The following is a 283,900-nucleotide window of genomic DNA, read 5'->3' on the forward strand; positions in this document are numbered from 1 at the left end:
AATTCCGTGTTAATCCACATGCTACTCAGGCCCAAATGGTGGGAGTGGTTATATCTCTTTTACAGGGGGACCCACAAGCTTGGGCCCTTAAACTCCCTCCTGATGCTGATGAGTGGTCTGATGTGGAAAAAATTTTTAAATCCCTGGGCTCTATCTATGCTGAGCCAGACCACATTGCGCTTGCGGAATCGCAACTCCTCACCATGCCGCAGGGAAAACGCTCTGCAGAGGAGTATTGCTCTGAGTTCCGTAAGTACAGTGTAACGGAAGGTTGGTGTGAGTCAGCTCTAAAGGCTCACTTTAAACAAGGGCTATGTGATCGTGTTAAGGAGCTCTGGGTTGGTCACCCAGATCCCCCGACTCTGGAGAAGGCCATGACTTTGGCGGTCCGTATTGACCGTAAGATTCGGGAAAATTTAAAAGAGAGAGTAGGGTCTGTTGCCTCCAAGTTTTCTGTCTCTTCCTCTCTCTCCTCTGAAAAACCTACCTTTCCTCCCATCACTTCTGGTGAGGAACCCATGCAACTGGGAGCTGTGGACACCAGAACACGACGAGAGCATCGTCTCAGGAATAACCTGTGCCTGTACTGTGGTTCCTCTGGTCATGTCATCCGAGACTGCTCTATCAGACCCTTGTCACCTGCGAAAAGACTTCAGTGCCTGAGTGGTAATCAGAAGAACCACTCAGGCAACCAGGTATTTGGGGGAAATAACAATAAGATGTTGTTATCTGTGTCTTTGTCCTCTGGGGACAGATCTGTTTCTGGCAAGGCCCTAGTTGACTCTGGGTCTGCAGCAAATTTTATTAAATATTCAGTTGTTGAATCTTTGGGCATTGAGCTTTTGCCACTTGATACACCTATGTCTATTACTGGAGCGGATTCTACTCCACTGGCCAGGGGTAAAGTCAGTTTTAAAACCCCCTTGATCTCTTTGCAAGTGGGGTCTTCACATTCAGAGGTCATAAGCCTGTTTGTTATGGAGAATCTCTCTGTTGATGTTATTTTGGGGTTCCCCTGGCTGAAGCTCCATAACCCTATTTTGGATTGGGGTAAAAAGGAGTTGGTAAAGTGGGGAGATCAGTGCTCATCCCACTCTATTGCTTTACATTCTGTAGATTGTGTCACTGAGGAGAAGGTCTCAGCTACTAAAAGTTGGGAGCGCCCCTCCGGTATTAAAACCTGGTGGTATCAGAAACGCCGGATGAATAAAAAATGTTTGCCTGGTTCTCAAGCGTCTGTGGTTCAAGCAGAACCAAAATACAAGGCAGGGAAAACTCAGAATCCCTCTAGAACTGGTTTGTCTGGTGAGGGTCCGGTGGCCCCTCATAAAAGGGGGGGTACTGTAACATCTCTGCCTGTTCGGGCCTCTGCGCCACCCTCTGCTCGCATGCTGCGGCGCAGGAGGCGTGTGCAGTTTGATAATCTGCTTAAAGTTTTTAGTTGCACTGTGTGAACACGGCTCTAGTCCTTAATTGGATTTGCACCACACCCGTCTTCTGCCAATGTTGCCTCTGTTCATTAAGTGTTTGATTTTGTCTTGCCTGTGATTGACAGCTTTCCTTTCTATCAGGTTCAGGGCGGGTTCTTCCTCCCCTATTTAGTCTTGGCTCACAGTCACACTGGTGCCGGTTATTGCCTCTAGCTTGCTGGTTTCTCTTGCTGTTATATTACTTGTATTCTAATCCTTGACCTCTGCTTCCCTACTGACAATTCTTTTGGACTCCGATTTGGCACTGCATCACTCTCCTGTTACCGAACCCTGGCTAGCTGACCTCCCTTTGTTGTTGTTCGTCTTGTCTGCGTTTGTGTTTCACGTATTCAGGGAGGGACTGTCTTCGTGGTTGTCGCCTATTACCTAGAATAGGGTCTGGCAATAGGAAGGGAAAGCGGGGGGCTTCAGCTTAGGGCTCACTGTCCCTTGTGCCCCTCCCTCCAGGGTTCACCAAGCAGCTCCTGGGGAATTATCGTCTGCTATTCCCTAACATTGCCTATGTAACACAGATATGTGGTATACTATTTATTGGTAAAGAACATTTCATGTCACTATCAATAGTTTAAATGTTGCAGTTTTCACTCTAACCACTTACCCAGTCCAGTCATATTAATGTGACCACTGCCTACTTTTGACGTCTTTGTTAAATAACCAATCGCAGAAGGCATGTGTCATCAGCCATCTGGGTGCACTCATAATTGTGGAAGGCACGATGGATTAACACAAGTATGCATCTATCCTTGCGGACCATGTTCACCCCTACATGCGAAATGTTTTTCCTCAGGATGATGGCATCTACCAGCAGAAAAATGCGACGTGTCATAAAGCTCGCAGTGTACGTGCGTGGTTCGAGGAGCACCATGATGAGTTTACCGTACTTGCTTGGCCAGCAAATTCCCCGGACTTGAACCAAATCGAGAATCTGTGGGACCACCTCGATCAGGTTGTTCGCGCCATGGATGCTCAACCGCGTAACCTGGCGCAGCTGGCCACGGCACTGGAGTTGGCATGGCTCAACATCCCAGTGAACATCATCACAACATCCCCTCTCTTCTTGCACGTCTCACAGCGGTCTGCTCTGCGAAAGGTGGTTATTCTGGATTTTGACAGGTGGTCACATTAATGTGACTGGACTGTGTACATTTTGTAGTAAGTATTCACCCTAATATCATCAAGATTACAAATTAAAAGTAAATAAATAAATAAATAAATATGAAGAGCTCAACGGAAAAATGGCCTAAGTCCACATTTTGTCATATTTCAAATTATTACCTAGAAAGCTTCTTTGTACCTCGTTCTATGCATTGGGTTTACAAGGTACCTAGGATTAATGACCTAAGTCCATATATTTCAATGCAGAAGAATTTACATTCAATGGAATAATGGCCTAAGTCCAATACAAACTTACTTACTTCACTCTCGTTGGTCATTTTTTCATTGAAATCGTGACTTCCGGTCTGTTGTTTATATTAGTGTAAAAACTTTGTCTTATTGTTTAAAAGGCTCTAAATCGACTTTTGCACATATTTAGCGCCGAAAAGGGAGGCAGGTAATTATTATTCTTCATCGTTTAATAATAGTAGTAATTAATTAATAATATTAAATAAATAATATTTATACATGAAGCTGCAATTTTTTTAATAAATAATACAATTTATGATTAGGATTAACGGTGTTCATTAGCTGATTACATTGGATAGATATATTCCACAATAATGCCCGTTTGCTTTAGGCTAAAACTTTAAATTTCGTTTTTCTCACAATATTGATTTTTGGACTTAGGCCATTTTTCCGTTGAGCTCTTCATATATATATATATATATATATATATATATATATATATATATATATATATATATTCATTTTAACATAGCTGTATTGAGGGATTTTACATTTTGGATGGGTCTTTTTTTACAAAATATTTTTAACTAAGAAATGATCTACTGAAAAGCTTAATACTTAAACTTTCCAAAATTAAATTATTGATTGGACTGTTCCTCTGTAGCTTAATGGAGCTTAGTCACCATGTCTACTACTGTAAATGGCACTTAGCAATGCAAATTGCTTGATTGTACACACACAGTAATGAGGAGATGCTGATGGGTGTCCCAGTTCAACAATTAAAGTTTATCTCTTAACAGGCTCTGTAGGTAGTCCAGGAAACAAGTCTGGAAAGTAATATACACCCCATCCCCCCCACCCCCCAGACATTACTCACTAACAAGCCTTTTTCTACTGTCTACAATGTGACAATTTTTCCAATTAAATGCTTTAAGCTCTAAGGAGGCAAATGTCGCATTCAGTAAAGCTTCAATAGGAACACACACTTTTCTGCTGGTACTTTTAATATGATTGGAAGTACAACCAAGTCTACATTATGCCAATATGAGAGACAGTGGGGCACATTTGCTTAAAGAGGACATGGGACTCCCATTCTCATGATTGCTCATGCAATAATCTCATATAGCTGTTTGCAGGAGTCCACAAAGCTCCATACTACCGTGTTTCCCTGAAAATAAGACAGTGTCTTATATTAAATTTTGATCCTAAAGATATGCTATGTCTTATTAACAGGGGATGTCTTATTTTATTTTTGTGTGCTGCTGCCACCACTGCGCTACGCTGAGATGTGCTTGCTGCGCAAAGACTGTATGAAGAAAAACATTGCAGCCGGCTGAATGCTGTGTGCAGTGCTCTGTGTGCACAGGAACGTCGGCTGCTGCTGTGATACCGTACGCTGTATCCACTGTTCCTGTTGCTGTGGGATGAGCTGGGAGAGTGGACTCTCCACCGCATACGATGCTTAGTGTATACACAGCGGGTATCTCCCAACTCATCCTACAGCAGCAGGAATATTGGATACAAAGTATCGTCAGCAGCCATCATACCTGTGCACACGGAACATCGCGCACAGTGTTCAACCAGCTGCAATGTTTTTCTTCATACAATCTTTGTGCAGAAAGATTATTATTATTGGGGGATGTCTTACTTTTGGGAGGTGCCTTATATTAGGCAATTCAATAAAACCTCTGCTATGTCTTACTTTCGGGGTATGACTTATTTTCGGGGAAACAGGGTACTGATCACAAGGATCCAGCATATTAACCCAGCCCCCAGACAGGTTAGGGCCACTTTGTGAATCAGTGCCTCCATTGAGCAGATTATTTTAAGAACTCATTTGCATATTGATGACAACAAAGATATCTCAGCAATGGAGGCACCGTTTGATTCAAGTGCCCCTAACCTAAGTATCTGTGCGTGGGGCTGGAGCTATCTTAATGATATAATACTATTAGAAATGGCCAAAGCTATCAATATTTTGTTTTGGGTGTGGGTAGCGTAGGTCTAAGGCCCGGTCCACATCTGCGTTCGGGTTTCTGTTCAAAGAGTCTGCTTGGGAATTCCCCAAAGGGAAACCTATATGCATTGAAATCTGGTTACCTAAGAAACTCGGTGGACCCCATTGACAAATATGGGTTCCATCTGGTTTCCACTCGGTTTCCACACAAAAGATGCGGAAAGAAAAGTGCTGCTTGCACACCTGCCTAATAGAGGTGGATTATCAGCTCCAGAGCACAGAGCATAGCTGGGACTATTGCGCACGCTAGCAGTCAGAAAAGTGGGAGGAGCTGTCCCACTGGAGGAAGCCTGGAAGGAAGAGAGGTAATTATAATGCTGTGGATAGGGGGGAGGGGGGAGAGTAATACTAACATTCTGTTTCCAAAAACAGGGAAACGGTTCATCACTGGATAACCAGAAAATATCCCTGGGGTCGTCACATGTCTGCCCCAGGGATATGGGTAAATATATATTTTTGATAAATTATGTAATTTAGAAAGTAGGTGGGGGAGGATGTTTAGATTAGTGTAGGAATTAAATTTTATCCCAGACAACCTCTTTCATAGTCATTGTCCTATTTAGGGCTCACAATCTACATCCTTTGGAGTGTTGGGAGGAAACCCATTGTAAGCCGATGGCTGGTCAGGTAATGGGGGGGTGTACATCTCACCCAGACTACTCAGGTGGGTGAGATGAGGAAACTCCAGGAGTGTTTGTTCTCAGCAGACAACTTTCGTCTGCAGAGCATTTTGGTAAATGCTCAGTATTGGGCTGGATTTTTAGGAATGACACGTAGGTTAGTAGTGGGACTAGGGTTGAGCCGATCTTGACTTTTCAGGATCGATTTTAAAATCCGATTACCAATCATTTTTCATTCGAACCCGATCTCGATCCCAATTCCGATCCCAATGCAAGTCAATGGGATTTTTTTATTAATCGGAGATCAGATTTTAAAAGCAATCCTATTCACTATACAGCATGGAATCTAACAATTGAACGCTTTAATTGTTAGAATCCATGCTGTGTAGTGAATCACTAAGTAGCCAGAGGATTTTTTTTTAATCCTCTGGCTACTTAGTCCCCCCTGGTGTCCACTTACCTACAGAGATGGCTGCTCCGGTGTTCTTCTTCGCCTCGCCGTCGCTCCATGCTGCAGTTTTCTTGCCTTGCTGCCCCCTGCCTCCCAGGTTAGGAGAGTGTGGGTGGGTTAGTAGAGTGTGGGCGGGTACTGGGAGGGGAGACGTCACGTCTCCCTGCCCACACTCTCCTAAGCCACAAGCCCCGCCTTCCTAGCTCTTTAAACACTAACCTGGGAGGCGGGGCAGTGAGGTGAGAAGACTGCAGCGTGGAGCGGCAGCGAGGCGAAGAAGAACACCGGAGCAGCAGAGCAGCCATCTCTGGAGGTAAGTAGCTACTAGAGATGTTACTTTAGTCTCCCATTAGAATGAATGGAGGCAGCTGGCGCGCAGGGGGTTAAGGCTGTGTGCCGGCTGCTTCCATTCATTCCTATGGAACCGCAGCAGAACCTTCACACTGAGTATACACTGTATACTCAGTGTGAAGGCTAAGCAAAGCATTGTGGGAAATACTACCGATCTCGATCCCACCTAAAAAGATCGTGTTTGGAATTCCGATCGCAATCGGGAAATTTTTTCGATCGATGATCGGAATCCGATCTTTTCGAACACGATCGCTCAACCTTAAGTGGGACCTGTCATTCCACCCCCCTCCAGTCCACACTTTGTGGATGCTCCGGCAGCGACTCAGCTGCAGAGAGTCTCCTCATCAAGGAGGCTTAAGAAGTTGCTCCAGCAGCAACACTTTGGCAGAGCTTGGCTGGAGAGCCACAGACAGTGAGTCAGTGATTCAACTGGCTTTTGACTTCTGTTATCCTAGGTGAGGTAACCTACTCTATGTTTAGTTAGAGCCTAGCCGAGCAGGTATTTATTTTTGTATTATTTCCTTTTGTTGCTGCACTACCTTTTTTGAGTGAAAATAAAACTCTACTATTGTTTTGGACTAAAGAAACTGGACTTGTGTGTCTATTCCACCCCACCTGGCAACCCCAGAACCTGACACCATGCAAACACGGCGATAACATACAGGCAAACCCGAAGAACTGAAACCTGAATACAGGTGTGATCCTAGCATAAACCAGTTCATCTAGATGTTATAATTAACCACTTCCGGACCACCCATAGACTATAAATGTCCGGAAGATGGTTGCCTTGTTCTGACAGGACGTACCTGTACATCCTGTCAGAACACAGCAGCTGCATGAGATCGTGCAGCTGCTGAAACAGGGAGCCGGCTGTAACTTCAGCCGGAGCTCCCAGAGAGAGTGTATACAGCACTCAATGATGCATGTTAAATGTTCCATATTCACAGGCAGGGCCGCCGATAGGCCAGTATTACCGCTACTGGCGTCAGGGGCCCGGCCAAATTGAAAAATGGGGGGGGGGGGCGGTTTTGGCCGGCCCCCTGGCGCCCGCAGCAGCAATTGTGCCCTGGGCCGGCGTCACTGTAGTATAGTCGGGCAAGTGCCGGGGCCCACAGAGCCTCTTGGGGTCCCCCGGCACTTACCTGTTCCGATTTCAGCTCATCGGCATCCATTGGACGCCGATGAGCTGAATACACAGGCAATTAAAGCAGGAGCTCAGCTCCTGCTTTAATGCTGCGCCCGGCTTCGGCGTGTGTAGGCGCGATGTGATGACGTCACATCGCGCTTACACCTGTCAGTGGAGTGAGAGGAGCGTCAGAGAGAGGAGCGGTGAGGGAGCGATGGAAGGAAGGGTGAGTGTAAATAAGTGTTTGTTTTGTGTAACATAACATAATGAAGGGGGCCCATGAAACTGGGGGGTAAATGAAGGGGAGGGGGGAACGGCATGACACTGTGGAAGATGAAGGGGGTGGGGAGAGAATGGCATGACACTGGGGCAGATGAAGGGGGGGGAGAATGACATTACACTGAGGCAGATGAGGGGGGGGAGAATGGCATTACACTGGGGCAGATGAAGGGGGGAGAATGGCATTACACTGGGGCAGATGAAGTGGGAGAATGGCATGACACTGGGGCAGATGAAGGGGGGAGAATGGCATTACACTGGGGCAGATGAAGTGGGAGAATGACATGACACTGGGGCAGATGAAGGGGGTGGGGAGAGAATGGCATGGACACTGGGGCAGATGAAGGGGGAATGACATGACACTGGGGCAGATGAGGGGGGGAACGGCATGACACTGGGGCAGAGATGGGGGGACATGAAACTGTGGGCAGTTGAAAGGGGGAGAACAGCATGAAACTGGGGACAGAGATGGAGAGGGGGACATGAAATTGGGGGCAGAGGAAGGGTATATATGAAACTGGGGGAGAGATGGAGGGGAGGCATATAATTTACAGGTGACTGTAGGAGGATTATACTGTGTGGGAGCACATGAAAATGAATGAGAATGGGTGGAGTCAACAGAAAAGTGGGCGGAGCCAAATTTGTTACATTTTCTCCCTCTTTCTACTATTCAAAAGTTGGGAGGTAATGCATAATTGGTATGTCACAAAATAAAGTAGTGTTAAAATGGCGGGGGGGGGGGAAACTTAGGGTGTATGGGGCCCCAAAATTCCTGGTGGCAGCCCTGTTCACAGGTGCTATATGGTTACCAATGAGAAGCAAGAAAACTGAGCAAGTTCTGGATGTAGCTGTCTCGTGATGAGGTAATATGAGGGCAGTAACCTGCAGTGGGAATTGGTAAAATTTAATTATCTCTTTGTGTATCTTTGTATCAAGTTCTTACATTTACAAGGTGAAATATCATACATGGCTTCAATTACATGAACCTCAGATTAGACCTCACACCTTAAAGGGGTTGTCCAGTTTCAGACCAATATTGAGAGACAACGGTTACAATTTTCCAATTTACTTCCTGTACCAATTCCTTATGGTTTTCTAGATCTCTGCTTGCTGTCATTCAATCTGCTTACTTCCAGTGGATAGTAATCAGTCTATGGTCATGTGATATTCATATAGAAAAAGAAACATAGCACGTAAGAGTCAAACAAAACAGTATATCTAGCAAAGTGCATATGACTCTAGATCAATGACCCCGTAATGTCAAACATGTCCTGACCGAAAAATATCCAATACAAACAAAAAAATGGACTCAAAGAGTCCAATAGATCAAGACATTCAACATATGAGAAAATATATTTTATTATTGAAAATCTCTAAAATACACATAGCTATGAAAAATACACACATAGAGACCAATGGTATACTGTAAAAAACAGGGCAGCCCAACAGAGGCAACCTATAGCACAATCACCATAGAAGACTGATAAAAGCATATAATCAATATCCTACATATATTGTACACATATGTATAAGGAATCGGGATCAAAAGACCCCCACAATAAGGATAGCTGAAAAGAATGTTGTAGGGAAGAAAAATCCACCTGAACATATGTTCGTCACAATAGAGCAGCTGTTGCTATGCAAAAATACTATCCATGTGAAAGCGGCTCAGTGAGAGATGTATTGAGATATAAAGTCCCTATAAAAATATGTCCATAATCCCAAGACAACTTAGCTATCCCTCAGTCTCCAACACATGTCCTAACTACATGTGTTTATCAGCATAACTTACCCATGGCTAGGTGATGAACGAGGTGCTAGTATAGGGCCCCAATGTATGGGTGAAGCCCACCCGACGCGCGTTTCGGCACGTGACATCGGCCTTCTTCCCCCGGAAGTGGAAGAATACCTTATAAGATTCCTTATACATATGTGTACAATATATGTAGGATATTGATTATATGCTTTTATCAGTCTTCTATGGTGATTGTGCTATAGGTTGCCTCTGTTGGGCTGCCCTGTTTTTTACAGTATACCATTGGTCTCTATGTGTGTATTTTTCATAGCTATGTGTATTTTAGAGATTTTCAATAATAAAATATATTTTCTCATATGTTGAATGTCTTGATCTATTGGACTCTTTGAGTCCATTTTTTTGTTTGTCATGTGATATTCAGTCCATGGTCATGTGATATACACATGTGCACAGCTCGTTACCAGGCAGATGTCTGATTACTGTGCTGTGACTATAACAAGCTGTGCACCTGTGTGTATCACATGACTATGAACGGTATATCACATGACCATGGACCATATATCACATGACCATGGACTGACTTTTATCCACTGGTAGTAAGCAGAATGAGTGACAACTAGCACAGATCTAGAACTGATTCCCGTGAGAAATTAATACAGAAAATATATTGGAAAATGTTCTAACTTTTCATTATTCAAACCATAACATTTGTCTCTCAATATTGGTCTGAAACTGGACAATCCCTTTAACTAAAAACTTAGATTCTCTCCAGAAAGCAAAATCGACTGCACATGATGTATTCAGCTTCAAAGATCCTGGCTCTTTCACTACATATTTTGTGCTTGGAGCGGTATTTGATGAGTCAAGAGATACTGGAACGCTGTTCTAAAACTGGTTTTAGCTCAAACCACTAAATGTAGTTGCAGTAAATCTATTAATGTAACCCTCACAACCTATATCTTAAGGAAGGAAAATTCATCAAATTCTTCTGATTAGATGCTACATTTACACTTATATCAATATGTTTTTAAGTATCACTATTTTTTATTATATTACTATTTTATTACTATTTTTGGGGCATTATTTCCAATGTGGAGGTTAATTCTGCACAAAACACAGAAAACTATATTCTATAGCATTGGCTTGTTTATTTAATAACTTGTATGTCCCCATTTATACAGTTCGCATATATAATTAAGGCCTGGTTCACATCTGCGTTCTGATTGCTTTTTGGGGAATCCGCATGGGGACCCCCTGAAACGGAATACCAAATGCATTGACAAGCGGTGAGCTCATGAAAGCACACGGTGAGAAGAAAGTAGTTCATGAAGGAATACCGAACGCAGATGTGAACCCGGCCTAAGTGTCGCTAGTTGTCATGTACTGGTCCTGAGTAACAGTTTTCTTATTAACATTGAGAGCTCATCTCACAATTTCATTACACAACTGGAATTTCCCACCATTCATTGCAGACTCAGTGTCTGCACAATGCTTGTCTTGGCGATTTGCATCTTTTTGTTATCAAATGTTGGAAAACCAACTGTCTTAATGCATTATCGGTTCACAGTAAAGCTAAAAACAATCTGTATACTGTACAAGGAAATCACCTCAAAATGTTTGGCAAATTAAAAATGCTACTTCACAAGCCAATGAGGGGGAGAATGATCGCAACGACAACATAATAGAATGACTGGCCCTTATACACAGGTCAATATAATCTGCATGAGGGAGGAAGGGTTGCTGATGTGATTGTTCAAGACATCCCTGAATATACACAAGTCAATGTGCTGCCACCAAACAATGACTTTTTTGTATGGCATAAAGATGCCATTGCCAGCACATTTACACATGGGAAACGTGTTCCTACTAACATTTGTTTCCAATAATTGGCCAAATCATTGGCGTGTGTAATAGAGCCTTAATTCCAAAAGGCACATGTAATATAGAAATAGATAGCAATAAACAATATACAATTCCCCACCACCACCTTTTAGGGCAAAAGTATTGCTGAGGGCAAGGAAGAATGTGAAAAAAATATTAAGTATTACTCGCCTCTTGCATTGTTGGAGCTCCAGTCCTTTCCATTGGTTTCCATCCATGTGGGGAGCCATTGAAACTGGAGACAAATATAGAGGACTGGGACCCTGCCATTGGGACAGAAGAGGAAATAACTATCTTCTGCAGATTTTTTGCATTATTTTTGTACCAAAGCTGGGAGAAGATGTAGAAGGGAGAAGAATAAGAGCTTCCTTTATGTTACTCATTCCATTTGCAGCCACTCTTGGCATTAGCTCAAAAACCTGCAGCAACATCTGCAACAAAAAATGCACTTTTTTGCAACTGGCGACCTCAACCCCAGACTGGCAAATCAAACGCTGGTTGTAGTAATTTTATCCCATTGTGTTTCTGGCAAAAGCATATGACGCTATATGATAGTAGCAGAATGAACTTGTAAAATGAAATATAGACATGAGGCAATAAGGCTCTACTTATAACATTGGTCTCGTATACCTCCAATAAAACCATATGGAAAGGCCCTGCAAATAGATTAATTATGTTATTTGCAGTCTCGGGACCTTTTATTGTTCGATTATTTTCTCACTTTTTTATGACCTACTGAATTGTGTGAAAATTGCAAACTGTTTTTCAGATGGAGTCTTGCTTTTTGAGATTGTAAAACTCCTATTTCTTTTTGTTGCCTGTCAGACGGGGATAATTGTAAATCTACACTCTGCATGCGTGGGTTAGCCTTCACTTAAATAAACCATCTGAATCCATGGTAAGCATTTAAATTGTAGGCATAGACAGTAAAACAGTAAATTGTAGCCGGATAAAATAGCTACATTTAATTATGCCAAATTATATAGAATTTTACAAAACCTTTCTGGTTTTATTTAAAGATGTGTCTTAGAATACTTCCTTGTTAAACAGAAATGCCATGATGGATTTACATAGGTCTGTTCCTTAAACTTCTCAGAATTATTGTTTCACGGTACATAGTATTCCTCAACAGTCAAGCCTTAAGGGTGTTTCTTCAAGAAGTAATATCTGTATATGTCAAGCATGTATAGGCATGATGGAAACCTAACCTTGATGGCAGGAGGAGTTCAACTGCATTTGATTAGAATGCCTTACATTGTTTTATGTATGACAGGTGAGACTCTGTTGGCATGGTGGATGTATACTACTGATGAATGGAGATGCCTAATTTCACCCAATTGTAAACCAAGTGTTGCCTAGAGACTATAAACAGGGTAAATTCATAGACAGCAGATTTCTTGTATAATTTTCTATGACTGAGCATACTATAGGTTTTTCTTATAGTAATAATGTGGATTTCTGCAAGCCCCAATCAGATACGTGGGACAGTTGAAAAAAAGTTTCTGCAGCAAATCTGGGATATGATAATCAATTTTCACTCAATTTAATCTGAAAATTCAACATGAAACTTTGAGAACTTTGCTTTTTTATATTCCCACCTTCTTTGTTGACTCCAACCCATGCCAAATACCACTGCCATAATGTAGGCAAGGGATAGTGCCATGTGCTCAAATAACACACCACCTGCTGGAGCAGGTAGCAGACAGCACTGTTTTCTGTTTAGCTTAGTTGAATTGAATGGGAATTGATCTGTATTACTCTGGCGTGATCAGCACACTGAGAATGGAACTGTCTGCTTTCTGCTCAATTATCTGCCATTTACCAAGAAAAGCTTAACAATGTGTCAGGCCCCCACTGATCTAATATTGATGATCTACGTTTAGATTAAGTCAGCAATATTTTTAGGCCAGAAAATCTCTTTAAGGCAATTTATATCCATTGGGTTACATAGTTTCCTTGCAGTGCTGGAATGCTGAGATTGAATCCAACCAAGGGCAACATCTGCATGGAGTTTGTATGATTTCCCCGGGTTTGTGTGGATTTCCTCCTATACTCCAAAAACATACTGATGGATAACTTGTAAAACCATTTGCTCCATGTGGGTGTTGGGGATGAGTGCCTGTATGACAGCCACTAACCCCCTTACTCAATGACACTCCCTGCACTTGTTCCTTGTTCATCATTTTTCATTGGAATTTCTGCTTTTCTTTTCCATTATAAAAACAGACAAATAGGATTCCTGTTGGAGATGGATCATATCATATACACAAGAAGAATCTGATGGCCTCCATTGACTACAATCCAGCCTATTGGGTAACCTTTATGATCTCCATCATTTATGCTTTTGATTTTTTTAATGGAACCTCTTGCACAGTGTTGAAATTTGGCGTTGAAATAGGATAGATATCATTTTGAGCCATACTGTACCACATACCTAAATGTTGATGGAGACCGAGCACATCCTTTCATGGCAATGGTATTTACTAATAGCAATGACCTCTTTCAGTAGGATATTGTTTGAGAAATATGGTTTGGCCTACAAATTTCTCTGATCATATTCCGATTAAATATCTGTGGTACTGAAAAACAAGTCCATGGAGGACCAACCTTTCCATTTAAAGGACTAAAATGGGTTATCCATCTTTTCAAAACTGATGGCTTATCCTTAGGACATGCTATCAATTTTAGATCGATAGGTGTCCAACTTTAGTACTCCTACAGATCAGCTATTTCCCCATGAACTTGACAATCAATGGAATGGAACAGAATATCTATCCTTTACTCTGGACAACTGACTCATAGCTGTAATCATAAGTGAATGGTTGCATTACTGTAAATGTGAGCTTCTTTTCTTCTGATTCTAGCTATGTATATCCTGTGTTCCTCTGCGTACAGTGCATTCCATTCCTTCTTTATGTTCTATCGCTGTGTTTGATTTATTTCAGTTTTCCTAAAGGTATGATTCTGTCTAGGTGCTGATTTCAGATCCCGGTACTTGTTTTTTCTTGTCCCTGGGTCATAGAGCGCTCTTGTTGTTTGCGTTAGACTCAGTATTGCAGATTAGTTTTTCCATTTGAGATAAGTAGAGGGACAGTAGGGGCCAGTTATGTCTTATGTTAGGGTCAGTCTTTGGAGACAGATCTAGGGAAAGATTTAAGGACAGCAAGAGTCTGGGTCAGTCTATTTATTTAATCATCTCTTTACCATGTCGTTCCATCATTCTTTGTTCCATTATTTTACTACCATCAGCACCATATATCTGCTCCATCATGTGAATACCTTCATCCATTTCCTATTTGTTAAAAGTAACATGTTTATCCTTTTCTAGTCACCTGTTGGTGAGTTCTTATATCTTTGAATTTTTTTTTTTCAATCTTTATTTTATTATTATTATTGTTGTTGTTGTTTATTTATATAGCACAATTAATTCCATGGTGCTTTACATTTGGGGGTTTACATACAATACACAAAATATACAGGTAGATATAATACTAACAGTGATCGGCTGCAACTTCGTCACTTTTTACATTCTCTCCCTGCTCCTGCAGAGTTCCGCGTCGAACCTACCCCCTTGGAGAAGATTTTTGTTGGTGCTGGCCCCCTTCGCCACTCCCTCTCGCTCACTTACCGGATCCTGGTTGAACCTCCGGAGGACTTTGTTCCGCCGTTCTTGTTGAAATGGGAATCTGACTTATCCCTTTCCCTCTCTCAGGAGCAGCGTAGGCGCATTTTTCGCCTTTCTCATACTGCTTCCATCAGCTCTCGCCACCAGGAGGCCAGCTACAAAATCTTGTCCCGATGGTATAGGGTTCCTACGAGACTCCATGCTATGTTTCCTCAGGTCTCCCCATTATGTTGGCGCTGTGGCGACGAGGAAGGCACGCTGCTACACATTTTTTGGTCCTGTCCTGCCCTTTCGTCCTTCTGGGAGGGGGTCAAGCGGATAACCCTCCAGCTTACTGAAACTTCTCACCATTTGGGCCCTGCCCTGTTCCTCCTTAATCATTGTGAGTCTTCTGTAAAGGTCTTTAAGCGTTCCCTACTTAGATTCCTGATCCTCGCTGCCCGGGCTTGTATCCCCCTTTTTTGGAAACGAGTGGATCCTCCTCCTCTCTCCCTCTGGATTTCGAAGGTCAACAAGATAATGCGCATGGAAAACCTCACGTCTTTCCTGCATGGCACGACTGAGGCGTACATCAAAACCTGGTTCTACTGGTTCAGGTTTCAACAGTCTGCAGAGTACCGGACGCTCCTGGGCTCTGACCCCTCCTCTGATTGATACTCTTGTTGTTCGTCTCAGGTATTTGACCAGTGGTTGCTCCCGAGCCCTTCCCAACTAGCTGTGGTATGGATGACCTGGCGAGCGCTCTCACTGGTTTCCTGACTGCTCATACTCACCCCTACCTACCCTTTCACCCCCCACATTTAGTCCTCTCCCCCACTCATCTGTCCCACTAACCCCTCCCTCCCCCCCCCTTTTTTCCTTTTTCTTTTTTTTCTATGTTGCTTTCTTTGTCTTTAATTTTTTTTTTTTTTTTTTTAAATTTTATTCTTCTGATTGTATTTTGTGTTGCACTGTGTGCTTTTTCTGTTCGCAGGGCGGGTGTTCGCCTTGTAACTTGTAATTGTTTTTTCTTTTCTTATTGTTTAAAAAAATTTTCAATAAAAATTTGAGTTATAAAAAACAGTGATCGGCTGGCACAGTGGGGTAGAGGGCCCTGCCCGTGAGGGCTTACAATCTATGAGGGAAGGGGGTAGAGACAGAAGGAGAGGGGGAGACTGTACAGATGGCAGTGCGGTGATAGTGTTATTGAAGGTTGTAGGCCTTCCTGAATAGGTGAGTCTTCAGGGCCTTCTTGAAGCCTGTGATTGTGGGGGTGATGCACGGGAGAAATCTTGGAGACGGTTGTGTGAGGAGCGGATGAGGGCAGAGCAGAGAAGGAGGTCATTGGAGGATCTGAGGTTACGTGTGGGCAGGTAGCGGGAGATTAGGTCAGAGATATATGGAGATGACAGGTTGTGGATGGCTTTGTATGTTAGCGTTAGTAGCTTGAACTCAATCCGCTGGGCTATAGGTAGCCAGTGGAGGGACTAGCAGAGGGGATACCTGATGAAGATAGGGGGGTGTGATGGATTAAGCAAGCAGTGCAGTTTAAGGTGGACTGTAGGGGGGCGAGGGTGTTAGCTGGGAGTCCATGGAGAAGGGTGTTGCAGTAGTCTAAGCGGAGATTATGAGGGCCTGGACGAGCATCTTGGTAGTTTCCCGGGTGAGGAAGGAGCGGATTTGGTGGATGTCCTTGAGCTGGAGGTGACAGGAGGTGTTGAGGGTTTGAATATGTGTCTTGAAGGATAGGTCAGAGTCCAGGGTTACCCCAAGGCATCGGACCTGTGGGACAGGGGTATGTGGGATTCCGTTAACTTTGATAGATGGGTCGGGTGGAAGGGCCATACGGGATGGGGTGAAAATGATGAACTCCAAGGGGCCACACGGTGGCTCAGTGGTTAGCACTGCAGCCTTGCAGCGCTGGAGTCCTGGTGTTCAAATCCCGCCAAGGACAGAAAACCATCTACAAGGAGTTTGTATGTTCTCCCCGTGTTTGCATGGATTTCCATCCCATATTCCAAAAAAGACATACTGATAGGGAAAAAATGTACATGTACAAAATGATGAACTCCGTTTTTTCCATGTTGAGTTTGAGAAAGCGGGAGGAGAGGAAGGAGGCTACGGCCGCTAAACAATCTGGAACTCTGGCCAGCAGGGAGGTAATGTCTGGTCCAGAGATGTAGATTTGGGTGTCGTCGGCATAACAATGGTACTGGAAACCATGAGATTCTATGAGTTAGCCCAGGCCAAGGGTGTAGATGGAGAACAGGAAGGGTCCTAGGACGGAGCCTTGTTAGACACCTACAGAGAGAGGGCGTGGTGAGGAGGTGGTATGTGAGTGGGAGACACTGAATGTGCGGTCGGTGAGCTATGAGGCGATCCAGGATAGGGCCAGGTCTGAGATGCCAAGGGATTGAGAGGTCAAGGAGAAGGAGTACAGAGTAATGGCACTTGACTTTGGTGGTTAGCAGGTCATTAGTGACTTTTGTTAGGGCAGTTTCAGTGGAGTGACGGGGTCTGAAGCCTGACTGTAGTCTGTCAAAGAGCAGGTTGGACGAGAGATAGGAGGAGAGTTCGGAGTGGACATCTTGCTCAAGTAGTTTTGAGGCGTATGGGAGCAGTGAGATGGGACGATAGTTGGCTGGGAAGGACGGGTCGAGGGACGGTTTCTTAAGTATTGGTGTGACAGTGGCATGTTTGAAGGCGGAGGGGAAGGATCCATTGGCTAGGGATAGGTTGAAGAAATGGGTTAGGGCCGGAGTAATGACTTCAGTGAGCTTGGAGATGAGATGTGACTGGATCGGGCCGGGTGCAGGAGGTGAGATTTTTTTTTTTTTCTTTTTATGTAGATTGTGAGCCCCACATAGAGCTCACAATGTACATTTTTCCCTATCAGTATGTCTTTTTTGAAATATGGGATGGAATTCCATGCAAACACGAGGAGAACATACAAACTCCTTGCAGGAGGTGAGGAGATTTTATAAATTTTTTTTACAAAAGTGACATAGTGGTGCGGCAAAGATACATATGGGCACTGTAGTAAAACAAATTATCACATCAACCAGTTACATAAACAGGACATTAACAAATAACACAATCAACAAACAACAGAAGAGGGGAGGGGGGAGGGAGGACAATTGGTAGGTTCCAGTAAACCCAGATAAGTCCATAAAGACTAGACCAAGCGAGTGTATATGGGGTACCAAAGGGGGAGGGTGGAGATGATAGGCCTATGGAAACCAAATATCAACTGAGGGATTTAGGTATCTCTACAAGTGTATTGGTACCAAGGTTCCCAGGGATACAGGGAATCGAAACAAACTGGGAATCCCCAACTGCAGAGCTCCTCAAACCTGTAAAGTTGATTAACCTTTTCCTTCCACTGGGGGATGGAAGGTGTTAAGACATAACTGCCAAGGAGAAAAGTCCAGTGAGGATGCCCAAAGCAAGATTTCCTTGAATCCTTGTTATGTGGCGGTTTTGTGACAAATACCTCAAATTTCTTGTTTATTCAACTGTACTTTTGTTGCATAACTTGGCTCTAGATGGCCATTGAACAGATCAGAATTTACTAAAATGCCAACTCCAAATTAGGTCAAGAACACATCCAAATATCAGACTTCAAAAATTCAACTTGGAACACACCCACCATTTTCAAAGAAAGCTTTAGAAACTAATATGGTAGATCTTTCTGAGAACTAGATGAACTATGGATTGAATCAAAGATGAGTCAAAGGAAAACATGAGGATAAACTGGAAAAAGTAGAGAAGCCAAACTCATTGATTGAAAAGGAACTGAACTGTGACTGCAATGGCTGCCAGTAAGGATGAGAAATAATACAGTATTATGAGATTGTAGCCTAAAACCTATATGTGTTAAAAAATGTGAACTGAAAAATTCTGCTTAAACTGATAAGAATTGGCGCATTTGTGCCTGTCGACCAAACAATATGATGTAGTGTTTAGTAAATATACATTGAACAGTTTTATCATTTTAATAGCAATAGTTTAGCAAAAATGGCAAACAATCTGCTTCTTAACTTTGTTTAAAGTAATGGGTAATGCCAGTTTGTATTTTTTGATAGAATATCATGCAATTTTCCACATATATTTAAACTTCTTTTCACATAGACTTCATACTGTATACCAGCGCACAGTTGAATGTGGTCGGCAAACACCGACGTGCATGGTACCGCAGATTGTGCCAGGAGGAAGCAAGTAGAGGTAGCTCCTGCAAGGGTTACCTCCATTCTGAGAGATAAAGCACAAGCAGAACAATGAGCTTTTTGTGTACTACCAAAAATAGAATGGTTAAAAATCTACTTTATTACGTTTCAATTAAAATAACATATTATTATACACTAGAGATGAGCGAACAGTGTTCTATCGAACACATGTTCGATCAGATATCAGGCTGTTCGATTCAAATCAAACATCAAGTGGCAAACTCCAAAAAAATTCGATTCCCCTCCCACCTTCCCTGGCGCTTTTTTTGCACCAATAACAGCGCAGGGGAGGTGGGACAGGAACTACGACACCGGAGGCATTGAAAAAAATTGGAAAAAGTCATTGGCTGCCGAAATCAGGTGACCTCCATTTTAGACGAATAGTGGATTTCAAATCCGGGTCATATGAGAATGTGAACTTTGTGACTATGAGACAGGGATAGCTGTACAGGCAGGGATAGCTAGGGATAATCTTTATTTATGTGGGAATGTTATTAAAAATAACTTTTTGGGGCGCTATCGGGTGTGTAATTGTGATTTTTGTGAGATAAACGTTTTCCCACAGGAATGCATTGGACAGCGCTGATTGGCCAGAGTACGGAATTCGACCAATCAGCGCTGGCTCTGCTGGAGGAGGCGGAGTCTAAGATCGCTCCACACCAGTCTCCATTCAGGTCCGACCTTAGACTCCGCCTCCTCCGGCAGAGCCAGCGCTGATTGGCCGAAGGCTGGCCAATGTATTCCTATGGGAATGCAGAGACTTAGCAGTGTTGAGCCAGTTCTGCTCAACTACACCGTGTGCCGGTCAGCCCATCAGATGTAGCAGGGCCAAGGGTACACTAGAACCCTTATGCACACTCGGCTCTGCTACATCAGATGTAGCAGAGCCGAGGGTGCACTAGAACCCTTATGCACACTTGGCTCTGCTACATCAGATGTAGCAGAGCCGAGGGTGCACTAGAACCCTTATGCATAAGGGTTCTAGTGCACCCTCGGCTCTGCTACATCTGATGTAGCAGAGCCAAGTGTGCATAAGGGTTCTAGTTCACCCTCGGCTCTGCTACATCTGATGTAGCAGAGCCGAGTGTGCATAAGGGTTCTAGTGTACCCTTGGCCCTGCTACATCTGATGGGCTGACCGGCACACGGTGTAGTTGAGCAGAACTGGCTCAACACTGCTAAGTCTCTGCATTCCCATAGGAATACATTGGCCAGCCTTCGGCCAATCAGCGCTGGCTCTGCCGGAGGAGGCGGAGTCTAAGGTCGGACCTGAATGGAGACTGGTGTGGAGCGATCTTAGACTCCGCCTCCTCCAGCAGAGCCAGCGCTGATTGGTCGAATTCCGTACTCTGGCCAATCAGCGCTGTCCAATGCATTCCTATGGGAAAAAGTTAGCTTGCGAAAATCGCAAGCTGACAGGGATTTCCATGAAATAAAGTGACTTTTATGCCCCCAGACATGCTTCCCCTGCTGTCCCAGTGTCATTCCAGGGTGTTGGTATCATTTCCTGGGGTGTCATAGTGGACTTGGTGACCCTCCAGACACGGATTTGGGTTTCCCCCTTAACGAGTATATGTTCCCCATAGACTATAATGGGGTTCGAAACCCGTTCGAACACTCGAACAGTGAGCGGCTGTTCGAATCGAACTTCGAACCTCGAACATTTTAGTGTTCGCTCATCTCTATTATACACCAATGAAGCTCACAATTAAATTACCAGTGAGTCAAGATACAACATTGCACTCAGCATCAACAAGTCATTAAGTACAGTATTTAGAATACAAATATGGATGTATGATTGATTTCACTAAATTTCAATACAGAGGTTGACAAACTAGAACTGTCAGTTTAGCATGTGCTGTAGCCCTTACAAGACACTAATACCCACCATAATTAAGAATACACTATACTCAGTTCCATATTCATTAGCCCAGCTGATACTGTAATCCTAAAGCCCTAGAGACAGAAATGTTCTAAGCTTCTTTTCCTTAATCGTCCCTGATGAAACTAATCAATCTATATATAGTGGAAACACATAGGGCGCGCATACAATGTTTCTATTTGACAGCTTCGAACTATTCTATCTCTAGGGCATTAGAATATCAGCTGGGCTAATGAATATGGAACTGAGGATTAATCTTAGTATACATTTTGCGTAATAGGGATCGTACCGTAAGTGAATGGTTGATCATCCTAATAGAGTATAAACTTAATTAAGGGAGTATTAGTGTCTTGTAAGGGCTACAGCGCACACTAAACTGACAGTGCTAGTTTGTCCACCTCCGTATTAACATTTAGTGAAATCAACCATACATCCATATTTATATACTAAATACTATACTTAATGCTAAAAAAGTTGTTCTCAGTAGTGAAACAGTGATGCTGAGTGCAATGTTTTAACTTGACTCACTGAATTTGATTGTGAGCTCCATTGATGTATAATAAAATGCTATTTTACTTGAATGTAATAAAGTGGAATTTTAACCATTCTATTTTCAGTAGTATTTATTAGAGAAAATGGAGGATATATTAATTTTAACATTATTTGGTGATTTACAAAGAGTGATTTGAAGAGAATATCCTCACTGTCACTGTCAGGCCAGGAACATACCAGGTTATAAATTATTGATCACCAGCTAGACGCCCGAGCTAGCATTAGGACATTCTCTTCAAATAACTTACCCATGCTCGAGTAATATCTGCTTTTCCCCTGCCTGGCCCAGTCTCTATAACGCTCCAGCAGGCTATGCTATGCAATTTATTATGTTATATTGTTTTCATTTATCCTGCACAACCCCTTTAATATTTCAAAAGTATAAAAGTATACCAAATGTAGACTATTATCTTTCAGTACAAAGTGGATTGTATTATTGAAAGCTCTGTAAAGCCCCATTTACACAATTGTATATTGTGGATCCGTAAATGTCCGCAATTGCGGATCTACAGAGTATTAAGTAGTAAGGTTAAATTGCCGTGTTGGCACTTTGCGACAATTTAGTGGGTTTCCGGCTGCAGTTTGGACACTTGGTCTCTAAAAGATTCGCCATCACTGTGCTAAACTATAGGAATACGTAAACTTAGCATCCTAAATGGCCTAATTTCAGCAGATCAGAAAGCTTGAAAATGAGGTAACGTGATCTACATAATCAGTTATTTCTGGACTTTTTGCTTCATTTTTCACAATTCATATAGAGAGTTCAACACACGAGTTATATACAGACTTACTGTAAATTAAATTCAGACCACTGAGAAAATAACAGCTGTGTCAGTACAATGTTAGAAACCCTATCCGAGCAGCCATTATACATTATTGTGATTAGACTTTAGTTCATAGACAGAAAGTACACTTTCTATGGTGTTGACAGGCAACCCATTTGTTTTGGATGACAACTGGTCTGAATGGCCCTCAAAAAGTGGAGTCTACTTTCGTTTAGTGAATGCTCCAATTTCAAGAACTTCATTTGCATGTAATTGATGTGGCTGCAGACATGCTCTTATATCTGAAATTTATAACTTAAACAATACTAAAAGCTGCAAATATGCAAACGAACAAATGGCTCTAGAATGTTCCTGCATGATCAGGACACGTAAGCCTTCTATAGAGTTTAACATAAAGCTCCCCTAGTCAGTAACATACTGTATGTACAATGTTCTACAGAATAAAGGGGGTTTGAAGAACAATGGCAACTTTTCTGTGAATAGTGGATATGTTGCAGACTGGTTGGGGGCCGTACCCGTGGGACTTCCACTTCTTAAAATAATTCTGGTTACATGTGGTCCCATCTGAATGGAGTGACAATCACACAGACATTTCTATGGGCCTTCCAGAGATAACTAAAAACAGCATGTGACTATTTCTGGCAGTCTCATACAAAAGAATGTGGCAGAAGCGCCTGCATAACCATCACTCCATTTAGGCAGGAGTAAAAGAGACTGTTGTTCTTGAAATTGGCGTGATCCCTGTGGTCAGACCTTTGCTTCACCACAAATCTATTCCCTATCCTGTGAATAGGTAATTATTAGAGATGAGCGAACAGTAAAATGTCCGAAGTTCGTTTCGAGTAGCCCCTAATATTCGAACCCTATTATAGTCTATGGGGGGAAAATGCTCGTTTCAGGGGTAGGCAACGTTCGATCAAATTATACTTACCAAGTCCACGAGTGAGGGTCAGGCTGGATCCTCCATGTAGTCTTCTCCTTGCAGCGTCCACGCGGCGTCTTCCGGCTGTTCATTCACTCTGCCAGGCATCGGGCCTGGGCAGAGCCGACTACGCATGCCCGCTCTAGAAGCAGACTTGCGCAGTCGGCTCTGCCCAGGCCCGATGCCCGGCAGAGTGAATGAACAGCCGGAAGACGCCGCGGGGAAGCTGCACGGAGAAGACTTCTAAAGGTAGGAGAAGAACCAGCGTTGATTGGCCGACTGTATAGCATTCGGCCAATCAACGCTGGTTCTGCATCGAACTTTTACATTCGAACAGCGAGTGGTACTCGATCGAGTATTTTGAATACCGTAGTATTCGATCGAATACCTACTCGATCGAGTACTACTCGCTCATCTCTAGTAATTATTTGTCTTTGTGGACAAATCCCCTAATAACTCTTCCTAATTTGCGCCTTAACAGGGTTATACAAAATTATGTCACATCTTTAAAATATATATACCGTATATACTCGAGTATAAGCCGAAATTTTCAGCACAGTTTTTGTGCTGAAAAAGCCCCCCTCGGCTTATACTTGAGTCAGGCAAAAAAATATATATTTTTTTTTTTTTGGGGGGGAGGGGGGTCTATGACCAGCCGCAATAGTAATGTATAGAATCTCCCATAAAATAGTGGAAAAAAAGAAGCTTTAAAGAAAATATAATAAAAAAATTAAATAAATAACAGTTCTAAATCCCTCCTTTCCCTAGAATACATATAAAGTAGAAAATGACTGTGAAACACATACACATTAGGTATCTCTGTGTCTACTGAATATAGGAGCACTGCAGATACCCTATATTCAGACAGGCTGAATTCCAAGTGGGGGCAAAAAAAAACCCCCAGTCCTCAAGCTCAGGGAAGGGGCAGACAGACAACCAAAGCACCCCCTCTCCTTCCCCGGCAACTACTGCACCCAAAAACTCCAACCATTTTAATTTTTGAAATTTTCCAGTAGCTGCTGCATTCCCCCCCCCCCCCTCGGCTTTTACTTGTCATTAAGATTTCCCATATTTTTGTGGTAAAATTAGGGGCCTCGGCTTCTATTTGGGTCGGCTTATACTCGAGTATATACGGGTACATATACATATATATATCTATATATATCTATATATATATATATATATATATATATAGATTAGCCAAGGGAGGGTGAAAACAAACAAACAAAAAAAACCAAAAAACACTCACCTGTCTCGTGCTCCAGATGTCCTTCTACATGTGATCAATGAGGCCTGTCAGTGGCCTAAAGAAAGGGACATGGGACATCACTGTGTAGTAGGGATTTCAACCGCAAGAAAACAATGGAGCAGCAGACCGTACCGTACTGGGAGACACTGGAGTAATGGGGCCAGGTGATTTTTTTCCCCACCTTCCTCAGCCTAATACAACTATAAATATTAGTTTAACCTGGACAACCCCTATAAAGAAGTGGAGATGTTTGAAAGAAAGCAGCCATGTTTTCTAATCCCCGATAACCCATTTAATGATGTAACATTCATATTATTATACTTTTACCACCACATCGCAAATACTATAAACTCATAAACTTTTCTTGTAGCTCTAGCCATATGAAGACATTATTTGTTGGATGAATATTAATTTTAATATAGCACCAATTTAGGGTACACAAAAGGTATTGAATAAAATTCTGACTTTGTTTTTGGGATTTGCTCTTACCATATTCTCTTAGGCCTGGTTCACATCTTCGCATGGGTTTCCGTTTATGGAGTCTGCTTGGGGACCCCCTGAACGAAAACCTAATCCGCATAAAAAAGTGGTTACTTTAAGGAAACCCATGGACCCCATATATTAATCTTATAGCCTGGATCATTTTGGATGAAACAATATTAAATTATATGAATTTCCTATAATAAAAAGGGGAAAAAATGTATTTTTCTTCACTGCAGTTTACTCCTCTTTCTTCTCTACTCTTCTCCTTTAGAATAGCACAATTTAAGAGGTTCCAGCAGCGACAAAGTGAAGGTGGTACACAGTAAAGAAAACTGTGTTAAACCAGGAGGAGAGCACCCACCACAGAGTGTGCAGGGAAGGTGAGGAGGAGGAGAACACCCACCACAGAGTGTGCAGGGAAGGTGAGGAGGAGGAGAGCACCCACCACAGAGTGTGCAGGGAAGGTGAGGAGGAGGAGAACACCCACCACAGAGTGTGCAGGGAAGGTGAGGAGGAGGAGAGCACCCACCACAGAGTGTGCAGGGAAGCAGGGGCGGATCCAGGACCGGGCGAGCCGGGCAACTGCCCAGGGCCCCGCGCTTAGCGGGGCCCCGCGGCCCGGCCCTAACAAAATGGTCCCGGTCAGCCTCGGCATAGTCGGGCAAGTGCCGGGGCCCACAGAGCCTCTGGGGGCCCCCCGGCACTTGCCTGTCACGATTCCAGCTCATCGGCGTCCGTCCGCCGATGAGCTGGAATACATACGGGATTAAAGCAGGAGCTGTGAGCTCAGCTCCTGCTTTAAAGCCCCGGCCCGGCTTGCGTGTGTAGGCGCGATGACGTCATCACATCACGCTTACACACGCAAGCCGGGCCGGAGCTAAGCAGGAGCTGAGGTCACAGCTCCTGCATCGCGTATGTGACTGGAGAGAGGAGCGTCGGGGGAACGATGGAAGGTGAGTTATGGAAGGTGAGTGTAAGTGTTTGTTTGTATTAAATATTAAGGTGGAACATAATGAAGGGGGCCCAGGAAACTGGGGGGCAGATGAAGGGGAGGGGGGGAACGGCATGACACTGGGGAAGATGAAGGGGGTGGGGAGAGAACGGCATGAAACGGGGGACAAAGATGGAGGGGGCCCAAAGAAACTGGGGGGCAAATGAAGGGGAGGGGGGAACAGCATGACACTGGGGCAGGTGGAGGGGGGGAGAACAGCATGACACTGGGGCAGATGGAGGGGGGGAGAACAGCATGACACTGGGGCAGATGGAGGGGGGGGAGAACAGCATGACACTGTGGCAGATGGAGGGGGGAGAACAGCATGACACTGGGGCAGATGGAGGGGGGGAGAACAGCATGACACTGGGGCAGATGGAGGGGAGGAGAACAGCATGACACTGGGGCAGATGGAGGGGGGGAGAACAGCATGACACTGGGGCAGATGGAGGGGGGGAGAACAGCATGACACTGGGGCAGATGGAGGGGGGGAGAACAGCATGACACTGGGGCAGATGGAGGGGGGAGAACGGCATGACACTGGGGCAGATGGAGGGGGGGAGAACAGCATGACACTGGGGTGGATGGAGGGGGGAGAACAGCATGACACTGGGGCAGATGAAGGGGCAAGAACGGCATGACACTGGGGCAAATGAAGGGGGAGAGAACGGCATGACACTGGAGCAGATGAAGGGGGGGAGAATGGCATGACACTGGTGCAGAGATGGGGGGGACATGAAACTGTGGGCAGATAAAGGGGGAGAATGGCATGAAACTGAGGACAGAGATAGAGGGGGGGGACATGAAACTAGGGGTAGATGAAGGGTGTATATGAAAATGGGGAGAGATGGAGGGGGGACATATAATTTACGGGTGACTGTAGGAGGATTATACTGTGTGGAATCACATGAAAAATTGATGGGAATGGGCGGAGTCAACATAAAAGTGGGCGGGGTCTAATTTGCTGCGGCGCGCTGCGCGTAGGGCCCCGCCAAAGTCAATTGCCCAGGGCCCCACAAACCCTGGATCCGCCACTGCAGGGAAGGTAAGGAGAGAAATCACACAGACTAGGGTGTAATGGAGAAAGCCCAGGGCATAATAACTGCTAACTCTCTTTAAAATGTTAGATATGTTTGCACTAAAGCAGTGCGTTGTGGGAACTCAGATGACTTGTACATTACATATAATGAAAGGTTACATCATAGGAGTTTTAGAAGAGTGTATGCAAATTTTATACAGATTGTAAGTAGGTTCTGGCAGAATTTTTATTTTCACATTTGGTGTCAATACAGGAGAAAAATGACACATACTGTAGATCAAAATCAGAAGAAATTAAAGCAAAGCTTTTACAAATTTATTCAATATTTTATGTAAATTTTAACAATGAAATGTTCCAAAGTGGGAGCTTAATTGAGTTTTTAACATAATATGTTTAAGATAGTGTTTCATGAGATTAAACAAAATGACACATTCTGACAAATATTAGATAACCAATGTATTTTTATTCTTCTGAATATCACTTAGTGGAGTGTAACACGACACAAATGTTTAAACAGTGAATAAAACAGCTGAGTCTTGTCAGTTCAGGCACGGTAATTCACTGTCAGCGCTACAGTATGGTGGACTCCAGAACATGACCAAATAAGAGGGTTCATGATGAGAAACTTGGGAGAAAATTCTCAATAAATTCATCCTATAGCAATTATCTGCAAAATAAAGAGTCACAAAATAAGGCGATTTATATATGGATATGTCACAAAGATCACGTATACTAAAAATGATTTAGTTATACATATGGTAAAGGAAAATCCAGTACAAGCCAATATCACGTACTAAATTGAAAAACACTGCGTAAGACTGACATGGAAAAGGAATTGACTGTAAACATAACTGTAGCAACCACTGCCAGGCATCTGTTGCCAAAGGCAAATAAGACCACGTAGTGCCTGCATAGACGAACATGACGGGAACATCATTTGTAAGTGGAATTGGAATTGGAATGGGTGGACTTATTTTAGAGCAATTTTTTTTTTTGGCAAAAAATTGCTTGACATAAAAACCATGTATTGCATACATTAAAGAAAATATTTCTCCCAAATTTGATATCAAATTTCTATATGTTTTTTTTTTCATGTTTTAATGACTTTACAAAAACTCTAAATTTTGAAGAAAAAATCAAACCATATTCCAACTTTTTTCTTTATCTTTCAGTGTACAGAGGTGTGTAAGGTTTTTTTTTCTGTTAATGTAGTTTTATTGATCCCATGTTGGGGAATATATGATGCTTTGATCACTTTTCCAATTTTTTAGGGAGGCAAATTGGCAAAAAACCCCACACCAAATCAGCCATTTTGATTTTTTTTCCTGTTACAGCTGCATGAAACAACACAGACTTGGCAGCTAGCGTGGCCGCTCTGCTTTAGAGCAATCGCCATACTTAGTCAAGGTTTTTTGCTGTGGTTTTTCCAATGTGGTCAAAACGCTGTGTATTCACTACACCAGGGGTGGGCAATTAATTTTCCCATGGGGCCGCATAAGAAATTGAAACTATACTAGAGGGCTGCGCAGCGGCAAATTTAGCTCCGCTCACTTCTACATTGACTCCGCCCATTCCTAATCATCTTTCCATGCGCCCCCACAAAGTATAATCCTCCTACAGTCACCCGTACATTATATGTCCCCACATTATAATGTTCCCTTCCAACTGCCCCACAGTATTAAGTCCCTCTCCTGGTGCCCCAGTATAAACTGGTGGAAACTAGAGGGGACACGAAACTGGAGCAGCTGGAGAGGGACATTAAACAGTAGGGGTAGTTGGAGGGGACAATAAATTAATGACAGCTGGAGCGGGACATGAAACTGGGGGCAACTAGTGGGGGACATTCGTATCGGGCAGCTGAAAGCAGACATTAAACCGTAGGGGTAGCTGGAGGGTGACATTAAACTGGGGGCAACTAGAGACAGACAGGTCCCCCTCCAGCTACCTCCACGGTTTAATGCCCCCTCCAGTTGTCCCCAGTTTAAGTGCCCCCTTCATCTACCCCCAATTTCATGTCACCACTCCATTTCTCCCTCAGTTTCATATCCCCCTTCATCTGCCCCATTTCATGTCCCCCCCCCTCCATCTCTCCCCCAGTTTCATGTCCCCTTCCTCCATCTGCCCCCAGTTTCATGCCCCCCTCCATCTGTCTCCAGTTTCATGTCCCCCCTCCATCTGCCATCTCTGCCCTAGTATAACATTCCCCTTCCATCTCTGCCCCTATGTTACTGACGCTAGGTTCACACCTGCGTTCTGGTTTCCGTTCTGTGCTTTCCGGCTTCTGCATGTCAGAAGACGGAAAGCACAGACCGGGTCCGGCCGTGAGCGGCGGTGAGCGTTTTAGGTTCTCCGCCGCAAAACCGGATTTTTTTTATCCGGACACAGAGTACTGCATGTCCGACTCTGTGTCCGGATTATAAAACCCGGTTTCGCGGCGGAGAGCGCAAAACGCTCACCGCCGCTCACAGCCGGACATCTCTCTCACCCATTCAAATGAATGGGTGAGAGAGACTCCTGCAGGTTTCCGTCTCCTGCCTCTGTTTTAGGCAGGAAACGGAAACCTGAAGTACGGAGTGCCGGCGCAGATGTGAACGAGCCCTTAGACACACACACACATACAAACAGACAGACAGACACATACACACACACACCACCCTGCATCTCACATTCCCCTCACTACATGTCTCAATCTTCTTGAACTGTCCTGCTGGCACTAAGACATGCCTCCATAGTCAAGCTATGCGGGCCGATCTGAATCAGTCAGAGGGCCGGATATGGCCCACGGGCCGTACTTTGCCCAGGTCTGCACTACACCTTAAGTGTATTTCAATTAATACATTTTTGGATTTTAAAGAGGACCTTCCATTATTCCTGACATATCTGATTTAGTATACGCTTTGTTCATGAAATAATTTTTGGGCATCTTTTTTTCTGTCTTGATAATTTTGTCTTGTGTCATTCATTCTATATTTGAATAGATTGAGAACTGAGTGTTGGAATTCCCGATTGTCAAATATCAGGTCCCTTCTTACACCATCTTCCTGCCACCTTGATCACTGGCATCAGGTCAACGCTGAGACATGTGACTGGGCTTTAGAGGTCACATAAGGTCCGTCAACTTCATCACGCTTTTGTCAGTGTCACGATGTCTGTGTTTCTTGTGACAGAGGCTCAATAACAGGACAAAGCAGTGAACTGGCAGCAGTGAAGTCACCCAGGAGGCCAGAAAATGGTGTAGGAGAGGACCGAATGATGTGGCAGAAGCCTGGTGGTGAGGAAAGGTCTTTTCTATGTACCTTTCCACGGCCTGCACTTATTACTCAATTGGGTCGAAAAAAAACCCCAGAGTATAAAAAGGGATTCATAGCTGATAAACTACAAAAAATTCAGGTTCAGCCAAAGCCGAGGTTTTTGGAAAATTCTTTGTAATCATCCAGGTTAACTAACGATTTCACTTATCTCTAAAGACTACTATTTCTACAATTATTTAGGTAGGTAGATATAAAAAGTGATTCAATTGTTTTTAATTCCTTTTAAACTTACATAGCAAATAAAAAAAAATTAAAATTATTACAAAATATAATTTAAGTATTAGCCCCAACTTTTGATTCTTTTCTGTTGTTTATGATACTTAAATCATGACTTAAGCTGGGAAGCCATCTGTGTAAAAACATATGAAAATCTAATCTGGCAAACAAAGTTGTTGTACGGATGGAAAGATTTCCTTCAGCCAGAACACAACAGTGAAATACTTACACAAAACCGTAGTGCTTTATTCAGTAGTTAATCATTTTTCGCAGCGCATCAAAGCATTTCCATTTATCAGGGATATAGAAAGGTTCAAAGATGTGAGGAAACGGCGTGTCGTAACCGCATACTCTGGCTATTGGAGCTTCGAGATTCAAGAAGCACTCCTCCTGCAAATGAATTACAACAAGACACAGCATGAATATTGACAAATATCTTATTAGCTGGGTTCACGCTATGAAGTGGAAACGCTGAGGTTCGGAATAACATGAATACCGCTGATGACAATATTCATCATGAAAACTATGCACAGCTGGAAAGACATTTGCAGAACATTAAATTAGCAGCTTCATAAACTGACCATTTATACAAGACAAAAAGCAGCAGCAAGCCAATTAAACACTGTTATCCTCCGAGCAGCCTCAACTCTTACTGCAAGGCTTAAGAAACTCCGAGAAAAAGAAGCAAACCTTCTCTGCATGACTTCATTGAGTCCATTTTTAATGTCTTGGGCTATATTCATATGGCTTCACAAATTTTTTGTCAGAGTTCTTCAGGACCAAGTTAGCACCAGTGTAGCATCTATTTTTAATGGGAGAGATGGCTCCAATCTGAAAATGGTGCCGTGTTTCCAATATGTCAAAGTAGAGCATGGATCACGGAAAGCAGCCAACCATGAACCTTCGTAGGGTGAACAGAGCCTTAATACTTTGTCATAGACCTACTGTATGCTAAGTCCACTGTGTTTTAAGACAGGATATTTGTCTCCTACCTTTAGAGGTCTTCTCCGTTCCGCCGATCTGTAGAAATACCGGTTTTCGCCGGTATGCAAATGAGTTCTCAAACAGCACTGGGGGTGTCCCCAATGCTGTGAGAGAACTCCCCAGCTCCGCCTCCATCTTCTTCTGGAACGTCATCTTCCTGTGTCTTCTTCCGGCGGAGGCGGTGAAACTTGAAGGCCTCGGGCAGAGCCGACCGCGCATGCCCACAGGCCACAAGAAAATGGCCGCTTACTTACTGTGTAAGCGGGCATGCGCAGTCGTCTCTGCCCAAGGCCTACAAGTTTCACCGCCTCCGCCAGAAGAAGACACAGGAAGACGACATTCCTGAAGAAGATGGAGGCGGCGCTGTAGAGTTCTTTGGCAGCATTGGGGACGCCCCCAGTGCTGTTTGATCGCTGGGCCCACCCCCAGTGCTGCGAGATAACTCATTTGCATACCGGCGAAAACCGGTATTTCTACGGAAAGGCAGCACGGAGAAGACGAATAGTCTTTCTTAAGGCTATTCCGAAGTGTTAGGCACAAAAAATGCTATCTGAATGATAGGATCCCTTTAAAGTGTGTAGGGCATTATGGATAATATTAAAGGGATTATCAGGCTTAATTGTTTTTTTTATGAGCTATCCTCAGGATAGGATATAGATATACCTAATTGGTATCGGCTGACACCTAGACCCATTAGCTAAAGGAAGCAGAAAGCTCCATCCACTATATAGCACCCACATACTTGCACTACAGCTCAGCTCACACTAACTTTAATATGTGCTGAGCTGTAGTGAAGATGTCTGGCTGCTATACAGCAGATAGAGCTTTCTGCTTCCCGCCCTGTATTGTCCACAAGATGGGTGCTAGAAGCGGCTCTGTCCAACTTATCGTTCTGGGAGCTAGGTTTTGGCCCTCTACCGATCAGATATATATGGTCTATCATGAGGATAGACCATAAAAAAAAAAAAAAAAAAAAATTAAGCCTGGACAACCTCTTTAATAGTCTGGTGTTTCCTGCTCTATGAATACTGGTTTGGAGCATCACTACTCCCCAGTTCTGTGATTCTGTTGTATTGTTAACTACTGTATCAGCAGAACCAGGGAGAACTGGCTGCCTTCACTTACAGATTCCCACTCCTGCCTGTGGCCTCCCCTTCCACAATGTGCAGTGAACAGGGACCAACTAGAGGCTGAAGAGGAAAGAGGAGGCTGCAAGTAGAAGCTGGGAAATCTAAGTTAATAGGGGTCATAAATGGACCTGCACTGCTTATTAAAAAAGCAGTGGGTGTCCAGTAGGGCCCCTAAAGGCATGGGGCCCACCGGAGACCAGTGTAGACACAGTCATTCTGTTTCCTATGAAAGTGCTCCCAAAACATGAGGGATTGCATAGCATATATAATATCACAGAAAAGGGACGGGGACATAGTACTCATTCAAGTCTATGGGACAACACTGCAGTATCTCAAGCCACCACTAAACAGTCAAATTGCCCTGAAGCAGTTAAGCTCCTTCTCCTATCAAGAATTAAATCCTTCTGTTATTTAATGTTCCTTATGTTTTATCATTGCAAATGTTTCTGGAAACATCTGGAAACCATTTGTTAGATAGCAGTATGTATATGTGACTTAGCACAACATAAGAATCTGAGAATCAGATGTATATGGGGATCATCCAACAAAACGTGTTCAGATTTTTTCAGTTGCGTTAATAAGCGAGTCATCTGCCTAACAGTCTCCAAATGAAGAAAGAAAATTCCACACAAAATATTGAATGTTTAATATAAACTAATGTGTCTTTCATGCGGGAATATAAATAGAGTGTCTGAACTGCAGAACTTTCTGCTGTTTGCATATGTGCAACTAAATGGGTTATTTTGTAAATATTTACATATAATATTGTGGCCTGAAATCTAATATTATACTACTATCTAAGATGCAATGAAGAAGGAAGCGAACAGTGTAAGTGTCAATAAAGACCTATTTAAAAATGCATTTCTCTTCTGGATTTTAGTAATGAATTGCAAAGACTGAATGTAATAGTACTTACAGTGCTTGAGAATTACTTGACAAAGCTATGGAAACCTTTTTAGATGTGGTTACTTAGTAAAATATACTAAGTGAAGTAGATGTAATAACATTAGATGTAAATGACTGAAGAGCAACCTCATACCGTAACCTACACTACTTAATCCGGACGACCACTATTCAACAAGTGTATATGGGCCTTTGGACAACACAGCATAGTATATACCTTTTATAGTAGGTCTGTCTAACAATCCACCGCTAAATGTGAGCGAAGGAATTCATTATCTCAATCCCTTGTTATCCATACAGTATAAAGTGTCTGTCCTCACCTAAACTGCCGTACAGTTATTAAAGAGGATGTCCGACTTATACAAATAGAAGCCATACTTCTAATATCAGCAATCGTCCCAGATTTTGGCGACTCCACTGTCGGATCCTTTTAAAATGTCTGCACATGACCTGTGCTGTGTGTGATGGACTTGGCTGACTGGCTTATTTCAAATCTACATGGCCGATGCAAGTATATTGATAGGTGGCATATTCCTATTTTTAATACATTAAAAAATAATTCAGTGTTCTGGACAGTCTATGCGGTGCTTTGTTTAGTCAGTACAGGTTGTGCAGTTGTAAACGGACATGTGACTGATTGGTTGTATAACAGATACTAGAAAAAATCCGATTGAAATCTATGGATATTTTAACAGATTTCTGATGATTCAGCTAGTGTCCGTTCCTAAAATGTTGTAATGGACAATGGCAACGGCACTACTGACGGTCACCAACCAAGAATACACAAATTTAGCTTCTTGTACTACAAGCTTATAAAGACCCCCTGCTCAATTTAACATGAGAAAATATACATAACTGTGGCATATCCACAGGGTATCTAAGAATTTGTTAGGTATATTTCACAGTTTTTACTGAAATAAGACACAGTGGGGATCAAATGCGAGGTGTTTATTGAAGCAATGAAAGTTACACTTGAACTTACTAACTTAAATAACTGCAACACCTTTGTGAAAGCAAATGTGAAGAAACATCAATATAGGAGGATTTTTACAATACCAGAAAGCACAGAGAAGCAGTAAGCACAGCAACAATCACCCACAGGACTCTATTCACATTATTTTCTAGGATACTCTACTGCATTGTACATTAGTAGATTCATATACCATAGAGGTACTTATAGGAGCTAAGAATGAATACAACTTTATGAAGTCAGATCAACAGAAATACAAGCAATAAACAGGACTGGGAGTGTTTAAAGAGGACCTTTCAACCTGCGGTTTTATATACAGCTAGAAAGCAGACAGTGCACTCAATTCAGCACACTGTTGGCTTTCCCAGGACTGGAGATATTAGTGCCATTACAGATCTCTGCCCACTGTCAGAAGGGCGTTCAGTCTTAGCTCTGTACTGTCAGGAACGCCCTTATAACAGTAGGCACATATTGGTGCACATAACAGGAAAGCCGACAGTGTGCTAAATTCAGAAGACTGTCGGCTTTGTAGTGGTATATAACACTGCATGTGGCTGTACCCCATTTTCACTGCACAGAATTTAAGAAGTTTAGGGCCACACGGTGGCTCAGTGGTTAGCACTGCAGCCTTGCAGTGCTGGAGTCCTGGGTTTGAATCCTGCCAAGGACAAAAAAACCATCTGCAAGGAGTTTGTATGTTCTCCCCATTTTTGCGTGGATTTCCATCCAACACTCCAAAGACATACTGATAGGGAAAATTATACATTGTGAGCCCTATGTGGGGCTCACAATCTACATTAAAAAAAAAAAAAAAAAAAAATTGAACAAGTTTGATCACTTCTTCAGTATTAACCAAATAGAATATCTAAATTGTTCTTTGATATCACAGAAATCTGATTCTCAGGACAAAGAACATCCCAAGTGGAATTTCTTGATCAATGCGAAAATTTTAAATTATTGGAATATGTAACTTTTGACAGAGCTTCAGAGGAGATAAAATATTTCAAGCGGAACACAACACCACTTGGTCCATAAATTTTAGAAGTTAGGAACAGTTATATCCTGTCACTCTTTCTGATAATCTAAACCACTTGCTTCATATGCAAACAAATTCTGCTGAAGCCAAGATGTCAGTTAAGAGGTGCAGTGAACAAGATACAAATCAAAGCTGTCATCTACGAAATGCATAACCAAAATGCATGAGAAATTCTTATCAGTATGTATATTATTAAAATCGGAGGAATGTTAGCTTATAAGCCTAATTGCAATAGGTAGTAGAGATAATTCTACAGTATCTTCTGTTTCAGGTTTGGAGACATATTTTCATGTAAATCGTTTTTATTCATATACAAATCTGAATATACAATAAGCAATTTACTCTTTATTTACCCTTTAAAAATAGTAAATGTACTATCATAGTCTAAGATAACTTACATATACCCAAACATACAAGACAAAGATTACTCCAGATTTATTAGTCAGTCTTCTTTCACTGTCAAGGCTCTATGTAATATGGCATTACTTTAAATGATATCCACCCATAGCTAGAGCTCTGCTTCAGGTATCATTGCAAGCAGTGGTGTAACTAGGAATGGGGGGGCCCCGTGGCGAATTTTTGACGTGAAGCCCCCTCCAAGAGAGGTACATGGGCGTGCAGGCTGTTTGTGAATTAGAGGGTGATGTGGGGTGCAGGGTTTGTATAAGCAAGAGGAGAAATGGGGGTGCAAGGTGTGTGCAAGCGAGAGGTTGATCTGGAGGGGGAACCCCGCATTCCACCACATTCTTGCTCACCCACAGCCTGCAACCCCATTCCCCCTTCTTTCTCACACACATCCTGCATGCCCATGTACCCCTCTTGCTCACATAGGGCAGACTGGGTAGTTGGGGTACATAGGTGTGCAGGCTGTATGTGAGAAAGGAAAGAATGGGGGTGCAGACTTTCTCACACACAGCCTGCACACCCATGTACCCCTCTTCCTCACAGCCTATAACCCATTCCCTCCATTGTACACTGACCTGTACAAACCAAGGTAGCTCCGCCCCCCAAAAGACGCTGAGTCTGTTAGTAGATTAAAGGACCTTTGATGACGTCATGTCTCAGGTCCTTCAATCTACTAGTATAGATGCCGGCACAGGGCCTGGGGACTGCGAGCAGGAGATAGAAGTTTCTACTCCCCACTGTCACTATGCAAGTGCGGGGAGGCAGGGGCCCGGACAGCAGGCGGCCCCTGCTTGGGTGCAGTAGTAAAGGCAGCAATTGCTAGCTTTACTACTGTTAAAAGATGGACTGTGGAGAAGGCAGCTCCTCTCAATCTTCAGGCAGCCCCCGGCGCTGCAGTAAATAGGACCCGTTACATGCTGAAATTACACCAGCAGGTAACGGCCTCTTTAAAAAAATAAATAAATAAACCAGCAGCGGTAGCATCTGTCACCGGGCCCCTAGTATCCAGGGCCCTGTGACAGCTGCCTCCGCTGCTACCATGGTAGTTACGCCCCTGATTGCAAGCTCCAAATCTCAACCTCTTTAAGGCTACACCACGAAAATCAGCAGGTTAAGAAATAGGAGCTTGTGCCCACAGACCAATAAAGTGCGTGGCGGGTTTGATGGCACTGTGGGCTCCTGCATACAAAACCACCATCAGCATTAGACTGTTACACGGACATTGTAACCTTGCACGGTGAGGCCAGGGCCCCACGTGGCGTAAATGCTGTGGTTTGGCAAATGGGACTCTAGCGAATCTCATCAACATATTGCACAAAAATATGCGCAGTGGAAATGCTGCAATTTCCAAAACTGTTGCATTTTTGGAAATCGCAGTGTGTCAATTATACCCAAGGAAAACGCTGCAGACTTTCTGTGAAAAGCTTTGTGGGAAAAACCACAATGTGTTTCCGTTGTGGTTTTTCCCTGCAGCCCGCTACATGGGGCTTTAGCCTAAAAGAGAATTGAAGCCATCTACTTCCTGTCGCAAAAAAATCCCAGTCACACTGTGCTGCTTCTGCACTTGGATGGATGTTAGGGAATCCTGTAATGTCAGTAATAAGTCATTGAACAAACAACCTTACAACAAAGAATGAATAATTCCCATGTGTCTGTGAACCGATCAAGACAACAGACTGCCACAAAAAGATGGCTATAGAAAATCTTAAACTCTAGGAAACTGCCTTAAATTTTTATATTAAATATATGACTCTTCTTAAGGGGGTCTCTATTCTCCTCTTCCCTCTCTCAGGGCCTTCTTCACCAGCTGCACCAGCTTTCTCTACCTATGTATTTTATTGCTGTGGTTAGTTTTCCATACTTCAGGTTGATTCCTATATTTCTTTATCTGTAATATCCTGGGCTTTCTGTCACATGAGCTCAAATTAAAAGGGGTTCTCCCATTTCAGCCTTTCGGCCAGGCTGTATGCAGTGTCTGCTTCTCACTTCCTGTATTTCTCTCCCTCCCCCTCCCTCCCTCCTGCTGAACGGGACACAGAACACTTCTGAAGGTCAGATAATCTGCAAATTCTTGTACAGAACAGACTCTGTGTTATCTGTGTGTTTACTTAGAGAGATAACAGACTGGGTTTTATCAGCAAAGTGCAATTAGCTGAACAAATTGTCCTGCCAGCACTGAGTAAGTGACATCACTTGTCCTATCTCCCAGGTCTGTGGTTTATAGCAATGCTGTGCAAACAATGGGAGGAATAATTTGACATACCAGGAAAACAAAGCAGAATTTCTAAAGCAATATATTTAGGAACAGTTTTCAATTTACATAAGCTACCAGTATAGATAGGATCCTTGAGATGGGTCTCTTTAGGCTATGTTCAAATGAGAATCCGCCTCAAAACCAGTGCCAGATTCTGCCATTTGAATGAGTCCTTACAGTGTATTGTACATCAACCACTTTTTGTCAAATTTTAATTTGTAAATCTTTGTTATTTACATGAAAAAATAGTTCTATTAAAAATATATACTTATGAAAAAAATTGGTTCTTTGGTTTTCACATATAGGGGTATATTTTTTTCTACTAAATAGGTAAAAACATGTTCAACTGCACATATAGCCTTCCCCTTCTGTTCAGGGCAATACTCAACTCTGTTGCTCAAATGTGACTAAACAATGCATCAAAATGTACCATTTGTCTTCTTCAATTTTTCATTATGATATGTGCACATAGATATAAGTATAAGCTGCATGTATGAACTCTGGATATCCTGAAGCTGTTATATATCTTGAGTCACACACAGCAAATGTGTTGCTGACATTTGTACAAGCTTCCCATTTGTCTGAATGGGATTTGTAAAAATTCATGTTCATGCTGCAGAGAAAAAAAATCAGGTGTATGGAACAGTATTTCAGATACATTAGTATCGGTTATAAAACCAGCCTTGTGTTAATATACTCAATGCCTTTTCTATAAAATATTACATTCTGTGGCGCCTCCGCATTGTCTGTCTACTTTCTCAAATGATACAGGATATTATAGGCTTTATTTTTTCATTATGCGGGATTTAATATATTCTATATAAACATATCTAATAAACTCAATATACGTTATACATATTACAGATACCTTCTATAGGCATATCTTACAAATACAGTGTTTAATATAAACAATATCTATATTCTAAAGTGTTTTTTTTGTTTTATATAAGAAATGTGTTAGAATTTCTTTGTACAGAGTAACTGAAGATACTCAGATGTGTTATTTATAACCTTGAGTACTGTAAAGAAAAATGTTCACGCTATTAACTATTATTTATACACATTGACAATATGAATATGGTTATTGTCCAGTTATGAAATTGTGACTGTACAGAGAAAAGGAAGACTAAGACCTTTAGTTTTGCAGCGTAAAATATACCAGATTAAAATACTGCAGTATTCACAGCACGGTCCGGTTCACGTGTGAGGACTGCCTGACACCTTTTCACACCTTCGACAGTCACTTGTCTTGCGCTCTTTGCTCTTGTTAATATGTCCTAATGAGTCAGTTCATTTTCCATATAAAAACTACCTTATAAAGATGTTGAATTAATCAGCCTCAATTATTTTACATTCATCTATCGTTCAGTGCTCTTTTATATGATACTTAGGTATGCTAAATCACTGCTTTGTAAGAAACAATATTCTTGTATCAGTTAACCATCTGGTTTTAATATTCTGCACCGTGCACATGACACATTGTAAGGCTAATTTTAAAGGGCATTTTATAAAACTGAGTCATAAGACTAACTAAAACCAAACGTACAGTGGGAAGGTAAGTAAAAAATATTGAGCGTAGTGTCATTTAATTACAAAGAAAAAGTTCCTCCTAGCAATGCCTACACATGCAGCCTTGGTCAGCCTTGTAAGTATTCTCAATATGCTGCTACCAAAGATCTCTAGGCTGGTTATCTACCATAAAAACAAAAGCTTTTACCTGTTAAAATCAAACAATTTTTCTCTCTCCCCCCCTCTCCTGCCCAAATATCTGCTATTAGGGAAGAGTCGGGACAACTTCATACCCATTAGTTTAGCTGTCGTTGACATTAATCTGATGTATAAGGGCTCTACTGGTGTCAACCCAAACTTCTGAAGGCAGATTTTCTTGTTTGTTAGGAGTCATTACAGTCATGTGATTTCTCTGAGGCTCTACCACTTTGACAAGAGGACTTCGTCAAGTTGGTGAATAGTTTGCAAGCTACTGTATCGTTAGACTTTTTGAGGATGTAAATGTATCCATTGATTTAATGATATCAGAGTTTGACCGTGTTAATATAGGAATGGTTTTCCATTCCATCTGGGTTCAATTGCTTAGATAGCAGGAAAAGGGGAAAAAAAATTATTAATTGCAGGGAAAAAAATGCACATGCACTTCTCTTGAAAAAATCTTGAATCAATCTAAATATCTATGTCGGATAAAACCAATTTCAAGAAAAGCGGGTGTAACGTAGCGTTATTTACATTCAGCGGTTGTGAATGTACGTAGTTGATTTAACTGCAAATAAAATTGTCTGCCAAATCAGATTCCCAAAATAATTCAATAAACACAAGAAAAACAAAGGATTCCAAAAATAGGTGTGCATCAGGTTAATATATAAAGTACATATTTATTGTACATAAAAAACACACAAACTAGGACGATAAATTAAAATAATAAAACCATTTATAAGGAACCATCAGAACTAAATATTTCACCTCTGCTTTTGTCGCCCCAATATGTAATGTACATGAACAACAACAACATCGCAGAAATGAAAATGGCACCTGCCAAATAACTAGAAGACTCCAGCAAAAGTGCAAGTCCACAATATCTGACCCTGTTCTATTTCTGCCAAAATGGGATACTCCTAGAAGAATGAACTGACCCCCAGAGAGACGCTCCAAGTGACCAATACCCCTGTTGGTGCGAGAGGCTCTTGAATTAAGAGGCTCTGGACTTTCAATAATTTTGGAGCACTCGCATGGGCCAAAGTAGAAATTTACGCTAGTTCCAGTTTCCTTTAATCACAGCAGTTGTCAGGTGTAGAGGCAAATAGTAAAATCCCCCAAGTGACGTCTACCACACATCGACTGAAGCCTTATGATGATATACAGGGGTCTGAAAGTGCACATATAAAGTGCTATTAGACAACACTGTAAATATAACAGCAAGTAAAGTGAATGGAAAGAGACGACTACATGAAATGAATACCTGCTGTCAAAATGAAGATCTCTTAAATGAAGACGTACGGTTGTAGCTGGCACATGTTACTGCTGACATAGCTGTGTGTAAGTATATAGCTCGCTTCCACTTACTAATTCAGAAACCCATTATATTAGACAGTCTAAGGAGTCTTCAGTCCTGTATTAGAAGTGATACACTATTGTCCTCAGAATACAGATGTGAGTGTCAATAGCACAGCACAGGCTTTTTAAACTGCGTATTAAACTGTGCTGCTGAAAACCTAAATATGCTATGGAAAATCTATTGCAAGCTAAATCTGAATGTGCATATTTCATTTTTTTGTGACACACATGATTCTCTTCTGAACACTACACCAGGCAGTGCTAGCCACCCAAAGGACCTTCCAAGATTTAATTAACTTAGGCTTGCAGATAGCTAGTATTATTCTGTGTCAATACCGAGCAATGAATGTTTGGCTGTATTTTAGCAGCAGCCAATCTTCAAATACTTCTAGATTCAATCATTCCAGCTTTCCAACAAAAGCATGAAGTTTTCTCATTATAATGTCCAATGCTCTGAACACCAGGCTGGCTGCCTTTAGACCGTTGCACACAAAAGCTGTTTCTCGTATTCCTCTTGGATTCAGCCAACGTTGCCATATTCCGATATTTAACTCTCCCCCTACAGAAGACTACATTTAAAAGTTTATAACCTTATATAAAATATGCACTTTAGCATTATGGAAATTTTTGATAATGTAAACCATTTTCCCGAGCTGCCTCTTAAATCACACCAATACACTACTAACCACTACTCTAGCACCCACAGCCCCAAGCTGATCTCTGCTTCATTGCTGCCAACCATTGGCTGCACCATCATATGCTAAATATCGTGGGAAAGATAGCTCGGTAGCAGCAATTGTGTGGACCCAACCAGTCAGAGACAGGGACACAAAACAGTAACAAAACAGGTTAATTTTGCTCATTTTGTGCCTGAGGTGAAGGTTTATTTTTTTTTTGCTGTTTTTTTTCTGAATAAAATACAGACTTAACTTCAGACAAAAGGAGTAAAACAAAAACCCTGCTCGTCTGAGCACTACCTAATCAATAGAGTACTAACTGTACGTGTGGCTTACTATCAGCCACACGAATCAACATAGAGAGCACGAAACAGTCTCACCAGACTCTCAGTGTCAGGGCAGACCAAGGCACTTCCTCTAGCTCCCAGGATCGGTCCCGAAGTATAGGCTCTACAGCCTTTTATGGTCCAGTATGGCCTAGGACACACAGCTGGGGTTGAGGCCTATTCAAGACCCGCCCTGGAACACATATTATACACATTATTTATGTAATAAAGTTTGACATGTTCACTAGATTTGTTGACCAGGCATATCCAGAGTTTGATTTAATTTTTTTTTTTTTTTTTTTGCATGGAAAATGCCAATAGACATTATTTATTGGGGGGAATTAATTAAACAGGTCGAACCAGTCTGCTTATGCAAAATTGCAGAATTTTTGATATACAGCCATTTGAGTCAAAAATGTACTAGCTTGTCAATTTTCTGAACTACTTGTCACATTTGAGAAAAATGAATGTAGCAGGGCAGGGTCAAAGTGGCCTGGAGTGGGGATATCTTGGCCCGATTAGATTTACTATAAATCATGCCAAAAAACTGGTGTTAATAATTAGAGATGAGCGAACAGTGTTCTATCGAACACATGTTCGATCGGATATCAGGGCGTTCGCCATGTTCGAATCGAATCGAACACCGCGTGGTAAAGTGCGCCAAAATTCGATTCCCCTCCCACCTTCCCTGGCGCCTTTTTTGCACCAATAACAGCGCAGGGGAGGTGGGACAGGAACTACGACACCGGGGGCATTGAAAAAAATTGGAAAAAGTCATTGGCTGCCGAAATCAGGTGACCTCCATTTTAGACGAATAGTGGATTTCAAATCCGGGTCATATGAGAATGTGAACTTTGTGACTATGAGACAGGGATAGCTGTACAGGCAGGGATAGCTAGGGATAACCTTTATTTAGGGGGGAATGTTATTAAAAATAACTTTTTGGGGCTCTATCGGGTGTGTAATTGTGATTTTTGTGAGATAAACTTTTTCCCATAGGGATGCATTGGCCAGCGCTGATTGGCCAGAGTACGGAACTCGACCAATCAGCGCTGGCTCTGCTGGAGGAGGCGGAGTCTAAGATCGCTCCACACCAGTCTCCATTCAGGTCCGACCTTAGACTCCGCCTCCTCCAGCAGAGCCAGCGCTGATTGGTCGAGTTCCGTACTCTGGCCAATCAGCACTGGCTAATGCATTGTATTGGCGCGATGAAGCAGTGCTGAATGTGTGTGCTTAGCACACACATTCAGCTCTACTTCATCGGGCTAATAGAATGCATTGGCCAATCAGCGCTGGACAATGCATTCTATTAGCTTGATGAAGCAGAGTGTGCACAAGGGTTCAAGCGCACCCTCGGCTCTGATGTAGCAGAGCCGAGGCTGCACAAGGGTTCAAGCGCACCCTCGGCTCTGATGTAGCAGAGCCGAGGCTGCACAAGGGTTCAAGCGCACCCTCGGCTCTGATGTAGCAGAGCCGAGGGTGCACTTGAACCCTTGTGCACCCTCGGCTCTGCTACATCAGAGCCGAGGGTGCGCTTGAACCCTTGTGCAGCCTCGGCTCTGCTACATCAGAGCCGAGGGTGCGCTTGAACCCTTGTGCACACTCTGCTTCATCAAGCTAATAGAATGCATTGGCCAGCGCTGATTGGCCAATGCATTCTATTAGCCCGATGAAGTAGAGCTGAATGTGTGTGCTAAGCACACACATTCAGCACTGCTTCATCACGCCAATACAATGCATTAGCCAGTGCTGATTGGCCAGAGTACGGAATTCGGCCAATCAGCGCTGGCTCTGCTGGAGGAGGCGGAGTCTAAGGTCGGACCTGAATGGAGACTGGTGTGGAGCGATCTTAGACTCCGCCTCCTCCAGCAGAGCCAGCGCTGATTGGTCGAGTTCCGTACTCTGGCCAATCAGCACTGGCTAATGCATTGTATTGGCGTGATGAAGCAGTGCTGAATGTGTGTGCTTAGCACACACATTCAGCTCTACTTCATCGGGCTAATAGAATGCATTGGCCAATCAGCGCTGGCCAATGCATTCTATTAGCGTGAACTGAGTTTGCACAGGGGTTCTAGTGCACCCTCGGCTCTGCTACATCAGATTGCTACATCTGATGTAGCAGTGCCGAGTGTGCATCAGATGTGTAGTTGAGCAAAACTGACTCAGCACTGCTAAGTCTCTGCATTCGCATAGGAATGCATTGGCCAGCCTTCGGCCAATCAGCGCTGGCTCTGCTGGAGGAGGCGGAGCCTAAGGTCGGACCTGAATGGAGACTGGTGTGGAGCGATCTTAGACTCCGCCTCCTCCAGCAGAGCCAGCGCTGATTGGTCGAGTTCCGTACTCTGGCCAATCAGCACTGGCCAATGCATTTCTATGGGGAAAAGTTAGCTTGCGAAAATCGCAAACTGACAGGGATTTCCATGAAATAAAGTGACTTTTATGCCCCCAGACATGCTTCCCCTGCTGTCCCAGTGTCATTCCAGGGTGTTGGTATCATTTCCTGGGGTGTCATAGTGGACTTGGTGACCCTCCAGACACGAATTTGGGTTTCCCCCTTAACGAGTTTATGTTCCCCATAGACTATAATGGGGTTCGAAACCCATTCGAACACTCGAACAGTGAGCGGCTGTTCGAATCGAATTTCGAACCTGGAACATTTTAGTGTTCGCTCATCTCTATTAATAATTATACCTGATATCTAAGCCAGTCCATTACGCGTGTAGATTTTAATTGTGGCTCATAGGACCTCCTGCAATACACCAGAACTAGGAGGCTGGAGCTCACCATATTAAGACCGGTGTACAATGTTCTGGTCTTATTAAATCCCCCCTCCATTGTTTTCTAATTAATGCCCCTCCTCTTCTACTTGTACAGAGTCTTAAGATCCCACCATGTCTTCAAAGTCGCCAATGTGTTCATCACATTTAACCTATGGCTGTTTTCTGTAGCCGGGACCTATAGAGCATACTAGCCTGGAGCTAGGGTCATCTTATTCCAGTTTCTTAATATGATGATGAGTAAGATGATTTCTCAACACCTGGGCAAGCAGTTTTTGTATTTAATTTCTGCCTTTCATACACTGTAGACAGAGAGAATATTTGAACATAAAACAGATTAACAATCTACCAAATAGAATTTAAAAATAGGCTTTGGAAACTAATGAATCCTTAGAAACTTCAGAAAAATAAATTTCCAAAAAGATGATTTTGCACAGAGAACTTTTAGGAAAAAGAAACACTGAATTTTTTGCTGTGTTCCCTTCAGTAAAAAAAAAAAACAAAAAACTGCAGCCAGATGTTTTCTGTATATAAATGGGGAACTACGAAACGTTACAAACAGTTAATTTTCTGTATTTTTTTTAATGCAGCAAGCAATCACAAACACAGCAAAAAGCTTGGAAAAAAATGAATAAATGAATAAAATTCATATGGTTACAAGCTTCCCAAAAATGACACGTAAGCCTAATTATGCTGAGACGGGAAAAAAAAATTATATATGTGTATAGATAGATAGATAGATAGATAATTACATTATTAGAACACCTACAAATTCCACACTGCTTTACAAAGCATAGGGTTCAACTTCACACAAAATAATACAGTATAATATACATAATACATGAAAATAATACAGAGTAACAGTACAAAGTAATACGCCAATTTGAACAATGTAAGTGAGGGCCCTGCCAACAAGAGCTTAGCATATGTATTTGGTTTTATAAAACTGTGGGGTTTACTGTCCTGTATACACAATTCTCATAACAGTGTAATAGGATTTTTATCCACCGGGATAGGAGAGGTATTTTTCATTCTTGTCCACTCTGCTTTTCTTTGTTCTTTCCTTTGTGCAAATAAATTTGGTTGGAAGTTTATATTATATGTAGATTAGAAATAATGACATACCGAATAACATTTACGGTCAGCATAGCAAAGCCTGGTTCACCTTTATAAGTGCTTTTCAATACTGTTCATATGGTTAGAGAATCTTGAATCACTTACTATAAAAGTTCGCCGTACACTGGGTAATAGTAAAATAAGCATTATATATGACTGCTTTAATATATGCAACACAAATGTATAAAGCTCATTATTAGAGATGAGCGAACAGTGTTCTATCGAACTCATGTTCGATCGGATATTAGGCTGTTCGGCATGTTCGAATCGAATCGAACACCGCGTGGTAAAGTGCGCCATTACTCGATTCCCCTCCCACCTTCCCTGGCGCCTTTTTTGCTCCAATAACAGCACAGGGTAGGTGGGACAGGAACTACGACACCGGTGACGTTGAAAAAAGTAGGCAAAACCCATTGGCTGCCGAAAACATGTGCCCTCTAATTTAAAAGAACAGCGCCGCCCAGCTTCGCGTCATTCTGAGCTTGCAATTCACCGAGGACGGAGGTTTCCGTCCAGTTAGCTAGGGGTTAGATTCTGGGTAGGCAGGGACAGGCTAGGATAGGAAGGAGAAGACAACCAACAGCTCTTATAAGAGCTAAATTCCAGGGAGAAGCTTGTCAGTGTAACGTGGCACTGACGGGCTCAATCGCCGCAACCCAGCTTTCCCAGGATCCTGAATGGAATACACTGTCAGTGTATTCCCGTATACCCGATATATACCCCCGATACCCGTTCCAACGGTGTGCCCCCCCACCTTCACCCCAGAAATACCCTGCAAGTCCCCTAGCAATAGGATTGGGGCTATATACACCCACTATTTTTGCTACTGCCATATAGTGCCATTGTCTCACTGGGAATTCAAAGAATATATTGGGCTTACATATAACTTCAATTCCAGGGAGAAGCTTGTCAGTGTAACGTGGCACTGACGGGCTCAATCGCCGCAACCCAGCTTTCCCAGGATCCTGAATGGAACACACTGACAGTGTATTCCCGTATACCCCATATATACACCCCAAATCCCCGTTCCAACGGTGTGCCCCCCCACCTTCACCTCAGAAATACCCTGCAAGTCCCCTAGCAATAGAATTGGGGCTATATACACCTACAATTTTTGCTACTGGTATATAGTGCCATTGTCTGACTGGGAATTCAAAGAATATATTGGGGTGACGTGCACCCACAATTTTTGCTACTGCTATATAGTGCCATTGTCTCACTGGGAATTCAAAGAATATATGGGGGTTATGTGCACCCACAATTTTTAATACTGGTATACAGTGCCATTGTCTGACTGGGAATTCAAAGAATATATGGGGGTTATGTGCACCCACAATTTTTAATACTGCTATACAGTGCCATTGTCTGACTGGGAATTCAAAGAATATATGGGGGTTACGTGCACCCACAATTTTTAATACTGCTATACAGTGCCATTGTCTGACTGGGAATTCAAAGAATATATGGGGGTTACGTGCACCCACAATTTTTAATACTGCTATACAGTTCCTTTGTCTCACTGGGAATTCAAAGAATATATGGGGGTTATGTGCACCCACAATTTTTAATACTGGTATACAGTGCCATTGTCTGACTGGGAATTCAAAGAATATATGGGGGTTATGTGCACCCACAATTTTTACTACTGGTATACAGTGCCATTGTCTGACTGGGAATTCAAAGAATATATGGGGGTTATGTGCACCCACAATTTTTAATACTGGTATATAGTGCCATTGTCTGACTGGGAATTCAAAGAATATATGGGGGTTACGTGCACCCACAATTTTTACTACTGGTATACAGTGCCATTGTCTGACTGGGAATTCAAAGAATATATGGGGGTTATGTGCACCCACAATTTTTACTACTGGTATACAGTGCCATTGTCTGACTGGGAATTCAAAGAATATATGGGGGTTATGTGCACCCACAATTTTTAATACTGGTATATAGTGCCATTGTCTGACTGGGAATTCAAAGAATATATGGGGGTTACGTGCACCCACAATTTTTACTACTGGTATACAGTGCCATTGTCTCACTGGGAATTCAAAGAATATATGGGGGTTACGTGCACCCACAATTTTTACTACTGGTATACAGTGCCATTGTCTGACTGGGAATTCAAAGAATATATGGGGGTTACGTGCACCCACAATTTTTAATACTGCTATACAGTTCCATTGTCTCACTGGGAATTCAAAGAATATATGGGGGTTATGTGCACCCACAATTTTTAATACTGGTATACAGTGCCATTGTCTGACTGGGAATTCAAAGAATATATGGGGGTTACGTGCACCCACAATTTTTAATACTGCTATACAGTTCCATTGTCTCACTGGGAATTCAAAGAATTAATGGGGGTTATGTGCACCCACAATTTTTAATACTGGTATACAGTGCCATTGTCTGACTGGGAATTCAAAGAATATATGGGGGTTACGTGCACCCACAATTTTTAATACTGCTATACAGTTCCTTTGTCTCACTGGGAATTCAAAGAATATATGGGGGTTATGTGCACCCACAATTTTTAATACTGGTATACAGTGCCATTGTCTGACTGGGAATTCAAAGAATATATGGGGGTTATATGCACCCACAATTTTTAATACTGGTATACAGTGCCATTGTCTGACTGGGAATTCAAAGAATATATGGGGGTTATGTGCACCCACAATTTTTAATACTGGTATACAGTGCCATTGTCTGACTGGGAATTCAAAGAATATATGGGGGTTATGTGCACCCACAATTTTTACTACTGGTATACAGTGCCATTGTCTGACTGGGAATTCAAAGAATATATTGGGGTGACGTGCACCCACAATTTTTAATACTGGTATACAGTGCCATTGTCTGACTGGGAATTCAAAGAATATATGGGGGTTACGTGCACCCACAATTTTTAATACTGCTATACAGTTCCTTTGTCTCACTGGGAATTCAAAGAATATATGGGGGTTATGTGCACCCACAATTTTTAATACTGGTATACAGTGCCATTGTCTGACTGGGAATTCAAAGAATATATGGGGGTTACGTGCACCCACAATTTTTAATACTGCTATACAGTTCCTTTGTCTCACTGGGAATTCAAAGAATATATGGGGGTTATGTGCACCCACAATTTTTAATACTGGTATACAGTGCCATTGTCTGACTGGGAATTCAAAGAATATATGGGGGTTATGTGCACCCACAATTTTTAATACTGGTATACAGTGCCATTTTCTGACTGGGAATTCAAAGAATATATGGGGGTTACGTGCACCCACAATTTTTAATACTGCTATACAGTTCCTTTGTCTCACTGGGAATTCAAAGAATATATGGGGGTTATGTGCACCCACAATTTTTAATACTGGTATACAGTGCCATTGTCTGACTGGGAATTCAAAGAATATATGGGGGTTACGTGCACCCACAATTTTTAATACTGCTATACAGTTCCTTTGTCTCACTGGGAATTCAAAGAATATATGGGGGTTATGTGCACCCACAATTTTTAATACTGGTATACAGTGCCATTGTCTGACTGGGAATTCAAAGAATATATGGGGGTTATGTGCACCCACAATTTTTAATACTGGTATACAGTGCCATTGTCTGACTGGGAATTCAAAGAATATATGGGGGTTACGTGCACCCACAATTTTTAATACTGCTATACAGTTCCTTTGTCTCACTGGGAATTCAAAGAATATATGGGGGTTATGTGCACCCACAATTTTTAATACTGGTATACAGTGCCATTGTCTGACTGGGAATTCAAAGAATATATGGGGGTTATGTGCACCCACAATTTTTAATACTGGTATACAGTGCCATTGTCTGACTGGGAATTCAAAGAATATATGGGGGTTATGTGCACCCACAATTTTTAATACTGGTATACAGTGCCATTGTCTGACTGGGAATTCAAAGAATATATTGGGGTTATGTGCACCCACAATTTTTACTACTGGTATATAGTGCCATTGTCTGACTGGGAATTCAAAGAATATATGGGGGTTATGTGCACCCACAATTTTTAATACTGGTATACAGTGCCATTGTCTGACTGGGAATTCAAAGAATATATTGGGGTTACGTGCACCCACAATTTTTGCTACTGGTAGATAGTGCCATTGTCTCACTGGGAATTCAAAGAATATATGGGGGTTATGTGCACCCACAATTTTTACTACTGGTATACAGTGCCATTGTCTGACTGGGAATTCAAAGAATATATTGGGGTTATGTGCACCCACAATTTTTACTACTGGTATACAGTGCCATTGTCTGACTGGGAATTCAAAGAATATATGGGGGTTACGTGCACCCACAATTTTTGCTACTGGTAGATAGTGCCATTGTCTCACTGGGAATTCAAAGAATATATGGGGGTTATGTGCACCCACAATTTTTACTACTGGTATACAGTGCCATTGTCTGACTGGGAATTCAAAGAATATATTGGGGTTATGTGCACCCACAATTTTTACTACTGGTATACAGTGCCATTGTCTGACTGGGAATTCAAAGAATATATGGGGGTTACGTGCACCCACAATTTTTAATACTGCTATACAGTTCCTTTGTCTCACTGGGAATTCAAAGAATATATGGGGGTTATGTGCACCCACAATTTTTACTACTGGTATACAGTGCCATTGTCTGACTGGGAATTCAAAGAATATATTGGGGTTATGTGCACCCACAATTTTTACTACTGGTATACAGTGCCATTGTCTGACTGGGAATTCAAAGAATATATGGGGGTTACGTGCACCCACAATTTTTAATACTGCTATACAGTTCCTTTGTCTCACTGGGAATTCAAAGAATATATGGGGGTTATGTGCACCCACAATTTTTAATACTGGTATACAGTGCCATTGTCTGACTGGGAATTCAAAGAATATATTGGGGTTATGTGCACCCACAATTTTTAATACTGCTATACAGTTCCTTTGTCTCACTGGGAATTCAAAGAATATATGGGGGTTATGTGCACCCACAATTTTTAATACTGGTATACAGTGCCATTGTCTGACTGGGAATTCAAAGAATATATGGGGGTTATGTGCACCCACAATTTTTAATACTGGTATACAGTGCCATTGTCTCACTGGGAATTCCACAAATAATTTGGGGATTCATTCACCCTACATCTCAGGCTCTTGCCATATTCACCCAGGTTGTCAGTGCTGCACCAGCTCGTTCCCAGACAGCTCGGCCCGAAAAACACGTTACCTATATAGAGGATTTGGACAATGAAGACAACATGTTCTAAATCTAATGTCTGCACCTTCTCCAGAATTAAAATAAAGGCAGCGTTTAACTTTCAAATAGCACTGCACAAAGGAAGAGCTTATCAGCTTGTCTCATGACATGCTACTGAAAAGTTTCATTTGTGTATCTTAATGTAAATATAGTTGTATAAGCTTTTTGGGTTTTAGGCACTGCCAAGTTATTTATTACCACCCGCTCCCTTATAATGATGATGACGCCAAAGTCACTGTGGGTGTTCAGAGCTCACAGCTTTGGGTGACATTTGTCTTGCTCTCTGTCGGTACCAGCTGTCTTTTTGGATACCGTAAAGTTATGTTGACTTTATTAACAGCTATAGAAGCTTTAGCCAGGTTGTGACGGTGTGTAACCCTAACAACACTAAGTGGGATACACATTAATAGTCAGTCTATGTACGCTAAACGTATCACTGAAGTAATTTTTTTTCCCTCTCCCCTAATATAAGAAAGGAACAGACATTAGACCTAGACCGGGGTTCGAGGCTTGAAAAAATCCAGTATTATTTGTTCTTCATGATGTGAAATATGTGTTGAAAAGCAACCCAAGATGAAGTCAGCCATGTGTGCCAGTGTGTTACTTGGCATGCCTTTGCTGGCCCCAACTGTAAGGGTCACTCTCCATTTCCTCCATTTTCCACTCCCCTTCACACCATTTGTGGTGAAGCAATGGGATGCACTGAAGTGCACCCTCTAGCCTCGTGTGGGATAGGGACATCAGATGCCACTCCAACCCCCTCGTCTTCCTCCGCCAGCCAACGGTGCGAAGATGAGAGGAGTGTGCTCTGAATGTTTTCTGCCTAGCAGAGGCTAGTTCTCACTTACGAAAATGGCCCCACTTTGACCTGTATATCAGGCACAATGGTGTAGGTTTCAAAGAAACATGGCACCAACAAGTTGGAAAACGTGGGCCATGCGTGGACCGTGTTTGAGTCTGGCAAGCTCCAGATCTGCTACCAGGTTCCAGCCATTATCACAGGCGCAAAAATGCCAGGCCCCAGGTGTAGCAGGGAAAAAAAAATGCCATCTCAGCCAGGATGGCATCCCTGACCTCGGAGGCACTGTGCTGTCTGTCCCCCAAGCTGATCAGTTTCAGCACGGCCTACTGACATCTCCCCATGCCAGTGTTACAGTGTTTTCCGCTAGTAGCTGGGGTGGAGGTTGCAGCTTCGTAGGGTTTCAGTCTACTCCTGCCATGAATTTTGGCCTGGGAGAGGAGATAGGCCACCCCAGTTTGCACCCGGGGAACAGACTCCACCACATTCACCCTGCCTGTCATTAAAGATAAGCACTGCAGCATCCCTGACCACAGGCGCTTGTCCATGTGTCGGTGGTCAAGTGGACCTTGCAGCAAAGCGCAGAGCTCTGGGCCCGACTGATGTTATGGGACACATGCAGGCGCAAGGCAGAGACAGCACACCAAGAGAAGTAGTAACGGCTAGGCCCAGCATAGGGAGGTGCCCCAGCTGCCATCTGCTGACGGAAGGCCTGGGTCTCCAGAAGCATAAACAAACACCAACATCTCCAGGGCCAGCAGTTTATCGATGAGGCTGTTACAGGCTTGGGCATGGGGGTGGGTTGTATTGTACTTCTGCCTGCAATGAAAAGCTTGGGAAATGTGGAGTGGCTGGGAAGAGGCGCATGATGGTGCAGGCCAAAAGGGCGCATGAGGGTGAACTCCCCAATGTGTCAGAGATAGGTGTGTAGGTGTCCTTGCATCATATACTTGCACCATATTTGGCTTTGGAAGTTAATTTTGTGCCAAAAAGTGGTTAAGACAGCGATCCCTCAGCTACTCCCGTTACACTGTCTATTGAAGTTACCATCTGTGGAAGTGGACCACCATTTCTAAGATCCCAAAGGAAGCAGGCAAGAGATGTGCAGTTCAGAAAAAAAGATGAGAAAATAAGTTTAGGCTGTAGAGCACAGAGGGATCGGAGAGGACAGAGCTGGTGTCGGCCAGGTATTCCCACAACATGCGCCTATACTTGTCCCTCCTGGTGACACTAGGCCCCTGAGTGGCAGTAATTTGTCCAGGGGGGCCATTAACGTGTTCCAGACCTAGGAATAAGTCTTCCAACAGGGTAGAGTTTTGCATGCCTTTGCTTCTACCCACTGTTTTTGCTGCTTAGCTTCCCTCCACATCTACTCTGCTTTCACCCCTAAACATCACCCCAGTTTATGCCTTTGCTTCTACCCAGGTTTTTTGTTGATTTAGCTTCCCTCTACATCTACACTGCTTTAGCCCCTAGACATCACCCCTGTCCATGTGGGGTCGGTGGCCTCGTCATCCACCAACTCCTCTTCCAATTGCGCACTGCCCCCTTACTGCAAACCGCACATGACCACAGCTTGCCTTGATGGCAACTGTGTCTCATGATCCCCACTTAGGTCCAGACAAGTCGGTGGCGGGTCCAAAACCCCAAAATTGGAAGGAAATGGCAGATGCTGCAGTATTTCTAACACCTGTTCCTGGTGCTCGGGCCTGGTCTGTGTTGTACCCTGCACCCTGCTTAACGCATCTGCCATATCCGAAGTTGTGCTGAGCGCATGCTAATGTTTCGTGTCCAGTGCAATGGATGGGATGGGATTTCACATAAGTCTGCCACCCATGGCCACTCATGGTTGAGCAACTGAGGGAGTTGACTTTGACGAACCCGAGGGTTTTGGAGTTGGAACTACATCAAAGGTCTGTGCTGCTCACACACTCTGCTCAACACATATGTTTAGTGCCAGCAGTGTGGAGACGTCGCACAACAGCCGTTGTTCCAGCAGGTACAGGCGTTGTAGGAGTGCATAGAGGCTAGCAGCGGCAACTATACACTTTAAAAACTATCCGCACAAGCGCCACACTTTCACCAGTAGCTCAGGAACATTGGGGTACCTTTTTCAAAAGATTAGCAGCAATGAGTTAAAAACGTGGCCCAGGCATGGAATATGTTGCAGGCTGCCAAGCTACAGAGCCAATCCCAGGTTACGGCCATTATCACACATGACAACATGCCTGGGCCCAGGTGCAGTGGCAAAAACCACATTGCCGTCTCATCGAGGATGGCATGACTCACTTTGTAGGCAGTGTGCTGTCTGGCCCCCAAGCTGATGAGCTTCAGCACGGCCCGCTGACGTCTCCCCACACCAGTGTTGCAGCGTTTCCAGCTCGTAGCTGGGGTCAATTTAACAGCGGAGGAGGGTGGTGTTTCAGCCCTCCTCCCAGGAATGTTGTGTGGGGAGACAAGTCAGGCCACCACATTTTGCGACCCGGTCCACGCCTCAACTACATTCAACCACTGTGCCCAAATTGAAAGGTAGCGTCCCTGTCCGCATGCACTTGTCCATTCGTAACTGGTCACATGGAACTTTAGGGCTAAGCGCTGAATTTAGGGACCGCCTCATGTTTGGGGGAAAGTGCTGGTGTGGACGGCACAGTGCGGTGGCGCAGTAGACACTCTGCCCAAAAAGGGCAGAGTGTCCCCCAGCCGGGATTCCAACATCTCCTGGGCCAGATTTCTTGAGATGAGGCCGTTGAAGCCTTGGGCATGTGGGTGGGTTGCGCTGTACTTTAGCATGAAATGAAAGGCTTGGGAGATGGGGAGTTGCTGGGAAGAGGCGCATGATGGCGCGGGCAAAAGGAGAAATGGCAGGAAAAGGTGAGGATAAGGGTGAACTCCCCAAAGTGTCAGAGGCAGATGTGGAGGTGTCCTGGCTCCTGGTCTGGACTGCAGCGCCAGCCCTGTCAACAGTGGAAGAGGCAGTGGCCGCCAGGCCAAACGACGATTATCCTGCGCTTGCTCTCACCCACTGAGCCCAGGGCTTGCCTTCCAAATGATGGCACCCGCAAGAGGTGGTGAGATTCCTCTCCGCAGATCTCCAAACCATCTTGGACTTGCAAATTGCACTAAATTTGTCATGTAACTGACATGTATATGATGAGTCTATCCATTGTCTGTTCATTTTGGTGAAAGTCAGCCTGTCAGCTGACAGACAGCTGTGCTTGTCAGTGATGATGTCACCGGCTGCTTGTACCCCCAGTTTTTGCTGCTTAGCTTGCCTCCACATCCACACTGCTTTTGCCCCTACACATCACCCCTATCCATGCCTGTGCCTCTAGCCATAAGTCTGCCACCCATGGAAACTCATGGTGCAGAAAGTGAGGGAGCTGACTCTGAGGAACCCTTGGGTTTTGTAGCTGGTACTCCATCAAAGGTCTCTGCTGCTCACACACCCTGCTGAACATACGGTATCTAGGGTTAGAGCGTGTGGTGACCTCGCACAACAGTAGGTGCTTCAGGCAGATGTAGGCCTTGCTGGAGTGTATTGCGGCTAGCTCCAGGTACTGTAGACTTGGGAAAGTGGGTGTCCAAGTGCCGCACTTTCACCCTTAGCTCAGCTAATTTGGGGTATGTTTTTAAAAATCATTGCACCACTACATTGAACATGTGGGCCAGGCATGGAACGTGTTGGAGGCTGGCAAGCTCCAGAGCCCTCCAACAAGCTAAAAAACCTGGCCCCAGGGGCAGCGGGGATAAACAAATTGCCATCTCATCCAGGATGGCATCCCTGACCTCAGAGGCAGTGTGCTGTCCGTCTCCCAAGCTGATGAGCTTCAGCCCAGCCTGCTGACGTCTCCCCACACCAGTGTTGCAGCATTTTCAGCTCGTAGCTGGGGTAAATCTAACAGCGGAGGAGGAGGAGGGTGGTGTTTCAGCCCTCCTCCCAGGAATGTTTTGTGGGGAAACAAGTCAGGAAAATTCTTGAAACGGGAGAGTTTTGCATCTTTGCCCTTGCTGCCTATGGACATCCCTTTGCCTCTAGCCACCATTTTCCCTGCTTTGCTTGCCTCCACATCCACACTGCTTTTGCCCCTAGACATCACCCCAGTCCATGCCTTAGCTTGTACCCCCAGTTTTTCCTGCTTAGCTTGCCTCCACATCCACACTGCTTTTGCCCCTAGACATCACCCCAGTCCATGCCTTAGCTTGTACCCCCAGTTTTTCCTGCTTAGCTTGCCTCCACATCCACACTGCTTTTGCCCCTAGACATCACCCCAGTCCATGCCTTAGCTTGTATCCCCAGTTTTTCCTGCTTAGCTTGCCTCCACATCCACACTGCTTTTGCCCCTAGACATCACCCCAGTCCATGCCTTAGCTTGTACCCCCAGTTTTTCCTGCTTAGCTTGCCTCCACATCCACACTGCTTTTGCCCCTAGACATCATCCCTATCCATGCCTCTTCCCCTAGCCATAACTCTGCCACCCCTGGAAACTCATGGTGCAGAAACTTTGGTTGCTGACTTTGAGGAACCCTTGGGTTTTGTAGATGGAACTCCATCAAAGGTCTGTGCAGCTCACACACCCTGCTCAAGATATGGTATTGTAGGGTTTCAGCGTGTGTGAATGACGGACAACAGCCTGTGTTTGGACAGATGTAGGCCTTGCTAGAGTGTTTTTAAGCTAGCAGCAACTCCTGTACACTTGCAAAAGTGGGCGCACAAGCGCCGCATTTTCAACAGTAGCTTCGGTACATTTGGGTATGTTTTTAAAAAACTTTGCACCACTAGGTTAGACGTGGGCCAAACATGGAACGTGTTGGAGGCTGGCAAGCTCCAGAGCCGCTACCAGGTTCCAGCCATTATCACAGGTGTAAAAATGCCAGGCCCCAGGTGTAGCAGGGAAAAAAAAATGCCATCTCAGCCAGGATGGCATCCCTGACCTCGGAGGCACTGTGCTGTCTGTCCCCCAAGCTGATGAGCTTCAGCACCGCCTGCTGACGTCTCCCCACACCAGTGTTTTAGCGTTTGCCGCTAGTAGCTGTGGTGGAGGTTGCAGCGTCGTAGGGTTTCAGTCTACTCCTGCCATGAATTTTGGCCTGGGAGAGGAGATAGGCCACCCCAGTTTGCACCCGGGGAACAGACTCCACCACATTCACCCTGCCTGTCATTAAAGATAAGCACTGCAGCATCCCTGACCACAGGCGCTTGTCCAAGTGTCGGTGGTCAAGTGGACCTTGCAGCAAAGCGCGGAACTAAGGGCCCACCTGATGTTGAGTGACACGTGCTGGTGCAAGGCGGGGACGCCACACCGGGAGAAGTTGAGACGGCTAGGGACGGCATAGTGAGGTGCCACAGTTGCCATCAGGTCCGGGAAGGCGGGAGTTTCAACAAGCCGGAACGCCAACCTCTCCTGGGCCAGCAGTTTAGCGATGTTGGCGTTCTAGGCTTGCGTGGGTGGGTGGTTAGCGGTGTATTTCTGCCGGCGCTCCAATGTCTGAGAGATGGTGGGTTGTTGTAAAGAAGCGCCTGATGGTGCCTTTGATGGTGCAGGAGAAGGAGATAAGACAGAAACAGGGGAGGATGAGGGAGAAGTCAACAAAGTGGCGGAGGCAGATGAAGTGATGTCCTGGCTCGTCCTCTGGAGTGCATCGCCAGCACTGTGAGCAGAGGCAGTGGCATGAACGGCGGGCGACGTTTGTCCTGCCGTTGCTGCCTGCCACTGATTCCATTGCTTGGATTCCAAATGACGGTGCATTGAAGTGGTGGACAGGTTGCTCTTCTCAGGGCCCCTACTCGATTTCGAGAGGCAAATTGTGTAGACGACACTATATCTGTCCTCGGCGCATTCCTTGAAAAAACTCTACACCTTCAAGAAACGTGCCCTCGATGGGGGAGTTTTTCTGGGCTGGGTACAAAAGGGAACATCTTCGGACATTCCGGGTCTGGCCTGGCTTCGGCAAAGCAGCTGACCTCTGCCTCTGGACATGTCTCTGCCTCTAGCTACCCTTTTTGGTGCTGCACCTGCCTCAACATCCACACTACTTTCCCAGCTTGACATCTGCCTTGTCCAGGTGGGGTCGGTGTCCTCGTCGTCCACCACCTCCTCTTCCAACTCCTGTCTCGCCTCCTCCTCCTGCACAATGCGCATGTCAACTGGCTGCCCTGACAGCAACTGCGTCTCATCGTCGTCGATGAGGGTGGGTTGCTGGTCATCCGCCACCAAATCGACCGGAGATGGAATGGAGGAGACTCTAGTGTTTGAGCATCTGGACACAGATACTCGTCTGTTAGGTCCGTGGAATCGCGAAATGGAGGGGCAGGTTGCGGTACAGTCAAAGGAAGGGAGAACAGCTCTGGGGAGCAGGGACAGTTGGGGTTATTGTTCTGAGAAGATTGGGAATTTTGGGTGGAAGGAGGACAAGACTGTTGGGTAAGAGGAGGTAGAGGCTGACTGGCTGGTGGACAATGTGCTTTAAGCGTTATCCGACAGCCATTGCAAGACCTGTTCCTGGTTCTCGGGCCTACTAATCTTTGTACCATTCAGCCTAGTTAATGTGGAACTTTTGTGCAAAGCGCAGAACTTAGGGCCCGCCTGATGTTAAGGGACACACGCTGGTACAAGGCTCAACTCACCCTAAGTGCCAAAAACACTGCTGGTGCAAGGCTCTACTCATGCCAAGGGCCTCAATCTCTGCTGGTAGCTCAGCTTAAGGTCATGTAACTTTGTTTGGAAGGGCTCATGTTAAGGGCTAGAAAAGTGAATTTTGGAAGGTCTTACCACATCACACACACACACACACACACACACACACACACTCAAAATGACAGTTAAGGGTGAGGGCTTTTGGAATTCCCATTGCCTATTCCATTTGTGGTTGTCATGGGGAACGTGATTTAAAGGGGTGGTTGTTACTGTTTGTTGAGCTTAAATTGGGGTTTGTGTCCATCCATTTGGGGAGTAAAGAAGGTTTCCAGGTATTTTCCCACTTTGATAGAGGTTTTTTTGAATGTGTAAAGTGTGTAGTTGTTAGGCAGTGATGTTGGGGTAATAGAGGGTCTTTGGTGTGTTAGATGCCCCCAGGCATGCTTCCCCTGCTGTCCCAGTGTCATTCCAGAGGTGTTGGCATCATTTCCTGGGGTGTCATAGTGGACTTGGTGACCCTCCAGACACGGATTTGGGTTTCCCCCTTAACGAGTATCTGTTCCCCATAGACTATAATGGGGTTCGAAACCCGTTCGAACACACGAACATTGAGCGGCTGTTCGAATCGAATTTCGAACCTCGAACATTTTAGTGTTCGCTCATCTCTACTCATTATCTATGGATATCAAATTTATCTATTAGGATGCAAACTGGTATCTTAATAAATTAGTTTTATTAATTTACGTTACATTCGTTGCACAGCGTGGATTACAGATTTCCATGACCATTCTGTATTTTGTAAATGAGATGCAAGCCTGTCTGAGAGAAACAAATTACTAGTAGTACTTAGAGAAATGGATTTATGCTAATAGTTGAAAACAAAAATTACCCACAGACTAATATAATGTAATACTTATAGCACTGAGGACAAATGATCCGAAAGCAATGTACAAAGTAAAGGCAAAATGACTTTATCTAGGGCGTGAGTATTTGGCTCAGTTTTCTCACGTTATATCAAAGGCAGCATTTCAGGAGAAAAAGTAGAGAATAATGTTTCAAGTCATAATATTTTTTTATTCTCATTATACCGGCTGAATTCTATATTTTTACATTTCACGAAGTCATCCAAATGAATAATAGATAAGGCACAGGAATGGCAGAAGATTACAGGACCATTATAGCAGAGAAGACAGTACGCTTTTAGGTTTTTTTCTGCTTTGCCACACACTCATATAAATAGTATGGATGTTCTCATTTGTAAAGCTTTTGGACATGACCATACATTTTTTTTATACCTTTCATTCCACTATTTTATTTCTCATGGAGATAAACTGCATTTACCATTAGATTGGGAATTCCATTAACCAAAATTATGATGTACATTTGGTTTCAAATTGAAGCCTTCATAATGTTTAGAACAAGAGTAACAATTTTAGTTAAAAAAAAAAAAAGTGGAAAAGCAAAATTGTACATCAAACATGAAAATGAATACATCCTCCACAAAACAAACTAAAGGAGTGCCATCAGTACATGCACACAGCTCTCAGTACACATGCCTTAGGAATTGCACAATAGGAAGGGACTGTATATTTTTATGTAGCTTGTTCAGTGGTATATAAAATAACTCTGACATACGCAGGGTTTCTGCATGCAGCCAAAATGTTATTTTCATGCTCTATAAACATCACTCTGACTGCTATAAAGATATAACTCAGGACCTTGAAACAAAATGGTGTTAAAAGGTAGTCATTCATTTTATGTGACTTTCAGAAAAAGCTTTCAAGTGTTTTACAGAACATGTTATAATAACATTATCTAATAGAATGTAAGCTCTTGTGAGCAGGGCCCTCACGCCTACTGTTTGATATGTTTATTTTATTGTCACATTGTAATGTCTCATATTGTCTGTTCACATGTCCTCTGATTTGTACAGTGCTACTGAATATGTTGGCACTATATAAAGTTTATTAATGATTATGTATTAATTGTTTTATTATTATTATTATTATTATTATTATTTATAAACATTAATCCTGGCCATTACTTGACTCGGATCTCGTAGTCATCTCCAGTTTTTCCCCAGCAGGTGACATCTCTAATAGTCAGGTGTCCCAGAACTCTTCTTCAAGGGGACCAGAGACTAGCAACTTCCCTATCCCTCACACTAGGCAGCAGCAGCCATCATGCAGAAGTTCTAAGTGGAGCTACTGTGACTCCGACACAGGATTCAATAGTAAAATACTTACTACTAGCAGCAGTCTCTGCAGCTGCTCTCTCCCCCCTCTTATTTGTTGCAGAATTTCTATAGGCAGCAGTTATCACCTGTTCTCTCACCTAAACAGAAAATCCATCTCATCTTTTCTGTTCTCAAGATAGATTTTAGCAACGAACATGGTCAGTACTGGTCAATAATCAGTACAACTAGAAGTGACTGATAAGTGAAAAGAGAGACATTTAATCTCAAACATGTTGTAAAGTTTCTCATCTTTACTTGTACTACTGATTTATGCAAAGTTTGTTAAAACTACCATGAGTATTTAAACTTTATTGAGGTCTTCTTTTACACAGAACAGTGTATATCCTACTAATATTATAAAAGGTGAAAGTTTGTGCATTTGGATGTTTGTGGGTTTGTGTGTTTGGATGTTTGTGGGTTTGTATGTTTGGTCCTCAATCACAGCCAAACGGCTGAATGGATTTTGTTGAAATTTCACACACACACATATATATTATAAATATATATATATATATATATATATATATATATATATATATATTGCCCAGGAAGGAAGGATAGGCTACTTTAAATGTGGGTCACTCACCCCAAATCGCCACCGTGACCCTCTTAAGAACCTTCCAGCTCTGCTGTACAAGCTGGCATTCCGCCAGCGCTGGTCTGTCCACGCACCTCCTATTGGTGCATGGCTGGGTGTGGGCGGACTATGGAGCTAGGGCTGCGGCACCATACGTTGGGGGCTGAATGTGGGCGTGCCGATTCAGCAGGGAAACAGTGAGAAAGATGGCGGCAGCCCACATGGTCCCGGCGCCGCAGATATCCCAGGCCACCTACACACTGTCACTTCGCGGACGGCTAAAGAGGAGCGCACATGCCGGTGGCTGCTGCACCCGACACACCACATAACTGGTCAGTGTAGCGGATACAGGGCGATGGGTGGGGGTTGCCCTAGGTCGGTGACCCGGCCGGTGTCCCCAGGGACACATAAGCATTGTAATGCATTGCATTGCTCATCAGACACCCTGGGGTTCAAGACCCCAAAACACAGTATGGGAAATGCAGAAACAAATTTAACAAAAAATAAATAAATAACTAAATAAAAACAGCAACCAAGAATAAAAACAAAAACATTCATCACCCCTATCCCTAGAACACATACAAAAGTTATTAAATACATTAGGTATCCCTGTCTCCCAACGCCACCAACTTCCGTCTTTTACCCGCCACCCGGAGTAAGCTCCTGCCCCGCCAGAGGTGGGATGGGGAGAGGGATTGGGGTGGGACAGTGGGGTGCACAGGGCTTTGGAGGGAGGAGGAGTTCACGGTGTGCAGTGCGAGAGGGGTCGGCACAAAATAGGGATTTGTGAGCCAGCGAGGGTCCACGGGCGCCGCAACATCGTCCCCAACCGCGACCCGCCGACAAAGTCGCGGGTAAATGCTAGTGCAATAATAACAGAGGTTTTTAAGAATAGGTTAAAACGATCTTGGAACCTTCCTACAGAAGTCACCAAGCATACACCATGTACAATACCACATAATGTTAAACCATAAACTTAGCTGTAGTGAATGCATGGACTAAATCAAGAAATGGCACGTTTAATGGCAAGTATAGAGAACACAGGATCTGTCTGCCCTGAGAAACGACTGAAATGAGTCAATGTCCCAAATTTAACAAGAATAATATTAACTTTTCAAATTCTCTGCTAGGTTTAAAACAAATGTTCCTTCTTTAAGAGAGCGCGGATTTTGTAGAAAGGAATAGAGTTCTTCCAGCTCTGAAACATGAAGTATCTTGTCCTCCCATACAGGCTGCACCTAGCAGGGGAAGGTGATATCCGCTGCATTAAGTCTCTGACATTTCTGCGTAATAATTAATTCCCGGCAAACTCCAGAAGGGCAAGATTGGGTTTGCATGGATTGTCAGGATATTGCAGATTTTCCTCGCTAAAGCAAGTTAGCCATAGCTAGGTTAAATGCTAAACAATTCACCAGCTTTCAATTACTAACACGTAATAAGAGATAACCTTTTTACAGAAACACAGAATCTGTGAAGTAGACAAGGTTGGAAACTTTAAGACCATTTATAATTGAATAAAGCCTGGAAAGGCTGAAATGAAGATAGAAATTATACAATCCTTTAATAACCGGCCTAAATTTGCAATCTGTTGTCATGAGTTGGTTAAGCAGCTATGATATTTTACAGTTTTTAATTGGGACAATTAAACTTCTAGATACACATTTTTGTTACTTTTTTAATGAAATATACAGAGGTAGCAAAGCTGAGTTTGCCATATGCCACATTACAATTGAGAAATCACAATGTGTTAAAGAGAGACTGTCAAAAGAATCCAATATATTAACCTAGTCAGATAGATAGGTTAGGGTCACTTCACTTCAGTTGGCTTTCCCTTGTGATTCGGTACCTCTGATGCCGAGATAGCGCTGATTTTGTCAATATGCAAATGACATCTTTGGAGCAACACCTACACTGTGCCAGAGTTTTGTGTGCGAGTTGTGGGGAAGGTAGTTTGGTAGCAGCAACACAACCAGTCAGAGACAGGGACACAAAATGTGGTGCAAACAGGTTTATTTAGAAAAAAAGTAAAATTAAATAAACCTTCAGCTGCAGGGTTTTTCTGTCCGCTTGAGAAGTCGGACATCTTCACTTGCGGACAGGAAAGGACGGACACGGGGTGTAAAAGAACGCACCCGATGCCCATTGAAATAAATGACAGCTGTCACGGACACAGCTAGTGTCCGCTCCTAGTGTCCGTGACAGATTTTGAGCGGACACTAGGAGCGGACACTACATGTCGGACACCGATGGTAGTTTGAACGCTCCCTAACAAGCCTGGGACCTACTCCTGGGTTGAGGCCTATTCAAGACCCGCACTGGACCACACGCATGTCAGAAACCTGGTGGATATAGATCGTGACTTCAGCACTGTGCCTGTCACCTTCTCACAGTATATTGACCATATAAAACACCATTTTATTTATGTGACCCTAGCAATAAAAAAATTATAATAAATTAAAGAATAAATAATGGCTAACCTAATCTGTGGGACTGGGTAATGATGGAAGACTGATGGAAGACTCCCTTTAACCGTGGTTCTATAAAAGTGAAGTAAAACTACTGAGCAATGCCTTATTCAGCTCTGTAACATGTGTATACTCTATAACTGGGGTCGTTAACCCCTTCTTCCCAGCATAACCATTTTTAATTTTTTTTTAACTTTTACCTCCAAAAAATGTTATTTTTATGTTCACAGAGCTGATTAAGGACTTAATTTTATGCAGGACCTGTATTCTCCGAGTCTGTACAATTGCAGAGATGGCAAATTTATACAGTTTTTGTCAACTTAAAAAAATCCAAAACTTCGGGGAAAAAATATGTTTTTTCTTGCAGTTGACATATTCTGACACCCGTACTCATAATGTGAGACATTGATTTTTTTTTCCCACAGCGTTTCACAATGTGATTTTGCAGAGTTTCCCTCTGCAGGCTATCTGCCCACCATTTTCGTAGGTATAACTGACATGAGTTTCCATTGCAGATTTTTTTTTTTTTTTGCAATGTGTGGATGAGATTAGCCTGAATCCCATCCACTTTGCAGGTACTGTAAAAGACAGTGTTTTCGCACAGTGGGGCTTCACCCTTACATATGATTTGCAGATAATACTTGATTTCCTCATTTACCAGCTACATAAAGAGATATGTGTATCAATGTTGGTTTCTGTTGGACAGAAAAGTAGGACATTCCACACTTTTGATTCCCACAAAAAAAGAACAGAAATTGATCCATTTTTAGTATCGTTTTTTTTGTCTCAGATAAACTGATGACCAGAACGTGATGTGAACAACCTCTTACACAAAGCTAGCTTGGCAATAGAGAAATCTGCTAACGTTTCTGCTGCATGTTCAATTAATATTAGCTGGAAGAAAGATTTTCCAACATATCAAGGTTTCTCTATCACATGGAAATTGCACTTTATAGTTAAGCACCAAAATCAAAATACAATACACATGGAAATAGTGTAGGATTATTTCACAGCTGCCATGAATAAAATAGAAAATAATGGACTGCAATTCTACAGATGATGCATAACGTTTTTAATTTAACCAAAACCAGAATGTGAGTTACTAAATTGTTCCCCTGACGGTGCTGATCTAAAAGAGCAGCCAAGGGACACACTCAAGGGTTGATAACGGTCTCTAAGATACAATTTGCCCAGGAATCTAAAGAAGAACAGAATTTCTACTGATTTTTTTATTGTACGTAGTGCCCTATAGTTGGTACTTTCTGTTAAGATCACTTGAATGTAAGAAAGAAGTAGAGCAAATCTTTCTGTTGAATATTTTCTGTGTTATGTTATGTTTTTATTCTCTGGCCTGTTAGAAAAGCGCATGATGTAAATTGTAGTGAAGGTAATCTTATCGATGGCTGTATTTGTTTATTATCGTCTCTTTTCTGGTCCTCAACTTTGTCACATGATCACACCGTTTCTCATGTGTAGACAGGAAGTCCAGACAACAGCAGGCGTGCCGAAATGCGCGCGTCGGGTGAGAGCCGGCGTGTCCTCCTAATGCCCTATAATTTATTCTCACGCTGCTTTTATGATGGGTAAGCTTTACTCTTCAATATGTATACAACATGTTGTACACCTTGTGACTAAACCTTACTATTGTAGAGCAAGCTCCATGTACATTTTATATTATCCTTTTTCCTTGCACTTTAAATATTTAATAACTAACAATTGTGCGTTTGGTCATTATTCCATCATTATTACAGTGAGGCCTTTTGTATATTTGCAGACATCTGCATACACAATTTACTATACTACAACTCTACCTAATCCTGTTGGTATCTACTGTGTATTTGAGTCTCACTGGATAGCTGACCCATTTGGTCTATGTGCTATAGGCTTATAAATGTACATCTCTCTATTATCTGTACTTTATTGTTATTTAGGGCATCATTGGGCACTTCTGCTGTGCTCATTTTTGTATATTTACTGTTGCCATTTGCATCATATATTTTGTATAATTTTTTAATGTGGTAATATTAAAGTTTGTATATTTTATTCATTATGAATCTTGGGCTTTTATGACCTCATTATTCTGAGTGTCTGTTTACCTTTTATTGGTTTCTCTGTACTTTTTAGTTATACCATTTTGGGGAATGTTTACTGCTTTAATCACTTTTTATTCACATTTTTATCAGAGACAAAACAAGGAAAAAACGGTGGTATGGCACACACTACAGCGTTCATCATATGGGAAAAATATTTTTATAAGTTTATAGACAGGGTGTTTTTGGACACAGCGATACCTAATGTGTTTCACAGTTACTTTCTACTTTAATATGTATTCTGAGGAAAGCTGGTAATGTGAATTTTTAATACTTATTTTTTTATACTGTAATTTTTAGACCCCCCAGAGGTCTTGAACACCAAGTGGTCTGATCACTACTGCAGTGCATTACAATACTAATGTGTTGCAAAATACCGGCATTTGTATGACAACTAAATAAAGCAGCCTGTCATACAAATAAATCGCAGACAAACTTGGGAGCTTTCAATAGACTCTCGGCTATCATGGCAATGGATCACCGCCCCAATACATGGTGTCAGCGGTTCTCAGCAAAATGGTGCTTCGGTCATCTTTTGCTGATCAAGATAATTAGAGTCAGGTCTCTGCTGTACAATACAGCAGAGACCCATTGGATATGGCAGCTGCACAGCTCCGGAGCAGCTGCAATATTTAAATACCTGACATCCGCCGTACTATAACAGCGGATGTCAGGAAGGGTCTGTAGGCCTGAAGATCACAAGCATCCAATATTCACAGTTGGCCTTCTTCTTGTGCACATGGATTTCTCCAGATTCTCTGAATCTTTTGATATTATAAACTGTAGACAGATATTTAAAGTCTTTGCAATTTTAACACCATTTTTTTTTAAATTGCTCCACAATTTTTAGACATGGTTTTACAGAGCAGCAAACTTCTGACTCTGCCTCTCCAACATGCTCTTTTTATAAACAGTCATATGATTTTGTTGAAAATTGACTCTCCATAAGCACCACTTGGTTTCCAACCTTTTCTTTAACTCTATTTCAGCTAATTTGAGATGTTTCGCTGACGTCAATTTCAAAATTACTTTTTTTTTTTTTTTTAATAAAATGGAATGATGGAAAGTCTAATTTTCAATTTCTAATATATGTTCTACAGTGAATAAAATATAGCTATTCAGTGTTTCCTAATAATGGCATTCTTGTTTTCTTTACTTTTGCGCGATTGTGGAATTGTGGTTATATAACTCTCAGCATGTTGTTATAGGCACATGTTGCCCTGGCATCAAATAGTTTTTTCCTCAAGAGTTGAAGGGCACCACAGGTTACAGATAACTGCTCTAAGGTAAATTGATAAAAAAAAAAAAAAAAAAAGCATGCCTTGTGAAACTCAGTAGGAGATGTAAACTTCATAGACAGAAACAAGGAGAGAGGAGCCGGGGCCTGGGCAATACCACTTTAAACAAGGAGAAATACAAAATGCGAAAGGCATTATTTACTGCCCATCTTCTGCTGAAGTGTATGCATTAAAATGTTGCTGTATTTTTCCCATTTGCTTTTAGGGTTAGTGTTCCTTTAGGCTAAAGACCCACGTTGCTGCAGCTTTTATTTTTTGTTGTTGCAGATTTTGTTGCTTTTTTGAGCCAAAGCCAAGAGTGGATTGAGCAGAATGTAGAAGTATAAGTACTCTCTATATATTCCCATTCCTTTTGTAGACATTCTTGGATATGGCTCAAGAAAGCAACGCAACAAAATCTGCAAAAGAAAAAAATAGTTGCATTTCCGCAAAGTGGGGCCTCAGCCTTAGGCACCACGGGACATCACACAGCAAAAAAAACTCTGCGGGAAGAACCATGATGCATTGGCATTGCAACTCATCGCAGTTCAAGTTCAAGTGAATGGGACTGAGTTTCAATAGCAAGCACATGGACAATTTGGCCTCATCAACCAGCTGATCTGTGGGGATCCCAGATGTCAGACTTGCCTAAAGGATAGATCATCAACATGTATGTTCTGGAAAACATCTTTAAAGCCATGCACCCAGATATAATTTTCTATGACTTGACACAGGATGAAATAAAATAATTTCTTAAATATAAAAATCCACACAAGTGAATGACTTTAAATCCGTAGGTTAATGCAACTAGACTGTAAACATTAAACATAAGTAACATAAGAACATCTATTAAAAGAACAGCTGCTTTTACTTTGTAGAACAACTCAAAACTGCAGTTTAGGGTCTCAGAGGTCCCATTCAGATGTGCAGAGAGGATGGAAACAGGAGACCAGTACGCTTCTACACATTGCAATTAAAATACCACTATCTGACCAGAAGGGATATAATGAATTGTTTGGGATGGGAAATCAATCATCTCAGCTCATCTGAATATACATTAAATAATAGCTTGTCTATGATAACTGGATTATGTGAAAGACTTCATTATGAAGGTTGCATACAGGACGAAATATCTCGGCATACACTATGTCGTAGATATGCAAAAGAACTATTTACTCTAGTTATTGCGCTGTATATTATTGAACAAGCTCATGGCAGAATAAACTAGAAAATAACTAAATGATATGTTACAAAAAAGCAGTAAATATGGGGGAAGAAAAAAAAATCTGAATGAATAATTCCTCTCATAATCTGTTCATCTCCCATTTTGTCTCATATTGCAGTCAAGACTGTGAGAAATATATCAAGAATGTTCTTATATGAGGCCCATGAGATATAGCTGCAACAAGAGGCTCAGCAGCTAACCCCCCACATTTCAGTAGAGCTCTACCCCTACAGCAATGAGCAGAAAACCCAGCTTCTGAGACCAAGACCAATCTTCTGTCTTTCACTATTTGCAAAATGTCTAAGGTCTTATCACACAATGGCCGACAGACATCTGTTTAACCCATGAATGTCTATGGGTCTATTCACATGACCTCAAAAAAACACATGAACTATCTTTGTATGTTTTGACAAATCTAAAAATAGACATGTGAATAAACCACAGATATTTAATTTATTTTATTTTTTTTAAACATCCACGTGACAGCCATTACTCACTGTTTAGTGAATTTTTAGTGTTGTTGTTTTTAATTTTCCAAATTAATAGCTATATTAAAAAGAAAATTCTAAAAATCTTGCCATTCAAAATTTTGCAACTAAGCCTTAAAGAGGATCTTTCATTGATTTGGGCACATGCAGTGTTATATACGGCTTTCCCGATCTGTGCCCCGGGTGAAGAGCTATCGGTGCTGGTACCGTAGCTCTTCACAATCAGAAGGGCGTTTCTGACACTGTCAGGAACGTCCTTCTCCATAGTAGCACCTATCGCGCTGTACTGTGTGAGCGGGGAGCAACGCCCCCTCCCCTCCTGATAATACTAGTCTATGGACAAGCACTGTGAGTAGGGGGCGTTCCTCCCCACTCACACTGTACAGCGCGATAGGCGCTGCTGTGGAGAAGAACGTTCCTGACTGACTGTCAGAAACACCCTTCTGACTGTGAAGAACAGAACAGATCGGGAAAGCCTACAGTGTGCTGAATTCAGCGCACTGTCGGCTTTCCAGCGGTATATAACACTGCATGTACCCAAATCCATGAAAGGTCCTCTTTAAAGAGGACCTTTCATGTTCTTGGCCACATGCAGTTTTATATACTGTGAGAAAGCTGACAGTGCGCTGAATTCAGAGCACTGTTGGCTTCCCTGTTTATGTGCCCCTGGTGAAGAGCTATTGGTGCCGGTACCGATAGCTCTTCACTGTTAGAAGGGCATGCCTGACAGTCTAGCTGGACTGTGAGGAACACTGCTCCTGACAGTACTAATCATATCCCTATACTGTCTGAGGGCGTTCCTTACCACCCAACCATGATGCTAAGCTGTCAGAAACACCCCTTCCTGACTGTATTCGTCCATAGAGGTTAATCAGCACCTAAAGGAAGGGACTTCCAGAGAGGACTTCTTACAAAAGATGACCACAGAGCTGCAGTACCAGGCGACGATGGGAGGACACCGGACAGCGAGAATAAATAATAAAAATAAATAAATAAAATTATGCTGGACAACCTCTTTAAAGTGTGGTGCATTGGGGGTTATATTAAAGGGGCTGTCTAGGGATAATTTGTTTTGGTTTATCTTCAGGATAGGCTATAAAGACCTGACCTGTAGGGGGTCGATACCTGCCCACTGGACCGATCAGCTGTATCCTGAGGATAGGCCATGAAAAAAATTAAACCTGGACAATCCCTTTAATATGCCCCACATAGTTTAATTGATGTAGCCATATGAGAGCTTGCTTTTCGCTTGGTAAGGTGCATTATTATATAACACCATTTTGGAGTCAACGCATTGAGTACATTTTATTAACTCTTCCTGGGAGAGCTAAAAAAAAAAAAAAAAAAATTGACATTGCTTGGCTCACCATATTTTTTTTTTTTAGTTTAAATTTGCAGAAGAAAAGAATATTTAAGGGGTTAAGGGGTTGTTTAGTAAAATAATATTTAGTTTTTTTTGTAAAGGATGAAGTGGGTTAAAAAATGAAACCAGAATTAATCAGCTCATCTATTTCCCAGTTACTGACATATCAACTCCTGAAGCCTATAGTAACATACAGAAAGTTATGTGCCATAAGCCACTGTTGCAGCCAGTGTTTGGCTAAGCAGGACATTTGAATGGACCTGTGTGTTAGAGATGGGACCAGGAATATAAAAGTATTCCACTTAACAATGGAAATTCAATGCAGGATAGCAATACTGTACTCTATCACCCCTGCCCTGCCTGCGGTATGACTATTAGTATTACAAAGCCATCAAGGATATAAAGGTTTGCAGAAATATTGTATGCAGTGAAGATTTTATTCTTATATATAATACATCACGCCCACACAAAAATTCATTTTTAGTATTAAAGTCATAAAGAATAGCCGGTCAGTTAAATGACAGTGCTTTATACCTATTTCGGGCAAAAGGATCACACTGTAAGGATGGAACAAAATCTGGAAAATAACCGTGCACTCCGACTGGACTCTTTATTGAAAACTTATTAGTTCCACATGTATGAAAAATATCTACCACGATCTCTAACAGTTTTGGCTCTGTAATTATCCACTTAATCCAACAAGAAAAGAATTTCACTTATTTTTCTTTTACGCCACATTTGTAGTAGACATCTGACATCTCACTGTATATCAAGAACTGCAAACGAAAGCAATTCTTGAATAAAATATTTACATTGTTTAAGAGATTAGGTCTTGCAGGGCTTTAATATGGCACACACTTTGTTTGTTTAAGCTAATGCATTTTCAATAACAATTACTCAAAAGAAGGATTAGTTTAAGCCCTTAGAAAATGTGCATCTGTAAATGTATTTGTAAAAACGTAATTGCATTACGATACTACACACCAAGGCACATCCTCTAATGTCCTGAGATCTTGCAGCCTGCTCTTCATTAATATATTGTATCTATCAGAGGAAATCAGAGCAAGATTTCTACAGCCAGAACATCTTGGCAGACCGCTCAAGTGAGATAAGTAGACCTAGATCAGAAGCAAGAAATGGTCTCTATATTTATAATCTGCTTCCCATTACATATATAGTGCCAATATATTCCGCAGCCCTAAACACAGACTGTCATCACTCATATTAGTCCCTGTCTTCAATAAATTTTATGCCCATCTCAAACACATACTAAGGTCAATTTTATTGGAAGCCATTTAAAGGGGTTGTCCCATCTCAAGGATCCTATCTATTCTGGTAGCTTATATAAATTGATGACTTTTCCTAAATATATTGCTTTAGAAATTATGCTTTGTTTGCCTGCTATGTGACCTTATTCCTCCCATGGTTTACACTGCATTGCTATAACCACGGACATCTAGGACAAGTGACATTACTTACTCATTGCTCTTGTTGGCAGGACAGTCGTTCAGCTAATTGCAGTTTGCTGATACAGCCTGGTCTGTTATCTCTCTATTTAAACACACAGAAAACACGAAGTCCATTCTGTACATGCTTCTGCATATTATCTGATCTGTATAAGTGTTGTGAGACTTCTCCAGCCCATTTAGCAAGAGGGAGGAGAAATACAGGAAGTGAGATGAAAACCCCTTTAAGTTACCAGTCCTGTATGTATTTAGAAAGTGTTGGGGAAGGGGAGCAAGAGTACCCAAAGAAAATCCATGCAAAAGCAGGGAGGACAAACTTCATACACGGTTTCCCTAGTATTTTCCAACTTAGCATCTTGAGAGTGCAAGGTAACCTAGTGTTGACCCATGAATCCATGTGTTGACCCATGAATAAAGAAAAATATAGAAATGATAAAATTTATGAAATAATCCTAGTTTAAATTTCCCTATATACTTGTCTGTATAGAAAATGAAAAAATCTTGAATCGATATAAATGAGACACTTGTTGTGGCATCTGCATGATCAAATTTAAGAATTTATAAATACTGTTACATAAAAAAAAATCTTGACAGTCCTTCCTATACCCTTATGTTAAAATACACATATAAATCACAACTTTCACAAAACTTTCAGAAATGGAACATCTTGATTATCTGATGTCAATGATCATATACTACTTCTATGAGGGCAATCAGTGGCTATTGCCTGAGAAAAGTTATAAAAAAAAAAAAAAAAAAAAAAAAGTCTCCAAGAGTCACTTTGGGATTCGACCAATACACACACCAACCACATGGGCAAGTGTATTGGAACACCTATAGGATTTTTAAAGACATCTCATTCAAAATCCATAGGCTTTAATACAGAGTTGAAGCACTCACCAAGAGGCCTCATAATCTAAGTCTTCGAATCCCAAACATATCCTGATTCATCAGACAATGCAATTCCAATCCATAGGAGTCCAGGTGTCTGACTTATGGCACCATTGCAAACAAAGATGGCGATGGCTGGCTGCTGTCAATGGCAGGATATTGAATTTCCTTCTGCTAAGTGCCTAAAAATGGTTCAGGCAGAGACAGGGGTGTGCAATAAAGGACTACTCTGTGTCTGGATGGCAGAAAAGGAAGGTGTGGGAGCTATTTGTGTATGTCTGTGAATCAGACAATCCTCTATAAGGGTGGTCTGTCTGGACCGACTGGAGCCTGTTCACCATGTTTGTATGCTCTCACATATCTATAGTTCCCAGCACCTACTAACAGATAGATTCTAATGAAGCACCAGTCCACATTCTCTCAAGAAGAGGTATACTAACCCAAAGTAGCCTCTGAAAGCCTTTTAATATTGCAGAGGGGGACACACTTTTGTGCCCTCTTGTGATGTAATCCAATGTATAATCAGACCACACTTATAAGCATTTACATATCTGCATGACACAACAGCATTCAGAATTTTGGAGCAATCTGACATTTCTATTTAGGTGTGTTATTTCTCAATGAGCATACATAGTTTTAGGAGACAATATTCAGTATAACATCTAACTTATCGACTGAATTCTCTGCTTAGAAGTAACACTTATTAGCATCACACACTGGAGTCTTTAGCATAAAAGGAACAGGGATTTCAGTCAAGCCATGTTATACTAAATCATTTCCTATAGATCTTTATAGTTTCAATCTGTCGGTTCATCCTACTCTTTAACATGTTGCTGGCAGATTGGAACGTTTGTTCAACAGTATTGGTTACTATTAAACGTTCTGTGATTGCTAAACAAAAAAAAGAAGAAAAAAGACAGTATATATCGAAGAACATATTCAATAAATATTACAATAAAGGTTAAATAAAAAAATGCATTCTATAAAACCAAAAACTTACTTGTACTGTAGAACTAATCTCCGATGCAAAGCCTCCTGTTACTGGAGCCTCGTGACTGATGAGTAAGCGGCCAGTCTTTGTCACAGACTACAAAAAATAATAAGAATAACTGTAAGGCATTGCAGAGGCAATATCATAATACTTACAGTGTAGAAAACTTTACATTTAGGGAGTTAAAAACTTGGAGTACACAGAAGGATTTTACCAACAAAAATACTCGCTCCCTTTTACATAGTCCTTAGGCAGTAACATTGTAAAGAGAATAGAAACACCGTATAATGTGCGATACATAATAAGCAGCTTAGATGCAACAGAAGATGGATCACTTCAAGCGCTTTGGAGAGACCATAAAATTACATTAAAAAAAAAACAATAAAAAATAAAAAATTAACATTATTCATTTGGAATTAAACAAAAAGAACTAAAACTTTTGATTAGTGAATTTGCTTAGATGTTTAGTTGCTAAGCATTTTCTTAGCCAAAGAATAAACAGAACTTTCCCAGCCATTTTCTGCCATGTCAGGATGGGAGGAATACACGAGAGCACAGACATTTGTACTAATTGTAACCCTCTAAAGCGCTTCTATAAACTACACTCACCGGCCACTTTATTAGGTACACCTGTCCAACTGCTCGTTAACACTTAATTTCTAATCAGTCAATCACATGGCAGCAACTCAGTGCATTTAGGCATGTAGACATGGTCAAGACAATCTCCTGCAGTTCAAACCGAGCATCAGTATGGGGAAGAAAGGTGATTTGAGTGCCTTTGAACGTGGCATGGTTGTTGGTGCCAGAAGGGCTGGTCTGAGTATTTCAGAAACTGCTGATCTACTGGGATTTTCACGCACAACCATCTCTAGGGTTTACAGAGAATGGTCCGAAAAAGAAAAACATCCAGTGAGCGGCAGTTCTGTGGGCGGAAATGCGTTGTTGATGCCAGAGGTCAGAGGAGAATGGCCAGACTGGTTCGAGCTGATAGAAAGGCAACAGTGACTCAAATAGCCACCCGTTACAACCAAGGTAGCCAGAAGAGCATCTCTGAACGCACAGTACGTCGAACTTTGAGGCAGATGGGCTACAGCAGCAGAAGACCACACCGGGTGCCACTCCTTTCAGCTAAGAACAGGAAACTGAGGCTACAATTTGCACAAGCTCATCGAAATTGGACAATTGAAGATTGGAAAAACGTTGCCTGGTCTGATGAGTCTCGATTTCTGCTGCGACATTCGGATGGTAGGGTCAGAATTTGGCGTCAACAACATGAAAGCATGGATCCATCCTGCCTTGTATCACCGGTTCAGGCTGGTGGTGGTGGTGTCATGGTGTGGGGAATATTTTCTTGGCACTCTTTGGGCCCCTTGGTACCAATTGAGCATCGTTGCAACGCCAAAGCCTTCCTGAGTATTGTTGCTGACCATGTCCATCCCTTTATGACCACAATGTACCCAACATCTGATGGCTACTTTCAGCAGGATAATGCAATGCCATGTCATAAAGCTGGAATCATCTCAGACTGGTTTCTTGAACATGACAATGAGTTCACTGTACTCCAATGGCCTCCACAGTCACCAGATCTCAATCCAATAGAGCATCTTTGGGATGTGGTGGAACGGGAGATTCGCATCATGGATGTGCAGCCGACAAATCTGCGGCAACTGTGTGATGCCATCATGTCAATATGGACCAAAATCTCTGAGGAATGCTTCCAGCACCTTGTTGAATCTATGCCACGAAGAATTGAGGCAGTTCTGAAGGCAAAAGGGGGTCCAACCCCTTACTAGCATGGTGTACCTAATAAAGTGGCCGGTGAGTGTATGTATGTTACTGTTTTAGGGGGCAGTTAGTGACAAAGTGAAAAAAAACCCACAAAACTTTTTGTGAAATATTGCTGCTGAGAAATCGGCTTTTAAACTATATGCAAAAGAGCTGTTCCGTACACCTGAGACATGGCAATTTCTGCTCTTTTTACCTGTAGTCGCCGTGCTGGGTGTTGACCACAGGCGAAAATTCTCATGGGGCAAGCAACCAACGTGTATATGAATTACATTTTTTTCCCCTAGCAACAACACGCCTCCAGAGAAAGCCAATGCGAAAAGCACATTGAGGGCTAGTTCTCCGCGCGGCTACCAGCAACAGGATGCTGATGCAGTGCATTGGCATCCGGTCTCAGCATCCCACTCCTGATAAGGCCTGAATGAATGGGCCTAATCAGGAGGGAGTCTCACACCATGGACGACGCAGCTGAGTCAGCCACGGAATCCGCGGGAAAATAGGGCATGTCACTTGTTTTTCCCGCTAGCTGAAAAAAATTGCTAGCGGGGAAAAAAAGCAAGGGACTCCCATTGAAATGAATTGGGAGCCTTTTTTGCAGGCGGATTTTGAGGCAGATTCCGCTTCAAAATCCGCCTGCATCTTTTGGCACGCCTCCAAACCTCACAGCTTTTTAGTAAGTGCTATTACCACATTTACATATGTAACTTTATGCAACTCTCTCTATATCATTATATAAGGGTTAGCCCATGTTTGAGGGAAGATAGATCATTATATTTTTATACATATCGGAGAGAGATTGCTATACACATTTCCATTTATTTGGTATTAGCCCTTGTTAATTGTTATCTATTTACTTTTTAAAAGACATAAATACAAATTTATATTAATATTGTATTTTTGGAGTATCTCTAAATTACAGTTTGCCTCTTAGGTTTTCATTTTTTTAATTTCAGATCATCTCCATATAACTGTCGAAAAGAGTCAAAGTTTACGCAGATGGAGATAATACCAGGATATATCAAATTAATACTAATGTAATACTCAAGTCAGAAGCTTGCAGTGAAGACCATGCAGTATGAACTTTATATAGTGTGTGCATAGACATACACATATACATACACATATACATACACACACACACACACACACGTGTCTAGGCATCTTTAGCAAAATCATATAAACAATAAATGCAATGTAGGACTAATAAATTCTCGCATTTTAATATATTTGTGTTCTTTTGTCATATTATCATAAGGGAAATTAGTTAAAGGGGTTGTGAAATATTAGAGAACATGTATGCTTTCTCCTCAGCAAATGACCTCATGTCCATTGGTCACATAGCAATGCTACAATTCAGTTCCATTAAAACGAATGAGACCAAAGGAGTATAGAAATTAGCATTTCTTCAGCAAAAAAAAAAAAAAAGCAAAAAACCTCTCCAAATAATCAAAGACTCCTTAAGCAGTAATTTACCCCTTCAAGACAGAAGGCCCAGGAAGGGTCAGGTACATTTGGCTGCCCCCTAGAGAAGATCAGGATGACCAGTTTGTGCTACGTCATCTTCCTGAACAGTAGTTGAACATATCAATTACTTACCATATTGTTTAGGCAATAAGACATGTCTGACTATAAGAAAAATTAGAAATAAATATTTCATATCACTTTAAAACTTCCCTGGCGGTCAAGTGAAGTATAGGGGTCTATGTTACTAACTAGTTTGCTAGGAAAGATAAAGGGGTTATTAGCTAACAGTTACTTATATATAAAGCCCCATTAGTGGCCTCCCACATAGTATAATGTCATATTGTTGCCTCCACACTATTTAATGGGGCATTATACTATGTGGGGACATTAAGCAGCATTATGCTTTGTGGGGAGAACCAATTGCATTGCATGTGGGGCATTGTTGCCTCTCCCCCCACCCACACATAGGATAATGGTCCATTAGTGGCCTCCAAATGGTTTAATGACCTATAAGTGCCCCCTCAAAGTATAAGGCTCCTTAGTGTCCCTCATAAAGTATAATGGACCTGAGTGCTCTGCACAGTGTAACCCCTTCAAAGAATTGACACCAACAGTGTTCAGGAGAACCACTCACCTCCTGACTGCTGCCATTTAGAACTCATACATTACAATAGTAGCAGGATCAGAATTCTTCCATGCTGCCTATAAAGGAGTGTAGCCATGTTACACTGGCCAATCCCATCTGCCACTATTGTAATGTATCAGGACTAAAGTTATAGTAGTCAGGAGATGAGTATTTATTTCAGATGCTGTCATTATGGAAGGACCAGAAGGCAGGAGTCTGAACAGCTTGTGGCCACAGTCCAGGTTTGGCCTGTGTTCACCAGTTGAGTATCCGTGTCTAGAGATCAATTGTCTTGGCATAGTTGCCTAAGGTAGAATTGGCAGTTGCAAAAAATTTGACACCATAAAAACCCTCCCAGACCATCAAATGTGACATCCCATAATGGTGCCATGCCCTAACAAATTATATTGACAAATACACATGAAAAGCGAGACACAAAAAATAAATTGCACAACTACACATAGATCAGAAGAGATGGTGCAAAATCTCCTTTCACTCTATGGCTCTTAAGACAGCCTACAAGCCACAGCATATTCAGTGCTGGCTAGATTTACGACAGACTGTGATTGTAGACTATATAAACTCGTTTCTTCATTTCCATCAAGATTTATCTTTCTGTTTAACATCCCTTGTGTTTGTTGTGCTGCAGTGACATGTACTAAGCCAAAATGATAGATCAGCAAACCCAACATTACAACTGAAAGTGAACAAGTACAGGGTGCACTGCATAGTAAACAAAGTGAATTGCAGGATATTTTAATGCGGTCCATCTGCAGTCCACTACAGGCACATCCTGAAAAGTCTAAAATACAGCTATAAAAAAAGACCACAAGCAAAATGTGGAATGTGTATGATGATGCACCACCCTGAAAGGTATACACTCGGTGGCGAGCCTATTGATCACCAAAATATCACTTATAGTTAATCTTATAAGCAGACCTAGAGTTTCAACACCAAGAATGATCTTCTTTAAGCGATACAGCAGTTCCTCAGGATAACCCAAGCAGGAATGGAGGGGTAGGGGAGTAGGCACACACAACCAAAAGGGTACTCTTCAACAGTTTATTTGGCACAATGCATTTCGGGGTGAGCCCTTTTTCAAGTGCAATACAAACTGAGTGATATATTGAGATTAACTGCCATACAGTTTGTATTGCACTTGAAAAAAGGCTCAGCCCGAAACGCGTTGTGCCAAATAAACTGTTGAAGAGTACTCTTTTGGTTGTGCACGCTTACTCCCTACCCCTCCATTCCTGCTTGGGTTATCCTGAGAAACTGCTGTATCATTGATCCATGCTATATCATAGCATATGGGAAAAAGATGCTACCATCACCTACATAAATTATTTATACCATCATGATGTTGTGACAATTTCACAACATCAAAAGATAAGAGGCCTACTTAAAATAACTCCTACTCCAAGTGACTTACAATTATATTGGCGTTTGGTGTCGCTCCCATTTTTTTATATTTACCCTCTTTAGGTGATAACAGTTTCAAACTCCTGATTGTACAAAAACAAAAAATAATAATATGACAGTTGAAAGGACCATGGTTCACACCAACCGTCATTGAAGTCTGTTGCTCTGATTTGTCATTGGATCAGAACATAGACTGAAAAGTCAGCAAAATGACTGATTCAGATGTAGCATCCTGTCTTCATTGACTGCAAAGTTAATATGCTTTCTTCCATCTTGTTTGTTTATTTTTTTCAATAGAAGAAAAAGGCCTACGCGGAAGAAAAGATGAACAGCAAATTTTTTGTTTTGAAAAAAAAAAATCATTCCAAAATGCCGGTTACTAGGGATTTCTCCTTCCTTATATATTGCTAACCACTGCCGCTTGTAAAATGAAATCTGTCTCTAGCAGTAGAGGTGTTAAGAGGGATTGCAGGAAGTGGGCAAGTTCTCCAGCGGCCTACAAGCAGCACTCTATATTACACCACCTACTCTTTCACAGCACAGCTTGCCCACAGAACTCTTGGGATAAAAGTCCCTTCCTCCTTTTTTCCTCCTCTTTTTGCACTGGCCATAAACATTACACCACAGATTTATAGAGGAGTGCCCTCCATTTGAACTCCTCTGTCCAGATGGTCGGCAACTTATCGCTTCTGTCAAGTGTCCCAACAGCTGTTGGCTACATGAAGGAATAGTATGGGGCAGCTTTTACAGAAGGCTCTCCTATCCCCTTTTGAGTGCACTCTGCAATGACAGAGTGTGAGAGGATACTGAATAGAGGAGATGTGACGGATCGGTGGGGGTCAACAAGTATAGTGTACTCTCCCATGAGAATCAGGTGGATGGCTATAAGCAGTGCAACAAGTTAAGGCCATTAAGAGATTGAAAAATAGTATCAGCAACAAAATTACTATGACCAGGACTACGAAAGCTAAAAGTAGATTATTATATATTTTATATTTCGGAACAATGACAGTTACACTTTAATTAACCCTTTAATGGTTGGCCTGTTTTAGGCATTGTTGACCAAAATAATTTTTTGGGCGTTTTTTCATTGACACATACCAAGCCCTATAACTGATTAACTTTTATCAGCTATTTTTTTCTAACATTACAGCCGTATTGCTCTGTTTGTTATAGTTGTGGCAATACCCAATATGTGTGTGATGTATTTATTTTAAATTATTTCTGAATGTTTTGGGGTGATGGGATTAATATAGTGTTATGTTTTAAATAGGTTTTTTAAAAAAAACCAAAAAAACTTTTTTTCATACCATTTTTGTCTCCCTAGGGAACTTTAACTTCAATCTGCTATCAGAATTATACATAGGCAGCCATGTTAAGGCATCAGAACCCTACGCTCTTGTTTGTAGGGGTTTATTGCCTCTCTGAGTCAGACCCCTCCCACAAAAAGCCCTTAGGTGCCCGCAGTCACCATTGGGATTGGTGGTTTGCAGATCCCTGATGTTAGAAGTACGTAATTTGCTAGGAGGACACACATTATTACGCTGCAATTGATATAGGTAGTCAATTGCGGTGCAGTAAGGCCCATTAGTGTCTGGTGCAGGAAGTTCATCGATCACTAATACGTTAAATTGTACATCTTCAGCAAGACCCTGCAGATGTTTAAACTTTTTATGAAAACTCAGGTAACCTTTAAAGGGAGTCTGCATTTATCCTATGCAAGTAATAGAAGTGTGTATGTCAAGTCTAAGCCGTTTAAACATATATTTCTGTAGAACAGCAAACATGTAATTTTGCTTTTTTTCCCCTTCAGCTGCAGCTTTTAACTTTCCATTGAGAAATGTTGCATGTTTGTAGTCTGGTGCATGTGCAGTACTGTTTGTTCTTGGTTACATCAACAAGAACGTATAAAATTTATATAAACAGAGCAAAGATGAAGTTTCCAGCAGGGAAACAAGCATGATGTAGCCAAGAAGTTGGTGCAGAAAATGCAGAAAAGAGAAGGGCGATTATATTTCGAAAAAGTAAAAATTAGATTTTGGCAAAATTACATTTTTGATTTGCCTCAGTGACAAGTTTCCCCTACACACCACTCCTATTACGTATATGGAGACAACTCTGGTTGTAAGTTCCTTTCACGGAGGTTTACACATAATCAGAAATAGTGGCAAATGTCTAGAATATGCTACCACATAAAGAAACACATTGCATTTTTTGTTATTGTTTATTTATTAAAATCTGGATCTGACTCATTGCAGTCTATGTGGTCTACGAGGGGAGGCGGGGAGGCCAGACAGGGTGGATGGGACGGGGGGGAAGAGGGTCTGGTGGGTGCCTTGAGAGGGGGGGCGGAAAGGGAGGACCAGGGGCCTGCGGGAGGGGAGGAGGGTGCCGGGGGCCTGCGGGAGGGGAGGAGGGTGTGGGGGCCGCGAGAGAGGAGGTTGGGGGTTGGCATGCGGGCAGGGGGCCCAGGGAGCCGTGAGATACGGGTGGGGGGCCGCTGAGGGAAATGAAGATGTGAAGGACGGGCCCCGGGATGGGAGGTTGGGGGCAAAAGGCATGCGACACAAAAGGGGAACCGGGGGCGCCAACGGAAGCAGGGCCATAGGAGCAGGGATGGGAGGGAGCGGATGCGCGGGTGACAGGGGGGGAAGGCAGGAGCAGGCGGTAGGTAGAAAGGCCGTGTGGCCTGGCGAGGGCCAGGGGAGGTGGGGGCGCACGGCGGATCATAATCAACACGACTTGCCTAAATAGAAGCAGCTCAGCGCCAATGCCAACCCGTAGACGAAGTCGCAGATGCTAGTAAAATCATAAAATATTCTTAAATGTGTTTCTCATAAAAACTTCGTTTAAAAATAGGTAATTTTTGGTGACACTTTACCTAGCAGGGATCTGACAGGACCAAAATTTCTAGCATTATATGATAAATTACTAATGCTCTTCTTGAATAAGACTTTCAAAACAACAGGACAAGGAGGTGACAATTTGTCTAAATATATTTTTTGCAGTGTGTCATGACATAAAAGTGTGCTGTAACTGAAGTACGGTAGTCACAAGAGTTGAGATAAATCAGCTGCAAATGGCAGTCTCTCTTCTCAAAATAAGACAAAGTGTATAATGTTACCGATGTACAGAAAGCTGAATACAAGAACTGAATGCATGATTTATTCTAAAGATATCTATCTAAATCCCAAGACGGCTGATTATATTGTTCATGACCACAAGATGTCCAATATCTTTCCGTTGTGAAAAAGTATAGGTTACCCTTTCCAAATATTATGTCCAGATGTGGCTAGGCACCCAGCTTGGAACATTACCAAAGACCTACAAAAATGCAAAGTTCAAACTCAAGTCAAAGGAGACTATATGTTAAGGCCTGTGAAATATGCTCTAAACATCCCAATGGATTACAGTCTCTTTCCACGAGCAGTAGAGAATCAATCTTCATCAGTCCTGATGTATGTTCTACTCATTGTGAAAGGATAGGTTTCCCCTGTTAAAAGTAATAGGTACTAATGTCAACTTTGGTGTGAAATATATTGTATCAATATGTATGTAACCTAATAAGAACTGCACTGGCATGTACATTAAAATAGAATTTGTCATTCAGAACATATGTAACCTGACAAACCTCAGTGTAATACGCATTACACTATGTACAGATCTGAAGGAAACTGAAAAAATATACCAGCCACTGCATATAAAGGAGTGAAATCTGATAGAACTGTGATTCCTTTAAGCATGACATCATAAGAAAAAGAGGTAGCAACCCCAAGGAAACATACCAAGGGAGTTATCATTATTAATAATAGCAAATAATATCTAATCCACTCAAAATATGACAAGGAAACATTGCAAAAAAAATATTTTACTGCAAATTGTAGAATTGACAATATAGAAATCATTGTTGAAAGCGGAACTTCTATCCTGCTGATCAACAGGTATTAATACATTTACTAGTGTAGACCGCTAGAACTTAAAGAGGACCTTTCATGTCCTTGGGCACATGTGATTTTATATACTGCTAGAAAGCCGACAGTGCAATGAATTCAGCTCACTATCGGCTTTCCTGTTATGTGCCCCTGGGGAAGAGATATCGGTGCCGTTACCATAGCTCTTCACTGTCAGTAGAGTCCATAGTGCTGTACTGCCAAAGTGGGCATTCCTTACCACCCAGCAATGACGTTGCATTGCAGCTACAAATATATGTTTCTGCTATTATTAAAGGCCCCTATACATCATCAGTATACAGAACTAGTCTGGGATGCATTTTGGTCCTGACAGACTCCCTTTAAACCTCTGCTAGCCTTGACTGCCAGGGAAGATAATATTAAATCATCTACCACCCTGGAACATTGGAGAAGTCTGAAATTTGCCTAAAAATTCCTTTACCTTAGTTTCTGTTATCTAATGTGAGTGTGTAGACTTGGTAAAAGCAAAGATGACTTATTGTATATTATTCTGATTATGTATTACATCTACATATACATATATATATATATATATATATATATATATATATATATATATACACACACACACACACACACTCTTACTGTGTTTATACAATCCATTGAAATCTGTAAATGCATCAAAATCCATAAAAACATGATAACCGTTGAAAATAAAATGACACAAATACACAAACATTTGTTAAAGGGAAAAAAAAAAGCAGGAAAAAAAAAACTTGGACCATGCAAACATTTCTCATGTCAACAGCTATAAATCCATTCTAACATCATGAGCTATCTCAACACAAACATTTTCCATAAAACACAGCTGGGAATCTTAGACAACTCATGCACCATACAGCAAAAGTCAACACTAAAAGCTCCTGAAGCACCTGAGCCCAGTTGTGCATTTATGTACGAACACTGCACTCTCTATGGTTCTGTACTATGGGCAGATGTCAGCAATTAGTTAATTAGCTGTAGGATCCACTAGCTATTAAATTACAACAGCAGCACTGAATGAAGTACAGTGCCAATGAATATATATATATATATATATATATATATATATATATATATATATATATATATATTAGCAATACCCCTGACTTCGTTCACGGCCCCCTTCCCCTTGTGCGCAACATACCTGCAGCGCAGCCCCTGCCCTCCTCCCCCCCATTGCCCCGCGGCCGCCACGACACCGTGCACCCTTCTCCCTCCATGACCCCGGCAGGCCCCTCCAAAGGGACCCCGGCCTCCCTTCTCTGCCCTTCCCCCCTCCCTTCACCCCCGGTCAACAGCCCCAACCTCCCCCCCCTCCAGCAATCCTGGCCTGCACCTACCCCGGTGACCCCGGTCCCCACTCCCCCGGCCTCCACCAACACACACCCCCATTCCCCCTCCCCCCACAACCCCGGCCTACATCACCAAGGCAGTTTCCTTCCAGGCGCCATTCTAGGTATGTGGCAAATCTCACTCTAACCCGTTTGGGCGTTTCAGAGTGATTGAGGTACAAACATACAAACAAACATTCACATTTATAATATTAGTAAGGATATATATATATATATATATATATATATATATATATATATACTGAGTATATATATATATAAAATTTGTTATGGCAGTGTGACTGTTGGAGTAGCAAGTTTGTGTCATCGGAGGTACCGAACAATGTGTACTTTACCCTGGGAAAGCAGGGTGGAAAAGAAAAGGCTCTGTAAAGTTAAGTGTTTCATTTGATCTGCAGACAAGTGGATTGTTAATGAGGTTAATTAGCACCTAGCTGGAAGGCCTCTATGAGTAAAATGTCAATCCTTCCCATAATGCTGTGCCAAGGCCTATGGGAGTCAGAACCTGGTGAGTTGGGGAGAACTGCTGTATTTGTGGGGATACTGGGTAGTAGACTCAGGGTCTCATAGTGAAGGTAACTGAACCCCTGAGTTGTCATAATATGTATAACTGAAATTCTATTGTCTATTTTTAAAGTACGGCCAAATGACTGAACCAATCTGAATATAATTTGGCACATAAGTCAGGTGCTTCCAAAGGTTTTAGACCCAGTTTTTGCTCTCTAGGACCTACCAATATTAACATACTCACAAAGACATACATAGTACTACTGGCTTCTACATCCAGGACCTTCCTCCATATCACATCACAGGACTTGTATTAGTCAATAGCAGCTTGCAGACCCTTCATTCTCAGCCTCGCTTACACCATTATCAGAGGATTGCATTATTCATTTTTGTAATACACTTTATTAACCTATCATACTTTCTTTTAGCAGAAAACAAGTTCTAAAGTTCTCTTTAAGTGTAGCAAGAGAAATCCATCCCTAATTTATCCTCTATTGTTAGTATATACCGTAGATCTATAGCAAATACCAAAGGGTCACTTCAAATAGCTGTATTTTATTTATTACTATTTTATAGTACCTAGAAAAGTACTTCTGGTGTCATTTGAAAGCTCTCTTTACGCTGGATGATTTTTCTTAAATGAACTTCAAGAATGGACTCTTCATTTGGTGACTAATACACGTAAACACCCTAAACAAGGTTATTCAATTTGACTATTAGTATTGTTTTAATATTATAGCTGCTCAACATATGTGTCTATGGTACCCAAGTAAATGTTTATGGCACTATGGTACGTTTGTGTTTATTAAGCCACAGAAAAAAAGAAAAATTAAACAAAAACAAAGTAAGGAGCTAAATTGCTGTCTTTTGGATTAACTGGTACAAAAAAATGTTAAAACATGTCCCAAGCCCATTATCTATGCAAGACGCTATTTACTCCTCCCTCAATAGTTTTAAAAGCAGTCTAGCAAGAAAAAAAAAATCATCAATTTGCGCTCTCTTTATGCAGAAAAAAAATATCTGTAAGGTAAAACTGGTATACCAATAGGTAGTGTTTAAAAATTTCAACACAATTTAACATGCTAAAAAATATCTAAATATACCGTATACATTTTAATTTTACTTTGGACATCACAATAATGTTAGTAATTTATGATACTGTTGATGAATCTGCAAATTGTTTTTATGAAAATATACAGTACATACACAGATGTGTGTATATATAGTACAGTGGACATGCAGTAGATACACATGTGTGCACAAAAAAACAGTGTGTGTGTGTATATATATATATATATATATATATATATATATATATATATATATACACATATATACACATACATATATACACACACACTGTTTTTTTTGTGCACACATGTGTATCTACTGCATGTCCACTGTACTATATATACACACACATCTGTGTATGTACTATATATTTTCATTTTGTGTGAAGTTGCATGCATTTCTTTTATCTGCCCAAACACACACATTGAATTCACATGTAAGGAGCACAGACAGCACTTGTTGGCCCTTGGAACGCAGAGCCATATCCATAAACATATTTCAACCATATTGAATTCAGTTGCATTATAAATAATGACAAACATGTTCGCACATAAAATCCACATTTGCTACTCAGCACACAATATTTTGACTTCCTTCACACTCCACTATTTATTTTCACATTAGGGTAGTAGAGTCAAAATAACAACCGCACATCATAAAGTCTACTTTCAACACCCTAGTAGTTTTTAAAACCTAATTCTGTTCCATATTTTACACTTATGAACGGGCTTTCTAGAGCTAATATTAGGATTTTACTGTTTGTTTCACTTAATAAAATTCAGAATATGTAATTGATAAGAACTGCAATGTTTTAAAGGAAAATTTCATACAAAAAGCAGAAAAAAACAACATATCCCTTTTAAATCATCATTATCTTTTCAGACAACTTCGTTTTATTTAATAAATGATGTGATTCTGTATTAAAATGTAATGTATTTTAACAAAAATGTGGATGTTTTCTGCCCAAAAAACCTCTCTGAAGTTCCTGCCACTAGGTGTCCCCCTTTTAGCTAATTTGTAGTTCACTGCTTGTTGCTAGAGAAGGTTCATCCAAACTGCTTGCTCTGTGCAAAGGACTGAACAGGCAGCAAATCTCATACTTTATAAGAAAAGGTTATGTACTTATGGCTGCTTGTGTGGTTACAAATGGGATATTACTCACAGACAGTAAGCAGCTTTCCTGACTGCTCATAGATTGTATTTTCCCTGTGTTTTAACTACATGCCTGCAGTTCAGTGTTCCTTTATTTCCTATATTATATTATGGTCACTTGGGCTTTTCTCAGCTATTTGTTTGCTACTGTACAGTTATTCCTGGAATTACATACAAAGAAAGCATTAGTGTAAGTAATGGATAAGGGAGGGGGGACAATCGGCTCCTTATGGTACTTCCTCAAAGCTTCAGAGGCAAATTCAAAATATGCTGCAGCCATAATGGGGATATATAAGAGAACATACAAGAAGAATTATACAGTCATAGAAGAGAACAGGCACAGAGAAGAGAACAGAACCCCTACATAATGCAGGATACAAACTCTGTAAACCCCTGTATTAAACTAGGAACATATGGAGGTATGCTAAACTGCTATGCCCCTTTTTGGAAGTCTTATTAGAGAAAAGTGATTTGCAACACAGGCATGCATATGAGGCTTTACCTCTTAGGGAGTATCACTAGGTTGATGCTGTGAATAATACACTGCCACTAACTAAGCAACAAACTCTACGTTAAGGAATAGTACAAACTAATATAACACATTTTTTAATCTAACTTGTCAAAGAGAAATACCCTTTTCTCCATTTATCAGACTATTTTCCTCCTCACCTCTTAAGCTGACATTTTCTCTGAAATCTCTGCTGAATCAGCCTTGATCTCACTGAAGCATGAAATTGCAGCTCACCATAGAAGTCTATGGAAAGGGGAGGAGAGAGAAGGAGCTTGAATGAGCCATAGGAAAATCCAGTAGGATTCTTATGTTTATGGCATCCTGAAAAAAAATAAAGTGTTCATCACTGCCTGCCACTGAAAACCAGCCTCAAACTCAGCGGCCAATTCCATTGTGAGAATCTAGCCTTAGGGAACACAATCTCCCAATTTGACCATCTGCTCTCTGTAAGAGGCATCACAGCGGCACTCTCTTCCATCTAGTTCCCAGTCAGGCAGCTAAAGGGTGTTTGGTAAAGATTCACACCAGGGAGGTCAGCTGACTAATCAGGCCCTAATAACAGTCTGAGTGTGAAGACTAGCAGTGTGGAACCACACTGACAGAGTTGAACTGTCCAGACCGGACCTCCAAAGCAGGTACTGTGCCACCCGTTGTTGTTGCCAAGGTGGGATACTGGTAGCCAGTCTCCTGTATAGTCAGGGAAAAGTTTCCTTACGTTTAAGTTAGTTTTCTTAGCAGAGAAGGATTTGGTTTTGTTTATCCTGTGGCTTTGCAAAAGTAGTGTATGTGTTACATGTGAATAAAGCCTGAACTTGTGTGCAATCCAGTGTTTCCTGCACTGCTACAAGCATCTACCTGAGCGATTCCCCACAACAGGAATAGGTGGCATAATGATAGAACCTCCCATTAAATGACCCAATTTAGGAAACTATACCCCATCAGGTATTCTTTGAGGGGTATAGTGAGCATTTTGATCAAACAAATATTGTTTTGCAAGCATTATTGCAAATTTTTTAAAAATATTACATTTTCATTTTTTTCAAATGTGTCATTTTAAAGGCAGTTTTTTTTGCACACAACACATCAAAAAGAAGAAACACACTCCAAAATATATCACCCCACTTATCCCATGTTAAAAAATGTACACTTTGTGCCCTTAGTCCTATGTACACACATACAGTAGGGCCCAAGAGGTAGGGAGTTCCGACTGGATTGCAAAACACAAATTTTGCTTGCAGATATTTTAGGCCCATTGCACATTCAAACAAGATTTGAGTTGCCAAAGCAATTGAAAACCCCCATAAATGACCCCATTTTATAAACTAGACCCCTTAAGGTATTCATTAAGGGGTATAGTGAGTATTTTGACCCCATAGGTTTTGAGAAAATTTGCGTCCATAGTGCTGTACTGTCAAAGTGGGCATGCCTTACCACCCAGCAATGACATTGCATTGCAGGTACAAATATATGTTTCTGCTATTATTAAAGGCCCCTACACATATATGATCAGCATATAGGAGACCCTCTATGGGGGTCTCTGATCACCTCTCCTTGCTGTCAGCTGCCTGAGGCAGTTGACCGAAAGATCTCCCTCTCCTCTGGCCCAGCAGCACATGTGTGCTGCTGGTGCCAGCCCCATTTTGGAGCCGGCTGCCGGAGAGAGAAGTAAATTATACTTATCGTACACGCTGGGCGGTGATGCATGGTCCGACGTCATCTTCTGGCATGCCTTCTTTCTGGTCCTGGCTCTTCTCCGCCTTGATCTTCCTCTTCTTCTGGTGGGCTTGGTTCAAATCCTGAGCGCTACTGCGCACACTCCAGCACCATTTTTCCCAATGGCAGTTCGCGAGTGTACTGCTCATGTGCAGTACGCTCGCGTAGTTCTAAGGGGAACTGAGCATACTGAGTTCCCCTTAGAACTATGCAAGCCTACTACGCATGTGCAGTACGCTCACGAACTGCCACTGGGAAAAATGGTGCCGAGTGTGCGCAGTAGCGCTCTGGAGGGAGAAATACTGCGCACGTGCCGGATTTGAACCAATCCCGCTGGAAGAAGAGGACGATGAAGCCGGGGAAGAGCCAGGACCGGAGGGTGTTGCCAAAAGAAGAAGAAAGAAGAGGAAGGCGTGCCAGAAAATGACGACGGACGGTGCATCACTGCCCAGCGTGCATGATAAGTATAATTTATAGCCTTTTTAAAGGCTATTCACGCATATGTGGGGCTCATACAGCATAATTTTACAGATAGAACCCCTTTAACTATTGAAGCCTGCAACAGAACACCTGAAGTGCTGTGATCACATCTGACATGGCATCTAATGGGGTTAACGGCATGTGATCAGAGAGAGGAGTTTCTGACCACAGGCACTGCCATCAGGTCTCTGCTGTTTATTTATTCATTATGCGATTAAAGCACCCGCTCTGCTCCTGAGTTGGTGCCAGTACCTTACCTTTAACTACCTTTCAGGTTAGAATGAAATTTCAAAATCTAAATCATAGAACATATAAAATTTCCTGTTCTATAGAGAATTTTAGCCTTTAAATCTGTATTAACTTGAATGCAAGTGTCTTCTTTATGCTTGCAAACATATTATTGCGTGACGCAGCAAAACAACATCTGCTTATGTTTTACAATCTGCTTCAGGGTTCTAGCAATGGCAACAACGGCATGTACAGTACAAAAATATTAAGAAAATCTATTTCTATAACAAAGCACAGCTCTGCTCTAAAATTAACTTAGAATGATAAAAGGCAAAGCAATAAAAATATTGTAGAGACAAGTTTATTGTATTGATTGTAATGGAAGGGATACCCTGGTGGCTGCCAAAATCTGAGCAAGATTAAAAAGGAAAAAATAGGAGAATGAAAATGCAAGTAAAACACTAAATGAATAAAACATAAAAATAAATAAATAAACCATCTGAACCATCTCCCCTCTCACCTTCTGTCTCTATCCCTCTTGCCCCATAGATTGTAAGCCTTTGCGGGCAGGGCCCTCTATCTTACTGTGCCAGTCGGTCACTGTTAGTATTATATCTGTTAGTATATTTTGTGTACTGTATGTAAACCCCAAATGTAAAGCACCATAGAATTAATATAATAATGTACAGCACCATGGAATTAATATAATAATGTACAGCACCATGGAATTAATGGTGCTATATAAATAAATAATAAATAAATTGCACAGTAGAGAAACTAAAGATAAAGAACGCACATAAGCAATGTATTCAGGATACATTTGTTGTAAATTCCATCCAAGCATTGGCATATCATTACAGTGTATGTGATCTTAATGTGGAGGCATAACCTGAGGATCCTGGGCCCTAATATAAAATCTGTAACAGAGCCACCAAGCTATTTCTAATACTGTTTAACTATGTGGAAGTGGGACCTTTTGACTGGAGGCCAAAAGTATCTGATATTGTTGCCCCCATTACAGCAACAATCAAGTAAATTTAGAGCAGTTGTCCAGTATCAGACAATATTGAGAGACAATTGTATTGAGAGAGCAGTTGTATGCTATAATGCTAGTATATAAGCCTATACAGTATACTTGCTGTATCAATTCCTCATGGTTTTCTAAGGGAGCGTTCACACTACCGTCGGTGTCCGACATGTAGTGTCCGCTCCTAGTGTCCGCTCAAAATCTGTCACGGACACTAGGAGCGGACACTAGATGTGTCCGTGACACCTGTCATTCACTTGAATGGGCATCGGGTGCGTTCTTTTGCACTCCGTGTCCGTCCTTTCCTGTCCGCAAGAGAAGATGTCCGACTTCTCAAGCGGACAGAAAAACCCTGCATGCACAACCCAACCAGGTGAGATTTTCTGATTTTTCCACCTACCTTTTTGCATCCAATTGAATTACACTCGGTGTCCTTTTTTTCTTCAATTTTTTAAGCCATGATCAGGTGACGGACAGTCCATGATCAGGTGACGGACAGTCCATGATCAGGTGACGGACAGTCCATGATCAGGTGACGGACAGTCCATGATCAGGTGACGGACAGTCCATGATCAGGTGACGGACAGTCCATGATCAGGTGACGGACAGTCCATGATCAGGTGACGGACAGTCCATGATCAGGTGACGGACAGTCCATGATCAGGTGACGGACAGTCCATGGTCATGTGACGGACAGTCCATGATCAGGTGACGGACAGTCCATGATCAGGTGACGGACAGTCCATGATCAGGTGACGGACAGTCCATGATCAGGTGACGGACAGTCCATGGTCATGTGACGGACAGTCCATGATCAGGTGATGGACACACAGGTGCAGAGCTTATTATAGACATTAATGCAATATCTACATGGTAACGAGGTGTGCACCTGTGTATTCACCACATGACCATGGATCATACCTGTATATCACATGTCCATGGACTGATTTTTATCCACTGGATGCAAACAATGAATGACAGCAAGCAGAGAACTATGAGGAATTGATACAGAAAGAACATTGGAAATTTGTAGAACTTCTCATTATACAAACAATAACATTTGTCTCTGAATATTGGTCTGAAACTAGACAAGCCTTTTTGGATTTTCAAATATCCGTCTAGTTCATTGGTAGAATACCATAGTGAACGACATCCATTTATCCCAGAGCTAGCTGTGAACAGATTCTGCTTGAACCTGAAGATAAAGTGTGGGAAGCCACTGAATCATTCTGTTGATTTACACATTCCCCCGCTAACTAAATATTCTAAAATACAGACTTTGCTTTCCTTTTAATTGCATAATTAAACTGTCAGGCTTTGTTTGCTATACTTTTCTAGTGTGTATGAGAAGGAATAAATAGAGCACGTTCTGCCTTAAAGTAGTAATTTCACAAGTTTGTTTTAGTCTGCACTGACTGCACCGGCCACATAAAACGATGTGGGCCTGCATTTTGGTTTATGTATTTTGGTAATGTGAATAGGGAAAATGCTAAAAATGGAACAGCAGTGGATATATACTTTCCAAGTGAAGCGGTTAGACTGCCAGTAACCACCCACTGCTGAGATGAAGCTGGCATTCTTCACTGTGGAGAGCAGACCATATAGCAATATTTAACACCATAATGAGATCACCAGGTAAAAGCTATAGCCAAAACAGAAATCTCTTATAAACTATACGTTACATGGGCCATTGTATACTGAAATTATCACGTGCACACTGGTTTCCTGGGGTTCTGACACAAGTCACACTTGTAAATGTAGAACTGCACTTCTCTGACCAGTTTTCAAGAGACTAGAGAAGTGAGGAAGGGGATTGGTGGGAGGAGGTGTCATCCCTCCCACAGCCCAACAGATTTACCACAACTGTGGCTAGAAATTTGCAGAAATTACGGAATTATGCCTGATTACAGCAGGCACAGATTTTCTTTTATGGTACAAACACAGCCAAAAGAGGTAACAAATGTATTTTAATAAGTTTGGTGCATCTTACTCTTACTCCGCTTTAGATCGGTGGTTGAAGCTCCATTCTTAAAGAGAACCTATCATGTCCTTTAAGATAGGGCATGCTATATACTGTTGCAACACATGAATTCATCACACTTTCAGTTTTGCGGGTATCTGCACCAATACCAGATATATTGGCACCGTTATTTTCAGCTACTAATATCACTGCACTGTCAAGGGGGCTGGCCTCACAGCTCAATGTCATCGCTGGGCACAGAGAAAAATCCCCAACACCACACTGGTAAAGTCTTAAACTGTGAACGAAGGCGTTCCTCACCGCCCTGCAATGACATAGCGTACGGCCGGCCCCTATGACAGTACGTTATATCAGCAGCCAAGACTAATGGCAGTGATATCTCTGTAGCCAAGGGAGATACCCAAATTTTTTGTGGCAGATTTTCCTCTACTTTTCTGAGCTAAGGTCTGGAGTAGGTTAACAAGGAAAGGGAATATACAGGAAGGACTTAAATTGACCCTTCCTGCTGAATCCATGTCGCTTTGTTTAAGTCCTCCTAGGTCTTTAAAGATGGAGGCCGCTTTGCTGCAGACCGGCCGCCATAGCTACCATGTCTCCGCTGCAATGTAGCTCCCCAAAGTTTTAAAGAAAAATCCCACTGGTCATATCTGTGCAGGACGGCACCCGTGCAGTGAGATCATGGGAGCCATCCTCTTACTATTACAGTCAGGAACCATTTGAAGTTTCCCAGGCCATGTCATAGTAATATAGCTATTGAGGATTGTCTGTCTGCAATGACTGGAGTTACTGAAAACAGCATGAAAAAATGTGAGATTTATTAAGAGTTCCCTTCTAAAACATTTTAGACAGTCACCGCAGGGCAATATGAGAAGTCAAACTATTCCCAGCACTTCATAGAAATCCTAATTATGAGTAAATCTCTGCCTAGTTACATACATTATAACAAAGTGAAAGATCACAGTATAAAGAGTGTGGCCAGCCTGTTCTTGTACTGCATATCACATTAGTCTACATGCCCTATGGCCATGTGCAGCTCACTGGAATGTACATCTTCAATTTCTATAGAACGTCATAGAACAAATTACAACATGTACCTTTGGCTTGATATTTACAGGTGCTCCACAAGATTATTATCATATTAATTGTAAAATGTCAAAACTAGAAAATAAACAATTGTATCCATGCATCAAGGGGAAAGACAGAGCAAGACCTGGAACACAATACAATGAGTTCTATCATTGATACTTCTACTCCACAATCCCCATACTAATCTCTGCTTTTAGTGAATAAAGAAGGGCATTATACATCATGTCACCACTATTCTTAGAATCTTACTTATTATCCTACATTGTGAAGGATTGTTTTGGGGCCCTGTTGCATAGGTGCAAACTCTGCACCCGAAAGCTGTCATGGCGAATAAGCTGCCCTCTATGTTCAACTGCCTTTACATAAACATTTTTATAAAATCACTTTGACCAAATGGCATGGCATTAAAAGGTTATTTTCGGGAATAAAATATTGATGATTTTAGGATACGCCATCAATATCAGATCAGTGGGAGTTTGACATCCAACAACTATGCCAATAAGGCAACTGAAAAGCCACATCATGTTCTTTGTTTACTGGTACTGCTTGTACTGTTACAGCAATTCAGGTGAATTTCAGGCAATGCCACTACAACAGCAACGGCTCCGTCAGTCAGCTGATCAGCTAAAAATAGGCCATTAATACTGTAACTCCTGTAAGGGGGCGTTCACACTTGCATCCATGAATGGGTTTTTAGACCAAACGTCTGGTGTCCATATGCAGCCTCTCCGTGGGGAAACAGTTTTTTGTTTGTTTTTTTTGCACAGACAAGCAGGATTTTGCGTTTTTTCCGCGGAGAGGCTGCATACGGACACCAGCGGTTTGCTTTAAAAACCCATTCAAATATGAATGCCCCCTTAAGTTAGCATTTGTGACGAAGATACAAAAGTCAAGAGGAAGAACTCTACTGCTTTATTAGGAGGAAGAGGGAGTTTGGTTTAGGAAACCTAATACCAAATACTAAATTAGGGTAATAGAGAGTTAATTCACTTTGATCATTTACACACAACTTCCACAAACTGACTCCTATTCATGATTCGACTTCTTTGTCAGTCAGAAGCAGTACAACTCCTTAAATTCATTATATAGCCAATGATTTAATCGCTATGAAAGTAAATACCGGTATGCAACTATGTATGAAATAATAGAACAATTTTTTTATATCTCATAATTAAAAATAATGATTTTATTTTGATGTTATTTGAATTTTTCTGACGCAAACGCCACCCGAACTCGGTCTCGGACTCTATCAATCACAGCCACTGATATAACCAGCCTTTTGCTTTCTTTAACTATGAATTGTTAAACATTTAACAATAAGTGAATAGTATCCTTTACAAACGCACTGCATCTGCACATTTTTTTCTTTTTTAATGTAAAGAAATTATAAAGAAAGAGTTTTTGAAGTAACTAGGGTTGATATTGAACACCCAGGCAATTTTACATATTATCTACATAAATATGGCTCTTAATGCAGTTCTAATGCTTCTGAATAGGTTGCCAGATCACACCATGCATGTTTCCACTGCCCACTACTTAGTATAAATCAGCACGTAGCCCGCGCCATAAGTATATCTAGTGTTACTGATATTCTGGCAGGGATTAACTGGCAATTCAGCAACTATTTAAGAAAAAAAAAGATTGCTTGTCTGCTAAAATATATCTTTCCCTACAGGTGCCTTGGAAACTATTCGATTATGCCGATCAAAACAAGATACTATAAAGCTATTTAAAGGGACAACATCTAAGACATTTACTTGTCACACATATGGTGTAGTAATGCAAATTCATGCATACTCTTCTCTCTGCTTGTCTGGACACCTCAATATACTGGATCTGCATTATATAAATAGGTTTAACATACTGCTAAAGGATTAACTCATTTCTGCTTCACAGTTATTTAACCCTTTCCCTACAATCATTTTTCAATTTTTCTTTTTTTACTTCCCAAAGCTATAACTTTATTACTTTTCCATTCACAGAGGCATATGAGGGCTTAGTTTTTGTGGGATTAATTGTACTTCATAATATTATTTTGTACAATGTACTGGGAATCTAGCAAAAAATAAAAATATTAGAGAAAAACTTAATTTGCGTAACATTCTTAGTTTTTATGGCCAAATTGACATGTTGCCTGAATTCTGAACAGTTCTTTTAACCCCATAAAAATCTTGGAGTTGCCATATATTTTTTATAGATTTCCATATACAGGGCTGTATAAGGTGTCTTTTTTGGGGAAGGGGGGGATGGTGGATATCCGATTGCTTTTCATTCAAAGAGCTCAGATTTTCTTCTATCCGCACAAATATCTTCTGACATAATGAGTTTTCGGGATTATCATATTGTCTAATAAAATTTTTACATGGGCTCTCTGAAGAAAAAAAGTACCGTAGAGGCTTCTAGGGCTTGTCTCACAACCATGAGCACTCCGTATTGATGATTGGTTCGCAATATGGGAAAGCAAAACACACTGAAGGTAGCTATCTGGCAGCTTTACACCCCAGCCCCAGAGACTTGCATCTGGATGAATATTATTGGCCACTGATGCCACTATATTGCTGAAGATTTTACCTACTTCCAACAATTTCGGGATAATTTTACTCTGCTTGGAATTCTTAGAATATAATCCAGTGAAATCTGGTTCCTGTTCCAGGAAGAAATGATTCAATTTTGGAAACATCTGTAGCGACTTTGACTTCAAGCCACCGACTATAAGCAGACTGAGTTATCCCAGGAAACTCATGGCAGATCTGATTTTGCAGAACTTTGTTCTCTAAAGGACTGTGACGTTGTTTATCAGTCTTTCCTTGTTCTCTGAAGGAATAATGGCTTGTTTTATGGAGGCCAAAATTACCCCTTTTTTTTCTGGAACCAGATCTGATTTTTTTTTATTGGTTTATTATCCAGTTCTATCTGGAAAGGAAATTTATTACAAGTCCCTGCAGGTGGACAGTATGTATCTTCTATTAGAAGAAGGTTGTACTTCTGTTCTCACTATGGTGAAGATGCGGAGAGCTGATACTATGCCAAAAAGGAGCACTGTGAACAGAAAATGTAGAAACTGATCTTGTTCATTTTCTTATGCAAATCTCAGCAACTTCTGGGAGGACTGCTAGATCCAGTGGGATAGTAAGCATCCTTGAGGTTATTTATTTAACTTGGTTGTTATTGGGGTTATGGAGGAAACCTCTTCCCTTGCCACCTTTTTGATAACATCTCCACCCTGTGCTTATTGGCCCAAATTTAAATTTATTTTATTAGTTTTGACCTCTGGAATTTGCCACCATGTTCTATGCACAGCGGAGTGGAGACTTGCGAGCCATTGAGTCTTTTAGTTATTGTCAAATCCTAAAAAGTTAAAACAGGGTCAGTGGATAGGGGAAAAGTGTCCATAATAGCACTACAGTGATCTATTTATAGTCTTCCAGTCTTTTACAGCACACTGGACATTTCTTTGAAGTAGGTTTTTGGAGGTAGATTTAGGATTTTGAGCCTTCTCTATCTAAAATTCTGTCTCTCATTTTTAGAGAGAGACAGAAAAAGCTCAAAAACATAAATCTACCTTTAAAAAAACCTCCTTCAAAGAAACATCCAGTGTGCTGGAAGAGATTGGCAGACTATAAATGTATAAATGTGGTGACTGTATCTCCAAAGTGCTTAAAGAGTTTGAATGCCTCCCATCATTGGACTCACAGAAGACACCAAAGCGACAGATGAACCTAGCGATTCTGCCATGGCTCACTCTGGTATGGACATGTCAACTATAGGGGCAGACCTCAGAGCAGTACACACGTGGCAAACACTGCTATTTTATGCCGGTCTTACCTACTCCTGGAGTCGCCAGTGGAAGACACTCTCAAGATGCAGGCAAGCGCCTCCCTGTTGTCACTTCTGGGGGCGACAAAGCAGTGTGATGCTGACCTAGTATACTGCAGGAATCCAGAGTAGCCAGCTAAGGGAGAGACAAAGCAGCGCTTCTCTCCCCAGCTTTAGTCGTGCAAGACCGTGGGACCAAGAGGTCCTATATTAAGGAGATGGGTGCCGAAGCAACACTCCCTGAGGCCCAGTTGCCAGAAAGGTATGACAAAAAAGTCCAGGCCCTTTTTCCAAAAAGACTCTTCTATAGACAGAAAACACTGGACGGAGGATACTGGGGGAGGATAATTTAATCTCTCTCTGCTCCTGTCACTACAGAGGTCAAGGGTCATCCTCCTCACTATATGCCATGATAGGGGACAGAGTGAAAAGTTATGTTATTCTAACCAGATAGCTCACTTAAAGAGGAATTTTCATGACCTCCACCTCTCCAACTGCTGCACTGATTCAACCAATGCTTGATTTTTTTTTTCTCTATCGCTCACCATTCCTGAGCAAAAAATATGCAAATCTATTCTCCAGGATGTAATTAGGAGAACAGTGCACTCTGTACGCCGCCCTCTAGAGGGCAGCATCCTTAACATCATGCATGACTCAGTTAAAAAGTCTACTATCATGATGCAGATTTAATTGCCAAATTAGTATTTTTATTCCAAAAGGAACAGATTCCCAGCTATAGACAGCGCTGTTTCGGCCTATTGGGCCTCCTCAGCATAGCGCAGGGATAACTGATTTGGCAGAGTGAGAGACCATAGACCAGGGTCAGGGGATAATCGTACACATCAGGGAGAGTGTGTGCCTACATAGGCTTTTTAACTGATGCTTTTTTTACCCAGAATCCCGAGCAGGAATGACTTGTAAGTCTCCGTACTGCCTATGTAGGCACACACTCTCCCTGATGTGTACGATTATCCCATTCCTGAGCAATCATTTCTGATATCTGAAGTGAAACTAATGTCTCTAATGTCTCTGTTTGTCTGCTCCCACCTAAGACAACCCTTTTGACAGCAGAGAGACTAACTGTACTGATTGTTTAGGAACAGTGAAAAAATTCCAATTGTGTCAAAATCTGTGAAATGGCTACCTTTGAAAATAGTTAGAGAAATGTTGGAGGAGATGGTGGGTGAAAGGTCCTTAAAAGCAGCAAGGAAGCTCAGCAGTCAGCATTGTTGCATCAGTTTTCTTTGGGTAACCCTATTATTAGCTAGTCTTTATATCTAGCAAAGGAAAAGTACATCTTTATGTTCATCGAACGCAATGCGAGCACATACATTTCTTTAAAGCTGTGAATCTATTTGAATAGTGATAGAAGCTTAATTTTAATTATATAAAAATCACTTTAAAAATGTAATGTAATTTGAAAAAAAATCATATTTTTAAGACATTTTTAAATTTACAACATTGATACCTGGTTATGATGCTCTTTAGCAATAATTTACTTTAATGACATACTGAAATGCCAATACAAGTGAAAGCTTATTGAAGTCTAACTGCAAAAAAACATCCTCTGATTCCTGTAAAAATGATCAGTTACTGTTTCATTGGATATGACAGAAAATCAATCATTCATTTCCCTTCCCCACCCATACGGCATATAATTTATTGTCACGTAAACGATCATGCACTGGAAGTCTCTACATTTTCTCGCTTGGATTATTGGACATGTCAACTGAATCATGATCCCTATTAATAGCCAAGAACTTTGTGGTACACGGCAGACTTTATAACCTTATATTATAACAAAGCACCTAATAAATTTTCATATATTAGCTGGTTAAGTGTTTCACTAATCAGAAAAATGTATTTACAAGTGAGATCTAATATAAAAATGGAGCAGGAGAGAAGCAGGTCACAGCCAACATCAGCTAACCATTAATCTCATAATAAAAGAGTGCAAAGAGGGCAGAGGTATATATCTGGGAATGCTAAATACTAATACAAGAAGAAAAAATAATAAAGAAGGAAACGGAAAACACTGGCTCATCGGAAGAGGAAACCGAAAAAGTAGATTTGTAATTATGTGGATAGCGGCTAGGAAAGAAAAATACAATAAAATCACTGGCCATTCTGCTGAAAAGGAAAAAATATATAAGGCAGAAAACGTAGTACCCAACATAAACAAATAACAGCCAGTCTTTTATGGCTTTGTCTGAAGCCTTCCAGATGGGTTACTGAAGGAGACAAAAGAAAAAAAAAATCAAAGCAAAAGCACAAAAACTGGAACAAATAGTAAAATATGTCAAGGGAATGCCTCTATATTTATGGTAATAAATAGCACATGCAGTCTGCTGATAGCACCTGCAGGGAAGCAGACAGAGATACATAGTTGCAGGTGGGTTTACAATTATTTATTTATTTTTTTTTTTTTTTTTTTTTAACATTTCTACTTGAAAGTGAATTTTGTTTCAAGATTTTTCCAAGAATTCAAAACTGGTGCCAGCATGAATAAAATACATAAAAGTAAAAAAAACTTAGATAGAAGATTGGTTTAGTTATACACAGCAGCCAACCACATTGTCACTTTCCTTTTTCTAAGAATGTATGAAAAATAATAGGTCAGTGGCTCTTAACCTTGTTTGAGGTACTGAACCCACCAGTTTCATATGCACATTCACCAAACCCTTCTTTAGTGATAAATCAAATATGATTTTTTTTCCAAATTCAAGACATAGGTATACTATATGTTTTTTTACTGTTACACAAAATGAACCGTGCATATGGCCTAGGGTTCGATCGAACACTGGTTAAGAACCACTGTAATAGCTGGAATATGATTTCTTGCAATGCGTCACTAGCATTCCCTTGCACTAGTTTTGATACACTTCTCCTTATGGTCACAGTGATCATTGCTTGTCTAAGATAGATTCGATCACTGATTTTAAAAATTATTATTTTATTTTTTTTTAGTTTGTCACCGTTAATTGTAGTTAATATTACTGGTACACTGGTCAAAAAAGGGATGGCGCTTTAATTTCACAAGTGTTTGCCTACTGAACAGTCTTCATACCACTTTCCTGGCTACCGCGTACTTGCCTATCAAAAGCCTTAAAGGGGTATTCCCATGTCCCTTGCTCACCAGTCTTCGCTGCTGCAAAGACTTCTTTCTTCCTGGTTTTCAACGTCAATTGGTAGGCAAGGTTTCATATGCAAAGCCACACTGTCCGACCACCTCCAGTTTAGCTCCACCCCCAATTCAGGGTGTAGCTCCGCCCACCACATAGCGTGATCCTATGAGATGACTGAAGGGCCTGTGATGTCATCAAAGATCCTATAACACTTGGATTTAGCTTGTTCTATATAGAGTCGGCTAAATTCTAGTGGGCTAAGGGACCAGGTCCTTCTATCCACTAGCTTTTAGCCTGCTCTATATAAGAAAGCTAAATCCTAGTGAGCAGAGGGACCAGGTCCTTTAGCCCACTAGGATTTAGATTGTTTTATATAAGAAAGCAGCACTCATTTCCCCCCTCCTTTATCTGAGAGCAGGAAGCTAGGTCACATGTGTGGTGCAAACACAGGAACAGCTACAGAAACAGGCTTGCTCCCGTACACTTAGCCCCTCCTCTCTCCCCCCTGAGAGCAGGCAGCTACGTCACTTGACATTTGAGCAGATAATCCCAAGGGCTATAGAAACGCAGTGTCAACAATGAAGTGAATAAATTAAGATCGTGGACAAACAAAGCAGTTTTGCTGAAGCAGTGTATTTAGGAAAAGTCTTAAATCCACATTAACAAGCAGTATAGATAGGATCCTTGTGATGGGACAACCCCTTTAAACATTTCATTGAATAATGACAGAAGTAGAAAAAAAAGGAATATTTAATTATGCATGGTAGCGCAAATCCTTCCTCAAACTGTCTTAAAATGTGGTCACAAAGTTTAGAGAGTAAAATAGGATTGTAGTTCTTTTTTTGGAAATTTTGCATGCTACCACAGAGACTATTCAGAGCAAGTAGGTGGAGTAAGTGGGGCTGAAAGTATCTTTGGTTTAACCCCCTTTTCTCTATGGGATTAAACAGGACAACGCCATCAGACTACTACTCTCTTTCTACAGTATAGATAGATGGAGAATCTGAACAATGGAAAAGTAATATCTTAGTACACTACAGTACATTTAAAAACTTTTTAGACTTCCATGAAAGTCTGAAAATAAATTGGGGGAACTAGAGGGAGGCCTCGGGTGCAATGGCTCTTTTTGCTATCTCCGTAACCTAGCCCTGATATTATACACTCACCGGCCACTTTATTAGGTACACCTGTCCAACTGCTCGTTAACACTTAATTTCTAATCAGCCAATCACATGGCGGCAACTCAGTGCATTTAGGCATGTAGACATGGTCAAGACAATCTCCTGAAGTTCAAACCGAGCATCAGTATGGGGAAGAAAGGTGATTTGAGTGCCTTTGAACGTGGCATGGTTGTTGGTGCCAGAAGGGCTGGTCTGAGTATTTCAGAAACTGCTGATCTACTGGGATTTTCACGCACAACCATCTCTAGGGTTTACAGAGAATGGTCCGAAAAAGAAAAAACATCCAGTGAGCGGCAGTTCTGTGGGTGGAAATGCGTTGTTGATGCCAGAGGTCAGAGGAGAATGGCCAGACTGGTTCGAGCTGATAGAAAGGCAACAGTGACTCAAATAGCCACCCGTTAAAACCAAGGTAGCCAGAAGAGCATCTCTGAGCGCACAGTACGTCGAACTTTGAGGCAGATGGGCTACAGCAGCAGAAGACCACACCAGGTGCCACTCCTTTCAGCTAAGAACAGGAAACTGAGGCTACAATTTGCACAAGCTCATCGAAATTGGACAATTGAAGATTGGAAAAACGTTGCCTGGTCTGATGAGTCTCGATTTCTGCTGCGACATTCGGATGGTAGGGTCAGAATTTGGCGTCAACAACATGAAAGCATGGATCCATCCTGCCTTGTATCAACGGTTCAGGCTGGTGGTGGTGTCATGGTGTGGGGAATATTTTCTTTGCACTCTTTGGGCCCCTTGGTACCAATTGAGCATCGTTGCAACGCCAAAGCCTACCTGAGTATTGTTGCTGACCATGTCCATCCCTTTATGACCACAATGTACCCAACATCTGATGGCTACTTTCAGCAGGATAATGCGCCATGTCATAAAGCTGGAATCATCTCAGACTGGTTTCTTGAACATGACAATGAGTTCACTGTACTCCAATGGCCTCCACAGTCACCAGATCTCAATCCAATATAGCATCTTTGGGATGTGGTGGAACGGGAGATTCGCATCATGGATGTGCAGCCGACAAATCTGCGGCAACTGTGTGATGCCATCATGTCAATATGGACCAAAATCTCTGAGGAATGCTTCCAGCACCTTGTTGAATCTATGCCACGAAGAATTGAGGCAGTTCTGAAGGCAAAAGGGGGTCCAACCCGTTACTAGCATGGTGTACCTAATAAAGTGGCCGGTGAGTGTATATTATAATCTGTCATCATTAAGTGGGTCAATGATCTCATAATCATCCTCTTTTAGAATCAACTAAAGTGAACAGATTGAATAAAACAAATCAGTTCCACTTAGCCTAATAATACGCAGACTTCCCACCGAATTATGGTCAAATGCGGCTGTGCTAGCTCTTCATACAGCTTTAATGTTAAAGATGAATTGACGTATAAAATACTTCTAGGGCATTTTAAGTACCTTATTACTCCAATTTTCTCATGATGTCATATTGCTTACCTTACAGACTGTTTCAATATCCCATGGCAAGATAGTTCTTAAGTCGATCACTTCACAGGACAAGCCAAGTTTTTCTTGGGCCATAGATGCAACTTCACGAATAACATGAACCTAAAAGAACATTAGGCTGCATGTCAGCAAAAACAAGTAATGACATATTAAATGTAAGCTTAACGAGTGCCAAAATCAGACCGGAGGTAAAAGAAATCCAGAGGAGCGGAAGGTAACAATCCAACTTTTAACTTTTCTGTGTTGTCAAACATGCACAAGTGATTTGGCAATGTATTTAAAACACTTGGCTATAGCAAGAGTTAGTGAATGTGTTTTCCAAGTTATAAATCTAACATAAATTCTCAGCATATGATGTACTGCTATGGAGATGATGCCATCAGTCTATTGTACAGGATGTCAAATAACAGAAAAATCTCCAAATCATGTAAGTAATCATCTGGCATTTGCTTATCACAGTGGTTCACATGACACACAGGTCTCATAGTTTGTCATTTACCAATCCAGTGAAGTATTTCATCATTTTTTAAGCCTAGCCACTCAATTTTTATAACATTCTGCTACCTAAATTACAGGCATATTGTTTCTCTGTCTTAATTTTATGACGCTTTTTTTTTAATAGGACAGTAGTTGCTGGAATAACCCCAGCAGGTAACGGGCCCTGTTTACTTACTAATTCCCGCTGCTGCTCACAGGAAGTGGAAGCGGCTGTGAGCAGGAGTGGAGATCGGTAAGTGAGGCTGCGGGCCCACGAACCCCAACAAACACTGTTATCATTATACTCTGAGGTCTTTTCAGACCCCAGAGTATAATGATTGGAGGGCCAGGGGAGGTGACGGAACATAAAATAACACTGTTACTTACCTCTCCTACTCTCCAGCTGTCTTCTGGCCTATTTGTTGACATCCCAGACGTCATGTGGGCCAGGCCACCGTGATTATGCGTCATGATGTAAGCCTGGCTCACGTGACCTCTGCACCAACATTGAAGATCTCTGAAAGCAGTGGGGAGGGCGGGGAAACCAGAGAAAGGTAAGTAACAGTGTTTTTTACATTTTTTTTCCTCCCCTGGGTCTGCAATCATTATATAGCATAATACTGTGTGCAGGAGCCACTATGGGGCCATAATACTGTGTGCAGGGGACACTATGGGTTACAATAGTCTGTGTGTTGGGCCACTATGGGGCATAATAGTGTGTGCAGGGTTCACTATGGGGCGTAATAGTGTGTGTGCAGGGCCAGTGTGGGGCATAATACTGTTTGGAGGGGCCATTATGAGACATTACACTGAGTGGAGAGGCTTCTATGGGACATTATACTTTATGGAGGCCATTTTGGGATATTACACTCACCGGCCACTTTATTAGGTACACCTGTCCAACTGCTCGTTAACACTTAATTTCTAATCAGCCAATCACATGGCGGCAACTCAGTGCATTTAGGCATGTAGACATGGTCAAGACAATCTCCTGCAGTTCAAACCGAGCATCAGTATGGGGAAGAAAGGTGATTTGAGTGCCTTTGAACGTGGCATGGTTATTGGTGCCAGAAGGGCTGGTCTGAGTATTTCAGAAACTGCTGATCTACTGGGATTTTCACGCACAACCATCTCTAGGGTTTACAGAGAATGGTCCGAAAAAGAAAAAACATCCAGTGAGCGGCAGTTCTCTGGGGGTGGAAATGCGTTGTTGATGCCAGAGGTCAGAGGAGAATGGCCAGACTGGTTCGAGCTGATAGAAAGGCAACAGTGACTCAAATAGCCACCCGTTACAACCAAGGTAGCCAGAAGAGCATCTCTGAACGCACAGTACGTCCAACTTTGAGGCTACAGATGGGCTACAGCAGCAGAAGACCACACCGGGTGCCACTCCTTTCAGCTAAGAACAGGAAACTGAGGCTACAATTTGCACAAGCTCATCGAAATTGGACAATTGAAGATTGGAAAAACGTTGCCTGGTCTGATGAGTCTCGATTTCTGCTGCGACATTCGGATGGTAGGGTCAGAATTTGGCGTCAACAACATGAAAGTATGGATCCATCCTGCCTTGTATCAACGGTTCAGGCTGGTGGTGGTGGTGTCATGGTGTGGGGAATATTTTCTTTGCACTCTTTGGGCCCCTTGGTACCAATTGAGCATCGTTGCAACGCCAAAGCCTACCTGAGTATTGTTGCTGACCATGTCCATCCCTTTATGACCACAATGTACCCAACATCTGATGGCTACTTTCAGCAGGATAATGCAATGCCATGTCATAAAGCTGGAATCATCTCAGACTGGTTTCTTGAACATGACAATGAGTTCACTGTACTCCAATGGCCTCCACAGTCACCAGATCTCAATCCAATAGAGCATCTTTGGGATGTGGTGGAACGGGAGATTCGCATCATGGATGTGCAGCCGACAAATCTGCGGCAACTGTGTGATGCCATCATGTCAATATGGACCAAAATCTCTGAGGAATGCTTCCAGCACCTTGTTGAATCTATGCCACGAAGAATTGAGGCAGTTCTGAAGGCAAAAGGGGATCCTACCCGGTACTAGCATGGTGTACCTAATAAAGTGGCCGGTGAGTGTATAGTGTGTGTAAATGGAGTGTTATACTGTTTGGGGGCCAGGAAAGGGTGAACAAGTCAAAAGTTTGCTGGGGGCCCAGTCTTTGCAAGTTACGCCACTGCAGGACCCCATTTAATCATCAGAATTTATTTATATTGGAGGACTGTTGGGTGTCAGTTACCACAGCTCAGATCTACAGCTCAGCAGATGATACACAGAGAATGCAGATGGAAGCATACAGGTCTGTTCTCTGTCTAGTGGCTGAACTGAGTCACTACAGTTTAGCTCCTATTAAAGTGAATAGGAGTTTATCTACAGTAATCTGGTCTGGCCACTACACTGAGAATGCAGCTGTCTGCTTCTTGCTCCATTCTTTGTGCATCAGCTGCTGAGACTAGCTCATTGATGGGATTTTGGCTGTTGGAACCCCATTTATCTGATATTGATGAACTGTCCATAGGCTAGGTAGGTCATCAATATTTTTAATCTGGAAAACCCATCTTGAGAGCGCCTTCTTTTGGCACCAAGGGGATATAAAAAACCAGTTTAAATTTCAGTTGCATTTTAATGAGGATTAATAGACAAGAATAAGCAAGAATGAGACTCAACAAAACTAAAGAAAAAAAATACGGGCCACATGGGGATAATTTAACGAAACAGAGAAGAACAGATATTACGACACGTTTTCCTAAATAATACACCTTTCAATAATTTCAGCTCTAGCAGACAAAAGAAGAAAAGGTTTATCACCTCCACCTTAGTATCTGTTAATAGACACTGGTTCCAGCATACTTGGATTTCTTTCTGTAGCCTCCACCGATCTGGAGCAACAAGTGGTGTTTGTTTTGGTGAGCTATTTAAGCTCTGTAATGTCAGAATGGCAGTGTCAGAAGGGGGGGGGAGTGATTCAGATATCCAAAGGTAGCCAGTGTCAGACCTCAAAATCACATCTATTGCCTGCTCCTGCCTGACACCGCACTCCTGGCAATACAAATCCTAAATAGCAAATCTCAAAAACAAAAGGGAATATAGACACCGAGCAGACCGTAGTGTAGTATTTTTTAAGAACGTTTAGAGCGTTAAACAGAGGAATGACGCTCACCTTGTAGGGTTGTGAGCCCAAGTCACAACTCTGAAATCGCAGTACAAGGAGACTGAAGGGTTAATCTTTGGGTTGAGGCAGCATGTTCCTAACACCACATGGGTGTATAAGCGTATACACAGAGGACCAATCCGGATGAATCCGGCAAAAAAGGAACTGCGCTCTTCTTATTGGCAAATACAGATTTATTGGCATCAAACTCACACACAACGCGTTTCGGGCGTATACCACGCCCTTCTTCAGGTGTAATAGTTTCTGGCCTAATATTCTTGTTGCATATTGTATAACTGGTACATGCGCAGAACTTTTCGGAAGTTTCCGGACCATACACTTGGATGTGATGGGACTGCAGATTTTCAATGATGATTCGAAACGCGTTGTGTGTGAGTTTGATGCCAATAAATCTGTATTTGCCAATAAGAAGAGTGCAGTTCCTTTTTTGCCGGATTCATCCTGTAAATAGCAAATCTGGTCCCGAAACTAACATCACTGAGTGTTCAGGAACAGTGGGGGCTAGAAAAAAAATTCCAACTATGCCAGGATCAGTTGAGCATCAGCTAGTAAATGATGCAAAGAGCTGGACTTTTTGTAGGTGGTGAAAGGTCCTCTGTAAGTCTTATATGATATGGAATAGAATTAATACAACTAACCTGAGTACCCCACGATACTAAAGTAACATCACGTCCTTCCTGAACCACCTCAGCCTGGGACAAAGGGATGCTATATGATTCCACAGGAACTTGTTCAACTAAAATACAGGAAAAATAAATAACACACTTAAAGCATTCTTCAATTTTCAGTAAGAGGTTGCGGTTACTTTTTCATAAAGAGATACAATGACTTGCAAAAAATGTAATCTGGCTGACACACTTGTATATATTAGAGCCACATTCACATCAGTATAAATTACTTTGTGATACAAAGTACTAAAGCAAACTATCAGTTTCTTGCTTTATTAAGCTTAAACTTAACAAAAACATGAAGCGTTAAGGTGCCCGCATACATTAGATGAATATTGGCATACACAATGACTTCACAGGACTAATAAACCACCTAATGTATATGATGGTCCTCCGATACTCCACTTACAGCAGATGTCAGAGAAAAGAAGGAGTGGACATCTCGCATTTACACATGCCTGATTCTTTGTTCTCAAAGTAAATAAGCTACTGTGAGAGGTGTCTGGTTGTGGCATATTCTCCTATTCCTATTTATTTATCATGCTTACTTATACAGCGCTTTACATTGACAGTCAGTGTACCATATAGGGCTCACAATCTACATTCCCTATCAGTATGTCTTTGGAGTGTGGGAGAAAACTGCAGTACCTGGAGTAAACCCAAACAAACACGGAGACAACATACAAACTCCTTGCAGATGTTGTTCTTGGCAGGATTTGAACCCAGGATTCCAGCGCTGCAAAGCTAACCACTGAGCCACCATACTGCCCTATGGAGAACACACAGCTGAGCTGAGTATGCATAGGCATAAGGATGAGGGTTTGGAAAGGAATCTTGGTCTGCTAATTGAGGTATTTGACCACCTTTGGGGTTCAAGATGAATATAGATAGTCATAATAAATGCTGAATAAATACTGGTACAGGAGGACCTTTAAACTACCAATTGACTATATGCTGTAACATCACATTGCCTGGACTACACGGTATTAGAGATGAGCGAACAGTGTTCTATCGAACACATGTTCGATCGGATATCAGGGTGTTCGCCATGTTCGAATCGAATCGAACACCACGTGGTAAAGTGCGCCAAAATTCGATTCCCCTCCCACCTTCCCTGGCGCCTTTTTTGCACCAATAACAGCGCAGGGGAGGTGGGACAGGAACTACGACACCGGGGGCATTGAAAAAAATTGGAAAAAGTCATTGGCTGCCGAAATCAGGTGACCTCCATTTTAGACGAATAGTGGATTTCAAATCCGGGTCATATGAGAATGTGAACTTTGTGACTATGAGACAGGGATAGCTGTACAGGCAGGGATAGCTAGGGATAACCTTTATTTAGGGGGGAATGTTATTAAAAATAACTTTTTGGGGCTCTATCGGGTGTGTAATTGTGATTTTTGTGAGATAAACTTTTTCCCATAGGGATGCATTGGCCAGCGCTGATTGGCCGAATTCCGTACTCTGGCCAATCAGTGCTGGCCAATGCATTCTATTAGCTTGATGAAGCAGAGTGTGCACAAGGGTTCAAGCGCACCCTCGGCTCTGATGTAGCAGAGCCGAGGCTGCACAAGGGTTCAAGCGCACCCTCGGCTCTGATGTAGGAGAGCCGAGGGTGCACTTGAACCCTTGTGCACCCTCAGCTCTGCTACATCAGAGCCGAGGGTGCGCTTGAACCCTTGTGCACACTCTGCTTCATCAAGCTAATAGAATGCATTGGCCAGCGCTGATTGGCCAATGTATTCTATTAGCCTGATGAAGTAGAGCTGAATGTGTGTGCTAAGCACACACATTCAGCTCTACTTCATCGGGCTAATAGAATGCATTGGCCAGCGCTGATTGGCCAGAGTACGGAACTCGACCAATCAGCGCTGGCTCTGCTGGAGGAGGCGGAGTCTAAGATCGCTCCACACCAGTCTCCATTCAGGTCCGACCTTAGACTCCGCCTCCTCCGGCAGAGCCAGCGCTGATTGGCCGAAGGCTGGCCAATGCATTCCTATGCGAATGCAGACTTAGCAGTGCTGAGTCAGTTTTGCTCAACTACACATCTGATGCACACTCGGCACTGCTACATCAGATGTAGCAATCTGATGTAGCAGAGCCGAGGGTGCACTAGAACCCCTGTGCAAACTCAGTTCACGCTAATAGAATGCATTGGTCAGCACTGATTGGCCAATGCATTCTATTAGCCCGATGAAGTAGAGCTGAATGTGTGTGCTAAGCACACACATTCAGCACTGCTTCATCACGCCAATACAATGCATTAGCCAGTGCTGATTGGCCAGAGTACGGAATTCGGCCAATCAGCGCTGGCTCTGCTGGAGGAGGCGGAGTCTAAGGTCGGACCTGAATGGAGACTGGTGTGGAGCGATCTTAGACTCCGCCTCCTCCAGCAGAGCCAGCGCTGATTGGTCGAGTTCCGTACTCTGGCCAATCAGCGCTGGCCAATGCATTCTATTAGCCCGATGAAGTAGAGCTGAATGTGTGTGCTTAGCACACACATTCAGCTCTACTTCATCAGGCTAATAGAATACATTGGCCAATCAGCGCTGGCCAATGCATTCTATTAGCTTGATGAAGCAGAGTGTGCACAAGGGTTCAAGCGCACCCTCGGCTCTGATGTAGCAGAGCTGAGGGTGCACAAGGGTTCAAGTGCACCCTCGGCTCTCCTACATCAGAGCCGAGGGTGCGCTTGAACCCTTGTGCAGCCTCGGCTTTGCTACATCAGAGCCGAGGGTGCGCTTGAACCCTTGTGCACACTCTGCTTCATCAAGCTAATAGAATGCATTGGCCAGCGCTGATTGGCCAGAGTACGGAATTCGGCCAATCAGCGCTGGCTCTGCTGGAGGAGGCGGAGTCTAAGATCGCTCCACACCAGTCTCCATTCAGGTCCGACCTTAGACTCCGCCTCCTCCAGCAGAGCCAGCGCTGATTGGCCGAATTCCGTACTCTGGCCAATCAGCACTGGCTAATGCATTGTATTGGCGTGATGAAGCAGTGCTGAATGTGTGTGCTTAGCACACACATTCAGCTCTACTTCATCGGGCTAATAGAATGCATTGGCCAATCAGCGCTGGCCAATGCATTCTATTAGCGTGAACTGAGTTTGCACAGGGGTTCTAGTGCACCCTCGGCTCTGCTACATCAGATTGCTACATCTGATGTAGCAGTGCCGAGTGTGCATCAGATGTGTAGTTGAGCAAAACTGACTCAGTACTGCTAAGTCTGCATTCGCATAGGAATGCATTGGCCAGCCTTCGGCCAATCAGCGCTGGCTCTGCCGGAGGAGGCGGAGTCTAAGGTCGGACCTGAATGGAGACTGGTGTGGAGCTATCTTAGACTCCGCCTCCTCCAGCAGAGCCAGCGCTGATTGGTCGAGTTCCGTACTCTGGCCAATCAGCACTGGCCAATGCATTTCTATGGGGAAAAGTTAGCTTGCGAAAATCGCAAACTGACAGGGATTTCCATGAAATAAAGTGACTTTTATGCCCCCAGACATGCTTCCCCTGCTGTCCCAGTGTCATTCCAGGGTGTTGGTATCATTTCCTGGGGTGTCATAGTGGACTTGGTGACCCTCCAGACACGAATTTGGGTTTCCCCCTTAACGAGTTTATGTTCCCCATAGACTATAATGGGGTTCGAAACCCATTCGAACACTCGAACAGTGAGCGGCTGTTCGAATCGAATTTCGAACCTCGAACATTTTAGTGTTCGCTCATCTCTACACGGTATGCTTTTTCATTCAGGTTGACATCCTAAATTTTTTCCACCTCCTTCCTGATATCCCCTTTTCTCTGTACAAGAAGGTTAGTAGACATATTCAACAGCAACCATAAATTATGTAGATGATGTGCAATGACATTATAGACAGGCTGGAACTAATGCACCTGTATTGACTGATGTGATCTCTTTTCCTAATCTACTGCTAGGACAATGAAATAGAATACACATGAGAAAAATACCGCTAAAAGCAGCCACAGCAAATCAAATTATGTAATAGACAAGGCAAATTAATTACAGCATGATGTACACATAGATAGTGCAATCTGATACTCCACATCCACATCCAGAATCCGCTGCCCTTCTTCAGGCCAGATGCCTTCTGTATTCTCACACCATGGTTATCATGGAACAAAATGTTTTCCCACTTCCTGTTAGAGTCAATGTCATCTAAGTGTTCACTTTCCAAATTGTTCACATTTAATCCACGCCAACTGTGTGACTGCCTCTCCTATAATACATAAGCACTGATAGGGTAGCAGTTGGAGTGTCCCCGTCTGACTTCTTATGAACACCCGGACATGAATGACTTCATCACTGTCACCAATCTTCGCTTTCATATCATTCACATTATTTTATGTCAGCTATAGCAGCAACACCCCACTACAGTTTATTAATATCCGTCCATTTGTATGGCCAACGTATCTGCCGCTCAGTATTGTTACAGGAGGCAAGGGCAAGTGTAAGAAAAAATGCACACAAGTACAACTGAAATAATAGAGTTTTATCAAAATGTCTGTTTTATTTATAACTGCACTGAATGCAAAAGTCTGTAAAACGGAAGACGTTATCATATTAGCAAACACTATTCCGCTTGCTCTTCACCATAGCAACCAATGATGCAAGGTCTATTCATTCCTCCATCACTTTCTGCATGTCATCTGTAGTACAATAAACTACACAGAAAAGGTCAAAAGACATCATAGCAGGCTCTCCATTACACGTCTGAACTGGAGAATGTCAAGGTGACTCATCTTTCTTCCAGATCCTTTATCATTACATCCTTATTGGCAGAAATAAGAATGCTAACCAACTCATAAGCTATCTACAGGGTATCAGGATAGTATGAATAATGCAGCCGGTGATGAAAGCTTGATGTACTGCACACTTCATTCAATGTTTCCTACAAGTTCACTACTTCACTTCAATACCAGCTTTACACACAGCGCTGGCAAACCATTTTGGAAGATCTATATCATAGCAACATAAGGAATGAATTAGAAAGACAAAACATTCATCAGTGACAGCGGGGAGTATAGTTCATGCGCTGGATTATACTGCCGAAGCGAACTTCAAGAATATGTACAAAAGAGGGGGAGGCAGGAGATGTCCACCACAAGAAGTTACCCGTAACACACACTTAAGATTGCTCCAGACCTGAAGTCAGGGAATGTATTTCACATTAGGTGATGCAGGGTGACAGCTTTTTGGTCACTTGCCTTCTAACAAACTCTGTATGAATCAATAGCACACTTTATAGTATCCTATACAAAGGAAAAATGCTTCTTTCTCCAGTTATCTGATTCTTTTCCTTCTTACCCCCCAATTTTATAAAGATGAGAAGGAGGATTTGGAGGACTTTTCTCACTGCTTTTTTCGTACACATGGACCCCATTATAGTCTATGGGGTGCACAAATTTTCCAGGTAACCTCTTTTTTTATGCGTATAGTCGCCAAGCTGACTCCACAAATGAAAACAGAAAAACAGATGTGAACAGGGCCTAAGAGAATAAACATTGGGACAGAAGAGACTGAAGGATGCTAAATAAGCAGCGTTCATCCCTCCAAGTGCTTAATTCACATCAATACAGGTCAGTACATCTCTATAGTGTCCTATACAATCCTGCCGGTGTTTCTGATCAATAGATAAATTAGAAGAGGGTCTGCACCCTAATATTAAGTGTCAGGGACCGCTGAGGCCTGTAATTTGGCCTCAGCTTTACATAATATTGTGACACAGACGCAAGCGTTGCAACACCATATAACCCACTGATGCCCAACAATAGGCTGAAGCTCCAAAGATAAGCTCCCCTAGGTCTCAGCTTACAATACTCTATAGGGTCCCCAGAGTATAATAGCAGTTTCGGTTCAGACGTGTTTGGTCCATACGAAACTGCAAAGACTGTAATGACTGAACTGAAATAACCAATGTGAACAAAATCACATTGGTTATCCTGGTTGATGTTCGGTTTTGGTTATTTTTTGATTAATCGACTAGCCCTTGCTAATAAAGAAAAGTATAGGACCTGCTCCATATTTTGTGGCTCTTCAATATGACCTGGACATATAGCTACTGCTTTGTGTATGGGTGCAAAGAAATGAATACACAAAGTGCATGGAGTACTCATTGTACACACCACTTGTCCCTTTTAGTTTGGCAAAAAAGGTGCCATTGCACATTGCTTCAAACTGCATGAGAACTAAGGTGTAATTCAGACAGGGCTGCTAAATGTTTATGTGCCTGTGAAAGATACCGGTCAAATACGGATTTACTTCTCTTGCTTAGGCAAAAACATTTAGCTTAGCCACTTCAGTACTGGGCCAATTTGTGGTCCAGGACCAGACACATTTTAGGTTTTTTTGTATGTGTGGTTTTGAGGTCTGTAACATTTTTTTCGTATATCTCAGTCAAATAATTTTTGCGGCTTTTTTCGGGGACACATAGGGCTTTATTTTTGTGTTGTTTTTATTTTCAAATGTGTTTTAATTTTTTTTATATCCGGGAAAATATAAACAAAATAGGAGGGAAATTGTGTCTGGTTTTCAATTTATTATTATTTATTTTTTTATTTAATAGCAAAGTGTCACTGAAAAACTTTATAATATAGTTTTTCCTCTCCATTACGGTAATTTTTATTTTGTATGGGTCGGGGGGTGGAGCTATAACCTTTAATAACGGCGTTTTATTAGCGGATTATTAATTTTTTTTTCTATTATTATTTTATTAACTTTTTTTTTTTTACTTTTTTTTTTCAGATTGTATCCCCATAAGGTCATAAGAGACCTTTGGGGACATCTGACCACTTTTTTTTTGTACTGGAGGCTGATTTCTCCTATAACTGGGGCTGTTACATTTAGCCTCAGTTGCAGGAGGAATCCAGCCTCCTGCACACTGTATATACAGCTTACTGAGCTGATCTGGGTCCTGTAGGATCCAGCAACTCTTGCAAGACGCTGCTCCCAGCCAATCACGTGACCGCCGGGTCAGAGGGCGGCTGAATTATGGCTGCGTCCATAGCTGTGTATACAGCTCTCATTGAGCGCTGTATACACAGCGATCGAGAAGGCAGGGGATGTAATAAATCTTCCCTGCCATCTCTCTGGGAGCTCTGGCTGAAGTTACAGCCGGCTCCTATTGAAAGCAGCTGCACGATCTCCGTGCAGCTACTCTGTTCTGACTGGATGTACCAGTACGTCCTGTCAGAACTAGGCAACCACTTCCCGGACGTACAGTCCTATGAAAAAGTTTGGGCACCCCTATTAATCTTAATCATTTTTAGTTCTAAATATTTTGGTATTTGCAACAGCCATTTCAGTTTGATATATCTAATAACTGATGGACACAGTAATATTTCAGGATTGAAATGAGGTTTATTGCACTAACAGAAAATGTGCAATATGCATTTAACCAAAATTTGACCGGTGCAAAAGTATGGGCACCTCAACAGAAAAGTGACATTAATATTTAGTAGATCCTCCTTTTGCAAAGATAACAGCCTCTAGTCGCTTCCTGTAGCTTTTAATCAGTTCCTGGATCCTGGATAAAGGTATTTTGGACAAACAATTCAAGTTCAGTTAAGTTAGATGGTCGCCGAGCATGGACAGCCCGCTTCAAATCATCCCACAGATGTTCAATGATATTCAGGTCTGGGGACTGGGATGGCCATTCCAGAACATTGTAATTGTTCCTCTGCATGAATGCCTGAGTTGATTTGGAGCAGTGTTTTGGATCATTGTCTTGCTGAAATATCCATCCCCGGCGTAACTTCAACTTCGTCACTGATTCTTGAACATTATTCTCAAGAATCTGCTGATACTGAGTGGAATCCATGCGACCCTCAACTTTAACAAGATTCCTGGTGCCGGCATTGGCCACACAGCCCCAAAGCATGATGGAACCTCCACCAAATTTTACAGTGGGTAGCAAGTGTTTTTCTTGGAATGCTGTTTCTTTTTGGACTCCATGCATAACGCCTTTTTTTTTTATAACCAAACAACTCAATCTTTGTTTCCAAAATGAAGTTGGCTTCTCCAAATGTGCTTTTGCATACCTCAGGCAACTCTATTTGTGGCGTACGTGCAGAAACGGCTTCTTTCTCATCACTCTCCCATACAGCTTCTCCTTGTGCAAAGTGCGCTGTATTGCTGACTGATGCACAGTGACACCATCTACAGCAAGATGATGCTGCAGCTCTTTGGAGGTGGTCTGTGGACTGTCCTTGACTGTTCTCACCATTCTTCTTCTCTGCCTTTCTGATATTTTTCTTGGCCTGCCATTTCTGGGCTTAACAAGAACTGTCCCTGTGGTCTTCCATTTCCTTACTATGTTCCTCACAGTGGAAACTGACAGGTTAAATCTCTGAGACAACGTTTTGTATCCTTCCCCTGAACAACTATGTTGAACAATCTTTGTTTTCAGATCATTTGAGAGCGGGCTGTCCATGTTCGGCGACCATCTAACTTAACTGAACTTGAATTGTTTTGTAGAAAGAGGAATGGTCCAAAATCCCTTCATCCAGGATCCAGGAACTGATTAAAAGCTACAGGAAGCAACTAGAGGCTGTTATCTTTGCAAAAGGAGGATCTACTAAATATTAATGTCACTTTTCTGTTGAGGTGCCCATATTTTTGCACCGGTCAAATTTTGGTTTAATGCATATTGCGCATTTTCTGTTAGTACAATAAACCTCATTTCAATCCTGAAATATTACTGTGTCCATCAGTTATTAGATATATCAAACTGAAATGGCTGTTGCAAACACCAAAATATTTAGAACTAAAAATGATTAAGATTAATAGGGGTGCCCAAACTTTTTCATAGGACTGTATATACTCTATGGGCGCTCCGGAAGTGGTTAAGTTGTACTGTTGACAAATTAAGGAGGTGTTCACACTACCATTAGTAATTTCCGTTGCTAGCATTTGTTAACAACGGACACTAACAAATCTGTCATAAATCTGTTAAAAATCCCATTGATTTCAATGAGATTTTATCTATTGTCCAACAGCGTCCATTTGCACCAAATCCATCAGGTCAGGGTTTTTTTTTCATAAGGACACGATCAGAACAGACATCCAACAGTACTGTGAATGCCCCCTAATGTACAAATTATAGACTAAACCTCTGTCAACAACTATGCAGTGGATTCAGTTTATAACCTGGATCCTTTCTATGACCAATTCCACTGGAGACCTGGACCACATTTACTTTGCAATGGACATTGCCAGGTTCCTCATGTCCATCATTTTGACATATTGAACAGAGCTGAGTATAAAGCTATTTTTTCCAACAAGCTTGGCTGAATTTAAGATTAAGCTTCCAATGCAAATATAAATACTAAACTCAAACTTTTAGCAAAAATAGCAAATGGTATTATTGCCATACTGAGAAAAAATTAAAACAATAAAGTAATATAGCAATACAAACCTTACCCTGCTAAATCCTGCCATTTGATATCAGCGGTCAGTACTGTCAAAGACTATTTTATATAATGACTGAGCGGTGCAGATGTAAGAACTCAGGGCTCGTTCACATCTGCGCCCGGTCTCTGTTTTGGAGGTTTCCGTTTCCTGCACGAAACTGGACAAGAGACGGAAACCTGCAGTCATTTTTCAAACCCAGCAGAAGATGGAAACTTGAAAATGTAGATCGGGCTCTGGTGTGAACCCAGCATCACCATGAATCACGTACAATCATGTCTCAAAGATCAATGCACATGGCAGGGACCTTCATTTTTTCTACCTTACAGAAAACACTGTTCATGGAATGTGTTTTAAAGGGGTTTTTCCAATCTCACTGTTTCAGCAGTTTGCCTGTTGTATCTTCTTCTCATTTCCTGTACCCCCCCCCCCCCATCCCTCTTGCTGAACAGGACACTAAAGTATCACAATACTTATGAAGATCAGATAAAAAAGCAGTTGCTCGTAGAGATGTTCTCTTTTAGCTGTGTGTTTAGATAGAGATAACAGACTGGACTTTATCAGCAAACTATAAATAGCAGAAATGATTGTCCAGCTGGCACGGAGTAAGTGATGTCACTTGTCCTATCTCACAGGTCCGTGGTTATGGTAATGCTGTGTAAGCAATGGGAGGAATAGCGGCAGCACGGTGGCTCAGTGGTTAGCATTGCAGCCTTGCAGCGCTGGTGTCCTGGGTTCAAATCCTGCCAAGTACAACATCTGCAAGGATGTTCTCCCCGTGTTTACGTGGGTTACCTCCCACAAACAAAACAAAAAGAAAAAACAAAAACAAAAAAAACAATCAAAGGAATGAGTTCACATAGCAGGAAAAAAAAGCAGCATATCCAAAGCAATATATTTAGGAAAAGTCTTCAATTTACATAAGCTACTGTTGAGACAGGACAACCCCTTTAAGAGCAATGTAATAATTTGTAGACAGTTAAGTAGCCAATATAGTTTACATACATATTAACTATTAAGTAATGAAGCAGAAACATCTAGAGCTTAAGTAGACATTCAGTGCTTTCTGGTCAATTTGCTCCAGAGGGACGCTATAAAACAGGCATCAATTCATAAAGTACTTGAAATTGCATAATTCAAATAATACTTTATACAAAAAGTAACATACAATGTAACACGTATATACACTTGGATGACCCCAGGAAACAGTGGAAGTCCATTGAATACAGTAAAGCAAAAAAAAAAGGTTACATTTAAACTAACTTAGGTTACAAAAAGTCTAAAAATTAAACAAAGTTAAAATAACAGTGTACATGACAGATGTGAATTGTTAAAGCATAGAGAGTGAGCACGAGTGTGAAGGTGGAGTTTGTGCTCTGCTTCCACACTTCTAACTTCACTTATAAAGGCTGAGGAACCTTTACCCTTGTCCAACCTAACTCTTAATTCCTATAGATAAGTCTAGGTATGATCCTTCCATGGACTCTGGATCATTCCCTATATGTACATAGCCCTACCTTTGGCTACCATGACGTGCTGTGCTGTGTAATGAGACATTTTTTTATATCTACTCAGCATTTCACCCCATCCCTAAGTCAGTCAGGAATGACATGCCACACACAAATGCTACTTCATGACCTTTTCCATTCTTAGACTATCTAAATTTAAAAAAAAATAAATTTGATTTTTTTTTTGGCAGTATTTGTGTTAATAGATTATGTAATATATTTACAAATTTTGGCTTTCTGTGAAATCCTGCATTTCTTAATTCTTTGCCTTGTTTAACTATTGAGAGCTTTACACAGTGTCAGGGTCTGGGGTTGCTAGGAGAGGTGGCATAGACACACGAGTCCAGTTTCTTTAGTCCAAAACAAAGGTAGAGTTTATTTCCACTCAACAAAGGTAGTGCAGCAACAAAAGGAAACAATACAAAAATAAATGCCTGCCCGGCTAGGCTCTAACTAAAGATAGAATAGGTTACCTCACCTAGAATCACAGAAATCCAAAAGCCAGTAGAATCATTCAGGACACATCTCCAAAAATACGACCTCTCTCTTTGGCTCTCCAGCCAAACTCTGCCAAAGTGTTGCTGCTGGAGCTGGCTTAAAGGGGCTGTATCACTGGGAAAAGTCATTTTTATCTAAACACATGCTTGCATAGGCTTTAGAAAGTCTATTCCACACTTAACTTTTGTATGTGGATTGCCTCAGTGGTCTCTGAATAAGTCCGTTTTTATTCATATGCTAATGAGCCTCCAGCCAGCACAGGAAGTTCCTAGCAGCCTCCTCTTTCCTATTATCTTCTATGTGTGTGAAACAAACAGGAAGCTGAGTCATCAGCAGCAGCAGTCTCCCATGGAAAACAATAGGAGAGGTGTGCACCTTCTATCGTGCACTAGTCTAATTAGCATATGAATAAAAACTGACTTATTCAGAAAGCACTGAGGCAATCTACATACTATAGGTAGGTGTGAAATAGACTTTCTAAAGGCTATGCAAAGGTGTGATTAGTCAAAAATGACTTTTCCTAGTGATAGAGCCCCTTTAAGCCTCCTTGACGAGGAGACTCTCTGCAGCTGAGTCGCTTCCGGAACATCCCCAAAGTGTGGACTGGAGGGGGGTGGAATGACAGGTCCCACTACCAACCTACCTGCCATTCCTAAAAATCCAGCCCAGTACTGAGCATTTACCAAAATGCTCAGCAGATGAAAGTTGTCCGCTAGAAAAAACAGTCCTGGAGTTTTCTCATCTCACCCAGTAGTCTGGGTGAGATATACACCCCCTCCATTACCTGACCAGCCATCGGCTTACAACAGCTTCTGTCTGTGTACAATGTATGGACCTTTGTGAAAGGCAAGGAAAATAAGGGTAAGGAGTTATTTCAAACACTTATATCTCAGACAATGTAGAAATATGCTTCTGGTGTCATATGAAAAGAGGAGATTCTCATCTCGTTCCTCCTGTATCAGTATAGAGGGATACAGTTTAGGGACTCTGGTGTGCTGACGTAGGGTCCCAACCCGTAGTAATCATGCAGAAAGGAACGCCAAACTCTGGATGTGCTAGTGAACTTTCTTTATTATTCACACTCATGATAGTAGAGTTCCTATGTGTGTTGTTTATGTTTGCATCACGTTCCTCCTGTATCATTTCCAGAGATTTCAGAGTCGGGATTGGGCTATTTATATGGAGCTGCATCTGCTTTCAATCCAGTCTGTATTTTGAAACAGTAACGTCACTGGAAATAACACAGGTACAACCTTAGTATCATATGAAACAAGAGAATCAACCTCTTTCACACAACTCCATAAGCATGTCTCTATGTTTTAGAATTTTTGATAGGTTTGAAGTGAGCACCCCTTTATTTCCACAATATACGCAATGAGAAGCAGAGTACAGATCTCAAAAGAAAAACAAAAGAAATAGAAAAAAATGCAAGATTTCAAAGAAAGGAGACAAAATGCTGTAATAAAGTCAGTGGCATAACAAAAGTCTTGTGGGCCCAGGTGTAAACTTTTGTCTAGGGCCCCCTAGCTCCTCTCTACAGCAATGTTTTGACATTGACGGTTACGGGTGCTGCAGCGGTATCTCAGATAGGGGTACAGCTGTAGTACAAACAACTGCAGTGATCAAGAATATGATGAGGGAGCAACACAGCACTCAGCATATAAAAACAATACTGGGAGCTGAGTGCTTTGGGAAACAGTTGATCTGCAGGGTCCTAAAAGTCTAAGAGATATAAAAGATCAGTGGGGTCCAACACATGGGGCCCGTGCTGATCAATTCTTTGAAGTTACTGTGGTGCTTTTGTGAGCAACGTAATTCCTTCCTCATTTACATTGCAGAGCATGAGTTTTATAATCACCAAACAATGTTATTACAGCCTGTGATAATAGTGCACGGCTGCTATAAAACAGATGATGTGTGATGTATTATAGTATTATATGCTCCAGAGTGGCCCTCACATATAGTATTATACACTCCACAGTCGCTCCCACAAAGTATTATATACTGCACAGTGGCTCTCACACAGTATTATATGCCTAGCAGTGTCCTCACAGTACTGTACTCTCCACAGTGGCCCCCCACACAGTATAATATTCTCTAGAATTGCTCCCACACACTATTATATGCTCCACAGTTGCCCCCACACAGTACTATATGCTCCAGAATAGCTTCCACAAAGTATTATGTGCTCCCAACAGCCCTCCACCACTCCAGTGCTATTATACTCTGGCATCTGCTCAGACTCCAAAGTATAATAATCGGAGGCCCAGAGAAAGTGAATAAAAATAACAAACACTGATACTCGCCTTGCCTCATCTTGCAAGGGCATTCTAGTTCAGTCAGGCTGTCTTTAGCATCTTCAGACATCTCTACTGAGGCCTGTGATTGGTACTCAGTGGTCATTAACCTGTTGTGCTCTATGTGACCGCTAGGATCTAATCACAGGCTTCAGTCAAATGACGGAAGAGCGTGAGAGAGGACGCTGAGCCCAGGAGAGGTGAGTATCAGAATTTATTATTTTAACTCCCTTCCCCTGAGCTAGCAACATGCCACGGCCCCTTTTCACCTACAATATGTATAGCGGTCGGGGAACCAGACTTTCCATCTCCAGCTGGCCACAGGCCACGTACCCTGCCGGGCACGATTGCATCCCCTGCAAACACAATCGTTACACCACTGAATAAAGTATATTACATAATGTATTAATGGCACAAATGCTGCCAGAAAATCAAAAGTTGTTAATATTATTAAAAGTGTAACTAAATATTCAAGTGATCAATAAGGTCACAGTGCAATGTGCTTTATCTGGTCACAGACGCACAGCCATTCATTCCTATAAGATCACAGAGCAATAGATATTACACTCTTTTGGTTGACACAGTCAGCGTAATAAGAGGACACAAGGCTGACTGACCATGAAATCACTTGTCGGTAAGATGTCTAGCTGTCAGGACTATGGCTTCTTCTACAATTGCACCCATATAAACTGCACAGCCACAGAACAGATGTAGTTCTATATAAACTAGAGTTATAGTCTTGTCTAAGTTTTGCAAAATAATAAATAATTATCCCAAAATAACTTTCTATATTATCAATTATTAAATACAAATAAAATATACATTCCTTGGCCTCAATCTTCTATGCAGTAAACTGATAACTTTCAGACACAAACTTAATATAATCGTATGTACACAATGTGGATACTGTCACATTCTGAACATCCGACAGTTTTAGTATAGCAAGATGAATGTGTGTACAGAGCATAAAACATCCTTCATGGCCACCCACATAGCAGTAATTCTCCATGTATACCATTATATACACAAGTACTATAATACATCAAGTGTTGAAGGTACATCATTTACATCTCAAGAAAACAGACAACTGGTTATTCCATTTTAAATATTTTTGTACCTAAACCAATTTTTTCTCTTTTCTTACAACGTTGTACTTTAGTGTCCAAGGAAACAAAAAAAAAAAAAAAACATTGGCTTTTCATATTTTACGGATTTAAAATGGGTTTAAAATTTGAGTAAAATACTCTAATCTTTGGAAGTATATGGCAAATTACGTTAGTGGATCTTTTTAGCATAAATCTAAGTAAAAGGATCCAGATTAACCTTCTAGGCTATTGTCCAATCACATATCAGGAACTTGTCAAACAAACATTTTTACAAGCACAGGAACACTGTCAACGCCGAATCGTTGCCAATGTGTGTGCCAGTGTGCTAAACATCCAGCACATGAATAACTTGTACTAGCGAATTTACTAAGATTAGCCCTGACAACTGCTATTGGCTTTCACTTTAGACTTTTGTGTGTTAACCAAAGGAAAATCATAAGATGAAACATTTTCATTGTCCCAAGTGCGACGTATTGGTGGGGGCATTTATTTTCCAACTCCTGTTATATTGCTCCCAAATAGAAGACTTACATACTTAAAAGAATAGAAAGTAGAATCAGAAACGCAGATGACTAAATCGGTGAAGGCATGGCCAAGGAAAATATGGATAAGCCAGGCAAGGTCTGATGGCCAAAGCACACAACTGCTGCCTTAACTTGAAACACTTGCCTGCAACCATGTACCATTCATTTCTAAATGAGCAAAGCCAAAATTTTTCTTACATGCAGCCAAAACATAAATCTAGCCATATGAACATACACATACTATGTCAGCACATTACCTGCAGCTCTGTACAGTATTTTGGGTTCAAAGAAAATACATGGGTTCTTATCTTCAATACAGGATAGCAGCAAACCCTTTGCCTGGTATGGACTTCTAGGTACAACCACCTGCAATGTACAGTAGAGCAAACATGAATGACACACATTGGAACCAACAGATAACCTATTAGGGTATGTGCACACAAAGCTTTTTGCAGGCGGATTTTGACATGGAATCCGCCTCAAAATCTGCCTGCAAAAATGTCTCTCATTCACTTCAATTAGAGTCTCTCACTTTCTCGCAATATTTCACTGGGGGACACAGCACCATGGGTATAGACCTGGTCACTAGGAGACAAAAAAATGGTTGGCTCTGCCCACGCTGCTATACCCTCTCACCGGTAGAATGCTCAGGCAGTTTTTTTCCTAGTGTCGTAGGAGGCAGTCACGACCTGAGTCAGGTTTTTCTGTCTTACAGCGTTTTTATTTTGTCTGTTTTTTTTTCAGGGGCAGGGGGTTGTAAGTGCCTACTTCTAAAAAGGTGGTGCTTGCATTACCTTTTTCTCACGGTGAACAGGGCTGTCTTTTTGAGAAAGGTTTGGAGCAACTTATTTCTTATTTTTCTCCGCTAGTGATTTTTTTCAGCTAGTGGGAAAAAGAAACGACATGCCCTATCTTCCTGCAGATACCACGGCTGAGTCAGCCACGATTAGGCGCATTCATTCGGGCCTAATCAGGAGCAGGATGCTGTGACGGGATGCCAATGCACTGCATCGGTATCCTGTTGTGGCTAGCCGCAAAGAAAAGCCACATGGCGGAAAAAGGTTTCTGATTATAATGTTTCTGTTATAATGTTTTTATTAGCTTTTATTATGTTATTTTTTTAATTTAGTTTTTATAGCATTTACTGTGCATTAAAAGTAACATTGTAAATTTGCCCCATTGGTCATTACAATAACATATTTTTAAGGATATGTTCACACAGTGGAAGCCTTTTCCACCATGAGAACTCTCCGCACGGCTAGCTGCAACAGGATGCCAAAGCAGTGCACTGGCATCCCACTCCTGATTAGGCCTGGATGGATGGGCCTAATCAGGAGTGAATCTCGTGCCATGAATGCAGTGGCTATCTCAGCAGCAGAATCCATGGGAACATAGGGCATGCCGCTTCTTTCTCCCGCTAGCTGAATAAAATCGCTATCGGGAAAAAGAAGTGAGCGGCTCCCATTGAAATGGATGGGAGCCTCTTTTGCAGGAGGATTTTGAGGCGTAAACTAGCCCTAATAATTTCACTATGTTTTACCACTCTTACTAAATAAAACGTCATTTTTCAAATAAACGATTTTCTGGGGTCGTCATATTCTCATATCTATAACTTTTTGTCGCTGTTTTGTTGATGGAGCTGTCCCAGGGCTCTTTATTTGCAGGACAGTAAAGGGAGTGAAATCCTTTATTGTGAAACTTGGATTCTGTCTCTCATCTACTTATACATAATAGCAATGATCACCTGTGTGCTGATAAGTTAAGTGGTTGCTACAAAGAAAACTTCTACAGAAAATGGGAAGTCAGTGTATTATTGGGCTTAGTGGCCAGAGTCAGAACTGTAGAATTTTTAGGAATTGGTAAATAATAAAATATTTGGAAACAAGCAAAAACAGTAAAACTTTAATTTCAGTATAATGGAATGATTTTTTTTTTTTTTTTTTTTTTTTAATACTGGTTTTACAATTATACTACAAGGAAAATAAAGATTATATCTATTGTGAGAGAATGAAGGGTGTGGTCTGGGAAGACAGGTATGCCCCAGCCAGGCAGCTAAAAGGTGTATAGTAAAGACCCACACTAGGGAGGTTAGCTGGTTAATCAAGGCCTGATAATAGTCTATGTGTGAAGACTGGGAAGGGTGGCACCACGCTGACAGAGCTGACCTGTCCAAGCTGAATCTACAGAGCAGGTACTGTGCCACCCATTGTTGTTGCCAAGGTGGGAGTCTGGTAGCCAAGCTTCTGTATAGACAGGGAAAATTTGCTTGTGTTTAGTTTAGGTCTCACCTGATAAGGTTTTGTTTTGTTTATGTGTGCCTTTGCAAAGGCAATTAATGCACTGCAAGTGAATAAAGCCTGAACTTGTATGCAACCCAGTGTCTGTGTCCCTGTTTCCTGCACTGCTACCGAGCATCTACCTGAACGATTCCCCACACTATACATAAAGATGTTATATTGTGAGAAGGTGACAGGCAGAGTGCTGGAATCACACTATATCTCCCCCAGGTTTTTAACTTATGTGTAGTCCAGTGCGGGTGTTGAGTAGGCCTCAATTCTAGGTGTGAGTCCTTGGCTCATTACTGGGCCGAAAAAGGTTGTAGATTCTGCATTCCAATGCAGATCCATAGTGAATGGAGGTGTATGGGCCTGTCCTGTAACCTTGAGTCTGGTGAGACAATATTGTGTGTATTTTGTTTGTGTGGCTGATAGTAAGTCACATGTATAGTTAGGTTATCAGTTCTGTTTAGTTAGTCGCTCAGACGAGCAGGATTTTGTTTTGTTTTGCCTGAAATTAAGGCTGTATTTTATTTTGCATTTTGTGCCTGAAGTGAAGGCAGACTTATTTTTCTGGTTTTTTTTTTCTAAATAAACTAGTTTGCTGCATATTTCATGTCCTTGTCTTTGACTGTTTGGGTCAGCACTTTTGCTGCTACAGAGCTACCTCCGCTACAATATTATATATATAATAATGTATAGTATAAGAAAAGTTTACACATGGTGAATTCCTTTTTTGTTTATTCTCATACAACTAGATTTTCACCAGTACACAAAAAAGTAGACAGTTTTGTTACACTGAGTTCACACCAGCGTCTGGTCTCCGTTCATAGGTTTCCGTCTCCTGTCTGGCCGTGAGTACCGGTGAGCGTTTTGTTCTCTCCATGGCAAAACCGTTTTTTTTTTAAAAAAAAAAACCAGACACAAAGTCCTGCATGTCCGATTTTGTGTTCGGTTAAAAAAAACAAAAACAAAACAGTTTTGCCGCGGAGAGCACAAAACGCTCACCGGCGCTCACGGCCGGACACTTTTCAAACCCATTCACTTGAATGGGTTTGAAAAATGCCTGCAGGTTTCCGTCTCCTGCCCAGTTTCAGGCAGGAAACGGAAACCTGCAGAACGGAGACCAGGCGCAGATGTGAACGAGCCCTTACTGGTATTTTACATTTATTATATTTAATATCAATTCTATTTTTTAGAACCTTTTCTTGCTAGGTACTTCCTCTAGACACCAGATTTCTATGCAAGTATATACTGTAGTTATGTAGATTTATGTACTCATGAATATTTGGCAATCTAGCAATCTTCTAACATTTATATTCCAATTTTACAAGTAAGTGAAAAATAGTATTTTTTTATTTCATACTTCTGTGTATCTGTAACTGCAGAAAAAGCAGGATCCAGACTCAGCTACCTTTTCTTTCTACATGTCCTCTGATTTCGAAAGAAGGGCAGTTTTATTTTCCGTTAAACATGATAAAACTATAATTTGTTAATATGCATAACCCTCCATATGTCATACCTTTATTCCAGGACAGTGAGCAAAAAAGGCCTCAGGACTTTGGGAATGATAAAGCGCACCATGGCCAACACAACCCCATGGTGACCTAATGGTTAGGCTTCCACAATTGAACAGGTCACCAGATCGGTATCGGTATTTTGCAGCTTCATTAACAATCTGTAGAATAGGAATAAAACACAATGAATCATGAAAGTATCTGTGCATATGGATGAGAGTATATAACAAGGAACCATGGGCCTCACGCCTTCACAACATGTTACAGAAATATTTGTGTTCAAGATCTAGAAAACTAAAATTTTCGTATTTGTTTTCACTGTCTTTGCCTCTTTTTTACTGTCCACAACATAATCACAGCAATGAGCGACAGTGGGCCAACCCTGCAGCTGCCAGCCCACATGAAAGTTACGCTTATGTATGTAAACATGATACAAAGTACATGCATAAGTAAAGTACATCATGTGCTTAAGTATTAGTACCAAACGTTTCACAAAACATATATTTTCTACATGTAGTACATACAAAGTCACAACTGAGTAGCCTTGAAGCATGGGAGCTATATAATATATAGCTAAATTTTTCATGTGGTGGCGCTGTAGGTAAAGTGATCACTATGAGCTACAGTACAGACCAAAAGTTTGGACACACCTTCTCATTCAAAGAGTTTTCTGTATTTACAAGACTATGAAAATTGTAGATTCACACTGAAGGCATCAAAACTATCAATTATCACATGTGGAATTATATACTTAACAAAAAAGTGTGAAACAACTGAAAATATGTCTTAGATTCTAGGTTCTTCAAAGTAGCCACCTTTTGTTTTGATTACTGCTTTGCACACTCTTGGCATTCTCTTGATGAGCTTCAAGAGGTAGTCACCTGAAATGGTCTTCCAACAGTCTTGAAGGAGTTCCCAGAGATGCTTAGCACTTGTTGGTCCTTTTGCCTTCAATCTGCGGTCCAGCTCACCCCAAACCATCTTGATTGGGTTCAGGTATGGTAACTGTGGAGGCCAGGTCATCTGGCGTAACACCCCATCACTCTCCTTCTTGGTCAAATTGCTCTTACACAGCCTGGAGGTGTGTTTGGTGTCATTGTCCTGTTGAAAAATAAATGATGGTCCAACTAAACGCAAACTGGATGGAATAGCATGCCGCTGCAAGATGCTGTGGTAGCCATACTGGTTAAGTATGCCTTCAATTTTGAATAAATCCCCAACAGTGTCACCAGCAAAGCACCATCACACCTCCTCCTCCATGCTTCATGGTGGGAACTAGGCATGTAGAATCCATCCGTTCACCTGCTCTGTGTTGCACAAAGACACGGTGGTTGTAATCAAAGATCTCGAATTTGGACTCATCAGACCAAAATACAGATTTCCACTGGTCTAATGTCTATTCCTTGTGTTCTTTAGCCCAAACAAGTCTCTTCTGCTTGTTGCCTGTCCTTAGTAGTGGTTTTCTAGCAGCTATTTTACCATGAAGGCCTGCTGCACAAAGTCTCCTCTTAACAGTTGTTGTAGAGATGTGTCTGCTGCTAGAACTCTGTGTGGCATTGACCTGCTCTCTAATATGAGCTGCTGTTAACCTGCGATTTCTGAGGCTGGTGACTCGGATGAACTTATCCTCCGCAGCAGAGTTGACTCTTGGTCTTTCTTTCCTGCGGCAGTCCTCATGTGAGCCAGTTTCTTTGTAGTGCTTGATGGTTTATGCAACTGCACTTGGGGACACTTTCAAAGTTTTCCCAATTTTTCGGACTGACTGACCTTCATTTCTTAAAGTAATGATGGCCACTCGTTTTTCTTTACTTAGCTGCTTTTTTCTTGCCATAATACAAATTCTAACAGTCTATTCAGTAGGACTATCAGCTGTGTATCCACCTGACTTCTGCACAACACAACTGATGGTCCCACTTATTAAACCTGACAGGGCACGCCTGTGAAGTGAAAACCATTTCAGGTGACTACCTCTTGAAGCTCATCAAGAGAATGCCAAGAGTGTGCAAAGCAGTAATCAAAGCAAAAGGTGGCTACTTTGAAGAACCTAGAATATAAGACATATTTTCAATTGTTTCACACTTTTTTGTTAAGTATATAATTCCACATGTGATAATTGATAGTTTTGATGCCTTCAGTGTGAATCCACAATTTTCATAGTCATGAAAATACAGAAAACTCTTTGAATGAGAAGGTGTGTCTAAACTTTTGGCCTGTACTGTATATTTCCTTAGAGATTACATCTGATTGCTGTGGATGCCAGGAAGGAGACACTTTACAAGAATCTTATAATACATAGAGATTTTTTAATCAGATTGTCAAACAGGTTTTGTTTTTTAATATGAAGTCGGGAGAAGGTGATTTAGAAAAAAAAATTAAACTAGTTTTTTGCTAGTAAACTGTTACAAACTACAGCAGCAGACACGTTGCTTGGTAAAATACTGTATGAACACGGTTTAGCAGCTGTTTTGTGTTAACTAAGCAAGTAACCACACAGTTTGTAATCATATGTCAATTTCCTGTGAACGTTTGCAACTGTAATTAAGTGGCTTCATATCAGAAAATACAAGAAACTTCTAAAAAATGGTATTTTACTAATGTCAAATAATAAACACAAAATTCCACAAAACCACCGGTTTAGTGTAGTACTATATATATATATATGACATCCACAGAATTGTTAGCTAAATGTAAATGACAGACATTTGGAGACATGAAAATATGCTGTAAAGGATGGTTTTGTGAAAAGCAAATCATATGCAGTTTTTAGCCGACTATTGCAGCCTCTTCACTACCTACCAAGCACAGCGCCATACATTTGTATATGGCTGTGTTTGATATTACAGTGTGTGATGTTTCAGCTTCAATTATACCAATGGCATTTCCGTAAATATAATTGACATTCTGCAATTTCCAAAACTGCAACGGTTTTGAAAATCACTGCATGTCCACAATGTATATTTTAGGGCAAAGTGAGGATGGGATTCGCTAATATTCTTTCCACTTTGTTGTGACTCTAGGGCCCCAGCCTTAAGTGGCAGTCTCAATAAGTTTGGTGCATCTCTCTCTTCCACAGCTCAATCAGTGTTATTAAACTATTATTAATGGTCTTCATTTACTTTTATAATTTGTTTCCCACAGTGCCAGAACTACCGCCACAACAGTCCGGTCAGCCTCCTGCTGCATTTTTTTAATTTTTAAATATGCAGTTGAATGCAGCATTATCCCAGCAGGGAATAGTCACTATTAATTTACCAATCCCCAATCCAGCCCATGGCTGCCTCGGCTTCCCCTTCAGCGAGACCTCAAGAAGGTAGAAGCGGAGGTAACTGTGGGCAGAATCAGGGATTAGAAAGCAGGGCGAGAGAGAGATGGACAGCGAGAGAGAAAAATTTGTTGGACAAACCTCGTAAGATTTACCTTGTAGTTTTGTTCAGACTGAAAATGGAAATTCTATTATCATACCCTGGGGTCTCTTCAAAACCCAATTTCAGAGGCTTGGGGGAGGTGAGGAAACATGTCAAACAGTGTTACTCACCTCTCCTAGGCTCCAGTGCAGACCTTCATGCCTCCAGAATGATGTCAGAGACCATTGAGGCCTGTGATTGGGCTTCAGCAGTCATGTGGGTCACACTGGCGTGATGATGCAAAAGATGCCGGTGTAATCCCTGTAAGTGCTGAGGTCAAATCACAGACCTCCGTGGCCTCTGACATCATTCAGGATGACAGAAAAACCGAGCTGGAGTTCAGGAGTGACAAGTAAAACAGTTATGTGTAATCACCTACCCTGGGCTTCTGTTCATTATACTATGGGGTCCGAAAGAGGAGAATGGAAAGTGGGGGCCCGGTAAGGAAGCACTATACTGTATTAGGGTAGGCCCCAATCAAATGTTTCCTATGGGGGCACAGTATTTGCTAGTTACACCCCTGGTTTATAATTTTGAAGCAGGTGTTTAAATGGGTTTTCCAGGCAATCAACACTAGTCCAACAGGAGCAGACACCCAGGTCCTCGCCAAAATCAGCTTTTCTCCCAAACCACTATATGACAACAGGACCAGAAGTGGATTGCTCTGTTGTCTATGTAGTGGTAATGAAGAGTTACTGCATCTCAGCACCTATACAAGAGAATGGGTGCAGAAAGGCAGTATCTCAGCATAGCCACTACACAGACAGCAGAGCATGGAGCTATCAACTACCGGCTCTGTTCTTCATACAGCGACTGTTAAAAACAGCTGACTGGCGAGGGCCTGAGCGTTGATCGGATATTGATTATCAATCCTAAATTATATATTTTCAATATCATTTGCCTGGAAAAATTATTCTCTAAATAATGGTATATTCACACACAGTCTTTTAGAGATTGAAAATCAGCTCAATATGCCTGAATGGGGTTATTTTCCATATATTTCCCATTGGGTGAACAAGATGCAGAAATGTTTGCAATAAACTTGCCTCATGTGACATCAGCGCATTTATTTCATAAACAATTAAGTCTGACAACCAATATGTTGTTCACATCAGAGTTTGACATTTTACCCATTGTAAAATGTAGATGTCATTAGTTTTTACAGACGCAAATTGAGTTTTCATACTAATGACTCATCAATAGAATAGTTTGTCAGTATGTGATTTGTCAGGGTCAAGTATGCAAACGCTGCATGGATCAGCTACTTTGCAGCCTCCTGATGCCGGAAGCGATAGTGAACAGGCAGTGCGCGGAGAACTGCTTCAATTCAGCTAAGAAAAGCGGCGCTGCCGTTCAACAGAACCACCTCTATGCATCCTTCTCCACTTAGTAGGCAGCTTTCCTCTTCCTTATATTTACTGAGACTGTTTATCTCTGTAGCCTCTGCACCTGTCTTTAGACTCACACACATATAGAAGCCTATGGAGAGGTGGATGCTTAAAAGTTACCCTGTGAGCTCCCTCACTCACAGAGTTGTAGAGTCTAACAACTGCAGTTGTCTGTTTCTGGGTTTTTTAGCAGCCTCCTCTTCCCCCTCCACTTTCCATACACATATGTAAGAAAAACGAAGCCTTTATCTCGACATTGTATGATCATCTTATACGGGTTAAGATGTCTAGTTTGTAAACCCCTGCTTTACTGAGATGGCGCACTCTTATCCCTGATCTCACAGATGATACTTTTTCTGATGTTCTGGAGTCAGCACAGTTTGTTTCCCCTGCTGCTAATAATAAGCTGATACAAGTTTACATCCTGCATCAAAGCTATCTGACTCCTACAGGCTTACACAAAATGGGAAGGTTGAGACACCCTGGGTGCTTGCGATGTACTGGTATACACTATGTGATCAAAAGTATCCGGACATCTGGCTGAAAATGACTTACAAGTTCGTGGCGCGCTCCATTGGTAATGCTGGAATTCAATATGGTGTTGGCCCATCCTTAGCCTTGATGACAGCTTCCACCCTCACAGGCATACGTTCAATCAGGTGCTGGAAGGTTTCTTGGGGAATGGCAGCCCATTCTTCACGGAGTGCTGCACTGAGGAGAGGTATCGATGTAGGTCGGTGAAGCCTGGCACGAAGTCGGCGTTCCAAAACATACCAAAGGTGTTCTATAGGATTCAAGTCAGGACTCTGTGCAGGCCAGTCCATTACAGAGATGTTATTGTCGTGTAACCACTCCACCACAGGCCGTGCGGTATGAACAGGTGCTCGGTCGTGTTGAAAGTTGCAATCGCCATCCCCAAATTGCCCTTCCACAGTGGGAAGCAAGAAGGTGTTTAAAACATCAATATAGCAGGCCTGAGCTGTGATAGTGCCACACAAAACAACAAGGAGTACAAGCCCCCTCCATGAAAAACACGACCACACCATAACACCACTGCCTCCGAATTTTACTGTTGGCACTACACACGCTGGCAGATCGGTTGACCGGGCATTCTCCATACCCACACCCTGCCATCGGATCGCCACATTGTGTACCGTGATTCGTCACTCCACACAACGTTTTTCCACTGTTCAATCGTCCAATGTTTACACTCCTTACACCAAGCGAGGCGTCGTTTGGCATTGACCTGCGTGATGTGTGGCACCCAATCACCTGACCATGTTCGAAGTCCGTGAGTTCCGTAGAGCGCCCCGTTCTGCTCTCTCACGATGTCTAATGTCTACTGAGGTCGCTGATATGGAGTACCTGGCAGTAGGTGGCAGCACAATGCACCTAATATGAAAAACGTGTTTTTTGGGGGGGGTGTCTGGATACTTTTGATCACATAGTGTATATGCTGATTTTTGGCACATGATCTGGGAGTGTCCGATCATTAAAGGTTTCTGGTCCGAGGTCGTAGGCCTGTTATCTGATATACTGGGCACTCCGATTCCACTCTGACCTGAAGTATGTCTGTACGGTGTTTTAGCCGCACTACTCACGTATCTTTTTACGGGAATCACTTTTCTTAGCCAAGAAGGCGATTGCCCTGCGATGGATGGCTCCCAGATCCCCCTCCCTCCCCATGTGGCGGAAGCTGATGAACTCCATTGTCCCGTATAATAAAGTGGTATATAAAGGCAGGGGCTTCCCTCAAAAATTTTGTAAGGTTTGGGGCCCGTGGTGCGACTCTCCCTTAAACTTGTATACTGACCATTCTTTTCGCTCTGCCCTGAATGCACTTGTTCCTTAGATGTTCAAGGGGTGACTCTGGTCCATACTTATACTGCATTTGGAGTAATGTGTATGTTCCTGTGCATGTTTTTCTGTTGTCTCTCTTGTTTTCTACTCTTGTCCTCTGCAGGTTGGATGGAGATTGATACCTCTCTCGACTTTCTGGATTTGGACTTTCTACTGGATGATTTTTGCAAGACTTCAATTACTAATATGGACTGTGCAGCATGGTTTTTGGTTCTTGTTCTGTTTGACAAGATTTTTTGGTCCAAGGCTGCTTTGGATTGTGTACCCTTTGCCATCTCTTACATCTTGTTTTTTTCTTGTACCGTAATTGGTTATATACTTTCTCAATAAAATGAGTTTAAAAAAAGAAAAACTAAGCCTGATAACTGGAGAAGGAAACAGATTTCTTTAACAAGATATATTACAAAGTTTCTTATATTCACCTGTAATATTTATGGAAAGTTCTTTTATAGTCGGAGGTATGCTTTAAAAGCCAAAACATCACTTTCTTATTTGCTATGTCCAGGTACTTGCTGCAAGGCAAATCTTAGGAACTGTTGCTCAGCAACAGCTCAGGCATGAGGGCTCTCACCATAACCATGCAGAGAAAACAGAATTCTAAAAAAAATATTCAATCAGAATATAACAAGATTTAAAAAGAAGAATAGGTTTCATCATTCGGTTAGGATCCTGTATCCCACTGACCGTGTGTGAGCAAAGGAGCAAAGCTAAACACAGAATGCAAACAAAGCGGAAGCATTTGTGTCCAAACCAGAATTTAGCAACTAATATTAATTAAATACAAGAGGGATCAATGAGTTCCCTGCCAGGGCCTGAAAAGAAAGTATTAATTATTATTATAAAATCTGACTCATATCATTGAATTCCTTGAAAAAGGGGCATAGAAAAAAAAAAACACATACAAACCTTAGGTTTGTTGTGATGGCAGCTATTTTTCTAAACGCCCCCCTCCCAGTGAAGAGCTACAGTACCGTCACCAATAGCTTTTCACCCAGGGCACAGAACATGAAAGCTGACAGTGCGCTGAATTCAGCACACAGTGCTTTCTAGCAGTATATAAAACATGTGCCCCAAGTGATGAAAGGTCCTCTTAATATCTTCATTAGAGATGAGCAGTTTCGAATAGCACGCACCCATAGCAATGAATAGAGCCGGCCAGCACGCAGACAGGGCCAGCGTCCTGCCGCTTAACCCCCTGCGTGCCGGCTGCAGGCTATTCGAAACTGCCGTTTCGAATAGTACTCGCTCATCTCTAATCTTCATTATTGAGGTCCTTTATTAGTACCCCCATAAGTCTTGCATATTAGTAACTCTTATGTGAGGCACACAGGGGTTAATGTGAGGGACATGATGTGTCAATTGTTATTAATATGAGACACATGGAGTGCCTCATAATTAATAATCCGAAATACCTGACATTAATAGGAACAGTAACCACAGAATGTAACTTTTTTTTTCACTTTCACTTTGCTCAGAGATCTCCTTCTCCTACTCATCTTCTTTGCAAAATGCAGAAGGCAAGAGCTCATCTCTGTAGTAGACAGGGTCCATGTACTGTACAATGATGAGCATCGCCTCCTGGGCTTTCTTCACCCCTCTCTTTGTGCAGAGAGGGTAGCAAAACAAGGGAGAGTGCCCTATACCTCTGCTGTAACAGAGCACTGAAGGGGTGCTCCCTCTTCTTTTAATAAATGCAAGTCCCATGCTGGCTACTGTGCCAGCAAAATATGCCACACATGCCAATCTTGCACACGTACCAGTGGTTGCTGACCACTGTGCTAGAGCATCTCCTTTTCACCAGTCACCATCAAGGCTCCCCAACATAAAAGTACTGCAACCAAAAAAGAAAAAGGGGGCTCTGCAAAAGCTCATATACTGGAGGATTAAGAAATGATTTTCTCAGCAACAAAGGATTAAGAAATGCTTTGTCTTAAGGGATTCTACCATTAAAAACTTTTTTTTTTCTCGCAGACACATTGGAATAGCCATGAGAAAGGCTATTCTTCTCCTACCTTTAGATGTCTTATTTGCCCCGCCGTTCGGTTGAAATTCTGTTTTTCAACGGTATGCAAATGAATTCTCTCGCAGCACTGGGGCCGGGCCCCAGCGCTCAAACAGCACTGGGGGCATCCCCAACTCCCCATGTGCATTCGGCTCTGCCTGTGTCCGATGGCAGAGCTGACTGCACAGGCATACAAGTGTGACCCCAGTGCCGGAAGAAGACGCATGAAGAGGACATTCCAGAAGAAGATGGAGCCGGCGCTGGAGAGAGTTCTCTCGTAGCATTGGGGACGCCCCCAGTGCTGCGAGAGAACTCATTTTCATACCGACAAAAAACAGAATCTTAACCGAACAGTAGGGCGAAGAAGACATCTAAAGGTAGCAGAAGAATAGCCTTTCTTAAGGCTATTCTGAGGTGTCAACGAGAAAAAAAAAAGTTTTTAATGGTAGAATCCCTTTTAAGCATGCTAGACATTCTATAAATGCGTATGATTTATACTTTGCCTGTAACGTATTGACCAAGTCAAATCACAGCTGGAATTTGGTAAGACTATGAAATAAACCAAAAAACAGTCATAGGCAGCACACTGTTTTTCTGTGCTCTAGATTTCTCTGTAACTTTGTATTTTTTTCTTTTTTTTATCATTTTTGAAAATGCTGTTTCTCTATAAGTTGATCCAGCCATAAGGAGGAGACTCGCTTAGATAAGATTTGTTTTAAAGGAAAATTAACTCTGTAAAAAAATATATATATATATTTGTAATAAAATTATATATCTCCCCCAAAAATGAGTAAGCATATCAGCCTAATGTTGAGTCAAACTGAACATAAAAAAGGAGCATTGCACTCCTTACATTAAAGCTTGATAAGGAAGTTAAGATATGTCACCTCTGTATTTCATAAAATGTTGTACAAACCTGATCAAATGCTGGATATATGTAGTCTGAAAACTGGATCTCAGCAATAGAGGTAGCGCCAGCAACTGCAACTCCAATGCCAAATCCAACAATTCCCTGTTCACACAAGGGGGTGTTGAAAACTCTGTCTTTACCTGAAAAACAAAATTTTATAAATCAACAAGTTACCTATTGAAGTGATTCATTAAAAAGTTTGTGAAAACGCAACCAAATATGAATCACTGCCGGCAGGAGGAAACCCAAAGCTTACAAGTCATACACAAAACAAGTGACAAACACTGCGGCGATTATAACCCGGGCTGGTAAATAGTAGACTGCTGGTAAGGACTGCCACTCTCCATTATGTACTACTTAGCAGCCCACTAGGAAGGGGAAACAGCTCATTCATTCCATGGCACATACAGTAAGCTAGAGTCTCCAAATACATGGAGCCTTTCTTTTATAAGATGTTATGCTAGCGTTGTAATATGGAGCCCAGTGTCCTGTATAATACCTTTATAACAATCTAAATGTACAAAGTTAAATAAGCAGAAAGCTTACATGACCATACAGTGAGTAATGAGAATAACATGAGAGAGCCAAGTTTAGTGAAGTGTTAAGTATTGAGTACCAAGGACCCCCCCCCCCCCTCCCCTCGAAAAACACAGAGTACATGAAAATCCAAACTGGACAAAGTATTAAGGATCATCCTTTAAGGCACTTGTACACAAGTCCCATCCATGGAAATGTGTGTGTGTGTGTGTGTGTGTGTGTGTGTGTGTGTGTGTGTGTGTGTCGGTCGGTCTGGGTTGTAGTACCTGGAGTGAACTAGGCTGTGCGCGTAGAAGTCACTATATGATGAAGTGACCTCCCAAACTGCCATATCGCTACAGTAATAATGGCGTAATGTCAGTTTATTACTGTAGCGATAGGGCTGTTTAGGAACTTACTAGATCATAAATGTACAGAGACTCCTATGCACACAGCAGAGTTCAGTCCAGGTACTACAGCCAACACACAGACCGTTTTCCGTGGATGGGACTCAGTCGTGTGCAAGGGCCCTTAGCCCATAAGTGATGAATTAAATAGACCTTTTCACCACCTCCACCAACTCTAATTCTGTATCCTTCAGTAGATGCTACTGCACTAATTGTAGCACTGTTGGAATTTTTTTTCTCTAGCTCCCAGCAATCTTGAGCAACTGGTACTGTTATTTTCAGTGCCCAATATACTATTTAGTCTCTCTATGGTCAGGTGGGTAGTCCTTGCCATCTGCTGTCCTTAGCTTGGGAAAGACCATGCTGGGACTGCCCAATACACAGGAGAAAGCCAAATTAGCATATTTGGTGTTGAAACAAACCACACTGACTTCTCAGAAATGGTAGGGGCTAGAGGGGAAAAAAATTAAAAAAAAAAAAAAAAAAAAAAAAACTGTCCCAGAAATAATGGAACGGCACCTATTAAAGGATGCAAAGGTGTGGAGTTGGCGGTGAAAGATCCACTTTTATGCATTTGAATTGCTTATTATCAATGGTATATTATTTAAAGGGGTTGTGAAGGATTAGAAAACATGGCTGATTTCTACTTCTCAGGAAGTTACACCATGTCCGTTGGTAACGTGGCAATGCTACCACTCATTCAGATTCATTTTAATGGTGCTGAGCTGTAGCATTGGTATGTGACCAATGGAAAGGACGTCATTCCTCAGGAGAAAGCAGAGAAAACAGCAGCCATGTTTTCTAATCCTGCACAACCTAGCAGCATAAGCTTAGCAAGATAAGATGATTCTCAGATCAGACATTTGATAAACTTATTTTTTTATATCAGACAATACTGTGCAGTATTTTCATCTAAAAACATGTAAAGATGAAAATCTTAGGAGATTTGCTTGATGTCGACCACTTTTTGGCACAACCATGAAAGATATGTTGTTGAATCCTATAACCGCCAACATCTGGAGATCAAGACTAAGGTACAAGCAAAGACCGGAATCTGCCAAACCTCCCCTGGCCTGCCAGACAAAAGCAGACCTCAGTTTTAAGAGAATCCGGTTTACACATACAGAGGCTCTATAAGGCCTTATTGACACATGTCAGAATAGGTGAGCATTTTCTACAATGAAAATCTGAAACTAAAAGGGAAGCACAATGTATCCGAGTGATTTTTCAGAATCTAGACAACTCTGCAGTGCATTGTGTTCAGTGAGTGTAAATAAACCCATAAGTAAGAAAGCCAAAGAACTTCCCATAACAGACTGCAAGTCAAACATAGCTCTTTACTTTTTGGACCACGGATATGAGCTGGATTATAATAAAGATTTTAAATACTGGAAGAAGGAACCTAAGCTAAACCTAAAGCTCGGTACACGATGTATTTAATACCCAAGTTATGGTGGGAAAATCCATCAGGACAATGTAAGTCAGCCTAACTTTTTTTCAACTGAATAGAAAAGTGTAAGGCCCGGTTCACATCTGCATCTGGTATTCCATTCAGGGAGTCTACTTGGGGACCCCCCGAACAGAATACCAAACGCAGTGACAAGCAGTGAGCAAATGAAAGCACACGGACCCCATAGACTATAATGGGGTCCGTGTGTTTTCGGCACGGAACATGCGGAGAGAAAAGCACTTCATGAACTACTTTCCATTCCGCATAACTCAGTCAAAGACCACTTGGAAAACACACGGATGCCATTATAGTCTATGGGGTCAGTGTGCTTTCAAAAGGTCACCGCTTGTCAATGCATTCGATGTTCCGTTCGGGGGGAGGCAGGGCCCCAAGCGGACTCTCCGAATTAAATACCGAACACAGATGTGAACCAGGCCTAAAGAATACGTAAATAAAACCTCTTTTGTGGAAAAGAGGAAATCGCTCTAGTGCCACCTTTTGGAAGGTAGCTCCCTATAGATCAGAGGTCTCAAACTCAGCCGTGTAAATGGATTGCACATAGAAAAAAAAAACTAAAGTTGATGGGTTGCTGTACAATACAGTAACGTCATGCTCCTGTGCCCTCAGCACTACAGCACCATACTATTGAACATTAGATACACGCTCAGCATGATGCAATAGTACGACGTATAGCAGGAAGGGGTTCAAGGGGTTGGCCACTTTCAGACCAATATTGACAAACAAATGTACAATAAAAATATACAATTTTCCAATATACTTTCTGTATCAATTCCTCACAGTTTTCTAGATCTCTGCTTGCTGTCATTCATTCTGTTACTTCTAGCGGATAAAACTCTGACCATGGTCATGTGACTTACGTTCCATGGGCATGTGATGAGCACACAGCTCGTTATACTCACAGTACAATAATCAGACAGCTGCCTGGTAATCAGCTGTGCACTTGTGTGCTCATCACATGACCATGGACTGTAAATCACATGACCATGGTCAGAGTTTTATCTCCTAGGTCAGTGGTTCTTAATAGAGATGAGCGACTACTGTTCGGATCAGCCGATCCAAACAGCACGCACGCATTGAAATGAATGGACGTAGCCGGCACGCGGGGGGGTTAAGCGGCCAGGTTGGCGTCAAAGCGGAAGTACCAGGTGCTTCCATTCATTTCAATGTGTGTGTGCTGTTCGGATCGGCTGATCCGAACAGTACTCGCTCATCTCTAGTTCTTAACCTTGTTTGAGGTACCGAACCCACCAGTTTCATCTGCACATTCACCGAACCCTTCTTTAGCGATAAATCAAATATGATTTTTTTTTCCAAATTCAAGACATAGGTGTATGTTTTTTTTACTGGTACACAAAATGAACCGTGCATAGGGCCTAAGGTTCGATCGAACCCCAGTTAAGAACCACTGCTCTAGAAGTAACAGAATGAATGACAGCAAGCTGAAATCTAGAAAACCGTGAGGAAAGTAATATTGGAAAGCATATTGGAAAATTCTATATCTTTTTATTGTACATTTTTTTGTCAATATTGGTCTGAAAGTGGCCAACCCCTTTAAGGACAAAATCGACAATCTCCAACCACTATCAATCCCTTTCTCTCCTGTGTTTCTACTTGCGAACTTTCATTCTTTGACCCAGTAAAGCTGAAGTCCCATGTTGCAAAAACGCAGTGTTTTACAGTATCTGCCAAGTGGATGGGGTTCTGGCTAATCCCATTCACGCACTGCAGAAGGAAAAAAAAAAAAAAACAGTGGAAAAGCTGTGTTTTCAAAAACAGCACTTAAATGATAGAAGTAGAACATCCACAAAAGAAAAATCTGCAAAAATGCAAAGAAAAACATGCTGAGTTTCCGACGGTTTTTTTTTTTCCATGTTTTTCTATGTGGGGACTTAGTCTAACAGAGGAAGAAGCAGTCACCCAGCTCTTTTCTTTTTTTGGTCCTCCATCAGGGCGGTACTTTCAACAAGGGCCTGGTCACAGCCCAATGCACACATCCAAAATTTTAATTTCCAATGTCAGCCCCCTTCAATCCCCCACAGCCAACAACCACCTGCTTAATATTCACCGCACTGTGAGGTCAGCATTAGTGCAATGAACATTACAATTCCTAATCTAAATACTTCCACAGGTAGAATCCCTAAAACTAACCCTCCACTGTTCACACTCGTATTATCCCACAGGATATGATGCCTATCGGACTGTCATTTTATATGTCCAGGACACTGACATGTGACGGCTCATACAACATAATTTATACGTTTCATAAAAATAACCTTTATCACAAAAAACGGCTGGACCACTGTATAATCAATGCTACATCCTATGCTGTCCCTGCTATATCTTGTGTCAGCCCCTTTACCTCACAGATTGTCAACTCTTGCGAGCAGGGCCCTCACTCCCAATGTATGAATGGACTATTACTCTGTAAGGGCTAGTTCACACGGGAATTCAGCGTGTACACTTCCGTTGCAGCAGCCACGACGGGATGCCGATGCAGTGCACGGCATCCCGTCGCAGCTTTCCGCTCCGGATTAGACCCAAATGAATGAGCCTAGTCCGGAGGGTGCTGTCGTGAAGCGGAGGCCGCGGCTGAATCAGCCACGGAATCCGCCTGAAGAAAGGGCAGCTCGCTAGTGGTCTGCATAGACCTCTATTTTGAGGGGGCGGATTTTGAGGAGGATCCACCCCCTCTTGCCCTGTGTGAACAAGCCCTAATATCTAGAGATGAGCGAACACTAAAATGTTCAAGGTTCGAAATTCGATTCGAACAGCCGCTCACTGTTCGAGTGTTCGAACGGGTTTCGAACCCCATTATAGTCTATGGGGAACATATACTCGTTAAGGGGGAAACCCAAATCCGTGTCTGGAGGGTCACCAAGTCCACTATGACACCCCAGGAAATGATACCAACACCCTGGAATGACACTGGGACAGCAGGGGAAGCATGTCTGGGGGCATAAAAGTCACTTTATTTCATGGAAATCCCTGTCAGCTTGCGATTTTCGCAAGCTAACTTTTCCCCATAGGAATGCATTGGCCAGCGCTGATTGGCCAGAGTACGGAATTCGACCAATCAGCACTGGCTCTGCTGGAGGAGGCGGAGTCTAAGATCGCTCCACACCAGTCTCCATTCAGGTCCGACCTTAGACTCCGCCTCCACCGGCAGAGCCAGCGCTGATTGGCCGAAGGCTGGCCAAGGCAGAGCCATCTGATGTAGCAGAGCCGAGTGGCATAAGAGTTCTAGTGCACCCTCGGCTCTGCTACATCTGATGTACTCTGTACTCGTACTCTGGCCAATCAGCGCTGTCCAATGCATTCCTATGGGAAAAAGTTTATGTCACAAAAATCACAATTACACACCCGATAGAGCCCCAAAAAGTTATTTTTAATAACATTCCTACCTAAATAAAGGTTATCCCTAGCTATCCCTGCCTGTACAGCTATCCCTGTCTCTTAGTCACAAAGTTCACATTCTCATATGACCTGGATTTCAAATCCACTATTCGTCTAAAATGGAGGTCACCTGATTTCGGCAGCCAATGACTTTTTCCGATTTTTTTTTATGCCTCCGGTGTGTCGTAGTTCCTGTCCCACCTCCCCTGCGCTGTTACTGGTGCAAAAAAAGCGCCATGGGAAGGTGGGAGGGGAATCAAATTTTTTTGGAGTTTGCCACGTGATGTTCGATTCGAATCGAACACATCGAACAGCCTGATATCCGATCGAACATGTGTTCGAAAGAACACTGTTCGCTCATCTCTACTAATATCCCTTTTAGTCTGTACCCTTACCCTACATTTTGTAAAGTGCTACGGAATAAGTTGGCGTTATAAATGTATTGTTATTATTATTATTATTATTATTATTAACGAAGCAGGTGACTCAGGAAAGTCACTTGGCTGTCAAGATTTGGGAATTCCTTATCTATGTAAACTTAATAAACATTAAGAATATAGATGAGCGAACACTATTCGAAACAGCCGTTTCGAATAGCACGCTCCCATAGAAATGAATGGACGGAACCGGCACGGGGGGGGGGGGTAAGCGGCCGGGTGCCGGCAAAGTCTGCATGCCGGCCGCTTCCATTCATTTCTATGGGAGCGTGCTATTCGAAATGGCTGTTTCGAATATTGTTCGCTCATCTCTAATTGAGAACAATTGAGTCTGTGGCTCAGGGTGTCTTCCTCCCATATAGAAAAATAAAAAACCTTGACTTGAGGCACAAAATAAGCAAAACAAAATACAGCCTTAACTTCGGCAAAAACAAAATAAATACCTGCTCGTCTGAGCTACTAGCTAAACAGAATGGATGACCTAACTATACGTGTGGCTTACTTCCAAACACAAAACAGGAGCAATATAGTCTCACCGGACTCAGGGTTACAGGACAGAATCGTAAACTTCCTTTCACCTCATGGAACTGCACTGCAATGCAAGAGCTGCAGCCTTTTCTGGCCCAGTAATGATCCCAGGATCTACACATGGGCTGAGGCCTACTCCGGATCCGCCCTGGACCACACATATGTCAGAAACCTGAGGCTGATATATCTGGACTCCAGCACTCTGCCGGTCACCTTCTCACAATATATATATCTTATCTACCTAAAAACCTTAAAGTCATGTGTCACTTGAGCAACATTATACCTTTGAAATATAGAATAACCCATATGTTGTCCATTTAATTTCTACTTAGGACTTATTCACACAACCAACACACAATGGTTTCCAAAACATTGGAAGTTTATAGCTGTATTCAAAAGGCAGTTTTCTGTCAGGAAGATTTGGGAAACTAAACCATGCACAGGCACTTATCACCCTGTAATAAAGCCAGCCATACCCACAACAAATTTAAAAAAAGCTATACACTTACCCTACAACTGTACTCCCTGCGCAGGTGCAGTTCTTCAATGAAGCCAAAGGAGTACACCTCTGCTTCAGGATGCATGCCATGTAAGTATAAAGCTTTTAAGTTTTTTTTATTTTATTTTTATTGCAGGCACGGATTGTTAAAACAGGACGATTTGGGACACTAAACCACCCACAGATCCTTATAGACCTGGGGTTCAGTGTCCCAAATTGACCTGACATGTTCTCTTTAATGGACTGTGAATAAAAAAAAAAAACAGGACCTGAGATCTGTGAAAATGCATGGAAGCAAACAGAGCTACAGTTTCCTACTTCTTTATGGCCAATTTGCATCCCTGTTGTGCGATTATAACATAAAATCGTAGCTGACCTACTATAAAGCCAAGGAAACGTTACTTTCTGTAAATTAGATTACAGTCATAATGATAGAAGGTAAAGCGCCAGGGCAAAACATGTACAGTAAGCCAGCATATAACGTGGATAATTAAGTGATTGCAGCTCTGAAGGCAGATGGACATAATACAACTCTGTAAGGAAGTTGTATATTTAGTGCCAATAACAAGATCAGGTCATGACGTATTTAATGAGGAAAGCCTTCTCCAATACTTTTTATATGGTGGGAACCAATTCTTGGCATGACATATACAACTCTGCATGGAGCAGTGTTACCACTGTCTGAATATAGCCTTAAAATAGACTGTAATTCAGACAAAGTTAACATGTAAACTGTAAAGGGGTTATTTAGAAAGTATAAAACCTATTTTATAATTTTTATATCATACTATAGTAAAAGAACAATATCAGTGCATCTAAAATAAAAACTGCCTGCTTCTGATTTACAAGAAATGTTTATTATGTGAGCAATTATTTGTTGGACTCCGAATGTACACGGACTACAATGTAAAATATTCTTACAGATATATAAACTCAGTGATGGCTTGACTAAGTAATAGCAGGCACAGCACTAAAACCAGCGGGGAGTGTTTTATAGGAAAGAGCAATCTACAGGCTGAGATTTTTCAACATCTCTCTTGATATTAAACAGAAGGTCTGCAGGAACTGTATTGTGAATAAGCAGTAACAATAGATACGCTATGTAACAATAGATACACTATGTAACAATAGATACGCTATGTTAACGGATTTGCGGGATGCCTGAATTCATGCATTGGCAAAAGAGTTATGCATAACACTGCACAAATTTGTTACAACCTGCTACACTTGTAAATACTGCTATACAATGTTCATAATTGTATTTCTTATACTGTATCTCAGTTTATGTACACACGTGGACAAAATCGATGGTACCCCTAATTTAATGAAAGAAAAACCCACAATGGTCACAAAAATAACTTGAATCTGACAAACTGGAATTTGCCAAACTACATGTTGACAAGCCACAAAGCTTCTGGGAGAATGTCCTATGGACATGTGGAGGGCTAACAATATTGTTTGAAAATTATATTTGATAAATTACATGAAGTGGGGGCCCAGATTACTTGTCTTCCAGTGATATTGCCTTTTGTCAGCCATATTGTCCCTATCGAAGATAAGTAGTTTTGTCTCACAAAGGAATTGGTTAGACTAATTAACATGGAGACGCTATGGGCTGCGCTATTGAGACTTTAAACAAAAGATCAAAGAAGAGAAACCATTCTTCCAGGTGATGAAGTGGAATGTTAATGAATCCTTATCTAACTAATTGTCTTCAAGGAGAATGTAAACACAGGATGTCTATAGGCTATTGAATGTTAGCCCCTGACTGGAGTAACCTGACCAGCCTGTGATTATTATCTCCCTCTTGCCATGATATATGCAGAAAGTCCATCCCAGTTTGGATAGCAATAATGAGATGGAGATTGATTACAGTAGGTCTTGGCCAATAGTCATGTGCCACAGCTTATGTTATAACCAATCATGTCATTAGAATAGTTCAACCTGCTCTTGTATAAAAACTACCTCTCTATAATAATAAAGCAGAATCCATTTTGATACACCACCATCTGTGTCTTTGTGATTGTCCAGGCTTCAAGGATGGGTGTAGTCTATCCAGGCCTGTTATTTAATTTGAAACTACAACAACATAAGCTCTGGGGGTCTTGTGCCCCTAACAGACATAGGAGACAAAAATCAAACTTTTTGGCAAGGCACATCAGCTCTATGTTCACAGACAGAAAAATGAAGCATATCTTGAAAAGAACACTGACCCTACTGTGAAACATGGAGGAGGCTTTGTTATGTTCTGAGGCTGCTTTGCTGCATCTGGCACAGGATGTCTTGAATCTGTGCAGGGTCCAAGGTACAAGCTTGGGTCTCAGTCGCAGGTCATGGGTCTTGCAACAGGATAATGATAAAAAAATTTTTAAAAAAAACACAGCTAAAAAACACCCTAGAATGGCTAAGAGGAAAACATTGGAATATTCTGAAGTGGCCTTCTATGAGCCCTGACCTAAATCCTATTGAGCATCTTTGGAAGGAGCTGAAACATGTTGTCTGGAAAAAGCACCCTTCACACCCGAGACAACTGGAGCAGTACATGAGGAGTGGGTCCAAATATCTGTTGAGAGGTGAAGATGTCTCATTGACAATTGGCAGTAATTACCGCAAAAAGTTGTGCAACTAAATATTAAGTTAAGAGAGCCATCATTTCTGTCCAGGCCTGTTTCACGACTTTTATTTTTATAAAAATTCTGTTGAAGCGAAAAGTAATGTCTGACTTTCATTTGTTCATTTTCATAGAACTTTTATTTATCATTACTTGTGTCAGATTCAAGTCATTTCTGGGACCACTGTGGGTTTTTCTCTCATTAAACGAGGGGTACCAACAATTTTGGTGGGTATATCTCTTCATTCTGAATCTTAGTCAATAATCAACAGCTATACAATTTGGCCTGTTGCAGTAGTCTCTTTTTTTTATTATTTAAAAATTCAAAAGTTTCTTATTTCTGAAGATAGGAAGCAAATGAACCACACAAAGGAGTCCATAGCCTTTACAAACATATCAATTTAGATGTAAGTAGATTAAAAAAAAAAAAAAAAAAAAAAAAAAAACACCACACACAAATGTACTACTATAACTATATTTTCTATTTAAAGTCCTATTAACATCCCTCTGTTGTACAAGCTACCTACTTATTTCCCCTTAGTCCTGAATACTGTAATATATGCTTCTTTCCAAAAGAAAGCAAAGTTTTCATCTATCATAATAATGGAAATTTCAACTTACCGTCCTGGTTTCCTATTGTTTTTGGCAAATTCCAGCTCCCTTACAGAATCAAAAGTACGACACATGGGTTTAATTAAAAATAAAAACATGCCAAGGGTAAGAGTCGAGAAGAGATTTTCTCTTCATTTCAGAATTGTGGTTTCACATCTTAAAATTAGGAGTTAATTTTCTCCAGTCTAAATGATACTGGGTCTTTCTGACAATATTATTGCAGAGTATGGAAAGGTTTCACCCCGTGTTCCTTCATTTATACTGCTTAAGCTAAAATGGTATCCGCTAAATGTATAAAGTAAGACAAAGTCTCTTTGGAGGGCAGTAACTGTTGATTATGGTTTCAACCAAATGTTATAGACGTATTAAAGCATGGAAAATAAAATTGTGAAAACATACCGTACACATTTGGGCTCATGAATAGTCTATTATTCTAATGGCAAAATATTATTTTGTGCATTTTCTTAATATTAGCTAGTCATACCCATCAGCATATCACGCCGCCCTTATATTATGCTAAATAATTGCAATTAGAGCCTTCACAATATCTAGTCTTAAGGAGTAAAGGAAACCCATCATCAGCGCACCCTCTCATACCAATGGAAAAGTGCTAGAACAACTAAAGCTGAGACACTGCAACTTGTAGCCAATGGCCAGTCTTCAAATTCCACCTTATACATGCACACTTGGCCAAGAGTCCACTATAACGCCAGTTGGTCATTAATATGCGTCTGTAGGGTCTCTAGGGGAACCAGCCTTCCAGCTCTTCAGGAAGAACCAAGAGCAGATAACAGAGCCAGGCCACAGATGTATTGGCCCACACCATACAGACATACAGACTGATGGTAAGAGATCCCTGCCAGTAGTCAGCACGGGTTCAGCATGGGTCTCACAGTAAGCCCTCGTAGAAATATAAATGGTGCCATCTTTCTCCAGTCTAACAAGGAGATTAAAATCACAGCTACTGAAACTGAGGACCAAGGACAGCCTGCAGTGCTAAAATAGTGTTCTACTCACATGGAGTAGCCAAAAGGTAGTTCTGTTATTGTGAGAGTGACATAGGTTCGGTTGACACTTACGCCGGGCTCTCTGTTGTTTGGGTGCGTCGTTCTTGTCCACTGACCGTTAGGGTTTCCGCTGTTTTTATATTGAAACTGTTGGAGAGAAAAGTCCTCCATACAGGAATTTTCTCTCCACTGATCATTGGTGGTTCTGCGGTGAGAAGATTCCGACGCAGATGTGAACCTAGCCTAAGAAAAGACTGAGTACTGGTCGTGAGCAGAGAATTAAGTGATCTGTAAGATTAACCCTAATGTTGCTACTTTGTATTTCTGCTGCTTTGTTGTGAAACCAGAAATTGTATAACTACAAGTCAAGTACTTCTATTACATTCTGTTGATGGACAAAGTTCATCAGGTCCTTAATTAACAAACTATCTGCCATATACGCCATCTGCAAAAGTGTTGCCAAGGTAACTCAAGGAGTTTACATCTAGAAGTAGACTCCTCACTACCCACAGTGAGAAATGGTCCTTCTTAAAGGAAATGGACATCACACTGGCTCAGTGAGTAGCACTACTGCCCTGCGGAGCTCGATTCCTGGGTTGGAATCAAACATCTGTAAGAAGTTTGTATGTTCTCATGTTTGTGTGGGTTTCCCACACTGCAAAAACATAGCAAGAGGGACTTTAGATTGTGAACCCTGCGGGGCAGTATATATCTGTAAAGCAATGTGGAATATGTAGGTGCAATATAAGTAAGCAAAATAAATCTCTCACATGAAAATCATCCATTAATTAATATCTTAAATTGTTATATATTGTAAATGTAAATATATATATATATATTTTTTTTTTAATCCTGCACTTTGGCCAAGAGAGTCTGCTCCAAACCTTTGTGTCTATGACTCAAAGTAACAGGAAGTTGTACATTATTTTAGGCTTAGTGGAAAGAGTTGTAATTGCAAGATTTTTAGGATTATTATTATTATTATTTGTTTTTTTTAAGATCGCGCGAAAAATTAAAAAGAGCACCACCAAAAAATCTTAAAAAATAGATTTAACAGAAAAACCTGATTTAAACAATGGGTCATTTCTTAGAGACACTTTCCTTTAGACTACATAAATCCTTTAGGCTGCTGAAGTTATTGCTCAAGAAATATTATCTTTGTCCCACACAGTGCTACTCTGGACTCAGAGCATGACAGACAACCACAAAATAACTGCAAAAAGGGTAGTCAGAAAATAGAAAACATGATGACAGCATATACTGAGAATTTTTCAACTCCCTGAAACTGAGTTCAAAAGACATCTTCAACAAGGCTTAAGACTTTTATATTTTTATTTCAACTCAAACCCAACACACTAAAACACATCTCTGCTTTCTTGATCCAAAAAGAGCAGCGTGTCTCCAACAGGAAATTAACATTTCGAAGACGCCCTAATACATCATGATGTTGTGTCAGTGTTATCAGTTTTCACCCAGAACAATATGTATGTCCAATAATTCAAAAATTCTTAACAAACAAGCTAAAAAATATGTATGGAAAAACTTGCACTTTTGTCCTTCGTCAGATCATGTCGGTAGAGCAGAGTAAAAAATATTTTACTGAAATCTTTGTTGACACTCAAATGATATATCCAGAAATATAACGCAGTAACTCATTTATTAGCATTCAATCTTTTTGACATACTGTCTCATATACCGTATGTTTCAATGTGACAACACTGAATTGTAGTGAAATTATTCACTACTAGCTGGTACCCGCGACTTCGTCTGCGGTGATTGTAGAAGTGGGTATATACAGGCATGGGTAAGGTTTTCGTACTGTGTATATGGTATGGGATATGAAATGTAAGTTTGTATCTTGTTTTTGCTGTAATTCTGAGAATACATGAGACTTTTGTGTTGAAGTTACTTTGTATTTGAGCTGCTATACGGTGTTGTGAGAAACTGTACATAGTGACTTTGGGACAGAAGTATTTGAAGTTAACCCCTTCCCGCCGATGGCATTTTTTGATTTTCGTTTTTGACTCCCCTCCTTCTAAACCCCATAACTTTTTTATTTCTCCGCTCCCAGAGCCATATGAGGTCTTAATTTTTCCTGGGACAAATTTTTCTTCATGATGCCACCATTATTTATTCTATATAATGTACTGGGAAGCAGGGAAAAAATTCAGAATGGGGTGGATTTGAAGAAAAAATGCATTTCTGCGACTTTCTTACGGGCTTTGGTTTTACGGCGTTCACTGTGCAACCAAAATGACATGTCCCTTGTATTCTGTGCTTCGTTACGATTCCGGGGATACCAAATTTATATGGTTTTATTTACATTTTGACCCCTTAAAAAAAATCCAAAACTGTTAAAAAATTATTTTTTGAAAAGTCGCCATATTCCAACAGCCGTAACTTTTTTATACTTGCGTGTACGGGGATGTATAGGGCGTCTTTTTTTGCGGGAATGGGTGTACTTTGTAGTTCTACCATTTTTGGGAAATGTTATTGCTTTGATCACTTTTTATTCAAATTTTTAGCAGAATCAAAACAGTGAAAAAATGGCAGTTTGGCACTTTTAACCATTTTTCCCGCTACGGCGTTTACTGAACAGGAAAAATATTTGTATAACTTTGTAGAGCGGGCGATTTAGGACGCGCGGATACCTAACATGTATGTATTTCACAGTTTTTAACTACTTTTATATGTGTTCTAGGGAAAGGGGGGTGATTTGAATTTTTAATCCTTTTTATTTTTTTTATATTTTTTTTACTTTTTTTAAACTTTTTTTTTGCATTTATTAGACCGCCTAGGGGTATTGACATGGGTGGGCGGTGTCGCGGATTGTCAGAGTGGTGGGGGCAAACATGGCTGCTCCGGAGCGTTAAAGAGCGCCTCCTAGAGAATCGTTAAGGTGAGGGGCAAAGTGGTAAAGTATATGTATATGAGATTGTGTGGGGTTAGGGGCGAGGCTGCAGAGGGTAATATAAATTTTGTGGCTTGCTATGGTCCAAAGTGTGTGAGATTGCAGAGATGGTGGTGTGAGTTTGGGTTTTGTGGGGGTCCTGGCACAAACGTATGTGCGCTATTGTGACGAAAAGTAGCCTATTGTTTAATCAAGTGTAATAACTATGTTTGTGGAAAATTTCAGCCAAATCGGTGGAGCGGTTTTTGCGTGATTGACCGCCAAACATCCGAACATCCAAAGGGTCCTGGGAAAAACGTATGTGCGCTATTGTGACGAAAAGTAGCCTATTGCGCAATCGAGTGTAGGGACTATGTTTGTGGAAAATTTCAGCCAAATCGGGGTCCAAAGTGTGTGAGATTGCAGAGATAGTGGTGTGAGTTTGGGTTTTGTGGGGGTCCTGGGAAAAACGTATGTGCGCTATTGTGACAAAAAATAGCCTATTGTTTAATCGGGTGTATTAACTATGTTTGTGGAAAATTTCAGCCAAATCGGTGGAGCGGTTTTTCCGTGATTGAGGAACAAACATCCGAACATGCAAACATCCAAACACACAAACCCACAAACTTTCACATTTATAATATTAATAGGATTATTTTTATTTTACATCACTCTTGATTGATCTGTTCTCTTGTAGGATATTTTCAATTCAGCATCGCTTTTTCTTAAGGAATGCACCCTTGTCCCTTGTGCCGTGATCCTATTTCTCCTGCACGAGTATCCATAATGGAACAAAAAAAAAAAAACTACAAAAAAAAAAAACATGCACACAACTTATCCCACAAAAATCTTAATGTAAAGATAAAACAGCTATAAAATAAAAATATACTGCTCTAAGAAAGCAGGATGTGACAGACACAGACTACTACGGATATAAATATAAATACAATTTAACCAAAAAAAATGACTTTTTTTGATGTAGGAAGAGGTAAAAATATTTTAAAAAAATGGCTTTAAGGAATGAGATTGTCTAAGCTTAAATACCTCTCTAGATAAATACTAACAAGGTCTACTTGGCTGGGGGATATTATCTCCATGCTTGCGTCAAAGGCAGAGCCAATGTCAGTGGTTCACGTATTCTAGCCCTACTACTGACGGCAGGTGAAAGCACTATCCAGGTTAAGCAAAACAATGTGCGTCACCAATGGAAGAAAACATTGTCATGCTGTCAATTTCAATTAACCTACGTTTACAAATTACCTCAAATACAGCAACTGAAATAGCAACGGCGCTTATAACACAGGCAGAAAAAAAGCAAAAAAGATATACATCATTGAAGAACGGAACAATAGTGGACGGAATAAACAAGAGAATTTATTTTCCTATGCTGTGGCCATGTTACGTCTCTTCAAACCCATATAATGATACGGAACAGACTTGGGTAACAAAATAAATAGTGTTGACCTTAACAGGATAAGGATCGGCAGAAAATATGTTTTAATATTTATATAATATTTAATGATTCTTTTGATACCATAATCACAGAAACAAATCAGCAGAACATTTCCATTAAGCTGGTAAAGAATGGACTGTTAGCAACTGGTGATACAGATTAAATGTATATCTGCCAATCCCAACTATTTCAGCGAGAAAGAACGATCGGACGTGCTTGATGACCTACAGTCATCTAATGTATGTGGCCAGTTTTATGGTAAAGTAGAGTGTCCAGATAAGACAGAATAATAACTCAGATGGGACTCTATATACACATCTCTTCTGTCACTCCATGGTCTCTAGGCAAAGCTGGATAGCAAACACTACAGGAACGTTCACAAGGGACAGGGAGTATATGCTGCAGCTTTCTGCCACAGTCCTGCAAAGCAGATAAGACTTAAAGGGGTTGTCCCATGAAAAGCATCCTATCAATACTGCTAGTTTATGTGGATTTAAGACTTTTCCTAAATACATTGTTTTGTCAAAACTGCTTTGTTAGGCCGCTATCTTAATTTATTCACTTCATTGTTGACACTGTGTTTCTATGGCCACTGGGCTTATCTGCTCAGTTCTCAAGTGACATAGCTCCCTGCTCTCAGGGGGGGGGAGGGAGGGGCTGAGTGCTCAGCAGCAGCTCTGAGCTGTGTATGTCTGACAAGTAACGGAGCTTCTCAGATAGTGGAGGGGGGAGGTGAGAGCTCCGAGATTTCTGATTCTGGTTTAATTGAATTTGGCTGATAAGGGCTGAGATAAGGAGTCCGGTTACCTCTGTATGTAATGCAAACTGACTCAAATCCAGTTCTGCTACATCAGCTTCATACTGTGGTAATGTATTTACAACCAATCCCTCATTACTGACTGCAAACATAGCAGATAGCATGACAAGGGAATACCCCTTTAAATATATACACCATTTTGTCTATGGAATATCACAGCTCTTGGTCTACTTTCAGGACTTGTGTGAAAATCTGATGTTGTTTCAGGCCAAATTTATGTAGTAAAATATAAAATTCTAAAGGTTGGCCACTCTTGACCAATATTGAAAGAGACTTGTTATTGTTTGCATAACAAAGTTTTTTTTCCAGTATCATATATATATATATATATATATATATATATATATATATATATACACACTGTATATACTCCTTGGAGTTTTCAAGGTCTCTGCTTGTTGTCATTCATTCTGCTGACGCTGGGTTCACACCAGCGTCCAGTCTCCGTTCTCAGGTAGGCAGAAGATGGAAACTTGTTAGACCGTGTCCGGCCGTGAGCACCGGTGAGCGTTTTGAGCTCTCCGTGGCGAAACCGTTTTTTTAAACTGGGCACAAAGTCCTGCAAGTCTGACTTTGTGTCCAGTTTTTAAAAAAATGGTTTCGCTGCGGAGAGCAGAAAACGCTCACCGGCGCTCAAAGTCCGGACACTTTCCAAACCCATTCATTTGAATGGCTTTGAAAAATGCCTACAGGTTTCCGTCTCCTGCCCAGTTTCAGGCAGGAAACGGAAACCTGAAAGCTGAGACCCCGTGTGCAGATGTAAACGAGCCCTTCTACCGAATACAAATCACTCCATGGTCATGTGATATACACACAGGTGCACAGCTCGTTATAGTGACAGAACAGTAATCAGACATCTGCCTGGTAACGAGCTGTGCACATCACATGACCATGGAGTGATGTTTATTCAGTAGAAGTAAGAAGAATGAATGACAGCAAGTAGAGATCTAGAAAACTGCAAGAAATTTACATATAAAGGATATTGGAAAAACTTTGCTGTGCAAACAATAAGTCTTTTTCAATATTGGTCAAGAGTGGCCAACCTTTAGAATTGAAAATAGTAGATCTTTTTACTATACAAAAAAAAAAAAAAAAAAGAATATTTATCTCTCAAAATTGATCTGAAAGTGGACAACCTCTTTAAAGGTTTCACAAATGTTCACGTGCACTATAACTTGGTTTCTGCAACATAAATATTTGTAGCTCCCCCTGGGGGGGGGGCTTTCCTCACAGCTTAGTGTCATCGCTGGGCAGTAAGGTACGCCCCCCGGAATATACAGTGCTCCAAACAAGTACAGTCAGAGGGAGAGTTCCTCAGAGCCCAGCTAGAGTGTCAGGAACGCCCTTCTGACAGTGGGAAGAGGTCGGTGCCAAAATAAACGGCACTGATATCTCCAGCCCCGGGGAATATAACAGGAAAGATGACAATTCAGTACACGGTCGGATCTCTAGTGGACTTTAAAACCGCATGTGCCTGAGGACATGAAAGGTCCTCTTTAAGGCTTAATATCTTCAAAAAAAAACAAAAAACTTTAAAACGAGAATGTCTTTGCCATGTCATATTTTAACAGTAATTACTTTTTTATATTTCCGTGTACAGAGCTGTATAAAGCGTCTTTATTTCGGGGCAAGTTACAGCTTTTATTTATATCATGTTGAGGAATGTTTGATGTTTTGACATTTCTTCAGGAAAGTGAAACTGTGAAAAAAAAAGCATTTGGGCATTTTGATTCCTTTTTCAGCTACAGCGTTCACAGTATTGGATAAATAATGTTATGTCAGGTGTGTATGGGGCATTGTCAGATGTGATAGTATCTTTAATTTTCATTTTTATTTTTATGTTTAAACTGGGGAAAGGGGACGATTATATATATATATATATATATATATACCGTATATATACCGTATATATTTAAAATGTTAACCTTCTTTTAATAATACTTTGGGAAAACTTACATTTTTTCACAGTTTAAAGCCTCAAGAAACTTGAACTACGCTTAGACTACTGTTCAGTCTACTAGACAAAAATATCCCTGACTTTTTACTCCTTCCTCCCCTGCAGCACTTGGTAATATGTATAAGTCCTCTGCGGACTTTCTGTTATAATAATATCTATGGGAAAACCGCCGGCATTTCCGACCCGTGGGGCCGTGGCCTTAAAGGGATTTTTCAGTACCAAAATAATTTTTTTGTTGCAGATGTTGCTGAGTTTTTTTGTTTTGTTTTGTTTTTTTAAACCAAAGCCAGGTGTGGATTGAGCAGAAGCGACTGGCAATCCTGCTTCCATGTCACTTTTAGGATGCGTTTAAGTGTATGAAATTTCAGTCGGCTACGAGTCAAACCCGTATAGACTGTCCCAAAGACTTCAGGCAAATGAAAAAAGGTCGTGGGAGCTGAATAGGTAGGGCTTGAAACATATAGTAGAGACAAGGAATGACATCCATTTTCAGGACGTTTATAGAGCTAAGGATAAGCCCAGGGCTCTGTACCTTATCAGGTCTGTCGAAGGGAAAGTAATTATATTGAAAGAGAGCTGACAGGTCTGCAGAGATCTGAATACTCAGGTATTTGATCAAAGTGGGTTGCCAATTAAAAGAAAATTGGACTGCTGGGTGAGCCTTCACATGGGAAAGGTAATATTGATGGCATCACTTTTAGATAGGCTAAGGGGGCGTTCACACTACCGTCGGTGTCCGACATGTAGTGTCCGCTACTAGTGTCCGCTCAAAATCTGTCACGGACACTAGCTGTGTCCGTGACACCTGTCATTTATTTCAATGGGCATCGGGTGCGTTCTTTTGCACTCCGTGCCCGTCCTTTCCTGTCCGCAAGTGAAGATGTCCGACTTCACAAGCGGACAGAGGAACCCTGCATGCAGGGTTTTTCTGTCCGCTTGAGAAGTCAGACATCTTCACTTGTGGACAGGGAAGGACGGGCACGGAGTGCAAAAGAACGCACCCGATGCCCATTGAAATAAATGACAGGTGTCACGGACACAGCTAGTGTCCGCTCCTAGTGTCCGTGACAGATTTTGAGCGGACACTAGGAGCGGACACTACATGTCGGACACCGACGGTAGTGTGAACGCTCCCTAACCTTAAAGTTGCTCAGATTAGCAAAACAGCAACTCCTGGGTTGGCTATTAGAAAAAAAAAAAAAAAACACAATGAAGTAAATCTGCAACAGAAAAAAAACTACTTTTCTGCAATGTGAGGCCTCAGCCTTAAAAAAGTAAAGTGAAAAAAAAATATATATATACACAGAATTAAAAGTAACAAAGTACTCTGCGATCCAAGATACATTTTTGCTGAATTAAAATTATTTATATAGGGCTGAAATTCTTTGGTGTAACAGAAAAAAAACTCATACTTTATTAAACACTGCAAATAAGACAATGTTGTTTTATCTGGCCTTGTAAAATGGCCCACTGCTATCTACTGTACAACTTTCTGGGCTTAAGCGTATACAACATTCATCTACAGTTAATAATTATATTATAGCCTTTTCCGTCCATTCCTGCAATGGGCCAATGCTAACAGCCAATGAACCAAAACACCGGCTACTAAGCTCAACAGGAAACTGTCAGGAGAGGAAATGTTTCTGAGAAGTTTGTACATTCTGCAGAACAGATTATTTAGAATTTTGGGATAGAACAACCCATATTTTTCCATTAAAAAAAGTTCCAACAGGGCAATAACAATATAAATGAATAGAACAGCACTTTCTGAAAAAAAAAAATTATGTGACGTACTTCTGACCATATGCAAGCAAGGATATTATTTAAGGGGTATTTCCACCTCGCCTGCTCACCAACTAGCAGGCTGTCTGCTCTGTTCACTTCCTGGTTTTCTAGGTAAATTGGTGGGCGGGGTTTCACTTGCTGTCTCCTAGACAAAGCCAGCAAAAACCTCCATATCGGGTTTTGCTGTCCGCATGAAAAGTCAGACATCTTTGGGAACGGACACTTAAGGACACCCACGGACAGTAAAAGAACGCACCCGATGTCCATTTAAATCAATGCAAAATGTCATGGACACAGCTAGTGTCCGATGCTAATGTCCGCGCAAGATTTTGAATGGACATTAGCAGGGGACACTAGCTGTCGGACACCGACGGTAGTGTGAATGCCCCCATAGCAAATCTGTTTAATTATTAGTGTTTATACCCGCTAAACTTCCTCCAGCCTATCCTTACATATAGTATGTAGCTTTAGTCCTTCTTTGGCTGAGCGTTGTGTTGAAAATGCAGTCTGTTTTATTCTGGTATATGTATGTCCTGAGTTTGCATGCATGGTACTTAGTTGTTTTATTGACAGAGTATTTATCTGCCTTTTTTTATGCTTGACCTGTTTTGTGAGTTTTTATCTCTTTATGATCCTGGACCTTCTGCAATTTATACCTGATACCTGTTTGCCCTGGGCTTTCTGCAATATTCATAGTGCTTCTGGCCATGTGCCTCCTACCATATATTTCTTCTATCTATGGCCCTGTGCTTTCTGCATTATATCTCTGCTAACTATAGTCTCCAAGCTTTCCGCAATATATCTCTGCTACCTGTAACCTGGATTGGAACATTGCAGATTGAATCCACAAATGACTGAGAATAAGCAAAATCAGAATTTTAGATTTACTAAGTGAATTTCTGACCAAAATCAATGCTGTGGCAAAACAAGAAGCTACAAGTCATTGAATTAGTGCCCTTCTAAAATCCCTCTATTCTGTTATGAAAGACTGTTAGAAAGTAAAAGGAAGCCAGCGGCACCAGTTAAAGGTTTTGAAAGCTTGTTTTTTGTTTTGTTTGTTTGTTTCTTTTACCTAGAATATAAAATTGTCATTATATTGGTAAATAGGGGCAGCATCCAAAATTTAGTAATGAGACTGATTTTAGGCTCTTTTCTCCATTTTCCCACTACAACACAGCTTGATTTTATGAATCAAGCTACGTTTGGAAGAACAGGTTACCGATGGAGCTCAGCACAAAGGTCCACTTTCTTCATCTTAATTCTCAATTTTTATCATACACAAAACTTACCAGAGTTACTAGTGTCCTGTCTGATCTAAATCATTGAAAACAAATAACAGAAATTCACATGAGATTGCGATTTCCACATGTCTACTCCAGACAGTCTGAGAATCCCCCTTCACCTCCCATTGCCGCTTTCAGAGATGCTATACATACTAATCCTTTAAACCACTTCCAGTTAGATAACTGCTCTTTCACGAAGGCAACACAATTCTCAATAGGTTCTTTCATTAAAACAAAGGATGCATACATTTTCAGCTTTCCACATTTCATCACTATGTTTCTTCTTATACAAAAAACGTGATGCCTAGTACTTATTTAACGGGCAACTATTGTTTCACTTTTTTTTTTTTTGTTATTGTGTAGGGAGGGATTAGCTAAAAAGTTTTGCACTATACTTTACTAACCTATTGTACATTACCAGAAAACAAGTTCTAATTTTCACCCTAGCAACTCTCTAAGTATCCAAAATTCATCCTCTATTGCCTATATGTGTGTGTGGGTGATGATAGATAGATAGATAGATAGATAGATAGATAGATAGATAGATAGATAGATAGATCAGGCAAACGCCAAGTGGGGGAGTATATGACTTGAAATAGCTTTATCTATGGTTTTCTAACACCTAGAAAAGAGTTTGCAGCTCTAGCTATTACAGAAACAGAGAAATCACTAGTTAAAACACAGCAGGAAATGTGATTTTTATAAACTGCAGCTAAGATTGCAAGAATGTCAGGCGGCTGCAGCAAAAGCAGGGGATTGACTTCATTCACATAACTGCGGTATAAAATTCCATAACATTCTTTACGGCCGTTTTGCACCCAAAGGTGCCCATTTTCATGTATCCCTCAGATTGTATTGTACCGAGAGATAATCTCTCTATATTATAAAAATTAATTTCTGTCTGTCTGTTCTTTATGCTCGACCAAACAACTGGACCGATCCTCACCAAACTTGTCACACAGATACTTCAGGTGTCTGGGAAGGTTTAAAACAAGGCCTCAACTCACTCGGACGTACCGTTGCTGAGATACAGCATTCCCAAAATAATGACCATCCCATTAGCCAATACAAACCTGCAAGTCTTTCACTCATATTCCAACGGTCATACAGACGGTCACTCCACAAGCACAATCAAACACTGATATCCTAACTGAGATACATGCATTGGAGGATTAGATACACAAGTCAGTGCACAGTATAACACGCCAGAGGATTAAATATGCGCGTCTGCACACAGTACCACATGCCAGAGCAATAGATACATGCGTCAGCACACAGTTCCACATGACAGAGGATTAGATAAGAGCGTCTGCAAACAGTTCCAAATGCCAGAAGAATAAATACGCAAGTCTGCACATAGTTCCACACACTGGAGGATTAGATACGTGTGTCTGCACACAGTTCCACACGCCGAAGGATTAGATATGCGCATCTGCACACAGTTCCACAAGCCAGAAGATTAGATACGCGTGTCAGCACACAGTATCATACATGAGAGGAGTACATACACAGCTCAGTACACATCATAGGATTATATACACAGTTCAGCATACACCATCACACATCAGGGGATTAGATATATAGCTCAGCACACAGGCAATGTGAGACTGAAGCCATTGACAGCCCTGAAACAGCTAAGTGTTACTAGATCTATACATAGTTCAGAGTTGTATCTAATCCTTACACATACTAGAACTAAGGGCTGAGCTAACTGAAGTAATAACCACCAGTAATGTGCCCTTACACTGAAAGACTGTATATGAGCTTTGTAATATGTTTATTGCTACAAACACCAAGCCCTGTGCCATTAAGAAACTGCAACAGCTAAGCCTTGTACCCATTTGTAACTGTAACCACCATGTTTGTGCACAAGTCTGTGTATATACCGTAGAAGAGTGACAGTGCAACAGAATTTGAACTTTCTCTCTGTCATCCTACCATTAATCCACACCTGTATTCTACAATACAACAGAAAGCGGTATATAAGTGTTCATAGTCAGTAGTCAAATCTGCTGACAGCTTAGTGGGGAACCTAAATCGGAGACAAAACAACAAACAATACAAGTAGAGCTAACAAATTCTTCAAGTCCATGTCCACATGCTGGCATGAACTTACCAGCTGCTACTTAGGAAGGTTTGTGAATAGGAGAGATGGACAGACAGATTTCTATTATTCAGTCAAATATGAACCTGCGTTTTCAAAATTTGCATCAACTTTTCAAAGGTTCTAATTGAAACAATGTTTCAATAAAACAATGCTTAAACAATAATCATAAAATAAGTTTTTGACACAGAGTATAAATCTTACTGGAAAGGAGTTGAACTTGGTGCCGATTTTGCCCAATAAAACAATTTCTTAATCCCTAATTACAAGTCCTAGATCTGGAAAGAATAGTACAAGATTAGATGAAGTCACTCTGGAAAGGAAGACGTTTTCTTGATCCAGTTCATAATATGAGATTCTTTCCAACACGAAAAATACAGATGATTTTTAATTAAAACCGTAACATCATTAGTAATGTGTATTAAAAGAAACTGGAAACAGGCTGCAACTTTCCCCAAACTCTTAAAATCACATCACCATCTAAACATTTATTTCCCATGTACTCTATTATTACCATCAGTTAATGAATTTATGCAGCGCAAAGTCCTACTTGTGGAAAGGTCAGCTTGACCCTTATTTCACTACGGTACCACTTTAATTATCTTATCTGTAACCATTCCACACACAATAAATTACCAAGTAGAACTACTGCTAAAATAACTTCAGAAATGTTATGATATATTATAGGATATGATACTGCTCAACAATAGCTCAAAAAAATGAGTCAGCCAGCTTTGTGTTTTAATGTATAGAGCATCATTTTTAGAGAAAATACAAAACGAAAGCCACAGAAGGTAGCAAATATAGGTAGCAATAAAATACATAAGTGTACATAGATCTGGATATCACCTCTGGAACCCTTACCTATCTGGAGAATTAAAGGGATTGTTCAGCCTAAAATTTTATTTATTAATTGAGCTGGGGAGGTGAAAAAAAAAAAAAAAAACACACACACTCACCTGTCTCCAGTGCTACAGCTGTGGCGCCCCCACACGCGCTCCAGTTCCACAGCTTCGTTATTGTGTTTCGGCAGAAGTTCCTGCCCCACATGACTGCTGAGACCAATCAGCGGCCTCAAGAAGGGAATGGGGGATGTTACTAGCTGGGATGTCCCTGGTTCCCTTCCTAAGGCTGCTGACTGGCCTCAGCAGTCAAGTGACTGTGACCGCTAAGGCAGCAACCTCAGCGGAAGGGATCCGGAATGTCACAGCTGGCAAAAAAAAAAAAAAAAATCGGCAAAAAGATGACAGCTGACCAGACTGCCAAGAGCAACTGGGACAGGTATGATTTTTATTTATTTATTTATTTTACCTCCCCCAGTCTAATTAGAAGATATTATTTAGCCCGGACAATCTCTTTAAGTTCCTATGATGCCCCTTCACCAATTCATGGCAGGCACAGTCCCCACGGTACAATTTTTGGCTTTTTCTGTAACTTTCACAGACACTTATCATGCTAGGTTCACACTAGCGTTTGGGTTTTCATTTTGGGGATCCAAAATCGGAAACCCAATCCGCTTAAAAAATACCCACGGACCCCATAGACTATAATGGGGTCTGCCTGGTTTCCACCCGAAAAACGTGGAAAGAAAAGTCCTGCTTGAAGACGGAGACCGAGCACTAGTATGAACTGAGCCTTATTTGTTATTGGCTACCCTCTTGAGGATCCAAAAGATGCTTAAAAAGCAGTTACACGGGAAAACCTGTGGACCCCATAGACTTTTCTGTCTGCCGATTTTAATCAAAATCTTGTATGGAGACTCAAACGGTAGTGTGAACCTAGTGTGATGATAATCCTGCCATCACGCCATATGCTGCCAGAAAAAATAAACGGTCTGACTAGTGCCTAGGCAGTATAAATATATCCATGATGATACGATCTTCTAAAGAAAGATAGTGGAAAGGTGTAGGGGGTTTACATAACAGTATTAGTGGGATAGTAGGCGGCAGTAACCAGGTCTGATAATAGCAACCAATCAGCTCATCCATAACAATAAGCATGGCTGCTATTGGCTCCTGTGTGCTTATTACCATCACCAATGAATCATTTAGACCTAAGACTCAAACAGAGAAATTTTTAAGTGTATAATAATATACTTTTATATATCCTTTAATCATTATATTTAATAGTAGGAATGGTGGAAGAATGAGGGACAACATATACTTGAAATTGCTTTTTGGTGTATTCTGTTAGATTTATTATCCAGAATCAGTCGCTGTGATAAATCAGTTTACACGTTCTTATTTTTTGCAAAACTTTTGTCACCTTTAAGCTGGAAACATTTTATCTCAAAGTAGATGCCACACATTTGTGAACATTGCATCCTAGAGTCTAGTTGTAGTTACAAGAGTAAAACAATAGTCCCATGTGAGGGGGTGGAACAAACCATACAGGGGTGTGTTATCAACAGAGAGCGCTGTGCTCAGAGATTTCTGGGAATGCCCCCTGTGCTCCGAGCCCCTAATTTGTATAATGAAGAAAACCTCTTTTTTCTTGGCATCCACGGGGCTGTGAAACATAATAAAGGTACGATATGGGAGTATGTCACAGTGTCTAAAGCACTATGGTGGCAGTTTGAAGGGGTTAAGGAAGGAAATAGACTCCCTATTAATCTACAGTGCCAGTGATTCCAGTTAAAATTAACCTGCTGCGATTTATATTTGAACAGGCCCCTTTTCCCCTGCTTGCTTTTCAGCAATGTATGGATACAGTGTCGTAAATACCAGTGCAGTGCTATGCTGTAAAGGGGGAGGCAAGTCAAAGGTTTGGGGGGGGGGGGCAGTCTTCACTAGTTAAGCCACTGTATGGATGAGATCGCATTCACTTTGCTGCATTTTTTCCTACTGCGCTTCTACAGAAGCTGAAAACGCTGCATTTCTGCAACATGAGGCCTGAGTTTTTACATGATCTCTGGCAAGCTAATAAAGTTTCACCCAATGAGGATGGCCTCTGAAAAATTACACTTTATCCACAATGTAAAGCCCTGCGGTTTCAGAAGACAAATAGAAAGCCCACAATTTTTGTTTGTTAGAATTCTCAGACGCTCGATACAGTTTATATTAAACTATCTGTAGTATCTTCTAAACTATTGTTACATTTTTTTTTTGCAAAGTGTAAACTAGAAAATCTGAATTACTTTATTAAAAAAAAAAAAAAAAGGTCATTTTTGTGTAAAAGATTTCTGCACTGAACCTTCCAAACCATGTGAACTCCTAGCTTATAAAGCTGATCTTTGGTAACCCTGGCATCACCTTCTTCAGACATTTGAGACATATTTGAGAACTGCTCACACCGTGGTTCCTATGTACAAATCAAAAGTGACTTTTCACATCCAAAAATTTGTCTTTCCAAAGGAATCCTTTATTGCAAGGATACTATTACAAGAGGTGCTGTACTGATATCCTATTTAAACTATTTATTTTTAAAAAAATTTCTCTGTGCTTTTCCCTGTGAAATTTGTAACACAGGGATTTTTTTTTTTTTTTTTAAATTAAAAGTACTGGGATTGATGGAAGACCCGAACGCAGAGACTCGGACACAGAACCTAGCCTAACATGCTGTGCACCACATTTATCAAGTGTTTTAGATGCTTTTATGATTTGTACAGCAAAGTGGGATGGCTTCCCAGAAAGGGATGTGTGGCCTTATTTGTGATGCCGTGGTAGAAAAATGCGCCAAAGTTTTGGTGTTTCTGGTGTAACAAATTAATAGGAGATGCAAATATGACAGATCTAGCAAACAGCATCAGACACTTTAAAATTGTCTGGTCTACATTTGCAATGTCTAACGTTTAATCTGCATTGATGCATCTGTCCCAGTGTTCACAGAAATGAGCACATTTAAATGTCAGGTCTCCTTAGGACAGTTTAAAATACTAAAAGGAACCTATGTATTAATACTGCCTTTGCACATTCCAGAATGAGCCTATTCTGCAGGAAACAACGCACTATTAATATGGTTTCAGAGTTATAATTATGTATCTACACATACAGTCCTATGAAAAAGTTTGGGCACCCCTATTAATCTTAATCATTTTTAGTTCTAAATATTTTAGTGTTTATAACAGCCATTTCAGTTTGATATATCTAATAACTGATGGACACAGTAATATTTCAGGATTGAAACGAGGTTTATTGTACTAACAGAAAATGTGCAATATGCATTAAACCAAAATTTGACCGGTGCAAAAGTATGGGCGCCTCAACAGAAAAGTGACATTAATATTTAGTAGATCCTCCTTTTGCAAAGATAACAGCCTCTAGTCGCTTCCTGTAGCTTTTAATCAGTTCCTGGATCCTGGATAAAGGTATTTTGGACAAACAATTCAAGTTCAGTTAAGTTAGATGGTCGCCGAGCATGGACAGCCCGCTTCAAATCATCCCACAGATGTTCAATGATATTCAGGTCTGGGGACTGGGATGGCCATTCCAGAACATTGTAATTGTTCCTCTGCATGAATGCCTGAGGATTTGGAGCGGTGTTTTGGATCATTGTCTTGCTGAAATATCCATCCCCGGCGTAACTTCAACTGATTCTTGAACATTATTCTCAAGAATCTGCTGATACTGAGTGGAATCCATGCGACTCTCAACTTTAACAAGATTCCCAATGCCGGCATTGGCCACACAGCCCCAAAGCATGATGGAACCTCCACCAAATTTTACAGTGGGTAGCATGTGTTTTTCTTGGAATGCTGTTTCTTTTTGGACGCCATGCATAACGCCTTTTTTTTATAACCAAACAACTCAATTTTTGTTTCCAAAATGAAGCTGCCTTGTCCAAATGTGCTTTTTCATACCTCAGGCAACTCTATTTGTGGCGTACGTGCAGAAACGGCTTCTTTCTCATCACTCTCCCATACAGCTTCTATTTGTGCAAAGTGCGCTGTATAGTTGACCGATGCACAGTGACACCATCTGCAGCAAGATGATGCTGCAGCTCTTTGGAGGTGGTCTGTGGATTGTCCTTGACTGTTCTCACCATTCTTCTTCTCTGTCTTTCTGATATTTTTCTTGGCCTGCCACTTCTGGGCTTAACAAGAACTGTCCCTGTGGTCTTCCATTTCCTTACTATGTTCCTCACAGTGGAAACTGACAGGTTAAATCTCTGAGACAACTTTTTGTATCCTTCCCCTGAACAATTATGTTGAACAATCTTTGTTTTCAGATCATTTGAGAGTTGTTTTGAGTAGCCCATGATGCCACTCTTCAGAGGAGATTCAAATAGGAGATCAACTTGCAATTGGCCACCTTAAATACCTTTTCTTATGATTGGATACATCTGGCTATGAAGTTCAAAGCTCACTGAGGTTACAAAACCAATTTTGTGCTTCAGTAAGTCAGTAAAAAGTAGTTAGGGGAATTCAAATCAATAAAATGATAAGGGTGCCCATACTTTTGCACCGGTCAAATTTTGGTTTAATGCATATTGCACATTTTCTGTTAGTACAATAAACCTCATTTCAATCCTGAAATATTACTGTGTCCATCAGTTATTAGATATATCAAACTGAAATGGCTGTTGCAAACACCAAAATATTTAGAACAAAAAATGATTAAGATTAATAGGGGTGCCCAAACTTTTTCATAGGACTGTATATATTCATGGCCTATCCATTTGTACAGGTCATCAAAGATCTATGGCGTGAGACCCCCAGAAACCCAGCTGTTTGAAGACACTGCTGAGGAATCTAAGCGCAGAGAGCCACACTGTACAGCAGCTGCACTTGGTATTTCATCTCAAACCCCATTCACACTTGATTGGAACCAAGCTGAAACCAGGCCATGTGACTGATGAATATCACATGGTCTGTGAAGCAGAAGCAATACTTACAGAGAGAATGAAGTTTCGACACAAACGTTTGCTTGCCAAATGCCATAAACACCAAATGAGAAAAAACATGAGGACTCGTACAGGCAGTTAAAATAGGAAATCTCAGTGCAAAAAAATGTTTTAAAGGGATCCTATCATTTGGCGGCAGTCGCTACGCGCATTCTTGACTGCCACCACTCAACTAAGACTAAGCTCTGGGTTTCCCTTGAGGACTCCTTGAGCCCTGTCCCCCTCACTGCACTTCCCTGGCTCCATGAGAAATACTGGACCGATGATAAACGGTATCCGCTTCCCTACGTGGCGCGTCAGACTATGGGAGTGTGTCGCAGGTATAGTGCCATGTGCCTCCTCTACACGAATGATGGCCCCATGACTCCCATATCGGGTAACCCGGACTTTCCTGCAGCGTTGGGCTCGCTCTCCCTTTTTATCTTACCGTGTGGATTCTCCCACCCTCCGCTTCAAGCAGGTCACTTCGTCTTCCTCACTTCTCTCCCACTCTGAGATTCTGACCCAAACCTCCTGTTCAGATACGCCACTCTTTTCTTGGCAATACTCCCAACTTTCCCATCTACTCCTCTTTATGGTCTTCTCGGGACCTTCATAGACCCCTGTTGCGTTTGAACGTCTCTGTATCTCTTCCTCCCCTCCCTCCCACACTGTCTCCCTTCTGTATGGTCTTTTAATGGATGGGGCTGAGGATTCGCTTCCGTCATTTACTAGCGAGTGGGAGAGGGAGTTGGTGTGTGGTCATCGGCCTTTCGTGCGTGTCATACTTTCTCCATATCATGTAGGGCGCAGGAGACCAATTTCAAGATACTTTCCAGATGGTATAGGGTTCCGGCTCTCCTACATGATATCTATCCCTCCACCTCTGATAGATGCTGGAGATGTCTCTCCGACCGCGGCACGATGGCCCACATCTGGTGGGGATGCCCTCTCCTACGCCCCTTTTGGGCTGGGGTCAGACAGGTTATTCGGCAGGTGACAGGGATTGACTTGGAGGATGACCCGGCCCCGCTACTTCTTTCCCTGTTCTCCCGGACGTTTCGTAAACCTACCCGTAGACTTCTTGGATTTTTATTGGTGGCAGCTCGGTCTGTCATTCCCAGGCTCTGGAAGTCCACAACCCCTCCCTCGCTCATTTGTTGGCTGAATGAGGTTCTTGCCTTGCGAACTATGGAGACCCTGGTAGCTGAGCTCCGTCAGGATGATACCAAACATCAACAGACTTGGCTCCTTTGGAACCATTTTTATTACTCTGCCGACTTCCGTTCCCTCTTCCCTTTTGTGTCCCCTGTGTAATGTCCCCCTGTGCGGTTTGTCTGTTCAATTTTTCCTTATTTCCTCTGACAATTGATATTCATATGTTCTGAGGTTTTTGCATATGTTTTGTTTCTCAGCTCTGCTGCGCCAGAGCATTTGCCCGTTTCTTGCTCATTTCCCACCTTGCAACTCCCCCTTCTCCACCCCCCTTCTTTCTCCCCCAAGTTTTGCCATTATTTGATACCTCTGTACATTATCCCCCCCCCCCCTCTTGTTTTGTAAAATTTGTAAAACTTTCAATAAAACTTCTAATGTTAAAGGGATCCTATCATACAAACACATTTTTTTCTTAGTAACACGTCGGGATAGCCTTATGAAAGGCTATTCGTCTCCTACCTTTCGATGTCTTCTCCGCGCCGCTGTTCCATAGGAATCCTGGTTCTTGTCAGTATGCAAATTAGTTCTCTCGCATCACTGGGGGCGGGCCCCAGCGCTCAAACAGCAGGTTTCAGACTTCTAGGCCTTGGGCCTCAAACAGAGCAGACTGCGCATGCCCACAGGCTACAAGAAAATGGCTGCTTACCCAGTATTGTAAGCGGCCATTTTCTTGTGGCCTGTGGGCTTGTGCAGTCTGCTCTGCCCGAGGCCCAAGTCTGAAACCTGCGTCAGAAGAAGGGGATGAAGAGGACGTTCCTGATGAAGATGGAGGCGGCGCTGGAGAGAGTTCTCTGGTAGCATTGGGGACACCACCAGTGCTGTTTGAGTGCTGGGGCCCGCCCCCAATGCTGCGAGAGAACTCATTTGCATACCGACAAGAACTGGGATTCCTACAGAACGGTGGCGCGGAGAAGACAAGAAAAGGTACAAGACGAATCGCCTTTCTTAAGGCTATTCCGACGTGTTATTAAGAAAAAAATGTGTTTGTATGATAGGATCCCTTTAAATACTATAAAAGATTGTAATGAAAAAAAGCTCACGCTAGTCAGCACTTGACTCAATGAGGAAAAAATGACCAAAACTGCAAAGAATACAAAGAGGGTGACATGGATTTCACCTGCATAAGGCTTCATCCAGCAGATTGATCAGAATTATAAGGTAAGAGAAGACATAAGGAAACCAATCCAAACAGTTGAGAACACCTAAAGAATGATGGAAATCCAGATGAGGTGTCAGTCTGTGGCGGCCATTGGGCACTTTGTGGCTCAGGATAATAAATGGCACATGGTGGCAAAGCCCCGTTACAAAATTGCATTGAAGCCCGGGAGCTTCAAGCAATGATACAATACGGCTTTATTGCTGCCAACACAAACTCTTCTGCATTTCTTATAAGGTTTGCTTACTGAAATTGATCATAAAATATGAGCAAGCAAACAAATATAAGAAACTCTTCTGTGTAAAGAAGAGAAGGAATATTGCAAGCCTAGGAAGCAAATAAACAGTCGCGCTTTCTTCCATGTGATTGCCTCTTGACTCATTAACATTACAGCATGATCTTTAACCATATGAAGGTAAACTCACAGGGCATTAGATATTTGTAAAGCCAATCTACTTTTTCACAGGCAAGTCGGTTCTTATACGGAAACTAAAGCTAGTCCGCCACCTGGTGGCCATATGACAGCACCGCAGTAAAATATCTCATCTGTATGGAAATTGTCTATAACCTCAGACTGTAAATGTTCTACCCATCTGCAGGCGGAAATTAAAGCATAGGTTCACTTCTGTAGAATAAAGGGTGAACCTTTCTACTTCCATATTAAGGAAATATACCATTTCCCTATAGTATTCCTTTTTTGGGACCCGTTCGAGCTACGATTGCTCCTGTAACAGAGAAGGTGGGGGGCATTATTCTACAATAGTCCTGGGAGACCATCAAATGAATCACGCTGCTGTTTATCATTTAAGAGCCTGTGTCTGCTGAATCTGATTCCCCAATACACCCCACCCCTCAATCCTAGACCTGTTCCTTTATAAAAGATCTGTCATTCATACAAAGTGCTAGAAAGAGGAAAGCTATAAAACAGAATAATGTAATGTAATGTAATTTAATGCAATGCACATATTGCAAGTTAAATGCATAAACTGTTTATCGTAGAGTTTTGGGATCTTATTATCTGGTTAGTAGTGGTATCTATATACATTCGGCTCATACTGTTCTATGTTTGTGTAATGACAGTCACCTCTATTACAGAATTATCTGACCCCCTGTATAAGCAATGCCGCCCCTACTACCTCTTGTGTCACCCCCTCTACCTCATAGATTGTAAGCTCTTGTGAGCAGGGCCCTCAGTCCCATTGTGTGAAATGAAGTTCTTTGTTATGTATCTGTCTGTATTTGAACCCTACAAATTGTACAGCGCTGCGGAATATGTTGGCGCTATATAAATAAAATTTATTATTATTCCCCAGGTAGGTTAGTGGCCTTTACCAACAACTGGACTTGCCTTTACCGGAACCGCACTGACAGGTAGTACAACAAGTCCAATACAGCGAAACCGATGATATAGGTAATCCAAGGATATACACGCCAATAAGAAGCCTGTCCCATGGGTGAGTGTCGTGATCTTTCTTCTTGGCGTGTTTACACTAATAAGTATATTGGCAGATGAAAGATCTTCCTTTATACGCAACAAATATTAAATCCCTTAGCGTTATTTTAGTTCTTTCTCAGAGCATCCACCATATTTATAGAATTTATGACCAGCAGATCAGTGCTATCTGTTGGACTGTCCAGGCGAGTCCATGTGCCATTCAGGCAATAAGAACCAGGGCATTCAAAGCCACTTCTTCTCACCAGCACCGTCCACATTAGTTAGACATTGTGATATGGAATTAAAAAGACCACCAGGGGGCGGTATAACAGCAATACCAAGGCAAAGGAACATTTTCAAAAAGCATTCTATTACAAGTGTAAGGAAAATGTTTGTTCTTGTACTGTAATGTCTTGCAAGACACAACGGAGAAAGTTAAAATTTTATCTTGTAACTTCTTTAAAAAAAAAAAAAAGTTCTGCAGTTTTTGGTTACACAAACTGGCTAAAGTAACTGGTCTTATACAGCGATGTTACTGCTTATCGGCCACCAACTTTTTAAAAGTAGTCTATTACCAAAACAGTCCCTACAGTCAGATAGCCGCAGTTCACATAAATAAAATGAGGTTTCTGCTTCCCGATCAGCACCTCTGCTGCTGACATATTATTCCTAATGACACTCCCCTTAAACATTGCATAAATTCATAGTAGAAGTGATAAGAAATAAATCTGATCAAGGAAAAACGCTTATTTCTGCTCTTATCAGGCCATTTCCCTGACCCCCCCCCCCCCCCCCTTGACCTCATAAACTGGAGTTCACTCTGAAAAGTCTGCTATATCCATTACAATAATGGCTACAGGTCACACAACTCAGATTAGAAGTCTCTAAAGAAGCCTATGGAGAGTGGACAGAGAAGGAATGAGAAGATGAAGAGAGAAAAAGGATCTTATTCTGCTATTGGATCTAGACAGTAACTTTTTATCACAACCAATGTGCTATATTTAAATTACTATTGGTCAGTACTTCTTGATACATGCCCTAAATGGGGCCATTTCTAAGTGACAGAAAGATAGTTATGCTGTAGATTCTCCTCTACTACCTGTGTGCAGTGTATGGCAGGTAGTCTCCAACTGCTAGCTCAGAGAAGAATGCAAACTACATATAGAACAAGGTTGAAAGGTTAAGTTCCCTTTATGCAAAGTTTGATACAGATAAATTCATAACTAGATATTGACAGATCCTATACAAAAAGTGCAAATAAATGAACAATGATTCTTAAGATCAGCAATCAAGCACTGTGTCTTAAAAGTAGCTTGGTAATAACCAAACCACAGGCAGTAAGATATCCCAACAGGCTGTCCTAATAGAAACAAACATACACCATGTTCCAAATTATTCTGAAAATCAGATTTAAGTGTCATAAAGATTACATTTTTTTGTTTTCCAATTAAACTCATGGATGGTCTTATGTCTTAGGGCTTTTTGGAACACTGAAATCAATCTCAAAAAACGGTGATAATTAGTATGGCAGGTGAGCCCAATTAAAGGAAACTACTTTAGACTAAGGCGTCGTGTAGCGGGCTGAAGCAAAAAAAAAAAACAAAAAAAAAACGAACATTGCGGGGAAAACCGCTCCAATTATACATATAGGAAAACGGATGGAGTTTCCATAGGTATAATTGACATGCTGTGATTTCCAAAGCCACATATCTTTGAAACCATAGCGTGTCTGCTGCATGTATTTTCCAGCAATGTGTGTATTGGATTTGCTAGCATCCCATCCACTTTGCTGGGACTATAAAATGCTGCATTTTTTCCACTGAATTTCTACCAAGTGGGGCCATGGCTTAAGAAAGACATTCCACATTACTAAGCAAACCAAATGTTTCTAGCAATATGAGAAAGAAAAAGGATCTCTCTGCTGGTGAAAAGCATCAAATAGCGCAATGCCTTGGACAAGGTATGAAGGTATGAAAAACTTAAAGGGGTATTCCCACCTCACATACTCAGCAGTCTTCACTCTTGTAAAATCTTCTTTCTTTCTGGTTTCTTGCATCATTTGGTGGGCGGGGTTTCACAGGCAACCTGCCGTTTAGCTCCGCCCACCCATATTGGACTATGAAGTACAGGCAGCAGCAACTCCATTCTGTGTTACATCCAGAGACTGCCTGTCTCTGCCATAATGAACACAACTGAATTAGCTAGCCTGATAACTGGGAGAACAGAAGAAATGAAAGCAGCTCCTCTATCTGAGTGCAGGACCTAGGTCACGTGGTGTAGACACAGGATTAGCTAGAAACACAGGCTCGCTCCCTGCACTTAGCCCCTCCTCCCTCCCCCCTGAGAGCAGCAGATACATCACTTGACTCAGGAGCAGCTAGGTCAGGGCTGTGGCCACAAAAAATTGAATAAAGTAAGATTGTGGACAAACAAAGCAGTTTTGCTGAAGCAATGTATTTAGGAAAAGTCTTACATCCACATTAACCAGCAGTATAGATAGGATCCTTGTGATGGGACAACCCCTTTAAAGGGGCTCTATCACTGGGAAAAGTCATTTTTAACTAATGACATCCTTGCATAGGCTTTAGAAAGACTATTCCACACCAACCTTTAGTATGTAGATTGCCTCAGAGGTTTCTGAATAAGTCCGTTTTTATTCATATGCTAATGAGCTTCCAGCCAGCACAGGAAGTTCCCAGCAGCCTCCTCTCTCCTATTATCTCCTATGGGTGTGCAAACAGAAAGCTGAGTCATCATCAGCAGCCAGTGCATATACTCCCATAGAAAACAATAGGAGAGGTGTGCATGATCTATCATGCACCAGTCTAATTAGCATATGAATAAAAACAGACTTTATTCAGAAACCACTGAGGCAAACTACATACTAAAGATAGGTGTGGAATAGACTTTCTAATGCCTATGCAAGAATGTGATTAGTTAAAAATGAGTTTTCCTAGTGATAGAGCCCCTTTAAGCGTGATCATCATAACATGAAGAGATTCAGAGCACAGATGGGTTTGTGCAGATAAAGGCATAATGAAGGTTTCTGCCAGACAAATTCATTGGATTAAGAGAGCAGCTTCTAAAATATCATTACAAAGCAACAAACAGGTATTTGAAGCTGCTTACGCCTCTGGAGTACTACGAACCTCAAGGTGTAGGATCCTTCAGATGCTTGCAGTTGTACATAAACCTACTATTCAACCACCCCTAAACAGTGCTAAAAAGCAGAAAAGTTACAGTGGGCCCAGGCATACATGAAGAATAAATCTGAAACAGTCTGATGAGTGCCATACAATACTGAATGGTGGATGGAGTTGTGGATGGCCACCATGTCTCGACAAGACTGTAACATCAGTAAGGCTGGTCTTTCACGACCATAATGTAAGTCCACAAATGGTCCGCAATTGAGGGTTTTCAATTGCGGACCATTTGCAGACACATTATATTCCAATGTGGTCTCTTACACCACCGGATATTTTATCTGTGGTGTGGCCGGGCCGCAACCGTAGCCCGCAATTTATAGGACATGTCCGTAATGGCCGTGAATTGCAGCACTGCACGGACTTGCCCATAGAACTCTATGGGCGAGTGCGGCAGGACACGGACATCTGCAGAGCTTATGTTGCTGATCAGCAACTAGCGGACTGTATATTCAATACGGTCGTGTAAGACCAGCCTAAGGAGGAGCAGAGTCATGTTTTGGACAAGAATTATGGAGAGGGAGAGAGAGCTGGAAGGCCCCTGAAAATGACCTCTGAATAGTATATAGAATTTCTGACTGACCACTTTCTTCCATGGTACAAAAAAAAATAGAAGAACCGTGCCTTCCATAGCAAAATCATCTTCTTGCATGACAATGCCCCATCTCATGCAGCAAAGAATACCTCTGAGTCATTGGCTGCTATGGGCATAAAGGAGAGAAACTCATGGTGTGGAATTATCCTCTGCAGAACTCAACCCAACTGAGGACCTTTGAAGAATCAACAAGTAAAAGGTCTATGAGAGTCCAACAAGTTCACATCAAAACAGCAGCTCTGGGAGGCTATTCTGACATCCTACATAGAAACTCAAGCAGAAGATATCCAAAAACTCAAGTTCAATGGATGTAAGAATTGCGATGGTGATGTCAAAGAAGAGGTCCTAAGTTAACTTGACTTATTAAGATGCTTTATATTGAAATAGCTTTTGATTTCAGTAAATGTGATCTCTTAATGCTGCAAATTCAACAACTGATCGTTTTCTGCTCTTTACAACCTATAAAATGTTTAGAAACTCTGTTGTGCATAATAATTTACAACAGGGAATTTAGATTTATTAATTTGGGGGGGGGGGATATTTTTGGGAGGTTTGGCCTATAAAATTTAATTTATACACTAATAGTTAAAGATTTGAACATTATACTGACTGTCATTTACATGAACCAAATCTGAAAAAAAAAAATAATTTCCTTAATTTTGAACACACCCTATTTTACTCTGAACCACCATTGTATAAAAGCAAGTTAGGAGCACGGAGAAGCTTACATAACAGGTCTCAGTCCAGGCTGATGGGAACCCCTGGATGGTCCTTCCAATGGATGGACAGCTTCATTTTCTCCACACTCTGGGGGATGGGTGGCTGTCATTTACTGTCAGTTTTGAGATCCCAAACCTTAGCTGTGTAACAGCATGCTGGCTGTTTAGAGTTTCCAAATAACCTTACAAGGTATACAGCCCCTTTAACATAAGGCTCTAGGCACACCAGAAATGAAAACAGATGCCGGATATTTAGACTACACGAGCAATAAATCAAGCAATGTATCTTACCATATTTATCTCGCAGTCCAACGGTACATCTGAAGACACCTCCAAAGGCAACATCCTCTCCGAATATCACTATGAAACAAATTGAGTGGTCTCATTAATAAATGAAAGTTAATATGCAATCTATAATTCATATAAAGATGTATTTTCCATTCCGATCTGAGTATTATGCGATGTTCACATCTGCCTTCAGGTAATGGTTTCTTCTGCTCTGTCGTAGGATCAGAAGAATGGAAAACGGTAAGTCTAGTGAAGGACAAGAAAGGATCCCAAGGGACCCCATTGACTATAATGATGTCCTTGGGTGCCCCCTTTTTTTGCCACATAAAAGTTGAACATGCAGGATTTTTTCTTTAATCTTTCGGAGCGCCATTACATATGTTTCCTTGTATGTGGAACTAGGAGTTTAGTTAGTTCCTACAGTGATCATTCATCCAAGGGTGTAGTGACAGTCCAATGCCGTCCTGAACCCCTTCTCTTTGCAGGACTTTTTTGTCTAGAATTTCTTTTTTGCCTGACAGCCGTCACAGATGTCAACTCAGCCTTGCACCACAGAATTTGAGCAACTCAACCATTGTATGGTAATACAGCGAACACTATCCTGTAATACACATTAGGGCAGATTTAATAAGCCTTGTATGTCAGTTTTCTGGCATATAAGTAGGGCTAGTCGATTAGTCAAAAAATAACCGAAACCAAATATCAACTGTGATAAAAGACATGATTTTGTTCACATTGGTTATTTCTGTTAGGTTATTTCAATTTTTGCAAGGTTCTACCTGCAGTTTCGTTCAGACAGAGCACATCTGAGTTGGAACGGCTATAATAAGAGGCCCCAAAGTCTAATAAGCGAAGATCCATGCGAGGTGATCAAACATAACAGTGTTCCTCATGTCTCCTGTGCTCGGCACTGACCGCCTCCTTGCACCAAATCCCATGAATATGCAGTACGAATGGCCCCTTCAGGTCCCGGACCGTGCATACTGCGCATGGTCGTGCACCATCTTGGATTTTCTGAATAAAACAGTAGCAGTACTCTTTAGGAACCTAGCATGCGCAGTACACAAGGCCGGGACCTGAAGTGACCGCGCGTACTGCACGTGTCTGGGATTTGAAACAAATAGGCGGTCAGAGCAGCAGTGGAATGCTAGTGACCACAACAGCAGCATGAAGATTGGGGAAGGTTTAGAAAAGAGAAGAGGACGGCGCATAACGGTACATAGGCAGGACCAGAAGGATGACACGGCTGTGCTCTGTGGTGAAAGTATATGCCCCCTGTGCTCCTTGAGACGGCTGAAGATAAATAAGAAAAGTGAGCTTAATCATAGTCTACAAGATGCATCTTAAAAATAAAGGTACTGCCGGAAAAGTCTTTATAAAGGCTACAATGCATGGTGTTTAGTTAAAAAAACATTTTTTGCCAACGATAGAGTCCCTTTAATTTCTGACCCAAAGCAAGGTGGTATAAACTTAGACTAGTCAGTATAAACATGTATGGATTTATCATCAGATAACAGCCATTGTGATAGATCAGATACATGCATCGACTGCCTAAGATTACACTGTCTAGCTATGTGGGTTAATGAGACAAATGATCCAGAACAAAAGACAACTTTATCATCTACAACTGAAGAGCAAACCATTACCAAAAAATGATTGCAAGAAAACTTCCTCTGTTAGATCACTATTCTATGGCTCATCATGAAAGTCTACAATTCTCTATGTCCAAGTATGATGAATGTATAGCTATAATACGTGTCAGTGTGCACCTGTACATGGGCTTTACATTCCTAATCATAAAGCGGCTGTCACATTATTATGCACAGCTCTGCCGAGCTCCCACATGTTCCCTGCTCTAGCGAATGCGCCTGTCATGTTGATCATGTCAATGAAACTCACACAAGCCAGTTCACATAAAAGAAAACTCAAATATTTCACTTCTCCACTTTTACTGGAAATTGCCCAGACTGTCACCAAGGACAAGTGTGACATTTCAGAGATGTGTCTCTTCTACGTCTTAAGAACTTCTGACAGTATGATTTTATACTGCCTGCAATAGCTTACACAACTACAAATACGTCAAAAAAATTAGAGGAATAAAAACCACTGTCATCTTGAATCAGCTAATTGGTAAACGTGGCGAAAACTGGTAACAGGAGTTTACAATTTGCGTGCTAGAATAAAAAGAAGCGAGTTTATCAAGCAGACGTCTCCTTGTAGCATGTGGTTTCTGGCTGTACCATGTTTTAGCTAACCCTTCTCTCATCAACACAGCTGAATAGCACTGCTGAACGTATGCTACCATTGACATGGTTATTCAATGCAATTAAAGGGGGTTTCCTGCAATATAATATATATAGGGGTCCAACTTCTGGTACACCCATTGATCAGCTCTTTGAAGTAGCCACATCACAAGCGCTGCAGTCCACACTCAAACTTGCAAAACACATCACAATTCGTAGAATCTATGCACAGTATTGAGACAACTTTTGATTTTTGGGCAGTATGAGTCATTTTTAAATTTTGTAATATACTTTATTAACCAATATTGCATCCTTTCTGTGAAATCCTGCATTTCTTTATTCTTTCCTTTGCTTTTATATTGAGAGCTATACTCTGCTTCTCATTATGTTCAGAGAATGGGCCTGTGTAAAATGATGAGAAAAATAGGGTAGGGGGAGGGTCACTTAAAGGGGCTCCATCAATGGCAAAAGTCATTTTTAACTAATCACTTCCTTTAGAAAGGCTATTCCACACCTACCTTTAGTATGTAAATTGTCTCAGTAGTCTTTGAATAAGTCAGTTTTTATCCATATGCTAATTAGGCTCCAGCGTGCACAGGAAGTTGTCAGCCAGCTCTCCTCTCCCTGCTGTGCCTGTGTATGAGAGCAGGGAGGAGGAGTCAGCAGCAGCCTGTGCTTTATATACAGAAGATAGCGCACGAAGAGACTTTCCGGGTACACGCAGAAGCTCATTAGCATATGAATAAAAACAGACTTATTCCAAATCTACTGAGGCAATTTACATACAAAAGGAAGGTGTGAAATAGCCTTTCTAAAGGCTATGCAAGGATGTGATTAGTTAAAAATGACTTTTTCTAATGATAGAGCCCCTTTAAGTTATACTTTGGACATTATAAATCTTACAAACTTGTGATACGAAAGAGGAGATTCTCTTCTTTCATATGACACAAAATTGGAATTATTACCAGAGGTCTCACTGGTTAAAAACAGTCAAGATTGGGATAGATAGGGACAGTGTCGGCCAGATTTTTCAGTTCCCCTTCCCTTATACACCAGCCTTCTTCCTACTCCACCTTTCGGACTACTCCCTCCACACCTACCGCAAGTTCACCTTGCGTCATATGATCAACGCTGCCAGAGCCTTCATCCCAGTGCTCTGGAAATCGATAATCCACCCTCTCTCCGCCACTGGGTCCACAAAGTGGAGTATATTCGGGGCATAGAGGACCTCACTGCGTCTCTTTGAGATTCGCGTGGGACTTTCATGGACGCCTGGACACAATGGATTCTCTTCCAGGGTACTCAGACATACAGAGACCTCGTTAATTGATACCAGTCCACAGGCCGTATGCCCATGGATGGGAGCCGGTGCTGCTTGTTTTGCTCCCCTCCTTCTCCTCCCCCCTTCTTTTTCTTTTCTCTTTCCATCTCTCTCCCTTCTCCTCCCTTGCTCCCATGTTCTGTTCTTGTGGTGATGCCACTGCTCCCTGTCATTTTTTAGATTTATAGGCGCCATAGCAGTTTGGTCTTGTCTTGTTTGTTGCGTGGTTTACTTATTTTGTGTATTTGTTATAAATAAAGAATTTGTTTAAAAAAAAAAAAAAATTAAAAAAAGGCCAGAAATGATAAAAATTACATGGGGATGGAATACCAAATGAAATGGCAAGCAGTGTGCCAGTAAAAGCACACGGACCCCATAGACTATAATGGGGTCAGTGTGCTTGCCGCGAGATCTCCGCAGGGAACAAGAGGACAGGAAAGTAGTTCACAATCTACTTTCCTGTCCACATGACTCGTGCGAAGATCTCGCAGCAAGCACACAGACCCCATTATTGTCTGTGGGATCCGTGTGCTTTCACTGCACACCACTTACGGAATATCAAACGCATTTGCAAGTGGTGTGCAGTGAAAGTACATGGACCCCATTATTGTCTGTGGAGTCCGTGTGCTTTCACTGCACACCACTTGCAAATACGTTTGGTATTACTTTCGGGGGGTCCCCATGCAGAATGGATCACCGATCACAGATGTGAACCGAGAGTCACTCTCTTTCCATGAGAGGGTTTTAGGCCCATGTATGCCAAATTCTCAGATACCCTCAGTATGGAGAAAGATGAGAGTGCAACAATAATGCCTCAAAAATAAAAACTAAAAGTAGACAGCGAGACCTCCTATAGGACCAGGGTAACATGCCATTTATATCTCATGGTGCGCATGACAAACAAAACCAACAAAAATGAACAATTTTCTATATCTTTTTGCTTTACCAATCCCCCAAACTTTGTCATGTTAACATAATTATTTGTACCCCAATCATGAATGCACACAAATAAAATACATGCACACAAATAAACATTTTTTATACCTGCTGTTGGATCCTTTGATAATGTATTATCCAATGCACTTTGTACAGCCTGAAAAAGGTTCATTTTCTGAGTTGGTCCTGCAAAAAAAATCAAAATGTAATTTAAATATAAGTATGTATATAAACAAAACATTGTACACAGATTCATTTTCCAGACTTTTTTTTTGTATATACTGTAAGCCGATGGCTGGTCAGGTAATGGAGGGGGCGTACATCTTACCCAGACTACTCAGGTGGGTGAGATGAGAAAACTCCAGGAATGTTTGTTCTCAGCAGACAACTTTTGTCTGCTGAGCATTTTAGTAAATGCTCAGTATTGGGCTGGATTTTTAGGAATGACAGGTAGGTTGGTAGTGGGACCTTTCCACTTTTTGGGTCATTCCACCCCCTCCAGTCCACACTTTGGGGATGTTCCAGCAGCGACTCAGCTGCAGAGAGTCTCCTCGTCAAGGAGGCTTAAGAAGTCAGCTCCAGCAGTAACACTTTGGCACAGTTTGGCTGGAGTGCCAAACAGAGAGGTCATATTTTTGGAGCTGTGTCCTGAATGATTCTACTGGCTTTTGATTTCTATTATTCTAGGTGAGGTAACCTATTCTATGTTTAGTTAGAGCCTAGCTGGGCAGGTATTTATTTTTGTATTGTTTCCTTTTGTTGCTGCACTATATTTTTGAGTGAAAATAAACTCTACCTTTGTTTTGGACTAAAGAAACTGGACTTGTGTGTCTATGCCACCCCACCTAGCAACCCCAGACCCTGGCAAAATATATATAATAGCCTAGGATTCTGAAGATAGTCCATCAATATTTAATCATGATCGCAACCACTGCTAGGCCTGGGACTATACAGTTTATGGAGCTAGAAGCAAATAGCTCCATACACTGTATAGTGGATATGCTGCCATTTTTACGGCTCAACTCCCATTCAGTTCGAATATATAGGCGATTAAAGCAGGAGCTATCACAGCTCAGCTCCTGCTTTAACGCTGCGGTCCGGCTTCTGCATTTTTAGGCGTGATGTGATGATGTCACATCGGGCCTACAACTATGCGAGTGGAGTGAGAGCGGCGGGGAAGCGTTGGAAGGTGAGTGTAAGTGTTTGTTTGTGCTAAACATTAAGGTGGAACATAATGTAGGGGGCCTATGAAACTGAGGGCAAATGGGGGAGGGGGGGGAGAATGGCATGACACTGGGGAAGATGAAGGGGCGGGGGAGAACGGTATGACACTGGGGTAGACGAAGGGGGGACAACAGCATGACACTGAGGCAGATGAAGGGAGAGGGAGAACGGCATGACACTGGGGCAGATGAAGGGGGGGGAGAACGGCATGACACGAGCAGATGAAGGGGGGGAGAACGGCATGACACGAGCAGATGAAGGGGGGGAGAACGGCATGACACGAGCAGATGAAGGGGGGGAGCACGGCATGACACTGGGGCAAATGAAAGGGAGGAGAACGGCATGACACTGGGGCAGATGAAGGGGAGGGAGAACGGCATGACACTGGGGCAGATGAAGGGGGGGAGCACGGCATGACACTGGGGCAAATGAAAGGGAGGAGAACGGCATGACACTGGGGCCTTAAGAACTTTAAGAATGGTTATTCGTCTACTACCTTTCCTTTTCTTCTCCGTGCCGCCGTTCGCCTGCAATCCCGTTTTTTCTTGGTACGCAAATGAGCTCTCTCGCAGCACTGGGGACGGGCCTCAGCGCTCAAACAGCACTGGTGCTGTTGAGAGCTCATTTGCATACCGAGAAAAACCGGGATTGCAGGCGAACCGCAGTGTGGAGAAGAAAAGGAAAGGTAGGAGATTCTTAGCCTTTCTTAAGGCTATTCCGACATGTTAGGGAGAATAAATTGTGTTTAAAAGATAGGATCCCTTTAAGGACACCAGTATCAATCTAAGGGTGCATTCACACTACGGAACGCCAGCGTGTATCACAGCCGTACACGCCGGCGTTACAGCAGGGCTGCCGGACACTTCCCATTCATTTCTATGGGAGCCGGCATGCGAGCGCTCCCCATAGAAATGAATGGGCTGCTTTTTTCCATTCATTTCTATAGGGAGCGCTCGTATGCCGGCTCCCATAGAAATGAATGGGAAGTGTCCGGCAGCCCTGCTGTAACGCCAGTGTGTACGGCTGTGATACACGCTGGCGTTCCATAGTGTGAATGCACCCTAATGGTGTTTTCTCGCTAGTGAAGAGGCGTCTTCAGTTGCCAAGATATCACAGTAAGGGAGCATTCATACTTGCGCCCTGTCCGCCATTGTGTTTCCACCCTAATCCCCAGAGAAACTGGATAGGGGAATGACTTGCCGGTGGTCAGTTTTAAAACCCATTCTTTTGAAGGCACAATTACAAGGAGCAAACACTGTTAGATTAATACAAGTGACCTTAAAGGGGCTTTCCAGGAAAAAAAGGACAATCCTTTTAAATCAGCCAGGGGCATAGAACATTTAAAAAAAAAAAAAAAAATTCACACTCACCTGTCCCCAATGCTCCAGTGTCCTCCCGTGCTTCCCGATTCTTCTATGGCGGCTTCTCCTGGGTCTCTTCCAGAGTTTCACTGAAGCCACTCATTGGCCTTGGTGGTTAAGTAACCACCAAGGCCAATCAGTGACCTCAAAAACAGGACCTGTGATATCATGGGTAATGACATCAAAGGCCCTTTGCTGATTGGCCTCAGCGGTCACATGGCCAAAAATATGTTATATGCTTGGGTGACCTTGAGCAGTGACTGTTACAATATCTGCCCCTTCAGTGAGAAGTAATAAGTCACAAGTCTGCATCAGCCATTTACCTCTTGCCCTTACGGTAGAGATCAGCTGACATGATGATGTCCATTTCTAAGCAGAGACCACCAGGGCCTAGATGGGATGGCTTGCATAGGATAAAACTAAATCGGTGGGTATGCCACACAGTTTATTATTTACATGTTCTGAACCTACAGAACCCTATTCTTAAAAAACAGAAAATTCTGTTGTCCACAGTTCAACCCTTTATCTTACAGGACATTATTCATGTAGCCAGTCATTGGCCTCGTGACCAAGGGCATAACTACCGGGGTAGCAGCTGCCACAGGACCCGGGACATTAGGGGGCCCGGCAGCAGCCGCTATGGGTTTTTTGTTTGTTTTTTTTACTAGTCCGTTACCTGCTGGAGTTACTCCAGCAGGTAACAGGCTCTATTTGCTTAAAAATCCTGGCTCCTGCTCACAGCCACCAGCGCTTCTTCTTCTGCGGAGGCTGTGAGCAGGAACCGGTATCAGTAAAAGAGACTGCGGGCCCGCAAAGTCCACAAACATTATCCTTACACTCGGGGGGTCTTTTCAGACCCTCAAGTACAACGAGCAGAGGGCTAGGAGGGATGAGGGAACATAAAAAACGCTTTTACTTACCTCTCCTACGGGTCATTCCGTGTCAAGTGAACCAATGATTTTTCCCTCTATATTTTTAATTCTTTTGAGATTTTGTTATTTGGTAATAGTGTGTCAGAGAATGCAAAATGTGAAGAAAAAAAATTCTAGAAAATTTTTTGGATTTTTAATTAATTTTCAAAAAGTTCAGAAAAAGTGCGAATTTCTGTGTTGCCTGCCTTTACATTTCTCCTCATAACTCAGGCTAGAAAAAAGATAGAGAAACAAAATAAACGCCATTCTACTCAGAACTATACAGGCTTTCACCAAATATGTCACAAGAGTATCTTTGTTAATATTTTACCCATGTGAATGCAAACGCAAAATTTTAAAACGCATTTCCGAAAAAAAACGTTTTATTTAAAAATTTCAAAAAAATGCACATGGGCCTGCTATGCCCTTAGCCACATCTGTACCAAAATTCAAGTTGGGGTCGCGATGGGATAATATTTTAAAATATAACTATTACAGTGTCATTCCGAAAATCTTGAATTCAGATCTGTTCAGCCTGTGGTCTAAAAGTGTGGGGTCTATATGTGAGATATGTACAGAGAATGAGCCACCTCACAAAATTGTAATGTTAACTAGTGTCAGACTAGCAGTATACAGGTCCTGTAATAGGACACTAGAGTGGGACCATCTCTCTCAGAGGTGTGTTTCTGGTAGGACACTTATTGTAGTTCACCTCAGATAACCACAAGAAGATGATGATAAAAGGCCAGTAGTTTAAAAATGTCCTATTAATTGTTTAATTAGTTCATATTTTATAGAATGAGGATTTATCTACTGGACTATTTTTCTTAATAAATTACATGTTTAGTGATATAATAAAAAACAATTGTTACATGTAGAAATAGGTGTTATAAATATTGGTTCTTGTACTCTTGTTAACATATAATTAGGATGAGACTATTTAGACCAGGGGTCCTCAAACTTTTTAAACAGTGGGCCGGAGGCAGAGCAGGTCGCACAGATATCGGGAGCGGTGCCCTCCAATAGGTAAAGTGAAGTGCGCTCCATGGCCTGGCCCGAGCTCCCCAGGAGCTTCATTATAAATGCACGCCTGCCGGCGTTGTCGGCGGGGCCAGACAGAAGTGCTTGGCGGGCCGCAGTTTGAGGACCCCTGATTTAGACAATCCCACTTGAGGATATGAGCAGCTTTTTTCTTTCGGTTTGTTCAATGCATTCAGGTTGAAAATGCTGAACAAGCTGTGTTCTGATGATAAGATGTATTTGTTCTGGCACTTACAGGATTTGTTTTTTATGTTTTTTTATTGTTGCATATAAATGTTGAATTCAGCAAGTTGTAATTTGAAAAGAAAAAAGGAAGAAGTTCACACAAACATAAAGTCAGATGATTCAAGGCTTAAAAAAAATAAAAGAAATTGATCCCAATTTGGTCCCAAGTTGAAAACCTGTACAAATATAACCAAGAACACAAGTAACACAAATGCATTTTTTCACAATTTTAAAACATACATTTTTTTCACAATTGCGCATCAAAATTTTGAATTTGATTTCTCCAAAACAAAATATAAAGAAACATCGTCTTGTGACATATCAAATGAAAGCCGGTACCGCTCTGAGAAAAATGACACCTCTCCCACCTATTTATCTTAATTCTAGCCCAAAATATGTTAAAAAATGTAATGCCATACCAGGCCAAAATTCACACTTTTTCAAAACTTTAGAAGTCTATAAAAAATTAACTGATGAAGAAAAAAATTCAAAACATTTTATTTGTAATTAACTTAAATTGTACTTCATAAAAAATAAAAATAAAAAAAATCTAAAGACGTCAGGTAAAAAAAATATTCCTATTTGGATCACTTGATATGGAATGACCCCTACGCTCTAGCAGGCTTCGGGCCTACTTGGCGACATCACAGACTTCGCGTGGCCCAGACCAGCATCATTACGTGTCGCGACAACGGCCAGAGTCAGGTGACGTCTGGTCCATCATTGAAGATGGCTGACATCAGAAGGGAGTGCGCCGGAACCCAGGAAGAAGTAAGTAACGATTTTTGTGTTTGTCTCCAATCATTATACCCATGGGTGGTCCACGATGGGGCACAATACTGTGTGCAGGGCCCCTGTATAATGTAATAGCGGATTCCTGCAGGTGACATTGTAACTTGTCTGTTAATAACCTGCATTGCCAAACAAGGACCCCAAGAACCTAGCAGATCATTTGTAGATAATAAGTGAAGTACCCATGACAACTACATTTCAGTCTTCCCTTGATAGTATTACTCAGTCCTGCTCCATACAGGGGAGAAGCACCTCATGCACCTGGCAGATGTCACACATCACAATGCACAATGTCAAACACTCCTACTCCACACAATGACACACGTATACGGATCCTCACCATGTTCTGTGGGCTCGGGGTCTGGATGGAAGGTGAAATGTGCAACCGATCTCGCCTGTGATCGCAAACTGTGTCGATTCCATCGCAAAACACAACTAGCCGCCCGGCTCCCATTCCCTATAACAATCCTGAGAGCCGCCATGTTTAGAGCTAGCAGGGACTGAACAACGCGCAGGAGGCGGAGCTTAGCGGGCGGCTGTACCGATTGGTCAGAAGTGTGGGATAGTAAATAAGAGGTGGAATCTGCTCAACCAATCAGCTGACAGTATTCGGGGGTGTAAGTATAGTTACGTCATCGCTACTCAGATGGTCTGAAAGGTGAGAAGGGAGCAGGGCAGGGTGGGCGACTGTCCTCTCCCGGCTCCTCAGCCTCAGCGCCTGCTGCTGGATGGGCAGGTCATTAGTCCGCAGTCTCGTACCAGGCACCAGTGTATTCAGTTATCTGCATTCCCTCAGTGAATTGGTACCTGCAATGAAGCGCTGGGCATTGTAGTCACAAAGTGACGCGGTTTACCATAATTAGTCATAGACTGTAATAATAACCATCATGTTTCATTTTATTTTGACATAAAAAAAAATGAAGTTTACATCCCTCCTAACTCTCAAAGGACGAAAAGAGGGACAAAATGCGTGGCAAATGTAGCTCCACCCACTTCTATATTGACTCCGCCCATTCTCACACATTTTTCTTTGTTCCTCCATACAGTATAATGTCCCTACAGTCACCCTAACATTATATGCCCCAACATTATAATGTTTCCCTCCAATTTCCCCACAGTATGATGTCCTTCTCTTCGTGACTGGGGTGGGGGGTTAAACAGTAGGGGTAGTTGGAGGGGGACATTTACTTTTTAGTTTAATGACCCTTTCCAATTGCCCCCAGCTTAATGTCTCCATCCAGCTGTTCCCAGTTTAATGTCCCCACCCCCTTCATCTGTCCCCAGTTTCATATCCCCGTTCAACAGCCTCCAGTTTAATGTTCCCCTACATTTGCCCCTAATGTCATGTATACTCACCTCTCCTCACTCCCCTGCCGCTGTGTCTGCTATCTCTTCTCATGGAGTGTTCTGGGAGCTGTAGGCACAATGTGAGTGATGTAATCACATCGCACCTACAGCTCCAGAGGCCGGAGTGCATGGGGAGCACAGCGGTGAAGCAGGAGCTGTCTGCGGATAGCTACTGCTTCATTCATTATTGAAGACAATTGAGTTGAATCAAGAACATACCTCCTGCCAAATGGGACTGCGGTACACGACCCACAATCCGGGACTGTCCCACAGGATCTGGGACAGTTGGGAGGCATGAGTTTATAATTTTTCACATTGACCACTAGATGGCAGTAAAATGATTGATATTTCAGATCTTTTAACCCATCCTGCCCCCCCCCCCCCCAGGCATTTTTCCATTTTCGTTTTTGACCTTCCAAACCACATCACTTTTTTTATTTTTTCTGTTCACAGAGTCATGTGCAGGCTTACTGTTTGTGGGACGTATTGCTCTTCATACTGGTATCATTTATAATTCTGTACAATGTACTGGGAGGTTGGAAAAAAACTCAGAATGGGGTGGAATTGGAGAAAAACTGCATTTGTGCGACTTTTTACGGGCTTCGTTTTTACAGCGTTTTTTGTGCAGCCAAAATGGCATTTCACCTGTATTCTATGTTTTGTTTCAGGGATAGCACATTTATATTGATGTATTGACCTTTTAACCCCTTAACAAAAAATCCAAAACTTTGCAAAAAAAATGTATTTTTTTTTTTTAGAGTTGCCATATTCTGACACCCGATATTTTTTTTTATATATTTCTATGTACAGAGATGCATAGGGAGTCTTTTATGTGGGGTCAGGTATACTTTTATTTACACCATTTTGGGGTATGTCTATTGCTTTGATCACTTTTTATTCAAATTTATATTAGAGGCAAAACAGAATTTATACTTTTCATGTATAAATTCTGCAACTAGAAGATAGGAGACGATAGGAACTGGCACTGGCCGCCATAAGGGATGAACCTATCCTCTATGCTGTCTGAGGCGAACTACAGAAAGGCATCCCCAGCAAAAAAAAGATGTGCACTCAATACACAAACCCTTTTTTTTGTCCTTCACATGGTACTTGCCGCTCGCCGCGTCTCTCTCTGTGTCAAAACCCGCGCGGATGGCCAACGTGTGAACTAACCCTTATAAACAATAAAAAGTAAAAAAAAAAAAAAAAAACACCTTTTATATTAAAAAAATATATATAATGTAAACAAACTGTATTCAAATAAATTTTATATTTTATTGTAGTTTGAAAAGGGTCTTTTACTTTTAATTCTTATATGCCCTGGCGTGCCTTATATAAAATCAATGCAAAATACATTCAGCAACAGTGTAGCCTCCGGTCCACTTTTAGTATTACTGCTTTTTTGAATGGTGCTAGCAGAACCACCTCAGGATTAATGCTGGGAAGACCAAGGAGATGGTGGTGGACTTTAGTAAACGGAGAAGTGCTACGACCCCGGTGGAGATCCAAGGAACAGGCATTGAGATAGTCAAGACCTATAAGTACCTGGGCGTGCTCCTCAATAATAATCTAGACTGGGCTGATCACCTGGAGGCGCTGCACAGAAAGGGCCACAGCAGACTACCTGCTCAGGAGGCTGAGGGCCTTCGGAGTCCAGGGGCCACTCTGTGGTTGCTTCAGCCATCTTATTCGATGTGGCCTGCTGGGGGAACAGTATATCATCCAGGGACAGAAATAGACTTGACAGGGGGCCACATGGTGGCTCAGTGGTCAGCACTGCAGCCTTGCAGTGCTAGAGTCCTGGTGTTCAAATCCCGCCAAGAGCTTAAAACCATCTGCAAGGAGTTTGTATGTTCCCCCCGTGTTTGCATGGATTTCCATCCCATATTCCAAAGACATACTGATAGGGAAAAATGTACATTGTGAGCTCTATGTGGGGCTCACAATCTACATAAAAAAGAAATAGACTTGACAGGGGGCCATGTTTGCATTGATTTCCATCCCATATTCCAAAAACATACTGATAGGGAAAAATATATACATTGTGAGGTCTATGTGGGGCTCACAATCTACATTTAAAAAAAAAAAGAAATAGACTTGACAGGCTGACAGAAGGGCCAGCTCTGTCCTGGGGAGCCCCTTGGACTCAGTACAGGTGGTGGGTGACAGAAGGATACTGTCTGTGGTGACCTCCATGCGGGAGAACAAATCCCACCCCATGTATGAGACCTTGATGGGACTTGGCAGCACTGTAAGTGACCGTCTGCTTCACCCCAAGTGTGAGAAGGAGCGCTATCGCAAGTCCTTCCTTCTAACTGTGATCAGGCTGTATAATCTACATCAGACCAAGCGAAGATCACTCCGCACAGAGAACTAATGATTATGACTATGAAGTCTTCCTTCTTTCTTCTTCTGTTCCTTAGCTGCTATGGATGCATAGTATATCTTCTCTTCTCAGCATATGTGTGTCTACGCCTGTAATATATTACTGTGTATTATCCTGTATCTGTATTACTTTGCTGCTGTAACATGCTGAAATTTCCCCACTGTGGGACTATTAAAGGATTCTTCTACCTTCTTCTTTTTTGTCTGGCTTTTGTTAGGCAAGACAAGTTGGGAGGATTGAAGATCATGTTGCTCACTAGATGGCAGTGTTTGTGTGTGTGTGAGACCAACCAACATTTTTTTTTTTCCCATCCCCAAATTGTTTCAGCAGATTGTGAGGTTACTGTGATAATAATTACAGTCTCCTTTTGGTTCCTGCAGCTGCATTGTAGTCACACTCCAGGATGGGGCAACCACCACTTTCATGTAAACAAAGCTTATCCCCAAAATCCAGAATATCAACCCTACAGATAGGCTAGGGTCATCTGATACAATGTTTTTCCCTTGGGAATTGGTACTTCCATTGCTGAGATATCAGCATTTTGTCAATATGTTAGTTTTTTTGAGCAACAAGGCGAATTGCTACGGCTTCAGAGAGGTAAGTGACAGAGAGTTTAGCTCCAAAGAGCTAAGTTGCATATTGACAAAAATGGCAATATATCGGCAGGCTTGGGATGCCTGAATCTATTGTCAATAAAATTTATATGCACCCGTAGGGTAAACTGCTGGGATTCTGACTCCTACCTTTCCATATCAAAACCTCTAATTAAATCCACTAAAAATATATATTTCTACATAAAGTCCACATGTATGCATTGAGTGGTTCACCGTGAAAATGTTAATACTACCAAAAAAAAACCCACAAGTTTGTTTATTAATAAAAATATTTTATTTTGTATTTATGTTGATGGTAATATTAAAAAATAAATAAACATAATTTTAGCATTTAAGTGCAACATTCATATGTACCACATAAGTATAAAAGTTTTAATTTGTTCCTAAAAAGTAATAGAGATAATGGATAAAACAGACCAGAGATCCTCCTATACAATCTAGCACAAATAAAGCAAACGTGGCAATCAAAACACAAAATACATTGGTCCTCATTTACTTTTGTGTTTTCAACAGAGACAGACACATTTTCTAGGGTGCGACTTAAGATGTAATAATGACTACAAAAATTATAGCCCAAAATTTTGTTTCAATGTAGGGCCAGATTCACACGACTGGGCTTTTTTGTAAGATCAAATGTAATTGAAAAATGGGTGTACATGTCCGTTTTTAGCTGTTGTTGTGCGTCCATTCCATTTTTGATTACCAAGTATTTTGCATTATTCAATGGGCCATTAAAAAAATGATAAATAAGACTAAGACTTAAACCATAAGACTTGAACAATAAGACTTTTCTTGAACCTCCAACCTACTGATCCATTTTTAAAAGATATAACTTGGGTGCCAATCCATTTTGCATCCATAAAAAAGAATTTTTGTTGGGTCCATGTGTCTGGAGAACTGTAGAGATGTGAATACACTCATTCACTGTAAATGAGTTTAAAATGTTCGCTTATTCAGGCCTCGCGATTCGGCCTGAAGACACTCCCTCCTCTGGACTAGGCCCATTCATTGGGTCTAATTTTGAGTGGAGTGCGCGGCTGGATGCTGGTGCAGTGCACCAGCTTTCAGTCGCGGCTACCTGGCTTTTGGACCGGAACCTGAGGCAGTCCAAAAAACCCTGTGTGAACTTACAAGATTGGTATATTTGCCCCATTGACTTTAAAAGGGCATAAAAAAGTCAATATCTACTTAGAAAACTTAGCGCCATACATTAGTGCAATGGCTGTTTTGTATTGTAGCTGAGCCCACTCAGGAAATCTCTGTGGACTTTCTTGGCTTTGGCTCAAAAAATCGCAGCATGTTGCTTTTCGCAACGTGGCGCCTAAAGCGTTCACCAGCTCTTTGTTAGAGGGCTTTTAGTTGATAGGTCCACATTCTTGTATTGGACCTTTCTGGTCTTGTATCTTCAATGTCTGTTTAAAACAATGGAAACTGTGATTTAACTACTAGGAAATACAATAGTCGTTTTTAGGTCCTTCTGGGGCAACAAATTATTTTAACATACAACAAATGAATACACATTTTCAGATTCTTACACATTTCAGTCTAGTTGAAAAACAATGTTTCAAGCAATAGATCTTCCAAGTTCACCTCCCCAGATATTGGTCTGAAAAAAAGTTCTGTGATTGTTTCTGAGTCAATGGCTTTTAATACGTCTAGGGCCTCCATCATCCTGGTGAAACGGATATGACTCATGTTCTGCATCACCGATGTGAACTCCATCAACGTTTGTTGAGCCTCCAGTTGTAAGGTCTGAACATACTGGGGGAATCTCATACCTCGGATTCCTTGAGACAAAAGAAAAAAAATGTTAAGAAATGTAAAGACTGTTGAGATTTTTACATTATTTGTATGTAGTTATTGATAACCTGCAGTAACCACCTCTTTCACCTATATATACAGTAGCTCTTGCACTACAGTAATGACATGGTACTATCATGTAAAGCACAGAGATCAGTACATTTGATCAGTACATTTGAGCATATCATATCATAGACTACATATAGTTTATGACTGTGTCCTTGTTGAACTGAGATAATGTGACAGCTCCTAGCTCTACCACTCTCTTCACCTCTAGATGATTGTCCCAGTAACCGCACGTATCACAAGCTATAATATTATCTATGTACTAGTAGGGCAGAGCCCTGAATGACATTCACTTAAAATCCTAATTCTACCCAATCTCTACCCAAGATTCTGATGATAGCTCTAAGAGGGCATTCACTCTACCGATGGTGACCTTCAGCAGTGTCCGTAGCTATTGTCTATTACAAGATTTTAGCAGCGGCCACTAGCTGAACCATCAGAAATTTGTTAAAATTTCAATTTACACATAATCTGTCAGAAGTCCTCTTTTTCCATTGGACAAAAAAGCCTACATGCAGGACTTTTGTGTCTGTTAAAAAAAATGGATGGCAAGTGTCCATTGTTTTTTTAACATTGAAGTCTATGGGCTAATGGACTTATAATGGACAGAAACTGACAGCCACAAAGCAGAAAAAAACGGACAGTATAAAAAAAGGACACTGACACCAATGATGCTAGTGTGTCTGTTTTTTTTAATTCATTCATTAAATGGATCAGTTGGAGAAAAAAAAGACACATTAACATCAGTTATGTCTGTTATGATAGGTGTCCATTTTTGTTTTATTTCAGACACCTTCATAACGGAATTCACTGGCAGTGTGAACCGAGCCTAACCTTCAAATACTGTACTCTCAAGAAGCTTTGTGACTTGTACCCAAAGGGTATAAATTAAGGGGCAATTTCATTAAACTAAAATAACAATTAAATCTTTTATTCAATTGATCATTTCACAGTGGTCCGTTCTAAATCCTCATTAGCCTTTTGGCTCTACTATTTAAGTCTCTACATACTTAAACTGGCCATAGATATTAAAAAAAAAAAAAAAAAAAATCATTTATTTTCTTTCCAGTTTGGCAAATTGGTCATTTGAGTTTGACAGGCCATATACCGTAAATGATATATAGGGTTCATTGTAATGGCGGTGTTCCACATACCATTAACAATCAACAATGCGTTAACAATTGATTCTTTTGCAAAGTGCACCAAGATCTTTGGGCTGTCCAATGATCATTGTGTACATGCTCAGCCATTTATTATTATAACTATTTCACACCCCCAGAAATTGTGCCTTGCTCTTAATCTGGAATAGTCTCATTTCCTACTTGTATTTCTGTTTTGAGAACCTAAATGTTAATGGTGCCTTGTTTTTCACAACCAGATTAATGCTATAGTAGCTTCATTAGAGACGAGATCACAAATCCTGTTTTTTTGTGTTTTTCTAGGCTCACCTTTCAAGCCGTGCATACACATCAGATATATATTTACCCAACCTGCTAATTTTTATTATTTTTGGCCTTCCATCTAATGTATATGGGGGTCTGCAGAGCCATTGGTATTAAACTACCCTATCCTTTTGGTACCTGGGGAGATAAGCTACTGTTAGAGATGAATGTTCATGTGTAGTGGGGAGTAGCACAGTGGCTCAGTGGTTAGCACTGCAGCCTTGCAGCACTGGAATCCCGGGTTCGAATCCTGCCACGGACAACATCTGCAAGGAGTTTGTATGTTTTCCCCGTGTTTGCGTGGGTTTCCTCCAGGTACTCCAGTTTCCTCCCACACCCCAAAGACATACTGATAGGGAATTTAGATTGTGAGCCCTATATGGGACAGTGACTATCAATATCTGTAAAGCGCTGCGGAATATGATGGCGCTATATAAGTAAGCATAATAAATAAATAGTTGCGTGAGGTAGCTATTGAATCAACACTATCTAAAGTTATCTGAATCCGTCTCTCTACAAACAGTATTAATTATGGACAATTTACCCATATTATGAGTATTGGTACCATTTACTGCGCTTCTCTCTTATGAATAGTGAGAACAGGGGGTTATTACAATGTGTTAAATATAACAACAGCCTCTATGATTTTCCAATAGCAGAATGCATTGTATATAATACAATAGTTTAATAATATGACTTTACTGTAATATTTTCATGTTATAGGGCTATATAATGTATAGCGGCCATTCTGGAGAACTGCAGTTCAGCTCCTCGACTTGCAGTACTCTAGCACGGGCGTTATACAGAAGATGGAGCCTTATGTTTTTGTCTTCTTCCTCATATTATATATAAGTATACGTATCAAAACTTACGTGGATTAAATAGAACCATGCCTTTAAGGTAGGCATATTCCTTTGTGCAAATGTCCAAGCTCCAGAGTTTGTGGAGAAATATCTGTAGTCTTTGCACTTCTCTGAAAGGCACTCCAGCATCAGATCTTAATATGATCTCACCAGCATTAGATGACTGGTTAAGAAGTATCGTCTTCAACAGACTGGGCATAGAAAGCTCTTCCCATTCAAATTCCACTCTCTCTTGAGCCAGTCCTAAGACAAAAAGTGGAGCCCAGCACTTTCTTACAAGGAGAATCTGGTCATCTTGGATCAACTGATAGAAGGAAGGTAAATTTCTTATAAAAGTCACAGTCTTTAATAAAACGTCTGAAGCTCTCTTGCAGATAACTTCAGGATTCCTGAGTAGCACTTTCCTGTTCCCATCACAAGGGCATCCTCTATTTGGATTGCAGACATGTTGGTTCAGATTTGTTTTTGATGTGCTGCCCGAATTAAGCATTTGGTAAAGAATACTGTTGACTGGGTCTTTGTTGCACTGACAGGTTCCTGGTCTTTCAGACCGACAAGCCATTGCAGTGTCGTAGGCAGGTAAACTAGGCTAAGCTGACATGAAGTGTGTCAGACAAGTCATTCAGTTTTCCTGTGTCACTAGAAGGCGGTGTGATCTTTTATACACTCAGCAGTAATGTGGTGTGTTGAAGTTGCCTTGACCTTTATTCTTACTAGAGTGTTTTCATTCACAATCATTCAAGGTGTGGTTTAAGGCACCCTATCTATAAGAACTAAAATTATCTGCATATGGGAACTGGTCACAGATAGGAACGGAACAATAAGAAAATGAGTTGTGTACATGCTTGTGTCACTCTGATATGGTGGAAAGCTGTGCCATGATATCAAGGACACTTAAGAGACTGCCAGCACTAACAGTATTCTTGCCATTCTGAGACTGCTTAATCAGACCTTGAAACAGCAATTTGCAGACCACAAAGTACACAAAGATCTTAATATTTTCACCTGGTTATCCAAGCTACATTGTGCAATATTCTTAGATAACCTGACATTTGAGGGAAAAGGTATTAATGTTTATAACCTACAAACTCTGTATAACTAATGATAGGTTCACACCTGAGTTCGGGTTAGCATTCAGTGGGTCTGCTTAGGGACCCCCTGATTGTAAACCTAATCCGCTTAAAGGGATCCTATCATTGGATACCTTTTTTTCTGACTAACACGTAGGAATAGCCTTAAGAAAGGCTGTTCTTCTCCTACCTTTAGAGGTCTTCTCCGCGCCACCATTCGGTAAAAAATAGGGTTTTCTTTGGTATGCAAATGAGTTCTCTCGCAAGACTGGGGGCGGTCCCCAGTGCTCAAACAGCATTGGGGGCATCCCCAGTGCTGCGAGGGAAATCTCCAATGACATCTCTACCTTCTTCTGGAACGCCTTCTCCCTGTGTCTTCTTCCATCCTGGGTTTCAATCTTCTAGGCCTCAGCTGATCCAACTGCACGTGCCTGGGCCACAAGAAAATGGCCGCTTATACCAGCTTACTGCGTAAGCAGGAACAAGAAAATGGCCGCTTACACCAGCTTACTGTGTAAGCAGCCATTTTCTTGTGGCCGCAGGCATGCCCAGTCGGCTCTGCCCGAAGCCTAGAAGAATGAAACCTAGGACGGAAGAAGGCACAGGGAGAGGGCGTTCCAGAAGAAGATAGAGACGTCGCTGGAAAGTTCTCTTGCCGCATTAGGGATGCCCCCAGTGCTGAAAGAGAACTAATTTGCATACCGAAGAAAACCAGGATTTGTACCAAACGGCGGCACGAGAAGTCATCTAAAGGTAGGAGAAGAATAGCCTTTCTCAAGGCTATTCCTACATGTTAGGGAGAAAAAAGGGTATCCAATGATATCCCTTTAAAAAAGCAATTACCTTAGGAAATCCATGGACCACATAGACTAGAATGGGGTCTGCTGGTTTTCTGCCCAAAAAGGCAATAAATGCAGAGAGAAAAGTGCAGTTTGCAGGATTTGCTCTCCGCATTATTAGGCTAAGGCCCCACGGGATGATCCGCAGTGCTTTAAACAGAAAGTTCGTGGAGTGCATATGAATGTAGCTTTGTACAGTGGGACATGTTGATGCTTATGATCAATTTATACAAAAATATATATACGAAAGTGTCGGAGAATGTTCCTGATGTGGTTTGTGACTTGAATATCAGTTTTCTGCCATAAAGGAATAATAAATCTTCCTCTGTGGGCATTCTCCCCATGAATATAACATAGCTCTACTATGTGCTTTCTAATCAACTGTATTCTTTGCATGGCATAATAGCAAAATTGACCTGGCATGATAATACACTGCTTTTATATTACATATAATAGATTTATCAAGACTGCCATAGAAAACCCCTGACCTGCTTGAGGATGAACTTAAAGAGGACCTTTCACCACTTTTGGGCACATGCAGTGTTATATACTGCTGAAAAGCTGACAGTGCGCTGAATTCAGCGCACTGTCGGCTTTCCCGATCCGTGCCCGGTGTAAAGAGCTTACGGTGGCGGTACCATAGTGCTCTATGGTCAGAAGGGCGTTTCTGACCATTAGCCAGAGACGTCCTTCTGCCTCGCGGTGCCAATCGCGCTGTGCTGTGGAGCGGGGAGGAACGCCCCCTCCCTCTGCTCACACAGCTCGTCCATAGACGAGTATTATCAGGAGAGGGAGGGGGCGTTCCTCCCCGCTCCACAGCACAGCGCGATTGGCGCCGCGAGGCAGAAGGACGTTCCTGGCTAATGGTCAGAAACGCCCTTCTGACCATAGAGCACTATGGTACCGGCACTGTAAGCTCTTTACACCGGGCACAGATCGGGAAAGCCGACAGTGCGCTGAATTCAGCGCACTGTCAGCTTTCCGGCAGTATATAACACTGCATGTGCCCAAAAGTGGTGAAAGGTCCTCTTTAATGTATGATGAGTCAATAGGGATGGCCTGGAGCTAAATATGTTTGCTATTTTAACGGTCCTACCTGTCTGTTGTTCTGGTCCTCCTCTGCAACAGAACAACAGACAGCCAAAACTAATATAAACCTAGTGTAAGGGGTACAAGTCAATTTTTCACCTTTTAAAAGGGTCTTCCCATAAATTTAAAGAGGACCTTTCATGTCCTGCTTGCAATCATGCGGACATGATTCGTGCGGGCAGTGCGCGGTAAGTACACGGACCCCATTATCGTCTATGGGGTCCGTGCGCTTTGACAGCACATCGCTTGCAATTGCGTATTCAGTTCAGGGGGTCTCCATGTGGACTCTCCCCAGACGGAATACAAACGCAAAGGTGAACCAACCCTAACAGGGAAGTGTTTCTTATCTTTCTCATTGATTTTGATTTAAAAAAAAAAAAAAGGTGAGATAAAGCATTCCCTTATAGGAAACATTAAACATAAAAATCCATGTTTATGGTTTCTTATAAAGGAATGCTTCTCACCCCCTTTTTATTTTAAAAAAGTTGTTGTGTAAAATATTTTTAAAGAATTTTTACTGATCAGTTTTCCTTATCACTGTATACAATAGTGGACAACATTTTGGAATTCCATAAAATTATATAACGTTTCAAAAAGAATTTCAGGTACAAAGTAATGCAACAAGTTTATATGAATTTTATCTAAAGTATATTAAGATTAAGAAAAAGAAAGCACAAAGGTCCCAATTAATGATTGTGGTTATGTCTAGACACTAGTGTAAATGTATTGCATCTTTGGAGCCAAGTGAGGGTGGATTCATAGCAAAGGGGAGCATGAATTAAAATTGTATTTCAACCCATAGCCTATGTGAGACTCCTGACAGATACCCCACTGCCCATTAAGATTAGTGATGGCAGCCAACAAGTCTGTCCTTTATCTTCTGCATTGTTCACCATTGCTATAGAACCCCTAGCAATTGCTATTCACTCCCATCACAACATAATGGGCATATGGATCGGGAACCACAGATATAAAACTAACCTTTTTGTGGATGATATGTTATTCACTATTACATAACCCCTGATCACGCTACCAAACCTGCACAATACCCATTCACAATTTGCGTGCCTTTCAGGCCTCAAACTTAACACCTTGAAATTGGAAATTTTGCATTGTAATGTCCACCAGGCCATCCAAAAATTGATAGCCTTAAAGAGGACCTTTCATCAGATTGGGCACAGGCAGTTCTATACACTTCTGGAAAGCCGACAGTGCGCTGAATTCAGCGCACTATCGGCTTTCCCGATCTGTGCCCCTGGTAAAGCGCTATCGGTCCTGGTACCGTAGCTCTTTACAGTCAGAAGGGCGTTTCTGACAGTCAGAGGAGGAACGGCCCCTCTCTTTGCTCACAGTGCTCGCCCATAGACGAATATTATCAGGAGGGGAGGGGGCGTTCCTCCCCGCTCACACTGTAGAGCGCGATAGGCGCTGCTGTGGAGAAGGAAGTACCTGACTGACTGTCAGAAACGCCCTTCTGACTGTAAGGCACTATGGTACCAGGACCGATAGCTCTTTACCCAGGGCATAGATCGGGAAAGCCGATAGTGCACTGAATTCAGCGCACTGTCGGCTTTCCAGCAGTATATAGAACTGCCTGTGCCCAATCTGATGAAAGGTCCTCTTTAAATTTTGCCCATATAATTATCTATCTATCTATCTATCTATCTATCTATCTATCGATCTATCTCTGTAAATCTAACTACCCATATCTAAATCTAACTATCCATAATGGGACAAAATGGAACAATAGGACAGAATAACCTGGAGCAATAATCGCAGTATATACCTATTCAGTATAAAGTACTGAATAGATATATAATGAAATGAAATGAAATGAAAGGTATATAATGAAAATACAGTCACCATGCAACACCCAGTTAATGTTATGATCAGTGGATAATAAAAGGTGTGAACAGAATTTGTGTGAGGGAACTGCAAAATTGATGGAATGGAACTGTAAATTATAAAAAAAAAAAAACATAAAAGAAATCCTTTAGCCCAAAATTAGTCCTTCAGAATGTAATATTTTACAAAATACTGAAGCTTTTATATTTTAACAGGATTTGAAAAGTGGTTTCAGAAGGATCATATTACACTGCTAGAATAGACTAGGCCCTTATTTAAAGGGTATCAATGCTACATGAATTGAGAATTTAAATGGGAATTAGCACATAAAAATTTACTTTTATTATTACGTTTAAAATCAGCACAAGTAATTAAAACACACTATTCCTGCTGATAGAGAAGGACCATAAAGAGGTTATCCATTAACCCTATATTAAGATGAATGTGGTAATGTGGATTTGGATTCCTAAGCCTCTAGATACTTGGGCTAAAATCTCTAGAGTAGCTCTCTTATTATAGAGAACACAGGTCTCCAAAGCTAATAGCAGGTTTGGAGAAAAATAAAAACTTTTATAGCACTGTTCCATTCACTAACACCATTCTTGTCCAATCAAATCCTCGATTGCTTTAAGCCACACCCCCACCGGCGGACCTGAATGGATACACTCTCAACCCTTTCAGCACTGCTATGTTCATTGAAAATGTTCTCATTCAATCACAAACTACGCACTTCTTAAGGCACTTAAGGCCACGCCCCTCCAGACGGACCTAAATGGAGACACTATAACTCACTGTAGCGAATCGGAGCGTTTAATTCCTTTTTAAGCCACACCTGAACAGGTAGACCTGAATGAGAACCCCAAATATTGAATGACCAAATGAAAAGGACTTCTTGTTAGCTCGTCTTTTACTGCACAGATATAATGTATTTTTTTTTTTAAATTGTAGTGATGATGTTAATGAAGGGAGGGTGTATGTCACATTGATTAGTTTTAGCTGAATGTAATCTTTTGGCACAATGGTGATTGGATAATACGGGTTTATATACCTGGAGTGTGTTCAATGTAGTTGTAGCAAGTCTGATAAAGTGCTCTATGCGCGAAACGGACGTTGCTGGGAATTTCTTCTGACTAATGCTACCATTCTTCCTGTTGATGTGCTTTCAAGTTTTTAAAGAAATGGAATAAAAGACTTGTGCATTTAAGAAATCGCTATGGTGAGTGCCTTGCTTTTTCAACTTTTGGATTTTCTGGACTTTTGTATATATTTTTGCAATGTGCACCACCTGGACTGCGATTAGCAGTTTCATTTGTTAGCGATTTGGACTGCCTACACACCATTGCCTTGCCCGGTGTTTTGAAAGCTAAAAAAAAGTCCATAGAGTTATCCTGGGAACAGTAGTGCCGCTGGTGCTATACATTTCTGCTTACTATTTTGTTGTTTAATTGATTTATAGGTCTGGATGACACTAGCTCAGGTGATCATGATATTACCAGTACAACAGTGAGCATGGCTAATACCCTCTTTTATCCTTTAGCATCCAGAACTTCGGTCTTGGATCAATTTCAGGCAGCAGTTGAAAAAGATTTTACAAGATTATATAACAAAACATGTCTTTCTACAAAAATTGATCATCTAAGTAAAGAGGAGAGGATCAGTCGGAAACATTCACAGGATAATGAGAATAATATCATTAACATGGCCGATAAAGGTGGAAAAGTCGTCCTTGATAAAAATGATTATCTGAGCTCTGTCTACCAGATACTGCATGACACTTCAACATATAGAAGACTTCAATCTGATCCTACAAAAATCATTTTCTATGGTTTTGAATACAATTCTGTCAGAAGGAGTAAACTTGGGGGGGGGTTCGGAGAGAGAAGCAGGATATTTGATGGTTGAGCACCCTGTTGTGCCTATCTATCATGGATTGCCCAAGATACACTAAGGCATACTCCCCCCTCCACTGAGACCCATTATTTCAGGTATCGGCTCACTGAATGGAAAAATCTGTGAGTGGGTCGATCAATTGTTACAGCCTCTGGTTACCTGGTTATGTTAGCGATACCAAGAAAATTCTTAAAATGTTTAATTCATTCCACTAGATGGGGAGTATTCTGGAGCACCGATGGGGGCAAAATTCCCTCCCTCGCTTGCTAACTTTGTAATGTCATGGTGAGAAGTATATTTATAATGTTAGTAATTCCTACAGAGTCTCAATTTGTTGGTATGGTAGGTTAATTGACGACCTGGGAACTGCAAATTTATCCCTGGTTTCATAGACTATATCAATAGTAATCAATATGATTTGAAATTTACAGATTTCTATAAATCTTTTAGATGTCACCCTTACAGGGTACAAAGACACTGGAAGAGTTTCCTCTAGACTTTTCCGTAAGAGGAAAGCCAGAAACACCTTCCTACATTCCTACATACTGGGAGTTCACACCCCAGGCACACAATAAAATTTTTTGCCAGTGGGTAAATTCATAAGATTAAAGAGAGCTTGTACCAATAAAGATTCCTATAATATCCATGCCAAAATTCCGCGTACATTGTGCACTGTTCTCCTAATTACATCCTGGAGAATAGATTTGCATATTTTTTTACCCAGTCTGAACAGGTCAGCTCTGTCAGTGTGGTGCCACACTCCTAGTCCTCACACACAGACTATTATCAGGCCTTGATTACCCAGCTGACCTCCCTGGTGTGGGCCTTTACCAAACACCCTTTAGCTGCCTGGCTGGGACATGCCTGTCTTCCCAGACCACACCCTTCACTCTCTCACAACAGACAGACTCTTTTGTTTGCCCCTAGCAGAAAAGAGAATCAAGAGAATCATCTATGAAATCCAAAATTTATAATGAAGTTATTAGGGTTATCAAAAACAATTTACCCATTCTGAACCAAGACAGTAACCTATGCTCTTTGTTATCTGAGGGTTGCAACTTCGTTGCAAAGCAGAGCAAAATCCTAGGTAATTGCCTTTCCCCAAGTCTCTTTACAGGGAGGATGAGTTCTAAATCCAACACATGGTTACATATTCAGGGTTTTTATAGATGCGGACAAGCTCAATGTCAAATCTGAAAGTTTGTTGCGAAAACCTCTACATTTAGCAATTGATCTCATACTTAGTTATCCTATTAATATTATAAATGTGAAAGTTTGTGGGTTTGTGTGTTTGGATGTTTGCATGTTCGGATGTTTGTTCCTCAATCATGGAAAAACCGCTCCACCGATTTGGCTGAAATTTTCCACAAACATAGGTAATACACCCGATTAAACAGTAGGCTACTTTTCGTCACAATAGCGCACATACGTTTGTGCCAGGACCCCCACAAAACCCAAACTCACACCACCATCTCTGCAATCTCACACACTTTGAACCATAGCAAGCCACAAAATTCATATTGCCCTCTACAGCCTAGCCCCTAACCCCACGCAATCTCATATACATATACTTTACCACTTTGCCCCTCACCTTACCAATACTCCAGGAGGCTCTCTTTAACGCTCCGGAGCAGCCATGTTTGCCAACCCCCACCGCTCTGACAATCCGCGACACCGCCCACCCATGTCAATACCCCTAGGAGGTCTAATAAATGCAAAAAAAGTTTAAAAAAAGTAAAAAAAAATATAAAAACAAAAATAAAAAGGATAAAAAATTCAAATCACCCCCCTTTTCCTAGAACACATATAAAGTAGTTAAAAACTGTGAAACACATACATGTTAGGTATCTTCACGTCCGAAATTGCCCGCTCTACAAAGCTATACAAATATTTTTCCTGTTCACTAAACGCCGTAGCGGGAAAAATGGTCAAAAGTGCCAAACCGCCATTTTTTCACTGTTTTGATTCTGATAAAAATGTGAATAAAAAGTGATCAAAGCAATAACATCTCCCGAAAATGGTAGAAATACAAAGTACACCCGGTCCCACAAAAAAAGACACCCTATACATCCCCGTACACGCACGTATAAAAAAGTTACGGCTGTCGGAATATGGCGACTTTTCAAAAAAAAAATTTTTAACACAGTTTTGGATTTTTTTTAACGAGTCAAAATGTAAATAAAACCTTATAAATTTGGTATCCCCGGCATCGTAACGAAACACAGAATACAGGGGACATATCATTTTGGTTGCACAGTGAATACCGTAAAACCAAAGCCCGTAAGAAAGTCGCAGAAATGAATTTTTTCTTCAAATCCACCCCATTCTGAATTTTTTCCTGCTTCCCAGTACATTATATAGAATAAATAATGGTGGCATCATGAAGAAAAATTTGTCCTCATATGGCTCTGGGAGCGGAGAAATAAAAAAGTTATGGGGTTTAGAAGGAGGGGAGTCAAAAAGGAAAATCAAAAAATGCCATCGGCGGGAAAGGGTTAACTTCAAAACCCTCTGTCCCAAAGTCACTATGTAAAGTTTCTCACAACACCGTATAGCAGCTCTAATACAAATTAACTTTAACACAAAAGTCTCACGTATTCTCTGAATTACAGCAAAAACAAGATACACAGTTACATTTCATATCCCATACCTTATACACAGTACGAAAACCTTACCCACGCCTGTATATACCCACTTCTACAATCACCGCAGACGAAGTCGCGGGTACCAGCTAGTAATATATAAGGGTTTTATGAACTGTACATCAGATCATGTGATCTACATGATCACATGTGATATTTGTGTTATTAATTATATCGGTTGTACCATCAGACCTCTCAAGACAAGAATTTCAGAGCATCTACAAAGTATTTACAATGCTAATTCATCCAAGGACACTGAAGTATCAAAACACTTTGTTAATATGCATAGTGGAAGTACATATTCTTTCAAATTTAAAGCGATAGAACGTGTCCCAAGACCCATCGGAGGTGGGAATTGGGAACACAAGCTCCATGTCAGGGAGGCTTTTTGGATTCTAAAATTAGATACGTGTTATCCTATTGGTATGAACCATAGAAACGATTTGTCTTACATATATCATGTTTGAACTGTTTGTTCTTGTCTTGAGAGTTCTGATGGTCCTATCATTTTCCATTTGTTGAAAAAGATCTCTGGTATAATATGTGTGTGAGCATTGTCTTAGGGATTTTATTTCTGTTTTACTCCTTTTTGAATTCACCTCTATTTTGCAACCTTAACAATTCATCCAATCACGTTTTGCTTGGCATAATACGTGATTTCTTCTGTCAACCAATAGATTTTTTCTTACATGCACATGCTGACAGCTTAGCGCTTTTCACTAGCAGTCATGTTCGTTATGGGCATAGCATGGCCATGTTTGGGATGTTAATCGCATCATGTACAGTAGTTGATCATTTTGGGTTACCTCACCATGGGATCTTTACTAGTGGCAACATTTGCCTTTTTCATCCTGCATGGTGAGTTATCTGTGTATATATATTTTTTTTCCATTTTTAGACTTTGCTTGTATTTACAGTTTGTTTTCACTTATTTTTCTGTCACATTCATGTACACTCTTTCCTTTTTTATTTTGATTATATTGGTTTATTTTATGTTGGGTATTTAGTACTTAATTTGTGTGCATATTTCTTGCGACTTATCTCTGTGCACAATACAAATTTTGCACCACAAAGGGTTAATTTGAGTCATGTCAGCTTTCTCATCCAGGTGCATGGTTATTTGGGTGTCTAGATATGTGAACTGGTAGTTTTGAGTGTCAAGCTATGATTAAGAAGATCAGTTTTTTCCGAAACGCATCAGCCGGACGCTATGTATTTACATGGGGGTCTCCCTTGTTTTTAATCATTTTTGTAAGATTTTTTTTTTATTAAAGTTACGTTTTAATATTGGATACGACTGACTGTTGGACTTCATCTTTTTCTATCCCATAGTGGCCCCTCCACACAGTATAATGTTCCCTAACGGTCTCCCTACAGTATAATGTCCCATAATGACCCTTCTACACAGTATTATGCTCTATAGTGGCCCCTACGGTGTTCATTGAAAATTTTGCAAAAATTTCAGGCTTGGCAGAACCCGAAATTTTGGGGGTACAGCACCCACAAACTTTTCAAATTCAGAAACCAGAGTAAAATGTTCAGAGGCCTATGGAGGTGAGTAAACATAAAAACTAGTGTTATCTCTTCTGCGTTCTGGACTTGGATTACACCAGTATCATTATGCGCCATGACACCATCATCATTATGTGTCATGATGTCGCCTGACCCACATGATGTCTGAGATGTCCCTGATGCCGCAAATACTCACACTAGAGCCTAGGTGATGACAGTAACATTGGTTTATATAGTTGATCGATAATCCTGAGCCCCTGATCATTATACTCTGGGGTCTAAAAAGGCCCCAAAGTATAATAATAGCGGTTTCAGGTTGGACAAATTCAGTCTGAACGGAACAGCCAGCCTGCAACTTTACATATCGATCCTCACTGCTGCTCACAGCCGCCTCTGCTTCCCTTATTTCCCTCCAGGGAGCCCCTGCATGCTATAGAATACCAGAAGTGGATCGGTAAGTAAGTAGGGCCCGTTACATGCTAGGGTTGCTCCAGCAGGTAACGGTAAATTTAAAAAAAGAAAATCTATGGAACTGATTAACTTGTTAGTCAGGAGCAATCAAGGAATAAAACACAATTAATAGAAGCAATGATACAATTGTGGAAAAAAAAAGAACCAAAAAACTTGGTTCATTCCTTGGTAAGACCTCGTTCACATCTGAGTAGGTAATTCGTTCAGGGAAGTCCGCATGGGGACCCCCTGAACGGACTACTGAACGCATTTGCAAGCGGTGTGCAGTGAAAGCACACGGACCCCATAGACTATAATGGGGTCCGTGTGCTTGCCACAAGATCTCCACAGGGAATATGCAGACAGGAAAGTACTTCAAAATCTACTTTCCTGTCCACATGACTCATGCGGACAGCACACGGCAAGCACATGGTCCCCATTATATTCTATGGGGTCCGTGTGCTTTCACTGCACGCCACTTGCAAATGCGTTCGGTATTCCATTCGGGGGGGGGGGGGGGGGGGGGGTGCCCATGCAGACTCCCCAAATGGATTACCAAACATAGATGTGAACCAAGGATAAGGCAGTGTAAGACCAGAATTAAGATTCAAGGTGTTACAACTAACAGATATGGTGCACTGGGGTGATTTTTTTTTTTTTTTTCTGTTTGTTTCAGTTTTCTGTAAACAACTGCTAATTCACTAAGAATTCTTTCATTTACTTAATATTCTAGTATTAAACTAAACTATCATTATAATCATGTATAAATTTATTTTATTATTTTTTTAAAAAAATGGTGTTTTGAGCTTTTAAATATAAAAAAATCCATTTTTTTTTTCCTCAGCACCCATAACACCCAAGGAGACTGCCCATCCTAGAACATGAAACCTGAGGAGATAAAAAATATCCACACCTTAGTTCAGGTTTTCTGTCCTCCAGACTGGAAATGCCTGTGGGAGCTCTGAGATCCATCTAGAGATAGTGGAATGTTCACACTGCTGGGCAGAGGGATGGACAGGGTCTTATAAACCGTATGAGGTCCTATACTTTTAGTTCAAAAACCTTTGTATAAAGCCGCCTATCTGTAAGCCTGCCTTCTCCCTCCTGATCCCTGCTTGTTCACCACAGTTTTCTGTAAAGTCTGCTGCGGCCATATTCAGGCAGGCTCAGGCTAGGTTCACACCTGTGCTTGGTCTCCGCTCAGGGTTTCCAGCCCTGAATCCACTTAAAATGCGGAGAGAAAAGTAGATTGGAATAAAGTCACACTCAAAGATATATAGAAGTAGATCAAAGAGCTACTATACCTAAATACATCCAATATTCTGAAAGTTAATTAAAAACCTCTGCAAAAATTATTGGTAGGATTAATGTGAATACCTGTAATAGTGCAGCTTGACCATTATACAATGCATTGAGCTATCTACTTTTGACTCTGTAAACTGTATAGCACTGGACCTAGTAGCAGTCCTAAACAGCGGATTGTGCCATGGCCTCCCATGATTATTTATTGATAGTTTATCCAAACAATAGTCCATCAAATAAAAGATTCCTCAACTAAGGATTAGAAAAATGTCTGCTTTATTTTAAAAACAGCACCACACCACACCTGTCCATGGGACATTGGCAGGGCCACTTTAACCATAAGGCAAATGCTGCACTTGCAGCAGGCTCTATGGTTGTGGGGGACTTGGCCCTGGATCCGAGCAAGTTATGGATAAAACAGCCCTGGACATTGATATTGCCTCATATCTCCACTGAAGTAAATGAAGCTTGGCTGCAATGCCACATACAATTTGTGGGCAGGTGAGACACTCTTTTTAAAGCAAGCGGCCATTTTCTTGTGTCCGGCGAGCATGCGCAGTCGGCTTTGCTCTAGGCCCAAGGCCTAGAAGTTTGAAGCCAACCCCCGGAAGAAGACGCGAAGAAGACTCGTTCCTGAAGGAGATGGAGGTGGCTCTGGAGAGTTCTTTCACAGCATTGGGGACGCCCCCAGTGCTGTAGGAGAACTCATTTGCATACCGGCAAAAACCAAGATTTCTACAGAACAGCGGCGTGGAGAAGACATCTAAAGGTAGGAGACGAATAGTCTTTCTTAAGGCTATTCCTACGTGATAAGCAGAAAAAAATCTGTTTAAATGATAGGATCCCTTTAAAAGAAAGCAGCCATATTTTTCTAATCCTGGACAACCGTTTCCATGTCTTGCATTCAGATAACCTTTAGTTCACATTAAAGCTGGCTTTCAATGTAAACTGCAAGTCAGGAGACTTGTCTTATCGCTGTTTCCCATTGTCACACCACTTAATGATCCTGAGGCTATAAACAGCTTAATGACCTTCAGATGATTTAGACGTTTTATACTTCCTTTCAACTCAAGATTTATAGGTTTATTACTAACTTTGTTAACTTGAACCTTGTCATATACTTAATGTTCCTTTCTAATATATGCAAATAAGTAATTGTTCATTACATAAAACATGTTAATGGATACTATGTATGTTAACCACATGAGGACCGCCGTACGTAAATTTACGGCCTCATGTGCTGGTACCTAAAGACCGGACTATTGCCGAAATACGTCCGGCCTTTAGGTACCTTTCTGGCGGGGGGAGGGGTGCAGGGGGGACAGGGGTTAGGTGTTACTAACACCTAACCCCTTCCTCCATAACGTCCAGTCGGAACTGAGTCCGACTGGAAGTTTTAACCCTTTCGATCGCGCCGTGATGTTTCACGGCGCGATCGAAAGGCATCCGCCGACAATTGAAGCTGATCGGCACCCCCCGCGGCGAGATCGGAGGGTGCCGATAGCAGTAAAAGGTAGTCTGGGGTCTGGCCAGTGACCCCAGACTGCCCGGAGCCCCCACATACCTGGTGATCCTGCCAGGACCTTCTGATGTCAGGCTGTGCGTCTACACAGCCTGCTACGGAATGCCATGTGGGACACCTGCATGCTGTGTCTCACATGGCATTCTATATCAGCAAAGTATTGCTGATTGAAGTGTCCTAAATGGACACATGAAAAAGTAAAAAAAAATGTAAAAAAAATAAAATGAAGTGTATGAAAAAAATTAATAAAGTTATAAAGCCCAAAAATCCCTTTTTCTCAATAGAAAATGAATTATATAAAAAAAGAACTCAAAAGTAATAAAAACAATGCATATTTGGTATTGTCGCGTCCGTAACAATCTGTACAATAAAACTGAAATAATATTTAATGTACACGGCGAACGCCGGAAAAAAAAAACGGAAAAAACTCGCCGGAAGTAATGATTTTTCGCCATCTCACCATACAAAATATGCTATAAAAAGTGATCAAAAAGTCATATGCATCCGACAACAGTACCAATAAAAAGCGCAGGTTGTCCCGCAAAAAATAAGCCCTCAACCAACTCTGTCAACCGAAAAATAAAAATGTTACGCCTCTTAGAAGATGCGATGCAAAAAACATTGATTTATGTCCCCAAATGTGTTTTTCCTCTGCAGAACTAGTAACACATAAAAAAATACTATAAATGAGGTATCGCCGTAACCGTACCGACCCGCAGAATAAAGGGAACATGTTACTTATACTGTACGCTGCATGGCGCAAAATTAAAAAAGTAAAACTCAATGCCAGGATTGATTTTTTTTTTTAAATCCAGCAAAAAAGGGTTAATAAAATGTATTCAATAAGATGTAGACACCCAAAAATGGTGTCATTACGAAATGCATCTCATCCCGCAAAGAATAAGCCCTTATATGGCCGCGTCACCAGAAACATAAAGAAAATATAGCATCTCACAATGTGAAGACAAAAACCCTCAAAAATCGCCAAATTATTAGAACACAACTGGGTGCGTCATGTAGGGAATATATAAGCTGTGTGAGCGGATATCAGGGGACACCCCAGATTTACAGCTTATGAGGGAACAGACACCAGAAGTGACCCCTAAAGTGACCCCCAGAGTGACTCCCCCAATCATAGGAGCTACTGGGACATAGTAGGGAATTTGGTGTTTGCAATGTCCTCCGCACAGCTTATACATTCCCTCTTCGCCATCCGCTGTGCAGTCACGTCCGGGATACTAATACTCACTACACCCCCTGATAAATTCTTTGAGGGGTGCAGTTTTCAAAATGGGGTCACTCCTGGTACCCCATGGAATCCACTTTTCCGGTACCTTACAGGCTCTACAAACATGACATGGCGTCCAGATACCAAACATCTGAATCTGTACTCCAAAAGCCGCATAGCGCTCCTTCCCTTCTGCGCCCTGCTGTACGTCCAAACTGCAGTTTATGACACATGTATGACACATGTATGACACTGGTGTACCCCCGGATAACGGACATAATGTCATATGTGGGTATAAACTGATACTAGGGCACAGCCGGACACAGAAGGGAAGAAGGGTCATTTGGTTTTTGGAGCACAGACGGTTTGGTTTTTGGATGCCATGACACTTTTGTAGAGCTGAAACGCCAGTAATTTGGAATCCCCTGATAAATTACCTTATTTTGGAAACTACACCCCTGGAGGATTTATCCAGGGGTACAGAGAGCATTTTTAACCCCCAAGTGTTGCTATAACTTTATATATATAACTATAACTATAGTGGATTGTGAGAGGTGAAAATGACCATTTTTCCAGGAATACGTCCTTTCAGTGCGTAATATGTTGTGCCCACCTTGTATCAGAGATGAACGCTCTAAAAGCTGTTGTGCCTGGGATACCCGTTTAACAGTTTTTGGAGTGTCTCTGCTGACATAAGTCGGGCACAACATGTTGCACACTGAAATGGCAAATCTGTAAAATTTTCATTTTTAACTTCTCTATCAGTTGCGATTTCATTTCTGGAAACTAAATAAATGCAACACTCAAGGGTTAAAAATTCTCGCTACACCACTTGATAAATCCCATCAGTGGGGTAGTGTCCAAAATAGGGTGACATGTCTGCGGATTCCACTTTATTGGCAATTCAGGGGCTTTGCAAAAGTGGCAAAAAAAACCAAACTGTGCTCCAAAAACCAAAATAGCGCTCCTTCCCTTCTGTCCCCGGTTGTGCCCAAACAGCCGATTCTACCCACATATGGCATTAAGTACGTTATCCGGGGTACACCAGTGTCATACATGTGGGCATACACTGCTATTTGGGTACCCAGCAGGGTGCAGATGTGAAGGAGCAATATGTGCTTTTGGAGTGCAGATTTAGATTCTTCGTTTTTGGACACCACGTCACATTTGCAGAGACCCTAAAATTGCCCCTACAAAATGGGGTCACTTCTTGGTGAATTCCAGTTTACTGGAACCTCCAGGGCTCTGCAAAAACATCATGGCGCCCAGAGGGTCCCTCTAAATCTGTATCCCAAAAGCTAAAACGCACAGTGGTCCTTCCCTTCTGAGCCCTGCTGTGTGCCCAAGCAGCAGTTTACACCCACATATATAATTTTTTGACCCCCGGGATGGCCCACTTAATAGTTTTAGGAGTGCAGGTCTCTGACAACACAAAGTGGGTGCAACGTATTGGGCACCGAAATGGCATATTTTTAAAAATTTCAATTTTCATTTTGTACATTAATTTTTGGGAAGCATTTTAGGCTCAAAATGATAATACCCCTTGATACATTCCTTGACAGGTGTAGTTTCTAAAATGGGGTCACTTTTGAGGGGTTTCCATTGTATTGATACTTTAGGGGCTCTGCAAATGCGACATGGCACCTCAAAACTATTCCAGCAATATATGCCCTCCAAAATCCAAATAGCGCTCTTTCCATTCTGAGCCCCAGCATGTACCCATACAGCAGATTTTGGCCACATATGGGGTATTGCCGTGTTCAGAAGAAATTGTGTAACAAACTGTGGGGGGCTTTTAATTCTTAAACTATTTGCAAAATTAAAACTATGGCGCTAAATGGACGATTTATTGGGAAAAAAAGTAATTTTTCATTTTCACGTCCCAATGTTAATAAAATCTGTGAAACACCTGTGAGGCCAAAATACTCACTCTACCCCTAGACAAATTCTATGAGGGGTGTAGTTTCCAAAATGGGGTCACTTATAGGGGGTTTCCACTGTATTGGTACTTTAGGGGCTCTGCAAATGCGACATGGGACCTGAAAAATATTCCAGCAAAATCTGCCCTCCAAAAGCCAAATAGCCCTCTTTCCATTCTGAGCCCCGCCATGTTCCCATACAGCAGATTATGACCACATATGGGGCATTTCTGTGTTCAGCAGAATTTGTGTAACGAACTTTATGGAGCTTTTTCTCCTTTATCCTCTTGTGAAAATTAAAAATTTGGGGCTAAATTGACAGTTTGTTGGAAAAAAAGTAATTTTTCATTTTCATGGCCCAATGTTAATAAAATCTGTGAAACAGCTGTAGGGTCAAAATGCTCACTCTACCCTTTAATATGTTCTGTGGGGGGTATAGTTTCCCAAATGGGGTCACTTTTAGGGGGTTTCCACTGTATTGGTACTCTAGGGGCTCTGCTAATGCGACATGGCACCTAAAATTATTCCAGCAAAATCTGCCATCCAAAAGCCAAATAGCGCTCCTTCCATTCTGAGCCCCGCCATGTTCCCATACAGCAGATTATAGCCACATATGGGGTATTGCCGTGTTCAGGAGAAATTGTTTAACAAACTGTGGGGGCTTTTACTCCTTTAACCCCTTGTGAAAATGAAAACTTTGGAGATAAAGTGACATTTTAGTAATTTTTCATTTACACATCCCAATGTTAGTAAAATCTGTGAAACAACTGTAGGGTCTAAATGCTGACTATACCCCTTGATGAATTCTGTGAGGGGTGTGGATTCTAAAATGGGGTCACTTTTGGGGGGTTTCCATTGTTTTGGTACTCTAGGGTCTCTGCAAATAAGGCATGGCGCTGAAAATTATTCCAGCAAAATCTGCTGTTCAAACACCCAGTGTCGCTCCTTCCCTTCCATGCACTGCCGTGTGCCCAAAAATCAGTTTACACCCACATGTGGGGTATTTCTGTGCACGGGAGAAATTGCACAATAAACTGTCAGATGCATTTTCTCCTTCAACCCTTTGTGAATGTGTTAATTTTGGGTCTAAATGAATGTATTAGTGAAAAAAAATGAAATGTCTAAATTTCACTGCCATATTATTTTTATTCTTATGAAATGCTTAAAGGGTTAACAAACATCCCAAATGCTGTTTTGAATAATTTGAGGGGTGCAGTTTTGAAAATGGGGTAATTTATGGGGGTTTCTATTATACAGGCCTTTATAATTACTTTCAGAACTGAAGTGGTCCCTAAAAAATTGGTTTGGAGAATTTTCTTGTAAATCTGGAAAATTGCTGTTACACTTGTAAGCCTTGTGACGTCCAAAATAAATTAAAAGACAATCAAAATATGATGCCAATATAAAGCAGAGATATGGGAGATAATATTTATTCATGTATTTGGATGGTATGACTATCTGCCTGAAAAGCAGATAATTTCACATTTTGAAAATTGCAATTTTTTTCAAATTTCCATCAAATTTCCTAGTTTTTTTATAAATAAATGCAAAAATATTGATTAGTGTTTACCACTAACATGAAGTATAATGTGTTACAAGAAAACAATCTCAAATTCATTTGTGTAAGTTAAAGCGTCTCAAAGTTATTGCCATTTAAAGTGACACATGTCAGTTTTGAAAAAAGAGGCCTGGTCTTTAACATACTTTTGGGCCTGGTCCTTAACCGGTTAATCATGTTATGTATGGTAAGGGAAAAAAAGGGTTAAAATCTAACTTTTATTCCATTTTATTTATTTTATTTAGTCCAAGTCCCCGTTTGGTTCTAAGACTGGAAAGTCCTCACATCGGAGCTTCATTGTTTGGGCTACTGGAGTTTGCGCAGGGGACAATTGTGCAGGATCTACAAGCCCAACTGCCTCCATACCCAAGGATATCTCATCTTGTATCTAGGCTAGAGACAGCTTGTAAGCAACTGTCAGGTAATATTTGCATGTAGCTGTGGAGTCAGTCAGCCCCAATTTTGGCTGGAGTCGGAAAGAAGGTACAATCAAAATAAAATGATTAAAGTTTCCAGTTGTCCAGTTATATATATCAAGAGACAAATGTTATTGTTTGTATAATGAAAAGTTAGGGTACATTCACACTACCATTATCCACGTTTGTTGGTCTTGTCTGCCATAGGATGAGAACAACTGACGCTAACAGTAGTAGAGTGATGTGAAAAACATGACACAAGCTTTTTCTTCCATCAGAAAAGTAAAAGGTGTCAACATGTTCTATGGACACTCAGACCCAATAGAAATCAATGGGTTCATGTAGTTTACATCAAGTGTCTTCCAACAGACCAGAGAATAAACATTTTTGTGTGAGTTCTACTTTAATACCAGTATCTCGTATGTCAAACCATTTTTTCATCTATTAAAATGGACCCATTGATTTCTACCTGTGTGTCCATAGAGTATGGTCGCTCCTAACAGCTATATGAGATAATTCACTGAGTTTCCTCATGTTTACAAAACTTTGAAGCTTTACTGTCCTTCAGTGAAATTTGTTGGAGGATTTATGACATTATTGGTTACAGCGTAAAGTCTAAGTTTTACTGCCGGCTGCGGTGCCATCGCAATCATGTTGAATATTTCAATTAGCATAAAAAGTAACTGTTTAGTAGCAATGAGTTCAAGGTTACAGTCAAGTCTTGGCAAGATTTGCTAAAAGTAGAAAAGAAAGATATACTTCATTGTCAGAAAATGAAATATGTAATTTCTCTGTGTAAAACTGTGTAAAATATGAGGGGTTTCATGAATCTACCCCCTCTCCATTGTGCAACTTTTGATGAATTTGACTCAAATTATGCCAAGATAAACTCCAACAGGGAGTCTGTCAGCAGCAAATTAGTTCTAATTCTTATCTCAATACCATATAACGGTGATTCTAAAATTTCTAAATATGTTTCTGCTGTTCAGCCCCCTACTCGTGTAAATACCATATTAGTCATATATACCTGAGGAAGGAAAGTGCTATGGATGGGTGTTTGTATGTCTTGGCTTCAGTCTGTCCTCTAGATTCCCAGGCAAATCACTAACTAACTATGTCTGTAAGCCATGAAAATGTGGTTCCAAAGCTGATTAACAGGCATATTTGGAAACTAGAAACCCCTTATAAGGTACTGTCATTAGGTTTAGAACCAATTTCCAACTGATAGACTCCCATTAAAAACTCCCCTCATGATAAATTACCCCCCATACCCAAGTATTCATACCACATGGTAACAAACGTGAGAATAAAATGTGATTTTGGAGTATGTGGACTGTATTGGGGTTTGATTTATGCTCATTGTGCAATCCCTCAGAATATTAACATGATGCTGTGAATACTATTGGGATTTCTGAACTCACAACATCATGAGATGGCATGATGTTCATACAAGCCATGTTATCAGGCCACAATATGTGGCCAACTCATGGACTGGACTTCTCAGTCTAGTTCTGCCTTTATACAAAGGTGTTTTTCAGCAATATTACACTTGTGCACACTATTTGAAGGGTCATCCAGGTCCCATAGCTTATAGGCCAATTAAGTTTGCATTAGAGCGGATCAGAATGCTTTTGCTTGGCTGACATATTATGCAATATTTTTTTCAAATACTGTATTTAACATATTAGGAATACCCTGCCAAAGCACAAAACAGCAGGGGGTGAATGTGAAGGGAGGAACATAGGGGGGCAGTTGAGTCAATTTAACCACACTCCAGAAGGGTCACATCTCAGAGAGAGAGGCCCATCTACAGTTGGGGGAAGTGTAAGATGTGGTGTCATGAGATGGACATCACAGTAACTAATGGGTTTCAACAAGTTACTGTCAAATAACTAACATCAAACCCAAACTCACTAAGTATGTATAGTATGGAAACCTCAGGTTTAAAAGATATCAGTTCTTTTATCTGCTGCCCACCATAAATATCTTGAAACAAGTCCTCTAGACAGGATGGTACTTGATATTCACTGGAATTTCTGTTTTAGCAAATGAAATATTTGTTCCCTGTCGTCCGTACCAGCGGCACAATGTGGGGTATTTCTGCCCCTGTGTGCTGGTAGGACAGGCGGATATTTAATTAGCCAATCAAATGCGTGGCAGGCCCTATAAGAGGGCACAAGAACCTCCCCTCTGTGTGTTTTTTTCTGTCCTGTGTGGACAGAGGACAGGTGGGAGGACTTGTGTCCTCTTAGAGAAGCTCAGCAGGATCACTCATCTCCTGAGCGGTTGTTTTCTTCTTGTCACCTTCTGTGCCCTGCGGGGAGAAGGTGCTTGTTAGCCATGTGTGGCTACCCTCCTCTATCCCCCCTCCCCCCCTCCCCCCCTCTCCTCTGCTTCCCCCGCTCCTTGTGACTTACCTGACATTTTGGTGAGAGTCCGGGGACTCCGTATGCCGCCTCTGGTGGCCGCGCGAACTGCCGGCGGGTGGAACCACACTGATGTGTATCCTGTTCCCCGCCGGCCGCTGTAAGCGTGCACTTCCGGTTTCGCCGGAAGTATCATGGCGCCATGGCAACGGCCTGGCGCTGGCGGCCGCTCGCTCAGGGAAGATTCAGGCCTTATTAAAGGCCGGAAAAGACGGGGAGATGTGGGGGTAAGTGCCCGGGTTAAGGGCCCCTTGGGGGGGGGGGAATGTATATCTTTGCAGACCTCTGATTACAGGGGAAGTTGTCTGGGCAGGTTGCCTCACCTGCTTTGATTGTGGCTCCGCCCACTTCCAGCCGGCCAGAATTAAAAGGCTGGCTGGCCTGGTGTCAGAGACCTTCCTGCAGTATCTGCTGAAGGCGTGCGATTGTGGTGTTCATTAATCTTGAACTCTTTGCCAGTTTGCAAACTTTATTGGGATCCGTCACCCCGCTGTCCGGTCTACAGGACCTGGTGAGATCTACCCTTTTTTAAAGCTGGTATGATGTCATGGTGACAGTGTTGCATGGTCTATTATCTCTCTCTGTAGGATATGTCATCCTCTACTACCCCTCCTGGGGATGGTAGGAGGAAAACCTCTTCCAAGAGGAAACATCTTTCCTGCTTCGATTGCGACACACCGCTCCCTGATGGTAGGTAGCGGCTTGAAAGGTTGTTCCCTGTGGGGTACTACTGGTCCTATAACTTGCCTATTATTTTCAGGCTACGAGTGGGCCCGTTGTCGCGGGTGCAGAGGTCCTCCTCCTGTGGAGCCCTCTACCAGAGATATGATGGCCTGGGTCAAGGAGATGGTGAGTTTGGGCATCGCTTGGGTAAATAGTTTTTCCCTTGCTTGTACTCTCCTTTTTGTTTTGCAGGATGATTCCCTCAAAGGGATCTATTCCACCTTGTCTCAGCTCAGCAAGAGACCATGCTCTGAGCATCGTTCCTCGTCTCCCCCCGTCCCCCTTGGAACACCTGCGGGTGGCAGAGGATGATTCCTCCGAGGACAACTCAGTCATTTCCAGCAGACCTGCGTTCCATTATGAACAAACGGGCAGGCTGCTGAAGTCCATCCGGTCTACAGTGGGCCGAGATGTTGATGGGGAAGCCTCCACGTCTGCCTCTGGGGGACATATTGCCTTCCATGCGGACGCCACGTGACCGACCTTATGGCACAGCAGTGGAAACAGCCACAAAAAGGACATTCGCTTTCCAGGATTTTCAAGAGCTTATTTCCTGTTGACACTGCCCAGTGGGATTCCTGGGGGCCTCCCCCTAAGGTGGATTTGGCCGTAGCAAAGCTGTCCCGCAGAACCCTGGTGCCCTTGGAAGATGGTTCAAATCTTCAGGACCCTCTGGATCGTTGAGCGGACTCCGTTCTGAAGAAGGTCTACTCAGCTTCCTCCGCGCAAGCCTCTGTGGCCATAGCCTCCTCTACGGTTGGTGACTTTTTGCGCAACCGCTTAGCCGCCTTGGAGCGGGATATAGACTCGGGCGTAGACAGAGATGAGATTCTGGCCTCTATGAAAAGAGTTCATAGGGCTGCAGATTACTTGGCGGAATCCTCCCGCCATCAATTAAAAATCTCCGCCAAATCTATGGCGTTGTCTACTGCGGCCCATAGACCCCTTTGGCTAATGCCTTGGTGGGCAGATTTTGCATCTAAAGCAACTCTCTGTGCTCTCCCCTTTGAGTTGGGAAGGGTGTTTGGCCAAAGCTTAGACGCCATTATGGAGGGATTAGCTGAAGGTAGGGGAAGGTACCTACCTCAAGCATCCAGGGGCAGACGTGCTCCCTCTAGAGGCAGAGGTTCTTCCTCTAATTATAGACGCCCTTCCCAACAACGGCATTCTAGATATCGCCCTAGGGGAGCTGGTCGTGGCGCCTCCAAGGAGGACACCAAGAGGAAGCCTGAGTTTTGACGTGGGGCAGCTCCCTGTGGCCCCCCTTCCTGTGGGAGGACGTCTTTCCTCCTTTTCCAGAGCATGGTTCACCCATATCCAAGACCCATGGGTGTTGAAGATCATACAGCACGGGTATCACATCGACTTTCATCTTCCACCTTTAGATCGGTTCGTTTCCACCGAACTCTTCCACCTTCTCAGCAGGCCAGTCTAGAAGCCTCAGTCACCGAATATGTTACCAAGGGCGCCCTGGAGAAGGTACCAGCCTCAGACCACGGTCTGGGAGGCTACTCCCCCGTCTTTCTGGTCACCAAGGTCACTGGGGGCTGGAGGATGATAATAGATCTGAGGTACCTCAAACGGTTTATCAGGAAGAGGTCATTTCGAATGGAAACCGTGGATTCCGTGGCTGTGTTTCTTCAGCCAGGAGATGTGATGGTTACCCTCGATTTGAACGACGCCTATCTACATGTCCCCATTGCTCATTTCCACAGGAAGTTCCTCAGGATTGCCGTCTCTATGGCCGGCCACAGGGAGCACTATCAATTCACAGCTCTGCCATTCGGCATCACATCCACCCCACTGGTATTCACCAAGGTGATCGCTCCGGTCGCCGTGGCCCTCAGACTTCAGGGTCTTTTCATCGTCCCTTATCTAGACGACTGGCTACTGAAAGCTCAGTCTCCTGCTGCCCTCCTCCAGCAGCTCAACCTTGCCATCAACTTCCTACAGGAGTTAGGATGGATTATCAATTGGGAGAAGTCCGAAATCGTTCCACCCAAAGAAAATTCCTCGGATTTATAGTGGATTCAGAAGCGATGCAGATCTTCCTCTCCAGTCCAAGGAAGGAAAGAATCCAAGCCAGTGCACGATTCCTATTGCGCACTCGGCAGGTAACCATCCGGACCGCCATGAGAGTCCTGGGCCTGATGTTATCCTCGGCCAGGGCGGTCCCTTGGGCTTTATGGCATTTGCGTCCCCTACAGATGGAAGTGTTGAGAACCTGGAACAGGTCTCCACGGGGATTGCACAGGAAGATCTGCCTTTCTCCCGCTACCCTCAGATGGTTGATACACCTGAAAGACGGAAGGTCCACGGTCCCGACAGTGTGGACCCTGTTGACAACAGATGCATCCCAGTGGGGATGGGGAGCCCATTGTCAAGACAAAACTGTACAAGGACGATGGAGATGTCCGGAGCTGGGGTCATCCAATCTCAAGGAACTCAGAGCACTGTACCTGGCCCTAGTACACTTTGCCCCAGAATTGAAAGGCAAGTCTGTCAAAATCCGGTCAGACAATACGACGGTGGTAGTCTATATAAACAAACAAGGGGGCACCAGGTCACCAACCTTGCTGAGAGAGACGAATCTCATATTTGCCGGGGCAGAGAAGAATCTGGTCCAGTTATCCGCTGTTCACATAAAGGGCTCCCTGAACATAGTAGCGGATCAGCTGAGTCGGGGTATTACCGTATCAGGAGAATGGTCTCTCAATCCAGACGTATTTCAACAGATCGTCCAGAGATGGGATCTCCCGGAGGTCGATCTTATGGCTACCCGACTCAACGCCAAGGTGGGGACCTTCTGCTCTCTGTACCAGGAGGACAATCCCTTGGCAGTGGATGCCCTGTCCATCCCATGGAGGTTCAGGCTGTTTTACATATTCCCTCCAATTCCAATCATACCGAAGGTATTGATAAAAATAAGACAGGACCAAGCCTCGGGAATAGCCATAATCCCATTCTGGCCAAAAAGGGCTTGGTTTGCTCAGCTCATACAAATGAGTCAGGGCATATATTGGAGGCTTCCCCCTCTCCCGGACCTGGTAACCCAAGGAGAGCTGAGATGCCAGGATCTGAGGAGACTCAACCTGACAGCCTGGAGGTTGACCAGTCCCTATTGAGGAATAGAGGACTGTCGCAAGCCGTCTTGAAGACCCTATCCAGCGCCATAGCAGATTCGACTAACAGGAACTACCGTCGAATAGGTAACATCTTTAATGCCTGGTGTCTGCAGCATCAAGTGGACTCCACCGATCCCCCTACGGAGGCGATCCTAGACTTCCTTCAAGACGGACTAGACAGAGGTCTTGCTGCGGCCACACTCAAGGTACACGTAGCGGCCCTGTCCGCCTATCTGGGGAGGCGTTTGTCTCAGGATTCCTTAGTGAGCACCTTTATTAAAGGGGCAACTAGGCTGAGACCGGTGGTAAACACCCCTGTCCACCAATGGGACCTTATTCCGGTCCTGAACGCCCTATGTGACCAGCCATTTGAACCTCTGGAAGAGGTCTCCCTCAAGTCGCTAACCGGCAAAATGGCACTGCTATTGGCAGTCACAACTGCCAAACGCGTTAGTGAACTACAAGCTTTGTCCGCTGAGGAGCCACATACCACCTTTTTCTCTGACCATGTACAGCTTAGGTTCCTCCCTGGGTTTCGTCCCAAGGTGCCATCTGCTGTAAACAGGAACCAACTGATTTCCCTTCCAGTATATTTTCTTTTCCCTTCTTCTGCTGAAGAAGAAAGATGGCACAAGCTGAATGTGGTTAGATGCCTGCAGATCTATTTGCAGCGCACTCGCCCCTTTAGGCGGACTGAAAACCTGTTGGTCAGCTACACGGGGAAAAACAAGGGCGCCAAAGCGGCCAAAGCTACAATATCCCGGTGGGTTACCGAGACTATTAGAGTCGCCTATACCGCCCAAGGGCTGTCGGCTCCATCTTTCCTTCATGCCCATTCAACCAGGGCAGTGTCCGCTTCACGGGCAGAAAGAAGTGCTTTGTCTGTGGACCAAATATGCGCAGCTGCCTCTTGGGCATCTGAATGCACCTTCATTCGGCATTACCGCCTGAAGGACCAAGTGGCAGATTCCACTGCCTTTGCCCAGACCGTTTTAAGTTCGGTCATGGGTTAGTCCCACCCATCTTGGGGACCTGCTTGCTATATCCCCACATTGTGCCGCTGGTACGGACGACAGGGAACAAGTGATTATGAAGATAATCGTTTCCCTTAGTCCTAACAGCGGCACAAAATTTCCCACCCTGGGAATCATATCTTATGTATAAAACTGTATATAAATGTTATGGAGGTACTTTTGTATTTACACGCAGAGGGGAGGTTCTTGTGCCCTCTTATAGGGCCTGCCACGCATTTGATTGGCTAATTAAATATCCGCCGGTCTTACCAGCACACAGGGGCAGAAATACCCCACATTGTGCCGCTGTTAGGACTAAGGGAAACAAGATTATCTTCATAATCACTTGTTGTTGTGAATGGACATGGAAGTGAGTAACATAAGGAGGATAAATACATGGGAGCAAATCCCATTATTTACAGTGATGAAATGCAGAACCTCCGCTCTGTACTTAATGCTGCCCCTGCTACCTCTTGTGTCACCCCCTTTAACTCATAGATTGTAAGCTCTTGCGCGCAGGGCCCTCAGTCCCATTGTGTGAAATGACTTTCTTTGTAATGTATCTTTCTGTCTGTATTTGAACCCTACAAATTGTACAGCGCTGCGGAATATGTTGGCGCTATATAAATAAAATTTATTATTATTATTATTACTTGGATAACTGCGTCAGTCCAATAGTAATTCATGCAATGGTGGTCATGCATGTTAAAGGACTACGTTCTCATGTTTGTTTGAGGTGCCATCAGTTAGATTCCCTTATCCCCTTTGTGGCTACAGAATAAGAATTGCTTGTGGGAAATTGCCTTTGCCAAATGTGTACTCGCCACATGAACAGCAGGTATCAGAAATAAGAGAACCATTTGTGGTGAACCTTCAGAACTCTGTGCCATCTGGTCTTACACCACTCTAAGAGGAAGAAGGGTATCCCCCTTACATTAGATTGTGTGTTCCCCTTTAAATAGACAGTGTGTGCAGTGTGGCTGTATATACTGTTAGAGGAGACCGCTGAGGCTTGTACTTTTGCAAGTAAACACAAGTGCAGCCACTGAGACATGCAATGGAGGTCAAAATTTGTCATCTGTTAAGAAAATAAAAATAGCTTTAATTTTTCATTAGATGTAATGTATTCAGGGCGTGTCACAGTCAAGTTGCCACATAGCCCTTGCCTAGAACAGATGTTTGAAGTATCTTTTTTCTATTTTAATTGGCTACAAGTCACTCTTTCAGCATACTAAAAACTTGTCTTCCCTATTACTCCAAACCATTGTTGCAATTTCCACTATCATGAACATATAATACCTAATGTTATATTTTATTAAAAAAAGTAAACGTTTAGGAAATCGCTGTGAATGTTCTAATACTCTATGAATACTGAATGTATCTAATGACTTTTAGGCTAAGGCCCAACATTGCGGAAACGCAGCTTTTTTTTGTTGCAGATTTTGCTATGGTTTTTTAAGCCAAAGTCAAGAATGGGAAACATATAGGAAGTTCTACTTCTACCTTCTGCTCAATCCACTCCTGGCTTTGGCTTAAAACCCCCCAGCAAAATCTGAAACTAAAAAAGCTGCATTTCTGCATTGTAGGGTCTTAGCCTCACACAGATATTGATGAAAAAAGAAAAACTGACTGTCACTAGCTGCATTGCAAAATACTCAGTAAGTAGACACTAATGAAACTCTGACAAGTAGGTAGCTGACCTAACACTTCCCTAATACTAGCAGTTTATGAGTTGGAAGTTGGCCTTGTACTTGACAAAGAAGAACAACTTTTATCGATATTTACTACATGGTGCCAGCCTGACACATAGTCACGGGGGAACAACAAGAAGATAATAACGTCTATCCTGAGTGTCTTATCACCATTGGGATATGTAGCAGCTGTCACAGTAAGCCCTAAAGATACCTTATCAAATCTTATGCAGCAAATAAAAAGATAATTGTAGTGAATCATATGTATTTGTTAGTATTACCATATTCTGGCACACAACACAGTCACTGATAGCAAGTGTGTATTAATAATTATTTTGAATGAATAGGGTTCCGGGAGGTTCGGGGGTTTTTTTTAGAAAAAGGAGGCTAAAATGTGGAAAATAAAAAAAATAAAAAATAAAAATAAACAGCACTTATATCACTAGTGGTCCTGCTGGTTTCCACTTGATGGCTCACATCTTGGCGTGCAGCTTTACAAGGCTTCCTTTATGGAGGATGACTGATGTTGGCATGGAGGAGGAGAAGCAGACAGAGAGGATAATGAAAGTGATGATGACCATGTGCTAGGTATGGCTGCCTAAAAAGAAAATAATCATGGGGAGAAGGAATAGAACAATCTTGCTCACTTAATGCCACTGCCAATTCTATTTTGCTGAATGAATTGCATACATCATTTCATGTGAGTACAGAGAGACCTAGTTACTCGTGCCTGCATGGTCATGGATGTTTATCTGCTTTCAGATCTTCCACTTTGCTATTGATTTGTCATTTGGTAATGAACAGAAAAATGCCCATACGGGAGATGACTACATGGGACTTCATGAACTTCAAAAGTAGCAGTAGTGGAAACATGTCGGCTAGTGCCACCACCTACCAAGCTTGCTTGAGACCTACCAAAGGCAGGTCTTTTGAATGTTGGGACTGAAGATTGGATGGAAGCCTTACTATTGCAGCTGTCACCGCCCTCTTCCTCTGATGTCACCCTGACCCGATTGTCAGGTCTTATCTATAATACAATTATCAATGGATTCAGTAATGTCATCATCTTCCTCAATTTTTGTGACTTATTATGGCAATGGGATTGTATGCCCTCACAATTCCTAACAGATTTCCCCCTAGTACCACTACTAGCATGACTACCAGTAGCATACACCCTGCCACAGCTACCTCCACCATTACTCATGTCTTCCACCTCTAAATCCTCTACATCCAAAAAAAAAGCATGGGCTGTTCTTATCCAACTCATCAAGAAGTGGATGTCTTGGGCTATGAGGAATATCTCTGTCAGCAGATGCCACACTACTACTAGAGAATCTGACCTGTATCAGGGAAAAAGACGTGGAAAATCTCAGTTCAGCCACTATTAGTTAAAGGTTACCATGCCAACCTGAGAAGCTTCTGCAATGTCAGAGTTCTCTGGTCTTATCCAGTTACCAGCTGAGGAGGCATATTTAAACTCCCTTCCTACTTGGCCAGATGCCTGCAATTATTTAACTTGTTTGGATTTCATATCTGACTGTTTGTGTTACACACCTTCACACTGGCCTCTAGGAACTGACCCTTGACTTGATACCAGAAAATTGCTTTGTCTTCTGACCAACTCAGACATTTCTTCTTGAACTCACTACTGGCCATGAAATTTGCTATTCTGATTTGTATTCTGTTCCTGACTGGTCTTGAAAGTTAATTTTGGGTCCTATTTTGTTTTCTCATAGTGGAGCATTTTTTTCTTGTACAGTTTCTGTGGTGATAACATGGACACCAAATTCAGAAAAGTCTATCTGGCCTTATGGCTGGTGCAGGTGAAGGCATTGGGTGTCAGATCTATATCTTAGCAGTGTATAGGATTTAAACGGCTAGTTCTACTGTCTTCTGTCATCAGTCAGACCCTATCATAACAACATGGTTGACAGTATAGAAAGACAATGTGGTAAATAACATGTTTACAACAAAGCATGAGGATGAACACACACAACCCTGACCCAACATTTGTGTTTCACTGTTTTCAAAAATGACTTTATTCTCCAGAAGTACATTGGTGGGACTGTCAAGACCATAAATAGTGTTGCTGTTGCTGCCCACATTCTTCTTTAAAAGGACTTGCAAAAGAGTTTCTTCCTCACCCTCCTTTTGCTCCTCACCCTATCCTGTTTTTTTCCAGTCATTTTACTGCACACTGACTAATTATAATAGTGACTGGCAACAACACTGTATTTTGTTGTTTTGTTTTGTTTTTTTTTTACAAAAAACTATTTTTAGAGAAATAGCAAAGCTCTAAAAGGGTGAATATTGGACTACAACTTCGTCAGTTTTTTAAATATTTTTTTGCTATTGCAATGGTGGCAGTTTGTATGTATATTGGGTAACCAGAAAAAAAAAATGCAAAAAAACTCTGCAGAAAAGAAAGAAAAGACCACGGCTGAAATGCTTTGCATTTTTCACAGAAAGTCAGCAGAGTTTTCCTCTGCAGACTTTCTGTTAATATTATACCTATACGGAAAACACCAATGCTTCCGTTGGTATAATTGACATGCTGCATCATGCTGACTGCTACATCATTCTGTACATTGACATGCTACATCATTCTGAATTTTTTCCAGAATCCCAGTATATCATGCAGAATATTAAATGACACCACCATGAAAAAAGTATTATGAAGATAATCGTTTCCCATAGTTCCCAAGAGGTCGACACCGCACGTGTCGAGTGGGCCCTTAGGATATTGGGTGGAGGTAACCTTTGAGATAAAAACGCAGCTTTTATCGACTCCTTCACCCAGCGTGAGATGGTTGCTTTGGAAGCCTTGTGGCCCTTCTGGCTGCCCACATAATTTACTAGCAGATTTTCCAACCTCCTAAAGGAGCGAGTACGCTCCAAATAGATCCGAAGATTCCTCACCAAATCCAAGGTATGCCACTTCTCTTCCTCAGGGGAAGAGGGAGAAGGGTAGAAGACCGGTACGAAAATTAGATGACCTATATTTGCACTGGATGGAACCTTGGGTCTAAACCTCGGTAGAAATCTAAGTTGTACACGGTCTCCTAAAAATGAAATATATGGGGCCTCCGAGGAGAGCGCCTGGAGCTCTCCCACTCTCTTCGCTGAAGTGATTGCGAGTAGGAATGTCACCTTATATGTCAGCCATTTCAGATCCACCTCCCCAGGGGTTCGAAAGGAGCGATACAAAGTGCCGCTAGGACTGTACTGAGATCCCATTGGTGGACAGGAGCAGCTACTGCTGGTCTCAGCCTAGTTGCCCCTTTAATAAAGGTGCTGACTAAAGTATCCTGAGACAAATGCCTCCCCAGATAGGCGGACAAAGCGGCTACATGTACCTTCAGGGTAGAAGCAGCAAGCCCCTTGCCTAGGCCGTCACTGGGGGATTGGAGGAGTCCACTTCATGATCTATACACCAGGCATTGAAGATGTTACTGATCCTACGGTAATTTCTATTTGTAGAATCAGGTCTGGCACTAGTTAGAGTCCTCAGGACACCTTAGGACAGTCCTCTATTCCTTAATAGGGACTGGTCAGCCTCCAGGCTGTCAGGATGAATCTCCTCAGATTGTCGTAACCCAGCTCTCCTTGTTTTACCAGATCTGAGAGGGGGGAAGCCTCTAATAACTGCCTTGACTCATCCACATGAGCTGGGCAAACCAAGTCCTTTTTGGCCAGAACGGGATTATGGCGATTCCCGAGACTTGGTCCTGTTGTATTTTCATCAGTACCTTGGATATGATGGAAATTGGAGGAAAGATGTATATCAGCCTGAACCTCCATGGGATGGACAGGGCATTCACTGCCAAGGGGCTGTCCTCCTGGTAAAAAGAGCAGAAGGTCTCCATCTTGGCGTTGAGTCAGGTTGCCATAAGGTCGACATCCGGGTGACTTCATCTCTGGACGATTTGTTGGAATATGTCTTGATTGAGAGACCATTCTCCTGATAAAGGGATACCCCGACTCAACTGATCCGCTACTATATTCAAGGAGCCTCTGATGTGAACAGCGGATAGGTGGGACAGGTTCTTCTCTGCCCACGAAAAAATTAAGTTCACCTCTTTCAGAAGGGCTGGAGCTCTGATGCCGCCTTGCTTGTTCAGATATATTATTGTCGTCATGTTGTCTGATCGTACCTTGACTGCCTTCCCTTTCAGAAAGGGGGCGAAGTGCATAAGTGCCAGATAGACTGCTTTCAGCTCTTTTAGGTTGGAAGTTCCCTCCTCCGGATTCCTCCATTGTCCCTGAACGGTCTTGTCGTCTAGGTGGGCTCCCCATCCTGTATAGGATGCATCTGTTGTCAACAGGGTCCAACAAGGTTGAACCGAGGACCTTCCTTCTTTCAAGTGTCTCCACCATCTGAGGGAAAGACAGGTATTGGGACAAAGGGAGATTTTCTTGTGCAGTCCCCGTGGAGACCTGTTCCAGGCGCTCAACACTTCCATCTGGAGGGGACGCAAATGCCATAAAGCCCAAGGGACCGCCCTGGCTGAAGATGACATTAAGCCGAGGACTTGCATGGCGGTACGGATTGTGATCCACCGGGTCCGAAGAAGGAATTGGGCGATGGCTTCTATTCCCACTTTCCTTGGTTTGGTAAGAAAAATCTGCATATTCTGGGAATCCAGAATGAACATTAGGAATTTCTTCCAGGTAGATGGCACTATTTCCGACTTCTCCCAATTGATTAGCCAGCCCAGCTCCTGGAGGAAGGCGATGGCTATTTGGAGGTGATGATGGAGAATTGAAGTAGACTGAGCTTTTATAAGCCAGTCGTCGAGGTAGGGAACCGCAAAAAGGCCTTGTAGTCTGAGGGCAGCAGCAACGGGTGCGACTATTTTGGTAAAGACGTACGGGGCTGATGAGATGCCGAGGGGCAGTGCGGTAAACTGAAGGTGCTCTCTGTAGCCTGCTATAAGAACGGCTATTCGTAGGTACCTCTTGTGTGGCGGGTAGATAGGGATATGTAAGTAGGCATCTTTCAGGTCTAGGGTGACCATGCCCTCATTGCGCAATAGAAAGTGGTTACTGAGTCTATGGACTTCATTCTGAATGGTTTCCTTTTGATATGACAATTGAGAAACCTCAGATCCATTCACATGGAGAAAAATGGTGAGGAATTGGTGTGGAATTTCAGCACTGAAAAAAAGCAGAAAAAAGCAGAACCCATTGAAGTCAATGGAAGGCTTTTTTTCAGCGCTGAAATTCCACACCAAATTCCTCACCATTTTCCTCCGTGTGAATGGATTCTAAGAAAAGGAACATTGGTGACTTGTTGAAAATGCAGGCACCATAATTCATCTCTATGGTATGGAAAATGTACCTGAGCTGAACGTCACCTTTAATTTGTTAATTAAAACCCACTGAGTAAACACATATATGATCCACAATATACCATATATTTATCTCTCTTGGATTTTTACAGCATAGCCATCATATTATTATCACTCAGACACTTGGCATGTAATCTTATTTTTTTAACCTAGAGTAACCTCAGATGGTAGTTGTTATTGATACTATAATTTTTTATTTCCTTGCTATCAGATGAGTAACAGGCTTCTGAGGTTAATTGATCCTGAATTACCGTATTTTTCGGACTATAAGACGCACTGGACTATAAGACGCACCCAGGTTTTAGAGGAGAAAAATAGGGAAAAAAAATTTTCAGGCAAAAAATGGTAAAATATTTAATATATGGGAGTTGTAGTTTTGGAACAGCTGCAAGGCCACATTGACAGGTGACCCTGCAGCTGTACGGGGATGTATAGGGCGTTTTTTTTGTGGGGCCAGGTGTACTTTTTAGATATACCATTTTGGGAAATGTTTATTGCTTAGATCACCTTTTATTTAATTCAGAGGCAAAACAGAGAGAAAAACCCGGCAGTTTAGCACTTTTGATTTTGACGTTCACTGTACATAAAAATATTAGTAGACCGGGCATTTTCAGACACAGGGATACCTAATGTATATGTTTCACAGTAATGTTATACTTTTATATGTATTCTAGGGAAAGGAGGTGAACTTTTATTTTATTTTTTATTATATTTTTTTTAAGTGTTTTTTTTTTTACTATTTTATTATCCCCCGCCTAGGGGGCTTGAACCTGCAATCATTTGATTGCAAGTCCCATAGACGGCAATAGAAGTGTATTGCCGTCTATGGGAGATTCTATACATTACTATCGCGGAGGGTCATAGACCAGCCGCGATAGTAATATATATCTATGACAAGCCTCGGAGCCTTCATTAGGCTCCCGGCTGTCATCGGAACAGGTCGGCTCCTGCGGCCTCGCCGTGCAGGAGCCGGCCTGCATCACTAAAGGTATGGGGCCGGTGGGGGGGGGCTAACTGACTGCGGGGACGTGTGGAGGAGGAGTGGATTTGCAGCATGGCCGCGCTTCCACCGCTGGTTTTCTTCAGCGGCAGTAGCGCGGCAATCTGCAGGCCCCGGCAGCTAAGACAGTCCCCGGCATCTGCTGTAATAGACCGGCGGATGCCGGGGAGTGTCTTAGCTGCCGGGGCCTGCAGTATAGTCACGCTCCTGCCGCTGAAGAAAACCAGCGGTGGCAGTAGCGCGGCAATCTGCAGGCCCCAGCAGCTAAGACACTCCCCGGCATCCGCCGGTCTATTACAGCAGATGCCGGGGACTGTCTTAGCTGCCGGGGCCTGCAGATTGCCGCGCTACTGCCGCTGAAGAAAACCAGCGGTGGAAGCGCGGCCATCCCACATTCAGACTATAAGACGCACCCTCATTTTCCTCCGAAATTTGGGGGAAAAAAGTGCGTCTTATAGTCCGAAAAATACGGTAGCTTTTATCCCATACAAAACTAAAGTATTGGCTGAATTGTTATGCCTACAGCAGTAATCCAGCCAAAAATTTTAATTTTACCTTGATTTAGAATTAAGAGTAAGTTCACCTGGGGTTTTTTGGATCGGAACCTGAGGCGGAGGCTGCCTTATGTTCTGATCCAAAAACCGGGCAGCCGCGACTGAAAGCTGGTGCACTGCATCGGCATCCAGCTGCGCACTTCGCTCTAGATTAGGCCCAATGAATGGGCCTAGCCCGGAGGAGGGAGTGTCTTCAGGCGGATACAGCCTCAAAATCCTGACCAAAAACCTCTGTGTGAACTTACCCTTATATGTATAGAAAGTGTTTCATGTCTGTTTCTTAGATTTTTTATCCTACAAACAAGGAAAATTATACATATTACACATGGCTGCTTTACTCTGTATAGAAGTAGATAGCCTTATTCTGTTTCGCTAATATCATCCTTAGAGATTTCTATATGGTGGCTAAAAGAAAGAATGACCTGTAAGAAGGGAATCTTATAGGAAATACAACACATTTAATTTTAGCTTTATTAACCAGTTGCCAACCGCCGGCCATAAATTTACAGCCAGTAGTCGTAGTCTCTGAAGACCGGCCGATAGTAAAAATATGGCCGGCTCTTCAGAGGCCCCTTGGCGGGAGGGGGGAGTGGGTGGTTGCTATTACCAACAGCTAACACCCTGCTCCATAATGTCTGGTTGGAGCTGAGCGGAACCTGTGGTCATGTTTGACTGCAGCATCCAAGGGATTGTGCCAGGTTATCGCGCCCCCTTGGGCCCCCCATGGCGAGATTTGGCGGTGCTGCTATCTCTAATATGCAGCCTGCGGTCTGGCCAGTGAACCCAGGCTGCCTGAAGCCCACATTACCTGGTCAATCCTGCCAGATAATAATGAAGTCAGCCTATGCGTCTGCTGTTTTGAATTATTTGAGGGGTGCAGTTTTAAAAATGTGGTAATTTATGGGGTTTCTAATATATAGGTCTTTATAATCCTCTTCATAACTGAAGTGGTCCCTAAAAAGCCTTCTAACATCCAAAATTCAAAAATTTTGATCAATGTTTACCACTAACATGAAGCACAATGCGTCATAAAAAAACAATCTCAAAATCACTTGTGTAAATTATAGCGTCTCAGAGTTATTGCCATATAAATGAAAAATGAGGCTTGGTCCATAAGGAACTTTTAGACCTGGTCCTTTTAGACCTGGTCCTTACCCAGTTAAGGCACCAGGAGCCTCAATATCACACCAGCCACAATACATTCTAAAGATCATTATAATAAGCACCATCATCGTTTTAGGTAGTGCAATAGGTATACCATGTCCTTGAAAAACGTTTTTTAAAAATATGCAAAAGAGGTTCAAATGCATTGTGGGCACATCCGAGTCTTAAGTTTACAAACCTGAATACAGGCCCTTGTCAACTCTGGTATGTTACATTGGGCTTGAGCCTCATTGGCAAATTTATAATAAATTTATAAATAAATAAATATTATAAATTTAGAATAAATACATTTTATATATAAATCTGTAAAGGGTTATAAGGCCATTTCCAAACAATTTGAAGTCCATAATTCTACAATGAGAAAGATTATTCACAACATTCAAAACAGTTGACTATCTTTTGAGGAGTGGATGTCCCTGCAAATTCACTCCAAGGTTAGCCTATGCATGCTCAGAGAAGCTGCAAAAAACCTAATTGAAGCAGGCACAATACAAACCCCAAGACTTGGACAAATGAGACTAAAATGGAGAGGTTTAGCTATAATTCACTGTGCCATGGTATCATATCAGCATAGATACCGCATACCAATTGTCAAACATGGTGGTGATGATTTGGGCTTGTTTTGCATCTATGGGCCTTGGGCACCTTGCAGTCATTGAGTGGACAACGAACAACTTTGTACAGCAAACTATTCTGGAGTCAAATGCAAACCCATCTATCCAATAGCTAAGCCTTGAACAAAATTGGGTCAAGGCAACAGGACAATAATATCAAGCACACCAGTAAATCTAAAACAGAATAGCTGAAAAAGAAAAGAAACAAGGTGTTTGCCTAAACCACTAAAGGCCACCACTTTCCCTCCACTGTCAGAAGGGCGGGCCTCAACTTGACGGTATAAGGCTATGGAAGAGTACTGTAAAGGAGCGTATTCCTCACAGCCCAACGATGACACTGAGTTATAAGGCTTGTCCATCTGACAGTGGAGGGAGATCTACAGTCATGGCCAAAAGTTTTGAGAATGATGCAAATATTGATTTTTACAAAGTCTACTGCTTCAGTTTTCCTAATGGCCATTTGCATATACTCCAGAATGTTATAAAGAGTGATCAGCTTAACAGCAATTACTTGCAAAGTCAATATTTGCCTAGAAAATGAACTTTATCCCCCAAAACACATTTCAACATCATTGCAGCCCTGCCTTAAAAGGACCAGCTAACATCATTTCAGTGATTGCTCCATTAACACAGGTGTGGGTGTTGATGAGGACAGGGCTGGAGATCAATCTGTCATGATTAAGTAAGAATGACACCACTGGACACTTTAAAAGGAGGCTGGTGCTTGGCATCATTGTTTCTCTTCAACCATGGTTATCTCTAAAGAAACACCTGCAGTCATCATTGCACTGCACAAAAATGGCCTAACAGGGAAGAGTATCGCAGCTAGAAAGATTGCAACTCAGGCAACAATGTATCGCATCATCAAGAACTTCAAGGAGAGAGGTTCCATTGTTGGCAAAAAGGCTCCAGGGCGCCCAAGAAAGACCAGCAAGCGCCAGGACCGTCTCTTAAAAGTGTTTCAGCTGCGGGATCGGGCTACCAGCAGTGCAGAGCTTGCTCAGGAATGGCAGCAGCCAGGTTTGAGTGCATCTGCACGCACTGTGAGGCGGAGACTCTTGGAGCAAGGCCTGGTCTCAAGGAGGGCAGCAAAGAAGCCACTTCTCTCCAGAAAAAACATCAGGGACAGACTGATATTCTGCAAAAGGTACAGGGAGTGGACTGCTGAGGACTGGGGTAAAGTTATTTTCTCTGATGAATCCCCTTTTCGATTGTTTGGGACATCTGGAAAACAGCTTATTCGGAGAAGACGAGGTGAGCGCTACCACCAGTCTTGTCTCATGCCAACTGTAAAGCATCCTGAAACCATTCATGTGTGGGATTGCTTCTCAGCCAAGGGAATCGGCTCTCTCACAGTCTTGCCTAAAAACACAGCCATGAATAAAGAATGGTACCAGAATGTCCTCCAAGATCAACTTCTCCCAACCGTCCAAGAGCAGTTTGGCGATCAACAATGCCTTTTCCAGCATGATGGAGCACCTTGCCATAAAGCAAAGGTGATAACTAAATGGCTCAGGCAAAACATAGAGATTTTGGGTCCATGGCCTGGAAACTCCCCAGATCTTAATCCCATTGAGAACTTGTGGTCAATCATCAAGAGACGGGTGGACAAACAAAAACCTACAAATTCTGACAAAATGCAAGCATTGATTCTGCAAGAATGGACTGCTATCAGCCAGGATTTGGTCCAGAAGTTGAATGAGAGCATGCCAGGGAGAATTGCAGAGCTCCTGAAGAAGAAGGGTCAACACTGCAAATATTGACTTGCTGCATTAACTCATTCTGTCAATATAAGCTTTTGTTACTCATAATATGATTGCAATTCTATTTCTGTATGTGATAAAAACATCTGACAAACACACATAAAAACCAGAGGGCAGCAGATCATGTGAAAATATAAGTTTTGTGTCATTCTCAAAACTTTTGGCCATGAATGTATACCAAAACAGATGGCACTGATATCTTTGGCACCAGGGAGCATACCTGCAAAGCACTGAATTCAGCGCTCTGTTGGCTTTGTAGAAGTATATAATATCGCTGGTGCCCTAGGACATGAAAGGACCTCTTTATTGAACTGAGGCAACCCTGTAAGGAACAGTGGACCAATATTCCTCTAACAGTCTCTCATATTGATCTAAATCCTACAGAAAACAATATTTACTTCATGTTATTGCTGCTGGAGGTGATGCTACAAGTTATTAATTCATGGTTTGAGTGTACTTTCTTTTTCACACATAGCTTTTACAATTTGGATGGATTTTTGTTGAATGGATGAAAACATAAGTGGAATCTGTTTTATTGTACATTGGAGGAAGGGTTCACATAATTCTAAGACTTTCTAAGGACCAGATGTCTGCTTTTTTTTTTTTTTTTTTGTATGTTCTGATTAGAGATGAGCAAACACCGTTCGATCGAATAGGTATTCGATCGAATATCAAGCCGTTCGAGGTATTCGTTCCCAATCGAATATCACGCGGCATACGCAGTAAAAATTCGAATCCCTTCCCTGGCGTGTTTTTTGCACCAATAACTATGCAGGGGAGGTGGGACAGGAACTAAGACAACGGAGGCAGTGAAAAAAAATTAAAAAAAACCCATCGGCTGCCAAAAACATGTGACCTCCCATTTATAAGAACGGCCGCCGCCATATTCGCCAGATTTGCGGTCAAAGATAGGGAGATAAACATATCTGCTGAGGGCTAGATAGGCATTAGCTTCAGATAGGCAGGGGAAAACTGAAGAACAGCAGCAACTCTTTTCAGAGCTATATACTGAAGGGAGAGGAGTAGAGCTTTCCATGGACGGTGGAAAACAGGGATACAGAACAGTTACTTGTTGCTATATACGTGTACACCAGCTTTTATTAGGGGTGTCCCCCCACAAAATAGCAGGAATCCACTGCAGTTACTTCTTGCTATATACGTGACATACAGCTTTTCTCAGGGGTGTATAGACCATAAAAAGGGCATCAGTATACATCAAAAAATGCGTAAGGCTAGCGCAAAGGGACAGGGACGAGGACGGGGGTGTGGAAATGCAGATGTGGAGCAAGGTTGCGCTAAACCAACAGCGTCTACTGTGCCTACTGCTCTGCGGCAGCAAGCATTGCACTTCCCCACAGTCTCCAGCTTGATGGCCACATTAAGTAGGGTGCAGGGTACAACCCTAACCAGGCCCGAGCACCAGGAAGAGGTGTTACAATGGATGGCGGACAATGCTTCTAGCACATTCTCCACCAGCCAGTCAGCCTACTGGATTTTTGCAATCCTCTACCCCCGGTATAAAAATAATGTTTGTAATTTTATTCCGGTAGAGGGGAGGGCCAGTCGCATCAGTGATTGCCACAAGCAACTGGTGCAGAATGCGATGGAGATGTTTCCATCAACTTTCGTTGGCGGCACACAGGAGAGTTCCTCCAACAGGCGAACAACTGTCATCCGGTCCACACCCGGCAGGGGCACACTCTCCAAGGTCTTGGACACGTTAATGGCATCCCGTGGCCAAACTACCACCACTGAGGGGCCTATTGTCACCAGGAAGGACAATTATAGGCGCATGTTGCGTGAGTACTTGGCGGACACCAGCCCTGTCCTCTCCAATCCCTCTGCGCCCTATACTTATTGGGTCTACAAGTTGGATTTTTGGCTGAAACTTGTGCTGTATGCATTGGAGGTCCTTTCCTGCCCTACCGCCAGCGTGCTTTCCGAAAGAGTCTTCAGCACTGCCGGTGGCATAATTATGGATAAGCGCAGCCGGCTGTCAGCTGACAGTGCTGACCGGCTGACGCTGATAAAAATTAACAGCCACTGGATAGACCCATCATTTTCATGTCCACCGGTGTCAAGCACCCAACATGAAGTTTCATGTGTGTGCTCACCCTCTACAATTCCTCCTCCTCCACCGTCAGCGTTGCACATTGTGTTCCTACTAGGCTCAATCCACCCTGATTCCCCCCAACGCTGCTGGTTGGAGTCTCAATACACCCTCTTTCCCCCAACTCTGTTGGTTGGAGTCTCAATCCACCCTGATTCCCCCAGACTCTGCTGGTTAGAGTCTCAATCCACCTGGATTCCCCCCAACTCTGCTGGTCCACCCTTATTCCCCCCAACTCTGTTGGTTAGAGTCTCAATCCACCCTGATTCCCCCCAACTCTACTGGCAGTCCCCGATGTGAATTGTTATTACTTGGCAATTCACCTTCAGAGGAATCACATTAGGATTCTTTATGAGCTTACAATACGTGGATAGATCAAGAAACTGTGGCTATCTCTGATTAACCCTAATGCCCTGCCCTGGTGATCAATATGCCAATCCCTCTGTTGAGCCCGAAGACTTTCACCAGAAAAATCTGTTTATTATGTAATAAACTCTATCCCCTGACCTCTGTGAAGTTGAACATTACTTCCTTTTTGTGTACCCCTGCCTTACCTATTCAATTATATGAACATTGTGGACCTCTTCATTTTTTGATGTCCACAGGCTTCAAATTCTTATGCTGGGGTAACACATCCACCTGTGGCCTTGTTAGCAAAATCTACAGTCGCCTCACAACCTCCACTTTGGAATCTCCTCTGCAACATTCCTACAAGTGGCATACCTACCTAGGGCAGGAGCTCCTATTTCCCATGTGTCAACTTATATGGTCCTTAGCAGCTAAATCATCTCAATGTGCCTCTTATAATGAGAACCAGTATAAAATTCTAATGCACTGGTATCATGCTCTGGAGGTCCTACATTATATGTTCCCCGTGGTATTAGACTGCTGCTGGAGCCCTGCCTGCCAGTGTCTATAGATGACTCAGCTTGCGCTGAGAAGAAGCAGACACCGGGGATCCCTGGGCAGCCACAGAACCCCGCTGTCTTGCTCTCGTGATCCGCCCGGCCCCGCCCACAGACACACCTGCCCCACCCACAAGCCCACACGGCCCCACCCTAGTAGATCTTTTGCCTTGGTCAGCTAAAAAGTAGCTCACACACTGAAAAAGTGTGAGCACCCCTGCTCTAAGCCATCCACTAAATTGCTACTCCACATACTTATGGCAGCCAAGTGTGTGATTTCAGCACACTAGAAGCACGCCGATCCTCCTTCCCCTTCAGCCCTTGTCCTGAGGATTAGGGAGGTCTAGAGAATGGAGTCGACCAGGTTCTCCTTACCAATACAGAGTGGTCGTGGTGGGACTCTTATGATTCATCTAAACCGTCTTGATGCTGTCCCATATCTATGGCACTTTACTTTCATATCACTACCTCTCCTAGGCTTTCTCGCTCCCCTCCCCCCTTTCTCTCTCTCCTTTCCTTTGTCTGTTGTTTCCATATTGGTCTTTAATTGGTTTTTGGAAGCTCAGTTCCTTCAGTTACTTCCCATTTTGACATTCTCATTGTTAGGTCTTACAATAATTGCTTGGTTTTTCTTTACAATTAAAAAAAAAAAAAAAAAAGGTTACCTTGTGTCATTTACTCATGAAGGTTATTGGCATAGAATAGCCTCAGTTAAACCTGCAATAAACTTCAGTGGACAAATACTATCTGATTGCTGTAATAAACACATGAATTGTCAGATTAAATATTTTGTCCTAATACATAAACTGGGCTAAAACCTCCTGAGTGTAAAGCCAGTATTACATTAATTGCTCTTAACCCTCCCTGGAAAAAATCTAAATTTGCCCCCTGAAACCAAAATATCAAATTTATGAGTGTTTGGGTGTATTAATGCCATTTAAACAACAAAGCTCCCAAAGTAATCTCTTCTCTGGAACATCTCGGTGTTCATCCCACACTTTATCCTATATTATATTCAGTGACATATGTTCTTTTATCTGGGATTCTCCTATATGGAGAAAAAAATAAATATACATATATACCATCCACAGTCATAAAGGGTAGACTTGGGGTTCGTATCCTCCAGTAATATTATCAGGAATAATATATATATATTTTTAAACTTACATGAGTTTATGCCTTTTCCTCCCACCCTGGGTTTTACTTGAGCTTCCAGATGTCGGCTTTCCAGCAGTATATGGAACTGCATGTGCCCAATCTGATGAAAGGTCCTCTTTAAACTGTACCTTGGCAGTTTGTGGATGCTGGTAAAAGTAACCTGTAGATTGATTTTGTTCTCCAGAGAAGATGTTCTAGGCCTTCTGTACTGGAGCTATTCTACACAACAGCTATATAAGCACAATATGCTGACCCTGGAGGTGACTCCTACACAGGCTCAGACTGGCCCATAGGGGAGCACATGAATTTTCTGATGGGCCCCTCACTGCATTACGTACAGATAAGCAGCCTATATGACTACCCAGTTTTGTTTTGTTTTTCACATAGATGCATTAGGTGGCTATGATGACATCTAGGTACATAGGCAGGTCAATCTGTCACTGTCAAACACCAATTACCTTGCTTACATTGCTAAGGGGGCTCTACATTTTTTTTTTAAAATGGCAGAGGTAATATTTTCTATTTGGTGAGCTCTAGGTAACCCAGACTGACACCACCCTAAGGGAGCCTTCACACAGAGTTACGCCGGGCTCAATGTGTGCTTATTTTTACTGCCGTAGAAATGCGAGGGCAGCGTTAACGCGGCATTTTTTTTACTACGAGCGTATGTGCGGAGTTTGCGCTCATAGTAACAAAAAAGCTGCGTAAACACAACGTTAACGCTGCTCTCGCATTTCTACGGCAGTAAAAATAAGCACACATTGAGCCCGGCGTTACCGCCTCTGAAGGCTCCCTTACAAGTGAAAAATCCTGAACAAACAAATGTTAGTGGTTTGAATTTTATCTGGGTTGTTGTTCTACTCAATTTGTAGCTATTGCTCATGATAAAAGCAAACAATCACAGAATTAACAATGTAAATTTGTTTTAATGGCTTTGATAATGTCAAACTTTACTACGGCATTATCGTATAAAGAAATATTTTAACATTAAGGAAATATGTACATCTTGCACTGAAAGAATAGATGGTGTGGTTTCAGAAATGCACATACAGAAGGGGGGGGGGGGGGTAAGGTAGTAAGAGGAAAAAAATATACAAAAGAGCATTAAAGTGTATATAGTTACATCATCTCAAATACAGACTGTCCTGAGAAAAGAAATAGCTGGAATCATGATGAATGCATTCACATACCAAGTGCAAACTAAAACCAAGTACACATTAACAGTAGGACATTACACTGTGACAATGACACGCTGAGGGACTGCCGACTCCAATGAATTATGAGTTTGAAGTGGTTGAAATAAATACTCACAGCAAAAATGAACAGGCTCAAACTGGACACTATATACTGTAGATTAAGTGCTTACTGTGTTTTTTTGCTATATATTCTATGTGAAAAATTCTAAACATCACAAATTAAAGGGATGAAGGCTTTGGCTCCCTTTAGGCTAAGTGTTCATCTTGTACTAGCTTTTTTGATATACTCATTCTGCACTGTACATTTGTTCTATCATACTAGTTCACAGTAACCACAATAATAGTTGTATCACTATTTTAATTCAGCAAGATCTGACAGATATACGTATGTAGGCTTCCTAGGAATATATAACTTTAGGTCATGTCCACCAATTTCTTATTTGTCCTTTGCATTTAAAACAAAAGTTGAAGAAAATTTGCAAGTGTCTTGCTTTAAGATTTCCTACCAGTTTTGCATGGCTCCTATACTAGACTGGAGTTTCTCCTTGGTTTGACTAGATCACTTATTTGTACAGCAATTGTTGTCAGTCACCAAATGGAGACTCCATCGCAAAGGTGAACCAAGCCTTAGCAAATGACCCCTTTAAATTTAATACTATAGCTTTTGAAAACATTACAGCTTTCACATCACACTATGCTGGACACAAATAAATGGTGGTATATAAACTATGGAATTTTACTGACAACCCTCGACACATATAGTAAAATGACAATCTGTCGGGATTCTTATAAGGGGTAAAATAATCTTAGTGTTCCTATAAAACAAAATACTGGATATACCATAGTCCTTCAGAATACTCATTTCAGAGATTTTGCAAAAGCTTTTAACACAGAACCACGTTCTCCACCATTTTGGCAGGGAAAGCAGGGATGTGCATTACAAAATGAAACCTGGCAACTAGGTGTTTAAAGTGGATTTACAATGAGGACAAGAATAGATGCAACATCCTGTTACATGATCATTGCTAGTCTACCATAGTTTAAGATTTTCCCACCTTATTTCCTTGCCCAAAAATGCCCCTAAAATATTGCCCTTTACTGCACGTAGGACACCAGCACAAAAGAACTTGGAAAAGGTGGTGAGTGATCAAATAACTTTATATATTCTGCTGCAGATGTAAATATCGATATGCATTTACAATAAGTAGATACTTGAAGGGTTAATTTTTTCATGAAAACAAATTATTCCCCATCATATAAATAGGGGCTAAGTTATAGGTCAGTGGGACTCCTGATCAGGGGCGAGTAGGACTGCTCAGACCTCAATGTTCTGCAAGTTGTCCCTTATCCTAACCACCCTGTGCAGTGAGAGCTGATCCTCCCACTGTTATAACATCGCCCATCCTACTTGGGGGACGAGAGCAATGGCTCAACTCTCCAAATTTTGTTAGTCTGCAATCTGCAAAAGTGACATACACAGTATCACAGTAATGTACACTGTAATGCAGTGGTATCAGTTGAATATGCTTCAGGAGGTGGAAGATTCCCTTTAATGGGAAATATAGAAATTTTAACAGAGTTTGGAAAGAAATATACAAAAAATATACAAAAAATACACATGTATTTCTGGATTCACAATGGTAACAGCAGATAAGTGGATGGATGACCTAGGGTCATACATTGCCAGGCAGTGGTTACACATACTGGGGCTATCCACTGAAGTCCCTAATACAAATCACCAGTGTTTCAGATGTTTATGCTTTGCTTTTTGAGGCTGTATATCACTTCATTGTCCACGTGCTTTGATTTGTTTGTTTGCCAATTGTAGTTAAATCCAGGCTTTTGCCGCTGTTACATTGATCATATAAACTCTGAAAGAAGAAAAAAAGAAGAAAAAAAAAAAAAGTTAATCACTTCTATAAAAGATGCAAAATGGCTAGGGTTAAAACAGCTACTTTGGCACCTATAAAAAGGACAGCTTTATGAAACTGTGATATTTAAGTGTCCACTGGGGGGGTCCCATTGGCTGATCACAACAGGGGTTTGAGCCTCCTGGTGAACACCATTCCTTTTCTCTTCTATGGGACCTGTAAGGTGTTGTATAGGTCATGAAGTTCCCTTTGGCATAACCACGTCTGAAATAAGCACACAGGCTGGCTATTCATTTCTAAATTATACATAGGCATACAATCCTAAAAGCACTAAAACTAAAGGAAAGAGTGAAGACATGCAATGAATCACCAGTAATAAAAGTTTACAATTCAGTGTTGACATCAGCTCTAAGAATATTCTGTACTAATAAGATAGTGGTCAGGAATGCATGGGGAAATCCTGTAGGACAGATAAGTAGGAGACCTTGAGATGTTACAGAGGGTGAATAACTCCTCTCTAAGATAATGGATAATGTATATGGCTCACGGTAGTATAACCTGATACTATTGTACTTTTTTCACTTACCTTGGCAGCTCTAGATATAGAATTTGGCGAATTTAGCCCGATAAGTTGGCCAAGAATACGTTTCATTTCCTCTGTAGTTCCTTTCTGTACTTGTTCCTCTGTAATTAATAATATCCAATGATTAATTATACAGTCATTAAAGGGGTTTTCCCATCTGCCTGTTTCAGCAGCTTTACCTGCTGCCTCTTCTCACTTCCTGTACTCTTCATTCAAAACCGCCTCCCCCCAGTTTGCTGAACAGGACAGTATGAAGTATCACAACATGGAGTTTTCCTTTTCCATGAGAGATTATATATTATAATTAAAACTAAGGTTTTAGAGGAGGAAAATAGGGAAAAAAAAATTTGAAGCAAAAAATGGTAAAATATTTAATATATGGGAGTTGTAGTTTTGCAACAGCTGCAAGGCCACATTGACAGGTGACCCTGCAGCTGTACGGGGACGCATAGAGTGTTTTTTTTTTTTGCGGGGCCAGATGTACTTTTTAGTTATACCATTTTGGGGAATATCTATTGCTTAGATCACCTTGTATTGAAAAAAACCCCGGCGGTTTATGACATATGATTTTCTAAGGAGTGATTTAGAACTTTTATTTCATATTTTTATTATATATTTTTAAAGCTTTTTTTTTTTTTTTTTTTTTACTATTTTATTCCCCCCCGGGGGCTTGAACCTGCGGTCACTTGATTGCAAGTCCCATAGACGGCAATACAACTGTATTGCCGTCTATGGGACATTCTGTATATTAGTATTACGGCTGGTCATAGACCCAGCCGCAATACTAATATAGCGGTGACAGGCCTGGGAGCCTCATTAGGCTCCCGGCTCTCACCCGAACAGGTCGGCTCCTGCGATATCGCCGCGCAGGAGCCGGCCTGCAACTTCACAGGTACGGGGCTGGTGGGGACCGGCCCCGGGGGAGAAGGGGCCACCGATACTGACCCGGCATCCGCTGTACTAGAGAGGCAGATGCCGGCGAGGGATAGACGCCAGCACAGGTGCCGGGGCCTGAGACATCGCTGCGCTCCTCTGCCCTGCATGAAGCCAGCAGCGGGGGGACGGAGGAGCGGAATAGCAGCATCACTGCTCCCGCTGCTGGCTTCATGCAGGGCAGAGGAACGCAGCGATGTCTCAGGCCCCGGCACCTGCATCTATCCCTTGCCGGCATCCGTCTCTCTAGTACAGCGGGTGCCAGGCGCCACATTCGGACTATAAGACGCACCCTTCTTTTCCCCCCAAATTTGGGGGGAAAAAAGTGCGTCTTATAGTCCGAAAAATACGGTAATAAATCTAATATAAAGGCAGATCAAATTCTGATCGGAAGAACCTCGGCCTGCATAAGTGAAATAAAGTAGTTTTTTGTTTTTTTTTTATTAAAATTTTTAAATCTTGTACAATAAAAAACCCCCACCTTTTTCTTCAAAAGTACGGTAGTTATATTTTGTAAAATGTTAATACATAAGTAAATAAAAATTCTAACTACATGGTATCACTGTGTGTATCGTCACTGCGATATATCACTTGCAAAAGCTATAATTTAATTTTTTTGGTTCACAAAGCAGGGCGAGGGTTTAGTTTTTGGTACCACTTAAATGTGCTGTCCATTTTAGCCTAGACTAGCCTTTTAAGTATTAAATAGGCATAGTGCAGTGGAAAAAATGTAAAAAATTCACAGTCGCCAGTGGTCCAGTCTTTTGTGTTACATGCTAACATGCAGCGGAAGTCCCAGCCACTAGTAACTGCTGATGACAATCAGCGGCTTTAACGGAAGGGATCTTGGGTATCACAGGCAGTGAACGGTTTCACTTTGAGATGACGCCGGAGCAAAAGGACCGGAACGCACTGGGAGGACATTGGAACATTGTTGGGCTATCGGAACATTGGAGACAGGCAAGTATGATTTTTTTTTTTATTTTTTTTTTTTTACTTCCCCTAATTGTCTAGGCATTCAAAAAAATACCTGGACAACCTCTTCTACATTCTATGCAATGCATTTAAAATCTAGTAAAAAAAAAAAAAAAGATTAGAAAAAAACAAAACTGGGGTTGTGTTGGAAAAATAAAAATGTAATTATACCATCTTCTTTAGTTGCATTTTTATGGCATTCACAGTTGTAATATTTAGAGATGAGCGAGTACTATTCGAAACTCCCGTTTCGAATAGCACATATCCATAGGAATGAATGGACACAGCCGGCACACAGGGGGTTAAGCAGCCGGCCGTCGGCAAAGTCTGCATGCCGGCCGCTTCCCCACCAATCATATGAATAAAGGGACTGTGGCACTACCTATGCACAGCACCATGCACTTCTTTTTTTTCCGTATCAGTATGTCTTTGTAGTATGGGAGGAAATACACGCAATCACAGGGTGAACATACAAACTCCTTGCAGGTGTTGTTCCTGGTGGGATTCGAACCCAGGACTCCAGCACTGCATGGCTGCAGTGCTAATCACTGAGCCACCATGTTGCCCCAGCACCGTACACTTGGTTATGGCTGTGTCAGATACTGCTGTGTCCCATGAACGTGACTGAACTGCTGTTAGTACCAAGCACAGCTAAATGGTATAATTTGGATCTAAAGCCAAATTGAGAATTTCTACTACCAGAAAGCAATGCGGGTGCTCAGATCACAGTTGAAGCTGAGCTGTTAGGGACAGACATTGATGTTGGCAAGATGATGGTGACAGACGAGTGCAAATAAACCTTTGTTTCAGAACAACTAGCAGAATCTTGAAGGTATCTATGCTCATGTAATAAAAACTGAAATAACTAAACAGTAACACACAGTCATTTGCAGAGTTATTTAACAGCTTATTCAAATATACACTATGAAATGCTGTTAAAAGCAGATTTGTGCCGTATTATCTGCAGCTTGTTAATCATTAAATATTGCTCTTTACAGATTAACCATCCCTACGTAGGGGCTACAATTTTGTATTCTGTATCCATGGCACGTCATTCCAATGTGAGCTAAATAGGCAGAATGAGGGGGATGCTGTAAACTACAGACAGTAGGTCTGAAATGCAAAACTCTTTACACATACCTGTACGTGTATGAGGCTGTATCTGAACATACGGATGAGTCAGTAGTTCTGGAATGGATATTCGTTCCTTAGGATTTCTCACCAAACATTTCTTTAGAAAAAAAAAATAAATAGTTAGTAAAACCATACATGTCAACATTATACATTACACTGAATTGTTTAGAAGTTATTTCATTTTTACATTTGTGTCGGGGGCAGGGTGGTGAACATTTTTGTAATATACTTTCTTTCTAATAGAAAATAGGCTGCAAAGTTCCCATTAGCAATCTCCAACTAAGTATTGCCAGGAAGACTGTGTCCATACAAATGTACTCTATGCAGTACGTACAGCATTTATTAACGGGGCGGTCACTTCAAATAGCTGTATCTCCAGTTTTATACTAACCAGGGTTGAAGTACTAGCTATAACAAAACCTGAAATATCACTAGTTAAACAAAGGATTGACCCCGGTCTGGACAGGATTACTCTATAAGTAGTACAGCATAAGTCTGACAGGCTTTGCAGCAGGCTCTGGTGAAGAACATTTGGGGGCATGCAGAACTTTGTGGTGCTGTGTACATAATAGGAAACTGCTTCCCTACCAATTAGAAGAGATGTAAGTAATTAAAGCATTACTGGTTCCCCTTCAAGCCAAAGAAGACTACAGCACCTTGTGCAGCCCCGCCCACAGTCCTTGGAACATAAGGGTGGAGACACACACAAAACAGGAGATACTCCTTAGAGGACCCTTCATCGATTCTTTTTAATAGATAATGGTTCAGGTGAAGCTTGAATTTTTCTTCTAGCATCTACTATTACTGAACATTCAGTGCTGTTTAGTTTCAGCATAAAAAGTGATAATTAGGCTCTCTACTGTTAGGTGAGTGGTCCTAGGTTAAAGTAGGAAGACTGCCAGTAGAGATCTTAACTGGCATAATTATAGGGTGCTGAAACTAACTACACTCACAGTAAAATGCACTCCAGATGTGGCCCCCCCACACAGTACAATGCGCTCCACAATGGCTACCAGACAATACAATGTACTCACAGTGACCTCCAGACAGTACAATGTGCTACATTGTGGCCCCCAGACAGTATTATATACTCCACAGTGACCCTCACACAGTATTATATGTTCCAGAGTGGACCCCACACAGTACAATGCACTCCACAGTGGACCCCACACAGTACAATGCACTCCACAGAGGACCCCACACAGTACAATGCACTCCACAGTGGCTCACACACAGTACAATGCGCTCCACAGTAGCCCCCACACAGTACAATGCGCTCCACAGTGGCCCCTACACAACATTACATGCTCCACAGTGGGCCCCACACAGTATTGTATGTTCCATTTCGGGCCCCCCTACAGCATTATATGCCCCATTTTTGGCCCCCATGCAGTATTATATACTCTACTTCGGGTCCCTACACAGTATTATACTTACCTGCAGTTACGTGAAGAGCAGCCGGGCAACGTCCTTCTTCTGACTGCAGGTGCTGATGAATGACGTCATAGCGCCTGCATTGGGTCAGAGGTCACACTCTGCTGTCAGTGAAAGCTGCACATACAGCTGAAACAACCGATTGCTCACTAACGGGGAATCGTATACAGAATTCCCTGTTAGTGAGCGATCAGGGCGATAGCGTGCACTAACGGGGAATCCTGTACCACATTCCTCATTAGTAAGCAATCAGGGAGACGACGCGTGTGCCAACAGAGAGGTCTCCGAGGTCTCCATCGAGGTCTCCATCTGGCATGTGTGCCATAGGTTGACCAACATGGATCTATACTTAAGACTCGAGGCAATGGGAGGGAGCTTGCAGTTTCTGCCCCAGGTCACCACAGATTACAGAGCTGTGCTATTTCAGGTACACTATGGCAGGCGCATACAGCTGATCGATGGAAGTACGGTGTTTGGACGCCTCACAATCTGTCATTGATGAACTTTCCTAAGAATAAGTCATTAATAGTATACCCCTGGACAACCCAATTAGACTCTTGACAGCATTTTTCTCTCTCTGTTAAGGTATGATGGGAAAGTTACTGTTCAGTGAATAGGGGTTTATCCATGTACTGGATGCACCAGGACCTCTCCCAACACATCCTGAAAACTGAGCTCCTAAGCAATATCATTATCAAAAAGCATAACATCTACACAAGCTTAGCAGGGACTGCACACTAGCCATCTATGCTACTGCAGCGATTCACATGTTCTTACATATTTCGATATAAAATTTGGGAGCTTAGTATATTATCTCAGTTTGTAAAACATAACAAGTAAATCATACCCTAAGAACATCCTGAAGATCTTCCTCTGGTATATCTGGTATCTCAATTACGTAACTGGGGTCCAAGATTGCATGTAGCTTTGTGATCTGATTAGTTATATGCTGAAATGGAGTCTTCCCATAGGTCATGCAGTAAAGTATACATCCCAGAGACCACACGTCTCCTTTTGGACTTATCTAAACAAAAACAAGCAAGCCGTCAGTGAAATCATGGTGAAGACCATATAGTAATTGTAATTTACAACTAATGTTCAAATGTAAACTGGGAAAAACACATATCTAGACACAGTATAAGGCTAACATTGATATATATATATATATATATATATATATATATATATATATATATATATACTGCTGCAAGTTTATCTGTCTTGCAAACACTGCCCTATAAAGCATTTTATAAAGTGACAATTCTCACTAGACCTGAATATTGAAAGAGGTACCGTCATGGTATTATAATGTAGATTATATGCTATGGGAAGACAATATACATAGGTGGTTGTTTCATATGTGCTAGGTGAGTGCCATCTATGGGAGAGCAACAGGAACCACACATTTATTGATGCTTACTTCATTTCCTATGGACTTCTAAGATGATGGTTGTAAATGCAAGGCATGAGGACTTTATTTAATAGACCATATTTAGAACTGTTTTACAATATCCAGGACATCATTTTGTGGGGCATATAATAGCTTTTATTAAAATTGGAAATTCTACACACAAATGCAAAAAAAGGCACGGCAATGGTGAATTCACAATAACAGAAAAGACTGTGTCACCAGATGGAATGGTGATTCTGTCTGGTGACTTTTTTTTTGTTTTTTGGTTTTTTTAATTAAAATTGGTGAGATGTGGGGATGTGTAACAGAAAAACACCAAAAACACACAATTCCATCCAGTGTTCACTCTACATTAAAAAAATGACATGGCAATTTTGTCCACGAGGCCAATAGGATTATAGTTATACCATTAGCATTTGCTAATAAAACATCATTTTGAAAATCAAATATTTTCCTGGGGTCACCATATTCAAATGCCGGGAACTTTTTTTTTTTATTTTTTTTTTTTAACTTTTTTGATGACAGAGATACCGTATATACTCGAGTATAAGCCGAGTTTTTGGGCTGAAAAAGTCTGCCTCGGCTTATATTCGGGTCATTACGGTAATACCGTAGTTACAGACCCGGCATACAGACACGGAGGCGGGTGCCGGGCCGCAGCATCGTCCCACGCTCCTGGCAGAAGTACCGGGGCCTTCTAGCAGAAGTACCGTAAGTACTTCTACAGTTTGAAATAACAGCATCGCCATGGCGATGCTGCGGGCCCGGCACCCGCCCCGGTGTCTGGATGCCAGGCTGTAACTACGGTAGCTGTGTAGTCTGTAGCTATAATGGCGACCGCTCTGTTCCAGAGTGGTTGCCATTAGAATCGGCACCGGAGCTGAAGGGGGGATCCCCAGCAGGAGCACGTACCTGAGGGAAGAAATCTGGCGCCGGAGCTGAAAGAGAGATCCCCGGCAGGAGCGCAGACCTGAAGACCTCGGCTGTCGGATTTGAAGGGAAACTAAGGCCAGCAGAAGCACTGAGGGGAAATCCAGGCAGCCGAGTCTGCCGGGGATTCCCCTCATCGCTTTTGTAGGTGACCGAACACAGTTCCCCTTCAGCTTCGGCAGCCGGGGATTCCCCTCAGCACCTCTATAAAGGCTCCCCGGCTGCAGTGCTTTTCCTTTTGCAGGCTACTCTATGCAGCCTGCAAAAGAAATGACGATTTTTGCAATGTATTGCAGTGCATTAGCATTGTAATGCATTGCATTAGTGATCAGACCCCCTGGGGTTCAAGACCCCTAGAGGGTCTAATAAATGCAAAAAAAAAAAAAATAAAAAAAATAATAAGTATAAAAAAATTCAACTCACCCCCCCCCCTTTCCCTAGAACACATATAAAAGTAATACTGTGAAACACATACACGTTAGGTATCCCTGTGTCCGAAAACGCCCGCTCTACCAATCTATAAAAATATTTTTCCTGTACGGTACACGCTGTAGCTAGAAAAAAAAAGTTGTCTAACTGCCCCTTCCCTGAGACTGTTCCCCCCCCCCCCACTTGGAATTCAGTCTGACTATTGCCAGGCTAAATATAGGGTATCTGCAGTGCTCCTGTTCCGTCGGGAAGGGGTTAATAGGAGCACTGCAGATACCCTATATTCAGCCAGGCTGAATTCCAAGTGGGGGAAAAAACCCCAGTCCTCAAGCTCAGGGAAGGGGCAGACAGACAACTAAAACACCCCCTCCCCTTCCCCAGCGCCCAGCAACTACTGCACCCAAAAACTCCGACCATTTTAATTTTTGAAATTTTCCAGTAGCTGCTGCATTTTCCCCCTAGGCTTATACTCGAGTCAATAAGTTTTCCCAGTTTTTTTGTGGTAAAATTAGGGGGGTCGGCTTATACTCGAGTATATACGGTATGTAAGGACTATTTGCAGGGCAAGTTGTTTTTTTTTCTTTTTTATTGGTACCAATTTTTCGGATGGTCACATTTTATTTAATTATTATATTATATATTTTAATTTTTTTTTGGGGGGGAGGGGCGGTGAGGTGACCAAATTAGCGCACTAGGATGTGTGTGTGTATATATATTTTTTCTTATTGGTGTACACACCATTTTTAGACCGTGCACATGGGGTTAATTTAACCATCCAGGGGCCATATCTCGTTGTGGGTGTTTAGACTTTCAACTGCACCTTTTACTCTCTGATTAACCCTAGCATGTCTGAACAATCTGCAGCATGATCAAGCAGGATGGTTTTCTTTTTCTAATGTCCTACTTAGACCTCTGCCTCCTATTGAAAACAATGGGAGGCAGCTTCAGGGTGACGTTTGGTGCGAATTACATGGTGGCACCAAATTCTGTCCTGTAAACATATCATACTGAAAATCTTTGTTGTTCATAAATCTGGATGTGGTAAATCCAGAACAATTACATCATCACTACATCAAGCACCATCTATACACTTATTGCACTGACTATAGAGTGATAACACAAAGAAATTTAGCATGTTACCTTTGATCTAGGCCTCCCACTATCGCCAAAAGATGTATCTTTGATGGCCTCAGGTGGCATATAATTAATTGTGCCCACCTAGATGGGAAAAAATAAATAGAAACAACAGGTTTAAGAAAAAAAAAAAAAAAGCCACAACTTTCTGACTAGGTAAAAAGAAACAAACTGACACTCATAGAATCATGTAGAATAAAATGCAGGATTTCATAGAAGGGAGAAAAGATGTGTTAATGTATATTACAAAATTTATTAAAGGCACAATTAAACTTTCGGACAATTTTTGATTTCTGGTAGGATTTCACAGAAAAGAGACAAAATGCGTTAATAAAGTTTGTTACAAAGTTTATAACTGACACAAATACTGCCAGAAAAAGCAAAAGTTTTCCGAAATTTAACGGCTCCAAAGGAAAGCCAAGCATGGTTGAATGGAGTCAATGTGGGAAAAACAGTCATAGCCCCACTGATCTCATTGCCAAGCCAAATTTTAGCTGCCGAAGGCCGCATTTAGACAAACTCTACAATGTAACCTTTAGCATAAATACCTGAGAATCTTTCACAATGCTGGTTACATCTGGTTGTATTTGGTTTGCAATTCCAAAGTCTATCAGTTTAAGCATCCCATCAACAATCAAGAAGTTTGCTGGTTTTAGATCACTGTGGACAATACCTAGAAGATATAAGCAGATTACACGATATCTAAATTAAAGTTGCATATTTAATGCTGGAGAAGATCCATTAGAGAGGTTGTCCAGGATAATTATTATTATTTTTATTTTTTTTTTTGAAGGAAAGGGATCAGGGACGTCATAGCGCGGCATGGACTTCCACCATAAGAAAACACTGGCGCAGTAGTACTGGAGCGTGCTGGGAGACACCAGGGATAGGTGAATATGTTTTTAGGGTTTTTTTCCGCTGCAAACCAATGGCAACGTTAGAGGTAAGTGGAAAGTCCTCAAAAACAAATACAGCATTATAGAAGGCAGTCTGTCAGCAGGATAATCCGAATCAAAGTAAAGACTGAATTTCTTAATAATAGAGCTATAATGCTGAATAATAAGGTGTTTTCATTACGACTTTTCTGTAAGACCCCTAAAAGTTCGCATTTCCTGAAATACTGCCTGTACAGCATGTCACAGCAGAGAGGCTATGCAGTTTGTAACTATCAGCTCTGGGGGTGGTGTTATGGATTGCAAACGGTATAGAAGGGGAGATTAGGATCTAAGAACTAAAATGGGGATGTGTGCAATGGAGGGGGTGGTTATAACAGTTAAGAGGCAGAAAAACACTTAATGAGAATGTACAGTAATGTCAGAAGCCTCAACACCAAGAATGAAGAGCTCATGTTGGATGTGGAATATGACATAGTGAGGAGAAGCAAGACATGGTGGAAAATGTACATGTAGAGTCCCTGTGTAAAAATAAAATACTAGTAGGGGGTTGGTATAAGTCTCCAAGTAAAATGGAGAACGCAGAAGAACTAAAGGCGTCTAGGTGGTCTGACAGCTGGCTCAGTGATAGGAAACACAGGGTGCTGCCTGTTAATAGCATACAGTATACTCAATACTGAGCCATGTGGAATCCCAATGGTGACTGCGACCAGTCCAAGTCCAATTATTTTTAATATGTTTATTAATGACCTGGTAGATGTTATACAGAGAAGGGTTTCAGTAAAGTAATCAAAACTAAGGAAGAGAGAGCATATTACAATGGGATCTATGGAAGCATGGCCAGACTAGGCAAATGAAGTTTAATGTAGACAAATATAAGGTTATATATTTGATGAAGGAAAAAAATACATTAAAGTACTTCATAGTAAATTAATAAGCAAGAAAAGACTTGGAATGCGAGTGGATAGTAAACATAGCGGGGTGTTCCAACTGTTGCAGAGGCGTTCTTAAACAGCTCCCTTCATATAGGTCCCACAGTTGATGTCACCAGTGTTGTCCCATACTTGTGGGATAAATAATGGAAAAAAAAAATCTACATAATCAAAATGTTGTTGGACATTTTAATCGAGGCACACACCTAATCCTCCATCAACACAAGGGAAATTAAGAATGATTTAAAATACACTCGCTGTAATGAATTCCCATCATGCATGTTTATTTCAAGAAACTCAAAAAAAAACAAAAAAAAAAAAACTTCTCTCTCATCCCTGAAATTAGATAATGTGTAATTATTACGAGAATAGACAAATTTTTTTGCAATTCTTGGCCACTGACTATAGCTATAGTTATGAAATGATAGTGGCCAAAATGGTCACAAACTGGCCAATTAGACTGACTGACTGACTATAGGGAATATAAAAAACAAAAAACTTGATAGTCTTCAGTAGTTGATACCTTTTTAATGGCCAACTAATAATGATGACAGATTACAACGTTTCAGAACGTCTAGGCTCCTTTCTCAAGTAAATTTAAAACCATTTCTGAAGGATGCACATTTATACACAAAAAAAGGGTGCACCAAATGTCCCACTGAAAATCTGTATGTTGGAGAGACCGGACAGCAGCTTAGAATGCTTATGAATTCACATCGCCATACAATTAAAGAACGAAGACTTGACCTTCCTGTATCAAAAGATTTCTGCAATGAGGATCATAATATGACCGATCACATGAAAGTTTTGGTTTTAAGAGGGAATTTCAAAATCAAAGAGAGAACGACGCATTTATGAGTGTAAATTTATGACCCTGCTTCAAACACTGGAGAGGGGGCTAAATTTGTCACATGGTTTTAGGGCATCTTACAGACATCACTGACTTGAGACCCTGAGAACTGATAAGGACCTGTGTTTACATTGTTTCTACCAATTTCTAACAACCCTCTACCCCCCTTCCTCCTGGAATTCTATCCCTATGTACACCCTTTTTTTGTGTATAAATATGCATCCTTCAGAAATAGTTTTAAATTTACTTGAGAAAGGAGCCTAGAGTTCTGAAACGTTGTAATCTGTCATCATTATTAGCCATTAAAAAGGTATCAACTACTGAAGACTATCAAGTTTTTTGTTTTTTATATTTCCTACCCACTGGCTAACACGGTACGAGAACAAACATTTTCCTTGACTATAGGAAGTGATTCTAGGACATAACCTAAAAGGCAGCACGTTAGAAACAAGAGTATTTTAAAGCAGATATGGTGCAGTAAACCACCTACCATGCTGGTGTATTGTATGTACAGCTTCTAACATGTTCTTCCAGTAGCTTTTTCTTTCCCATGGATTAATAGTCTTCTTCTTTCTGAGCCAAGTATTAAGGTCTATATTGCCACACTCCATCACCATATAGATGTGTTTTTTGGTTATTTCACTGTAAGTAAAAATATATATATTTTGATATATAATATATAGATAGATTATTGTATAGTGTGTTGATTTTAGTATGCCCTTGTTATAAGAGTTAGGCAAATACTCACTAGTCATACAGGCGAATTATTTTATCGCTGTGTTGCTGAAGTTTATTTAAATGAGAGATCTCATTCTGGTAGCTCTCTATAGTTTGTCTATCTGCTTCTTCCAGGTTTACGTACTTTATTGCATACAAGTGTTTCTTGTCATCCATGACCTGAAAGACCTGCAATAAGTACCAGAGGTGAAAGTTAGGTAAAAAGACAGTTCTTAGTAGTATATCTGCTTTATTCCAGAAGCCGGCAAGTATATTTTGTGGTTGCTATATAACTCTACAGGAATGCATTATGAAAAAACAATACCAGCAACATGAGGGTAAAGCTGTGGTAAAACCGTACTTACCTTACTAGATCCACCAGTGCCAATTTGTTTCAAAACTGCATATACACGACTTTTAACTACAATGCATTCACTTGATGGAATAGGTGGGCCAATCTGCAAAATTGACAAGTTAGTTGTAGAATACAGGCAAGTTTGTAAAAATGTTAAAGAGGACCTTTCATGGATTTGGGCACAGGCAGTTCTATATACTGCTGGAAAGCTGACAGTGCGCTGAATTCCGATCTGTGCCCCCGGTAAAGAGCTATCGGTCCTGCTACTGTAGCTCTTCACAGTCAAAAGGGCGTTCCTGACAGTCTGTCAGGAACGTCCTTCTACACAGCAGCGCCTAAAGTGCTGTACAGTTTAAGCGGGGAGGAACGCCTCCTCCCCTCCTGATAATACTCGTCTATGGATGAGCACTGGGAGCAGAGGGAGGGGGCGTTCCTCCCTGCTCACACAGTACAGCGCGATAGGCGCTGCTGGGGAGAAGGACGTTCCTGACAGACTGTCAGGAATGCCATACTGACTGTAAAGAGCTACAGTACTGGCACCAATCGCTCTTTACCCGAGACACAGATTGGGAAAGTAGACAGTGCGCTGAATCCAGTGTCAACTTTCCAGTAGTAGATAGAACTGCCTGTGCCCAAATCCATGAAAGGTCCTCTTTAAAAATGTGCATATCATAGTCAGTCAAGGAAAGTGTGCAATCATATTCTTAGGTCAGGTTGTGATAAGTTTGCTGCACTTCTGTGTTTGCAATTGTTTTCATTTCTCACACATTTATGTGTATGTAAAAAAAAATAAAAAATAAATATATATACACACACTATCATATAATATTTATATATGTGTGTGATATATACTGTATTATACTCACACACACTTATAAAGGAAAAAAAAAGGGAGAGAAAGGGAGAGAATCAATAATGTCGTATATTACCGGAAAGGGTGGTAAGAAGGAATTAGCTGGGGTATGTGGAAGGTAACTGGAGTGGTTGTCACATGGAGTAGACATCAGTGACAGAGGTCCTAGGGAATTTTTCACCACAGGAGTTCTAAAACTAAAGCAAACATAGACAAAAGATAATGTTAATTGGGATTTCCAGCATAAACAAAAGGTTGCAGGTTCACTTGTTGTGGCTGAACATCCAGCTTCAAAAAATGATCTGCATATTCATCCAGAGCAGTGCTAAAAATCAGTTTCGCTGTACAGCCTTTTCCTGGATTTATTTTAATTGAGACTTCTTATATCCCTGTTATTTACATGCAGTGAGTGGACGTTTCCCATGATGCATGTCTGGTTTCCCCTTCAATGAAATCACAGGTAATAAATCACTCCACATCTGTGGTCACATGATGCCCTAATGGTTTTCTTTTGGAAGCTCACTTCCCCAACCCCACCCCTTAAGTGAGCAGAAAAATACAAGGAGTGAGAGAAGGAAGATGCATCATGGGAAATGTAGTTTCTTCACAGATTCACTGTATGGAAATAAAAGTGTCAAAAAGAGACAAGAAAAGGCTGTATAAGGAACCTATTTAGCACTGCTGTGGATGTATTCACAGATAATTTTGGAAGCTGGATAACAACTTTAAAGAGGACTGTCACGGGATGGTTAGAGTCCGGCAATAGGCAATGTGTAATATATTTCATGTGGAATGTATTCTCTAACCTGTTGTAAACATCAGTGTGTAGTTGGCTGATTCGGGTCTAGTGTGTTAGCACATTGTATGCAAATCCCTCTAACTAGTGAGGACCAGTGAGGACAATGGGTGGAGATAATCTGATCAGTGTCTCCAAGAAGATGTTGGACTGTGCATTGTTCAAAAGAGACAGGGAGTCTGCTCTCCTTGGTATAGGTGAGGGGGGAAGGATCTGTGACTCAGCCCTTCCCACCCACAGATAGAGGAAGTAACAGTTTAGTATATAGATGTAGCTAGCAGTTAGTATGTGTTAGCAGGCCTGTGAACAGCTCTGAAGAGAGCCAGGATTTAGTTACAGGACCAAGGAACCAAAGCTATCATTGAGTTGTGACTTCTGTGGACTTATTGTTATTATGGTTGATGTGACCGCCGCCGGCTACTAACTTTGTGGATTACAATAAATTGCTGTTGTCTCCCGACCTCTTGCGTCCGTGTTGATTCAAAAGACCTTCCGGAGGAAGACGTATACCTTTGCTCCGTGACAACTGGTTGGCAGCGGTGGGATCAACAGCGGACAGCGAGATGGACTACAGCAGCCCAGCGATTAATGGAGCCACAACCTCAGAATACAGGAACTGGACTATGGCAAGTCTACAAGTAAGAGCCCGGGAACTAAACCTGAGTTACCAGGGAAGAACGAAAGATCAACTGATCGAGGCACTGGAGGAGATGACCCTGCAAAGCGACCATGAGGAGGGCTGCCCCCAGGAGACAGTAGAGATACGGGAGTGGCAGGTACAGACCCAAAAGAGCAGATGGGTTGTTTTGTATGAGGAGGAATTGGCAGTGCTGGGGCTAGAAGCAACTGGAGAGCAAAGGAGTAGAGCGTTACAGAGGGCTCAGGAAACGGAGAAGGAGGAACAGAGAATGGCGTATGAAAAGGAAAGAATGGCGCATGAAATGCGAATGGCTGAGATAACTGCGCGGAATTATAATCAAACGTCGACCCCCAGCCCAACAGTGAGAGAACCACCATATGTCTCCCATAAACACTTCAAGACCTTTGATGAAGCGGCTGGGGATGTTGATGGATATTTTCAGGACTTCGAACACCAGTGCCGCCTGATGGAAGTCCCAGAGAAGGATTGGGTCCGGTATCTGGTGGGACACCTACGAGATGGGGCTGCGGAAGCTCTCAGAGCCATGGACCCTAGTGATCAGCGGGACTATGAGGCCATTAAAAGAGCGGTGCAGAAGTATTATGCAGTCACTCCAGAGTCCTACCGAGTTCAGTTCCGCTCTTTGTCTTACAATGGGGGAAGCTCCTTCCACATGTTCGCCCACAAGTTGAAGCAAGCATGCAAGCGCTGGCTAGAAGGAGAGGAGGCTGTCACAGTCGATAAGATCCTCCAAGTCATACTTAAGGAACAGTTCTTTTCCCAGTGCCCCGCTGAGATCCGTGAGTGGGTGCTGGAACGGAACCCAGCCACAGTTGAGCAAGCTGCTTCTCTTGCAGATGAGGGCCTGACCATCAAGCCGCAGTGGAAGAGGTTGTTTGCAGAGGAGCGGAAAACTACCACAGTCCGCCAGACACCCTTCAGCCAGCCACCCACCTTTCGTGTCCGGCCTCAGGATTACAATTCCCCCTCTACCCCTGCCCCAGCCCATCGGCCTCCAGCTATGAACAACCCTGTCCCTAGACAACGACCCACTGGAAGAATGCTAGAGCGCAGATGTTTTGGGTGCGGGCGGCCTGGACATTTGCAAGCTAGTTGCCCTGCTAACATGGGGGCACGGGCCACCGTGGCATCCCGGCCTATTCACTACCTGGGAACCACCCCTAGGACAGAAAGTTTGGCCCCATTTCCAGATGACTCCATGAATGACCCATCTGTTCCACCTCCAGGGGTCTATGGGATTCAGCCTTCCGCCACACATCCCGCAAACCTTCAGAGGAAGCACTTGCAGGAGGTCCTACTGGATGGCCGAACAGTTGTTGGATTCCGGGACTCGGGAGCTTTCCTAACGGTAGCGGACCCCCGAGTTGTGCGACCCGAGGCCCTAGAGGAGGGCCCTGGCATTTCTATCAAGTTGGCAGGGGGTACTCAAAGACGTATTCCTAAAGCTACCGTGGAACTCGACTATGGTTATGGACCAAAACGATGCACAATTGGTGTGATGAGCGGGCTGCCGGCCGATGTTCTGTTAGGCAACGATGTTGGAAATCTACAGTGCCACTTTGTGGGAGCAGTGACCCGAAGCCAAGCTCAGGGAGAAGCCAACATGGATCCACCGGATTTTCTGACAGATGCCCGTCCTTCAACCCTACAACTTTACCATTCAGCACCGCCGAGGGAACCAACACCAGAACACAGATGGGTTATCCCGGCAGGAGGACATATGAGCTATAGAGACTGATGTGCATTCCCCAATTTACCTGTGTAGGCCAATTGTGTCATGCACATGTTTTGAGAGGGGGAGGGGTTGTCACGGGATGGTTAGAGTCCGGCAATAGGCAATGTGTAATATATATTTCATGTGGAATGTATTCTCTAACCTGTTGTAAACATCAGTGTGTAGTTGGCTGATTCGGGTCTAGTGTGTTAGCACATTGTATGCAAATCCCTCTAACTAGTGAGGACCAGTGAGGACAATGGGTGGAGATAATCTGATCAGTGTCTCCAAGAAGATGTTGGACTGTGCATTGTTCAAAAGAGACAGGGAGTCTGCTCTCCTTGGTATAGGTGAGGGGGGAAGGATCTGTGACTCAGCCCTTCCCACCCACAGATAGAGGAAGTAACAGTTTAGTATATAGATGTAGCTAGCAGTTAGTATGTGTTAGCAGGCCTGTGAACAGCTCTGAAGAGAGCCAGGATTTAGTTACAGGACCAAGGAACCAAAGCTATCATTGAGTTGTGACTTCTGTGGACTTATTGTTATTATGGTTGATGTGACCGCCGCCGGCTACTAACTTTGTGGATTACAATAAATTGCTGTTGTCTCCCGACCTCTTGCGTCCGTGTTGATTCAAAAGACCTTCCGGAGGAAGACGTATACCTTTGCTCCGTGACAAGGACCTTTCATCAGATCGGGCACATGCAGTTTTATATTCAATTTGAATTCAGTGCACTGTCGGCTTTCCCGATCTGTGCCCCGTGTAAAGCGCTATCGGTCCCGGTAAAGTAGCGCTTTACAGTCAGAAGGGCGTTTCTGACACTTAGTCAGGGACGCCCTTCTGCCCAGCAGCGCCTATCGCGCTGTGCTCTAAGACTGGGGAGGAACGTCCCCCTCCCCTCCTGATAATACTCGTCTATGGACGAGCTGTGTGAGCAGAGGGGGGGGGGGGGGGCGTTCCTCCCCGCTCACACTGTACAGCGCGATAGGCGCTGCTGGGCAGAAGGGCGTCCCTGGCTAAGTGTCAGAAACGCCCTTCTGACACTAAAGCGCTACAGTAACGGGATCGATAGCGCTTTACACCGGGCACAGATCGGGAAAGCCGACAGTGCGCTGAATTCAGTGCACTGTCAGCTTTCCAGCAGTATATAGAACTGCCTGTGCCCGATCTGATGAAAGGTTCTCTTTAATGGAATTAAAAATGCTGAAATAAAGGCAATAGGAAATGTGACATTAAACACATATAATGTATGATATTTGTAAAAAGTTAAGAAAAGGAAACACCAAATATAAGGAGAATGTTTACACAAGCACTAATGAATTAAACATAGAAGTTGCAGATGTAATGTATATGCATTTACCAGTTCATGTAGTCTTCCTGTGGCTTGGCAGGAGTCCCACAGACTACGGCAGGATCATATTTTACTGCTGGCCCTGGTGGAGATACTCGTTTGGACATGGGACAAGCACTTGGCTCCATACTCATCCTCTTTCCCTAAACAAGACAGATATTTTCTGAATAATTAACATACACAAGAAAAATGTAAAGAACTTATGCACAAACAATAAATGTGTTTATGTGTTTGGTGTAATAAATAAATAAAAAAAAATTGTCTATTTTCATATGTGACAGGTTAAGAGAACTGGTTGTGGCCTTCCAAAAGAAATGCTGGAGACAAAATTTATAAAAAGAATTACACTGGGTATATTCACAAGTGGCAGATTTTTTTGCATAAAGGGAGGCGGAATCTACCAATAGCCTCATATGGTAGAATGGGGGTCATCTACTTAGAGCAGCGGGGAGAGATAAGGTGGATGAATGTAGCCAATATGCATGAAATAAGCGAGAAATTTCATTGGCCATTTTCTAGTGCCATATACACTTTTTGCTAATCGCTTTCAATGGATGAACAGTGGTATTTTACAAAGTACTTTAATATCAGATATAATTGTTGATGTAGAAATACTCCTTTAAAAGTTCAAAATTCAGCAAATATGTTTAGAGGTTCATGCATTCAAAATCTGATGCAAATCTCACCAACTACACTTTGCACTGTACAGTGGACCAAATGTGTCAAATAACATACTAAAATATTTTTGTAAAACCTTAGACAAGTTAAGGCTCAATAGCCAAGGGTGAAATAATTCTTACCCTCTGTTCCCACATGATAAAAACAACATCCTACACAAGTGGGCAAAACCCATAAACTGCACAAATCAGTTTAAATCATAGCATTTAAATTAAAGAAAAAAACAGAGTAAAATAAAGCAAACCTCTGCTTGGAAAATGTCACTTGGCACCTCAGGAACTTTCCATTTCCATTCGGTTTCCACATTTGTGGGTTTTGGTGGATCAGGTTGTTTAAGGTTGACATTACTATCAATTTGAGGATAAGATTTAGTTTGCTTATTAATTTCCTGAAAGTTATATGGAGCCGTGGTAGAGTCTGTATCATCCATATTTATGTCTATATAAAAGAAAAAAAAAGGAAGGGGGGGGGGAGAAAGGCAAGACAAATATTATACACTGAAATTACTGCATTTTGATACTACTTGGTAAATAAAAAAAAATAAAACTAAAGACAACACAGTCATATTAACCTATTTATTTTTTCAAAGTGAGCACAGCTCCACAGCCCTTGTATGGGGGGGGGGGGGTAGTGTCTCACAACTAATGACATCTGTGAGTATATTATGGGTACTGTCCTCAGCGTAGCATCCTATTAACCAAATTGGGGTTAGAGAGCTGTTCCAATCACTCGGAGTCAATAGATGACACTCTTCAGCTAAAAGTAGGCACATTAAGTTTTCTGCAATAAATTAATTTTTCATACTGATGACCTATTTATCAGTATGAGATCTGTCAGGGTGTAACACTTGGATCCTGCATATATCTATGCTAGCAGAGCAGCCTTCGGGTGCCAGAAGCTGGGCAACACATAAAGTACTGCTTCTATTTAAGTAATAGGAGCAATGCTGCAATTCCCTGGAGCCACTCTAGAAGCTTCGGAAACCCGGGTGTCAAACCTTGATCGGTCATCAGTATTAAAAATGAATTTTGTGATGGAAAATCCTAATAATGACAGTATTAATTTAAAATAAAATAAATGGGAGAAAAAAAAAAATACAAATTACCCTCATCTCTTCCGACACGGATGCTTGCATTGGCTCTTCTGAAAATTACTGATGATGGAGTTTTCATTTCTAAACTGTCTTCTGTAGACTGCTGCGGACTAATTGGGCTAACAGTGGAAGGCTAAAAAAGAACAAAACACATTTGATATATATTTTTTAAAAAAAAGCAGCAGATAACAGCTAGAATGTAATATATTATCCAGTTTAAAGAGAACCGGCCACCACTGTCAACATGTCATAAAGCATGCCATTATAAAAAAAAAGCTATTCATAAATAGAAGTAGATATACTGTAAGTAACTTTGCAATAGAATTATTTTTCTTTAATGCGATATTTCTACATTTACCAAACTTCATCTGCCTTCTGTCTATTACTAATATTACCCGTATTAAGACAAATTACTTCTACCATAGAAGGTTATGGAGAGTGGAAGAGAAAGGTGTAGGGCTGAAAGGAGAGAAAGAGATATGAGAAGGAAGGAGTGACTGCATAATAAATGGAGAAGGTTTTACGTATAATCAAGGTTTATTGAAGTTTTACATGGAACAGAAGAAAGCGCGTAAACAATGCCGTTAGCTAGTGCAAAGATGAACGATCAAGCCCGAAAACAGGCATGTCCAGGGGAAAACAGGTTGGAGAATGAAGAGAAAAAAAGAAAATAAAAAGATACGGGGGGGGGGGGGGGGGTGGAAGGGTGTCCGGGAAGGCTTATGAGCAGAGACCGGTAAACTCCAAAAATTCCTGAAACACCACCGACAGCCGCCAGAGGGCATTGAACTTAGAACTTCTGCACGACAAGAACTTCCATCCTCCTGATGAGAAGAAACTTCTACAGCCATTCCATCAATGAGGGGATTGTAGTGCTTCGTCCGTGACGTGGGATAATTGTCCTGGCAGCCGTGAGAAAGTGACATAGAAGATTACCCTTAACCCGGGATATTGGAGAGGAGAGCCAATTGGGGAGATAGAACTAAATGTCGACCTCTGATTTTTGTGTATAGAGTATAGAGAGAACAAAGAGGACCAAAAAGGTCTGGATCTTCCTGCACTCCCAACAAATATGGAAGAGAACCCACAGCGCCAACAATTATCAGAGACAAAAGGATAGATCTTGTGAAGGGAGGTCTGGGCATCGGTACCAGTGGGTCAGGATTTTAAAATTTTTCTCCTGGGCTCTACTGGGCAGCGGAAGTTTGTGTGCAAGTAAGAAGGAACGAGCCCAGTCAGCAGGGGAGAGATGCAAATCCAGGTCCGTTTCGTAAAGTCTGTTGTAGAGGAGGGGGGAGACCCAAAGTAGCGGGCGTCAGTAGGGTGTTGTAGATGAGTCAGAGGGTGCGCGTTGTGGGCTCGGCCTAGAGGAGGATACTCTCCAGGGCAGTGGGAGTAGAAGAGAGCAAAGGCAGCAAGGAAAACCTGCAGTGAATTGGCTGTACTCCATCCAGGAAAGTGGGGTAGCAGGAGAGGATGCGTGCAGCTAACTGAGGAAGGGGAGCGGCGTCTTCGCTAGCTAACCAACAAAGGAACCAGCCTATAGAGAGGGCAGGTGGGAACATTGACTTCCGAAAGAGAGGACTCTCAGGTCCTGAGACCCTAGCCAGCGAACCATTTCGGCACACACAGTTCCAGAGAGACAGGAAACGTGAGTAGGGAGAGTCATCTTGGAATCGACCAATAGTTACAAGTAGGTTTTAAATAAATACTTGTATTCCGCATATATTAATAATAAAACATCTTTTCCTCTGACATTCATAAAATAGTGATATTAATAAAATGATATGTGGGTGTTACCATTACCTCTTGTCAATGGGGTGTGCCCATAAAGCTCCACAGTTGCTATTTCACAGGAAATACAATTATTGGACAAAAATATCAGAACTAAACTCCTCCAAAAAAACCTGATTAAACATTAAATTGTTTGCAAAATCTGCCATTAGCAGAAGAAAGATGAGGTGTGGGGGTGGTGTGTGATAAGAATAGCTGGACCCCTGAAAATCCTGAAGGGATGACATATCCAAACAATATAAGGAAAACTGACATAAATATGATAATTTAGTATTTCTAGGTATATATATACAAAGCACAAGTAAAAAACTGTGCTTTGAAGTAGGTTATAAATATTTTGTACACCAACAGCATTAGTTACTCTGCTCAGAATATTCACAAACCTGTATAAAATGGTCTTATTAAAGACATGTATGGATATGTAAATCTAAAGGGGTTAAACCACAAATTCTGTGGTGTGACGCATACCATTATGCAGAGCAGAGTTTTGGGTTTTTGGGTTTTTTTTACCTTTTTAGCCTCCAAATCCACCCTAACTTCAACTGTGGTCTTTTCATTTACATTGGACAGGCACATGCGTGTTCTGTACATTAGGACTACGAAGCAACTGCACCTCCCAAGAGTGCATGGCAGTCTGGCTTTTTCTAGCCAACATGCCCAGGGGTGTAAACTCTGTAAGCTCTAGTACATACTCACTAGGAGCAGAGCAACATGAAGGTGAAACCAGGCAGGAGAAGCAAGCAAAAGGGGTGGACAACGTGTATGTCCACCACCCCATATCTGCTGGTGGTCCTTACTGTGGCAACCAGATAGGAGAAGTACTTTACACCATTGGGAGATGGATGAACATAGATCTTGTTTCTCTTTATTGTGATTACACATGTTCATAAATCTAACAGCATTGATTGAGGCATGTTTCATTTAGTGGAAATACCCCTTTAACTTTCTAAGACTGAAATAAAAAGAAATACAAGAAGTGCCTGACCTTGTTATCAGAAAGATGATCTTCATCACTATACTTTGGTTTTGACAAAGACGGCTGAACTGGCACACGCATTGCACTAAGTGGTTGCCTAGATAGTGGAGGAAATAGAAAAGCAGATAAAATTCCTTCAGTTTACATAATGATGTGTATACATTGTAAAATATATAATGTTCATAAGGCTACATATACATGGCCCAGTTTCCACATTGTAATGGCAAAACAAGACTTGTTACCTACTGCAAACAAACACTCTGCACCTTTCAATATTTCAAATCTGAAATTTGATTGGTTGCTAAGGGCGACAAGTTCAGTTTTACCTATCCTTAACATAAGTCATCAGTATCAGATTGGCAGGGGTCTGATTAGGTAACCCTGCTGATCAGCTGATATCAGTAACAGTGCACAGAGCTGGAAACAGACAGCTCCGTGTAGCAGTTATTGCTGCCACCTATGTACAAAAAACAAAAAAAACAAAACTGAATATTGGGCTCTGTTCACTTTTTTTAAAACCAAACAAAAAACAAACAAACACGTTTTCATTACTCTTTTATGGTCAGAACAGACACTTACAAAGGCCACACTGCTGCAATCTTTGTAGTACAATGACAGAAATAAGACACATTTGTTATACATCAATTTGATCAATAATTCATTAAAAGACATTCAGAAAATGTCTATAGATATATCCCTGTAGTTACTTATGGGATTTTCCAGACTTCTGGACAGCCCCTGTAAGTGATTAACGTAAAATCACAAACACCTCACCTATCATCTCAAACAGCTATTTCACAGTATCGGACTCCCAAATCTTTGTTTGATAACCTATCCATATGATCAGTAATCTATCTGATTGGCATGAAAATCCTTTAGTGTAGCTCAACCACAATCATATTTATTGTCTGACCCTCATTTGTTTATTTACAGCAGATACAACTCTGTGCTGGTCAGGTAATAGACACACAGGTTCGTTGCCATAGAGGGCGCTGTGTTCCACATAGTGTAATGAAGCTTGCGCTTGTGTAGGAGTTACCTGGCCAAGACAGATTTTTACTGGCTAGAAATAAACATGGTCCCAAGACAGAAATCAGATATCCTAAAAACTAGGAGATGTAATGTACCTGATGCGACTATAGCCACATTCAGTCCACAGATTGCTGGTGCTTTAACTTCTCAACAATTGTGCAGTAACAGCAAAACAGTTACGGTATATCGGTTTATTGGTCATTTCGGCAATAAATGAAATTATTAAGGGTAGAAGTGACAGCATTGGCAGCCTGGGGACTTAACACAGCTATGGATGCATTAGGTACATTGTAAGGCAGCAGCTTAAAGAGGACCTTTCACCATATCCGGGCACAGGCAGTGTTATATACTGCCAGAAAGCTGACAGTGCGCTGAATTCAGCTGAATTCAGCGCACTGTCGGCTTTCCCGATCTGTGCCCGGTGTGAAGAGCTTACGGCCCGGTACCGTAGCTCTTCTATGGTCAGAAGGGCGTTTCTGACCATTAGCCAGAAACGTCCTTCTGCCTCGCGGCGCCTATCGCGCTGTGCTGTGGAGCCGGGAGGAACGCCCCCTCCCTCTGCTCACACAGCTTGTCCATAGACGAGCATTATCAGGAGAGGGAGGGGGCGTTCCTCCCCGCTCCACAGCACAGCGCGATTGGCGCCGCGAGGCAGAAGGACGTCTCTGGCTAATGGTCAGAAACGCCCTTCTGACTGTAAAGCGCTACGGTACCGGGACCGATAGCGCTTTACACCGGGCACGGATCGGGAAAGCCGACAGTGCGCTGAATTCAGCGCACTGTCAGCTTTCTGGCAGTATATAACACTGCCTGTGCCCAGATATGGTGAAAGGTCCTCTTTAAGGAATCATTGCAAAAAGTTTATAAGAAAATTGTGAAACTTTTCATTTTGCAAAACATATTCCTTTGATGAACAAGGAGTAATCCTTTTAGTCAATTCTTTTTGTATAGTGCTGCAGAATATGTTGGAGTTATATAAATAAAAATTGTACAAAAAGTATTATAGTCTGTATATAATTATGAATAAAGAGAATCTCGCCAAATTAAACAATGTGGTACCTTTTAACACATGAACTGGAAAAGGCTTCATTCTTGCGGACATCGGCTTCTGGAGAAATTAAGGATTGTACAGGGACTCTTCCAAACGGACATGTCTAGCAGACATAACATATCATGTTTAATATATAAATCACAGACTAAATGGCAATGCATAGGGCATGATACAGCACAATGTTACCTTGTTAGGGACATTCACAAGTGGTTTCCTTGGAATTTCATCACAGTCTTCAGGTGAACTCAACTTTTGTCTACAAAAACAACAAAAAAAATCTAGGTTTATTTTGGATACTAAGTTACTGAAATGAAAGGATTAAAAAAAAAAATCTTAAGTTTGATACCCAAATGAAAAGATCATGTTGGCAGAAAGCTCCTCAGAGCTCTCACTACGTGTCCTCTGGGACCTTCCCTGCACATTTTCTTCATTGATGTGGCTTGAAGACACTGCAACAAAACTCCAGTTAACTAAAGAAGACATAGCCAAATTCATTCTAAAGATCTCACATTCATATTGCAGAAACCTACAGGCCAAGTTTTCTTTATCTTCTTTAGAGATCAGCTGAGGTTTCTTCAGTTGCAAATTCTTGATAGCCAAGTCAATCATCTCAGATGGGACAGCTCTGCAATCCCTGCCTCTTTGGAGAATCTGCTTGCTCTTTTTAAAATTCCCTGCGAATGGGAAAAAAATATATATATTTTATGAGGTCTATAATATTATGTCTATACTTGTTTTTTTAAAAAAAGATACTACCTTTTAACTACAGTGAAAGTTATTTGCAATCCTGTGTTGGGTGGGGACCCAGCACCCTCCTGGGCTATGTGCAAACTGGAATTTCCATGCAAAAGAAATTTATACCAGCAAGTTTCTAGGGGCCGATACCTCCACTGATCGCTAGGTCCGAGGGTCAGAAGCTCATCTGAGTGCTATGTTCCAGTAAAATTTTTGCTCTCATGGGTGTTGAAGGAGTCAAGAATTACCTAGTGATCTGTACCTGAGCCACCAATAATAGGTAAAAATTACAGGCGATTTCCAGTAAAAATGGGCCATAAAAAGGAGAGTCTGAAAGTGAAGCAATTAAAGGTGGATACTCATTATAAACATAAAGGATCAGATGGAAATCTATGCTGCGGCACGGTTATGTAGAGTCCATTTCAGGTGACCCTACCCTTTTTATCTCCAGGGGTGGGTTGGTATCATGGGTTATTATTTATTTGCTTACTTATATAGTGACAAATATATAAGGCAGAAATACATAAGGGTACCCCATTAAAGACCAATGATTCTAAAATAGAACTTTTATTTCATACATTTAAAAAGTCAATGACTTCACTCAAATCCTTATAAACACTAATACTACCCAAAATATCACAAGGGTAGAAAATAAGTGCTCAGTGTGCAATGGTGGCTCCCTGTGCCGTCTCTGGCTCCACAGCAGATGCCAATTGAATAGTCCCTGAGATGAGGAGACAACTACTGGTATTCCACTACAGCATAGATGAGTCTAGCCCAATAGATAAATAATTAAGGTAAATAAACATTGGCAAAATATGGGGTTTAGGAACGAGCAAGAGTATGGGTCAAAGATACACAAGGGGTTAGTTGAGTCAACAGTTCCACAGATACGCAGCTCCCTAGGCATGAATTGCTACAGTGCTTCCCATATATCTATATTCCTGCCGCTCCACCACTGAATCTTTGCCGTATCACACCAATGCTTGGTTCACACATCAGTATGGCATCGGTCCCTTAGAATTCAGTTTGACACTTTAAAACGGACTGATGCACATACTGATTGTATACTGACACCTATTTATGCTGATAGGAAATGCTGTCCATCCCCTAGAGGACAGATAAGGGGATTAAAAGTAGCTAAGGGAAACAGAGTAGAGATAAGGACATATAATAAATGTCCTTATGTCCTCCTTATCTCTACTCTGTTTACAATTGCTACTTTTAATCCCCTTATCTGTCCTCTAGGGGATGGACAGCATTTCCTATCAGCATAAATAGGTGTCAGTATACAATCAGTATGTGCATCAGTCCGTTTTAAAGTGTCAAACTGAATTCAAACGGACGGATGGCATAATGATGTGTGAAACAAGCATTACTCCTCAACTCCCTTAAAGGCTAAAGCCCCACATTGCAGAAACGTTTTTTGGTTTTTTTTGTCGCAGATTTTGTTGCGATTTTTGAGCCAAAGCCAGAAGTAGACTGAGCTGAAGGTAGGAGTATAAGAACTTCCTATATATTTCCCTTTCCATTTGTACTCATTCTTGGCTTTGGTTCAAAAAAACTGCAGCAAAATCTGCAAAAAAAATGCTGTGTTTCCACAACGTAGGGCTTCAACCTAAAGATGTTGTCCACCATTCTAATGCTGTATGGTCTTCCCTAGGACAGACCATCAATTTTTAGATCTGTGGGTCTCTAACAGACTAGCACAGCACAATTCCAAGACAGAACAGCTACTAATAATGTTTACATGCTCAACGTCACACTACTCACTCACTTTACAAAGTTTGGTTTAGGTATTGCAGCAATATCCCACTAAAGTCTACAGGACAGAAATTTGGATAAGAAAGGTGGCGCTCCAGCTGCTGTGAAACAACAACTCCCAACATGCTCCATTCACTTCCATAGGAGTTCCAAGAACAGCGGAGCAAGTATACATACTGGGAGTTGTAGTTTTACAACTGCTGGAGTGCCGAAGGTTGCCTACCGCTAGGTTAATCCATTTAAGATATTACCAAACCATACTTAGTGTAGGTAACTAATATCAAATTGGTGGTGGTGGGGGAGTCTGACGCCTAGAACGCCCAAGATTAGCTGATGTCAGTGCAGCACACAGAAACTGATGCACATTTTAATAGCCATGCAAGGTTACTGCAGTTCAGAACCTATGCAAAATTAATCTTACTAAAATATAATTAATGTATAACAGAGTAGAATATATTACACTAATTTTTCCATTAGGCTCCTTAGCTCACATCAATAATATGTTCTACATTCTATTCAGCCTCCTCATAGTGTGGTCATTTACACTGCAGCTTACCCACAGCTATACAGAGATCGCTTACACTTGGCCAACCATACTTGCTGTCTACATAAGCAGCAGCTGAACTACGGATTATATGTCAGAATTCTGACTGACGTATACCAGCTAATACAGGAAGGAATGGATGATACTAGGATTACTGACACAGACAATTCCTGCAATGTCTGACAGCTCAGCCTTGTACGTGGGTTTATATGTCTGCTGTCTCCTAGTTTCATGCATAAACAACTGTTCTGTGACTTCTAATAGTCACTGTACAAGTCTATAATGTAGGGCAGGGCAATTAACTGAAAGTCTGTCAATCCAGATAACTAATCTGGTTTTGTGCAAGTCAGTTATTTCGGTTCAGTTATTAGAGTGTTCACAAACTTAGAGCCCCACATATGCATGAATAGCCTTTAAAAAGGCTATTCAGGCACCGCTAAAGTTATATTAAACTACCCCCCAGTTTTAAACTAAAACCCTAAAACAGAATATCATCAACTTACCCATCGTGCACTGTGGACGGGCATTCAGGGTCCGCCGTCTTCTTCAGCCACGCCTCCTCTTCCAGCGATGTCCTCGGGTCCCGTCTAGCTAACTGACATTGTTAAAAAATGGCGCGGGTGCCTGCGCAGTAGCATGCTGCTTCTACTACGGTTACTGCGCATGCGCCCACGCCATTTTTTTTTTTTATCAATGTCAGTTCGCAAGTTAGACGGGACCCGAGGACATCGCTGGAAAAGTAGGCGTGGCTGAAGAAGACGGCGGACCCGGAATGCCCGCCCACGGTGCACGATGGGTAAGTTGATCATATTCTGTTTTAGGGTTTTATTTTAAAACTGAGGGGTAGTTTAATATAACTTTAGCGGTGCCCGAATAGCCTTTTTAAAGGCTATTCACGCATATGTGGGGCTCTATCAGCATGATTTTGCTGATAGGCTGGTCTTACACGACTGTAATTTAAGACCACAAATGGTGGACACATTATACTCAATGCGGCCTCTTACACCACCGGATATTTTATCCGTGGTGTGACGGGCCGCAACCGAGATCCGCACTTTTTAGAACATGTCCATAATGGCCGCAATTCACGGCACTGCATGGACTCACCCATAGAACTCTATGGGGGAGTGCGTCAGTTTACGGGCATCTGCGGAGTGTATGTTGATAATCAGCAACTAGTGTTGCTGATCAGCAACATGCGGACCGTAAAAGCATTATGGTCGTGTAAGCCTTAACCTGCAGTTTCATGTCGACCAAACATGTCCGAAATGGAGCCGCTATATGCTCTTGGGTCTCTTCAGATCGCAAAGTATAACTAGCAGAGACCCATGGGAAGTGATCTACTGTTTGTACCATGCTAGAAACAAAAAGGTCACACTGTGATCATGTGACTTATTAAAGGTGAAAACCATGTAAATGTAGAACTCCCACAAAATATGTTATTCTCTGGTCTATTACAGGGACATATGCTGTAAATGTTTCCATTTTAGTTTTGGACTCCCTGACTTCCAAACTCCATACTCCCTTACTATTTGCGAGACAAATTATTCTTCATTATGGTACCATTTATTATTCTATACATTGGCCTATGAAGCTGAAAAAAAAAAAATCAGAATTGGGTGGAATTGGAGAAAAAGTACATGTGCGACTTTCTTATGGACTTCATTTTTACGGCGTTAACTGTGCAGCAAAAAGGGCACGTCACCTGTATCTTATATTTTGGCATAACTCCAGGGATAGCAAATTTATATAGTTTTATTCACTTTTTAACCCCTTAAAAATCCAAACGTTTACAAAAAAAACAAACAAAAAAACCCCAGTTGCCATTGTTTTAAAAGTTGCCATATTCTGACACCCGTATCTTTTTTATACTTCTGTGTACCGAGATGCATAGGTCATTTTTTTGGGGGGGGATTTTTTTTGCAGGGCCGGGTGTACTTCTAGTAGCCTTCTAGTTATACCATTTTAGTGAATATCTATTGCTTTATAAAATAACGGAGCCCAATCCATCATAAAAGTATTGATGATACATGTGCATACAGAGCAGAACAAGAAAATAGCATCGACTTATTAATTACCTTCAGACCACTCGAACTGTGCAAAAGCAGCATGCACAAAAGCAAACTTTTTGCAGTTTAATCGTGCAAGCTGAAACTGGTCACGTGCCTCATCTGGATCAAGTATGCTAAAAGTGGATTTAAAAAAAAGTACAGAATTAGGGAGCCTTAAAGAGGTACAATAGCCATATTTCATATGAAAGTACTTTGCAAATAGTGGCCCCTTAAATAACTACCAACTTGTATATATTACTGTCCTATCATCTATTTTCTTCCAGGATGAGCATGCTTCGATTCTCTTTCCCGGCTATATGTTTTTGGAATTTGTTACATATTACATCACATGCACAAGACTAGTGTACATCCGAGTTGGGGCCTATTTTGCATCGGAATACAATTAGATGACACTGAGTGCATTCTGTCCTTAACTCTATGAGGGCTTCTGATCCATTCTGCTCCATTGAAGTGGAGCTCGATAGGATCTACTCTATTTTTATCAGAGTGGAACGGACACTTGGACATCTCCTTGGAAGGCACACTTGGATGTGTGCATGAAGCCTTAGAATATGTGCCATTATTAAGGTTTGGTACAGTCATCTATCATAGGATGAGCCGCCTTCTTCTTGTTTCCTCTTCTTTGTCCCGTCACATCATCTTCAAAAAGCGCCGACTGTGCACGTCCATCACCATTTAGGCCACAGGAAAATGGCCAACAGACATGCGCAGTGGCCCATTTTCCTGTGGCCGAACAGGAAAGAAGAGGCGGCAAACAAGAAGGTGGTGGCGCTGGATAGTTTTCTTGCAGCACCCAATGTTATTTGAGAGCTGGGGACCGCCCCAGAGCTGCGAGAAAACTAATTAGCATATGGACGCAAACCGGGATATCTAAGGAACGGCAGCGTGGAGAAGACATCTAAAGGTAGCGGAAGAATAGCCTTTCTTAAGGCTATTCCAACGTGGGTTATCTTAAAATGGGATTCTAAAGATGGAATCCCTTTAAATAACGGTAGTGTGCACCTGGCCTTAAAGGAACACTAAACTCAGAAATGAAGGCCAGAAATGGTGGAAAAAGTAGCCCTCACTATTATCTGTCTGAAGAATTTTCTTCATGATTTTGACACAAACGGGCTTAGAGAAATGCTATGGAGAACAAAGGGGTAGTCAACAGTCAGATAATATGTTAAATTGTTAAAATGAGATATCTATCAAATGTTGTACATGTATTGATATGCTCCTGTGACCCCATCTCTATTTTCATCCTATTGTCAGTGGATACAAGCAGTGGTTGACGTGTTTGCAGTGACTTCTCTGCTCCCCGTCAGTCGACCTCAAAGCTCTAGTCTACTGTACAGGTTAGGAGGACAAAGCCATCCTTTACTACTGATGCTTTGCACAGTATTCATGTACTGTATAGAAGTTCTCACCTCCTATTAATATAATGAGACTTTTCAAACAGTGGCGATCTAACATCTTAGGTCGGTTCCCTGTCACACAGTGTAATATTATCCCCTGCTATCTCCCAATAATGAGAGCAATGCTCAGTCTTGTGGTTGTCATTTAAGAACCCAGAAGTCATAGCCTGACTAACAGAAAAATGTATGTATTTTAACAGGAAGGAAGAGCAAGTATATATTACAGTGTCTGCATGTGGTGATACTCAGATAGAAGAGAGACAGGGATATAAATAGAGAGGGATAGACATGTCATACACACGAGGACAAAATTGTTGGTACTCCTCGTTTAATGAAAAAAAAAACACAATGGTCACAGAAATAACTTGAATCTGACAAAAGTAATAATAAATAAAAATTATTGACACAAAGCTTCTGAGAGAATGTCCTATGGACAGATGAGACAAAAATTTAACTTTTGAAAAGGCACATCAGCTCTATGTTCCCAGACGGGAAAATGAAGCATATCTTGAAAAGAACACTGTCCCTACTGTGAAACATGGAGGAGGCTTTGTTATGTTCTGGGGCTGCTTTGCTGCATCTGGCACAGGGTGTCTTGAATCTGTGCAGGGTACAAGGAAATCTCAAGACTATCAAGGGATTCTAGAGAGAAATGTGCTGCCCAGTGTCAGAAAGCTTGGTCTCAGATCATGCATTTTGCAACAGGATAATGACTCAAAACACCTAAGAACGGCTAAGAGGAAAACACTGGACTATTGAAGTGGTCTTCTATGAGCCCTGACATAAATCCTATTGAGCATCTTTGGAAGCAGGTGAAACATGCCATCTGGAAAAGGCAGCCTTCAAACCCGAAACAACTGGAGCAGTTTGCTCATGAGGAGTGGGCCCAAATACCTGTTGACAGGTGCAGTAGTCTCAGTGACAGTTACAGGAATCGTTTCATTGCAGTGATTGCCTCAAAAGGTTGTGCAACTAAATAAGTTAAGGGAACTATAATTTCTGTCCAGGCCTGTTTCATGAGGTTTATTTTTATTTTTTATAATTCTGTTGAAGCGAAAAGCAATGTCTGACTTTCAGATGTTCATTTTGATAGAACTTTTATTTATTATTACTTTTGTCAGATTCAAGTCATTTCTGGGACCATTGTGGGTTTTTCTTTCAATAACAACTTTGTCCACGGGTGTATGTTATCCTTTGTGGGTATAAGGAAATGTATGTATACTGTACATTTGACTAAAGAGAAATCAGGAGAATTCATCAGCTGCTTTCCTGCAGATCTTGTGAGGGCAGAGATAAGCCCATTCCATTAATCAGGGGATCTGCCAAATAATTTTGTTGTAAAATCACGATGACCATTGAAACTGTGAAATGGAAACAACCCTTTCATCTCCTACCGGGCTGCTCCATCTTTGGCCACAGTCAGGCAAATCAGAGGGGCTTAATACCTCTTTGTTCTACTGCAGATAGGGCACAGCAAGGAGACTCCTACAGCAGCCACTTCTATTACAGTCACATGACTGAAGACTTTCATACAACTGCAACATCTTAGAAAACTTCATAACATTTATGGTCATACTTACGCTTTCAACTCTGCAAAGCGAACCAAAATTTTGGCATAGCTCTCATTATGGCTGTGTGTTTCTGGGGAAAGTACTCCAACGGCTTGAGTGTAGTTATCGATCAGTTTATTCAGCAGTACCCTATCACTCTGTGGCAAGCCTGTACGCTCCAGTTTTAAAAGGGAAGACAGCCATTCTTCTGGGGTTTTTGGGGTTAGCAGATGATTAAAAACACCAGAGTGTTCTGTGAGAAAGAGTAATAACAGTGATAGCCGTTTTATCAGGAGCATGTGCGTATCTTTTGCACCAACCCAAATACAACCGTAATTTTGCTTAGCTTAGTTTCTTCTAGAATGCAAATAAACCAAAGCATGCAATTTTTGGCAGAAATGTCCGCTTGTTTGCAAGAAGCTATTTCTAAAGCTGGCCATAGCCATTAGATTTCGGATGGTTGTCATTTGGCCGTTCGTTCAATGATCCCACCATTGACAGCTAGATTGCAACAACAAAAAAAAGTACAGTAAGTCTCAGCAAGTTGGCAGATAATCAGCCGATCATGCTAAATACTGATATTATACACCGAAAATAGAGAATGTTTTTGGCAAAATAAAGTCTGCTGTTAGCCGTCAAGGCATTTTCATGGCCGATCAATGGTCAAAATTGGCCAATTTAGCTGACAAAAATCTAATGTGAATGGCAGTGACATTCATTGCGTGACATGAAAACTGAAAAAAAATTTTTGGGACTGAGCAGATTGCTTTGTATTATTTTATCATTATCATCCAGAATTAAACAGACTTCTGTGTGTATATCACTGAATTGCGAGGTTTTTCATTTTGGTATCATAAGCGTATATTAGGTGGGATTTTTAGTACCCAAGCATAATAAATAGTGACAGATTTATAGAAGTTTCTGGACATGAAGGCCCTGTGACTCTGTTGATGCAGTTTGAGTCCGTAGACTTCCAATCCCTATTTGTCATACTCAGTGATCATTACAGGCTTCCCACAGAAAAAGTATAACCAAGAAGTGTTCAGTTTATAGAAACATCTACCGTATTTTTCGGACTATAAGACGCACCCAGGTTTTAGAGGAGAAAAATAGGGAAAAAAAATTTTCAGGCAAAAAATGGTAAAATATTTAATATATGGGAGTTGTAGTTTTGGAACAGCTGCAAGGCCACATTGACAGGTGACCCTGCAGCTGTACGGGGATGTATAGGGCGTTTTTTTTGTGGGGCCAGGTGTACTTTTTAGATATACCATTTTGGGAAATGTTTATTGCTTAGATCACCTTTTATTTAATTCAGAGGCAAAACAGAGAGAAAAACCCGGCAGTTTAGCACTTTTGATTTTGACGTTCACTGTACATAAAAATATTAGTAGACCGGGCATTTTCAGACACAGGGATACCTAATGTATATGTTTCACAGTAATGTTATACTTTTATATGTATTCTAGGGAAAGGAGGTGAACTTTTATTTTATTTTTTATTATATTTTTTTTAAGTGTTTTTTTTTTTTTTTTTTTTTTACTATTTTATTATCCCCCGCCTAGGGGGCTTGAACCTGCAATCATTTGATTGCAAGTCCCATAGACGGCAATAGAAGTGTATTGCCGTCTATGGGAGATTCTATACATTACTATCGCGGAGGGTCATAGACCAGCCGCGATAGTAATATATATCTATGACAAGCCTCGGAGCCTTCATTAGGCTCCCGGCTGTCATCGGAACAGGTCGGCTCCTGCGGCCTCGCCGTGCAGGAGCCGGCCTGCATCACTAAAGGTATGGGGCCGGTGGGGGGGGCTAACTGACTGCGGGGACGTGTGGAGGAGGAGTGGATTTGCAGCATGGCCGCGCTTCCACCGCTGGTTTTCTTCAGCGGCAGTAGCGCGGCAATCTGCAGGCCCCGGCAGCTAAGACAGTCCCCGGCATCTGCTGTAATAGACCGGCGGATGCCGGGGAGTGTCTTAGCTGCCGGGGCCTGCAGTATAGTCACGCTCCTGCCGCTGAAGAAAACCAGCAGTGGCAGTAGCGCGGCAATCTGCAGGCCCCGGCAGCTAAGACACTCCCCGGCATCTGCTGTAATAGACCGGCGGATGCCGGGGAGTGTCTTAGCTGCCGGGGCCTGCAGTATAGTCACGCTCCTGCCGCTGAAGAAAACCAGCAGTGGCAGTAGCGCGGCAATCTGCAGGCCCCGGCAGCTAAGACACTCCCCGGCATCCGCCGGTCTATTACGGCAGATGCCGGGGACTGTCTTAGCTGCCGGGGCCTGCAGATTGCCGCGCTACTGCCGCTGAAGAAAACCAGCGGTGGAAGCGCGGCCATCCCACATTCAGACTATAAGACGCACCCTCATTTTCCTCCGAAATTTGGGGGAAAAAAGTGCGTCTTATAGTCCGAAAAATACGGTACATCAGGAATCCGCAAACTTTTTTGTATGTCGTGCCGATTTTCGTAGTGAGTGTGTCATGCAATAATTTCAAGTATAATAACCTCTACATAACAGTCATCAAACACAAACCATATTGATAACCAATTTGTCTATTAAATTTATATTTCAGTGTGATCCTCGCTGGTGATAGGTACAGCTGTGGTATCAACAGGGGATGGAAAGATTGTCTCATGCTTCCTGCCTTAGTACCTCCTCTGCTGTAGCATCATAGCTGAGAGAGCCCTGTGCCAGGTAAACATGCCTGAAATTATGACTTCAGCACAGGTGCTGGAGGTTGCTGAACCCTGATCTACGTTATACAGTATACTATGAACTGCATCCAGAACAGCTCCATTACCAACTACTGAAGAAAACAGGATCAAGAACCAATTTTCAACGCGCCTTGTTCAACTGGCAGACCAGGATCCAAATAACAGGCCACTTACTGCAAGTTATCCAAAGAGCTTAAGCTGACCAGCACTGGCAGAAAACAATGAAGGAGCAATGTCTATTCTGCGATTTGTCGGCAGCATAAAATAAACATGATGCAGTTCTGCACAGGTTTTCAGTTTCAATGCAAGTATTAGCTAATAACAAATACAATGCTTTTAGCTGCACTAAAATTAAAAACAAACTTGCATGGTTTCCGCAATGCGCGAACAGAGCCTCAAAGTAGACCTTTCTTTTTTACATCATATCCTGGCTGTACTAATAAAGGTCCCTGGCTGGCCAATACATGCCATATCACTAGGCAGATGATGTCTCAGACTGCCTTAACTTTCACACAAAACTTTTTGATGCAAGCAGTTTATGTGCAGATATTCTGTGCATGCTCTGAGCACATTCAGCTCCTGCACAGAAGTGAAAGCAACCCGGGACAAGAAAGACAATGCCATCTTTCACTAGATTCACACTAGCACAAGGTTCTTCGGAGAGTTGATCCGTTAAAACAGTAGTAACAGATGGAGCTCGGCGGAACCCATATTAGTCAATGTGTAAGCTGTTTTGAAACTGAAAGCTGTAGAGACAAAAAATCCTCCATGCAGGACTGCTGATTTTCAGTGATCTCTGCAACCGAGTCTCCAACACAGATGTGACCCCAGCCTTACGCAGTTACTGCTCAGCTCAGACCAACATCTCATTGCAGAACCATTGCCAAAAGTATTTCTGTACCCCAGTGTGGAGCCAACTACGTAACATATCTAAGAATCCACAAACCTACCAATAAACAGAGCATACAAATAAAAGGTAAAAAAATAAATTATTGTATTTCTAAAAATATAACAAACAAAACCCACAAAACATGCAAGACCACAGAATACTATGTTGGTTAAGTAGGTGAACAAAGCTGATATTCTAATACTTGTGCCTACCTGTAGTGTCAGCAGAGGATTTCGTGAAAGTCAGCTCATCTGTCCAGTTATCTTCATTACCATACTTGGTCTTGAAACTCTTAACTCTATCCAGAATGGATGCAATCTTTAATTTACGTTCACTTATATCTTCATCCTCCATTTTATATAAATCTTGACTAAAGAAAAACAAAAAGTCACAATGGGAAGTTAGCTGATCTCACAATGGTAATAGTGAATGCAAGCATAGACTGTAAGCCCTCGAGGGCAGGGCCTTCTACCCCACTGTGCCAGTCGGTCATTGTTAGTATTATATTTGTTTTGTATACCGTATGTAAACCCTCAAATGTAAAGCACCATGGAATTAATGGTGCTGTATAAACAACAATAACAACAACCAAACAGGTTGTTTTCTTGTGGGCAATGGAAGAAAGCGCACAAAAAATGTCACTCGGGCATGTGCAGTAGCGCTCAGAAGGGAGTGTTACTGCACATTATTTCAATGCGCAGGAGCGAGATTAGAGGCGATGGAGGTGGTTACACGGACAGAGGAGGACTTCTCGGAGCACAAGCAAAAGAGGGAGCGTTATCAAGGTATGACACGGGAGATGCACGGTGGCTGACATCTATCATAACAGACATTAACGGACACTAACTGATGTTAATGTGTCCGCTTTTTTTTTTAACAGATCCACTTAATTAATCAATTAAAAAAAAAATGGACACACTAGCATCAGTTGTGTCAGTTAGTGTCCTTTTTTTTGATACAGTCCGTTTTTTTGTGCAGAAAAAACTGGCACAAAATAACGGACAGTAGCTGATGGCTATCAGTTACTGTCCAATATAATTCCGTTGCCCATAGACATCAGTGTTAAAAAAAAAAATGGACACGTGCCGTCTGTCAAGAAACCGTTTTTTCAAACGGTCACAAAAGTCCTGCGCGTAGGATTTTTTTTTTTGTCCGCTGGAAAAAAAAAATGGACATCTGATGGATTAGGTGTAAACGGACACAAAATAAAATCCCATTGAAATTTTAACAGATTACTGATGGTTCAGCTAGTGTCCGTTGCTAAAATCTGGTAACGGAGAAAAGCTACGGACACTGCTGATGGTCACCAACAATAGTATGAACGCCCCCTAAGAGAAACCTCAGTCATGCTACACAGGGTGTGATTCAGTAAAATTATTATTGTTTATTAATTTTGCTTACTTATATCGTATTCTGAAGCACTTTACAGATATTGTCAATGCTTTTCCAAGCAGGGCTCACAATCTAAATTCCTTATCAGTACGTCTTAGAGTGTGATAGGAAAGCCATGCACATATGGGGAGAACATACAAACTTGCAGATGTTGTCTATGGCTGGATGCAAATCTAAAACTCCAATTCTGCAAGGGACTAACTACATGACCAGATGAAGTTACCCCCACTTCATGACTAGTTAAAGAGAACCTTTCACATCCTCATAAATGTGCAGTATTATATACCAGTTTATATATACATTATATACTAGTTAACTTTCCCAGTATGAGACCCAGTGCTGAAGAAATCAGAACCTCCCCTGACTGTACTTTTGCACAGACTTGTACTGTAAGGAAAGAAGGGGGGGGGGGGGATTCCTTACAGACCAGTGATGACGTTGAGCTATGAGGTCCTCCTTTCTGACAGTGGGGAGATATTGGTGCCAAAATTAAGGGCACCGATATCTCCAGCACCAGGGCTCAAACTGAGAAAGCTGACAGTGAACGGAGTTCAACTCACTGTTGGCTATCTAGCTGTGTACAATATCGCACATCAATGAGGATGTGAAAGGTCCTCTTTAACCCCTTAATGATGCTGGGTTGTTTGTATGTTAATGTTTGGTGACACTTTTCATATTTTCCCTCCCAGTCTTAAAAAAAAAAAAAAAATTATAACTTTTTTTATTTTTTAGTCCACATAGCTAAGTAAGCTCTTTGTGTGGCGTAATGTGTTTTTAATATGTATGTGTTTTTTCACATGTCCCACAAGGGGACTTGAAGCTGGGATCTCAGATCCCCTGTACAATGTCCTGCAATACATAGTATTACAGAACATTGCAATGTAGTTCCTATGGGAACTATGCATAGGCAGTCAGAAGGCCGTGGCCCAGCCTCCTGGCTGCCAATAGGGATCACAGCATCCAGGCAGTCTGGGGTTGAGATTGTCTTATGGCAGGGTCCAAGGGGAGACAGGGGGTTACAATCTTACCCCCAGACCGCCTGGATGTTGTGATCGCTATCGATCATGGTATCCAGTAGGTTAATCTGCTGGAGTTAGAGTATCTTATTTTGTAACACAGCTGAGAGCCGGAAGTAAATTCGGCAAGCACAGCTTCTGTGCCTGTGGCATTACAGCGCCTGTACTACTACGTCACTGAGTGTTATATATACGCTCAGCACAACATAATAGTACATTAGTGAACGTTAAGGGGTTAAGGTAACTTTCCATTTATCAATCTAAGATTTTAAAAGCTTATAACTTGACTTTTCAGCAACAAAAAAAAATCTTAGTAACAAGCACCTTAGACCATAGTCATTACTTGACGCAACACATACTGGGATCAGTTTAGGGTGGGGAAAAAAAAAAAAAAAACACCTGACAGTCCCCATTCACAAGATGGATGCTGGTCCCAGAGGGGACAGACATTTATATCCAATGGATATGGTGATAAACACGGTGATGGGAGTACCCCTTTAAATGAACATGAAGTTCTACATAATAAGTGACACTGCTAAGAACAGCGCAGAATAAATAAAATAATATTTGATCTTTTATATCATCATAGGCACAGAAGAGAAAACTAAATGGTAACGACGGATATGTCTAATGACATCGATGGTCTTTCACATTATTCTCCATCATTTCACCACATGAAACAGTCCTGTGTGCTGGTCTTTTACCTCCATAATTTTAGAGAGTATGAGATGGAGGTTCTGAAGCAGATGTAAAGCGCCATTATTCAGAGTAGATAAAGGAAGGTCTACAGAAAACTGTACATAAAACTACATCCACTGACTGATGTGAGTGAGACGATGGAGGGGAAGGACACACTGAATGATACAGGTGACAGCTGCATTGTAGACTAACAAAGCCTTCCCTATCCCAAGCCAGTCCATACATTAGGAGAAAGCACTAGCAGCTAATGCAGCAGTAGGAGGCCTTCATCTCATATAAGTGACGTCACTAGTGTATAGAGAACATATACTATAGTGTACAGCAGGAAGAAAACACTGCCCATACAATGCCGCCCACCTCCACCCTCACATGTACCTGTCAGCCAGCGCTGCCGTACTCGCACTGTCCCTCGCCGGGACGACAGCTTGTGAGGGCCGGTAACGGGAAAGAATTAGCGCACTTACACCGTACGGTCAGCGCCCAAGCATCGACTCATTCAGTCGTTAGTTTGAAATTCGCACCATCCCCAGTCCTACCGTATGATTGGCCGATGCAGACGGAACCGGAAGTGACAACCCTGCCCTTCCTTTGCTTATGCGGCCATACTTGTTTAGGGCAGTATCTTATCCGTAGCTCTAATGTAATGTGACGTGGTGTATCACTCATGGTTTCTATATGCTATATAACCAGAGAGGAGAATAGTAGCACGGCCACTCAGGAGAGTTATCAGGATAGGGGTGACATATTGTGCAGGTTTACATCCAGCTAGGCATTGTAGTTTTCATTATAAACAGATACCAAAACGCAGAAGAGAATGGAGCCATAAGGGTCCAGTCACACAGAGGAAAATGGTGAGGAATTTCAGCGCTGAAAGAAAGCCTCTCATTATCTTCAATGGATTCCTTTTTCAACAGAAAAAGTAACCTTTTTTTGCAGCGCTGAAATTCCATTTTCCTCCGTGTGAATTGACCCTTAAGAGTCTAACAGTGCTGACGCATGTCCGATATCCTGGTCCGTTGTAAGACGGACAGACCACTAAAATAGCGATTACATGCACATACCTTCCTACTTTCAGAGGATAGAAACGGTATTTTTACAGGGCGGAAACTTTTTGCAGTGCATTGGCATCCCACTCCTGATTAAGCCCAAATGAATGAGCCTAAGGGGGCGTTCACACTACCGTCGGTGTCCGACAGGTAGTGTCCGCTCCTATTGTCCGCTCAAAATCTGGCACGGCCATTAGGAGCGGACACTAGCTGTGTCCGTGACACCTGTCATTTATTTAAATGGGCATCGGGTGCGTTCTTTTGCACTCCGTGCCCTTCCTTCCCTGTCCGCATGTAAAGATGTCCGACTTCTCAAGCGGACAGAAGAACCCTACATGTCGGGTTTTTCTGTCCGCTTGAGAAGTTGGACATCTTTACATGCGGACAGGGAAGGAAGGGCACGGAGTGCAAAAGAACGCACCCGATGCCCATTTAAATAAATGACAGGTGTCACGGACACAGCTAGTGTCCGCTCCTAATGTCTGTGCCAGATTTTTAGGAGCGGACACTACCTGTCGGACACCGACGGTAGTGTGAACGCCCCCTAAGCTGTCTCAGCCGCGGAATCTGTGGGAAGATAGGGCATGTCGTTTCTTTTTCCTGCTAGCTGAAAAAAAATCGCTAGCAAGAAAAAAAAGCGAGTGACTCCCACTGAAATGCATGGGAGATATTTTTGCAGGCAGATTTTGAGGTGGATTCCACATCAAAGTCCGCCTGCAATAAACTCAGTGTGGACAAATTTATCTCCACCCACTTCTAAATTGACTCCCCCTATTTCCATCCATTTCTCTTTGTACTCCCCTCACAATATAATGTTCCTATAGTCACCCTAATATTATATAACCCCCAATATGTTCTCCTCAAATTGACCCCACTGTATATAGTATCTTTCCTGGTGCACCCACAGATTAACGTCACCTTCCAGCTGCCCCCACGGTTTAATGTCCACCCACAGATTAACGTCACCTTCCAGCTGCCCCCACGATTTAATGTCCACCCACAGATTAACGTCACCTTCCAGCTGCCCCCACGGTTTAATGTCCTCCTTTGCTCCATAATTTAATGTCCCCCTCCAGCTGCCCCAGTGTAAACTGGGGACAACTAGAGAAGGACATTAAACTGGTGCAGCTGGAGGGGGACATTAAACTGTGGAGGAAAATGAAGGGGGATATTAAAGTGGCGGTAACCAGAGGGGGACATTAATGCCCTACTCCAGTTGCCCTCAGTTTAATGTCCCCTTCTTGTTGCCCCCATTTTAATTTCCTCCTCCAGTTGTCCTCATTTTACTGTCCTCCTGCAGCTCCCCCCGCCCAGTTTATTTCCCCCCTCCACCTGCCCTCATTTTAATGTCCTTCTTCATCTGCCCCCACTGTTTAATACCCGCTCTATCTGTCCCCAAAGTTTAATGTCCCTCTTCATATTCCACCCCAGTTTAATGTCCCCCTCATATACTCTCACCAGCCTTTTGTCCCCCACTCCATCTGCCCCCACAGTTTAATGTCCTTCTTCATATGCCTCTCCAGTTTTCCCCCTCCATCTGCCCCCAAAGTTTAATGTCTCTCTTCATCTGCCAAAGTTTAACATAAAAAACACTGATACTCAACTCTACTTGCTCCCCTGCTATGCACTCTGCAGTCTCTTGTCTTAGAATGTTTAGGGAGCCGCAGCGGGAGCACAGCGGTGAGGAAGGAGCTGTCCGCTCCTGCTTCACCACTGCATTCAACCTAGATGAATCCGGGACATACCTTCCGCTGACTGGGACCGCGGGACAGGACTTGGTACTGTCCCTCTGAGTCCGGGACAGTTGGGAGGTATGCATGCAGGCTCCTTTAACTACAATGGGGTCCGTCAATTTAAAATTGAAAGTGTTGTACGAAAACCCTGGGTTTGTAGCGGTTATGGGTACTGCAGTGGTGTCCCATTCAAGTTTATGGGATACCACTGTAAAACCCACAACCACCGAAATTAACAATATGGCAACAAAGCAACGTTTCTATCTCAATGGTAGATAATCAGGTTTGAAAAGATGGATAACCCCTTTAAAGCATACCTAAACCTCAAACTTTTCCCATCTCAGTATTTCTGACTATACTCACCGGCCACTTTATTAGGTACACCATGCTAGTAACGGGTTGGACCCCCTTTTGCCTTCAGAACTGCCTCAATTCTTCGTGGCATAGATTCAACAAGGTGCAGGAAGCATTCCTCAGAGATTTTGGTCCATATTGACATGATGGCATCACACAGTTGCCGCAGATTTGTCGGCTGCACATCCATGATGCGAATCTCCCGTTCCACCACATCCCAAAGATGCTCTATTGGATTGAGATCTGGTGACTGTGAAGGCCATTGGAGTACAGTGAACTCATTGTCATGTTCAAGAAACCAGTCTGAGATGATTCCAGTTTTATGACATGGCATTGCATTATCCTGCTGAAAGTAGCCATCAGATGTTGGGTACATTGTGGTCATAAAGGGATGGACATGGTCAGCAACAAAACTCAGGTAGGCTTTGGCGTTGCAACGATGCTCAATTGGTACCAAGGGGCCCAAAGAGTGCCAAGAAAATATTCCCCACACCATGACACCACCACCACCAGCCTGAACCGTTGATACAAGGCAGGATGGATCCATGCTTTCATGTTGTTGACACCAAATTCTGACCCTACCATCCGAATGTCGCAGCAGAAATCGAGACTCATCAGACCAGGCAACGTTTTTCCAATCTTCAATTGTCCAATTTCGATGAGCTTGTGCAAATTGTAGCCTCAGTTTCCTGTTCTTAGCTGAAAGGAGTGGCACCCGGTGTGGTCTTCTGCTGCTGTAGCCCATCTGTAGCCTCAAAGTTCGACGTACTGTGCGTTCAGAGATGCTCTTCTGGCTACCTTGGTTGTAACGGGTGGCTATTTGAGTCACTGTTGCCTTTCTATCAGCTCGAACCAGTCTGGCCATTCTCCTCTGACCTCTGGCATCAACAACGCATTTCCGCCCACAGAACTGCCGCTCACTGGATGTTTTTTCTTTTTCGGACCATTCTCTGTAAACCCTAGAGATGGTTGTGCGTGAAAATCCCAGTAGATCAGCAGTTTCTGAAATACTCAGACCAGCCCTTCTGGCACCAACAACCATGCCACGTTCAAAGGCACACAAATCACCTTTCTTCCCCATACTGATGCTCGGTTTGAACTGCAGGAGATTGTCTTGACCATGTCTACATGCCTAAATGCACTGAGTTGCCGCCATGTGATTGGCTGATTAGAAATTAAGTGTTAACGAGCAGTTGGACAGGTGTACCTAATAAAGTGGCCGGTGAGTGTATATCTGTAGTATCCCATATCCATAGGATACAACAGACTTTACCATTCCTTTCCTATAGAAAATGTATACAGATATCCGCTGTGGAGTGGACCTTACAGGGCCTAAATCATGTCCATGGGGTTTCCAGCACAGTGTCATTATACTGCTCACAATGTTACGCCATGGTAGACTATTTTGTCAGGCTTTTTGACACAGACGCAGTCGCTCTGGACAGAGCCAGTTCACATGTGCATTGTGGCTTTGGTCTATACACTGAAGCCATGACGGTCTCCTAGATCTGTGGCCCAGTGGCACCTGACAGACCCTATAGATGTAGAGAGCCAGGTGAAATAAAGCCCCCTGCTA

The 283,900-nt window shown here is 41.9% G+C and overlaps 3 protein-coding genes across 3 annotated transcripts; all 3 read right to left on the reverse strand.

Annotated features, from left to right (window-relative positions):
- Window positions 1-27,488: 27,488 nt before the first annotated feature.
- Window positions 27,489-185,749, reverse strand: BCKDHB (branched chain keto acid dehydrogenase E1 subunit beta). The gene is made up of 11 exons (XM_075268282.1): window positions 185,585-185,749; window positions 179,799-179,876; window positions 175,194-175,262; window positions 136,996-137,129; window positions 127,431-127,586; window positions 123,890-123,998; window positions 108,250-108,347; window positions 103,936-104,046; window positions 74,005-74,091; window positions 30,804-30,964; window positions 27,489-27,714 (listed from the first exon to the last, which is right to left on the reverse strand). The coding sequence occupies exons 1-10, from the start codon at window positions 185,724-185,726 to the stop codon at window positions 30,824-30,826; spliced, it is 1,125 nt and encodes a 374-aa protein (XP_075124383.1). The 5' UTR covers window positions 185,727-185,749; the 3' UTR covers window positions 27,489-27,714; window positions 30,804-30,823.
- Window positions 185,750-189,892: 4,143 nt separating this feature from the next.
- On the reverse strand, window positions 189,893-194,415 carry LOC142196682 (nuclear receptor subfamily 0 group B member 2-like). Its single transcript, XM_075266664.1, has 2 exons — window positions 193,772-194,415; window positions 189,893-191,378 (listed from the first exon to the last, which is right to left on the reverse strand). Exons 1-2 carry the CDS (start codon window positions 194,322-194,324, stop codon window positions 191,137-191,139), a joined length of 795 nt encoding a protein of 264 aa, XP_075122765.1. The 5' UTR covers window positions 194,325-194,415; the 3' UTR covers window positions 189,893-191,136.
- A 43,165-nt stretch (window positions 194,416-237,580) lies between these two features.
- Window positions 237,581-279,686, reverse strand: TTK (TTK protein kinase). Its single transcript, XM_075268281.1, has 22 exons — window positions 279,567-279,686; window positions 276,297-276,454; window positions 272,511-272,733; window positions 269,540-269,646; window positions 264,949-265,092; window positions 264,765-264,867; window positions 264,605-264,674; window positions 264,427-264,521; window positions 262,345-262,432; window positions 259,578-259,698; window positions 258,717-258,910; window positions 257,804-257,937; window positions 253,348-253,468; window positions 252,429-252,521; window positions 252,095-252,252; window positions 251,837-251,988; window positions 249,220-249,344; window positions 248,678-248,755; window positions 245,615-245,791; window positions 243,340-243,430; window positions 240,295-240,392; window positions 237,581-239,708 (listed from the first exon to the last, which is right to left on the reverse strand). Exons 2-22 carry the CDS (start codon window positions 276,436-276,438, stop codon window positions 239,619-239,621), a joined length of 2,604 nt encoding a protein of 867 aa, XP_075124382.1. The 5' UTR covers window positions 276,439-276,454; window positions 279,567-279,686; the 3' UTR covers window positions 237,581-239,618.
- Window positions 279,687-283,900: the final 4,214 nt, after the last annotated feature.

This window comes from Leptodactylus fuscus, chromosome 3 (genome assembly GCF_031893055.1).
Source record: "Leptodactylus fuscus isolate aLepFus1 chromosome 3, aLepFus1.hap2, whole genome shotgun sequence".
In the NCBI taxonomy this organism is placed as follows: Eukaryota; Metazoa; Chordata; class Amphibia; order Anura; family Leptodactylidae; genus Leptodactylus; species Leptodactylus fuscus.

What these genes read in the sequence shown, in the direction of transcription:
- BCKDHB (XM_075268282.1), bottom strand. Translation starts at nt 185,726, where the DNA reads ATGGCGGCTCTCAGGATTGTTATAGGGAATGGGAGCCGGGCGGCTAGT. An exon ending in TATATCCAGCATTTGATCAG is followed by an intron (nt 127,587 to 136,995) that starts GTTTGTACAACA and finishes CCTATTCTACAG; the next exon opens with ATTGTTAATGAAGCTGCAAA. An exon ending in TAGTATCGTGGGGTACTCAG is followed by an intron (nt 104,047 to 108,249) that starts GTTAGTTGTATT and finishes ATGTTCTTTTAG; the next exon opens with GTTCATGTTATTCGTGAAGT.
- LOC142196682 (XM_075266664.1), bottom strand. Translation starts at nt 194,324, where the DNA reads ATGGCTTGTCGGTCTGAAAGACCAGGAACCTGTCAGTGCAACAAAGAC. An exon ending in CATGGTTCTATTTAATCCAC is followed by an intron (nt 191,379 to 193,771) that starts GTAAGTTTTGAT and finishes TTTTGTCTCAAG; the next exon opens with GAATCCGAGGTATGAGATTC.
- TTK (XM_075268281.1), bottom strand. Translation starts at nt 276,438, where the DNA reads ATGGAGGATGAAGATATAAGTGAACGTAAATTAAAGATTGCATCCATT. An exon ending in AACATGATCTTTTCATTTGG is followed by an intron (nt 264,675 to 264,764) that starts GTATCAAACTTA and finishes TTGTTTTTGTAG; the next exon opens with ACAAAAGTTGAGTTCACCTG. An exon ending in ATAATTCGCCTGTATGACTA is followed by an intron (nt 251,989 to 252,094) that starts GTGAGTATTTGC and finishes TTTTACTTACAG; the next exon opens with TGAAATAACCAAAAAACACA.